The sequence below is a fragment of the Halichoerus grypus genome, chromosome 5 (assembly GCF_964656455.1).
Source record: "Halichoerus grypus chromosome 5, mHalGry1.hap1.1, whole genome shotgun sequence".
In the NCBI taxonomy this organism is placed as follows: domain Eukaryota; kingdom Metazoa; phylum Chordata; class Mammalia; order Carnivora; family Phocidae; genus Halichoerus; species Halichoerus grypus.
The window spans coordinates 91,839,465-92,127,822 of NC_135716.1; the positions used below are offsets into that span (position 1 = coordinate 91,839,465).

The following is a 288,358-nucleotide window of genomic DNA, read 5'->3' on the forward strand; positions in this document are numbered from 1 at the left end:
CACAGATTCAGTGGGAATCTGATCTGCTAAAATATTTGGGCTGTGAAAACTCCCACACTGTGACAGATGTCAAGTCCAATTAAGTGACTCATGTCCAGGTTTCTGTCCAATAGGATTTCCCATTAAATATCAATTTAGGGAAAAAAAATTCCATCCCCCTTCTTAAGCCTTTATCTCTTCCACCATCTCCAGGCTGAATCAATTGGTACCAGGAGAGCCAAGAAGCCACACACGCATCTCTGCCTCTTTGCTCTGGCTCTCCCACCCTCTCCCGTCTTTCTCCGCTTCCCTGTCACTGTTACTCCGGGAGACGTTCACTTTCCACCAACCTTCTCCAAGCGTCTCCAAGCCAGACTATATATATTTTGCTGTAAGGTAAAGAAAGGAGGGGGTGGGGTGGGAGATGTAAGCAAGCCTTGAAAGACTTTGAAACTGCAAATAGGTGTCTGTTTATACAAACTACAAGTAAATGAGGAAAGAGGAAGAGGCAAGCTTAGCCCCGAGTTACAGTATTGTGTTCCTGGGAACTGGGGAGACATCAGCTGAACAAAGCCTTATCTCAAAAAAAAAAAAAAAAAAATCACTTCTGAGGAAGATCGCATCTCTGCCTTGCACTTCCCAGTTTCTGCTCAACCGTATTAAGGGAAGGAAAGGAGTCCTACAGGAGCAGGATCTTATCTTAACCATCTTTCTTATTGATTCTTCCGCTATTAGAAAGTGGAGGAATCAGGCCTTTGATGTGATTGTGTTTATCTCTGCATCTCTTTTGTTATTTATAGAGACCTAGAAGAGGAAAAAAGGCACGAGACTTTTCAACACCTCACTTAAAAAAATCAACAACGAATTTCCCGAAATGTTTGAGAACAATTAAAAGGAAAAGGCGTTTTTGGTCTATCAACTAAGTGAACAATCATTTATATCGTCCACATCCTGAGACATTATCGTCCCTCGCTGTGGACACTAGCGAGATGACAGCTGCTTTTTCATATTCGAATGTAATAAATATTTGCTGCTTTTAATATATTTCGGAGTTGCTCCCCTCAATTCTTTGGAATTTGTAACTCTAAAAGATTGGAGAAAAGATTATCGAAAAGGCTTTTACAAGGTAAGGCTTCTTTAAATAATTTTTTTCCACCCTGGAACTAAGTTAGATTATTCATATTGCATTTATGGATGTGCTTCAGCTAATTGTTAAATAAATAAAATGTATGCACGACATGCTATTTATGAATATTTTAAAAAGATATCTGGAGGAGAATTTAACATGCTTTGAGGGCAACCCAGGAACTTTTTAGCCGAACTACAACTATGTTGTTGCTTATTGTGATTTTCCATTACTCGCCAATTTATTTATGCCCTTTCAAGCCGAATGTATAGATGGAAGTTGTTCTACTTTATAAATGTATCTGCGAAAAGCCCGTAAGGAGTCACATGTATTCACTTGGAGCATTTGTTTTTATTTTGCATTAGAGGACCTGCTTTCCTTGCAGCGCCATGAAAGCCAGCTTGGAGACAAATTCGCTCCTAGGCAAGTGCAGTGCTAGGAGCGGATCACACATCCCTGGCTTTTGTTTCTCTAGAAGCAAGCCCTCCTACACGTCGCCGCCGAGGATTTCTCCCGCGGCGAGCGTCTCTCGGGCTGCACTCACGCGGCCCGCGGCCTGGTGCTCCCCCGGCGCCTGCGGTCGGTGCGCGCTGCACCCGCAGGTGCGGGGCCCTACTGCCGGCCCTTTTCTTGGAGGCCGAATACCCCCCAAGCCCCGCGGTTGTGGGCGCCTCCCCGCCCCGCCGCAGGCGCTTGGTCGGGGTCGGAGCTACAGGCCCGGAGAGGAGCCCGGCGAGGCGGTCTTCCAGGAGGGCGTCGTTACAGGAGACCTGAGCACAGACCGCCTCGGCCTTGGTCAGGCCGCCCCGGGACCGCTGCGGGCTCTCGGCTCCGGGCCCCGAGCACGGGACTTTGCGGGCGGAGAGGACGCTCGGGCAGTCTCCTCCCGTCGCCGGTCTTCCCTTCCCTCCCAGCCTCTCCTCCCGCCGCGACCCGGCCGCCAGCATTTTCCCATGAGGTGGTCAGCCGACTGCCGGGAGCATTGTCTCATCCCCGCGTCGCCGCGTCCCTAAGTCCCCGATGTGTGTGGCTGTCTGCGTGACAGATGGTGCTTTGGGGAGCCGCGAGGGCATAAGGGTCAATTTTCTGTAGAAAGGAGCCTTCGCGTTTTCAGTCATTGTTTTTTCGGAGAAGCCTCCCGCTCCGGGCCGCCTGTCCGCCGTCCGCGCCCGGGACCCGGGCTCATCTCCAGCGCGGGGCGCCCTCCGCAGCCACGGCCGCCCCGCACGCCCCAGACTAGCGTGAGGGCCACAGGCGCCGCTGCCTCCGGCTGCTGGGTCTAAGGCCCTCGGGGCAGGAGCGCCCTCGGCGTCTCCCCGCCCCGCGTAAACCCCAGAAGTGCTCGCCGTTCGGAATCATTCGTTTGTCAGGGAACGGGAAGTGAGGCAGACTGCCTTGCAGAGTCGGCATCTGGCCGGAGCAGGCACAGAACGCGGTCGCAGCCTCCTGGGCCTGCCCTCTCCCCGGGGGGCCTGGCCCGCAGGCCGAGGAGTCCGGTCCGGGATGCGGCCGGGGCCCAGCCGGGACCTCGCTGGCCCCGGCCCCGTGGGGAGGCGCGGGGCTCAGGCCCTCGGGCCTGCCCCTCTCGGCGCTCTCCCTTCCCCGCGGGGCCAGCTCCGCCGAGCGCGCCCGCCTAGGGTGGGGAGGGGACCCGGGACGCGCCGAGGGCCGACTTGGTAGGCTCTCGCCTGCTCTCCCTCGGATCCAAAGAAGACCCTGCTTCCTTTAATTGATTGATTTTCTGGCTCCCCCTCAGCCTCCAAAATGATGCTGAGTCCGGACCAAGCCGCCGACTCGGACCACCCCAGCTCGGCGCACTCGGACCCGGAGTCGTTGGGCGGCGCGGACGCCAAGGTGCTGGGCAGCGTGTCGGACCTGGAGCCGGTGGAGGAGGCCGAGGGCGACGGCAAGGGCGGCAGCCGGGCCGCGCTCTACCCGCACCCGCAGCAGCTGAGCCGCGAGGAGAAGCGCCGCCGCCGGCGCGCCACGGCCAAGTACCGCTCGGCTCACGCCACCCGCGAGCGCATCCGCGTGGAGGCCTTCAACCTGGCCTTCGCCGAGCTCCGCAAACTGCTGCCCACGCTGCCCCCGGACAAGAAGCTCTCCAAGATCGAGATCCTGCGTCTGGCCATCTGCTACATCTCCTATCTCAACCACGTCCTGGACGTGTAGGGCCTGGGGCGCGGCGGGAGGCCGCCGGTCCGGAAGCCGGGGCAGCGCCACCGACCCGGGCGGCCGCCGTGGGGCTGGCGGACGAGGCGGTGGCCCAGCGGGACGGCCGCCGGGAGAGGCCTGGACGCGGGAGGAAGCTCGCCACGCGTCTGCGTTCTCTCCGGCCAGCAAGGAGACGAGGGGTTTCCAACTCGGGAAGGTGGGGTTGTCTGGCGAGCCTGGGGTTTGCAGGGGGCATTTTCCAGGCCAGGCGTGCCTCCTGGAGGCACCCGAGACGCACCGCCTCCAGGCCTCCCCTCTGTGTGTTAGGATCCCTTTAAGGGTAGTTGCTTTAGCTCACTGGAGACTTTGAGTTCTCCTACATTTATCTCCCACAGATCTTCACGTTTTGAAAGAATGAGGGCAGAAGCTCAGAGTAAAGACTCCTAACTTTAGACTATCTAAAGGGATTTTTCTAATTGACAAATCACCTAACATTTGGAGGGTTTGGGAAAGACTCTCCTCCAATGTAGAGATTTAAGGCACAGAAAGGTGGAACAGGAAAGTTTCCGTTCTGCTGTGGAAAGGAAGATTATATTAGGAAAGGAAGATTATATCCAAATAAAACAGACAAACCCTCAATATTGGTAAGCTCAAAAGATATTTTGAGAATAGACACACTGTGGGAAGGTTTGAGCTGGGTGAGATTTTAACCCCAAGGTATGACACTGATGTAGACAAGAGAATCCATAATTAAATGGAAATTTTAATATCTGATTGCTTTTTCAGGCGAAGTGCCCCCTTTATATATCCAAAAAACATCTATTTGTGACCTTAAACATGTGGACCCATAGGTGCAGTTAGAAAAAAACAACCTATTTTTATTTATGTTAGAAGGAGTAGAGTATTTTTTTCAAGACATTTATTTTTCAGAGTGGTGACAATTTTACTTTGGATACTCTGTGCCAATTTATTTATAGTCAAGTGTTTACACTTTTTCCGGTGGAATAATTATGTCTAACTTTTTACGTGTTTGTTGAGATTATACTGTGGTCTTTCTTTTTGCTCTAATTATATTGCACTTGTATAACAAATTTCCCACCTCTCCCTGTTTCTAAACATATTTTATATATTAAGATGTTTGTTCTTGAAAGGTTCTTTTGTTGTGAGATCAGCAACACTAGCACTTCACTATTATAGTTTTTTAAAAAAAGTAAGTGTTGTTATTCTTATCTGTAGTTATGTCTGAAAAGTACTTTACAAACTGTTTATAAGGAGAGTAGCTTCTTTGTGTGTGTGTGTGTGCTGTTTGTGCGTGGGATGATTTTAGGAAATTAAGTTATTTTCCTAAAAAAAAAAATTCAAAACTACTTTCCTCTGTGACAACCAAAAAGAAAAGTCTATAACCTGAAAATGTTTCATGTTCTCAGCTGTGAAACTCTTAAAACAAGGAGTGTATTTTAGAGACAAGGGAAAAAAAAAAAAACCGCATCTGCTATCCAAAGATTTTAGTCTTTTTCAGGGTTTTTTTGTGTCTCTGTTGCTTTATATAATGCAATATTTTGTAGTGAAAATAGATATAATCTGGTTTCTATCTGACAAGTTTTTCATATCTCATGAATGGTGCGCTGTTTTGCATATAAATAAAGGTATCAAATAAAGTCCTCTCCTTTATTTAAAGCATACTGTCTAAAAATAATAAACCTACTTGTTGAGCACAAAATATATTAATGGACACTCCTCAAAAAGGAAATAGTTAAAAAAAACCCACAACCCCCCCCCCAAATCTTAACATATTTGTGTACTGAGATACTTGATGCTTTTCCTGAACTTGGATCCCGACCAGTCTATAGAGATGTTCCACATATGATGGTGACATAGATCACGTTCCTCTGAATGAGGAGTAAATTACAGTGTTTATATAAAAATATTACTTGAATCATGGATTCCTTTGCCCTAAAAAGAAACTTAGTAATTAACTCAACCTCTTCAAATTTGAGTTAGGAAACTGAGGCACAGGGAGGTTAAATGCCCTACACTAAATCACATGGCTATTTACTGGCAGTAAGAAGACCCCAAGATGATGACACTCAGTCCTCATGGCACTTGTTAAGAACAAGGTGTATACTGCAGCACTAAAACATCTAATTAGGACATAGATTTAAGACATGACACCTGCAAACAAACAAAAAAATTAAGTCCTGGACCAACCTTGGGATATTAAGAATGTCATCCACTAAAACCTGTAAAAATGTGAAATTGTCTCTCTATAAGCAGAACACATGAATAACTTTAAAACTTCATACACATGTACAAAATATACACATACATAGACACACACGTATAAGATATTATGAACTATGAGTCGACATCACACCAAATCTCTGGTTGCCAAGTAAAAAGTGTAATTACATGGATACTTGGTTTTATGTCTGTGAATCATCTGGGATTATGAGCATTTTTCACTTTTCACCCATGTATCTTACAGTCAGGTTCACAGATACCTAGTGAGACTTCATTCTCTTCTTCACATGGAGGTAGGTGCTTAGTAGGAATGCTCTTTCTAGGGCATGAAAAGGAATGGTGCCTTCTTTGGCTTTGTATCTGGAGTCCTGGCTACTGCAGCAGTGGATGGTTAATCCAGCCTCCACACATGCTGTCTTTGGATGGACTGTTTGGATTGAGGTCTTCCCACCTTTAGGAATGGTCCCACTCCTGACAGCACTTTACTATTACACTACAGAAAAACTGGCCCTGCTCCTATGCCAAAGAAATGGAGTCAACTTCGAACTTCTAAAAACTTTGAAGTTCGCTTAGCTGTAAGTTCCCTTTTCCTGGTTTACAAGCGCAATTTCCAACTGACCTACACAGATCTCCAGGTGACATCTACGAAGGATGTTTTAACTCACCCACCAGACTACGGCCCTCACCCTTGGTGTTAACCTGAGGCGGACAAGGACAAGGGGCAAAGCACAACATCTCCTCCCAGCTACATGGGTCCTGTGGTCCCAGGAGAGGATCTCTGCAATGTCATTTCAGATCCAAGGCTATGTAGTGCCCTCTCAAGAGAAAGGGGGCACGGTGGCACTCTGCTAGACCAGAGGGAAACTGACTCATCCCTGGCGTGTAACACGGGCTCAGTGCTGTTCAGCCACAGGCAAGAGAGTAATGACTCTTCTCTGAATAATGACGGTGAGCCTTCAATCTTACATACAACAAATATTTATTGAGGCCCTACTGTGCGCCGGGCATTGTTCTACTAGATGCTGAAAATAGAGCAACAGATGAGATAAAGCCTGGAGAGGAGCAGTACACTGACAACAAATAAGTAAACAATATTTAATTTCAAGTTTTGCTCAGTGCTATGAAGAAAAACAAAGCAGGGTAAAGAAAGAGACACTAGCAGTGGAGGGTGCTGCTAAGGGTATGATTTGAGGGCTGTGAGGAAAGGCCTCTGGATCTGCCTCACTGGCAGCTGCCAAGGTTGCTGCTACTTGTGGTGGCCTGTCTTCTCACAGCCTGTTACCTTGTCCTGTGCTTATGCCACCAAAACCAGCCGCAGCCGATCTCTCGCCACGCCGCACTGGCAGCGGCCTCATCCCTCACCCCCAGCTTGCTCTCTCCCTACACAGACTAGGGACCACAGATCCTTCAGCTGCTCCTCTGACCTTATGCCCTCTGTCCCAGCTGCCCACAACTGGCCAGTGCATCGCCACTCCCAAGAAAACCTAGCCCCACCTGGCCCAGCCAACAAGGCCACTTGTGCTGAGTATTTCTATGCCAGGATGGCTACTTCACTTCTGCCACTGCACAGAGACATCCAGAGAAAAGGGGCAAAAGTCTTGAGCAAAAAACCCTTCCCTTGCAGGGAGAGGGCAACGGGAGGGCGAGCCACTGAAAGTATGGGTAGTGGGATGGATTAGGAAAGGAAGAGCAGACTGAGGACAGGGGGTACATATGGAAAGAAACGGGGCTGGATGGAGGAGGAGAGAAAGCCTGCTTTCTGTATGAAACCTACTCTTGGGGCTTCCTCCAGTGGCCCTGCCCTATGACCACATTGTCTGCTATGATGAAGTAGACAGAGCCAACCTCTGGAATGCTGTGACGTATCCAGTTCCCATCACTGCCATCTGTCTCTGGATGCCAGTCTTCCTCCTACTGAGGTTTGGGGGAAGCAAGGGATAAGGGGCAGAGGACAGCCAACTCAAGTGCATGTATAGCCAATACCCTTTTCCAGGCCTAGAAGGGCTCTCACTCATTGTTGGGATAGTAGGAATGCTAACAGCTAACATGCCCTCAGTGTGTATTGTGTGCTTACCGAGTTAAGGCCTTTGCATGCATTATTATCTCATTTAATTTTCACAGCAACCCAACTAGGTAGGTAACTGTTACTGTCTCTACTAAGCAAATGAGCAAACTGAGGCTTAGAGGAATTACATAACTTGCTCAGGGTCATGAAGCCATGTTTGTTGGTTTCATGAAGTGCGTAGCTTTAGGGGTCATACTCAACAGTTTTCCTTTGCTAAACGGGTGGCTGTGCCAAGCATGCACCTTACCTTTGGCCCTGGCACCCCATCTCTCCATCCATGTGCTTAGGAGAAGCTTCAGTTCAGGTCATGCCTAAGGAAAGTAGGTCCCACAACCAAGAGGACAGAGGGAGGCTAAGACTGAGTCTGTCCTCTGCTTGCCAAGTTCAGCACGTGCCTGAGCTTGGAACTAAGCTGTTGGGAGGCAGGGGAGCCTCTTTCTATATTGTTAGGAAGACACTGCAGGCTCGTGGCAGCCCTGGACCAGCTCTTCCTGAAGGAGACTGGAGCTAAGCTGACACTGTCCGAGACATTACTATTCACCACCTGCTCTTCTGTCTACCCCACCCACACTCCTTAGCACACTAGGTCCATTCTCACGTTGGCCTGAGAAACATCTTTTAAAGTTAGCATGCCAGTCCCTGCCTGAAAGCTCTTCTTGACTTCCCACTGCTTATAAATAAAGCTCAAGTTTTTCTCCAGGCATAGAAATCTTTCACAAGCTTGTTGCGGATACCCTCTAGCATCATCTTCAGCCACTCTCCCTGAAGTTAAATGTTCCTGCCAAATTCAGATTTCCTCTCTTCCCAGGAGATGCCTGATCCTTTCTAAACTGTGCCTTTGTACTTACTTTCTTTCTGCCTGGAATGCTTTTCCTCCATTCTTATTTTTTGCCCAGAAAATTCCAATTATTCCATTGTCACCCAACTCAAATGTAAACACTTTACAAAACTTTCCTCTGTTTCTTTGGGCAACCTTAGCTGCTCTGTTCTCTGAATCCCAAATACAAACATCATTATACCAGAATTTATTTGTTTCTCCTATTCCTGTGTTTGAAACCCAGGAGTCTGGGGCCAGGTTTAGACTCTGGCTCCAATTCATTCTACGTGTGTGATGTTGAATATGTTACTATACTTCCTTAAGCTGCCATTTTCAGATGTGTAGGATGGGATGATATATGCACCTATCTCAAATCCATGTTTCCATAGGATAATGGAGAGTGCTTACCAGAAGAGGAAGAATACAATAAGAGCTGGATGATTGTGAGCTATTGTAATTACTGTTCCATTTATAGCATGCATAGGAAGTTGTATAGGAGAAACTAAAAATAATACATTAATAATTCATTAATGTGGGCGCCTGGGTGGCTCAGTTGGTTAAGCAACTGCCTTCGGCTCAGGTCATGATCCTGGAGTCCCGGAATCGAATCCCGCATCGGGCTCCCAGCTCGGTGGGAAGTCTGCTTCTCCCTCTGACCCTCCCCCCTCTCATGTGCTCTCTCTCTCTCATTCTCCCTCTCTCAAATAAATAAATAAAATCTTAAAAAAAATTATTAATGTGTTAATGATCTGTGGTCTCCATCAACTGTATTCACCTGCATATGACCCATAACTAGCTCTACAAAAAGTCAGACAGAAATAATCCCTGTCCTGTAAGACAGAAAACATCACAGGTAAGTAAATAGGATGTGAGAGAATAAAACATAAAAGCATTCCAAGTTACGTACATGTCTGCAGCCCCACCCCAGTCCACGTGGGAGGGCTGCCCGACGCCTTTTCTCTTTCCATCGTGGCTTCCCCTCGACACTGCTGCTGTCACAGGCGCTATCGCAGAGAGGTCAGGAGCACGGACTCTGACGGAGCACACCTGGGTTCAAACCCCAGCTCTTCTACTAACTGACTGACTTTGGCCCGGAACAAATTCCTGAGTTCTCTGCCTCAGTTTTTTCACCTGTAAAATGGGGGTGATTAGTCGTCCCTATCCTGTAGCATTGTTAGGAAGATTAATTGAGTTAATTCATGTAAAACACTTAGCACATGTCTGGTGTATGTTAAGAGCTCAACAGCACTTACTATAATGGCTTTTTAAAAGTTAACTTATTTTTGAGGTAATGAGGAGAGAAATTGTTGGAATTTCCTGTCCAGTTTGGCTAAGTATTTCCAGATCAGGAGGGAAGTTCCTCCTGTCCTTGCTGACATTTCAGAAAGACACCAGGAGAAAGGGACAGGATATCAGGGATCATGGGAAAGGTGTAAGATCCGTGGTTATAGGAGAGGGGAAGGGCCCTCTCCAGGATCTCCTGGGGTTAAGATGGGATAACTGGGGGGAAAGGACATTGGGGTCAGTCTGCCTGAAAGGCTCAGAGGGTCAGACCAACTCAAGGGAAGGAGATAAATGAAACACCCTCCAGAGCTGACTCTGTGGAGCCGGACCTGGTGCATCCTCTCCTGGTCGATAAAAGTAACAGGGGCTGGGGACTGTTTCTGGAACAGTGGGAGTTGAACTGTGTTGGAGGTCGGAGGTCTGGTTTGCAATGTGGGGAGGTTGCCTTGGTTCAGGTGTGAGTCGATTGGGGCCTGGTGAGTAAAAATCAATCAGCATAAATTTTCTGAGCAACTACATTAAAAAAAAAAACCCACTTAATGGAGAATTTAAGAACATCTACAAAAGCGAAGGTCATAGTAAACTGGATTCTAATACCCTGATATTTCATTTATACTCTTACCCACACTCTCCCCCTACCTCATTGGGTTATTTGAAGCAAATTCCGAACATGGCACCATTTCACCCATAAATCCATCAGTAAGTATCTCTAAAAGATACAGACTTTCCTTTCTTTTAACTTGACTAAATTACCATTATTACTGTGAAACAAATTAGCAGTATTTCCTGAATATCATCAATGAGCACCTACATATTTGAGGAGAATTTTACAGCTGGCCTAACCCACCTTTCCCAATTATCTTTTTCTTTCTTTCTTTTTTCTTTTTAAGATTTCACCCATTTATTTGAGACAGAGAGAGCACGCATGAGTTGGGGGGGGCAGAGGGAGAGGGAGAAGCAGACTCCCTACTGAGCAGGGAGCCCCACACAGAGCTCAATCCCAGGATCCCAAGATCATGACCTGAGCTGAAGGTGGATGCTTAACTGACTGAGCCATCCAGGTGCCCCTCAATTATCTTTTTTCTCCAGCCAGTTGGATCGTCTTTCTGATGGTCCTCTATTTTAAAAATTGACCCCATGTCCTCCTTAACTTTGGCACTTTCTCCCCTCTCCCTCCACACAACATGAGTGCCCCTGTCACCACCTTCTCCCTGCCTCGTCATGGAGGGACATGCCTGAGAAACTGGCCGGTTCAGCACAGTAGGCCATTCCGCAGTCTAAAGCTGCTGTGGGGGTATGCTTGGGTAGCACGCAGGTAGTAGGTGGTTAACTACAACCCAGGGTAAAAGACACACTGCCAAAGCCCAACTCAGACAGATTTCAAAGATTTAAAAACAAAAAATCAGGTAATTCTCTTAGCTGTTGGTGGGGAACTGGGATGAGGAGCTGCCTTGGAGAAGGAAGAATTCTGGGAAATTAGGAGTATGGATCTGTCAGCCCTCCCTCCCTGACGGCAACACCTATGGAAGCCTGAGGATTATTATTATTTTTTTTTTTTAAGATTTTATTTTATATATTTGACAAAGAGAGAGACAGCGAGAGAGGGAACACAAGCAGGGGGAGTGGGAGAGGGAGAAGCAGGCTTCCCGCTGAGCAGGGAGCCCGATGCGGGGCTCGATCCCAGGACCCTGGGATCATGACCTGAGCCGAAGGCAGACGCTCAACGACTGAGCCACCCAGGCGCCCCAAGCCTGAGGATTATTAACAACAGCAACGAATGCCCGTACCATGGTCCTCTCAGCTCACAAAGTCTGTCACATATGCTATCTCTGTGAGTCCTTCAGGCCTCTAGGACAGGGGTATGACCAACTAACATCCTGAGTGGTTAAGTGGCTCAGCCACGTCTCATACCCTGTCAGCAGCAGCACTACCTAGAAGACTTTGACAACAATCCTGTGCTCCTTCCACACACAGACCCCACACTGTCTGCCCTGGGTCATAGCCTGGTGACTAGCAGACGTATCAGCAAGAACTGCACTAACTTAGCACCTACCCTTGGCCAGGCCCTTTCCATGATTAACTCACATAATCCTCCAACAATCAGTGACTCAGAAGCCCTTATTATTCCTAAATTACACATGAAGACACAAAAAACACAGAGAAGTTAAGAAACGTGCCCAAGGTCACACAGCTAGCAAGCCTTGAATGGGAAATGAAGCTGAAGGGCAGTAAAATTCAAAAGCTTATACTTTGAAAAAAGGGAAAAAGGAAAAAAATACAAGTTTCTTTTTGTGGGAAACAAAATACCACACAACACTACAGGAATTCAAAGAGCACATTTCTCTTAAGCAGCCTGGGCCCCAGACCAGACATTGGCCTGGCCCCCTGGACTTGTCCTCGCATGCTGAGAGACGCCAACATCACCAAGCGGAGCAGGTGACTAGGGCACAAGTGCGGGGCGTGGCTCTGAGCCTGGCTCTGGGAAGTCGAGTGCTGACAACAAGCTGCACTAGGCCAAGCCCTGGGAAGGTCCAGAATGAGTCATTGTTGCAGGATGACCCTGACCACACTGAGACTTCGGGAAGTGTTCAGAAAGCCTCTGTGGTCAGTACACAGCCTCCTTGTACAATTCTAAATAAATGGAAAAAGAAACGAGTGTTCTCACTAGCGAGGCCGCGGGCCAACACCAAAGGCTCACACCAAGAACATGAACCTACCAGGACTCACTGCATCCTCGGGTCCTGGGTGTGACAGATGCCACAGCCCTACGGCAGTCACACACACACCTGCAGACGTCTCCCCACCTTATTCTCTATACCCAGCTCTATTTCTGGACTTTGCTGTCAATACTGCCTCATGCCAGACACTTTGTTTGGTCATGTGGTGTGAGCAAGAGGAAATGGCACTTACTACAGGAGCTAATTATTCATTTTTTTAAAACTCTGAAACCCTAATTAAAGTTTTGGGTGATTTTGTGTAGTTGGGACTTCAAGAGGGGTTTTGATTTTGTTGGTTTGCAAGCCAGGCGATGGCGGCGGGGTGTGTGCTGCAGGACCACGTCCCAGTCCCCGGCGTCGTCGTATTTGCATGTGGGCCCGGATTTGTCTTTGGCTTCTTGTATGGTTTGGGATGAGACCCTCGCGTCCCAGGGGAGGGGGGCAGGTGTTGCTCCAGTCGAGCGAATGGAACCAAATTACAGGCCCGTCTGTCACCTCCTCTGGGAGAAGGTGGAAGGAGGGGGGCCTGGAGGGAGGGAACGAGGGGGGGAAGGGGGAGAGAGAAGCCCCGCCGCCGCCGCCGCAGCCGCCGCGAGAACAGAGAGCCTGGCGTCCTGCTCAGGCCGCGGGAGGACGGTGAAGGGGACCGGCGGCGCTAGACACGTCTACCTACGCAGGGCCGCGCAGCAGCGGATGTGGGGAGCGGGGACCACACTGCCACCCTGGGGCCCGCGGAGTAGGCCCGCACCCCCGGGGCTCTTCACTGACACTCTGGAGATCCGCAGCCACTTAGGCCGCGTGTCCGCGGCGCCAGCGACCACTCACACTGGAATTGGCTTCACTAAATTGATGCATTTTCTCACTGCAGGGATTTGGGGTCTGTGTCTCTATTCCATCAAATCTACTAAAAACAAACATCCCACACACCCATGGCCTTAATCTTTTGGTCTACAATAACGGCTTGCTCACACACACACTCTTTAATTAATCCACACCAATTTGCACGTGTAGGCCTAGATGCACCACCCTGATTGTAGACCTGGGTGGGCACAGCCATTGCCCCTCTGCTGGGATTTGTCCTTCAGCCAGAGAGAGCGCATGCTGATACTACGTGGTGATGTCCTGCAGCTTCATGACCTGTCTGCAAGTGACTTGGAGGCTGCTGTAATCCCAGAGATAACAATGAACACTTTGCTGTCTGGGGCAGCCTCTAGAGATCATCCTTCTCCTGAAGGCCCCAGTGGGGCAGAGCAATGTTATTCTAAGCTACCTGAGAAAAATACAAACAGATAATGTGGGCCTTTTGTGGAACGCAGTGGACAGGAATAATAAATTGCCATCATTTTGCTTTCTCCTATAGATAGAGTGGTACAAAGAATGTAAGAGAGAATGAGGGCGGAAAAGATCTCAAACCAGAAAGAGTGGTTCTAATGCAAAACAAGTTCTTGTCAAATTCTTCAGACTTGTGTGGAGAAAACAGTGTTTCACATGCCTTATTCTCTCTCCCTGCCTCTGGGGTAGGCAAGGTTAAAGCAATTGTCAGCTCCCACTAGCTCTTTCAATAAGGGAAGAACTGAGGCATACAGTGATGATGTACTGCAGGCCCAAGAAGAGACAAATTCCTTCCCCTTCTCTTCGACAATAAAATGATTGACAGAGATAATTCCCCATGTGAGATGAAAAAAGAACTGCTAGCAGATAATGGCTGTGCTTGGATGGTGGCTGGTGAGACTCTGTCCACCCGATGTCAAGTGATGACTGAAAAGGGAAGCATGAATTCCATTATCCAGCTGTTGTTGCTGCTGGTTGCCAAAATATCCAGATGTTCCCAAACATCTGGGTACTTGACAGCATGTTTTTACCATATATCCAGATGCTTGGTATTGTGTAGACAAAGGCCAAACCTAGACACAGAGAAGCAAAGCAACTCCCTGGACAGAGGGGTGCCAAGAGCTGGTTAGGAGACGGTGAGAAGGGACATTACGTAGTGGTGGGGGAAGAGAAAGAGAAATTGAAGGGAAAAACACAGGTGAGAGGATTAAAGAAATAAAAGTAAATGTTCAAGAAGAGAACAACTTGGTTTCCTAAGAGCCTGCACCTTGGCTTCGCTCTTACCTGTCTCCATGAGAAGCGGCTCTGCTTGCCCGGGTCTGGGTCATAAAAGGCACAAAGGAGCGAGTGGGAAGATACCCATGAGGAGACCTAGAGCAGCAGTCTGGGCGCAGACTCTAGCCCCACCCAGGGCAGGTGGCTGTGTGTCTGCAGAGAGGGGAGACTCCAAAGTGGAAAAGTGATTCACATAGCGGGGGGAAGTGGTTATCACACAGGACGAAGGATGTCCATGTTAAGCAAAGCCCTGAAGTGTCCCGATTAGTCAACTTTGTTTCCAGTTATCAATCAGGATGAGGAGCTTGGTATCGACAGAACCAGTGATGGTGTAACAGAAGGAAAAGGGTAATTGACTGGGGGAAGGTTGTGCAGTTCAGTGACAGATTTAGAGGAGGGGACTTGATGTGATTGAGGTGATGGTGGGAGTAAGTGTTAGGCTTTCAGAACAGCTCACAAAGCCCCTTGTAATTCCCAAGCTGTCTGTTATCTGTGAAATGCAAATCAGGAGGGGAGTGACATCATGTCGGATTATGGCCACAGGGAGTAATTATTTAGACATTAAAGGCTACTGAAGGGAGTGGTTGACAATATTAATGATGTCCAGATGGACGAAGTGTGATGCTAAAATTATTTTCTAGTACAAAGAACGAGGGAATTTTTATCAGGGTTTCTTTTCTATTGGACAGCCTGTATCTCTTGAAGGTTTGCCCCTCAGAGATAGTGATCCTAAGCGATGGTCTCTGGAATCAAAGCACAATGGGGTTTACAGAAAGGAGCCACCGTCTCCAGTTCCATGGAAGAAAGGCGCAATCAATATGCAAAACATTCACATAATAATTATGACTATAAAAAGAGGAAATAATCTCAAGATGGTGTCTATAACAAGCCGGTGATTGGAAACCCTTCTCTCCCAACACTCGCCCCACCCCATTCTGCCTTTCCTATCCAAATACAGCAGTGTGCAGCAACTTGTTGCTCCTCATGGCACTCTCCCCTCCCCTCCCCTGCAATACAAACACTAACATAGACACATTGGCCATTAATACTGGTATCAATTGCATAAGCACAGGTAACAGTATTCTCAACCATCAATAAACATGAGGAGAAAGGCATCCTGGCCAAGACATCAGTGTGAACAAAAAAACACAAAACAACAACTACAAAAAAAAAAAAAAAAAGGAGAAAGTCACAACCTGAGATCCAAATCGGGAAAGACTAATAGGCAATGGAAGGTTACAGGAAACCAGTCTCAAGAAGACCCAGAGGCAAATATGCTGATCTGGACTGCAGACCTGACCATTCCATCTAAAGTTCTGCTCTCTCCTCAGAGCAGGTATCAATATTTGAGTAGAAATTCACCAGGGCTCCAAACCTTTCTGACCCATGTAAGAGTAAATGATGCAGCCAGAAGCAGCCAAAACAAGCGGTTTTCAATATATATGAAGTTCCTGAATACAATTAAAGGGATCAGAGGACAGGTGATGTTTTGGCCTCTTATATCTGAAAGTCATTAAACGGGTAAAGAGGAGGTTTCAGAAAATGAATAGGTAACTCCAAAGATGGTTTTGAAGATCCCCTTCATCCCTGCCCTCCGTAAGTTATGGCTTATAATACCAAAATGCAAGGCTCTTAGTAAGGGTCTATTTATGTAGACTGTGATTCCCCTAAGTGAGGAGACTTCTAAATGCTCCCATAACCCCTTGTACCAGCTTCTGTCGTATCACTGAGGTCACTGCACTGTACTGGCCTCTTTAAATTTTTCTGACTCCTCCCTTAGGCTATGAGCTACTTGAAGGCAGGCAATCTTATTGGCCACTGAATCATTAGCACTTAGGATGTGCCCTCAATTAATATTTGAATAATGAACTGGAGGAACATCATGGAAGGCTTTGCAAACTGTTCATGAGGGTTTGACATGGAAACTTGACAGAGAGGAAGACAAATGTTTATGAAATCATTAAATCCACTATTAAAGAGGATATAATAAACCCCCTATTACGGAGGACATATAAGAGGACAGCAGCAGTGGAGAAGGTACCTAGTAATTATTAAGAGAAAATAGCTGGAAAGAGGATTAGGAATGAAATGTATTATCCCATCCATATGCCAATTCAATTCAGTTATCTGAATTCAATTCAACGTATATTTACTGAGTACCTATATGCCATTGTGCATCATATACTGTATGAGTAATTGTAAAAGGAGTATACATTTTTAGACAAGAAGATAAATGTTTTGCAGAAGAGCTTAAGACTGGTATTTGGGTACATATGAATGGAAGATGTAAGTAGTTCAAACAAAGCAGTAAAGTATGGTTTAGATCAAGGATTGGTGATACTCGTGATGTAAATATTATATGAAATTCACATTTCAGTGTATGTAAATAAAATTATATTGGAACACAACCACACCCATTTGTTTACTTGTGGTTTATGACTGCCCTTGAGCTACAAGGGCAGGATCAAGTAGTTGCAACAGAATTTACGCTCCGTAAAACCTAAAATAGTTATTATCTGGCGCCTTACAGAAAGTTGAAAAACCACTGTTGAGAGCAAGAGCTTCTAAAATCAAAACACCTGGTTTCAAATCCCAGTATACCACTGTTTACTAGCCATGAGATTTTGGTAAGTTACTTTTCTGGACCTTGGTTTTATCATGTATAAAATGGGTATAACAACGGCACCTTCTTCAAGGGAATGTTGAAGGAAGTAAGGTGTTTAGAATGATGTTTAGAATGCATTTAGAATATATAAAGAGTTCTCAAATTAAAAACTGTGCAAAAGATTTAAACAGCCACTTCACCAAAGAAGAGATAAGGATGGTAAATAGCCATCTCTACATGCAGAGATGCTCAATATCATTAATTAATAGGAAAATGAAAATTAAATCTGTGATGAGATATCACTGCACAACTATTAGAAAAACTTAAAAAACAAAACTAAAAACTTACAATACCAAGTGCTGGCAAGGATGTTGAGCAACTGGAACTTTTATACACTGTGAGTGGGAATGCAAAATGGTACAGCCACTTTGGAAAACAATTTGGTTATCTCTTATAAATATCCACTTACCAAAAGACTCAGTAATTCTACTCCTAGGTATTTACTCGAATGAAATGAAAGCATATGTTCACACAAAGGCACATACATGAATGTTTTTTAACAGCTTTATTCATAATAGCCTTAAAGTGGAAAGGACTCAAATGTCCACAAACCAATGAATGGATAAACAAATTACAGTACATCCATACAATAGGACACTATGCAGCAATTAAAAGGAATAAACCATACATACACTAACACAGATGATTCTCAAGAACATTATGCTAGGGCACCTGGGTGGCTCAGTTGGTTAAGTGACTGCCTTCGGCTCAGGTCATGATCCTGGAGTCCCTGGATCGAGTCCCGCATCGGGCTCCCTGCTCGGCAGGGAGTCTGCTTTGCTCTCTGACCCTATCCCCTCTCATGTGCTCTCTCTCATTCTCTCTCAAATAAAAAAAAAAAAACAAAAAACAAAACATTATGCTAAGAAGTCAGACAAAACAGGTTACATACTGTATCGGTCCATCCATATGACATTCTAGAAAAGGCAAAAATATAAAGACAGAAATAAGACCAGTGGTTGCTAGGGTTTGGGATGGGTGTGGAAACTGACTACAAAGAATTATGAGGAAACTTTTGGGGTGATGGAAATAGTCTGTATCTTGATTGTGGTAGTTAGGTGACTATATACAATTCAACAAACTATATGTCCAAAAAGAACATAAGTCATATTTCTAAATCCCACTTTAAAAAATTAGCATCCTGAAAATTTCCAGAAAATTAAAGATTTGTTATAGATAAAATTTCCAGAACCATGAAGGGGAACAGACCTAGCACAAGGTAGCAGCTGCACAAATTTTTAATGAGAAAATTCTTGGATTAGAGAATGACCCAGGTAACACAAAGTCTCAATAAAGTTTTAAAATTTATTCTATAATACAATAATAATAAATCTATTACATAATCACTATATTATACACCTGAAACTTAGAGTGTTGGGAAAAGAAGTATTGTTCACAAAAGTAGGCATAGTTTTAATAATAATAAGCCATTTAAAAGTAACTTTTTCTTTTTTCATATGCTTTTTTTGGATGCACCTGTTTTAAAAAATCATCTTCTAGATGATCTACCTCTCAAACAGAGAGGTAGATAGATCTACCTCTCAAACAGATTCATACCAGAAAAAAATCAGTATCTTTTCTGTATTGATACCTTCAAACTGGAGTTCATAAGCTAAGCTAAATGGATTTTAAAATTGACCAAAAAACAAACAAACAAAAAACCAATCTCAAGTCTAAGTGTGGCTGAGTCCTGGGATGCTTCCCTGACCTCCAGGTAGACTGAAGAGCCAAGACTTCCCCCTCCCACTACTTGGATCAAAGATGTATTAAGTTAACACTGCTCCCCTTCCTGCCCCCCCCCCACCTTCCTGCTCGCCCCCCTTGTCTACCCTCCTCTTACCTTCCACAATACAGTGTATGGGGGATTTCAGGCTCTACATTTGGGAGAGTCTCACATGTTGATAAATGTAGGAGATAATTTTTACTATTTTAATAGTGATTATTTAAACTTGAAGAGGGGCTAGAATTTATTTAAATATTTATTTATTTATTTGAGAGAGAGAGAGCATGCACACTGGCCGGTAGGGGAGGGGCAGAGGAAGAATGAGAGAAGCAGACTCCCTGGCCCAGTGGGGAGCCCAACAAAGGGCTTGATCCCTGGACCCTGAGATCATGACCTGAGCCAAAATAAGAGTTGGACGCTCAACTGACTGAGCCATGGGGTACCCCTAGAATTTTTTAAAGTAAGGGAGATTTTGGCCTATATGTTTTCTCCTTGTTTAAGAAAAAAACTAATAAAATACTATTTAAAGTATAGATATTGAGTATATTTAATCTCAGAATGAGTCATGGAGCAAGCACTGGGTGACGTATGAAATTACTGAATCACTATATTGTACACCTGAAACTAATATAACACTGTATGTTAACTAATGAGAATTAAAATAAAAACTTAAAAAAAAAAAGAATGAGTCATGGAGTAACCAGTTTAAGAGAGCAAGAGAGCAGACTGATCCCACATTGTATCTCCTCTTTCTTCTAAGGCCTCAGTTGAATTATAATAAAAGAATAAATATAGATACAACCTCAAAATAATGAAGAAAACAGTAGGCAAGTTATCAGCAAAAGAATAATCTCAACACATTTTTGGTAGAAGGTGGAAGTATGCTGACAGATGAGCAGAACTGGAGGAACCCTAGCCTAATTAAACTATGTGCTGAGGGGACTTCATCACAGGATGTGTCCAGCAAATTCTGAGAGTTTCAGGTTGTGAATAGCAGATATAATGAAAGTTGGGAGTGAGAAGTGAGGTTGAAAATTGAGAAAGTAATTGAAGATTTATATATAGAATAGATGAACTTGTCTGCCATTCCTATCCCCACTCCTAACCCATGGGAAAAAAGCAGATAGACATTTACTTTTAGGCAAAAAATAGGATTCTTCTCAATTTCTTTAGAAAAGAACTACCCCATATGAGTGCTAAGAGCCCAGGTAAACTCTCCTTGTTTTAACATTTATGGGGCTAAATAGTTCAAATTTCATAAAATATTAAATTCCCACCACGTTACTCTGAAATAAAGCCCAACAATCAACAAATATCACCCACATGTATAGAGCTCATGGTTAACCTTTTTATTTCCTCATTTAAAAGTACGTACAAAAAACCAAATACCACCAGACATTTGAAGGACTGCTATAGCATAAAAGAAAAATACAAAAATAAATAAATCTGACATTAGAATTAACAAAGATAATTCAGAAAATAATAACAAATTTAAAAATACCCCTGAGGAGTATCTTTGAGAGATTATATTAATAAAGGTATTGTGGTCATAGGAAAATCAGAGACAACATAATTTTTTGGAGTAAAACAATGTATTTTCTAAAGGAAAAATAAATAGAAGTGTTATAAGACAAGGAAATCTCCCATGACACTGAACAAAAATATGGAAAATATAAGAGAAAAGATAAATAATATGGAGAGTCATTTTAAGAGATCTAAAACAGTAATTCTAGAAAGAAAAAATTCTAGAAAGACAGAAAGAAATGAAGGGGAGAAAATTATAAAGAATAGAATAAAATTTTTCACAGACAAAAGTATACAACACTGAATTAAAAGGACCTTGTCATATAGTCTCTCTTTGCTTCAATTTTCTCATATGTAAAGTGGGAGAAATAATCCTCACAGGGCTGTTGGGTATAATAATTCATATAAAGCACTTCCAATAATCCTTGACATATAATAAGTACTCAGTAAATTTTATTGCATTGTGATTATTAGATTGTCAATGCTGAGCAAGATGAACACAGAAACACACACCTAAGTCATCACTGGGAAATGTTAGATCTTCAAAGATACAGAGAAACTCTGTGTAAGAGTTTACAGGAATAAAAATGATGTCCTATAAAAGAACAAAATTTTTGTTGTGTCAAAGGAAAATATATTGTGTCAAAAGAAAATAAAGCAATACTTTTAAAGACTTGAGGAAAAAAAGATTTTGAAATTGGAATTTTATACCCAACCAAGTTATCAATCAAGTGTAAAGACAGAATGAAACCTGTTTTCAACATGCAAGACCTCAGAAAGCTTGCCTTCCACATATCCTTTCTTAGTGAATTATTTGAATACATACTGCAGGAGAAATGAGAGTTTAAACCAAAAAACAAGATAATATGAAACAAAGAATAGGTCCTATTCTTGCCTAGTAGAGCTAGGCAGCAAAGTCCAGATAACAATGGCATAGCTAACCTTGATAGCAAATAAATAGTTTGCAGCAGAAAGTTGGAAGGTATCAAGATGGATGTCTTTGATTGTAAAAGAGAAGCCATATACTTGATATCTGAGGAAAAATAAACTTGAGGCTATGCTAGAGCAATTAGAAAGGTCATTAGAAACATCAGGAAAATAGAAAGCTTCAATAATATGTCAAAGTTCAAATATGAAACAACTAGCCCAAATATGATTAAGCAGCCAGTGGACTTCAAGAACAAAACTGGAATCTATTCTGAAAGGTGAAACATGTACAGAAGGCATGACCTAGATACAAAACACTAAAATGTAGCAAAATATTTAACAATTAGTATATTGTAAGAAGAGTATCTATGTTTGTTTATTTATGTTTGTACCTATTACATTTATTCCATGTTAGAAACATTTGAAAAGCACAGAGACTGGGACTTTAGAATCATAGCACACTACTCAACTTTGCTGGGATCAATATTTTCATGGTTATAAAATGTAAATGCCGCTATGTAATGTAACTTGTAGGTATTTTTTCATTTTTTATTATGAAAAATTCAGAACGCATACAAAAAAACTGTGTAGAACAATGAAACCCTGTCATCACCCAGCCTCAATGGTGATCCACCTCAGGGCCAATTTGGTTTCATTTATATTTCCTTCCTCTCCCCACCTCCTGTATTGTTTGGAAATATAGCCAAGCCATTGTATCATTATATCATTACATCCATTAATAGTTCAGTCTTTAGCTTTAAATGATAACTGTTCTTTCAATGAACTTTAAACATTGGTTGCTATGCCCCTTAAGTCTCCTTAATTTGTAGGATCTCCCTCCATCCTTGCATTTATTTTTATTTATTTTTTTTATAGAAACCAAATTGTTTTTCTTAATGAGTTTCTTGTAGTCTGGATTTTTCTAATAACCTCCATTTGTTGTCCTTCATCTTTTGCGTTTTCTATAAATTAGTAAGTAGATCCAGAAGTTTGGCCTGATTCAGGTTTGAATTTTTGGCAAGCCTGCTTTACAGTGGTATGTACTACCATTAGGAGGCTCAAAATGTTTAGCTGGTCTCTTTTTGTGACATTAACAGCATTTGATGATCATTAATTCATTTGCAATTGTAAACTGGGTCTTCTACTTCTATCATTCCTTCTTCACTTATTGAGACACTTCTCTAAAGTCATCAACCATCTGGTTAACCTGAGGTACAACTCTAATAGGAAAGATAGGATAAATTGTTTCTTTCACTTTACTTACCTGTTTTTATTAATGAGTTAATTCTCTAGCACCCTAACAAGATGACTAATAAGAATTTTTAAGGTGTTTTTAAAATAGGTTTGTAAAATCATGGATCTAGAGTAGTTATGTTTCCAGCCATTGCAGTTATTATCCTTATTAATGCTCAAACTGTCCCATCCTTGACCAATGAGAGCCTTTTCAGGTTGGCTTCTAGATCCATTTGACATGAACTCAGTATATTTCACAATATTCTTGCTTCTGATAGGGCAGGATGTTCCAGCATCATCTTATATATTTACTTCCCCAGCTCTTGAGCCAGCCATTCCTCCAAGATGCTCTAGTTTTATTTAGTGCACAGAGGTGCTTATAGATCACAGTCTGGGTATAGGGATTCTCATCACTACTGGCCTGGTCACTGTTACTACACTTTTTCAATTTGAAGAGCTAGAACACATTTTTGTTCGCTTGTTTTGCTTTAGGATAAATCATTACTTCCAATTGTATTCAAGATTACAGGGCTTTTATAGTTGCCCTTTTTTGACTTTACCTCTCTTTTCTCCCAGGCTGAATATACCAGTTCTCAATGACAAAAATATAATTATTTATTTATTTGCTTTATCCTACCTAAAAACACAATACAATCTTAGAATAACAGAAACAACACTACTGTGAAAAATATAACTGGAACACTCTAAGATTTTTTTTCTGGAAATTTTTTTCTTAAGGTAGATACCACTAGAGATACACAGTCATATTTATTGTAAGTTACTTGAAACAGTTTTTCTCTGTGTGGTAATACCACCAACTGGATTTATATTTGGGATAACTTGTTTCATTTTGCTTTCAATTTTCCAGAATTGCTTCTTTAAATTTAATTTTGTTTTAGAATTATGTGGACTATTTACATGTTTCAAAAGCCATATTTATGGAATTAGATGTATTTAAAGAATTGACTTTATGTTTTCATCACCACCTCTTATTATATTCCCTTCCTCTCCCTAAAGAAAACTTGCTTTTATGGTTTATCCTTCACTTGTTTTAGGTAAGCAAGTATGTTTAAAAGCAAATATACATATAAATATAGGTAGATATCATATCTTTCGATTTCTTAAATGGTGGCATACTATATGTAGCTCTTTTCATATTTTGTTTTCATTTAATATATTCTGGAAATTGCTCCATAAGAACACATAGAAATATTCACATTCCTTTTAAAATATTTTTTTATAATTTTTTTAAAGATTTTATTTATTTATTTTGACAGAGAGAGACACAGTGAGAGAGGGAACACAAGCAGGGGGAGTGGGAGAGGGAGAAGCAGGCTCCCCACTGAGCAAGGAGCCCAATGTGGGGCTCCATCCTAGGACCCCGGGATCCTGACCTGAACCGAAGGCAGACACTTAACAACTGAGCCACCCAGGCGCCCCTAAATTATTTTTTAAAGGTGTAGTTGAAAGATAATAATAAACTACAAATGTTTACAACGTAAACTTTTTCATCCATTTTTACATATATAAACCACAGTCAAGACAACAGACACTTCTACTGTTTTCCTAAGTTTCCTTGTGCCTCTTTGTAATTTATCCCTCCACCACCCTTGTCCCCAGCCAATTTCTTTTTTTTTTTAAGATTTGAGAGAGAAAGTGCGCGCATGCAAGAGTGCCCATGGGCAGGGGGAGGGGCAAAGGGAGAGAGAATCTCAAGCAGACTCCCTGCTGAGTGCAGAGTTGGACGCAGGACTCCATCTCACGACCCTGAAATCATGACCTGAGCCGAAATCAAGAGTGGGGCGCTTAACCAACTGAGCCACTCAGGCACCCTTCCAGCCAATTTCTGATCAGCTTCCTGTCACCACAGATCAGATTTCATTTTCTAGAATTTTATGTAAATGGAATATAATATGTATTCTTTTTTTTATTGGCATCTTTCACTCTGCACAACAATTTTAAGATTCATCCATGGTGTTGCAACTATTAGTAGTTTGTTGCTTTTTATTGCTAAGTAGTATTCCATTGAATGGATAAACTTTATTTACTCATTCACCTACTTATGGGTATTTGGGTTATGTCCAGTTTTTGGCTAATACCCATAAAGCTGCCATGAACATTCATGTACCAGTATTTGTGTAAACATATCTTGCTTGTTTCTTCAAAAGCTAAACATACACTTAGCATAAAACTCAAATCATTCCACTCCTAGGTAATACCATTTTGTAGCTGTACAATACTCTTTTGTGTAGATGTTTCATAGTTTATAGGATAGTTCCCTACTGATGGACACTAAAGTTGTTTTTAGTTTTTTACACAGTAAACATATAATCTTGTGTATATGTCATTTGTCATTTCTGCCAATGCATATTTAGGGCATATTCCTAGAAATGGGATTTTTACCCAAGTTTTTCCAGTGAAGGAGGGGCTAATAAGCAGAGAAATCATCCAGTTCTGTGCATTTTCTGCATTCTGGAAACTTACCAGATTAGAGGCTAAAGGTGAGCCAAAAATATCTGAAATTGCAGCCAACCCCCACCCCCTCCTAGCTCAAACAACGACAAGTTCAAAGAGAGATGCACTTTAAATTCAAGGTCCCAAGAGGTTAAAACCAAAAGGATGGAAAAAGATATATTATGCAAACAGTGATCACAAGAAATCTGATGTGACTATATTAATATCAGAGTAGAATTTAAGACAAGAAGTATTACTAGAGATAAAGAAGGATACTTCATAATGTTAAGAAGGTTAGTTTACAAAAAGACATAATCCTAAATGTGCATGCATGCACCTAGTAACAGAATTTTTCCTTAATCATATACTCAATTTCCATAAGCAACTGAATATTGCTATATTTTATAAAATCTTTTTTCATTGTTCTGTCTATTCATGGGCAAATACCATCCTGTTTTTATTAAGGCTTAGAGAAGCTTTGCGATGTGCTTTTAATATCTGGTAGATTTAGGCCCTCAATCTGGCCTCACTGCTCTTCTCAGTTTTTCTAGCTACTATTACTTTTTTCCCTTGAAGTGGACTTTATAATCAATTTATCTAGCTCCATAAAAAAAGTCTGATGGTATTTTTATTGTGTTACATTAAATCTATAAACTAACTTAGGAAGAAAAAAATATTTATGATGTTGAGCCTTCCTGCTCAAGAACATATATTTTTTCATGGATTCAAGTCTATTTGGCTTATTGATTTTTACCTTAAAGAATAAAGCTACAGATAAATTATGGCAGACATCGTAATAGTTATAAAACAGAATGTTACCAGTTTTGGAAATGCAAAAGAAAAAGCATAGCTGATTGTAATTGAGGGACAGAAGGTGAGGAGAAGCAGTGTAGGGCTTTTATTATCCTTAATGAAGTAAGAAATCCAGAGTTGACAAAACAAGAAAGGGGGGTTTACATATTTTTACTGAAGTTAGAGAAATTAAAACATAGTTATGTTACTATGTTGTGGGAAGGAAGAAGGGTCAAGAAGGTGTATAGAGCTAAAGCATTGTCCACCTTAATAGGACTTAACAGGGAATGTCTAACAACAGTAATCCAATGATTTGGAGGACCATTGGAATATGTTTAATGGATAATTATGGAAAGTAGGACACCCTAAACAATTTGCACTCTGTCCTCAAACTTCGGTTGCTGCTCTCCTTTCATTAGGCGGATACCTACAGACCCAACTCTATTTTGGAGGTTTTCCCCCTGCACAGCAAAGACAGAAAGTTGCTCACCATCTCATAAGCAATAATCTCAACCCTTAGCAGGAACATGCCACACCAAGGCTGGAGAAAGAAGACCTAGATTGGTGCTGTCTTTCTATGTTTTCCGTCTGATCCCTATGCCCCAAGAGGGACTTCTTTTCTTTTTATTAAAATTTAGGGGTTAATTGATTTGATTACTCATGCATACTAGGAAACAGTAAGTAGGCTATAAATTATTGAAGTTGGTTGGCTGAATTCAGTTTACAGTCACAGGCAGTGATTTGGTGAAGAAGGCGATGGAATAAGGATGAGGATCCCCTAGTTAGGGCCTTGAAAAGCCTCAGGCTCCATCAACAACCATCCCCAAATCCTTCCATGATTTCTCAGCAAAGCTTCTCCCCACTCCCACCTGCTCCCCTCTGGCCAACTGTTGCTCTTTTGTGCCTTTTATTTTTACTCTTTAGGGCTCTCCATTTATTCATTTAGATAAGAATGTGTGAATGGATGGGTAAAGGGTGGGACTGGGGAACATGAGACAGAGTACATAGTGCTGTCTCCAGTCTTATTGTCATTTCCCTCCTTTCTCTCCCAAGCAAATTTCCAAGTTTTAGATCAACCATGAGAAATATGATTATTAAGTAGGCTGGATTCTCAGGTCTGCTACCACGTCTCCTGTGGTGAGCCTACAAAATAAAGAATTATAATCTGAGGCATCCTTGGTGACTACGGAATAAAAGCAAAGAAAGCTGGAGAGTGCAGCAGGACAGACCTCTTTCATGAACAGAGAAAAACTTTGCAATGACAAACCCCCTGGCCCCCCATGGAGCACCTTAGGTGTTAGCTCTCTAGGGAAGTTGTCCATCAAAGGTTAACTAAATAAAACAGTGGTAATTTCCTATGGAGGTTGGCTAAGGCCAAAGTAATAAAGTGATACATTTTGCATTTCCACCCCAACCACGACAGGAGAGTGTAGACACAGTCAGTATAAGGTCAGTCAGGTCTCAAATCCTCCATTCCCAAATCCTATGTGATGGAAAACACCCCCAGATGTGGCTTTCCCGATACTTGCCACTGGGGATTACCGTATACTTACTCTGGGAAAATAAGTTATGTTTGTGAACATTAGCCTGTAACAAGGAAGCTGCTGGTCTGAGCACTAGGACAATTACTAAAGACAAGGTGATGTAAGGTGACTCAGGTAGGCGAGGAAGAAGAGAGAAAGGCCAGCAAGAAGAAAGGAGTTTTGTGTCTGAGAGGGAACCGTGACAGAGGGAGTTGGACGCATATTTTCCTTTGTCCCAAGGCTTTCCCTGTCCTGTCTTGCCCATCATAGGCGCAGAGGATTCCCCTCAAAGCCACATGCAGGCAGAACCCCACTCCCCCCCACACTGGGTGCATAGTTAGGTGTTTACTTCCCTCTAACCTTCTACTTCACCTGCCAGCTAACTGTGGAGCTGGAGCCTCTGCTCAACTCTGTTACCCACTTGTGAGAGGAAGGAAGTGCTGTCATGCTACCCCCATTTTCTTGTGTCTCTGAGGCAGCTAATCTTTAATCCGTGTCCACTCAGATGAAGTCCACATCTTCTCTGAGGAACAGACACCACCTTCCCAGGACCACTGACTGCCAAGTGTCTGTGGTGCCCGGAAGCCCAGCAGGGCCGCCCTGACAAGCTTCCCTGGCATACTGCCCTCACGCACCTTCTCTCATTCAACCCCAGCAACCGTTCCCGCAGCTCTGTTTCACACACTTGCTCTGCCCTACCCACATATTTTCTATTGCTGGGTGCCAACATCTCCTATATTCAATAATTCAGCCAACATTTGTTTGTACTGTGGGTTTATTCTCTAGCTGAATGGAGATAAAAAAAAAAAAATCTGGTAACAGAATTAACTAATACAAACATCAGGCCAAAAAGGGTAGAGTGGAAATATAAATTAAACCCTATGGGAGACCAAGAGAAAAGATGATTAATTACAACAAAGTGAATCAGGAAATGCTTCATGGAAATTGTATCTGCACTGGGCCTCAGTGGGCAGGTTTCAACAGGCAAAATAGGAAAAAGTATTCCAGAGGGCAAAAGCAGTGTAAAACAAGGGCAAAGCTGGAAAAGGTTAGGGTAGGTGGAATTCTGATCACTGAGGGCCTTGAATGCTGTGCTCAGGAATTTGGACTGCATTCTGTAATCAGTGGGGAACCAGTAAAGAAGCTTTTACACAGTACCAGATCTGACAACAGTGACTGTCCATAGAGTACTCACTGTGATCCAGGCATCCTGCTAAACACTTCACAGGCATTCACTTACTTCGCCTTTGTAATGACCCCTTGAGGATGGTGAACTGGGATAGCAGTTTGGGGATGGGTCAGAGGCAGAATGGTTAGGGGAGAGGTGGTAGGAGAGGACATGATTTCAATGGGCTAGGGCTCAGGGATAAGGGCCTGAACTCGAGCCTACTGGCAGCAGCAATGAGAATTGGCATTAGAATTCTGAGAGAGTAGAATCAGAATGGCTAATGGTGGCCAATTAGCTCCTGGAGTCAAGGGTGCCAGTGACTAGGAGATCTAGAAGGAAAACAATGCTAAACAAAGTCTGCAGTCTTGGGACTTAGCTCCCCTACCCCCCCACCAAACTCCCAGTCTCAGGAGAATGAGGCACTTTCCCATCAGCCAATTATGAGACTTGAAGGTTCGAGAAAATTATAGCAATGAGGGCTCTTCCAGTTGGTCCAGGTGGAAGACCAGCTGGGACACAGAGGCAAATAAACTGAGAGCAATAAAAACCCTCCCTATATGAACTATGAGCTATGTGGCAGGCACTGTGCTGGGCATTTCACAGACCTCATGTCATTTAATATTCAAAATATTACGATACTGCTTTACTATAATGAAACCGAGATTCAGAGAGATTAGGTAACCGACCTGAGCTCACACAGCTACTAAGGGGCAGCACTGAGACACACACACATACACACACACACACACACACACACACACAGTCAATGCTTCTGACCAGTGCATCAAACTGTCTACAGGGAAGATGACTTCTCACAAAGCCAATGTGTGGTTCAAGTTAGGTTCATGCTCACATCTGTTCATTCAGATACTAGCCCATTCATTCATTTATTCATATACTGTACATTTACCGATCATCTATTATGTGGCAGGCACTGTGCCGGGTATTTAGGATAACGAACTACTAAGATGCCATCTCTGCCCTCAATGAGAACAGTCTAGAAGGGGAGCAGACAAGCGAACAGAGGAGAGCAGCTAACCTGGCTTGTGGGGGTGAAGAGGAAACTGAAGAAGACTTTCAGAGGTGACACCTGGGCTCAGTCGGGAAGGAGCAGAGGATGGCGAGGCTACAGTGAGGAAGTGAGGAGAGAGCAACGTTCCTGCCAGTAGGACTGCGGCAAATGCACAGGCCAGCCTGAGAAATGAGGAACTCTGTACTGAAGATGAGAAGCAACTTGGGTTGCCAAAGGCAGAGATGGGAGGCAGAGGAGGCAGGAGGCTGGAGTGGGGGCAAGAGAATGTACCATTCAGAGTCAGGGGGATTGAATTTCACCCTGCAAGCCACGGGCAGCCACTGAAGGGCAGACTCAGACCGAATAAAGCTCCCTCAGGCTGCAGTGGGAAAGAGACGGGAGGCCAGGAGGCAAGAAAGGAGGCTGCTGCAATGTACAGGTGTGGGACGACAGAGATGCCGAGCAGAGGGAAGAAGATCTGAAAAATGTCCACAGATAACACAGGGGCTCCTACTAAGTGATCCTGGATGGCAGCAAAGGGCTGAGGCCCCCTGAGGATGACTCATGTCCTCAGCTGCCTCCACCGGCAGGTCCACTCTCAATGGCCTTGCGTAGGTAGTGTGGGCACCAGTCAATCCTTATGCTCAGTGAAGACAGTCTATTTGGATGCCTGTGGGTCCTAAGCCACTGCTTTTGTGGGGTGTTAAGTCTCTATGGAGTGAGGCTTCAGTCCTGGGGCCACTAGCCAAGGGAGGGCATACCCCTCTCCCCATGTGGGAAAAGGATAGTTCAGGAAGTCTAGGTCTCTCAAACCCTGCATGTTCCCAAGAAAGACCTGACTTCAGGAATGGCCCTTGGCAAACTCCTGGGGGATGAGCTCTGAGTCTCTGGAATATTCTGCCTGATAAGAGTGTTTTTGTATGCCTAAAGTCTTGGGCCATATGTTACCAGTTTGATCAGATAGTTTATGCTAACATAAAGAACATAACATAACATTTGTGGTGAGCACCTGTTTTGCTCTGGGGGCTGAGGTCTGAGTTGCTGAGGTCAGCCACACGGCATAGCATGCCTGCATGACAGATCCCCCCAGTAAAAACCCTGGACACTAAGGCTTGGCTGAACTTCCTTGGCTGGCAACCCTTTGCATGTGTTCTCACACACTGCCACCAGAAGAATTAAGTATATCCCCATCAGCTCTACTGGGAAGGGACACCTGGAAGCTTGCACCTGGTTTCTCCTGGACTTCGCCCCATATGCCTTTTTCCTTTGCTGATTTTAATCTATATCCTTTTACTGTAATAAACCCTAACCATGAATAAAACAGCTTTCCTGAATCCTGTGAGTTCCTCTAACAAATCGCAGAGACTGACGGTGGTCTTGGGTACCCCAACACACTCTATCCTGGGGTGACAGCAGAAGAGACAGCACACAGCCCAAACCCGGTATTTCACCCCAGAGTAGGCAACTTTAGAGTCAGGTTCTGCAAAAACAAGCTAAGTGGGACATTTCGTGTACTGCACAGAGTGGGCAAGAATGCCTGAAACACGGAGAGGGTATTTTCCAGCTTCTCTGCAATCCAAGTTCACCCTGCTGTTCTCCCTGTGGCCTCTAGGAGCTTGCTTTGATTCTGACCTCTATTATACAACAAAACACTTCACCTTTTCGTTTTCAGCCTTTGCAAAAAGCCTAGTTTCCTCCCTCCACCCTTCCAGTTTGTTTCTTTTGCCAGATAGTTGTGTCAAAATTGGACCCATAACTGTAGGCAATTTCCAGATTCTGTAAAACAGAATTTGCCCTGAACAACAGATGTGAGAATCTACAGTATGCCCTAGAAATGTAATACATCACTGTGGTGTAAATTTATAGGTTATTCAAATAACGTGCTGTGATACAACAGGGAAATTAAGCTTCCCAGCAATGGGTATGATCTACAGCCAGGAAATCTAAGGTTCAATTTTATGTGAATAGAAGTTATTTGTGTGCAATCTTCCCCTTCACTTTACCATTTGGTCAGTTTGTTTACAGAACATGAGATATCACTAATGAGTGGTATCCACCTCCTCTTCACATTTATCCAAAGAAGGATATAGATTAACAGGTATTTCTGCTCAACTTGGAGCCCAAGCCCATTCTTGGTATCAACTCGAAGCCTAGGCACTAGGAACTTTTTACGAAGTTCAGTTAAACAAATGACTTTTTGGAACACATCCTTGTACATATTTGTAAAGCCACTCTGAGTCTCTCCATGCTCTGCCACATCCTGGTTTTGCTTTCCCTTCATTATCTCCTACTCTCCAGTACACTGGGGCCCTCAGTTCAGCACCTACATCAGTGGCAAGCAAGACAGGAGATTCTTCACCTGTTTGTGACCTTGTATGAGGCAGGGCTCCATGTGGAAAACAGAAATCTGGGTATTGTAAGCAGAAAGGAATTTTTAAAAAAGATTTTATTTATTTATTTGACACAGAGAGAGAGAGAGAGAGGGCACAAGCAGGAGGAGCGGGAGAGGGAGAAGCAGACTCCCCACTGAGCAGGGAGCCTGATGTGGGGCTCCATCCGAAGGCAGATGCTTAACCGATTGAGCCACCCAGGTGCCCCGCAGAAAGGAATTTAATACAGGAAATTTAATTCCTTTAAAAAGGAATTTAGCAAGTTACTGGAAGGGCTGGAGATGTGGATTCTAGGCTGGGTTCCAGAAAACCAGCACTAGACCTGTGGAGTTCAAGTCTGCACTGCCATGCCTGCTAACCAAGGATCCACATCCTCTGCTGCCTCCTCCACAACCACCTCCATACACCAGGAAGCTAGAGACTGACACTGCCGCAGGACTCCCCTCTGTCCTTGATCTTGCTCAGCAGCAACAACCAATGGAGGAAGAAGACAGCCCCACCCTCACAATTCAAATCCTGCTTCTGCATTGTAAGTGTATGCAAGACCCTAGCCGTGAGGGAAGCTTGGGAACTTTCCGGCATTCTCAGTACAGGAAACATACTAGGAGATGAGGGTGGGGGCTGAGTCAGGAGATATGCTGCACCCATGCAGGCCATTAAGGTCCCTTCAGGATCTAACATTCCATGTATGACCAGGATCCTGAATGGTAAAAGACAACCATCTCCAGAGAAGGACATAAAAGAGGAAAGTATGCCTTCTGCTTCCATCACCGTTTCTACTGCCTTCTGTTTAGGAAGCAGTTATTTCCAACTTGTCCTGCCCTGTTAGCTGGTATCTCTTCTGACTACTTTCAGTCTAGCCCCTGTTCCTAAGAGTGGACACTAACTCCAAGTCTGAGGCTGGAAGGTATCCTGGAGACAACCCTTTATTTAAAGGACAAAAGCTAGAACTTGAGAGTTTCCATAACTCTCCAACTTTATCACTTGGGTTTTCTACTACTTTCATCAAAATATTTAAAGCAACTCAGTGATGGTAGAGATGCCGCAGCTTTTTGCTTTCCAATTCAGTAAAGGTTAAAATGTCCTAGCCTTTCCTGTCAGGTATGAATCTCTTAATTTTGGATTCAAGTGGCCCCCAAAAGGGCCCCGGTTAACTGGACCTTAGGGGGACCATCCTTAACTCTGACATAGGGAATATAGAGATTATTCAGAAAGAGTATTTCAGCCAGAGAGATTTTCATTTGTTTCATTTGTTGTTCTGTATATTTCTGTTCTCTATTTCCTAAAACAATATGAGGTACGAAAAGCAGAGTTTAAAAAACAACATAAAAGGGAATATGGTACTCCAGGGTGGGGCTGTGAGGCAGAGATTTGGCTAGTAAAAGAGAGACACATTTGGGACCTCTGATTTTGAAGATGCCAGAACTATTCCTTGAATAACTCTGAAGAAAGAGTCCAAAAATTTGAGAGTGGAATTTTAGGAATTTAGTTGGAAGACATTATACTTAAGAGTCTGAGAGCTTGTACCACTGAACATGACAATTGGTGAATAGACAAAAGATTGTTTTAAGGCAGCATTTCTCAACCTCAGCACTACTGACATTTTGGACCAGATAATACTTTGCTGTGGGGCTGTCCTGTGCCTGGTAGACTGGTTAGTGGTGTCCCCAGCCTATATAGTCTTCAGAGGCAAGTAGCAACTCCACAGTCCTGATCACCAAAAATGTTACAATAGGTTACAACAGACCGTTCAAGTTAACATCATCTGAACCCAGTGGTTAATCCTAACATCTTGAAAAGTCAAACAATCCATCATATGTTCCTCCCAATGTGATGGAGTAGAAAGCACACAGCACCACTCATGGAGGACTACTGGGAAAGAAAAAAAAAAAAAAGAGTACTAAATCTAATTAAGTCTCTAAATTTTAACTGCCCAATAACAGGAAATACATGGGGTTAAAGGAACAGGTTAAATGACACCAAGACAATGCACTCAGACAAATTCAGAATGAAGGAAATTCTACAGGGCAAATAATCTAGTTTCTTCAACAAATAAATGGGATGAAACAGCAAAATAATAATAACTATTAATAAGAGCTGTTAGAGATTAAGGGAAATTTAAGATATAAACCAACCAAATGTAATTTTGTAGATCTGATTTAGATCTTGATTCAAACCAACCAAACATAAAAAAGGATTTTTTGGGGAAAATTATCTGAAATTAAACATGAACTAGGTATTAGATGATATTAAAGAATTATCAACTTTTTGAGAATAATAATGGTATTGTGGTTGGTAGTCTTAAAAGAGTCCTTATGTTAGAGATAGATAAGGAAGCCTTCACAAATTAAATGATGATATTTGAGTTGGCTAAAATATTCCAAATATATTCATATATTACTTGTATAATTAAAATGTAAATGAAAAGTAAAAGAAAAAATAAAGTGCAGAGATCAGGTCTTTCTTCACCATTAACATACAAGAGGGACCTCATTTAATCTAAGGAGTTGGGTAGAAGGCAAGTCTATAGAAACCATGTTCCAATGATATAGATTACTGCAGAAGAGGTATTCTGAAGAGGAAAGAGAGAAGCCAGTAAGATGTGTTCTAAGACCTTGCTACTCAAAGAGTGGTCTATGACCCAGTAGCACCAGCATTTCTTGGGTTTTATAAATGTAAAATCTCAAGCCCACCTCAGACTCACTGAATCAGAAACAGCATTTTAACAAGATACCCAGGTGATTCATTTGCACATTAAAGTTTGAGACTCACTGCTCTAAGTCCATGCTCATCTTTTAATAAAATTGTTTCATTACCTACCGCTGAAAGCTCCTAGTGACCAAATCTAAGATTTCAAGCAGGATCCCCTGGGAGCAAAGATTTGTGTATTAATCTGTTGCAACACCTACACTGGTTCCCTTACTAATGGCTGATCCACCATCTATTCCTGGCCCCAAGCCACACAACATCCTCCCTGCCATGCTTCCTAATTGGTAATCTGCCACCCATGACCTTGACCAGATGGTGCACTGCCTTGGGACCCCTGGCCTCATCAGCTGATTCCACACTTAGGCAGAACCACATTACAAAGGGAGGTTAGAGCCTGGAGCATCCATAGAGATGGATGGTCCCCCAAAGATTGTGGCATGCAATTAAAGGGAAAGAACTCTATTAAGTATTTTTATGAGAGGCCAAGGCCCTTTACAGATAGGGGTCACCAGCCCTGCTATTAATCTAGTCTTGCTCTGTCCTCCAAATAGAAAATATTTTACATATGAAGAGATATGAGGAGGGCACAGGGGCAGATGTGGAGTGCTTCACATCCATTCGGATAAGTGGAACTCTCTTCTACCTTCTCTTTCCCCAAGATAGGAAGGAACGTTTGTCTCCATAGTGTTATCTTTCCTTTTGGGCAGAGCCAACTTGGGCGCAGTGTCTATGCCTTCTTTGTGATTAACTTTTGTTCATGCACATGGCTGTTTAATGAATATTGATTCTGGTGATTGCTTTGATTAATAGGGTCTGAGGAATTTCACACTTAATATCTGAATTGAGATGAGGCATGTGGCATCATTTCAATTCTCAGGGAACCGGCAACTACATCACAGCCTCTTTTATGAGGTGTCTTAAAAGAAATCCTTTCCATGTTTCTGAATATTTGCCATCAGATAAGGCCAACATCTTCAAGTCTGACTCTTAGTTTTGTGTCAGCTGCCTGAGGGTGAAGAAAACAGACCTGAGCAGTGGGACTGTGTGGGGTGAATGGTTTAGGATGTGGGCTCTGAAGACAAATTGCTTGGGTTTAAATCCCAATTTTGCTACTTACCACCTCTATGACTCAGTTTCCTACATGTAAAATGGGGATGATAATGTCTTCTGTCTCACAATTTCGTTGTGAGGGTTGATGAGGTAATATATGTAAAGCACTCAGAACAGTGCCTGGAACAAAGTAAGTGCTCATTAATGTCCTTATTATCAACTATGCAAATACTACGTTCCAACACCAATTCTCTGACACTAACTGGGTGTCCTACAATTCCATTCAATTCTGATACTAACTACTCAGACTTAGCACGGAGCCCAGAAGTTAAGGGCAGAGTCCTTTTATTCTGACCCTAGTACCTGAAACTAGTACCAGATCCCACAAGATAAAAGGCCTTTACTGCAGATGCTAGTTCCAAGTGGTATCCTCAGGATACCTGCACTTCTATGTGACTTGGCTACAAATTCAGGGGTTTCTATGACCACCCCCCCCACCTTCAGGTTTGATAATTCACTAGAATGACTAAAGGCTACAGTTCTGAAACAGCCAAATGTTAGAGGTACATAGGGTAAGTTATTGGGGGAAAGGCACAGAGCTTGTTTGCCCTCTCTGGGTGTGCGAGCCGCTCAGCACATCCACTTCTTCACCAACCAGAAAACTCTTTCAGTTTTTATCTGGGGTTTCATTATTGACAGGACTGATTAAATCACTGGTGGCATGATGGAACTCGATCTCCAGCCCCTCCTCTCTCCCCAGAGGTCAGGGGGTAGGGTTGAAAGTCTCAGTACTCTAATCATAATCATGCCTTGGTTTTTCTGACATGGCCAGTCCCTCCCTTGAAACTATTTAATAAGGCCCATCAGGAGTCACTTCATTAGCATAAACTCAGGTATGGTCGAGGGGCTCTTATGATGATAAAAGACTCTATTACCACACAGGAAATTCCAAGGATTTTTGAAACTCTGTGCCAGGAACTAAGGACAAACACCAGCTGTGTTTTTTATTATATCACACTCAACAAATATTCTAGCACTTGTGTTGGGCCAGGTACTACATGAGGCATTGGGGAGTGATCTCTACTTTCAATGGTTTTCACTAAGCCATAAGCCTGCAGGACAATGCTGTGTCTAGACCATGAATCGGGACTACCACCCTTACTTCACCCTCATGGCCACCCACACAGAATCATTTTCGAGCTGCAGGGCAGCTGAGAACTTACTAAAACAATTCCACCCTTCTACAGATGAGGAAACCAAGAATTCACTGGCCCAAAGCTTTAGTCAGTGACATGTATCATAACTGATAATTGGAGTTACACCCATTCACCATGAACTATGGAGCAAAGACATCAGTACCTGTACCAAAGGTGAAAGGCAGCTATTTACAGTCCTTCGGATTAAGGGCCTAATCATCTTCCTCTGCCTACTGACTATTGCAGCTCTCGAGTCACCTGGGAGACATATAGGACGATAGCGAGAGCTGCTGGTCAGAGGAACAGGCATCAGGGCATGCTCCCTTCTCCCTTCCCTCCTCCTAAGCTAATCAGCTCCCCTGCCACCACCTTCCTTCCCCGGAGGAAAGACCCTAAAACTCTGGCAAGTCCATTCTACTCAATATTTGGGGAGGGGGCACCCACTATGTACAAAGCATCCTACTAGCTGCTGAGTAAGACATGATCTTATATGGTATCTATATACATAACTCGAATGAGAAAAAAAATGTAAGAAATATGGTACTGAAGGCATAATATGCCATCAGAATATAGGGGAAAGAGAGATTAATTCAGGTGAGGTGTCCTAGTAACACTGCTTTTACAGGGTACTGACCTCCCTGCTAATCTGAAGGCCAATGAGGATGAACCAAAAAGCTAAAATTATGTTGCATGCCTGCCATGGTATGCAAATACACATTGTTTTTTTTTGCTTTCAATTATCTAAATTAGAGATTTTCAAATAATTTTTATCACATGCCCTAATTCATAAAACATTTTGACAATTTTATGAATACATATTTAGCTATGGATAAAATGTGAACATATACTGACGTGCTGTGTAAAACACATAAAACTTAGCAAAATAAAAATGATAAACTGTGAAAATTGTATTTCCCATAGATGCCTATGTCAACATAATTTGTTCCCAACTATTCTTTTTGCAACATGACACTGACACTCCTTGATTGAGGAGGGTTGATGTCTGTTCCCTCCTTATGAACCCGGACAGAAGTCTGTGACTACCTAGCTAGAATAGGTCATAAAAGGAGATACTGCTCTGCTTGGCTCTCTCTCTTGGCACATGTGCCTTGGGGACCCTGAGCTGACACAGAAGAGTAGATGGCTGAGGTGGAGGAGAGTCGACAGTCGGCATCAACTCCCTGATGGGATGATTCGGGTCCCAGCCTTTGAGCTGACCCAGGTGACACTGCGGAACAGAGACAAGCTATCTCTGCTGAGCACCGCCCAAACTGTAAAATAGTGAGCAAAATCAATATTGTTGTTCTAAACTACTAAGTTTGGGGATGATCTGTTTTACAGCCATAGTAACCGGAAAAAAAAAAAGAAGTAAAAAATATTTCTAAAATTATTTTACTTTTTAAGGATACAAAAACTCTTTATACTCTTTTTTTTTTTTAAGATTTTTATTTATTTATTTGACAGAGAGAGAGACAGCGAGAGAGGGAGCACAAGCAGGGGGAGTGGGAGAGGGAGAAGCAGGCTTTCCTCTGAGCAGGGAGCCCGATGCAGGGCTCGATCCCAGGACCCTGGGACCATGACCTGAGCCGAAGGCAGACGCTTAACGACTGAGCCACCCAGGCGCCCCAACTCTATATACTCTTTTAATATAATTCGTAACGACATTTTTAGTGAGAGCAACGTAGTTGGATAGACTTCATTAAAAAGCAAACAAACTTCGTGTAAAAATTTACAATGCAATAATTCAAAGTTGTGGTTCTATGCTCAATTTATTTCCCCACTAAATTTTTTTAAATGAGGTATAACTCATTTATACCTCATTAAATGAGGTATAACTGACATATAACGTATTTGTTTCAGGTGTACAACATAATGATTTGATATTCATATATATTTTGAAGTGATCAATACAGTAAGTCTAGTTAATATCTATCACCCCACAGTTACAAATTTTTTTTTTTTGCAGTAAGAACTTTTAAGGTCCCTCTTAGCAACTTTCAAATATACAATGCTTTATTATTAACTATAGTCACCATGCTGCTGTAGATCACATTCCCAGGACTTATTTTATAACTGGAAGTTTGTACCTTTTGACCCCCCTCCCCATTAAATTTTCATGACAGACTTGGCCAAAAAGATACCTCATTTCATGAAAACACAATATATACCTATGGCTCGTCTCCTGTAGTTAATGCTACTAATCCATATTTCAAAGAGTCCTGGTAAATTGTAATTTTTTGTCTGACTTTTTGTCAGAGCTAAGTATGTCCATTTGCTTTTACCCCATAATGTGGCTGACAGCTCATGCCAAGAGTAGAGGGTTGGCTCTACAATTCTCCTCTGCTCATCTGCTGCTTCTTTACAGGAATCTCCTAATGCCATGCATTCATTTAGTGAGGAAGAATTCAGTTAAACCAGGTAAAGAATATAAGCAGTACTGCTGCAGTGATCTGCTCCTACCCTCGCTGTTTACCACCCCCATGCCTCCTCACCACCCTCAGGATAAATAAATATCCAAGCCTCAAGCCTGGCAGACTATGTCATCTGCTCCCTCACATGCACCTGGGCACCAGCCTTTCCAAATCACTTACAGCCTCCGTTCAGTTTCTCACAATGAATGATTACGGGATAAATCGATGTGTCTGAATTTAAGTCAAATGCACAGAAGACAGCCACTCTTTCAAATGCATATATGCTTTGTCAAGGACAGCACAGAGAAGGGGTCCCACTTACTTGTATGACGACCTTCTTATACAAAACGATGGCAAACACTAACCAAACATTCCTTAAAGGTGCCTGAAACTGTAGCGCTGGGGGCAGGGACGGAGGAGTCCTTGTCCTAACTAAGGAGTCTGTACCAACCATAGTGTAATGTGTCTCTCCTGACTCAGCGTGGATAGTATAATGACAGTCACCCAACAATTAGCCTTGACCACCTTTCCTTCAAACATATGATCTTTAAAGCCTTATTATCTTTTAAGTATGGTTCCTACTATCCCCTAGAACGAAACTGTTTATCTAGTACACAACTTTACTTTTCAGATGAACATCTGTGGCAAAACACAATTCTGTTACCCAAACATTTCTTTTGTAGCCAAACCTTTAAAAACTCATCTATTCTGTAAAGTACGAATATTTATATTCCTCTTTTCCTTAAGGGATGGAGGAGGGAAATGGAGTAGGCAAATGCATTCAGCTCACCAGTTATTAATGTTGTGGATTACATTCTCTGTGGATTATAAGGGGTGTGTTTTTCATTCTGGGCCAACACTGACCAAACTACCTGGGGAATAAAAACTCATTTTAAAATTAGCCCAAGCAAAAATAAATAATGAGGGAAGAAAATGCATTGTAAAAAAGAATAATATGAAGCAGGTGAAAGCCAGATAATACGGTTTTGATCAATCACTGCTTTGGACTGTCTTTTCCCTGCTTTCTCTGCCATTTGCATGCATAATTGAATGTTGCCTACTAGATGAAAAGTAACACTTATGAGAAAATATTGCTATCAAGATGACCATGAGTGGCTAAACGTGTGCTTTACTAAAACTTCCAGGCCCCCTCATAGAAATTTCTGTTTTCAGATTCTGTGCCCTTTTAGAATTTAGGTCTGGTTCGCCTTTCATGGATAGTTGATTGACCTTCTAGGGAATGAGTTAGCTCTCCATACCTCGGTGTGTCCCTATTAGGGATTCCTAATAGTATTTCCTTATGAAATTTCCTCAGCCATTCACAATTCCCAGGAGATCTGAAAATGGCACTTCTTAACACTCATATTTGCTTTTTATTTTCTCTTCCTTTCTCTTATTCATCCTCTGGAAAGTATTTTGAAGATGTGGTCTCTTTCCATTCCCAAATACATAGTGAGCTAAATCTCTTAACTCCTTGGCAATCTCTGTTTGTGAATCTCTTCAGCTTTTATCTTGTCACTGGAGTGATAGCATCTGAGTTAACTCAAGGGAAGAAGATAGCATTAATTTTACACACTTCCAAAAGAATGAGAAGACTGTACGTGATAGCAACACAGCTACTTGTGATGACTGATTTATTACTGTAAGGTTTACAGATAAAAGAAAATTAATCATTTGATGGCAACTTCACTTTCCCCTCTGTGGTAGGAGCATCCAATAGCTCAGGCCTGTATTCAGTGGAGTAATATCCCAAAAACCCTTTCTTCTGCCTTGCTAAGTAGCACCATGTATCAGAACATCAACAAACCTTGTAAAATAATACCTTGAGGTGCCCCATTGGTATTCTAGGGGCATCTTTAGGAGCCAGTCAAGATCAGTGAACTGTTCCAGGGAAAGTTCTGACCTTCCAGTAAGTTCCTTGCTGGGCTTCTGTTGACAAGCCATTGACCTGAGGGGCAGAGGGCATCCTGTTTTCTTGTTAACCACTGGAAATTACAATGTTTTCATAGACTCTCCTTAGGAAGGGCAGAAAGTGCCTTCTTTTACTCCTTTTGTGATCATGTTAATTACTAGGACCTTGAACTTCACGCAAAGTTAAGTGAAAATTGGTCTTCTACCACTCCCTATACAGGTACGTTACTCAGATTTCACTACAACCAGATTGCTTTCTCCCCCCTTACATGTTTTCCATTTTTTAATCTAGACTTATAAGTGCAGTCATTGGAAAAAAAACCAACAACAACAACTAGCCTTTGGGCCTAATGTATTTTTTTTAATAATGATTTTTTTTTAAATGGAACCTACATTGGCCTGACTTCCTTTTGTCTGAATAAAAGCTTTAGCACAGTATAAAAGGGTTGCATGTGCTGAAATGTTGCCCAAGGATATGTGTTATTATTCCTCCCCCCTTGACCAGCAGGGTCTCCGTTCTCTTTCCCTTTCAGCCTTTTGTTTGAACAGATGGGATTGGGGAAGCAGGGAAAGAAAGCCATTCTGTTCTCATTAACTCTCCCCATACACAAACACAAACCTGGGCTTCAGGGACTCTGAAACGGGACAGCTCCCACTCTATTGCCATTGAGACCTGATGTACTGAGATACAAAGAAAGCCACACCGAGGACCCACATCACCATTTCAATGAGGCCGCTAACCAGTGAAATTACATTTATATATGTTTTTATAAATACATTCACAAAAATATGTGCCTATATAATATACAACACAAGCAAACAGCAGTGTATAGAAAAATCAATCTATTACATGTACTATATATAGTACATTACTTTCAGAAATTTCTTTATCACATATGGTGATATCTTGGGTACAAATATATTTGTGATGAAAGATAATGGTATTCTGTGAATTATAAAATCCTTTTCCCCTTTTACCATATCTTCTCTCTATACAATAGAGCTTAAATATATTGAGAATGGTGGGGTACCTATTATTTCCCACTCTCTTGTTCAGTTTTAATGTAAAAATTATTATTAAGGTTTCTAGTTTGGACGGTCTTGTTAAAGCTCTTGACCACGAAAAATGTCACAAAAAATTAAAAAATACGGTCCAAACATTGAAGGCTCTCTCTTCAGGGGTTCTCATAAAAGTAAAAGACTTAAAAAAATATATATCTTGAGAGTAACTGAAAGGCTTTACAGAACTAGATGAGGGTGTTTCCCCCCTGGTGAGCTAATTCTGGGAAGTGCTATCTTTTGTTCTGGATGCTGGATTAGAAAGTGGTCTGGCCTATTTGTTAGATCATATTTGCTTTTAAATCTCTGTCCATCCTCATTACTATGATGAGGGTACTGAGGCAAAGATAAACAGAGCCTGAAAAGATGTCTTCTCATGGCCAGATGCTACCACCTGAGCTTTTGCCTCCATGAGCCCCAAGTCTCAGGAGGGCGAGGAAAAAAGGAACACTGCCCAGGAACAGATGCATTTATATTTCATAGCACATTCATACATTCAGAGTGCAGTCTCAGAGGAGGGGGATGCTACTTTTATTCTTCTAGGACTTCCAATGGTGTGGAATATGTAGAACAGAAACGAAATGGATAAAACTATGGAGACAGTTAAAAGATCAGTGGGTTGCTAGGGGTTGGGAAGAAGGAGAGGAGGCGGAGCACAGAGGATTTTTAGGGCAGTGAAAATATTCTGCGAGATACCATAATGATGGATATATGTCATTATACTTTTGTCAAACTCCACAGAATGTACACCACCAAGAGTAAACCCTAATGTAAACTATAGGCTTTGGGTGATAATGACGTGTCAATGTAGATTCTCCATGGTAACAAATGTACCACTCAGGTGGGGGATGCTGATGGTGGGGAAGGCTGTGTGTGTGTGAGGGCAGAAGGTATGTGGGAAAGCTCTGCACCTTCCTCTCAATTTTGCTGTGAACCTAAAACTGCTCTAAAAAATAAAGTCTATTTTTTAAAAAAGAAATAATCTATTTTTTGAAAAGGTGAAACGGATTTTGTGGCATCTCTCTCGGAGGGATTTCGCCAAACACAGGGGAATATTTGTGTTCAAAAACAAGCATTTCTCGGTGATAAACAATCCTTTGTAAAAGTTCTATGAAATATTTCCTTGAAGTTTGTTATGAACACAAATTAGCCAGTTTACTTTTTTTATACCCAAAGAAACTGAAGCACAAAATGCTCCAAGCCTGAATCTGTGATCAAAAAGAGAAATCAGGTAGAATTTATATTCTTTATTAGTAATTGTTAACTCATGAATACAAGATTCAAAAGAACTTGTTGAAAATAAAACATTTTGTCAACTATCCAGATTACATCAAAATATGCTCATATTTAATATCCTGTTCAAAAAAAAATGAACTCGGTTGTATACCATAATTGTTTCCTGCTGTATAGAGAAAACACAGATTTGGACTCTTAACTAGAAAAATCTTGGAATATCTTATAATATTTTTATTTTTAAAACCAGTTCAGATTGACTAGGCTGAGGGCAGAGGGAGAGGACTATAAATTGGCCACACAACTGCAGGGAAAAAAGGCCAGTGATAAAAGGGAGCCAATCCCAAGGGGGGCTGTCTAGCAGGGCGCTGCGGGGGTCAGCACTGGCTTTAGTCCTATTTAATATTTTTATTACCAATCTGAAGGGGGAGGGGAGACTGAATAAAAATGAAATCTGCAGATGGCTACTCATTACGGAGGATTTGCAGACCCCAGGAAGAGCAGGAATGAAATTCAGAGGATCATTTGGAAAGGTGGTCAGAAAAGGACAAAGAAGGCTGGAAAGCAGCAAGATGTGGGGAATCACGGGGCAGTAACTCCATTGCAGCAGGTGAAGGGCATCTCAGGCTGCAGAAATTCTGAGGGCATCCTGGCAGCGGTCAAGTTTCATTCCACACATTTTCGGTGTTTGGACTGGCAAGGTAAAGGTCTGCGAGACTGTCTTTAGATTGTTGAATTTAGTTACAAGAAGACAAAAGGAATTTTAAGTTAAGATCTCATCTCTGCCTTCATAATTGCAGGTGCTCCTGCTGAGGGGTGATTTAAGGCATATGGATGATTGAAAAGACCGGTATGCAACCAGGTCCCTGCCGTTCTTTGATGTGTACCGGCAGCCCTCTGTCCTCGGAGCCTGTCACTCTGTGCAGCTTGGCTCCTTAGATGCACAGTTAGCACAAAGCCTTTCTTCAGGACGAGCTACCCACCAACCTGGCCTCCCTTTGCCAGTGCCCCATTCACTGTCTGAAGTGCTGCCCCTGAAAGTTTTGCAAGCCTTCCTCATTTGCTCAACAGAGAAGTCATCATCAACTCATGATATCTCCCCTTTGCTCTGAATCCTCCGTGGCTCCCCAGTGCCTGCAGAAAGTTGGCATTCCTTTGCCTGGGATCTTGGCTGTCTCCCAAAGAGCATATAGGTTTCTGCACCATCCCTGGAGTCAGACTGATTGGCTTCAAACTACATGACTCACCAAATGCCAATTGTTCTAAATACTAACTACCAGGCACTTTCAACTACCAAACAGGGAGGATAACAACAGCTGTCTCATAATGTTCTAAGGGTCAAATGAAGTAAACATACATAAAGCGCCTATATCATGTCTGGTACACCATAAGTGCTCAAGAGATGCACAGCTTTTCGTTTGACAATTATTCACAATCTATCCCTATTAACCACTTTATAAAATGATCTTTGAAAAACAATCTTCATTGGTTTATTTATGGCATGTTGTTTTATCTTCCAGAAATTGATATTTCTAGGAAAAATATTTAATCTACCACATAAAAGTGGTATTTTCCTGTAGAATCTTGATGACCTGCTCCATGCTTGAACAGGAGCCGATGTTTGTAGCTCTGCCTGCCTCACTGTGGACTAGCTTGTCACATAGCGTCCTTCGCTCTCTGATCTCAGCCCAACCTTCTAGCCGCCCATCTTTCCTCCTCTCCCCCAGGCCCCTCACAGTGTGTCTGCCAGGCACATCCCGCCTTGGTCCAATCCCGCACAGACCGGTCACCCATGCTGTTTATTCCCGCACCTCACACAGCTGGGGTTTCCATGCCTCTGTGTGTCACTCACGATGCTCCTTCCATCCTGCCATTACTTCCTCACTTGGAAACAAAATCTGAGGTGTTCTCTTTAAGGCTCAATCAAGATGATACCTCTCCTGTGAAGCCTTCCCAGAACTACTCTGCTCCATCCCTTCTCTGAGGAAAGGAGTTTCTTCTTCTGGGTTCCCACTATTATCACTCCCAACATGCTGCATATCTGTCTCCATCTCTATTGTGAGGGCTCCCTGGGTCAGAACTGTCTTACTCAACCTACACCTCAAGTCCCTGGCACAGAAATCCTCAATAAATACTTGCCGAGTATTTTCATTAAACTTGTTAAATTACTGAATGGAAGTTGTTCTTGCTAGAGAAAGGAAAGAAGCCCCAGGAAATCCAAGGATCACCTAGGAAAGGGGCAGACAGGTCTAGAGAGAGAGAGGAGAGCCTGGTCTATCCACTGGGACCCCCTGCTGGACAGAGAAAGTGAGCGCAAGTAGCTTTGAAACTAACCTTGGGACTGGGAGCCCTTTCCCTATGGGAACTGGGTCTGGGTTAGCCACAGGGAAGTGTTGGAAGTGAGACTCCAAAACGCAGTTTCACAGTTGGAGCCACCTCCCTCCTCCAGTGTGGCAGCAGCACGTCTGTCCTGGGACAGGCACACAGACTGTGTAATCAGGCTCAGCTGGTAATCAGGGAGCTGCCAAACAGACGCGAGACTAAATTACCTCCCTGTCCCAGACAAAGTGGCCTTCTCGAGGAGGGTTAAAACCAGTGATGGTGGAAAAAACAAAGGAAGGAAAGTGGCAGCTGCTACCAAACACCTGGCCAGTGGACAGCTCCCAATCCGTCCTTATTCACCCGCACACCCTCTAAAGCCAGGGTTGCTTAATGAGGAATGGGCGTTTCAGACCAAAGGTATCTGGTGCCAAAGTCATTGTTAGAGGGGGAAAACAATTTATGCCCACAGTGACAACAAAAGGGGCAGAACCAATTTCCTGTCAACAGCTTGCCAATGGTGGGCCCAGTAAACTTGAATGAAACGTGCCTCGGTTTCCCTCTTTTGTAATTGAAAGGGATGTGTCCTCACATCCGAGATTCAGATGATAAGCTCTTTTTGGGAAAGAAGATTCCATTTTTGTTCCTGCATGTGTGTGTCCTTGGGGGGCTGGAAGGGACCTTGCAATTACAGTCAGAACCGTGTAAGTTCATGAGCTGTGAGATAAAATGTGCTAGAGAAAGGAAGGAAAGCCCAGAAATCAAATAATGACCTAGGAAAGGGGCGCTTTGAGGCTTGGAGAGAGAATGAGGCTGCTCTACTCGATTTGTAGTGACTAAGGGCTTGGTGTGCTAGGTACACGCTATGCACAGAGTATGCAATGGTGGGCAAAAACAACCAGAAGTTTGCCCTTGCCTTCATGAAGCTTACAGTCTGGGGGCCAAATTGCCATTAAACAAATCTTCCCATGAGTAAATGTAAAACGGCATCTCTAAGTGCTATGAAGAAGCAAGGAGCTATGGGAGTGGCCATGGGGAACTTGATCCAGGTGAAGGTCCCTGAGAAAGTGGCACCAGAGCTGAGAGCTGAGGGGACAAGTGGGGTTCACTCCATGTGGAAGGGAAGGATGGGCATTTCAAGCGGCTTGGACAGATGGGCAAAAAAAGCTTCTGCAATTGCAGGTAGGTCTTATTATTCACTGCATCCATTGTTGTCTGATTCAAACATTCTATACTATAGGTCTAGTTGCAAGGCAAGGCTGCAAGGCAAGGATGCTTTCTGCTACGGAGGCGGGTGATGAGGCAGAGGTTCTTCCTGAGGAGGATGATAAACTTCACCCTCTACAAGGGCTGGAGGCAGGTCTTGTGTTTCACTCAGCTATCTAGCTAATAGGAAGGAGGTCAAGATGTTCTGATACAGCTCATGGGTAGCAGACAGGGAGATGGGCAGGAATTGCTCCAAGGGAAAAGATTTTAGACAGGGCCTGTGACATTGCATCATCTGTATCAGTCAGCTATTTTCATAATGATGCTGAAAAACAAGTCAGTCCAGCACTCAGTGCGTTACCACACCAGATTTATGCCCATGCTCATGGTCTACAGTTTTTCTGCAATTCAGCTGATCTAGAATGGGCTACCTGGGAGGCTCTGTTTCAGACTGTGCATCAGCTAGGCAGGGATCCTGGCTTCATGTTGGGTTCTGGCCCATTCCATGTGTCATTCTAGAATCCAGGCTGAAGAGTCAGTGCTGCCCAAGGCACGTTCTTGTCACGGCAGATCACTGGATACAAAAGCCAGCCACAAAAGCACATTTAAGGCCTCTGTTCATGTTGTGTCCATGAACATTCCAGTGGTCAAAGAAAGTCATATGGCCAAAGTCAACATTAATGTGACAAGGGTGTATATTCCACCCACAGTGGGACAGTGTAGGATATGAATATTTGCTGAACAATAATGCAAATTATTACACCATCCTTAAGACCAGCATGTGGTTATCTTAGGATCAGAAACTGGTGCTCTGGAAACTCACTATTTGTATTGTCTGCTATTATTTCCTTTTTGTTCTCCCTTAGTATTTAGTTAAATTCTTTCTGAAAATGTCAGATTGTCTCAGCTGTGTTATGAATAACGGGGGGAAACACTTTTGTCTACCCTTGAGCCTGAGTTTTAAATGGAAACTGATGTACCCCAGGGTGAGAATCCCAAGTGGGAGGTGAAACTCAGGGGAACAGTTTCCAAGAATTCTTGCTCAGTAGCCACCCCCCCCCCCTTGTATGGATTCTCCTTCCAGCTTTCTTATCTGCTCACTCCTTGGAGGATTCTAGGGTTTGATTTCCTAAGAAAACAGTTTCAGTGTGCACATGTGTCAGAATACAGCATAGTAGATACAATGTGCTAGCCATCCTAAACCAAGATGCTTCCAGCTGACTTGCCATCAGCAAGACAAGCCTCCATAAGCACTGCCAGTTGCTCTAACCATCAAGACAGGACTCTACACACCAGATTCCAGACACGTCTTCATCTCCAGCCATGGCAAGCGAAGTTTACCAACGCTCTTATTTTAGAAAGTGAAGCTTTGGAAAGTTATAAACACTTCCATGCTGTTCCTGAGACAGAGTGCTGGAGGTGATCAGGATCTGTCACTAAAACTCAAAATGCAGGTCAACCCCTGTGCCACAGAGGGTAGCCAGACCCTCTCCCCATTCTTTCTTATCACCAGTGGTTCCAATCTGCAAGAGTGCTCCTCAAACTCTAATGGGCTGAGTAATCACTTGGGGCTTTTGTTAAAATGCAGATTCTGATTCATTGGGCCTGGGGTGGGCTGAGAGTCTGCATTTCAAACAAGTTCCCAGGTTCTGCCACTGCTGCTCCATCAACCACACTTTTGAGTAGCGAGGGATATGGAAACCAAGTCTGTTCCTTCTAGGAAATGAAGGCAATGAAACTGCCACTTTAGGTATATCAAAATGTCAAAGTATGGGGTAACCTTTGTCAGACTTTGGTGGGGATCAGGACTGGCTGCATATGGTTTCCAGGCAAATCAGGGGAAAAGCTTCTATAGAAGCTGATTTAGGTTTAATCCCAATTGATTTAACATCAATCAACTGATTTAACCTGGGTCTGGTTATAAAGAACTTATAAACAGAATTGTCTGCCAATGAAATGGCTATTTCTGAAGTACAGCATTTCCTGCTCCTGAAGGTGCTGGAAAAGGGGTGAAGGGACTACTGATGAGAGAGGGTGGGGAGGACTCCAGCTGGGTGCACAATGTGATCAGAGGACCAAAAACCTTCAAGCTCTTGGTCTATACTTAGATTGCATATCTGGTTTCTATACAGGTATGATTTTTTCTAATTTGTGATTTGTCATTTTTGTTGTGAAATGCTCAGAAATGAAAGTTGCGGGACGCCTGGGTGGCTCAGTCAGTTAAGCGTCTGCCTTCGGCTCGTCATGATCCCAACGTCTTGGGATGGAGTCCTGCATCCGGCTCCTTGCTCAGCGGGGAGCCTGCCTTTCCCTCTCCCTCTGCTGCGCCCCCTGCTTGTGCTCTGACAAATAAATAAATAAATAAAATATTAAAAAAAAAAAAGAAATGAAAGATGCTATAAAGCAATGCAGTCAATGGGAATGAATTCTAACCCCTTCTTCCCTCACAGACTTTGCATTCCTAGGCAATCACATGTTTTTTTAGAAATAGGGGGCAGATGTGAAAGTTTGCAAACTGACCTCAAGGTACCGGCTTTGGAAGAATTCACATGGAGTAATGTGGAAACAAGTATGAGAGACTCAGCCAGTCAGACGGGAGAAAGTGCCCACCTGGGAACTAGAGCCTGTGGGCTCCACCGCTGGGCCTGCCACTGGATAGCTGTATGCCTCGGATAGGCCATCACCCTCGCTATTCCTATAAGGGAATGAGAGAACTAGACTCCATCTCTTTGCTTTGTTTTCCTGTCTTCTAAGTCATGGGACCCTTTTGTCAAATAAAGTCTAAAGAGGAACCTAACAAAAAGCAAAGCTGCTCTTATTGGAGCAGGGAGCCTGGAACTTCTCTACAGGCCCCTTAGTACTCCACGAGGCGCTTCCGTGGCAGCCAAAAGCTGTACAGACACAGTGTGCAAACCAAAGCAAATCTCCGCCCTGGGTGACCTCAAAGGTCCCTCCTGTTCCAAGGCTGTGGGGATCACCTCATCTGCAAGAGTGCCCTCTAAGACGATGTAAAAGGTTGGAACTAAACCTCTCCCAGCACTAGGACACCTGTCTGTGAAAGGCTTGGGCCTTCCCGTTTTGCTCTTATACACACAAATTTAGGTTTTCAGTGATAAAGAATACATGATAAAATTCTGAGCATGGGGTACTGTTCACTAATCTCTGGTTGCAAGGGACAAAAAACAAATTTGATCCAGGTCAGGCAACAAAAGGAAAATGTATTGGCTCATACATCCAACCTGAAGGACAGGAGGAGCTGATCTAAAGTCAACTAGAACTAAAGACTCAAAATTTCTGTTATGTGTTGATTCCATTAGCACCTCCCAAAGTGAGCAGCATCAGCTCTGGACAGTTATTCTTCAAGCTTAGTAACTAGAAAAGGGTGAAATATCCACTGATATATCATGTCCAGTTAAAAAAATATCAAAGCCTGGGGGCACCTGGGTGGCTCAGTCATTAAGCGTCTGCCTTCGGCTCAGGTCATGATCCCAGGGTCCTGGGATCGAGCCCCGCATCGGGCTCCCTGCTCAGCGGGAAGCCTGCTTCTCCCTCTCCCACTCCCCCTGCTTGTGTTCCTTCTCTTGCTGTGTCTCTCTGTCAAATAAATAAATATTAAAATCTTAAAAAAAAAAATATCAAAGCCTGAACCATCCTGGGCTGGGCATCCCTCCCTGGGACCCACTGCTATGGACCAGAGCAGGGTATCCTCTGTGGTGGGCAGAATCCACTGGAGCCACGTGGCTGGTTCCAGTGCAGGGGCAAGAGGAAGGGAAAAGAAAAACAGCAGATGTCCACTGTACCTGCCATTCCTAGCCTTCCTCGGTGTGGGTCCAATGTGTGTTCAAGCATTACTGCTCATTAAGGCTGCACACAGCCTTTACTCCAGCCTGACCAGACTGTCTCTTGACTTTTGCTTTGTCTCCCTTGCCTGACATGCCCTTTTCTCCTGTCTCAGCTGGTCTCCAGTCTCTCCATTCTTCAAGGGTTAGTTCAAATCCAAACACCCCCAGAAATGCCTCTTCTTCCATCCTGTATGTTCTTTCCTTTCTGGGAGAAATGATCTCCTATCTGTACATTCAGTGGTGTGTTGGCAAATGTTTAAAAACCACTCTCCTGAAAAACAAAGAATGAAACAAAACCCTGATTTTTCACTTGTCAATTTCCATGGTGTAAATACTCCCACCATGGTCGATTTCCCGCTCTCAGCATGAGGGTCACTGAATGCAGAGTTGGAAAGAAGTGTGCAATACAGCACCATTACACAGAATTCCCACCATACAGATACAACAGATCTAAAGAATCTTTAGACCATATACATTAATAAACTGTAGTAAAATAATCATAAAGTTTATGAGTTTTGAGTATTTATTAGCTTTGTCTTTAATGTAATTTATTTAATTGTAGACTCATATCATATAATTTTTTAATATTGGCAGTGCTTAATAATCATCTCACAAAATTCTTAGAAAAATTAACAGTACAGTTTTGACTTTTCTAGAATTTCATTTAAATAGAATCATATAGGGGGTGCCTGGATGGCTCAGTCAGTTAAACGTCTGCCTTTGGCTCAGGTCATCATCTCAGGGTCCTGGGATCAAGCCCTGCATCAGGCTCCCTGCTCAGCAGGGAGTCTGCTTCTCCCTTTCCTTCTGCTCCTCCCCTCTGCTCATTCTCTCTCTCTCTCTCTCCCACCTCAAATATATTAAAAAAAATAGAATCATACAGTAGGCAGTCTTTTGTTACCTGGCTTCTTTCGCTAAGCATGCCTTTTAGAATTACTCATGTTATAACATGCATCAGTAGTTTGTTACCCTTTATTGATGAAGGACAGTCCATCATATGAATAATACCACAAAGTTGTAGTCATTCATGATTTTGGTTTGTTTCTGGTTTTTGGCTATTATGCATAAAGCTGCTGTAAAGATCTGTATACAGGTCTTTTTATGGACATGAGTTTTCACCTGTCTTGGATAAATATCTAGGACATTGTTGTGTTGTATGCGAAGTGTACATTTAACTTTAAAAGGAACCACATAAATGTTTTTCTTTCCTAAGTGAGCTTATTATTTTGCATGCATACCAGAAATATAGAAGAATTCCACTTGCTCCCCGTGCTCTCGAACACTTAGTATGATCAGTCTTTCTAATTTTAGACATTCTAGCAGGTAGTGTAGTGATATCTTACTCTGATCTTGATATGCACTTCTCTAATGATTAGTGATATTCAGCACTTTTCATGTGTTTACTTGCCACTCACCTATCTTCTTTGGTGGAGTGTCAATTCAAATTTTTTGCTCAGTTATCAATTGGGTTGTCATTGCGGAGTTATTTTATTATTGAGTTGTAAGAGTTATTTATACATTCTGGATGCAAGTTATTTATCAGATGTATGTTTTGTAAAGATGTTCTAAAGAGTCTGTGGCTCTTCTTTTTTCTTTTTGCAGATTATCTAACCATTGTTTTTTTAATTTTATTTTATTTAAATTCAATTAACATATAGTGTATTATTAGTTTCTGAGGTAGAGTTCAGTGATTCATCAGTTGCATGTAACACCCAGTGCTCATCACCTCACATGCCCATCACTCAGTTACCCCCTTTCCCAGCCCCCCTCCAGCAACCCTCAGTTTGTTTCCTAGAGTTGAGCATCTCTTATGGTTTGTCTCCCTCTCTGACTTTATTTTCTTATTTTTTTAAAAAGATTTATTTATTTATTTGACAGAGAGAGAGAAACACCTAGAGAGGGAACACAAGCAGGGGGAGTGGGAGAGGGAGAAGCAGCTCCTGGCTGAGCAGGGAGCCCGATGCGGGGCTCGATCCCAGGACCCTGGGATCATGACCTGAGCCAAAGGCAGACGCTTAACGACTGAGCCACCCAGGCGTCCCTGGGCTCTTATTTTCTTAATAGTATCTTTGTCCAACCTAAAGTCACAAATATTTTCTCCCACATAACTAAAACTATTATTTTTTTAGCTCTTATATTTAAGTCTATTTAATTTTTGTGCATGGTATGAAGTAGGGTTTGAGGTCCATCTCTTGCATATGAATATCCAAACACTGTATTTTCAAAAAGCCTTTACTTTTTAAAATAGTTTTAGGTTCACAGCAAAATTGAGAGGAAGGTACAGAGATTTTCCACATACCCCCTGCCCCCACACATGCATAACCTCTCCAGTTATCAACATTCCCCACTAGAGTGGTGCATTTGTTATAATTGACAAACTTACACATCATAATCACCTCAAGACCATAGTTTACACTGGGGTTCAACCTTGGTGTGGTACATTCTATGGGTTTAGACAGGCATACAATAACATGTATCCATCATTACGACAGCATATAGAGTATTTTCACTGCCTTAAAAATCCTCTGCTCTGCCTATTTGTCCTTCTCCTCATTCCAACTCCTGATCTTTTTACTGTCTTTTCCAATGTCTGATCTGCTTTTAACCCCATCAAGTGTATTTTTTATTTCAGATGCTTTATTTTCATGTCTAAAAGTTCCATTTGAGTTTTTTAGTGGGACACTTAAATAATTTGACTGGTCTTACCCTGTATTTAATAAGGCCATGGAATTTCTTAGCATAACCTGCCAAAGAGTAGGGAATTTGAAATATATAGATGTGGATCATCTAGCTTATTAGTTGTGTCACCTCAGGAAAGTCACTTAATTTCTCTGAGTTTAAGAATGATCGATCATCTAGAAAAAAAAGAATGATCATCTATAAAACTGAACTGAGTGATAATGTTAACTGAATGGGCAGGAATTTGTTGAAGGAGCAAACAGGTGGAAGAGGTATTTGTGGCCATGAGGCCCCTCCCTCAAGTTCTACAACCTCACTGCTTTGGAAGCTGGTTTTAGTTATGAGTCAGAGGGAGGATTAGCAGTCGCTTTGCCCTCAGAAGGAGTGGCAGAGGAATGTGTCTTGATGCTACAAGCCCAGACCATACATTGCAAGGTACAGTGGCTGTTCCCAGAGCATTGCCGAGATGATGATCTAGAGGATGTCATTCTTGCTCTTAAGAGCCCACAAGTCCCAGGGTGCCACTGCACCAACACTGGAAGGATCTGCCCCATGCCCCACTTTGGTCATGTGTCCACACCCTCCTTAGCGTTTGCGAAGTCTCCACAGGACAGTCTCTCACACATGCTCCAGCATCTCACTCTAGCAGGCTGGTCTATGCCGAGGAAGGATAATCAAGGAGTTTCAGAGAATGAGTGGTTACTACCACAGGACCCAGCAAACAGGACAAGCAGAAAGACTAATCAAAGGACCATATGAAAGCATGACCCCAGGAAAGGTAAAAGAACAAGGCAGGCTGTGACAACTTGTCTTGGAACAGTTTAGGACAGAGTGTCTGTCCCAATCTAAACTTACCCTGCAGCCCATGAGGCGAGGAGACAGAGCCATAAAGAGCAACAAGCTATACCGCTGAGGCTGGAGGCACAGGCAAAGCCAGGGCTCACGTACCAAACAAGGATCGAATTCTTCAGGTTCCGTGAGCAGGGTTAAGATCACTGCTACTTAAGTCACAAAGACCAAGACACTAGGTAATGTCCAGAGAGAGGGAGTCTCAGTCAGCACATCGGCAGCAATCTTTCAGTCTAGCCCAGGTAAAACTTCAGCACTAGTGACATTTTGGGATCAGACAATTCATTGTTGTGGGGAGCTGTCTTGTGCACTGTAGAAAGTTTCATGCATCACTGGCTTCTATCCACTAGGTGCCAGTAACACGCCAATCCCTGCCCTTTGACTTGTGACAAGTGAAAATGTTTTCAGGCATGGCCAAATGTCTCTTGGGTTGTCAGATCGCCCTCAGATGAGAACTGCTGATCTGGCCTTCTGGACTTACACCTTAGAAAAACTGATGGCACTAGCAATAATATTTCCTGACACCAGAGCTCAGCGTGAAATACAGGGACCTCTGCTCAAAATCCAGTATTTATGTTGGTTTACTTATAGCTGTGAAGCAAAAAGCCATTATTTATATAAAAATTTGGGGAGTGGTTAAGAGGGGAGTGGTTAATTACACACACTCAAGGGCATGAATCCCAGGTGCTCGGATTCCAGCTTTACCACTTATTACTGGGTGGCAATGGGCAAGGGAATTTCATTTCTTTGTGCCTCAGTTTATCTGTAAACTGTGAATAATCACAGGCTCTATTTCACAAGATATCTGAGGATATATATTTGTTGTTGTATGTAACGCGCTCAGAATGGTGTTTGGCAAATGGTGAGCCCTAAAAATGATCTATTCTAGCACTTCTCAGCTGGGGGGTTATGACAGTGTTCCAAGTTTTCAAGTGTTCAGGACATTAATGGAACTAAGACTTCATTTTCTTTTTATAAGTCCCCAAAATACTAACTTAAATATCTTGCCACTTAAAATAAAACTGCTTGAGAGCCTCCAATTAAATATGAGTACACATGGCCCTTAGTGGGGTCAGATAGGCCAGCTCCTGACTCAGACAGATTATTACTCAGATGCCACAGTGCTTTTGGCTATTGCAGAGCTTCCAATTATCTTTATTCTCAGTCATCATGTTTTCTAACCTGGGCCTATAACACACTATTGTACAAAGACAAAAAATACTAGAACACTGGTGCTGAAACACAAGAGGACACATATGAAATTAACTAATTCTACAACTGCATCTGGAAATGATCTTCCTAAATCCATGAGTTTACTTTATCCAACCCAAATCCTAATTCACATATCCAGATACATCCAACATTTCTAAAGTCAGAGTCCAAAATATACTATTATAGTGAATTTAGCCTTTCATTTATTAGGAACAAAGAGATGCCTCACTCCTGCTGCGTTGTGTTATCTGTCCCAAAGAACTTACAAACAGCCTGATCCCCATCCAGGTGGACACTCTGATTGCTTCCCCCCATTCCCTTGACTTTTGACAATGACTCCTTCCTGGCAGTCCAGGGCTTTGGGGGAAGCTGACCCCATCAGAGTCTCAGTGATTCAGTGTTAAGTGCATCCCCTGGACTCTGGTTTTCAGAATTGGGGACATGACTTGATTTTAGCTGAGGAGATTGCCGAAGATGGTGGCTGGTGGTTTCTGGGGGGAAAGGTACCCACACTGTCTTCCTGGAAGTGGAAGAGAAAGCCTGGAGCCAGGAGTTGTTTGCAGTCATCTATCAACAACCAGGCATAAGCCAATAATATGATGAGGGTTTAAGACGAGAGAAAGTAGAACAGAGAGATGAAAAACAGAAGAAATCCTGATAACACTGTCAAGCAGATGAATTACACCGACACTACAGCCCTCCCCGGTTCCAGTAAAACAAGCTAAGCCAGCTTGCATTGGGTTTTTGTTACTTGCATCCTAACATAATTTCACTGCTATACCTTTAACTTTCCCATTTAGAAATACTCTTAAAAAATTATAAAAACTAAATTAGTGGAGATAAATGTAATCTGTGAGTGGAGAGAAATGATCAATGATTGATCAACATTGTATCATAAAAGCCGTTTTTGTCTATTTTGCTTGTATAGTCCATAGCTAAATTTCAATTTTCCAAGACTTTTGCTTCCAGCCAGAATGGAGTAACAAACACCAACTTACACTTGCATTGTACACAAGAAAAACACTTGAAATAAAGTTTTTGAGACACTACACATTAGGCAATGAAAGGGTGTGATTTCTGAGAGATAGGAAACCAATGATATAAGCTCTACAACTTCCCCAACATACTGTCTGCAGAGTGCGTCTAGGTGGTAGACAGGGAGGGATAGCCACAGCAGAGTCCCTGTGTTGAAGAGAAGGAGCTGAGGGCCAAGGGAGTACAAAGAGGCTAAAGCTCCAGGCCATAGCAGCAGAGAAGACAGCTGCATAGAGAGACAACCATGAAGATCAAGATCACAGAGGGCCCTCCTCCAGTACTGAGCAGAACACCAGTGACTGCATGTGAGTCAGGAAACTCCATGAGACTAGGCAAAAGAATAACCCAAAAGGATCAGACGAGGGGAAATGGTACCCAGTGCTCACATGGCCTAAGAAGGCCTGTTTCCACTAGCCAAACTGAAAAACGTAATTTGTGAGACATTGGGTGGACTGCTCAGAAGAGTCCTGCCTTGAAAATAGAGAATAATTAGTCTTAAGTCAATTACTGCTCTGGTCCTGCCAAAAAAAAATCTTAACATTGAGACCAGAATGGAGACTAAACTCTGCCCCCTCAAAATTAACTTCATCACAAAACAAAGTTCAAGAAGATTTATAAAAATTTTACAAAACACATTACCCAATTAGATAAAATTCACAAAGTCTGGCATCAAGTTAAATATTATCAGGTATTCAAAAAGGCAGAAAAATAAGACCCATATGATGACAATAATAATCAAAACTGACCTAGAACTGACACAGATGTCAGAATTAGCAGAAAGGGACATTAAGATAATTATTATTCCATGTGTTCAAAAAATTACTTTAAGGAAGATATAAAAAGACCTAAATCAGACTTTTAGAAATGAAAGCTGTAATATCTAAGAAGAAAAATACACTGGCTGGGATTAACAAATCCTGTATGTTGAAGGAGAAAAGACTAGTGGACTGGAAGACGTAGCAATAGAAACCATCTGAAATGAAGCACGGAGATGAAAAAAAAAAGAAAAGAATCTTGGAAAATGGAAGGAGCATCAGTAAGCTATGAGCCCAAGTGACACTGTATAAGTGGAGTTCTTCAGAGGTGAGGAGACAGGAAAAATATCTGAAGAAATTGTGGTCTAACATGTAACAAATTAGATGGAAACTACAAACCCAAAGTTCCAAGGAGCTCAACAAACCCCAAGCACCGGGAACATGAAGAAAACTCTATCACCAAATCACTAAACCAAGGCACCTAGGAATCAAATTGCATAAAACTAAGGACTAAAAAATCATCTTAAGGACAGCCCAAGGGAAAAAGGAAAATTGTATACAATGGAACAAAGATAAGGATGACAGCATTTCTTGCAGGGCACAATGCAAGCAAGATGACAGCAGAACAACAACGCTAAGGTACTGAAAAAAAAAAAAAACCAGCTGTTAGCCTAGAGCTTTTATCCACTGAAACTATCTTTCAAAAACAAAAGCAAAATGAAGACATTTTAAGATAGACAAAAGCTAAAACAACTGTCATCAACAGAGCTGTACCATAAGAAATGATAAAGGAGCCCTTTGGGCAGAAGGAAAATACCAAATGGGCAATCTGGATGTTCACAAAGCAGTGCAGACCAATATCCCTCATGAACAAAGGTGCAAAAAATTTAAACAAAATTTTAGAACACTTAATCCAATATTTATAAAAAGGACAGTATATCATGACTAAATGGAGTTTATCTTAGAAATCCAAAGTTGATTTAACTTTGAAAAATCAATTTGGTAATTCACCAAATCAACAAAGTAAAAAAGAAAAACCAAATGGTCACTTCAATAGATGCAGAAAAAGTATATTCAACACCCATTCCAAAAAGTAAATTCAACATTCATTTCTGACAAAAATCCTCAGCCAACCAGGAAAAAAACGAACTATCTCAACTTAATAAAGGGCATCTATAAAAAATCTACAGCTACTGTCATACCTAGTAGTGAAAGACTGGATTCTTTTCTCAGAAGATCAGAGACAAGGCAAGGGTATCCATCTCGCCATGTCTATCAACACTGTACTGAAGGTTCCAGTCAGTGCAATAAAGCAAGCAAAAGAAACAGGTGGCTTCTAAATTTCAAATAAAGAAATGATCTCTTTTTGCAGATGATGGGACTATGTAGAAAATGCAGAGGAATCCAAAATCCAAAAAAGCTTCTAGAAACTCATTAATTCAGTTTAGCAAGTTTAGAGGACATAAGACCGATATACAAAAATCAATTGTATATATACTATCAACAAAAAAATGCATATCAAAATTTTAAAAGCTTATCATTTTAATCATCAAAAATGTGAAATAGTTCCAGATAAATCTGACAAAAGATGGGAGACATGTATATTGAAAACTACAAAACACTGCTGAAAGAATAAATTAAAGACCTGAATCATGGAGAGATATACCTTGCTCATGTTCCAGAAAACTCAGTATTGTAAAGATGTCAATTCTCTCCAAAATGACTTATACATTCAACACAAAGTATAAATATATAATACAACTCGATGAGCTCATTCTAAAGTTCACATGGAAATGAAAAGGCCTTAGGAAAGAAAAAACAACTTGAAAGAGCAGAAGAAAGTTGAAAGGTAAACACTACCTGATTTCAAGACTTTCAAAGCTACAACAATCAAGTCTATGTGGTACTGACATTTGAAAAGATAAATAGATCACAGGAACAAAGTAGAGAGCCCAGAAATAGACTTACAGGTATATAAAGAACTAATTTTTGACAAAGGTACAAAAGCAATTCTATGGAGGACAGTTTTTTCAAGAAGTGGTGCAAAACCAATTGGATATCCTTACACACGCACACGTGCGCATGTGCAGACACACCACCAAATTTGATCCATACTTCCCACCATATTAAAAAATTAACTCAAATCACAGACCTAAATTTAATATTCACAGGAGCTTTATGTGTGAAAACAACCCAAATGTTTACCAGTAGGGAATGGATAAACACATTGTGTATACTGATACAATGTAATTCTAGTTGGCAATAAAAATGAACTATTAATATATGTAATAACATGACTGAGTCTCAAAAAATAATTATGCTGAGTGGCAGAAGCCAAACGAAAAAAAAAAAAGTAGATAATATATGATTTCATACATTCTCATAAGAGACTGGTACAGAGGCTGGACAGATGAGAGTTTCAATCTCCCCACTCTGCCTTTTAATGGCTGAATAAACTTTGGAGGATCACTCACTCTCTCTGATTCTCGGTCCCCCCCCACCTTGTCAAATGGGGATAATTACACCTATAATTAGTTAACCTCCCAGTGCCTTAGTTTACCCATCTGTTCAATGGGGATACTAAAATTACCAACTTCATAGGGTTGTTAAGAAGAATAAAGGAGTTAAATTTGTAAAGTACTTTAGAATTAGGCCTGGCACAAATTAAGTGCTTCAAATTTATTTAATAAATATTTAATGAGAACTAGGATAGGCCAGGCTGATTTTGAGGATTACTGTGAACAGATGCTGTCCTGCTCCTATAAGGCTGTCTAGCTGGGGGGAAAAAAAAATCCCCAGGGCAAAAATGTTTCCAAGAAGTACTGTGTAAGGGGAGGGAGTCAGGCCGTGGGCTACACTGAGAGCTTCCCTGAGGAAGTGACATTAGTTAAAACCTTGACTTGTTACTGGTAGAGCTTTGGGGCTCTTTTTTTTTTTATGTTCTGTTAATCACCATACATTACATCATTAGTTTTTGATGCAGTGTTCCATGATTCATTGTTTGCATATAACACCCAGTGCTCCATTCAGTACGTTGGGGCTCTTTTTCTTTTCTTTTCTTTTCTTTTCTTTTTTTTTAAGATTTTATTTATTTATTTGACAGAGAAAGACACAGCGAGAGCAGGAACACAAGCAGGGGGAGTGGGAGAGGGAGAAGCAGGCTTCCCGCTGAGCAGGGAGCCCGATGTGGGGCTCGATTCCAGGACCCTGGGATCATGACCTGAGCCGAAGGCAGATGCTTAACGACTGAGCCACCCAGGCGCCCCTGGGGCTCTTTTTTAACTAGCACTGGTCTTTTTCTGCTTGGTTCTGTTTGGAGTTTCCTGGTGCTGGGAAGCAAGTTCCTGGGGCTTGATATTCAGAGGCAAAAGGAAAGGAGGGGTCTTGGGGTCGCTAACAGGCCTGTTCTGATCTACTAGAGGAAGGCCTGAAGCCGGGGAGTGTAGGGCTGTAGACACAAGCACTTCTGGGACCCACTACCAGGCCAGCAGGCTGACTTCCCCACTAGTAGCCCAGTGGGAGGGAGGAACGGGATGCAGGAAAGAAAAATGCCATACTCGGCTTTGTCCACGGGGTGGAGTATTTTAGCCAAAGAAGGGACCCTTGGAGGCGGTGAAGGCCTTGTTGCTGGACTTGTCCAGAGTCACGCCCATCGAACTCTCCTCCCCCGCAGGTACCTCACCAAACTTCTCAAACCTGTGGGCTGTGCCAAGGCCTATCCTAGTAAAAGAAAATCCTCTACAGGCGTTAGCAAATGTAAACATTTTAGAGTCAGTAAGGGGCCAAGGGAGGCCAGTGAGCCTGACCCTTGTCCCCACAAATGAGAACTGTGAGGGCCAAGAGGTGAGTGAGAATTGTTGACCAAGGTCGCACAGCCGGGGCTGCTTAAGAGCAGCTCAGAACCCAGGTCCCTCGACTGACTGTCACAGCCCTCTCGCTGCGCTGCCTCCGGGTCCTTCACACAGGGTCCCGGCCCTATAGACCTTCCAGTGCGGGTGTGAACCAATCCACACGTTTTACTAGGAGACACGGTCTGAGCGAGAAAACTATGCAACGAGGAGGAAGGAGGAGGGGATCCAGCGCTCTGGTGGTGGAGTCCCCTCGGTCTCCAGCGTGGAGGCTCACACCTCTTCTCCCTGGGACTCGCTTTCCTCAGCAGCCTGCTCCCTGACTTGCACCTCTCCTCCCTTCCGCTCCCACGTTACCTCCTGAAGGGGCTTTCCTCGACCACCCTTCCAAAGGGTCCGCCACTTACCCACGCTCACAGGCTCTCCTTTGTTCCCAATTGTTCTTCAGAGCACGTGCCTCTACTTGACGTTGTTACGCACAGTGCATGCGCGCATGCGCAGGCATACCCACTTGCGCGTGCGTACATACTCATGTGCGTGTGCACGCGCACACAGACCCCACGTTGACATTCTGCTGTTTTGATTATTGTCTGTGTCCCCTCGAGGATGTAAACTCAAATGAGTTCAGATTAGCAACTAATCCCCAGTACCCAGAAGAGTGTCTGATACACAGAAGATGCCCAATAAAAATACAATTAACAAATAAAGGAAAGACCATGGCTTCAAGTCCTGATTGATCTGTAAAATGAATTGTTGTAAAGATTAAAATTAATAAAAATTAAATAATATATGCAAAATCACTCTGCCTCCTATAAAGAATAAAAAAAAAAAAAGAAAGGAGTTAGGTTAAAGGACTATATTTAGTGCCTACGCACAGAGTGGAGAACTGGAAATTGATAGCAAAAACAAGAGGCTTTGTTGTGAGAATAATTAGCATCTATTTGTATTGATTTGTTTATTTTGTTTTATCCCTTCCTATTCAGACAAAACAAAAATACCTGCTGCAGGCACATAAGGATACACATACTTCAGCAGGATCCCATACACTAAGAGTGTGTGCATGATACACTGACTGGGGCAGCAGCTAAAACCAGAATGAAACAGCTGATCTGGTAGATACAAAGTTGACTCAGAAATGTCAGAAGCATTCCCTGTTTACCAAATGAATTAATTAAAGCTGGTGAGCAAGAAAGCAAAGGAAAAACAAAAAGAGGAAAATAAAAGAAGCCAGAGAAGTGGCTGTTACCTAAAATGTAGACCAGGGATGATGAGAAACCTGATTTCCACAGCATGTGTCCTCAGGGTTGGACTGTGAGGCCCCCAGCAGAGTCCAGGATCTGGGGACAGGAACTTTCCACACTGGAGCTTTTTTCTGTTAATACACAGTTGGTCAAAAGCCAGACTTGAAGACTTAACTAAATTTTAAAAATTTCTTTCTCTCTCAGTACTTTTCATCAGTTTTAAGTCAAGAAATTCAAAGACTCTGACTTTAAATATTTCCCAGTTTTTCAGTAAAATTTTTAAAAACTTACATATTAAGAAAAGTGGGGCACATTCTAAATAAAGGTAACCCCATGAGATTGAGACAATGGGAACAGTTTTGGGAAACTGACCTCAAAAAGAAAACACATACATGGTTTCACTTAGAGATCTTGTTCCCCTTAAATTTTCTAAAGAAAGCAGAGATCTCCCATGCTTGCCAATGACCTGGAAAGTTAACCACGCCTTAGAATGGCTATTTTTGGCTCCATCTTTAAAAGCATACAGAATTCACCATTAGAAAGAACTAGAGGCTTTCACGGTTTCAGTGATGGGTTCTCCAAGGTCCTGGCTTCCTGGACATGAAAGTGTCCTGACAGACAACTCCTTGTCACCCTGCCTCTCAGCATAAGGCCCCCTGAATGCAGTGGAGGGGCCTGGTCTCCCTTGAATAGGATGATAAACTTCTGTTTTCCTTCAATCCTCTGTAAATGTTATGCACGAAAGAGTCCTCAGTCTTTCCAAAGCTGGTTTTCCAGCCAAAGGAAGGCAAAAATTTGGTCTGAATTATAAGAGCCTTAGACCACTCTAAAGAGTGGAAAGACATGACTGGACTGTTGTTTGACCAGAAGAGATGGTTGAGGAGCCACTTAAGAAAAGGGGTATTGGCAGGGAACCGCCCCGAGTCGGAGTTAAAGCGGCCAGGAACACCAGATTCCTGAATCCTCATGCTGGCAGTTAGTAAGGCAATCTCAGACAAGTTGCTGATCTCTCTGAATCTCAGTTAGCTCACCTGTGAAATGAACACTATCACTTCTGTCCCAGTTGCCTGCTGGATTCAAGGAGAGAATGGACAAGAAAGGATTCACAAACCATTATTATTAGAAATTGACAAGTATTATAATAACCCATGTTCCACCATCTCCAGCAAGAATGAAGTAAGTATGATAGCTACCATGTTTGGGCACCTGCTTCCTATAATGCTTTTCCATCTCTGTGTTCCAAACCTTACAATATAGTCATAATTACCCCCATTTGACAAGGGAGGGGGAACTGAGGACCAGAGAGAGTGACCCCCTCCAAAGTGCATTCAGCCATTAAAAGGCAGATGCGGACTGGAACTCTCTGTCCAAATCTAGGCTTTGTGTACCAGTCAGTCTTTAATGAAGAGGAAAGGGGCAAAAATGATACATTAGGGGTTAAGGTAAAAAAAAAAAAATGACAGAGGTACAGAGGTGGTAGCAAATAATCTAAGAGGGTTCCTGAGGAAGACTGTTGAACTTTTATTTAAAATATTTAAAATTTTATTTTAAGATTTTATTTATTTATTTACTTTAGAGAGAGAGAGAGGGTTTGTGAGCAGGGGGAGGGGCAGAGGGAGAGAAAAACTCAAGCAGACTCCCCGCTGAGCATGGAGCCAGATGTGGGGCTCAATCCCGTGACCCTCGGGATCACAACCTAAGCCAAAATCAAGAGGAACTGTGGGCCCGGGTGGGCTGGCAGGAAGGGTGCCCCTATATCCCTCGCTTAGTGCCTGGCAGAGCCACATGAGCATGCATGGCACAGCGGCCAGCCAGGGCCCAGGTCCTAAGAAGAGAGGACGGGAGGCAGGGAAAGGCAGCTGCAGAATGTGAAGCTCACCTCAGGGCTGCACTTGGCTCCGGTGTGAGCAGTGTGCACAGGGGACAAGCAGCCTGCCAGGAGGGGACAGGCTGAATTCTCTCCCTATAGGAATTGAACGAATCTGAGGTCTGGGTGGCCCTGTGTACATGTAGACATCTTTGTTGGCTTGTCCCACTACTGTCCCATCTCTCTCCCCTCTCATTTTCTCTCCCTCCTTCTCGAGTTTCTTTCTCTTCCTTGACCTTGCTGGCCTCCTTATTTCTTGTGCACGTGTTCCCTCCTTCCCTCCTGCCTCCTCCCTTTCCACCACTCTGACAGACTGTATCAGCGAATCCCTCAAGAGAGTCATATCTAACTTTTTTATTCATTGCATGATTTATTTTTAGCCTGAAACAACTGCATCCTAAAAATGGAGTTCCTGATGAGACAGGGGCTGGGCCAAGCTATGCGAGGTATCTGGGGCTTGGCCACTCAGCCTGGCTCTCAGTCTCCGCACGCATGTGTCCTGAGCCCACGAGTACTGCTAGTTGGAGCCCAGGCGGTGGGGAGTCAGTCCTCAGGCCCAGGAGGGACAGAGGGGAGGGACCAAATCCGCCTCTCTGCTCCTACTTCTCTCAACCAGTCCCCTGAGAGTCTTCCAGCCGCTTTCCCGTACTCAGTCTTCCTGGGAAAGTAAAACTAAACTTTTCCCAGATGAAGAGAACGCATCTGTTCATCGTGGGGGTCTACCTGCTGTCCTCCTGCCGGGCAGAAGAGGGGCTCAACTTTCCCACGTATGACGGCAAGGACCGCGTGGTAAGTCTCACCGAGAAGAACTTCAAGCAGGTTTTGAAGAAATACAGCGTGCTCTGCCTATACTACCACGAGTCCGTGTCTTCAGACAAAGTCGCACAGAAACAGTTCCAACTGAAAGAAATTGTGCTCGAGGTAAGCAGGGGGCCTGCTGACTACATTGTCCCAGTGAGCACGGGCTGCCCAGCGGCTGGGATGTGGGAACGCGGGTGCGGAGACTCTGTCCTGAAGTCCGGCTGCATTTTAGTCTGGTTTGAATCTGAAGATATTCTTGTTGCAAAGCTGGGCTGTGGGAAGAGCAAAGGGTGGGTCCTGGCTCCAAAAATGGGGCCAATTAGACGTGTTGTATAAGGCACAGTTCTGATTTAAACTCTGTCACATGATGGTCCTCTTGACTTTTCAAGGGCAATAGTCCCAAGCAACTATTTTTCTGAGATAATGTTAAAGCTGTCATTGAAAAGCCTGGCTGAAATGCAATTCAGAGATGATTTGTGGGTTTCAGCCATTGTGCTAACTGCCCCCCTCTGCTCCCTGAAGTTTCCCCACAATCCTGGAGAGACAGGAGGCATTTGACCTTGCTTCTCTCCATGGGTCAGATGGGGAATATCACAAAGTGATCTTCGCCTCTTGTGATTTGGGGTCAGTCAACATTGCACAGTGTACACGTGTGAAGATCTGTAGCTGCACGTTAATTAACGGGGATTTTTTTTTTTTCCCTCAGAAAGTTCTTGGTGTGTGTTCAGGGCAATGCTGAAGTCAGTTCTTATTTTATCTGCATTACATGTTCTGTTTGTCAGCCTGGCACCGGGCCCCGTTCTCTAATCCTTGGTGAATGCCCCAAGGCTGATTCCCCCAGCGCCTCCTGGACAGTGTAAGTTTGCTCACACTTCAGGAGCACCTGTGAATGCCAGGAACTCTAGTAGTCACCAAGATGCCTTCTCAGCCCCATGCTCAAGCCAGGCATAAACCTGGGGACAGGGCTATTTGAAAATCACAGCCGCTTATTAACTAGCACATCAGAAAGCTAAGCTTAATCAAATACTTTGATTGACAGAGTTACCATATATCAAACACATGTAGATTTGAATCCCCCCCTCCAAAATAGATTCTAATAAATTCCATGAAAACCATCCAAAATACAGTAAAATATCTTTGATAATTTAAAAAGTACTTCAGAATCCTAAGTGTCTCCTGATCATCATACAAACACCTATTTTCAGAGCTCTTCTGTATGGTGGCATGGTTGTTACAGAGAGCTTGGGTTGACAAAGAGCTAAGCATTTTAAAAATATCACCACTACCATCATATTTTTCCTCAGGCTTATCCTGGGGGCTGGAAGTGGAAATTCAGTTCCCTCTGTGGGTTGCAAGCAAAGATAAAGCAGGGACAGTTTTTAGATCTTTGTACTATATGTGGGAACATCAGAGACTGGAAAAAACCAAGGCATATAGCACAGCTGCTGCTTAGCCCCTGAAATCCTCACTCACATCATCATCTCTGTTTCAAACTGCCCTACTCAGTTATTGAGAGCTATTTTTCTGAAAAAGAGTTCATTGAAGTCATAAGGATTCTACCCTATATGCTCATCAGTGTCTGGTAGCCTAGAACTCAAAAAGAATGCCAATACAATAATGACCTCCCATTTCTGATTCCCCAGCATATTAAAACACATGCACACACACACACACACACATACATACACAAACATACGCTTGCACACACATACATACACACTCCCTCAAGAACGTATCTCTCCCAAAGACCTCGGGCCAAGTAGACCTGAGAAGGGACTTTCCCCTGGGCTCACCATCCCTTCAGACACCTTTGATCCAAGAGTGCCCGGCAGAGACCGATGGGACATAGGTGATGTCCCACAGGCTGTTAAAACTGAAGTGGACATCATTAGGGGGAGAAAGACACAGAACTTGGAGTCAGGAGATCTAGATTTCTATTTTGGCTCTGCCTTTCCTGGGCACATGATATAGGGTAGGTTACTTAATTTCTCTGAGTCTCTTATCTATAAATAGGGAAACAATAATCATCGTACACGTGTAAGAAATAATTAAATAGTAATAATATTTATTGGATGTTTACTGTGTACAGAGACTGTTCTAAGCACTTTGGGTATGTTAGTGTGTTGAATCCTTACAGTATTTCTATGACATAGGCATAGTTCCTATCCCCATTTTACAGAGGGGGACCCTGAGGCACAGAGAGGGTAAGTTGTCCAGGGTCACTCAACTAGTGCAGGTGAAGGCGGTCTTAGCCCCTGCATTGCAATACTGCTGTAACCAAATGAGGTGATGTTTAGTTAGCTGCTAGATACCCTGTTGAAGATCCTTTATGGAAGAAGGGCAAACAAAAAGCTACAGTGCAAGGGGGTCATTGTAATAGTAGAGCCACTACTAAGGTTCTCGCAGAGCACAAAGAGCAAAAGCCCGGCTCTCTGGCAGAGATGTGGAAGGCATGACAAGGAAGAACTGATTTGTGACAATGAGTAGAATTCACCAGGCAATAAGCAAGGGCTGGGGAAGGAACTGCAAGAGCAAGGATTCTGAGAGCACTCAAGTATTTCCCTACCAAATTTTCCTAAAATTTGACCATGAGGGCCTCATTCCTATAGGGTAGGGTTTTTGTCCCTACTTGGTTAGGGCCCTATGGGCAAGTCCTTTAAAATGTTCCCAATCACTTATATCCGCATCTGACCAAGTTTGAGCTCTGAGTAAGAACAAGGTTTGGTAAGCGGAAGGGAAGTAGGGAAAGAATGTAAGGTCACTAAAAGCTTAGGCAGAAAAAGGGCTAATAAAATGACACCAGGAGGCATCAAGCTCAAACTGCTGTCCAGTTTGGCTGGGTCTAGCTCTGGAAGGCACCAGAGGTGGTGTGGTCTAGCTCTGGAAGGCACCGGGGTGGTGTGGTCTAGCTCTGGAAGGCACCGGGGTGGTGTGGTCTAGCTCTGGAAGGCACCAGGGGTGATGCAGGGAACATAGTTCGGTGGAGGTGTTCTGTAGAGGCTTGCTGAATGAATGACCTGTCAGATGAAATGTTGTCTTTGAGAACCATCTAGATTGTTCTGAACTCTTTACTTCAGAGTTGTGGCTTTGTAGTGATGGGACTCAAGCAGCTGGTAATCCCGATTGCTGGTTGGGCATTTCATCCACAAAATAGCACATACTCACTGAGAAATGTCAGAATACATGGAAAAGAAAAGGAAAGGCAATAGAAATAGATCCAGAAAGAAACACAGTTCATGTCCTGAGAGATTTCTCTCCCATATTTTCTGTCTATATGTAAACATACATTTTTCGATGGGTTTGTACCATTTATACGGTTTTGTTTCCTGCTTTTTTCATGTCAATATATTGTGAGTATTCCTGTGTCATTACAGAGTTTTGTATTCTTGACAAACATAATGTTAATGCTGGCCTAGCATTCCATTGTATGACCATGCATATTTTTAAGACAATTGGCCTATTTTGGGATGTTGACACAATTTTCAGAGTTTTAAAAATCTTTGTTTAGATTTCCGTTGTATAGTTTTAATGGAAATTCTTTGACTTTTTTTAGCTAGATGGAATTTTTTTCCATAAAATTATCTGCCACTTACATTTTTTTCTCCCATGAATTATTTTTCTGTGCCTTTCCCCCAGTTTTCTATTGAGGTGTCAATACCATTATAAAGCGAGTTGCAATTTTATATGCTGTTTCCTTCAGCTTCAGTCAAGACAGTACACGGAGTTACACCGCAGTGGCCAAATTCTATTAGCATCGCAGAACTCAGACCCAAGAGGAGGATCTGCCCAATGATTTCGATTCCTCCTTGCTCTTTTGTTTCTTGCTTCTACTTCCCCCTTGAAACTGTAATGCAATCCACTGCTGCTATCATGTGTTGCAGAGAGAGTCCTCCAACGTCATCGATCTCTCTTGGGTTGGAATGCTTGAGAGGTGGTATGCTCTAAAACATGGGCTTCCGAATCAGATAGACTTGGGTCTAGTTCCCAAGGAAGAAGTCTGTCTGTGTTCAGGCTCCTTGTTCGTAAGGTGGAGACAGTGGTGGTGTGATGATGAGTTAGCATGGCAAGAGCGTGGCTTCAGGCACATGGAAGGTACGCGACAAATACTGGCAACTTGCAGCCCGCACTCCCCTTTGCAGTGACGATTTTAGACACCACCCAGCCTAACCCCATCACTTTACAGACTGAGGACCCCAGGCCACTTGCAGAGAGCTTAGGACTGGTAACATGGTGCCATGTTGCTTATTCACAGCCAGCTAAGCCCCAGAGAACAGGGGGGACTTGCCCGTGCTCACAGATTCTTGATGCCTGCCCCCCATGTGTAGCTCTCCCTCTGATCTCTAAGGCTTTGCTGAGTCTGTGCTTGATACACTCAGCCACTTTGCCCACACCATTAATGAACTAGGCCCCTTCCACATTCTCAGTCACAGTGCAGTCTGTCTTTGAGGGGTGCTTCCAGTTTTCTTCCAGCTCCTTCTAACTTACTCTTTCTCTCCACGGAGACATATGTTAAAGTTCTCCCTCTGGATTGGAAGCTTCCCGAGGGCAACCTGAATTCAAAGCAAACTTGGTAATAGAGGAAGTGGAAAAAGCAAATGGAATCAAATTCATATGGGCAAGGACCAAAATCTGATTGTGAGTCAAAAACACAGCAGGATGAATGATCTGGGGGTGTGACAATGTGGCAGAAATGTACTTGGATGGCAGAAGGAATCTGAGTGGGCTGTGCATAAGCTATATGGCATCCACATTAGGAATACCTGAGCTCCCTGGAAATTGCATTCTAAACACCCAACCCAGGTATGGGAACTGTTTACTTCTTCCTGCCCCACCTGCCTTCACAGAGATGATATTATCCCCAAGTCCAAGGCCCACTTCCTTTCCTCTGCACCACTCCACTTCCAGGAAAACAGCATTCCAGCCTGAATAAGAAGAAAGGAAAAAGGACCAAAACTTTTTCCTAGTGAGCTTCATGCTCTTATAGAAATAACGTCTTGCTACCTCAACATCTCTAGAAGGAAAGGAAAAAGGAGACATGCATGGACCTCGGTTGTAGGATCTCTGGACATTCTATATCACGTCTCATGTTCAAAGTTGGTACTATTAACTGTGTACGTGTGTTTTGTGGGAGCAACTAAATAGGCCAACCTGTAACCAACATGCATTTATTGGATTAGGAGAAACCATGGGGGATCTTCCCAGGCAAGTTACGGAATGTTTTAGAACATGAAAATAAGTAATGTGAATCCCTGAACAGAAATATCAATTCGTCAAATATCCATTGCTCTTACCAGACTCTGAGTCATGTTAGCATGAATACATGAATGAATGAGTCAGTGAACAGATGATGAACGAGCTGTGCTTTCCTCATTGTGAACGGTGACCACTGCTTCAGTTGTTTAGGATGAGCTAGGTCCTTTAGATGGGCAGGCAGCCTGGGGTCTTGCAGGAATAGCCACACCATCCTGGTAGTTGCATGGCAGGTTGACCCAGTGCTCCTGGTATTTTTCAACAGACCTCAGCTAGGGTGCGAGGTCAGAGGCTGCTCCTCAGCGTCCCCCTGTGGAGACCTTCTGTTCTTCCTGCTTAAGGAGGTCTCACTTCCGCTCACCACATAAAAGCTGCTGCCATCCACCTACAACCTGCCTGGCGGCTTTCTCCTAGGCCTTCTTAGATACTGAATACAGCATCATCACATAAAATGATTGGAAATGGCCTGTCTACCAGTAGGGAGACAGCTTGTTATGACCAATTTTCCAGTGCTGGTAAGCAGATTATTTTCCAATAATTTTTAATGGTGATTCTGGCACAGATTATTCATTAGGCCCTGTGGGGGGTGGGTAGGCTGGTTCCACCATCTGCAGCAGAATCACGAATCAGAATCCTGGTCAATGTAGGGCTCTGGGTTCTGTCGCTATTTAAGGAAGTCTCTTGATCCTGCTGTTCCCAGTCTACCAAGGTCCCTAACAGACTGAGCTCCCTTCTCTATTCAGAACCTAGTCTCCTAATCAATTTGCAAATCAGTGAAATCTCTTTGGCTGGGAGTGAGTGACACAACCTCTTTAGACCCTGCAGTATGCCCAATGTCATTGACATGACTCTCGTGCATTTTCTGAGCATGGCCGTCCTCTTATATCCAACCTCAGATGAGGGAGCCATGCTCAGGAAAAGCAGACAACTGGAGCTCGGAGTGCCTGAAATTCTCCTACACTTGCTTTTTGATCCAGAGCAAGTCATGGCTAGGCACCTCATTTCACTCATCTATTAAACCAGTCATGTAATTTCTATCAGCGAGTTAAAAGACTTAAATGAAAGCACGTGAATAAAAATTTCTTATAAAATTATAAGAAGCTGTACACAAATCAGATATTATTTTGTTATGCTGATTGCTATTTAGGAGATTAATCTATGTAGAATGCCTAAACGAGTGCCTGAAATATACCCAGTGCTTATCAAATGCTAATTCTCTTCACCTGTTGCTTGAAATTTAGACCATGTTCTTGGCCAGTTGTACTAGTTCTCAACCTTGGCTACATACTGGAATCACCAAGAGTTTTTAAAAAATACTGGCTACTGGGTGTGCCTGCGTGGCTCAGTCAGTTGAGCCTCCAACTCTTGGTTTTGTCTCAGGTCATGATCTCAGGGTCGTGAGATTGAGCCCTGCATCAGACTCTGCTCAGAGGGGAGTCTGCTTGAGATTCTCTTTCTCCCACTTCCTCTGCCCTACCCCCAACCCCCCACTCACATGTGCACTCTTCCTCTCTCTCTCTCTCTCTCTCAAACTTAAAAAAAAATACTGGTACCTGGGTCTCCTCCCCCCAGATACTGATTTAATTGGTGATGGGGTAAGGGATGAATCCAGGTACTACAGTTTTTAAAAGCTCTGTGGGTGATTCTCATGTGCAGTCAAGCTTGTAGACACTTGAGACTTGATGCTCAGAATGCGGACCCCAGAGCAGGGGCAAAGGCATCACCTGGATGCTCGTTACATTTAAATGGGATCCTCCAAGCGATTCATAGGCATGTTAAAGTTTGCAAAGCACAGCTGTGGTCTCTTGCGCTAGAGAAATTTTCCAGATGACCAGAATCGTGTTACAACTACTTCATCTTTGGTCTGTTGACTCTCTCAAATGGTGTTGGAGCTGTTAGCATACCTCTGGTTTGAATTGCGGGCATAGATTGGTTCTGGGGCTGTAGGGGTTCAGGTCTGCTCTAGGGCCAAACAAGCCCCTTAGTATTCTCCCACTGTCCCCTCTCACAGCTAGTGACTAACATCTTGGACCTCCTCAAAAGGGGATGTTTGGGCCCATGGGAAGACTTACCCTACTTCTTTTGTCAGGGTACAGGATACGCCTTCAGAAGGGAAAAAACCATCTATTTGGTTGCTGTGTCACATTGCCCTTTTCCACAAAGAAATGACAAATCTGAGACCCTGGAGAATATGGGATACTAAGGTGTTAACGTGTTTGACAGGGAACTATGGGAAAGCTGTTTAGAGCAAACTAGTGTTCTATAGCATGAAACAACCCTATGACCACCCAAAGGGAAATACTCATTCTTTCATTTATCTATCACATATTCATAGCTGCTTCCTTACAAGATGCAGATGAGGGGTGCCTAGGTGGTTCAGTCAGTTAAGCAGCTCACTCTTGGTTTCGTCTCAGGTCATGATCTCCAGGTCCTGGGATCAAGCCTGGGTCGGGCTCCGAGCTCAGCGGGGAGTCTGCTTAAAGATTCTCTCTCTCCCTCTCCTCCCTCTCCCTCTGCCCCTCCCCCTGGTTCATGTGCTCGTTCTCTTTCTCTCTCAAATAAATAAATAAATCTTTTTAAAAATCTTTTAAAAAAAACCAAAATGCAGATGACATGGCTCCCTATAGCTAAAGAGATGTTCTTTTATTAATGCTAAGAACTCACTTCCTTTAATTCTTTGCTTAAATGACACTTTATGAAAGAAGTTATTTCCCTGACCTCCATAGCCCACTCTCCGAGGACTCCTTTTAACCTCTCTTCCCTACTCTGTTTTTCTCCATAGCGCTCAGCTGACGCGTTGCCCATTGTTTGACACCCTTACAGAATGTAAAATCCACAAAGGCAAAAACAAAGTGTTCTCTTCATTGCTGTATGCCAGCACCTACATTAGTGTCTGGCTCATGGTGGGCACTCAGCAGTGTTTGTTGAGTGAATGTTAAATGAACAGAAGAGAAAAAGGAGAAGGGAGATAGCACTTATTATGAATTTACCATAAACCATACCCAATATGGGCGCTTTATATATATTATTTTACTTAATTCTTACAGCATTTTTTCACAATGTATGCAAAGAAATGATCCCAAAAGTTAAGTAGAAATTGCCCAAAGTCACAAAGCTATAAAATGGCAGAGGAGGAATCAGGACTTGAACTCATATCTATTTGGTTCCAAATGACATGTTCCTTCCATGACACCAAGGAACAGCTGAAAGGGATTGCTTTGTGTTTGTAAACAGTGCCAACCTACAAAGGGACAAGTGTCTTTAATTTGTATTCTGGATTTTCACCCACACTTGAGCAACATTTAAGTGTACAGTTGGACTATGTTGTACCGAAATGACCAGTGTGAGCAAATGGGCTAATGCTTCACACCTACTTAGGATTTAATAGAAATCCAGCAAAACCTGGATGGATGGATGGATGGATGGATGGATGGATGGATGAAAAGAGAGAGAAGGAAAGACAAGCAATTATAAATCTATTGCCTATATCAAAAATATATTTCCCCTGGATCTCTTTTTAAAGTTAAATTAATTTTAAAAAGCATTGAGTGGAAAGGCATAAAATTAGGTTGACTGTCAGATTCAGGCATGTTTTTGTCATCCTTGATTCGTCCCACTGAAAAATGGGTAAAACTGATTTTTTTTAAACCACAGGACACTCAATCTCAAGTATATATCCAGCACAAGCAGAAACCTCTGGGCTCTGTAAGGCTGACCCTGCCTTCAGACCTATTTAGCACTGGCAATTGTCCCTACGATTGCATTTCTAAACCCCAAGAGAGGAAGGCAAAATGAACTTGCTGGAGTCAAGGAAATCTACAGATGGAATGATGTGGGAGCCGTGGGCAGAGAATAGCAACACACACAGGATTCAGGTATTTCTTCCAACTGTTCACTGCCCAAAAATGGCATCCTCCAAACTTGCACCTGCTGCCCTCTGTAAAATCAGATGAGGTCAGGCTTATTTTGGTTTGGCTTTGGGAAAGAGTCCTCCCCTAGAGCCAGTGCTCTCTCAGATGATGTGTACCCATGCCCACTCTGAAACTGCAGATCTCCCTAGAGCCCAAGTGCCGCCCAAATATCTGATGAGAGTTTACTGTGCACTTCCCAGGGGCAGATGGTGGAAAGATAGAAGTGCTATTAGAAGATCATGGCTTGAATTGATGGAAGGAGATTAATTCTCCTTCCACCTAGAGAATTAATAGAGATTTTACAAGATGGAAAACACACTGTTGATTCAGAAGTTTTTAGACCACTGGAACTTTCTTCTCTCACTCTAATACTGGATTCCAAACAGGGTGTCTGGCCATGATATCCATTAGGTAGACCTTCTACCAATGTTATACATTTTTTAAGTGGAGACCTGAGATACCATGAAAGTCACCACTATAAGGCTATTGTAGGGTAAAGCAGTAAGATAAAAAGTCAGAAATAAAATGTTTCAGAATCACACGGTTTTTCTTTAAAAACAGCAGCCCAACTCTCTTGTAGTTTGAGCTTCACTGGTTGGTCTAGAGGATTTTTGTATCATTAACAGCTCAGCCTTAGCATCTAAAATGACTTCTTCCACCAAGAAAGCCAGCCCTCCAAAGTACCGAGTCTGTACCACAGAGCCTCGGAGGCTCCCTCTTCTATCAACTGAATGTGATTTTATCCGGATAAGCTGTTTCTGTTTGGCCAGCCATGCAGGAAGATGGCCAGCGCGCCATCTTGCAGTGTGCTGGGCCGGGCAGGCCAAAGCCGCGTCTGAGTGCCCGCAGAGCCTGTTCCAGGAGTGCCTGCCGCCCCACGCCAGGCAGGCCTCTCCTCACCATCTGCTGTGTGCTGGGCAGGGAGGCAGACCAGGCGAGCCAACAGGTACTCCCTCACACGCTCACCTGCCTCTACTTCACACCGACACGCACAGCCAATTTGGCTCAGGACACCAAACGGATCTGACCACACACTCCCGATTTATTTATGAAGGAAACAGAGCGCATCCCCCAGATTTACAGGAAAAAGTGAATGTGACACTCAATATTGCCTGACAAAGAAGCACATGCTTTGGAGTGAGACCCACCTGGTTGCAGTCCTTGCAGTTGCGTGTGATCACAGGCAGGTCACTTGGCTCCTCCAGGCTTCCTTGTAACAATACCTTCAGCACAGAGTCTTACAGAGAGAAAAGAGGTGATGTGTAAAGTGAGTGGCACATGTGTGGTGCCCAGTAAAGGGCTGTTCTTGAGATTCCTGTGTGCGCGAAAGCATGTCGCAAGCTCCAGCTCGCCCCACGCGCTGGATATCCGCGGTTCGTTGTCATTAGCGGATGCCACAAAATAAATACTGGTCACACATTTCATAAAGTTCAGCCAAGCAGGGACAGGCATCCCTTCTACTTTTCATGGCACACTGGGGGAGCAGTAAGTCAAGAGCTCCTGGTCTTGTCATTGTTTTACATTTAAGAGGCCTCTCTATTAGCTGAAGCACCCTCTGCCTTTTTTCTTTTCCTTTTTTTTTTTAAAGATTTTATTTATTTATTTGAGAGAGAGGGAGAGCATGAGTTGGGGAGGGGGGCAGAGGGAGAAGAAGCAGCAGATTCCCCCCAAGCAGGGAGCCCAACGCGGGGCCCGATCCCAGGACCCTGAGATCATGACCTGAGCCAAAGGCAGACGCTTAACAGATTGAGCCAGCCAGGAGCCCCTTTTTTTTCCTTTTCTTTTTTTCTTTTTTTTTTGATAAGGTGCACCAACCTATGGCAGGTTTAGTTAAAAAAGTGCTGATCTCTCCCTGGCTCCAGGAACGTAGTGACTACTTTGTGGGACTCTTGAGACAGGCTGAGGAGGGGGCTACCAGAAGAAGTCAGGTTTGGGGCTGCCAGACGACATTTTCACCACCTCTCGGGCACAGAACTCTGCTGAGAAAAATGGTAAGGGGCACGGCCTGGTCCCATGTCAGCCAAAGCCATTTAAAAAAAAAAATTCCATTGCAATAATGCTTTCAGCATGAAAAGGAAAAAACCTGGCCTTTCTCATTCAGCCAGTTTGGACATTGCAAGATGCTACATGATAAAAGATTGGGATTGTATGTTAGAGACAGTTGTAAAGCAGTGGGTCTCAGTGTGTGGGCCTGGGACCAGCATCACCAAGGATGTATTTCTTGTCATAAATGCAAATGCTTGGGTCCCATCGCAGACCTGCTGAATCAAAAACTCTGAGGTGGGCCCAGGAATCTGTATTTTTTCCAAGGCTTCCCTCCAGGTAACGCTGAAACCACCAGGTTAGTGTTACAGGGTTGCCCCAAGTGAATTCGGAAGGAACAAACATTCCCTAAGCACTTGCGTCCATGCTACTTCTACAAGAAATAGATCTCATTTTTAAAGATTATTTATATATGTATGTATGTATATATGTATGTATGTATGTATGTATGTATGTATTTATTATTTGACAGAGCACGCGAGAGAGAGAGAGCATAAGTAGGGGGAGTGGCAAGCAGAGGGAGAGGGAGAAGCAGACTCCTCGCTGAGCAGGGAGCCTGATGTGGGGCTCGATCCCAGGACCCTGGGATCATGACCCGAGCTGGAGGCAGATGCTTAACGACTGAGCCACCCAGGTGCCCTAGATCTCATTTTTAGATTAGAAAATTGAGATCAGAGAAGCTGGGACCTGCTCAGAGTCTCAGTAGCAGAGCCAGGATTTGGCCAGGGGCCTCTCTGAGCCCAGGTGCAGAGAGTGGAATGTAATGGATGAGAGCCTGGACTCTGGAGCCACAGTGTCAGGCTGGAACCCAGCTATGTTACGTAAGTGCTGTGTGGCCTTAGGCAAGTTGGTTGACCTCTCTATGCCTCCATTTCCTCATCTACAGACTTCTGCTTTTGTGGGTTTTGAGAAGATCCAATAAGATAATCCATGTAAGGGACTGGAGCAGTATCTGGCGTATAGTAAACACCCAATGGGTGCTATTTTTATTATTGTTATGCTGCTTCTCAACATGGTGGAAAGAACACACAGCTTTGGTCCTTGGGTCTCTTCCCTGGCATTGACCAAAGATGGAGCCTAAGAGCGCCAGTAGAAACAATCAACAGTCTCCCTCTTCCCCAAAGCTCTCTTGGAGGCCACCCATTCCAGCCTCCAGAGGCCCCAATATTTACTCCCATCTCATAAAATAGGTGTTCCACTCCCTCGCCTGCCTCTTGCATGAGACCATCACGTGCCAACGCCCAGCTATACATAGCCCGGGCCTCATCTGAGGGTGGCAGAAAGTGACAGATTACTGGGGATAAACGTCAGCTCTCCAGTTCCAAGGGAGGACACGCAGTTGTTGAATTACTTGACGTGTCGCCAGATGGTATCAGGGACAGTGGGTGAAAACAGTGTGCTTCTTGGCTTACATGGAAAGAGCAGGATTGTAGCCAGGGTATTTTTAATGACCGGCCTGAGGGACATTTACTTTGAGCAAAGATCTGTGACATTTTTTCCCCAGGCTCCTCAGCCCTTGATTTTGTGCAGATTCTTGACCCTGCAGAAAGTACCCCTCCCCCAACAGTCAGTTCCCTTTAACGAAACCGCCCATGCCTTCCCCACCTTCCCTCTGACCATGAGATGTGGTACCAATGTAGCTTTCTTCAGTCCATTCCAGGAGTTGAGGAGTGCCATGAAGGGACTGCACTTGGAGGGACAAACACGGGGCCCCTGATGGTCTGCATCTGCTGTCCCAAGGCCCAGGGAGTGGTCACGTGGCCCTTGGAACGTGCCCCCTAGTGCTGCTGGATGACTCTCTCCTGCCTTTCATGGGCAGACTTCTTGAACCAGTGATCCACACCTGCTCTAACATGTCCTTGCCACCCACTCAACTGCTTAACTCCCAGTGCTTTGACTTTTGGCCCAGCTTTTCTCTAAAAGGTCACCAGTGACTTACCAGTCCTGAAAGGAGAGACCCCGTGGTGGTCCCACTGTCCGTGACTCCCTGCAATACTTGATCCGACCACCTGCTCCTTCTCGAGCTTCTCTCCTGCCGTGCCTTTGGAGTCACCGCACTATGTTCCCTGTCCTCCTCCGATTTCTCCCCTCCCCCACTCCTCCCTGCCTCCAGGGCATGCTTCCGCCCTGTGGTTTTCTCACACACTGGCCTCCCTGAAGATGGCACCTGCCCTTATGCCCCCACCTTTCACCTCCACGGCTCTGTTTGGGACCTCTCCCCCTGAGCGCCAGGTTGGCACCTCCAGCACTTGACTGGATTTTGATTGCCATGAACACATTGCATCTAAATCCAAGCTGAGAACTTCGCCTCCGGTTCTGGCATGCCCCCCTGATGTCACTGTTTTGTCCTTCAGTCTGTTCCCTGGCCTCCTCTTGCCTCCTCTTTTTGTGAGGTCTCCCTCCCTTCTCTCTCCATAGCCACGGAAGAGTTGTCAGTCTGACTGACTCTCCACGTGTAACATCACCTCCCACGTTACATCCGTCCCCTTGCCGCCGCCTCAGTCTGAGACCAGTCATCTTCCATTCAGACAATGGCATCAGCCTCAACTGGTCACCTTTCCTTTCCAGCCTCCTTCCTGTCTGTCTGGTCTATGCCCTCAGATGGACCCTCCTCAAACTCCAATTAGCCGTATTGTTCTCTTACCCAAATACTTCCAGCTCAGAACCGCTCGTCCTCATATTCAAATCCTTTACCCTCTTTTTCTCGTGTGCCTTAAATACACCACTCCATTCAGCACCCTCAAGTAAGCTATCTGCTCAAGTAAGCCAGCCTGTTCTATACCCATCCTGCACATCTTCTTCTCTAAACCTCCGCTCCGCCATCTTGGCTTCCCGAGACGCCCTCGCTGCTGGCCTCTGCCTATCCATGTGCTGCTCCTTGGTCAAGGTCTAAGGGGCCTCTCCTCTCCCAAGCAGTCTCTTCTTGTATTCATTCATTTCCTTGAGAAACTAATTGTGTTTTTAGTTATTGCAAGGTAGTGGTGTGGTTCCAGCTCTTCTGATTTTTCAAGGAAAGCCAGAAATCTCAATTTCCATGTGAAATTGCTTAATTTAAAAATTTTTACACCATGTTGTAAAGATGGTACCTACCAGAGGCACATAGTACCTTAAAATTACAATTTACAGACTACTTCATGTGCAACATAAATATGAAATAGTAATACATTCAGTGTACAGAGACAAAAGAGAGTAACAATTCTACTTTCAGGATAGGTTTTGGGTCTATAAAAGTAGATTTTCTTGCAAATCAGGAGTTGGATGTTCATCCTACGAATTTGGGATTTAAATGACAGGACAAAAATATGGCAGTGTTCATCACTTTTTCATTTTACAGGTGAATTTAGTAATATAACATTTCCATCAGTTAATGTAACCAGATGACTTTAAAATCTTCTTTAAAAAAAAGATTTTATTTATTTATTTGAGAGAGAGAATGAGAGAGAGAGAGAGAGAGAGAGCATGAGAGGGGGGAGGGTCAGAGGGAGAAGCAGACCCCCCACTGAGCAGGGAGCCCGATGCGGGACTTGATCCTGGGACTCCAGGATCATGACCTGAGCCGAAGGCAGTTGCTTAACCAACTGAGCCACCTAGGCGCCCAAAATCTTCTTTTTTTTTTAATTTTATGAAAATATTCAATGAAACAAATTTATTATTTATTTATTTATTTATTTATTTATTTATTTATTTATTTTAGAGAGGGAGGAAGAAAGGCGGAGGGAGGGGCGGAGGGAGAGAGAGAATCTTAAGCAGGCTCTGCACCCAGTACAGAGCCCAACTCGGGGCTCCATCTCACAGCCCTGAGATCATGACTGGAGCTGAAATCAAGAGTCAGAGGCTTAACTGACTGAGCCACCCGGGAGCCCCTCAGTGAAACAACTTTTATTGAGATATAACTGACATACAACATTGTATTAGTTTTAGGTGTACAACACAATGATTTGCTGCATATGTATATTGTGAAATGATCTGCCGCAGTAAGTTTAGCTAACACATCCATCGCTGTACATAGTTACTAATTTTTTGTGTGTGATGAGAACATTTAAGATCTCTTCTCTTAGCAACTGTCAGACATGCAATACAGCATTATTAACTATACCCATTATGCTGTATCTACATCCCCAGGGCTTATTTCTCTTAGAGCTGGAAGTTTGTACCTTTTGACCCCCTTCATTCATTTCACCCACCCCCCACCACCTCTGCCAACCACTCATCTGTTCTCTGTATCTATGAGTTCAGTTTTGTTTTGTTTATAGATTCCACAATTCAAATCAGATCATACTAAGGGCAAGGAACTAATATTTTTTGAGATCCATTCTGGTCAGGTACTCTAAAGGGAGAGCATGGGGAGAAAAACAGACATGGACAGGGAGCTTACAGCTATCAAATGAGTAAGTATAGCTAAACGATTGTATAAGTCAAGGTGTGCTTACGAACTGAGAAAGTGTAAAGGAAGAGCACGGGGTGTCTTGGACAAGAGTACAAAAGGCACCTGATTCAGACTGGGGTTCAGGGAATGCCTTTTGAGGAACTGACGTTTATGTGTAGCCTTCAAGGATAGTCGGAGTTGGAGACATATGGAGAAAAGGGTCTCCTAGAAAGAGGGAAGGGCGTATGTGGAAGCAGAGTGCGTTCAGTGCCTTTCTGTGGGTAGAACCAGGCATTCCCTGCAGGCACCTGCAGCCAGTGCCCAGCCTAGGGCTTGGGGACACGGCCGAACAGGGACACCCCATGCAAAGACCTCCTGAGGCAGGAAAGAACTTGATGGTTTGAGGAACTGAAGAAGAGTGTATTAAGTAAGAGGCAGAGTGGTCCCAAATGAGGTTAGAGAGGCAGGCAGGCCAAACGGTACAGGGCCCTGTTGGCCGTGTTAGGGATTTTAGATTTCATTCTGAGTGCATGAAAGTTAAATCCACGCTAATCACAGCCCACTAGGCTGTGCGTGATTTGACCTCCCAGCCCACGAGCTCTCTCTCTCTCTCTCTAATTCTCCATAACCCTTGTTTTCTACCTTTTTTCCCTCCATACTTACCAGTTAATTTTTCATTAGCTTCCTCCTTAATGAAATCACAGGGTCCTTGACACTGTCTTACACACTTCTATTGGGCACATACCTCGATCAAAGCAGGTCCTCGATGGATAGTTTTTGTTTTCTTTCCATTCTAATACATTAGGCTTTGGTCCTTTCGAATTGGCACAAGGTCTGGAAACGTACCCAGCTGTCATAATATTAGGAAAAAATATATAACATTTATTAAGCACTTACTGTATGCTGACACTGTGTCAACAACTTTATGTGCATTATCTCATTTAATCTTCAAAACAGCTTCTTGAAATAGATATTGTTATTGTCCATATTTTATAGCAGAGTCCCAGCACTTGCGATCCAGTTGGGAATCCAGGTCTTTGATGCCCAGCATTGTATTATTAACCACTGGGCCAAACTATTTAAAGATGGGATTCAGTTATTCATTGAAAGATGAGATCTACTTTGATTACGTCATTGCAGAGATAACAATGGTGCAATAAATACCTATATAATGCAATAAAAAGAGAGAGAGAAAGGCTATACTATGAATATCTACTTATTTACACTGACTTTTGCATATTACTTAGCATAACTTTTTTTTTTTTTGTAAAGTTGGTTTGTACTCAAAAGAATCGTCTATAGAGTCAAAGCAGATCCTAATGTTTCTGGAAAGAATGAGCACTGCACCAGTGCCCAGGTCTGTATGTACCAACCAATAAATGACAACGTCATTCTCTGGGATGGACAATAGACAAGATCATCTGAGAAGTAACCAACCAAACAAGCAAACGAAACCAGTGGGGGAAAGATTACAAGTCAACAGGAGAAAATTGCAGTCAGATCGGAAAAGAGTATTCCAGTTTTCTGAGAATTCAGGAGACATATTGACTCTCTTTTTTTTTCTCTTCCTCATATTTGTAACTCTTAATCACTGTAATTAGTGACAATTGCCTCTTCCCACTTTGGCTCAAAAGTCCCTTGAACTTATGAAGTGCTTGGGCCAGTCCATCCATTCATCCAAAGTATGCTGAGTATCTCTAAGGAGCTATATGAGAGACCAGAGGCACAAAATGGGGTCCTTCTCCTTAGGGAAGAAAGATGGACAGTATAGAAGAGGTTTATACATGACTCTAATGACTGCAAAGTCAGTGTCAGAGTGCCATGTCCCTGCCATGGGCTATTGGAATTCACAGAAAGGAGGCTGGAGTGAAAGATGAGCCTGGAGCTGGCAGCAACTGAGAGCGTGCAGTGAGACTGGGCTGCAGGAGAGTGGAGAAAGGAACATATGAGCTGGAGATTTAGGACCAGAGCAAAGGTGGAGACAAGATGGAGTCAAGTTTGAGAGGCAGACAATGTCCGGCTGGCCCCATCAGCTCGGCGGGGATTCTTGGTCCTGGGGGGGCCTGGGTCATGTCAGGACTCAGCCAGGGAGGGCCCGGGCTTTCACCCCAGACGTTCTCCCCCAACCTAGTCTCACTGCTCTCTCTTGGGTTGCTGCCAGCACTGGCCACGTAGGGTGCTTGCTAGGGCTGATGGGAGTGATGACAGAGCTCAAGTGGGCAGGCTTTGGCCTAATCAGGGTGGGAGGCGAGAGTGACAGGACACTGCAGGGACTGTGCCTATGGGTGCCAAGGAGGAGGTGGGCAGGTCTCAGCTAGCATGGGTTTCTGGCCCATCTGTGACTGCGAGCTCTGTCCATCCCTCTGTTTTTAGGACAGTAACTGGCTATGCTTAGTTAAAAAGGAAACCCAAGAAACAGGACTGAGCTTGTCTGAGATAGCACCTCTCTCTCATATGGGTTCAGAAGTCATATATAAATATGGATAAGGTAACTGGAGGCTATGCTTTCCATGCCTAGAGGAGGCACGCCTTTACATCTACCTAAAGCCCAACAAAATACGGTGGTATAGGCCTAGGAGAGGTCAGGGGTAAAATTCTGTTTAATTCTCAGAGTTCATCGCTTATATTCTCACTATTATTAATATTTCTCTCCTATGCCTAAGGTAGAGGGGTCAACAGAGCAAAGCATGGGCCTGAGGGTCACAGTTGAAAAACATGATACCGTATCACTTTTGGATGAACTGACCATCATTTATAGCAGCACTTTCCAGAGCGTGGTATGTGGCCTGAGATCTGCTGTGTCAGAATCATGGGGTGTGGTAGTGCAGCTTTTAGAAACGTACATCTCTGAACCCCACCCCAGCTCTGTTTTCTACTTTCTGCTGCTGAGGCCCAAGAAGCCCCAATTTATTTTATTTTATTTTAAGATTTTATTTATTTATTTGACAGAGAGAGAGAGATAGTGAGAGCAGGAACACAAGCAGAGGGAGTGGGAGAGGGAGAAGCAGGCTTCCTGCTGAGCAGGGAGCCCGATGCAGGGCTCGATCCCAGGTCCCTGGGATCATGACCTGAGCCGAAGGCAGACGCTTAATGACTGAGCCACCCAGGCACCCCGAGGAAGCCCCATTTTAGCCTGTGATTTAAATGCATGCTGAAGTTTAGGAATCACTGCTAGGGGCTCATGCTCCAGGAGTAGGAAAACTTACTAATATCACAAAGCCATTAGGTCTCACCATCATTAATTTTGAATGATAGACAAGGGAACATTTAAATCAACATTTTGATTGCACTAAGTAGGGCAGAGTGGCTTATATGTCTACATTTCAAAAATGACCTTGTCTAATGAATTGAAGGCAATAGACAAAAGCCAAGTGACTTTGCAGAAGGATTGGCCTGTTTAAGCATTGCAGGAAAGCTCAGATGAGTCATCACATAAACACTGATGATGATGTCTTTCATCCTAAGCCTTCCCTAGTCTCGGCCAAAATCCAAGGAAAGGAGAGAAAACTGCCCTAGGGGCAGGTGGTGCTGTTTGTTGCCTGCCCCTCCACCCCCAGTCACCAGGGGCACTCCACAGAGCAGCTTCTGTGCTGTGACCAATACGCTTAGCCTTAAAGGAACCGAGGTGGTTAGGAGCAGAGGGCAAGAAAGGGAATGGGGAGCATGTGAGAAGGTTAAGGAGGGAAGAATGAATCGGCAAAGAAAGTCCTCAAGGAAGTTATAACAAGAAAGGAAATCCGAGCAGAAGCCACAGATGCCGGGAACAGTGGAGGGGGACATAGGAATGAAGAGAAAATGAGAGAAGCAACCACAGAAGAGGAAGCAGAGGGATTTACAACACAGACTGTAGAGCCAAATAGATCCAGGCTCACTCCACCAAGAAAACAAGAAATCTTAAAGGTATGTGCACCAAAGAACAGAACGGCAAAATATGTGCAACAAAAACTGATAGAACTGAAAGGAAAAGTAGACAAATTCCTAAGATTGAGAACAAAGCATAGAGGTCCACTTTTACTACCTTTATTCAATATAATGCTGGAAGTTCTTGTCAGTGCAGTAAGGAAACACAAAAAAATAAAAGGCATACAGGTTGTCCATATTTGTAAATGACAGAATTGTCTACATAGAAAATCCAAGGGAATCTGCAAAAACAAAACAGAAACCTCTTAGAATTAATAATAGTTTAGCAGGGTTGCAAGATACAAAATAAACATGCACAAACCAATTATATATCTATTTACTGGCAATAAACACATGGACACCAAAATTTAAAATACAATACTATTAAAATCACTCAAAACATTTAAACACTTAGGTAGAAACCCAACAAAACATGCACAAGACTTGTATGCTAACAACTACATAATGCTGATGAGAGAAGTCAAAGAAGATCTAACTAAATGTTCATGAGTTGAAAGACACCATAGTAAATATGTCAATTCTCCCTAAGTTAACATACAGATTTAAAGATTCAATGCAATTGCTGTGAAAATCCTAGAAAGATTTTTTGTAATTACACACAAAATTATTCTGAAGTTTATATGGAAATGCAAAGGAACTAAACTTGCTAAAGCTATTTTGAAAAAGAAGATCATGTGGGAGGTGCCTGGCTGGCTCAGTCAGGGAAGCATGCAACTCTTGATCCCAGGGTTGTGAGTTCAAGACCCACGTTGGGTGCAGAGATTACATAAAAATAAAATCTTAAAAAAAAAAAAAAAAAAGAATTGTGTGGGAAGAGGCAGTCTACTCACCTTCAAGGTCTATTATATAGTGACTGTAATCAAGACCATGTGATATTGGCAGACAGAAGAGAGAAAGCAGCAATAGATCCACATAATTATGTCAACTGATCTTTGACAAAGGTGCAAAAGCAATTCAGTGGAGGAGAGATAGACTTTTTAACAGTGGTGCTGGGCAAAAAGAAAAAAAAAAAAAGAACTTCAACATAAATCTCACACCTTACCAAAATATAGCTGAAAATGGATCATGAACTTAAAAGTAAAATTAAAATTAAAACTATACAAATTTTAGAAAAAGAGGACACCTGGGTGGCTCAGTTGGTTAAGCATCTGATTCTTGATTTTGGCTCAGGTCATGATCTCAGGGTCCTGGGATTGAGCCCTGCATCGGGCTCCCCACTCAGTGGAGAGTCTGCTTCAGGATTCTCTCTCTCCCTCTGCCCCTGCCCCTGCTTGCTCATGCATGCCTGCACGCACTCTCTCTCTCTAACATAAATAAATAAATCTTTCACAAAAAATTTTTAGAAAATGAGTTAGGAGAAAATTTCAAGATATAGGGCCAAACAAAGAGTTCTTAGACTTAACACTAAAGGCGCAATCCATAAATGGAGAAGCTGATAAATTGGACTTGATCAAAATTAAAAACTTTTCTTCTGTGAAAGACCCTATTAAAAAGATAAAAAAGCTACAGAGTGAGAGAAATATTCATGAACCACATCTCTGACAAAAGACTAATATTAAAAAGCTCTCAAAACTCAACAACCAAAAAGCAACCCATTTACACATGAAAAAGTGCTCAACATCACTCGGCATCAGGGAAATACAAATCAAAACCTCAATGAGATACCACCTCACACCAGTCAGAATGGCTAAAATTAACAAGTCGGGAAACGACAAATGTTGGAGAGGATGCGGAGAAAAGGGAACCCTCCTACACTGTTGGTGGGAATGCAAGCTGGTGCAGCCACTCTGGAAAACAGTATGAAGGTTCCTCAAGAAGTTGGAAATAGAGCTACCCTATGACCCAGCAATTGCACTACTGGGTATTTACCCCAAAGATACAAATGTGGGGATCCGAAGGGGCACATGCACCTCAATGTTTATAGCAGCAATGTCCACAATAGGCAAACTATGGTAAGAGCCTAGATGTCCATCAACAGATGAATGGATAAAGAAGATGTGGTATATATCTACAATGGAATATTATGCAGCCATCAAAAAATGAAATCTTGGAATTTGCAACGACGTGAATGGAACTAGAGGGTATTATGCTAAGCGAAATAAGTCAATCAGAGAAAGATAAGTATCATATGATCTCACTGATATGAAAAATTTGAGAAACAAGACAGAAGATTATAGGGGAAGGGAGGGAAAAATGAAACAAGATGAAAACGGAGTGGGAGACAAACCATAAGAGACTCTTAATCTCAGGAAACAAACTGAGGGTTGCTGGAGGGGAGAAGGGTGGGAGAGATGGGGTGGCTGGGTGATGGACATTGGGGAGGGTATGTGCTATGGTGAGCACTGTGAATTGTGTAAGACTGATGAATCACAGACCTGTACCCCTGAAACAAATAATACATTATATGTTAAAAAAAAACAAAAAACTCATTTCGTAAAGAGGCAAAAACCTAAACAAGAATTTCATGGAAAAGAAGATACAGATGTCAAATAAGTACATGAAAAAATGTTCGGCCTCATTAGACATTAGGGAAATGCAAATTAAAACCAAAATGAAATATCACTACACATCTGTTAAAATGGCTAAAATTAAAAATAGTGATAACTCCAAATGCTGGCAAGGATGTGGAAGAACTGAATCACTCATCACTACATTGCTGGTGGGAATGTAACATGGCACAGCTACTCAGGAAGACAGTTCAGCAGTTTCTTTAAATATTAAACCTGCAATTACTATACTCAGCAATCACACCCCTGATCATGTTTCCTAGAGTAATTAAAACCAACCTTCACAAAAAACCTGTACACTTATGGTTGTAGCAGTTTTGTTCATGATAGCCAAAAACTTTAAACAACCCAGATGTCCTTAAATGTATGAATAATTGACCAAACCATAGTACCTCCATGCCATGGAAATACTACTCAGCAATTTAAAAAACAAATGACCTTTTGATATGCACAAAAATCTCAATGAATCTCCAAAGAAATATGATGGTTAAAGAAGCTAATCCCAAAATGTTACATACTACATGATTCAACTTATGTAACATTCTTGAAGTGAAAAGGTTATAGAAATCTTTTTAAGAAGGGGATGAGGGCGGGAGCAAGCAGATATGACTATAAAGGGTTAACATGAGGGGTTCTTGTGGTTATGGATATATTCTGTATCTTGACCATCTCAGTGCCAAAGTCTAGTTTGTGATATTGTATTACAGTTTCGCAAGATGTTACTTCGGGGGAAACTGGGTAAAACGTACAAGGGATCTCTGTATTACTTCTTAGAATTGCACGGTGATCTAAAATTACCTTTTTAAAAAAGTTTAAAGAAAAGTGCTATTAATATTTCATGATCTCTCTAGTAGTTTCTCCACTGTTTTTATTTAAGCACCCATTCACCAAATGGCAAGACCTAGACCTCAGTCAGTTAGGCCTCCCTGCTTCCTTAGATCTGAGTTTCAGGGAGGTTAACATGATGCCAGTTCCGCGTTTGGTGTCATCATCTGTGCTGGTGTCCACCCAGAGTAGCTTCCAGCCATCAGTCCACCTAGGACACTGCTGCACCCTCTTCCCCGTTGTGGCTACTGGTTCCGTTCCAATGTACCACCAGTTCTTCCTCTCAGTGGGCTGTGGGAACACTTCAGAAGCCATCTTGGGTCTATCTGCACTGAACACTCCCAGTGCACATTACTACTTCACAAGCCCAGGGGCTGGGACAGCTCAAGAACAGTGCTTGGGTACTGGGGACACCGGTCTTCTTTGTTTTCAGTTTCCTCAGCTTTTCTGGCATTCCTCAGCTTTTTCAAGGGTGAGAGGGAGTATTTAGATGGGGCACGGTTAAGTGACCACACAGGGCACGTTGTGAACTCGTGTCCCCACCTGACTCCAGGTTCAGTTGGTGGCTAGCGAAGGGCTCTGGGCCCCTTGTCATGTATCCCCGGTCATCCAAGTACTCTTTGCTTCCTTTTTGATTCTTCTCTCCCCCAATTCTAAGTTTATCCACCCTGAAAGCAGAATACAGTGGATTTATTCTTCCAAATCCTGTATCTTAGGTCTGATCCTCACATTTTCTCTCTTTGGTTCTCAGCCTTCTGCTAAACCATCCTTCTCCTGGGGGATAGCATGGAATCCCTTTGTTGCTGCTTGAATTGGTCAGATTAGCAGGACTTATGGAAGAAAATCCTCTTGTTATTACACCATAATATTATCCCATGATTTTTCTACCATCTTTCTGCCCTTGGTCTGCTCACCGTCTGGTTTGTCTTTTCCTTCAGCTTGTGGCCCAGGTCCTGGAACATAAAGATATAGGCTTTGTGATGGTGGATGCCAAGAAAGAAGCCAAGCTTGCCAAGAAACTGGGTAAGTAGGACTTTTTGAGGTATACCTGGAAAAACAAATGTGTCTCTCAAAAAAAAAAAAAACAAAACAGTTTCATTTCTTCATGCATGATAACTGGACTATTTTTAAATAAATACGAAATGATTCTGCACACCTTAGTCTTGGGATGGGGAAGAGTTTCATGAAAGCAGTATTGGCCTGAATTGAATGATTTCACATGAAAGATCTAATATAGCTTTGTGTCATTGTAGAAACTGACACCAGAGTCAAACCTTTCTTTTTGGCTCCTAGAGCGGGTTAAAAGCCTAGCCTCTTTATCTCACTGCCATGGTGATCTCTCTGGGGGAGAGAAAAATCTCTTCTCCCATCACCAATTATTTCCTTACCTCTTGGCTGAAGCAGCCAACACAAGATAGCATGAATAGTAGTGACTCTGAGGTCCCAGTGGTTTCTAAATGTAAAGCTAAACCCCAGCTGGGCATTATCATTGAGGGTGAGGGGGAGGATTTAGATGAGGCATGGTGAAGTGACCGCACAGTGCATGTTGTGATCTCTTGTGTCCGTTATGTCATGCTTAAGTGCAAGTGCACTTTAAGACTCTCACACCCCAAATCCCAAGGAGAGAGAATATGGGGAGCCCCTCTGCTTTCTGAACACCCACACACAGGTAGTAGCCATTTTGCCTTTTCTGCATGACCAGTGAAGAATGGCTATTTAAAAATAGCAGGAGGTTATAAAACAGGACCTTTGAAGAAAGGTTAATTGGATTTGGAGTAGTAAACACAGGGGGAAAAAAAGATTAGTAGTGGCGTCAGGTACATGAAAGGTCATTATCTTAAGGCATTACAAACAATTGTCCTCTATATTCAAGAAGACCAGCTTTTTTTTTTTTTTTAAGATTTAAATTTTTTGAGACTGTATTTAGGTTAGACACAAAGAAGTCATGACTATAAAATGATAATGAATTATTAAGAATGTCTGTGGTATCTTTTCCCTGGAGACAAATTAAGGAATATGTTTTCCCTTTGAGCAGGAGAACAAAGTATGTTAAATTCTTTCCCTAGTCAAAAGCAATTCAGTGCCTTGTTTCTCTTCCTCCAGAACCTATTGGTTCCCTAGTTTTCTTTCCTATTGTTTTCATGGGAAGCTGAATTTGGGAGAATTTCCAGTAAATTTAGTTAGAAGAAAACACTAGTATTCCAGTGATCTAAAAATTGAGCGGGGGGACAAGCTGGGCAAGCTTTCATAAGAATGGACCAGTGGTTATTCTCCTAGTGATGGAGCTTGAAAAATCTACATGAACTTTTCTCCAAAAGCTCAGCCTGGAGGAATTGGGGCAGGTTCTTTTGGACTATTTGGTTCTCGGAGTTTACAGGACAGTTGTATTTTGTGAATCTACACCTTCATCTTCATCCTCTCTTCCATTTGCCTGAGTTTCATCTCCATCAGGCTATGCCTGAACTACTACAAAAGCCTAACTGAGCTCACTTAGAGCAAAATCCAACATCGGGACATCGGCTGATGTTCCCAAGGTACCCTTCATGATCGGTCACTGCTGGCCTCAAGGATACCTGGTACATCAGTCCTTTGGATTTACAAATGGTGCTCCAGGGTGTGCCCAGGCTCTTCACATGCGCCCTTCACAGCAGGCAGTGGGCCAGACTCCTTTCCCCTAGAGGTTTTGCAGGAGAGTTCATTTGGAGAAAGCATTCTCTAGCTAATAGAGAGCTTGGAAACAATTAGTCTAAGGAATTAAGGATGCCATGCGGTTGGACTAAATGCCAGCCTCAGTTATTTAGCATTCCTAGGGGGAAACACAGTTTTCCAGCAAACATTTGTTAAAGCACACAGTATTACGCCAGGAGCAATGGAGGGTAGAAGAATGCAGAACCTTCCCTTGTGGCATTATCAGCTAACTGGGAAAAGAAGATGTGCAGAATTCAGCTACGATAGAAAAGTAAGCCGTTCATCCTAGCCACGGACATTTATGGGGTGCCTAATGTGTCCAGGCTCTGTGCAAGATCCTGGGGTGCCAAGGGGAGAGTGGTTCTGCCTTTGGAGAGCTTACTGTTCCAGTGAGTACTGTAAATGGAGCCAAGAGAAGAGCAGTAGTGGCAAGAGGGTGGCCTTCTTGGGAAAAATGAGTCCTAAGCTGAGACTCGAAGGAACTGACCAGGATGGGGGAATGGGGGTAGAAGTCACTCCAAATTTGGGGAACCAGGAGAACATCTGTGACTTTTCCTTTACACACCCTTTCACATCAGCACCGGGGCAAGAAGCAAGGAAGCTGCACAGAGGATTAAGATAGCAGGTCTACCCAGGGGAGAATGTGAAGGGTGGGACTGGTGTTAGGTTGTGGAAGGATTGGAATGCCTAGCTAAGGAGTCAAGTGGGCAGGGGGCATTGAAACTTTTGGCAGGGAGAATAGGGCTGGCAGTATTTTTGGAAAATTAAAGCAATTGTAGGGTAGAGAATAGATTTTTCTTTCAAATTGAAGTCCAGGTGGAGCTGTTGGTTCTTGACGATTTCAATTTAAGTGTGTACTTTGGGAGCCCTTTACAGGGGTGGTTTCAAGGGAACTGATCCTAAGTTGAATGCTAGCCCCACTGATCCTGACCCCACTGTCATCCAGGGATCCTGATCCAGACCTCAGCCCACAGGATGGCTCTTCTTGCATCAGGATGACCTTGTCTTGGGGACTCTGTTTCTTCCAGGTTTTGATGAAGAAGGAAGTCTGTATGTTCTTAAGGGTGATCGCACGATTGAGTTTGATGGCGAGTTTGCAGCTGACGTCCTGGTGGAATTTCTCCTGGATGTAAGCATTTATGCACAGTGTCCCTGCGTGGAGCTGTTTGGGTTCAGATATAGGGGGAAGTGAAATCCCAAAGTAAGAACAGAGAAGCTGGGTAATCTGTCCTGGTCTAAGACCGATTTCTCGGGCTTCACAAAAAACTAAGGAGTGCCTACTCCACAGTGCTATTTTCTTCTACTGGGAAGCTGGTCCTTAAGTTACCTTAGAAACTATTTTATTAGTGACCAGAGGGAGTACCAGCTAGCACAGAGTGGCCTGGTGCCTTTTCCTCACAGCCTCAAAAACCCAGAGAGAGTGAGTCAGAAGTGAGTTGAAGACCACCTCCTGCAAAAAAAGCACCCGCAGACTCTGCTCGGCTCTCTCATGAACCCATCCCTGCAAGCCCTAAAAAAAAGTGAGGGAGGCAACAGAAAATTCTGAGCCCATCTCTTTCAGCTAAGTGGAGGCTTTTAGATGCACATAACAGAAACCATGCTCAACTACCTGACACAAAAAGCACAAATGGAAGAGCAGAGGGAGGGCAGATTTTAGACTGATAAATCACAGATAGTGCTCTTTTCAGTGTGTTGGCTTTTTCCTCAAGCTGACTCTTCACGTTGGTTTTAAGATAACCAGTGATTGGAGCTGATATGTCACATCTCCTCATTCATATCCAATCGGGGGTGAGGGGTGGGGGAGAGGATCTGGCTTCCATTGTTCTCTTAAAAGGAAAGGAGAATTTCCCCAAAGCTTTCAGCAAATCTACCCTGAAGAGTCATTGGCCAGAATTGGGTCACATGCCATTTCTAAACCAGTAACGGACAAGAGAAATAGAATTGCCTAGTCTCCTGTGAATTGTGCAAGACTGTTGAATCTCAGATCTGTACCTCTGAAACAAATAATGCAATATATGTTAAGAAAGAAAAAAAGAAGAAGAAGAATGTAGCAGGAGGGGAAGAATGAAGGGGGGGGAATCGGAGGGGGAGAAGAACCATGAGAGACAATGGACTCTGAAAAACAAACTGAGGGTTCTAGAGGGGAGGGGGTTGGGAGGATGGGTTAGCCTGGTGATGGGTATTGAGGAGGGCACGTTCTGCATGGAGCACTGGGTGTTATGCACAAACAATGAATCATGGAACACTATATCTAAAACTAATGATGTAATGTATGGGGATTAACATAACAATAAAAAAATTTAAAAAAAAATAGAATTGCCTAGTTTCGGCCTACCCCTTGAGTTAAGCTACCTCCTCAGAAGGCACTGCTGCTGTGCACTCTGGGGGAGGATAGGGTCCACAGCTTCCTGCCAAAGTGTCCTACATGTGTGCCTGATGTCCCCGCGGTGCAGGGAACAGTTCTCTTACTGGAACATATTTCATATGCGTGTGTGTGGCATTCCAGCTAATTGAAGATCCCGTGGAGATCATCAACAGCAAACTGGAAGTCCAAGCCTTCGAACGCATTGAGGACCGGATCAAACTCATTGGCTTTTTCAAGAGTGAGGACTCGGAGTGTAAGTTGTCTGTCAGCCCCACTTGTGAGTCTAAAGGCTAGATTCCCAACCAGATATGTTAGAATGTTGCCCATAAAGATGAGGGGCCATCAGCATATCCAGTGCTGGGTGGAATAGAGGAAGAATTGTCCTTGCACCCTGTGTAATGGGACACATCTGCCAAAAGTATGCAAAGCAGGCAGGGATGCTGGAAGAGCATAAAGGTTGGGCCATGTTCTCTGGTCTTGGGGGGTGTTCTACAGAAGAGAGAAACGTCTTCCTTCCCCTTTTCCACTTGCCCACCTACCAGTGGGACTCTCCCCTAGAATAGGTAAAGAGTAGGCTCTCTTCCTGATGTGGGCAGCTCCTGTGGTCACCAACTGGAGAGCTTCTCAGTCACTTGGACGGGATTAGAAGAAAATGTGGGTGGGCAGGGCTCAGCAGCTGCCACACAATGTGGAAAATCGCTGGCCAGCCCCACAGCCAACAACCAAGGCTGCCCACAATAGCACAGCCTCACCCCTGGGTGTGATCCCTTTGAACACTTTGTGGCCCCGTTTTGGGTGGGCATGAGAAAGCATCATAGCATCACCACAATCCACACTGGGGTGAGAGGGTGGAGAGCGGGAGTCAGGATGAGGAGGGACTAGGCAGGCTAACTCCTTGAGGATGTCTTTTTAAACAACTTTGGCAGCATGGCCCAATGAGGTAAGTCTTTTTCTGGAGCCTCAGCTGTGGCATAACCACAAAAGAGGATCTGGTAGCATTAGTACATGGGGGATGTGCAAAGGAGGGCTGCTTATGATGTTTCTAGAAACTCCAAAATATTTTGAAAATATTTTGAGAATTATTTGCAAAGCTGTTTCCTTACCTATGTGCCAACTGCCACCCTTGGTCTTCTCACCAGCAAGCTACCTATTTTTTCTCTCTCCTGTGACCAAACTTAGGTGTCTTCTCCTATGCTATATAAAAGCCTCTACTCACCCTCCTTAGCAGTGTGCTGGGGGAAGGTGGCTAGTCAGAGAAGTTTGCCCAGCCCTCCTTCGGGTGACTTCACTTTAATTTTTATGTTTCTTATAGATGCTGACTACTCAGGGTGCCCCACCTGCCCCATTCTTCTTTCTCCTTAACTTCCTTCTATTTCCCTTTATCCTTTTCTGTCCCCACCTCTCAATTTGTTTCATCCTCTGTTTTTCTTCCCTCCATTAAGCTCAGGATAGCAGATAAGAAGGGAAGCAAGGCAAAGATTGGGATTAAGAGCACATCTTCTGGTTCCTTTCCTCCCTACTAAGCCAATGACAAAAACAGCTCTATTTAATCAACACACGTCAGGTACCAGGGTCTATGCCAGGAACTCCATATTGATGCCTTACCTTCTTTCTCACTACTAGCCTGTAAGGCAGTTACCATATTATCAGCATTTTGATGAGGAGGAAATGACAAGAACAAAAAAGTTAAATTAACTCACTATCACATGGCTAGTAAATAAATCCTAGAGCCAAGATTTAAATCCTAGCAATCTGACTTTATGGCTTACACACTTAATGACTGTTTTGTACTTCCAAGACTACACACTTTTTCAGTTCATGGCACACACAGTTTACGTCACACACAAAATGTGGTGATGCTTGTCCAGCCCATGGGGTAAACTGGAGGGGATTTGGACTTAGTGGAAAAACAAGACAAAACATTCTTTTGCTTTCTTATACACTACTACTACTACTAACAATAATAATCATAATAAAACAAGATAATAGAAAAGTTATCAATATTGCATTGTATAAATCTTCCAAATAAAATATTTTTAGATTTCTTGAATAAGAATGTTGTACTTGCTTCTAAAACTATAGATTTTAAAACAATGACATGTAACTCCTGGTGAAGGGTTTAAATGATCTCTTTTGACGGTCACAGTCAACAAGAGACTTTGCTTGCACACGTGGATGGTGGCAAATGACAAGGCAACGGTAATTGCTTTTCCTTTGATTGATGAGCGGTCTTTTCTTACCACTGAACAGAATTTAGGAAATCTGATCTCTAAATTGTCCTTCAAGGGCATGAGCATTGTTTCAGTCCTAATGGCTATTACTTTCGTTTTCATCGACAAATGAAGTATTCTTACGATAATTTGAATAGATTTCAAATTCAATCAAAGTTTTCCATATTATATATTTCAAAAATAATAAGGAGGCATTTCCTTAAGAATACACAGATAGAGTTCTACTGGTCTTACCGTTTTTTTCTGGAGATTTAAATAATAAAATCACTAGTGAGCCATTTCAACTTCCTTTTTTTTTTTTTTTTAAGATTTTATTTATTTATTTGAGAGAGCGAGAATGAGAGAGAGAGAAAGCATATGAGAGGGAGGAGGGTCAGAGGGAGAAGCAGACTCCCTGCTGAGCAGGAAGCCCGATGCGGGACTCGATCCCGGGACTCCAGGATCATGACCTGAGCCGAAGGCAGTCGCTTAACCAACTGAGCCACCCAGGCGCCCTCAACTTCCTTTTTAAGGTTGAATTTTTATCTTTAAATTGACAAACTTTGTCTTTAAGAAAGTCTAATACCAGATCATGTTAGTAATACTGATTATGATGATGATGAACATGATAAAAAATAGCAATCATACATTCATTCCATTGACGTTCGTAGATAAAATGAACAAACAAACAAAAAAACCTGAATATTTTACAGTATCACAAACCAAAAAACATCACTGATGACAAACTATCTTGGACCTATAGTCACAATCACACCAACTGAGAAGACCTGGTGAGGAAGTCAGGGGAGCTGCCTCTCCAAGGATTTCTCTAGCTGTCATGCTTGCTGACATCTCAGGCAGAAAACAATTGTTATAGAATACAAAAAGTTTATACTTCAGATATAATATTAACTACTGTAAAATTTTGAATGTTGTAGAAAACATGGAGAAAGTTTTATCACCACAAAAAATGTATGGCTGTTACACACTGACTGAAAACATCATGATGTTCTATCAGGCATCCATGTCTCTCTGTTTCTTCTTGCCCTCCAAAAGAGCCCAGGGCCTGTGGGTGGGGAGTTGGTAAGGTACGCAGGGAAGCAGTCGTGAAGAATCCTGTATTTCTGCTGTAGTATGAGGGTGATTGGTCAAGGAAGTTTAAAGGTACAGAGGCACTGGCTTTACGAAATGATCCCAAGCTAACCTGTAGAGCAAGAACAACAGAAGGACAGTGGAGAATTGGAGGGCTTGAACACATAGGTAGACTGGAATGGTTTGGGAGAAAAGGCTCCTAAGAGATTTGGGATCAGATTAGAAAAGACTTGGAAGAACTGGGGGGCTACATCTTCCAAGGAAGTTGGGTATGAAGGTTCACATCCAGCTTGAGCACGTAGCTGTGGAGCTAGTGTTGAGAGAGGGTGACAGGAACTTCCTGCAGGAGCTCAGCTGATAGTTAAGAATGCCAAACTGGGGGAAATCTGGAGGTGGGGGGCCAGTATCCAGTATGGAAAACCCTGAGAGATGGGAAGAAAGGTGAGGAAATGCAGTCTGCAGTAAGCTGGAGGTTGAAGGTTAAATGTTCAGGAGCCTATTCCAGAAGGGGAAACTGGGGGTCAGACTGGAAGAGCCAAGAAGGAGCTGGTCAGCATCAGCACAGAATATGAGGGCAGGAAAAACCCGGGATCACATGAGATCAAACAGAGCAGGAGATTAGACCAGGTACCCTAGAAGACAACCACTGTTTGGGCAAGGCTAAAGGCTCAACCACAGTTTGAAACACCACCCTGGGGGATCACCTTGCTCTACCCTTTTTCATCTTAAAAGGGATACAGATTTGTTCCTTAGGTGAAGAAGGGAATTCTCTGGACACAGGTGTAGGCCATCCTTTCCAGCAGGGGAGGCATTCAAGGAGGTGGGGAGAGATTCATCGGGGACAAGGGGGTCAGGGAAGGAGGATACAGAGGATTCGGTTGGAGCCCACTGGAGCTTTAGACAGACATAAATGACTTAGGTATGGTTAACCCTTCCATTCTCTCCCACCTTCTCTCTATTCATTCTAAACCTCTCACTCATCTTCTTCCTCATCTATCCAGTTCTCTACCTCAACTCTCAGGCTATATGATATATTTTCTGATTACTCAATTACTTTTATGGGGATAAGTTTGTGTGAATGTGTATCAGTATGTACAGGCATTCTTGTAAATTTTTCAACCCCTTCTCATCTATGTTTATTGTAATTACCTCTATTCTAGCAACTATCACATTACATTGTGGTTCTTTAAGGGTCCATACCGTCCTCTGGGTTGTGTGCCTCTGAGATCAGTGTCTTTGTCTTACTCATGTTGGTGTTCTCTGAGCCAGTATTAGTCTTGAAATGTTTTTGATTGAATATTAGAAAATTCTGCATGCTCCTGGCACTCTAACAAAAGCTTATGCCTCTAATGATTAAGAGATAGGGAACTCCATAAAATGGGAAAAGGTTAATCTTCTTAAGAATGAATCAAATGATCACCAACTTTCAGGATTATAGATGTTATGCAGAACCACCACCACTACCACCACCATCACCACCATTCCCATTCCCATCACCTCACCTCTAAGGCTTAAATACCAGTGTTTTCACCAGGTAGCTGACAAGATGTGGTAAGGCACAGCATGGCCACGCTCATGTATCTCATGCTTAACTTGACCAGTTTGGATTCAGGTTTGGGACCAGAGTCAAGCATAGGCTTGATTAATTTTAAATCATCTTCTTAAGGAATCAGAATAAAAATGAAAACTTAAAAAGAGGGCAAGAAAAATGACGGTTTACCAAAAGGGGGACTTCTGCTAAGAAGTTTAAAGTACTTTCATGATGTCATTTTTGATTGAGGTTGCTTTACATAGTAAGGTGAATTTCCGTCTCACTTAGTGGTCATTTATAGGAAACTGTGCTTACACACTTACAACTAATGGTGAGTCTCAGTGGAATAAGTTTTTCCTTAGGTTTAGAGTCTAATATTCTATTTCTCCCTCTCTCAGTTTCCTTCACTTTCTCCTGCCCGTCTACCAATTTCTGAAAACACATAAAACTGTGGTAAAGGGTTCTTCTTTAGCTCAGTTGAATACCAGTCAATTCAAACTCCTTGGGGGGAAATTGTGGGTTTAAATAGCACTAAATAATTTTCTATCTAAACAATATCTACTAAATAATTATCCAGTCAGGATTAATTGGCTCCCCACTCTCTCTACATTATTTTAAAAGAAAAATGTCTTTAGCATGCATCTTAAAAAGTTCTTTCCTTGATCTATTTTTTTCCTCTCAGATTACAAGGCTTTTGAAGAGGCAGCTGAACACTTCCAACCTTACATCAAATTTTTTGCTACCTTCGACAAAGGGGTAAGTATCTATGAAACCCCAATTTGAATACTTTCGTAGGCACAAAAGGTTAAAATTTGAACTTTCCAGTACTTTTTTAAATTTTAGAAACATTTTCCATCTTCCATCCCTTAACATTTTCTCCAGAAGTGTTAGAAATACAGCAATAAGTCACTTTTGAATGGGAGATGAATACAAAGATGATTAATTCAGAGGAAGTAACCACATTTCTGAAAACAGCCAATGACAAGTGATGAACCACTTTTAACCACCTTGAACACTAAGAATGGGCGTGTATGAGAAGAGTGTGCCAGGACACTGGTCAGTGCTTTCTTGTCTTTAGAGCTATTCTCTCCCTTCCCAGGGATGCGTACTTCCCCCTCTGTTGGGTTAGGATGGGGGGTGGAATGGGGAGGACCATTGGTTATCTGATGCCTGGAGTGCATCTGTAAGTTACCTATTGTCTTCAAGAGATGTCATTAATGTACTCATCCGCAATTCAATTTTTCTTTCTTTCTGGATGTGGCACCTGCTTTTGTAAGCCGAAGAACATCATATATGAAGGACCTTGAATCAATGGGTAATTTATTTGGGGTTCACTGTGGGTGGAGTACTCCACTCTAATTCCAGTTACCACTAAAATGGCTACTATTTATCGAGTGCTTTCTGTGTGTTTGGTACAAATTGATACATTGTATGTATATGACCTCTAATCCTTTAAACAAATTTGGGAACCAAGAAGTCACATGTCCCATATGACAAAATAGATTTATAAAGATTAAGTAATATCCAAGGTTTCCAGTGAATTAATGGTAGTGCTGAGATCCCAGTCTATGCCCCACATGTATGCCCCTTCCTTGGTACCACACACTTAAGTAGAAGACTCTGTACTTGCCCTTGAGATATTCACTTTGCAGCCATCTAAGACCAGGAGAATGGAGGTTGGGTGAGGACTTTAGTAGAGAAGGGGAGGTACAGGGAAGCCCAAGCTGAATATATCACTGACGTTCCATTATGACAGGCCATACATCCCCATACACCCACATTCACATAAGAGACACAAATAACACACACAAAAAACATACACAACACACGTGTAAAACACCCAACACACATACAACACACACAACACACAACACACAAAATGACAAACATAAGCACATAACAAACAGGACACACACATAACACACATCTCCTCACACACACTCACACTCAAACCCACACCCACACTTATATAACACTCAGTACACACTCATTCACACTTATATCCACACCTGCACACATAAGAGTCTCTCTCTGTAGCTCACACACACACACACACACCAACTAAAAACCTTCAATCACCATATTTACTAGAACAAATAAGTCTAGGAAAAACTAAATCCTGATTACATTCAAGTAAAAGTTCATCAAGGGGTGACCTACTGAGGAGTAAGGCAGTTGGAGAGCAGGGCTCCTGGGCCTTTTTACCATGGGGAGTTCAAGTATTCTGTGAAAAACAAAAGGAAGCCTGTAGGTGCTGGAGCAGGGAAGGAGTACAACAAAAAGAGATTGTATTCCATCCTTGTATATATGTACATTGAACCACCTCTATGGATATGGCCCTGGTCTAAAAACTCTGGATTGAAAATAATCCAGAAGAGAGTCTATAATCTGAGTAATATAATCTAAATTTGAAGAAAATTTACCTTAGTTGGTTGGATTAGAATCAAGAGAGATCTTGAGCAAGAATACCACAAGCAATAATAACTATCACTTATTAAGTACTTTTTACGTGCTATGCTTTGTGCTGAGAGCTTTACATAGCTCTTTCAATCATCTCAATGTGCCCGTAAAGGAGGAATTGGTATTCTTAATCTACAGAGAATGAAACCAAGGCACCAAGAGATTAAGTGATTTACCCATGGTCATATAGTGAGTGAGTAGTGAAGCTTAATATATAATCTCAGGTCAGTGCTCTATGCTACTGTACACCAGAGAAAGAAACAATACACGTGAAGCTCTTGGCTGGAGTCTGGGACATGGTGAGCATTCAGTAAATGTTAGCTAGTCCTGTTGCACATAAAAGGCAGCCATCTAAGCCCAGGAGAATGGAGGTTGGGTGAGAACTTTAGTAGAGAAGGGGAGGTACAGGGAAGCCCAAGCTGCATACATCACTGACGTTCCATTATGACAGACCAGCAGTGACTGAGGTGGCTCCTGGGTGTTAAGAACTCATCTGAGAGAACACAACCAGGCAGACAGGCTTGGCCAAGCAACAACACCTCAGTTCTTCGAAGGTGGCCCAATGCTGAGTTCAGGGTGGTATCTGTTTTCAGACGTGCCTTCCAGCCCGACCATATGTCTTCGTGTCTGTGGCCCATGAAGAAGGTGAGGTCAGGCTATAATTAAAAACTCAGAAGCCTCTTCACTCCAAACTCTGTAAGACACTGAGTCATAAGTGTCCCTGTTCATGTAGCCTTGGATTTTATAACAGTTAAAAGGAGAAAGACACACTCTCTAGCTCTACATGGAACACAGAAAGAAGAGCAGTCACACTTAGAGGACTCAGTGCCATTTGGGACTTGAACAGTTGCACTGGTCAGTTGTGGGGGAGGAGGGGAGCCAGAGTCCCAGGAAACCTCAGTGGTGTCCAGCAGGGGGCGCTGGTGCAGAAGAGGGAGTTGGAAGAATCTTTTGTTGAGACTTAGGGAAGCCCAGAGGGACAAGGGGTAGGGGAGGTGCTTTGTAGAGGTGTGAAGTCAGGAGAGGCCAGGGCCAAGGAGGCACTAATACAGTCCCAAAGATGAAAACTCAACTGGCAGACATGGAGATGACAAGAGGATTTGGTCACTATTGAGGTGAAGGAGAGAAAGCCAAGAGAAGACTCAAAAATAACAAGATTGTATGTCTCCTCTTCAAGACAGCAAAGATTGTGAAGCTCCTGAAAACATTAAGGAATCTAGGAAAAGAATCTACTGAGGAACAAAAGATAGGGTTTATGAGTTCTCTTTCTACAAGTAGGGAAGACATACAACAGAAGTATCTTTCATTTATTTATTCATTTGCTCATTCAGAGAATATTTATTGAGTGCCTTTTATGTGCCAGAAGCTCTTTTAGATGCCAGAGATGCAACATGGAGCAAAACAGATTCCTGCCGCTGTGGGATCTAGAGTGTAGTGCAGTTGGGGAGGGGGCAAGGAGAAGATGGGAAGACAGAAAGTAAGTAAAGAAACCAATAACTATGTTATATTTGATATATTATATGAGTTAGAGAACCATAAAGACACTGAGATGTCAGGGCTGCTGAACCATTGTCCATAGTGGTCTCCCCCAAAGAGCTTTTAAAATCATGGATTCCTGGGCCCCACATCTAAGATGAAATTTGTATTTCTTTATGTTGTGACCAGACCCAGAAACACGCATTTCCAGAGAAGTCCCTGGGGAGTTTTACCCGGCCCATAGGTTTGGGACCAGCACTGATCTATACATCCTAATCCTAAACCAAGCCACAACATCTCTGAATCAAATGGAGCCAGAGAGTCAGAGGGCTAAGGATGGCATGCTTACTGGCCAAGATACAACCAAGAAAAATGAAAGAAAGGGCTTTTCTGGGATATAGGCCGAGGGCACTCTGTGGTGGTGGTGGGGATACAGTGAATAGGTCTCTGGAAATTTTTGGAGGGGTTTCCCAGGACTTAAACTCAAGAATATCACAATCCAACTTTACATTTGTGGTCTTAACATTGTAGGCCCAGACACTGGCATTCAAGGACCACAGACACACGCGCACACACATACACACACACACACTTCGGAAGTTGAGAATGAAGAGAGATCGCTGTTCAAGGTGATAGTTTAGAACACTCCACTGCCTGGGTTTCAATTCAGACTCTATCCCCTCCACATATGAGATCTTGACAAACCGCGTACACACACTGGGCCTTTGGTTCATTATCTGTAAAATAAGTAATAATAATGGTTCTTACAGCAAGCCAAGTGAGGATGCATAGAGTAATCAATTGCACTAGAGCCCGACGCAGAGTGAGCACTCCGTGCGCTTACTACTATTACTGGTTTCCTTCATCTGGTCACTCCCCACTTCCTTTAAGCACAGTTTTCTGGTTCCTAAAATATGTAGTCAGTGAAGTCAGAAACCCAGAATCCAGTGTCATTTTAAGCCCATTCTCTGATGGGCCCGGCTTTGTGAAGAACAGCGTAAAAACCCAGACACTGGTTGTGTGGTGGCTGGTTCCTTCCCAGGCTTCCCACCCCCACCCTGTCAAAGAGGGGGGAAAGTAAGAAAAGACCCCACAGTTCCCTGTCCCTCAAAACCAAATCAACATGACCATAAATCTCTTCTGACTGATTGTAGCTCTAAACATGGCCTGTTTTCTTTAGCTCTGGATAGAATGCTGGAGTTTCTTTCCCTGAAGTCCTGTAAGAAATGTCTTTTGGAATATAGTGACCTGGAATTAATAGCAACTGATGACAAAAGCCATAGGGACACCAGTGTTTGCTCAGAATGGCCTTCCTTGTGTAACGGCTTATGTAATACCCCGTTCCTCCCCCTCCCCAATTAGTCACGGCTGCCCTGGGCCTCCGCACCGTTGGTTACCACCGCAGGGCGTCAGCTCTTAGGCAATTCTTTAGTTTCAAGGGAACCACTGTTCATCCCTGTGCTTTCTTGGACCACAGCTCAAAAACGAAAAGAATGGCATTTGGTTTTCTACAAAGCGTTGCGCATTCCAAGCCTCTCAAATCATTTCACAAAAAGAGACTTGAGCTCAGCAGCCCTGCAGGCAAACACAGCACCCATTCTGCCCCAACAGCAAACTATGTGGCCACTTTAATCAAGAGAGCAGACGTCTTCCAGGCTGCAGGCTGGCTCCCTGAGCTTTTTATCTGGTAGAGGGTGAGCCACTCATCCTGGCTTGCTGGGGACTATCCTATTCTAACACTAAGAGTCTGAACCCTGGGAAACCCCTCCGCTCTGGACAAAGCAGGATGTTGGTCACCTTCTGGCTGGTAACAAAGCAGACAGTTCCCAGAGTCTGAGAAACCATCAGACAAGCCAGTACTGAGAGATAACCCTGCTTCAACCTAAATCACAAGTAGGGGTTAGGAGCTGATTGAGGACAGATTAATGGGTTGACCTCTGATTTTGAGTACTGGTATGCTGTAAATGGTTTCTGTCAATTGCCGGTGCTATCAAAATCGGTTCAATTAAATCCATGCATCTCAGAACACTGAGCTGGCTCTGTTGACATTTGCTTCTTTCTCCAGCCCTGGCACATACAGTGGAGTGATGATGATTGTACAATTAGATTTCACCCTTTTCATTCCTACCGCTCTCCGCTCCTGCTTGGACCTCAATTGCCAGAGAGGGTTTTTCCTTCCTATCTGTCCTTCTTTGATTGGTCGAGCTAGGGCTTAGGCAATGAGTTACTACCACTTCAACATTTAAGTTAAAACTGTACGTATACTCTCATGTCTTTGCCAGAAAACACACACACTCCTTATAGATGGGCAACCCATTGCTACTCTGGACTAGCATTCAAAGAAACTATTTTCATATTTCTAATTGTTACAGGTTGCAAAGAAATTGTCCTTGAAGATGAATGAGGTTGACTTCTATGAGCCATTTATGGATGAGTCCATTGCCATCCCTGACAAACCTTACACAGAAGAGGAGATCGTGGAGTTTGTGAAAGAGCACCAAAGGTGCCCCAGATGGCACGCAGGGGTTGGTGGGTGGGTGAGGGGGTGCAGTCCAGGATCTGGGGGATGGAGGAGAACTTCTCAGTCCTAACATTTTTAGGTCTCCCAAGAGCAACAACCTAGAGTTACTACCCTAGCAGAACTGAAATCAGTAGTATGGCTTTGTTGGTCATTGATCAGCTGGGCAGGGATATTGCTACTTTTTCTGAATATGGGTTTACACTTGCAAACAAGGTAGACCAACTCCCCACAATCAGCAAATCCCCTCCAAGACAGAGTAAGTTACAGGTCAAATTCTACAATAGTAACAACAGGGATTTACTGCCAACCTCTTATATGCCAAATGCCATGCTAAGTGCTTATGGAAGCTATTTTATCTAATATTCAACATTATGGAGTGTTATTATTATCCCAATGTTACAGATCAAGGAATTGGGCTCAGAGTAGTTAAATAACTTAGCCATGGATGAACATTTTATACATAGAACTTCTCGGAGAGGAATATTTGATACCACCTAGAGTAGCTCTAGCATGGATCAGCAAACTTTTTCCATAAAGGGCCAGAGAACAAATATTTCAGGTTCTGTGGGCCAGATGGTTTCTGTTGCAGTACTCAACTCTGCTGTTGTAGTGTGAAAGCAGCTGTAGACAGTATGTAAACAAATGGGTGTGACTGTATCTCAATAAAAACTTATTTATAAACACAAGAGGCACTGGCTGGATTTGGCCCACCAGCCATGGTTGGCTGACCCCTGCTCTTGACAGAGGGACGATATTGAAACATGGAACGTGGTAGTGGGTTTACCACCTCGCCACGCCATCCACCCTCTCCAACACATGCTCACATATGTCCACTGAACCTGGAGCACTATGATTCCATCACCTGGTTGTCCCGGTTCCCATAGGGAGGCAGCATTTGGAGAAGCAAATCTCAATGTGTCTAACACAATTTGCCAACATTCAGGAAGAAATAAAACCATGAGAAAATATAATTTTACCTGTTCCTCCAAACATCCCTAAAGAGCTTTTGAATGATAATCCTGATGATAAGACAATGCAGTCGTGGGCTGGGAAAACCATGATTTCTGTTTCCTCTCCTAGGTGTCCTCGGTCTGGGCCTTGCTCTGGGCTCTCAGGAGTGGCCCCTGTCTATGAGGAAGGAAATGGCTTCTTGCCCTAGGAATGAGCTGACCCTGCACCCTCTGACCCATTGTTTGTAATGGACTTTATTTATTTATTTATTTATTTGGCTCCATGCTTAACGTGGAGCCCAAAACAGGGCTTGAACTCATGACTGTGAGATCAAGACCTGAGCTGAGATCAAGAGTTGGATGCCTAATCGACTGAGTTACCCAGGAGCCCCTCTAATAGGCTTTATATAATCCTTGGATCAAATGGGTCTGTGAAAAGGTTGGGAGCTTCAAGCCCAGCTCCCTGTATGATGCAACAGAGTAGAACAGTTCCACCTCCTTAGGGAAGATTTCAAGAGCTCTTTATGCCCTTGCAAATGAACCAGCATCTCATTTTACATTTCACTATGCTGAGGCTGCAGTGTCTGCCTTGGTAATCCCTACTCAAGGAAGCTCATCTTTGTTTTTTTCAGACCCACCCTACGTCGCCTGCGTCCCGAAGATATGTTTGAAACATGGGTAAGAAATGGCAAATTCTTTCTGCCTTGTAGACACCAGTATATTGCCCAAGAGGAGTATCCCTTTGAGTCCGCAAACTTAAACCACATTTTATTTTGCTGGAGTGGATGTCTAGATGGTGGAGTATTTGAAACGTGGACAACGTCATGCTCAACTAAAGCCCAGTTCTCCATGGATTTAATTTAAGCCTCTTTGGTACTATCCATAAGGCCAAATTACTCCATCTTTGAGTTCATTCCCCACAGTGACTACTGGCTTCTGTTCACTGACTACCAGAGACCCAGGGTAACATAATGGAAGGAGCTGAGGCTGTGGAGTCATAGAGACTTGGGTTCACATCCAGAATCTGCTACCTGGTAGCTCTGCATCCTGTTATCAAGTCATGTCATCTTTCTGAGCTTTAGTTTCTGCTTCTCAAATCAGGGCTTTTTGTAAAGATGAGTGGTTGCGAAGAGCCCAGAACCTGGTAGGTATTTGGTCAATCAATGGTAGCTATTTTCATAAATAGCAACTCAAGGCAGTGGAAGGCGCTGAGTCAGATTATCCCCTAGGTCTATGCCATAGACAATGTGTCAGGCAGGTCAAATAGCATAGAAGGAGGGCCATGGAGATACAACCTCCCATCCCATGTCAGGTTTATACAAAATTCCATAACCAATAACAACCAAAGTCGGTGGAGCATTTTTCAAAGCATTTCGTGAATCCCTTTAACCTGGATGTTTCAAGAGTTCTAAAAAGTGATGTAGAACAAGTATTATTTAACCTCATTTTACATGGGGAAACTGGTGATCATAGAGATTAAGTTAATCACTCAGGGATACATAACTAATAAGCATTAGATCTTGGGACTTAAATTTAGATCATTTGGAGCCAAATCTCATATTCTCTTCAGTATAGTTCCCCAGAGTAAGCCATATCCCCATAAGGCGCCATTTTGTCAAGGGCCGGGAGAGGGAAGAAAGGAATTAACATGGAAGCATTTATTTATTTATTCTTTGATTCAAAGTCTAAAATGACAGCTGAACAGAACCATAAAATAACTTAACACTTGATGTCTTACTGGCTGATAACTTATTTGTATGTCCGAAGGCAGAACAAACCTTTCATAAGACACTGAAGAGCGAGTAATCCAGTCTGGAGGATTGGACTATTGAAGAACAACCCAGTACAATGGCAACATATTTTCCTAACATTGAAACCTTTCAAAAATTTAATCTTTACAAGGTCTTGTTACTATATTTAAAAAGAGTGTAGCAGTGCTTTAAAAATAATATTCCTTTAAAAAATATCTTTACTTTTACTTAAAATCATTTCAGACTTACAAAAAATAATGTAAAGAATTCCATGATCTCTTTACCAGATTCCCCAAATGTTAACATTTTACCTTCTTTGCTTGATCATATACCTCTTGACAGATGATGGATATAAACAGTTTTTTCCCCTGAATTATTTGAGAGTAAGTAGCAGACATAACTCCCCTTACCCCTATATACTTCAGATGTTTTCTAAAAACAGGGAATGTCTCTCATAACCACAGTATACTTATCAAAATCAGGAAATTAGTATAACTTGATTTCATCTACGGACCTTACTAAAATTGACCAGCGTCCCATTAATGTCCTTTATAGAACACACACACAATTTTTTTTCCTGGCCCAGGATCTGATCTTGGATCTCACACTTGTTGTTTGTTGTTTTGCTTCTTTAGTCTTTAATCTGGGATAAGTTCTTGGTCTTTGTCTTTCATGACACAGGGTACCATTTTAAATTGAGAGTGATTGTCACTGTTCTGTTCTGCTATGTCTCTGTTCTTAGTTCTTTTTCTTTTCTTCATCCCTAAGAGAGGCCCTTCCTTCAGGCCTTTCCTTATTGACACAGCAATATCGCATCCGAGACACAATATGCCATGGTGGGAGAGCCTGTGTCCTGCCCCCTCCCCCTGACCACAAACACCCCTAGCCCCCCACACTGCCCAGTAGAAATGCTCCCTCTCATATATCACAGGCAGATGTTCAGAAAGAAAGTTCACTCTCTGGATGCACTGGAACTCATTCTCTGCTTTCTTTTCACTTAAGGAAAGAAAGAAGTTACAGCCTTTTGCTATAATATAACAATGATGGCTCATACTTTCCATGTTAGTACATATTCAATGGTTTTCTAATCAGGAAAGGGCTGTGTATTAAATTTAACCTGGTAGAGAAAAGGGCAACTAGACTGGTTTAATTCTTTCCTGCACACCATCCTGGAATACCCATGTGACTTCCCCAGAAGCTGTAACCAGACCTAACCAGTCCCAAGTCTCCAACGAGGGAGGGAAGGCAGGAACATCTTCCCATCCGTAAAAAGGAGAAGCAGAAATCAATCTGTCAGAGGGATCTCTGGGGAGCCACTTCCCACGTGCCTTCCCCATCTACCTTTGCCACCTAGGAAAGCATTGCTCCAAAGAGCAGCATCTCCATGGACCACTTGGCCGCAACAAATTAAACCACAGAAGCTGGGGAATGTGACCAGTTATGAACTGGGAAGTCTTTATCTTCAACACCCACTTCCCCAGACATTGCAAAATATTTAGATAGGAAAACTAAGTCGAGCTAAAGCAACTATTGACTTTTTTTTTTCCCCAGTTGTGTGGGTTTTTAAAGCAGCAAACCATAAAAAAACACATACTTGATTATTACTAAAGAAATTGGTGGTTAGTAATACTTGCTGTGTGTAAACTGAATAGCTACTTGCTCATTTAGAATATTCAAAGAATGTCAGGGTGGGGCAAGGTGATATGAACTGAGTGCTGACCTGTCCTTCCCCTTCGATACACTACCTTCTAACCAGCTCTCCATCCTGGCAAGTGGTCAGAGTCCTGGGCAAAAGCCCATGGGGATGGGAGTCAGCAGTTCCTTCGGAAAGAACCCTCTCTCTGTGGCAATAACAAAATAGTACTTCCAAAAGGGGGCCAGAAACCTCCAGATAAGCCCCTGGAACATTCCATCGCAACAGGGAGTCTGCAGGTTTAAGTGCATGTTTTTTTTCTTTGCATCACTTCATTCAAGAGAACAAACATTCAACAGAACCTGGAAAGAAACAGAGCAAAACAGGAACAGTGGTAATATGTCTGGTTGGTGGGTAACTGATGTGTGCTTTCTTTTTGGCATCTCTAATATTTTCTATTTTCTTCAACTAGTGTGTAAGATTTTTATCACCATATTCTTTGTTTTTAAGTCAGTGTGCATTAATAAGAACCTATTACTTTGTGCTAAGCATGGGGTTATAAAAATGAACATTGCTGTTGTGTCCTGAGGAGTTCAGGGTTGAGAAAATGAAACAGTCTCAAAACATATAACGCCACTGCAGTATGCTCATGCTATGACAGATGGACATACAAAGTGAAAGAGAATTCAGAGTAGGGTATTCGCCAAAGTAATTCCTAAGTCTCCAGTTTTTTGGGGGATCTGGGGCTCAGTCACTTTACATAAAGACCCCTCATCGGCCTCCTTTAACTTAAGAGTCACTAATCTGAGTTTGAAACATCTGCAAACCCTGCAGGGGACAACAGATTCATTCTGTTGCTATTGGTGATATCAAGGAGGAAAATTGTTTTTTCTACCCTCTTAGGTTCAGTATTGAAGGGCTGCAAATTAAACTGACAAAATACAGATTAGCATGGGCAAAGAACAAATTTAATGACCTATTTATGCAAGGGAGTTTACAAGGAAATGTGACTCAAGAAAGGGCTTATATACCATCTTAATTGGAAATGGGAGAGGCAGGAGTCACTTCTGGGAGAACAAATGACTTGTTAGAAGGTTGGGGAGAAAGGGATCTTATGGAAAAACAAATGACTTCTTTGGAAAGAGAAATGGGCCCTTGGGGAATAGATGGGAGATTTGCTAGTGCTGTGAAAATGTCTGTCTGAGAAGAGAAATTAGAGCTGCTCTTGGGGATGGGTTTATGACAATTGAGTTCTTTTGGGATTCTCTGTTTGGTAGATAGGGTAGTAAGGCATTCAGGAATTCAGGTGCTTTCAGCTCAAAATAATTTTTATGCCACAGTGGCTTATTCTGGACCCCTTCAGTGAGAAAGAAAAAGCACGTGGGGCCAGACAGAACAGGCTTGAATCCCAGTTATGTCACTTACTAGTTCTCTGGTGTTAGGTAAGTCACTTCAATTCTTTAAGCACTAGATAGGAATAAGACTTTCATTTGAGAGTTAGAAATAATGTACTTACAAAGTACTGATACAAAGAACGGCAGGGGGCAGATACTATTGTGGCCTTTGTAATCATCGTTGTTATTTTAAGGCATAATCCTTTCCCTCAGAGAGCTTGCCATCTGGTTGAGAAGGGAGGATTCGGGCTATTAAAAAGATAGTTTCTAAGGCAATGTGATCCAAAGACCAAATGGGTGATCTGGAGCAAAGGTTGTGGGGTTCAGAGAAAGCCCCCGGGTGGTCTCAGTCCTACGTATGGTCAGCTTGGCTCTTCCTCACCCGTGCACACTGGATTCTCAGTGAGTAACCCTTGCCCATGGATTCTTGCTCTGTGAGTTTATTACTGGAAATACCTGGCACTAAGCATGCACCTGCTTCTTTGCAAGTGTTAGTACAGGTTTGTGTGCTGACTCTTTGATCCCTACAAAGAGAGGGGCCCTTTGCCTTGATTACTGCCCTCCATCCAGGCACCATCTCAGGCCTGGGGAGTGACAGCCACATTATGAGCAGCCTCTTAGCAAACGAATATGGATTCTTAATTCCAAAACCAATTTCCAAAGGCATTCTAGAAGGGCACACAGAAATGAAGCCTGTTTCACAGAGTTAACACTGCTCACTTCCAGCTGATGGCAGGAGACAGAGACACAGGGCAGCCTAATGAGAACTGATCAGGATATTCTGTTTGGCGATAATAGCAAATGTAAAACAGTGAAACCTCAGACTCCCCTCTGGTTGCTGTCGGATTTGTGTAATAAACCTGCACACACACACACATATACATCTGTAAAATTCAATTCCGCAGAGCATCTGACCAAACCTGTGCCCACTCTCTTGTTTTTAATAATAATATTTTCCATTTAATCTCTCAGAATTTTTGGAGGTTGTGTCCATTCCAAACTCAAAGGGGAAAAATTAGCATTTAGATAGGATTGCACCAGCATTAAAATCAATTGAAATGGAAACAGGGATCATGGCAGGGTTGAGATGCCTGGAGTTTTTTCCATAGGATGATTCTGATATGACATCCAGGGTACCCAGTGACTCCCCTTCCCTGTGTCAGCCATAATCAGTACTCATTCAGATTTGTCCCCGTTACCTGATTCTTAACGCATCTTCCTCTCCATGTTTTTTTGGAATCACATTTGCTCATAACAGAGCCTCCTCCAAAGCTCCTGCTCTTCCTTCTGCGGGATAAATTGATGCAAAGGAGACACGGTCCTTTCTGTCCAGGACATAGAACCATGCGATGCCGCTTGCTTGCCCTGAGATGTGAAATACTCTCTGGATTCTTGGCCTTGCCCCCGGCCTCCATGGCCACACCCACTTGTCACCGTCACACCCTCAACTTTCCCTAGCCCCCAAATCCACTCTTCCCATAGGCTCTCACACTCACAGAAATGCGTCAGAGGCCTTCAGCAAGCCTTGGACCCGAGCAGAAAGGACCCCAAGGAAGGACCCTGGAAGTCAGAGTCAGCAAGGTGCCCCTTCCTGACTACACAGGTTCTTCAGTAGGAGGTGTGTTCACGGAGAAGCCCTATGCTTGTATACGATTCTTGTGTGAACAGAACAGACCCACGTCCTAATTTACCTAGAAGATTCCTGTCCGCTGCCAGTCTGGGGACAGTTTCAGGATCCGTTGACAGCATTCAGAAGTTCCCCTGATTGCTGGTTGCTGGTGGTGAATTCTCGAAACACAGACTGCCAATTGCATTTACTGAGCTATATTCAGAGTGATTGTTGCCCTCGGAGCTCCTGATGCACCAGACTCATGTTCTTTCTCTTTTTGCCTTTTACTGCTGCTCTCCTGGACCCCACAGCCCATAGGAGTGAGGCCCATTCAGTGCTGATGTCTTGTGTGTAGTGGGTGTTTTCCTGTCTCGCAAACCACGTGTCAAACAGCACGCATTTCTCCCAGTTGCTCATCAATATTTCCTTCCTTACTGCGCGCCCCTCCGTTCCCCCGCCCCCTGTGTGCACTGCCCCTCTGCCGCCTCCCCTCTGCCCATTTCCTTGCCAGCCTCTGTGTCTGTCCCTGACTTGTTCCCTTCTATCTCTCCACCTGGGAGCGTAACCTCTGGATTCTTCTCTCCTCCAGGAAGATGATTTGAACGGGATCCACATTGTGGCCTTTGCAGAGAGGAGTGACCCAGGTAGGAAACTCCCAATCTGTCCCTTCACACCTTAAGCAAGATCTGATTTCTCCCCTTTGCCAGCCCTCATTCCTTGCTCTTGCCTCACTTCCTGTCTGCAAGGCCACTGCAAGACATTGGGCACCCCCTGGTGGTCACCGGTTAGGCACGAATCCGTTGTCCGTTGTGCACACGGCTAAGAGATGCCGATGGATCAGAACCTCGTTCTACTCTGCTTAGCTGTCCAAAGTAGGAGGAAGCACTGAGTACTGGGGAGGATATAAAAACATCCTAGCTTTACAGGGGGTGTGTGTGTGTGTAAGAGAGAGAGAGAGAGACAACTTCTGTCCACATTAAAAGTTTATTTAACCATACTGTGATCTAGCCTATATAAATAACAACCCTCCATTACAATTACAACCAATGTATGCTTCGGTCTGTAAAATATGGTCTGTGCTTAGGAAACTTAATAGAAAATACTCGCTCAAATAGTGAGACCTGGACAAAACTAGCAGTTCATTTCTAAAGTGCAAAATGACCCTATAAATGGATGAGTAGCTTTGTTTTGTTTTGGAACATGGACGACTTTTTCCTGCCTGCACTCTTTTTAGCATTGGTAGAGAGGGAAGTGCAGGGGAAAAAAATCAAATATTTCTGGCCGTAAAATGCTAGGTCCCTTTGGCAATGCTCTGTGACATAAAGGGTCCCCAAAGGGAAAGCGTAAGTGGGCATTCTGAGGTGCGTATTGGGGAGACTTGGCACGATCCAGACCGCACACATAGAAGGCAAGGAACTGCACTTAGGATGGCTCAGCAGCCAGGCCTTGGGCCATGAGGTGCCTGGGCAGGGGTCTCCAAACCTGAAAGCACAGAGAACCACAAGCACCAAAGCCGCCTGGAGCTGAGCATAACAGGCCCTTCAGAAACCTTTAATTTCACGGAGCTCGGAGGCAAGTGTTAAGGCACCGTCAGGCTTAGGAACCACTCCCCACGTACAGCAGAACTGTGGTGTTGGCCTGAGACGTCTTGTACACTCATAGGGACAGACGAGGAAGCTTCAGGAAGTTGAGCAAACTTCCCAAGAGGGCACAAGGAGTTAAGGGTAGGTCATGAAGGAGCCACAGGTTGCCTTGGTCATCAGTACGTACCTGGTTCTTGCACAGCGCCTTGACACATAGTAGGTACTCAAAAAACGGATGTCGGGAGGTGATCGGATGAGTGGATGACTGACCGAGACTGAGCCCCAACACTTGGCCACCATGCCCGTTTTTTTTGTTGTTGTTAATACATTATCAGCCTCCATAGTTCTTACAGACAGAAGCCTAAATGCTGTTATCATACAGTTTTTAAACTTGAGAGATAATCCACACGTGACAGTATTCGCCTTTCTAAAGTGAGCGATTCGGTGGTAATTTTAGTATTCACACAGTTGTGCACTATCTAACTGTAGGCCATATTCGTCACCCCAAAAGGAAACCCCATGCCCGTTGGCAGTCATTCCTATTTCTCCCCCCACCCCCGGTCCCTGGCAACCACTAATCTACTTTCTATCTCTATGGATTTGATTATTGTGGATATTTCATGTGGATGGAATTATGTATCTGTGGCCTTTTTTGCCTAGCCCCTTTCACTGAGCATACTGTGTTCAAGGTTCATCCACTATGTAGCGTGTATCCGTAATTCACTCCTTTTTAGGGCCAAACAATGTTCCATTGTATCAAAACCAAATTGATGCTCCAAATTATCTGAGGGTTTCCTTCCCCTTTGTTTTTATTAAGGTTTTTGAATGCTCGCTGAGGTCTCAGTTTTCCCATCATTGACTTGCAGAGTTGGCAGAACTCTTCAAGGATATCTAGTCTTTGTCTGAAAAAAATGCCAGTATGGTTCCAGCAGTTTCTGGCCACCCCTCTGCCCCTGCAGGGGAAAATAGCGAAGGAAGCCAATTGCCCAGAGTTTACAAGCTATAATCAAACAGAGTCGGATCCCTGGTGTTGTGTGAACAGAGATGAAATTGCCAGCAGCAGCAGCCTGCTGGCCAGACCCCAGCGGGCTTCCTCCTCCGCCCCACCTGCCCCCTTCCAGGATTGTGGGGAAGCCTGTCCTGCTCCCTGGAACAATGGAACAAAGAGGCCTCCACCAAGTTGCAGGAACCTGTTTGACCGAGATTGCTGCTATAATGAATCAAACTCCTGAAACTCCTTCCACCTCCTCCCTGCACAAATATCCTTGGGCCTGAAGCTGTGTTTTTCCCCAGAGGAGCCCAAGCTGGGGCTTGCTTTTGGGAAGCTGGAAGAAACGCACTGAAGGGGGGGAAGGGGGGCATGGCGTGGGGGATCGAAGCATATTTTTTTCATCCAGGGAGGGCCTGGCCCACTCGGGGCTAGGAAAGGGAAAGGCTTTTCTGTGAAAGTCCCGACGCTGCAGCTAGTCAGTCATTACCCGGAGGTCACTGATGTGTGACCCGGGGCGGAGGGGCCTGGCTGCAGGACCAGGAATTGCATTCCCACCCAGACAGAGGTTCTTCATATACCTTTGCTCTTGCTACTAAGCTGGACATGGCCGATTGCTCCAACCAGGCCCCTGCCCGCTGGCCAAAGAAAGATCATCTATCCAGGACATCCCTACAGCTCTCCTGAAAGAGCTAACAGTCTCGGGGAACTGTGCTGTACCGGGAGGATCTCATTTGGTCCCTAAAGCCACTCTGTGATCAGTGCGTGATTATTACCATCCCAGCTCAGAGGAGAAAAGTGGGTCTTACGGGTTAAAGGGCCCAAATCCCTTGCTGGGATTCAAATTCCAGCAGGCTTTCTTGACCTCTGACCTCGCCCTGATGATGATGAAGATGGTGAGGATCACTTGTATGCTTATGGGACTGAACCCCATGTCGGGGCTGCTCTCTTTATTCCCATTTCTCCAGTGAGCAGCTGAGCACGCTACCTGCGGGCCGTCCGGCCGGGGCCGGCTCTGAGCATGCGCAGCGATGCTGCCGCACTAGTGGGGGGGGGGCGGGGGGGGCGGGGGGGGCAGGGAGAGCAGGAGAACGCGGGAAGTGAGAAGACAGGGCAGCCACCTGGAAGCTTGAGAGCCAATTAAGGAAGAGATGGCAGCCGTCCTCCCTGCTGTCCACGGATGTTCCCAGATTTGGAATTAGAGCCGACTAGCCGAGTGACCTGGGTCCCCCCGAGGGCGCTCCTCCGAGCCGTCCCGACACTGCCGGCTGCGAGCTTTGCTCCCCAGGCTGCAGGCGGCTGGCTCTCTGGGCCCTGGAAGGACAAGTCCGGAGCTCTGCTCTTGCCCCAGGCCCTGCGTGCCGCTCGGTCTTCCTCCTGCAGAGCCTCCCCGGCTCCTGCGCTCAGGATGCCCCCGGATCCGCTGTTTGACAGGTTTGAAAATGAACACCCCTCCTCCGCCGCCCCCAGATGTGTCTGCATCAGGCTGACATCTTCTTTATAACACCTGCTGAAAGGTTCGCGGAGCGGCGTTTCTACATGAGCGCATGCAGGATGGATATCCTCCAAGGGCCCAGGGAATATTAGCACTAACAAGCTGGAAATGCGAGGACAGGCTGCCGTGTGCCCGCGTGGATTGCCCCGTTCCAAGCGGATTGCAACCGCCTGGGGTTCTTGGAAAATGTTTTTGAGAGCAGTTGTCTCAAGAAGTGCTGACTGCTTATTTGAGCTTCCCAGTGTAAATCTGGTTTATCAAACTTAACATTTTTGGTTCTTGCTGAGTGCTAACCGTGCATGTAATCTTCACAACAACCGTCTGTACTAGGTGCCCTCCTTATGGTCTTCCCCGATGTACAGATGAGGAAACAGGGGTATGGAGAAGTTAAATAACATCACCAGGTCACATAGTTAATAAGTGGTGGAACTGGGATTCAAACTCAGGCTCCCAGCCCGTAGGCTGTGCCCCGAGATACCCACGTCTCTCCCAGACCCGGCCCTGGCTCCTGACAGGGCTGTGACTGGCCTGGAACTGGTCCCCCAGGGCTTGGTGCAGCCTCATTCCCACCAGATCCTCCCTGCCTGGGTAGGAGGAGAGCATAATCACCGGTTTCCCCTCCCACAGAGATGTGATTCCCAGAGGCCTCTTGCTCGCCGTGGGAAACCTGGCTCCACACCAGCCCTCAGCCCTGGGTCATGGGACTTCAGGTTCCAAGCCCGTGTGGCAGGGAGCGAGTCACGGTTCTCACAGCACACCGGGTCCCTCTTCTTTATTTAGGTCGATCTCTGAGACTCCCATCACTTAGGGACTTCGCTGAGTTAACCAACCCAACACAGTGTGGCCGGGAGGAGGATGGTGCTCAGCGGCACGGATAGAAGGGGTGGGGGGGCTCCGTCCTCCAGAGGGTGCTGCCCCCTCACTGCCTTCTTGAGCCCCTTGCTTCCCTCCTATGGAAGCTTTCCCACTCAGCTCACAAATCTCAAGCACAACCTTGAGGAAGGAAGATGGCAACAGCGTTGGTAGGAGGGCCAAGACCTCGGAGGGAAAGTGATTGTGGAGATGGTTCTAGACGTGCAGACCGAAGAACTGAGTTAGAATCCTAGCTCTGCCGCTTGCTCCCACGTGATGCTGGGCAAGCCACGTACTCTCCCTGTGTCTCAACTCCATCCTCTTTAAAATGGAAAAACGAAAGTCTTCCTGACTCCATCGGGACTAGATGTGAAGATTAAATGCTCTGACAAGTCCTCTAGTTTCGGTGGCTAAATAATTGCTAGCCCCCAAATCACGGAATAATATTTCCTCCTTTTTTTTTTAATCTAGCTTTTTTTTTTTTTTTTAATTATGGACTTTTCCTTCTGAAAGATACATGGCCACAATCTTAAAGGCCTCTAAGCTTAGTGCATCACTGATAAAGGAAACATTTATCCATTTCAAATCCATCCATTCATTCATGCAATTGCAATTGTGGACTCATCTTGGGCTTTACACTGAATTACAAAAGTGAAATATGGCTTCTTGCACCTGCCTTCCTGATCCAAAAGGGAGAGTCCACAGCGGCTGTTTCCCTTTTCCAAGACACCTGCCTGGACACCTGTTTTACAAAGAAACAGAAGCTCTCCCTAAGAGGAAATTGAACTTGTAACTTGCAATTTTTAGCAACTAAATACCTGGGAGACCAGTTTAGCTGCCTTACCTCAGCTTTCCCAGATGCAGGAGAATCCATTCCAGCAGGTCTACATCCAAGGCTGGGAATATAAGGGGAGAGAATGTATCCCAGGCTTGTGAACCTTGAATCAGGAATATCCAAGTTAGCTTAATGCCTTTAAAACAAAGGAACTAAACCTAACTCTAACCCACATATGGGGCAGGGTTCTCATAGTCACACCTGCTGGCACAGCCACCCCTGAGGCCTTCAGTCACAGAATCATGAGCAGGGGCCAGAGGGAACCACCCCATGACATACCATCTCCTGGCGTAACTTCCTACGAGCCTGTCTTCTCTACTGTGTGGGGCCAAGACTGTATAAAACACACTGCTTGTGCCCAGATCATTGTATTTATTACCTGTGCCCTGAATGGAGAGACGAATGGCCAGGTTTCTTGTATTCAGGCAGAAAAATCCAGATCATTTAGGAATAATGGCTAAAGCTTACTCTGTGTCTCAGGGATTTAGAAGTACTAACTCATGTAACCTACAACCAACCTTATGAAGTAGGTACTTTTATTATCATCATTCCAATTTTACAGATGAGGAACCAAGACTTAAGTAACTTGCCCAAAGTCACGCTCAAAATGGCAGAACCAGGATTTGGACCAAGGTTGTTTGCCCCACGGGTCTGTGTGTTTAAGTGTCATGCTGGGTTGCTCGCTCCTGTTCTGTTCTTGAAAATATCCAGGAATGCAGAAGGATTATGTCCATTATGGAATTCATCATCCTGAAAGTCGAAAAGCTGTCCTTGGATCTGGATGAGGTTTCTCTTGCCTTAATGTCAACCTCATTTATCGATGTATTCCGTGAATGTTTTTTGAGTTTTCCTTACTTCTCTGTAGACACAAAAACCTTTCGTATTCCTAAAATTAAGCACTAAGCGAAAATTTTGACTTCTCTTGTTTACATAAAAACTGCCACCCATTTGATTTTTCTAGCAGAACCCAATTTTTATTCCTTCTATCTTTTCATTTTTATCTCCAAACCTGCTCTAGCATGTAGAGTAGAAAAGGTTCCTGTATGTAGCGTTCCTTTTCATTAGTTCCAACATTCTGTGGGGTTTTCCATCAGAAACCTATCATGCTATCTTGCGTGTTCAGCTATGGTACTGAGGACATCCCTGTCCCTTTACAATATGGTGCCTAGATGACTTCTCCCCTCCCTTTACGCAAGTCTGTCTTTTGCACCTCAGATTTACTTTCTACGTGAATCAGGGTCTATGTCGTTGAATTTTATCCTCTTCATGAATTTCTGATTTGTCGAGATCGCTTTTAAATTTGGTTCTCACCTTCCAGGGTTCTTCCTTCTGGCTACTGAAAGTAGTCACGGAAAGTGTTTTAGAGAATTCCCTATTGTGGTCTATGCTTTATGATACATAACCCACAGATTCCCTGTTCTGCCCAGAGAAGGGGGACCCAGAGGCGGCAGGAGTAATATCCCCCAACCTCAACTCCACCCAATCCCCACAATGATAATGAACTCTAAAGCCTGTGCCCCTATTCACCCCAAGTGTCTGTCATACACGCTGACTCATGAGATACAGCTTTCCCTTGCTCTCACGATGTTCTCATTACGTCACTTTGCTTTTACAGAATACCTACGTTAGTACCTGTTTTTGCTGATGAAAAGAAGTCCAAAGAGGATTTTTGATTTTATCACGTGTTATTGCTTCTTCACTGTACAATATTTTGGTTCTTAGGAATGTTCTACTTTTGGCTATCAGGGGAAACCTGTAATTCAGAAAGAGATGGAAAAATCACGCAAGCAGAGTACATCTCTGCAGGAAGGGGCTGTGTCCTCTTCTTTCTGAGCAGTAGCTCTGCTTTCCAGGTAGCAAGGCCCGAGGGGGCCCAGTCTGGATCATACAGTTAGCAGTCCATATTGGCGACACTGGAAGTGACTACACCCACTCAAAGCAGAACTGCCAAGAATGGCATGCATTTGGCCTGGAATGTACAGGAGATGAGGAAGTGCAGAGAAAAACCCTTACCCAGAGGCCCCAGTTAGCCAAACAAAGGCTAGAGCTCCTAGGGAGAGGAGAGACTTGTTAAACAGAAGGGCTCATAGTGGCGGGGACCTTGGGCAAAAGAAGAAACCTTTACAACGAAAGAGCAGTTGCCGGACGGAATTCCGAGGCAGGTGGGGAAGTTCCTGGTAGAAAAGGTGCACATTTCAGGCCACACGTTCAGCCAAGCCAGAAATGTAACTTTACACTCTAGAATCAAACCTGTATCGTACCCAGTGGGAACTGGGTCTGGTCACGGATGGCCCCCCTACTCTCACCCCACCATCCCTAAAGGTCCGGTGTCTCGCCACTTCTCAGGCATAGACAGGTGGGGGATACATCTGGTCGGAGTGGGCTGTGGTTCCGTGTGGCCTCTAGCCCTTGCTCCCAGCAGGTCACCACTGGTCCTGTCCATCCCAACTGTGGCTTCGCCCATGTTCCTCAGAGCAACAGAGAACCAGTGGGGCCTCCTGGCAGACTTTTCTGCCCTCATGCTCCGGCACCAAGGGGTTCTCCAAGAGATTCTGGGGCCTTTCCATTTCCCAGAGTTTCATTCTGAAACAAAGCATGGATGCCCTGTGCTCGGGGATCCCCTGGAACTGTGGAGTTTCTGTATGTGGACACACATGCGCACGCACACACGCATGCACACGCAAACACACAGGCGCAGAGCTTCTTCTCAGGGACTTTCCAGAATCTTTGTTTTTAGTTGGGAGTAGGGTGGGAATGCTGAGGGTTTAGGGTGTACTTTCTCTTTTACTAAACCGTCTTCCAAAACTTTGTGTTTATGGTATAAATTTTAGGCTACCAGTCCTTAAAAGTTTAAGTTTTAATTTTTTTTTTAAATTAAGAAAAAATTGTGTTCTTGAGGCTCACAAGGCTTGTCTCTGCTTTTCTTATGAATCATCCCTCCCCTGGGGGTCATAAATGCTGATGCCTGAAGAGGGGGAAGGCAGAGCATACCAGGAAATCGTGAGAGAGGGAGGGAAACCCCATTTACTATCTCAAAGCTATGAAACCAGCCATAAATCAGAAGCTTCGTTTGAAGGTTTTAGAAATTCCAGGTTGCAGAAGACTAAGGGTCCAGGCTACATGTTCTTGGTTTGTAGAGCTCTGAGGGATAGCAAATTATTGGTTTCAAGAGAGGGCACAGAGCACTGAGGACCAGGCAGGGGTTCTTCTGATCTGGGATTGCACTTGGCTGACTCAAGGCTAGTCAGTTTTCACATGCAGATCAGCAAATTGAGCCCGGCTTTGAGTTAAGAACCAGCCACTTCCCTGTGAACTTTTAATATTTTTTTATTTAAAATTTTTATTGCTTCCTTTGAGTAAGCTGCTTCGTGGCTGGAGTTCTCATCTGACTCATTTTATAGAATAATCCTATAATTGAGGGTATGCACCAAATGGCCTAAGAAACCCTGTGGAAAAACCACTCCCTGCTCCTCATGCTGGAAGCCATGTATGTAAGGGGTTACTCAGACTTCTTGAATCCTGCTTCAGATGGCTACGAGTTCCTGGAAATCCTGAAACAGGTGGCCAGGGACAACACCGACAACCCTGACCTGAGCATCGTGTGGATCGACCCGGATGACTTTCCTCTGGTGAGTGTGTGTTCGGTGTGAGACCCGGAAACATGAAGGAGGGCGTGAAATAGGAGAAGCATGTGCAGAAACACAGTGACCACCCCTATCCAGTGTGGAAGACCGTGGCAACATTGTGGGGCAACATAGTGGTGCTGCCACGGTTAGACACACCATTCTCATTCCGTGGAGACCAGGGAGCTGAGCCGCCCACATGAGTCAGCTGGGTGATATCCTTCTGCTAGCACTTCCATTTCTGTCCCTTGTCCCACTACCTCCCTTGCTACAGCCTCTTTCATGTTCTGGGAGGGGACTGTCATTCTCAGGCAACCTGAATTGATAAGTAATTAAAATCACACTTGACCATTTTGCATAGAGTGAAGAACTTCATGGAGGGAAGGAGTAACCTCTCGGAGGGCAGAGATCCTGTCTCATTCATTGTGTTCTCCCAGGTCCTAGCATGCTGAATGTGTAAGAAACTTAAAGTCCAAACTCTTGCTAGTGCCAGCGATCAATGGCCAGAAAGCCTTGATTATATACTTAATTTTAAAGAGAATAAACAGAATTTGTATGATACAGGAGCCCAATGGTGATGACAATGGATGTAGCTAATAGACTGCATGCCTGGAACTATAGTAAATTCTTCATAGGCACCATCTCTCGAACCCTCCCATCAAACCTGTGAAGTAGGGACTGTCAGAATCCCTATCTGACAAATAAAACAATAACGGCCATCAAGGTTAAAGCTACTAAGTGGGAGATATGATATCCCGATCCAGGTCTGTCTGATGCCAAAGATTTGTCTACTAGTCAGTCAATAGACTTTAGCCTGAGCTAACTGCTGGTAATCAGTACAAGTTTAGTTATCATTTGGTTATAAATGATAACTTCTCTTCTTCCGGGAATTCGCATTTGTTGCATAGGACCTGACTGATCATATCATGATTAAGTAGTCAAAATTGAGGGAGTTTAATGATTTCAAGGGTCCTGAAATCCAATCCTATATACAGAATAAGTCAGAGGCAGAGACTTTCATGACATCTGAAGCCAATGTCGTAATTCTGGGTAATCATAACAAAGTCATGGCCTCATAAGACCCTAAATACTATAACTTTTTTTTTTTTTAAAGATGTTATTTATTTGAGAGAGAATGCATGAACAAGGGTAGGGGCAGAAGGAGAGGGAGAAGCAGGCTCCCTGCTGAGCAAGGAGCCCAATGCAGGACTCCATCCCAGGACCCTGGGATCATGACCTGAGCTGAAGGCAGATGCTTAACCGACTGAACCACCCAGGCGCCCCTACTATAACTTTTTAGTTAGCCTCTGCCTGGCTGTATTTTTATCTGGACTGTTTTGTTATGCAAGCTTGCATATGGTCTGCAGTTGTCCCAATCTGTTCTATTTGTTTGTTTGCCTTGGTTTTTACAAAAGAGAAATCTTCAGACTGTCCGGATTTCCAGGTTCCTACTATCTCCGGTCCCCATCAGGCCATATATTTACCTTGGAGACTTTCTGCCACTGAACATTTGCATTGCCTTAGCCCCATGGCCCCTGACTCCTTTAGTCCCATCCCAGTCAGAGATTAGTCCCTGTGGATCCCAAGCCTGGTGAACTGGGGGGGGGGGGGGATCCTCTATTTGCATGACACTTCACAGCCTTCTCAGGCACCTCGTGGATCCCAGTGGCGCAGGGTAAGGGATTTTTAAATGGGACATTGAAAGAGAAGTGGAGGAAGATGGCTCTCTCACCACACATAAACTATAAAATTCCCAAACAGTCATTTGGGAACCGACTTTGGACCATCTCTATAATATTCTTCCTTACAGCTGTAGAAGCTTTTACATTACATGTTTTCATAGTTGGTGTTATGAACTCCTTTTTCCATACTTATCAAGTGCTTGAGGGCTGAGGCCAAGCCTTCAGTTTCTGAAGTGCCCACAGCTGTTTTGAAGAACTTTAAGTAATGGTGACCGATGATGGGATGGCAGGGGGGTCCAGCCACAAAACGTGGCTTTGACCGGGAATGCCCTCTGCCTGCTGTCTAATCTTATTTTTCGTTGCTTCAGCTCGTTGCCTATTGGGAGAAGACTTTCAAGATTGATCTATTCAAGCCACAGATTGGGGTGGTGAATGTGACAGATGTGAGTATACCCCATGAATGCTTGCTCACCAGTCACCCTCAGCTTGTCCTGTTTTCTGCCATGCAGCCCAGACTGTGATACCATGTAGAGGAGTCTAGCCTCCCCTGAAATGAGCAGGACCCTCGGCCCTGCCCAAGCTCAGGAAACTTGCCAGTGTGGCCCCAGCCTAGTCTCTGAGCCAGTCCCAATCCATGGCTTCAGGATTGTCTTCCATGGGCACTTCCTGGGAAAGGCATGGGCATGTTTCCTTGCTTATGGGGCCAGCCCATCCCGTTTTATTATTTGGAACTTTCCATCCAAGTAATCTGTCCTGTATTTTCTCCTAAAGCCCAACAACAAATTCTTTTTTACACAAAAGAACCCACACGGGAAGCTGCTATTGCACAGTGGGTGACTGTGGGGGGAGGGTGGTGCCGGGGAGGGGGCAGGGGGAAGATCATGAAGGAGGAGGAGGGGCCCCTCCTCACCGTGCAGACACCCTTGAACTGAGTGAGGGTGGGAAAAGCTGGTGTGGTGGACCGGCAGGACATGAGGAATTTTAGACCTTGCTCTCTACAGCTGCTACAACTCCACCGTAACAAAACAGAAGGGGAGACAGATACAACAGCTAATGAGCAAATACCGGACAGAAAGAGATGGTCCCAGAGAAGTCATTAGAGCCATAATTAATTGTGGTGGAAATGCTTGCGAATGGGGCCGGTTAGCAATGTCCTGTTATCCTGTTGGTAGGCCTTCAGTCCCCTGGGGAATTCTACATTTATTTATTCTGTACACTGCATTTTAAACTAATAATAATAATTAATACTTTTTAAAATTTACTCCAGTTAAAACATTTGTAAATAAAACAGTAGACTCTAAGGTGAAAAGCAAAAGTATTTCCCACTGCCCTGATCCCTTTCCTAGCCGCATTCCCAGAGGGAACCATTGGTGATAGTCTCATGGCTGTCCTACCAGAATGTCATACACATGTTTGTTGTTATTATATAGGTATCTTGTAGATACGCTCATGAAACCAGAAGGAAAAAAAACAGTGCAAATATAGTTATGATTCACAATAATACTTGATTTCAGTACCCCTGGGAACTGCCCCAATCCTGGGCTACCTCCCACCTCCCAGCACTTTCCACAGTATCAACCTAATGGTGGGGATCAGGAGGGCAGGCAGGTTAGGGTGGGGAGGGTCTCTTCCAGGCAGTGCTTTGATCTGGAGGAACTAATCCAGGGTGGGGAGGCAAGGATGAAGTTTGGGGTAGGTGGTAGGGGAGGTGGCATCTCGGGTTGGAGCAGCTGCTGGGCCTAGTGTGCTGGGCCTGGCCCATTCCCCTGCCAACCGTCCACAGCCTTGCCTCCGTACCCACTCTCCTTCCCCAGAGACCTCTGTGGGAAAATTACACACACACACACACACACACACACACACAATGGAATACACGTTTCCCTTGACATTGCACAAGCAGGCTGCTACAGATAGCATTCTGCATTGAGGCATTCCCATGAAACAGTGTGCACATGTTCCTGATGCCTGGGCCCGGCTGCTTGGAACCCTCTGGTCTGGCTGGTCCTTCTGGCAACTCACTCACTCAGTCCCTCGCTGCAGGCTGACAGTGTCTGGATGGAGATCCCTGATGATGATGACCTGCCCACAGTCGAGGAGCTGGAGGACTGGATCGAGGATGTGCTTTCTGGAAAGATAAACACTGAAGATGATGACAATGAAGATGGGGATGACGGGGATGACGATGAGGATGATGATGACGATGACGATGGCGATAATTCTGACGAGGAGTCTAATGACAGCGATGATGATGATGAGTAGCCCTGACTCCGAATGGTGGATGAAAGCACAATCACAGCGGCCCACTACCATGCAGACAGCACTGGGGGGAGGGGGGGTGGCAAGCAGCCCCGGCCCACTCCCATCAGCTCCTTCCCCTTTCCCATCCCTTTTCCCACCCCTTCTCATCGGGAGCTGTACCATTCAGCAAATGCCTCTAAACCCAGTAATCCCACTCAGCAAGGACAATCGGAGAATTATTCCCATGTGGACCGTCTTGATTGTCTCAGAAAAGCTCTCATTCTTTGCCAGACCATCAGTGGTCATGGCAGTGCCGGAATCTGGTGGTCTGGGGACAATAATCCCCTGAAACCTCGACTCAAGTTTACTTGTTGTCTTTGATGTGACCGTAACAGAATTGATAGCTGGCAAACTCAAAGTATAGAGTGACCTTACAGTCAGAGCCCAGGGAGACCAAAGATTAATTCATTTAGCCCCCGTGCCGAGAACATCAGTGACGATCCCTCCTTAAGGCAAGAGGTTCCCTCTTAGGAAAGGCTCAGTCTTAGAAACAAGTTTCTAAATCAGGTTCTCTTGGCTCTGTTAAACTTATTATTTCAAGTGTATGTCACACCATTATGAACTCAGATCCAAGCATTTGGACAACTATCGGGAGGCCTTGAAACCCATGCGTACAGATGTAACAATCATTTCTAGGACATTAGGATATGGGATGGGAGGTTGATTTGCTTTCTGAACTTCCCTTTACTGACAAGTCTCACATTATACGCAAGGGAGTGGGGGGAACTGGAAGGATTAAAGGTTTTTAATTTTTTCTGCTGGGTTCATGTCCCTGATTGAGTCAGTTGGCTTCCTAGCCTGAGCTGGGATCTGGATACACTTTGCTGTTGCTGCTAGTGAGCCCTCCCATTGGGAGTGAAAGTTGGTTTATCCAGAGGTCAATCAATGCTCCATTTGTCAGCCCTCCCACACTTGAGCAGGACAATAGCTAGAGTTCATAACGGTGCCCTGAGGCACTGAGAAAATCCCAAAGTGCCTTCCAAACTATCTAGAAGTTACATTGTGCTCGGTAGTTTTAGCATTAAGTTTGCATTATCATGTTCTAATTTATTTTCTCAATCTTTTAACACATGTGTAAGACACTGCAAATTCTTCAGAAATAGAGTAATCCTTTTATGGAATAGTAGCCAACTAATTCTGTCATTAAACTTATACTTTGAAAATATTGAGACTCTCTTAAAAATCCTCTCTTGGTGTTTCCGATCCTGCTCATTCTCTCTTGGTTCCTGTCCTACCTCTCTGTTCCTTCTCTGTTTTCCTTTCTGGCCCCTCTTCCTCTGCCTGCCCTTTAAATGATAGTGTTTCACAGTATCTCTCTACTTTAACATTCTTCCAAGGTGCTATCATCCATAGCCAGCAGCTACCACTTGTGTGCTAATGACCTCCAAGTCTGGGTCTCTAACCTTGACCACTCTCTTAGTTTTAGATCCACTCATTCGTCTTGGTTCGGAGGTTGCACAAGCAATTCAAACAACAGAGCAAAACCCCAACTCATTACCTTCTCCCCTAAATTCTCCTTCTCTTCATGGTGTCCCAGATTGGAAGAGTGATATCACCACGTATCCAATTGTCCATGTGATCTGAAGGGGCCCTCTTCCCCTCTGCAACCACGGCATTTTGCGCATACCCCCAATCGTGGAAATTGTCCTTTAAATTGTAGTACGTGTTTACCTGTCTGTCCTTTCGCTAAACTGTAGGCTTCTTGGAGGCAAGGGATTTATTTATCTTTGTATCCTCAGCAGCTAGCACTTTGTCCAGCACAAAGGAGATATTCATTTATTGAACTGATGGGTGAATAATTGATTAACCAGAATACCTATAATTCCCCAGCACTGTTGGATAACAACGCTTACGAGGCGTCCTTATTTTTCTTTCTCCCCCTCACAAAGCCAGGCAGACACTTCCCAAGCTGGACTGTGCTGCCATCTAGCCAGATCCAACCACACCTCTAATAAGCTCTTGGGAGGTACATTTTCAAAGCAGTCTTTGAAGCCAAGGAATGTGGTCTGTCATGAAAGTGGTCTATTCTCCAGCCCAGGAAAATTCCCTTGTTCCTGGAGGCCTGAGTAATACGCATCAAGTTAAATCATGTTGTGGTACTCCCATGCTAGAAGCACTGAGTGGTAAGCTAGTACTAGCTGTGAGTAGTAGTGCTGTTTAGTCATTGGTCTAAAGCTTTTTAAGCTGGTATTTATTGAATGTTTGGCATGTGCCTGGAGCACTAGGCTATGTGCTTTACATGTATTATGTCATTTAATCCTTACAAAGCTCTTATGAAGTAAGTCTTGTTATTATCCCCATTTTACAGATGAGGAGACTAAGATGCAGAGGGCCCAAGTAATTTTCCCAGGGTCACACAAACACTTTAAAGGAGTATAAGTGTAACCCCATTTTTATACTAAATCAAGGATTTAGACGAAATTAAATTCCTTAATCAATCAAAGGATTCCGTTTCTTTTCCTCAGATATTGTCCTGAGATGGACTCAAGTGAATTTCCCATAATCCTTTTCACGGCTTACACCAAGATACTCTTTCTCTTTTCCTTCTGGAGGGCATAATCACCTTATCCCGCATTGGAAATGGAGGCTAATTAGAACTGCGAGGTCTGGCCATCCTGTTGGGAAAAAAAGAAAACAAAAAACATTGTGTTATCAAGAATTTACAATCATGGGGCGCTTGGATGGCTCAGATGGTTAAGCATCTGCCTTCGGCTCAGGTCATGATCCCAGGGTCCCGGGATCGAGCCCCGCATTGGGCTCCCTGCTCAGTGGGGAGTCTGCTTCTCCCTCTCCTTCTATTGTTCCCCCTGCTTGTGCTCTCTCGCTCTGTCAAATAAATACATAAAAATCTTTTAAAAAATGCACAATCATTTTCAGTGTATTTTTAAAAAGATTTCATTTATTTATTTGTTTGTTTGTTTGTTTCTTTGTTTGAGAGGGGGGAGGAGGAGAGGGAAAGGGAGAAGCAGATGCCTTGCTGAGCATGGAGCCCGATGTGCGGCCTGATCCCAGGACCCTGAGATCACAACCTGAGCCAAAACCAAGAGTCAGATGCCCAACTGACTGGGCTACCGAGGGGCCCCCGTCAGTGTATTTTTAAAAAATAACATCTCATAACTAGAAACAAGCTTGTCTTTTCCATAATAAGGCTGTGTACTGTCTAGGCCCTACTTCCTATAATGCAAGAGGCCTACACTGGTATTAATGTCACTTGTCATAGATCATTACTAAGTATCTTTTGATCAACAGTCTCTGATACATGCAGACACACACACACATGCTTCCTAAGTGCAGATGGGTCCTGGGGCTCTGCCCTCCATCTCACCCAGCCCATGGTTACCAACATCATCTGTCTCTAGCCAGGCTCTCCTGTCTCCAAAGCCCTCACCCCAACTGTCTTTCCTGGACAGCTTCATCTGGAGTTCCCATAGGGACCTCGGATTAACATGGCTTTGGGGTTTAAAGATCTCCCCAAAATTAGGTCAAGAAGTCAGCAGTGTAACATTAATAATTAATAATAATAATTAATAATCTCCATTATCCTAGAAAAATAGCAATTTGGAGACTAGAGATGAGGAAAATGGGCTTCCCAGCTTCCTACCTCCAACTGCAGGCCACCCAAGGGAATCAGGCTTGTAGAGCGGACCCAGGCCCTTGCTGCTCAGTGGGCAAGGATGGAGGGGAGGAGACAAAAACCGGACCTTCAATAATCACTTCACCCCAAGAACTTCACCCCAAGAAACATGGACAAAGGGCTGTTGTCCACTAACCAGGTCACTCACTCTATCTCTGGATGGGAGTAAGGTTTAGGCAAAAGGCCAGCAGCGGTCGGGGCAAGATCCTCCCTCATAGAAGCGGAGGAGCAGGGAAGAGACACCCCCCTCTGACAGTGCTCAAGCCGGAAGCCTTAGAGCCATTCCACTGTGTCTTGCTTCTGCATTGAACGGGGAGCAGGTGCTGTGCCCCCCTCTGCGCCCACCTTTCCTGTGTAACTGAGGCTTTATGGTCTCTCACCCGGCTTGCCGCAAGGTCCCAACTGCTCTCCCATCTCCCATCCAGCCTGCATGCTGCAATCAAGTGATCTTCCTAAAATGAGAAGCTGATCATGTCACACACATGCTTAAAATTCTCCAAGGGTTCTCTATTCCCAGCAGGTGTTAAAAAATTTTTTTTAAGACAAAGAGGCCAAAGAGTGAGCTATGAATGGAAAGGTTGTTGACTGCCGAATGCAGAGCTGGGCCGTGTGGTGGGAGGTTGGGGAGGAGAAACAATGGGATAGGTCTTGTAAAACCAAAAGTCCTTGAAGTGTCTCTCCTCCCTGTGACGAAAGCCAAGACTGAGCAGGGCTGATGCTGATGCTTACGCTGGTGACGCCGGGGCTCTTGGATTCGGAAAGCATCCGACTGAATGGGGCAATTTCCGCTGCGTACGTGGAGGATCTGTCTTGGAATTAGGGCGTCCACATGCCTCATTTGGGATTATAGCACCCAGTTGTTATTTTAGCAGAAGTTGGGTCAGCACCCCCCGCACCAGGCTAGGGGGTCAGGTGTAGAATGTAACTGCTAAAAGCCAATTTCCTTCGCAGGGCACTCAAGGTCTGTGTGAGCTGCCTTTTGTCCACCTTACCAGCCTCATCTCTCACAACGCCTCCCAGCCACCTGCCTCCTCTACTCTTAGAACCAGAAGTCAGTAGAAGCTGCCTGGCTGCGACCACCAAGCCTTGGCTCATGCTATTCCATCTACTAGAATGTCTCTCCTTTCCCACCTGTGCCTGCCTGGCAAACTCCCAACTATATTACCTGAAGTGTGAAGTAAGGTACATTCTGTGACTGTTCTAGTCATTCCCCAGGGGAATTGGCTACCTTACCCGCTGAGCCCTCACTGTACTGTGTACAAAGCTCTCTTACAGAAATTACAGTTTATCACACATGTACATCTTCGTCCCCCTATTAGTCTGAAAGCAAGCTTAGGGAAAAGACTTCAGCGGATTCTGTTCTATCCTCAGTGCCTAAATTCTGATAGGTTCTTAGTAAACTTGTTTGACTAAGTACTCTCTAAGCCCTATGTAAAGCAAATTTATTAGTACCATTAAGAATGTGCTAGTGATTATCAAAAGCTATTAGTACCATTAAAAATATGCTAGTGATTATCAAAAGTCAATCAGGACCTTTTTGGCAATGGTATCATCTGTTCAGATCTGCTTAGAATAGCAAATTGGGATTATAAAAAAAAAATTGGAGCACAGAATCTCTTTGGCTCAGTGAGGAGTTTCTAATGTGCGGTGTTCTTTACTCAGGTCAGCAAAGTCTCCTAGAAATACAGGCATCATGATGGCAAGCAAAGCAGCATGGGGATGACAGCAGAAGTCCCAGGCCCCACTCTCTGGGAACAGAATACCCACAGCCACCCAAGTGCCCATTCATTTATTTTAATGTATCTGCAGGCCCAAATGCTTGCAAGGTAAATTAAGAACCTCTTTTGAATTAATCTGGTATTTTACCAATCTGAACAGAGTAGTGATGCTAGAATTCTTACTATTAACCCTAGGATCCTGCAAAATCTCAGTGATTTCCCCTAAAATAATCATATATGTTTAGGTTGTAGGTGGTAGCTTCCACGCTGAGTGTGCCATCCTGTTCTCATTCCCTCATTCACTCAAATATTCAATCAATGGACCCTTGAGGCTTGTTTAGCACATGCAGATTCCAGAAGGCAAAAATGAGTGGGTGAGATCAGAGGCCTGAGCAAACATCTAGAAAAGGAAAATGTTGAAAGTACCTTGGGCCATCATCATTTTGTCTGAACTATTACCACTTCTCAGAACCTCAGTTACACATTCAGATATAAATACAGAGAACATGCCTAAAGGTCAAGAGTAGTTTTTCGTTTTTCCATGTCCACATTAACCTGTAGGACTAGAAGATGCTTGCATGACATGTTGACACCAACAGAGAATTACCAAGTCTCTCTGGAAGCTGGGATCCTGGCCTTTGCTGTGCCGCTGCTGGGGCCCATCTCCGGCACTGCGTGGGCAGGCGGTGACTTAACTGGTGCCATCCTGATAGCCCTCACTCCACTTCCATAATCTGATCATTTATCATCTAGTCGTCTCAAAACTCTTCCAAAACTCTATAGCTGTATGACGGGTAATGAATGAAAAAGAGAAGAGTCCTTGGTTTATGTCTGCAGACAACTCGAATCTTTTCCCTAGCAGGGTTTGCTTGTGCAGATATAAATAATGCTATCGTGGCCGATAGCCCAGAGAAACAGAGCTTATCGATAATCTATACAATGAATCTTCAGATCAATTGCTTTCTCTAGCCCCTGTCCATGGAATAGGTAAGAATTTATGCGCTATCAGTACTCTATACAGATAAAAAAAAAAAAATAGCTGAGTGTAGCAGAAGGTAAGTTCCAACATTTCTTTTTTTTAAATTAATTTTAAGTAGGCTCCACACCCAATGTAGGGCTTGAACGCATGACCCTGAGGTCGAGTCGCGTGCTGTACCGACTGAGCCAGCCAGATGCCCCCATCCCACCCCGCCAACATTTGTCATATCTTCAAGTTCCTTTTAAATAAATCTATTTTTAAATCAGTCAATAATTAAAATTGAATTATCAAGCCACTCACCAAAACAATCCAATATTCACCCCCTCACAAATCCAGGGGTCTAACACTTTTCTTCCTCCTTACTTGATTCAAAGATCTTTATTCACTTGCTGATTTATTCAAAAGGCCCATTTCATCTTCATTTGTAGAGCCTAAGATTTTAATTTTCAGTAATCTATTCATTTAAAACATTCTCTGAGCACTCTCTCACATAAAATGATTACAACGGTTTTTGTTACAATGACAATCCACTTTCTGATTCAATCTATCATAATTATCTTGGTTTTCACAGAAACTTGACAGATTGTCTTTTTTTAAAAAAAAGATTTATTTACTTGAGAGAGAGGGAGAGAGAGAATGAGTGGGAGGGGAAGAGGGAGAGAGAACCTCAAGCGGACTCCCTGCTGAACGCGGAGCCCAACGCAGGTCTCAATCCCAGGACCGTGAGATCATGATGTGAGCTGAAACCAAGAGTCAAACGCTTAACCGACTGAGCCCCCCCCGCCCCAGGCGCCCCTTGAAGCCTTTAAGAGGGTATCAAAATTATGCAAGAGTGAAAACGCTCCCTAAAAAAGCAAACAACTTTTTAGATTGAAATAATCCCATGAAAAAAGAAGCAAAATACAAATTGGGATTTCAGTTTATTTTTCAAGTTGTACAGTATAAAAAAATGTAACATGTAAAATGTTTTACAGTTAATTGGGATGGGGGACCCAAAAGGGGACCAAGTAACTTGGCTGCCAGGTACACAGTTGTAAACACTAACATTGTCACTGACGGACGTTACTATGAGAAGACATTTCGTAGCATACGCCTTATAAACGTTCATAAACGTGCTTGCACAGATGGTTGCGGGTAGAGTCATTCATTTAGGTGTTTGAAATGCCTCAACAGAGCTTGCTACCCATTTATGCCGGTATTCATACTCCGACTTTCTCCTACATATATGGTGACCCAAGTAGAGACTGATGAACAGAACTGCCCCTCCTGGTTACAAAGTGCAGTATTAACTACTAAGAAAGACCACAAAAGCCTCTGGTCACATCTTTGCACAAACAGTGCTGATTCCTTCGGATAGAGACAGATGGTTTTGTCACTGAACTTTCTGGGTTCGAATTCCAGAAGTGAAAAGTTCTTTCAACACAAAAGCAATTGTCCAATGAACTTCTCTGAAGAAGACCTGATTCAGGTGTCCTTGGCCTTCTCTCTAGCATCTTGGTTGAGGAACTGGTTATTCACAAGGCGAGTTATGTTGACCACCACAGTGAGTTGGTACCCACCCGTCATTCTGGCTAGCGTCCCGGACTCTCCACACTAGTTGTGTTCATATACAACTGCTTGGAAAGCACATTTGGCTAATGTCATAATTCAGGGGTCTCAGGGGAGTCTGCTATAGAACTAAAGCCCACAGTGAATCCATTATAAAAATAAGAAGGAATTAGCACCACCGTTTGAATTTTACGTTCCTTTTTCTCTTAGGAATGATGAACAATATAAAAAAAAATGGTGAACAACATTAAGTGAACATTCCATTATTTCTGTGACTGAGGGGCCTGGCAAATGAAAAACCACTGCCACCTCCTTCTACCTGGGCCCTGGAATGGTGACAATGTGCAACTGTCTCAATTCCCTATGACGTGAGTTGAACTAGACTTGTCACCCACAGACCAGCTGCCTGGGTCCCATCGCTAATTCCCTGAGCAACAGTCGCTGGGCCTCAGAGATTAAGCTTTCCTAGGCTTTGGGCTTTGTTGGGGGAGGGGGTGCTTAACAACTCCTAAATGATCAGCTCCTTCTGAGTGAAAGCTCACGGTACAAGGGAAAGCCCGATAAATATAAGTGAACACAAAACCAGACAACTGTACATTCAAATATTTTTATGAAAATATTATTTCAGTGCCAAAAGACACTCTTAAGATAAAAGTCTGGGGTTTGTCACATTTGTTCCCTGGGCTTAAGATGAGTAAGTACTTTTATCCCACTAGGACAAAACATTGGTGTTTTCAAGCTGCGAGACATATAAATTGTAGATTCTTAGTGTCATATTGGAAGTGGCCTCTCAGGGTCCCGCTTCAGATGTTAGAGATGGGTTGTTATACTGGGGGGACTCGAAAACAACCCATTCAAGAGATTTATTTTACAGGTGAAACAAAGCAAGTTGGGTTGTCTAAGTAGAAATGGGACAGGGCCTGGCAAGGGAGATTCAGAGTCCCCAAATTCTATTTTATTCGTTTTATCATTTCTTTTCTACCCTTTGAAAATCTGTCTTGATTCCAAATGAGGAGCCATGCTGAGAGATGTATCATCTCCGTTCTCCTGTGCTCCACAGAAAGTGAACAGCAGAGAGAAAAAGGTAGTTTGTGCACAACAGAACGAAACTTTAAAGACCTCGGAGGAGAGGAAAACTGTGTTTTCAGCCTTCTGTTTTATGTCTGTTAAGACTCATGAGGGCAAATGTGGGGGGAAACAATGGGATGCAAGTGCTTGCTGAGAACACACAGGTCAAGGAGGGAGGCCAGGGGACCCCCGTTCCAGACCTCCCGGGGCTGGGCCTGCAGGTGGTCCCTCTCCCACCCTAACCGGGGAGGCAGAGCACGGGCAAGAGGCTTCCTCAGCTCAGGAAGAGGCCAGGTCTGCCCCTGCCCAGCTCCCTGCACCCAAGGCCCAAGATGCCTGCCTGCCTGAGCCAGCAGGTGCGGGGTGGAGGGCCAGAGGGGCAAAAGTAAAGGATGCCTGCCGAACCACAGGTGTGGTGCTGCTAGCAGGGCTGGTTATCTAGGGGAGGGGCATTCTCAAGTTCTTTCCATTAGAAATCCCGAGAAATCCGCCTGCACAATGGAGAGGTTCCCCAGGGGCCACAGCTCTGGTGCAAAATGCAAGGACAGAAGGGACCCCACCACCACCTCGGAGGAACCCTCACCCCAGGTTCTGAGTCCAGGTTAAGTGTCCTCACGTTCCTTCTCCACATTCCAAAACACCAGATCATTTAGATCGGCACCTCAGGGTGCAGTGAGCGAGGGGCTGGAATCAGACGTTAGATTTGAAATCCCAGTCACTAGCCACGAGACCCGGGACAAGTCCCTCCCTCTCTGATCGTCCTCTTCCTCACCTGTTCAATTGAGAGAACCCTGCCTCAAAGGACTCCCCATTCTAGAACAGCACCTAAACACACAATACTGGGTAAATGTGTATTGGTACCCTTCTCTTCCTCACTTGACCAGAATACGATTTGTCAAGAACATGCTCTGCAATCTAATTGTCTCAGCATCCACTTGGATAAAGTGCAAAACGGCAACTTCACGGTAGTGTCCAAACTACCTCGGTTCACTACTGCACTGAATACCATTCAAGGACTGTAATATGGGCTTCAGAACAATTCATCTTTTATTTATGATGGAATATGACCACAAGGTTACATAGTAAATTCACAGTAGTAATTTATTATTTTCTTGTAACAAGATCCATAAAGCATAAACGCTACCAGAAATACTTACATCACTTTACAATCGCAGGAAGGATCTCTGCTGGACTACTTAAATATTATGTTAACATTTCTGTGCCACTTTTAGTCATCAGTGTTATGTTTTCTTATGAAGCTCAATTTTTAAGTTATACTGAGAAATACATAGTAAGGCTTTCAGGGTAGTAAAGTTGGAGCTGTAATTATCACAGAGCTTGACCTTTCCGTTTCTTGCTGTTTTCACGTCACAGGGTCCTAAGGCAAGAAAGAGTCTAATGGATTGCCTGCAGGATGTCAAGCTTTCCAGAAGACTCTTCTATGCTAAAGCCATTTACTCCTGGGGAGAAGCCAGTGTCACGGAGGGAGAGGAATAAAGGAGCCAAGGGAGAAGTAAACTGGCAGCCTTCCAAAAGATGGGTGCCATTAGGAAATCTCTCCCCCATAGGGCACAGGGTAGAAACACAGACACTCATCCATACGAACACATGCGTAAGTTACCTGTTGACAGGACACCCACCAGCGACAGATGGCTAACATACGAACGTGCCGTCCCTGGGGTAATCACACTCAGAGCCACGCACACATATATGGAAACGCATACCACCACCAAGGATGTGTCCCCACTGAAGGAGCCTGACATCGCAGGACCCAGCCAGAGGGAGTGTGAACCAAGGACCCGATTCTCTTGGTTTCACAGTGTGACTAACACTTCCCCAGGTGTGTGTGTGGGGGGGTGGGACGAGGAGGGGCAGGGTAAGGACGTCTGCCATCCCGACAGGCAGGGGGCTTGCCGCAGAGCTACAGCCCTTTCGAAATACATGCATGCAGAATAAAGAGAAGCCGCAAGTATGGTGAAAGGGGAGGGGGACACCTCATCTCATCCCCCCCCCCCAACATCAGCCCAGCCACCACCTCCCCACGGAAAAGGAGCTCCAACTCCAGCAAAGAACCCCAATGCGACGCGCACACCCCCCCCCCCCGCCCCGGGAACCACATACCTCCACCCACTTCTGAACAGAATTCGATCTGTCGGTAGATGTGAAAGGGAAGGACAGAGAGGGAGAAGGGGGATGATGACAGCCGGGCAAAAACCTGCTCAAGCATTTTCTCAAGGGCTTACCTTAGGATGGACTTTAGCAAAAGTATCATGCGTTTGACTTCACTGATAATGCTAAGGATGGGTAAACTATAAAACCTTAAAGTTCCTTCCAACTCTAAGCATGCAGATGTTTTAACATTCAGTTCGTGGGTGATTAAGAATTATCACCACCTTCAGAAGTATACACTGAGGAACCAAAGTCAGCCACCGGTTAGAACACCCCCAGGGGATGCGCTTGTCACTAGGGTCTTCTACTCTGAACATTTAACATTCACGTTTTAATAACTTAGGTTGAAAGTTACAGAAAATCTATAAACATTTAAGGCAAATGAAATCTTGCCTCCTCCACTGTGAAGTCTCACATATTTTACTAGCCCTGGGGCAACTCACCCTCTTTTAAAATGAATGGCCCATTGGTTCCAAGGACTGAAATAAAAACGCATCGTGTTCGACTGGGTGATGCAGCTTTCTGAAACCCTAAATCTTTTTAATGCCATTTACATTGTTCCCACTGCACCAGTAACTCAAGTTATTAAGATTTTGGAAGTGCAAAGGCTTTATACAAAGATCCTGCATTTTATTTTGTTATTCTTTCAAAAGGGACTCAATACAAAGTCAGTGTAAAAAAATCGATATCCAATTTAAAACTGAAACAATAATTTCAGAAAGTCTGACATTCTCCTATGCAAAGACTGGGGGAGAGAGAAGGGGGTAGAGAGAAAATAAATTCCTTAATTTAAACCTTTCTTCACCCTGCTGGGAATACAGGCACCAAAGCAATGACTCTATCTTAACCCCTTCTGGCCTGGTAACTTAAGACAGGGTTTGGAAGCACGGTATTTTAGAACGCAGACGAATAGTATCGTCATGAACCAAATGTTCTGTATACGACCCCCAGGCAGTCCTTACGGCATCTCCAGCTGCCGGGCTCCTGGTGCCGAAGCCTCTGACACACTTAGCCTGGGGCATGACAGCCGTGACCCAACCGAAGTCCCATACGTTTTCATCATCCTTGCCCTATCTCCCAAAATATATTTCCTGAGAAAGACATCATCAGCATAAGGAATGTCCAGTTCAAAAACTAAGAAGAACAGAAGCACCATGGTTACGTGGTATGTGTTTTCCACCAACAGAACCACGTTACATAGCGCATCTTGGCTCCACGCCATACCGACTGGTTCCTCCTCCTTTCTTCTGTTCCAACACGTCTTTTTGAGCTGCAGGCTGTTGGGTCAAGAGTGCTGTTTACTTTTGCAGGTACAGGTGTATTACAAATAGCCAAAGCCCATTTGGATTTAAAAAAACGATACACAAACACTGCACCGCTTTCGGAATGCACAAACCAGGAAGGGTCCTCGCGAACGCAAAGAGCATTCTGACAGTGTCCTCCTTGTCTAAAGCGAGGTGATTGGCGACCCCCGATCCCTGGGAAAAGCAAGGGCGAATACTCTGTAAAGGTTGGCCGTGGATACAGGAAGGCAAATGGAGGCACAGACAGGAACTCCCCCACAGCCTTGCCACCTGCCCCCCAGGATCCTCAGATCGGCTCCCTACCTTTCCTTTCCCCAAGCTCTGCTGCTTACCCATTCCCTCTCCCCCACTTTACCAGTAACTACAAGGACTTCCAACACCAGCGCCAAAGCAGCCCCTTCCCTGGTAGTAAGTGGCAGAGGTCATGAGTTGCACAGTGATGGTGGTCAGAAATCAGGGACCAGACAGCAGTAGCTGTCCCTGCAGTGGGCACTGTTTGGTCTCCCTTGGCAGAGCAGCTAGGCCACGAAGCTTTGTGAGGACTTCTCTCCCTGGGAAATCAGAGGCTCCAAGCTGCACCTGCCAGTCCCTGAGTCGCAGCGTCAGTCCTCCCCACCCCCTCCCCACCCCCCATCCCTGTGAGCAGTGGGGAGGAGAACTGGGAGGGGAGGGGCTCCCGCTGCAGCCGAAAAGGGACAATCTGGCAGGCTTGCTGTCCCTGTGTTCGACCTGGTTGGCGTGCTATGCTTCCCTATGCAAACAATCCATGGCACCCACGGGAGACAGTGCACAGAGCCCGTGAGCACACATGGAGAGCCGGGTCCAGGGCAGCTCTGCAGGCTGGGCTTTCCTGGCCAGGGCCACCAGCCAGGTGGGAGTGTGGTGCGTGCAGGGGAGGGCTGATGGAGGGAGACGGGTGCGCCATCATGGGGTCAGGAAAGGGCCACCTGCTCAAACCTAGGCCGACGGTCAGAAACAGGACAGGTAGGTTTTCTCTTTGGGGGAGAAAACAAAATAAAATCATTTAGAGCTGTCAACTGCTAGTGCACATTTTTTGTTGTGACCTTTCTCAGCAGAACCTAAGGCAACAAAGAACAAAGATGAAGGCAGGCATTTCCGGAAAGGCCCGCGGCTCCCGTGGGTGATGTGGTACTGGATGTTCACGGACACAAGCACCTATGTGGACATGCCGTGTCCGGTTTCCCGCAATAGAGTGAAGGTGCGTCCCCCTGGAGGTCGACGAGGGGGCGGGCCAGAAGCAACAGGAGGGCGTGGCCCTGGACGAAAGGCGGGGACTAGCTGCCGTAAGGCGAGGCTCCCGAGAGCCACCTGCTCTCCTTTGGTTTACAGCTGTCACAGAAACGCCAGGGAACGGCTTCGTGAGAAGTCCCATCCACAAAAGTCAGATGTCATCAGTCGCTTTTTGCCAGGGTGGACATCCCCTGCTTCCTTCCAAGTAAAGTGCGGATGGTCGAAGGATACTGGTCTATCATCTGCCAGTTTCAGTCAGCAATGAAGAATAATAATAAAAAAAGATGCCCCTCTGGTATACATATATATCTCTCTCTATATATATTCTTTTTTTTTTTTTTTTGTAATAAAGCCACAAATATAAAACTTTTAAACCGATGTCTCAGACTGTAGGCGAAGGACAAATTTGTGAGATTTGGGGTCTATGAACTCTTCCGAGAGGATGATGAATGGAATTTTCTTCACATTGACCACGAGGCTGAAGTCCAAGCATTTCAGGACGAAAACGATTCCATCCCGCAATCCGTTAGTCACAGCCTCATCACTAACCAGTCTCCACTGCGTAGAGAGCCAGCGCTCCTTGTCATACTGCAGGGTAGGGCCCGCGCTGAGGTAACGTTCTAGAAAGGCCTGAAAAAGGAGGACAAAGGCCATCAGAGAAGAAATACCCTGTGCCAAGGGCAGTGATGTCAGGGGCACACCCATCTTATACGGATGAAAATGTTTCCCAACAAACCAAGACAGAGACCAGCGAATCAGGCCGTATTCCCATCAGACCCTCCCAACGGAGTCCTTGTTGGGGCGGGAAGCCTCCTTGGACTTTTTTCTCACTCCCCTCTGCCAACTTCCAACCAGAGGCGGGCAGGTGGGGTGCCTGGCATCTCTGTCTGCCCGGAGGCCATTGCCGAGGCACCAGCCCGGCCACAGCATGGCCCCACGGCACATGTCACCGCTTGTACCTGTGCTAGGTCTGCTTGCTCCTGCACCGAAAGCTTCTCAGGGCAAGGGCCGGGCACAGAGAGGCACTCGGGAACCGGAAGCTGAACAAGTAAAAGGATATACTTGCACGCACGCACAAAAATGCATGCTCTGCCACTCACGGGCTGTGTGGCTTTGGACAAGTCATTTGTCTGGTCTGTAAATGGGGACAGTAACAGCTCCTCACAGGGCCGAGGCGAGGATGACACAGCTGTCTCTAACCATCTAATGGCACGAGGTAAGCCCAACCAGTGTGGGCAATGGTGATTTCCTGTGGGATCAAGCGGGCACAGGGCAGGTCCAAGGGATGCCAGAGCCCACATCCCCGTCCCTCTCACAAGTCCCCTGCTCCTGCGGTGCTTAGCTTGTGGGAAGTCTTGGACCCCCCACCCACTCACGGCATCCACGTGCATTATTCCTCCTGGGCCTTCAATTCTCCTCAGACCACCCCCTGAACCTCTGGGCAGATTAACACACCCTCCTCTGAGTGCTTATAATCACTGGCCTGACTCCCGGGTGACCTCTACTTTCCTAACGATCATTGTGGACATGCGTGTCTGTCCCCCGCACTGGAATTTACCCCCCAGGAGGGCAGGAACTATTTTTTAAATCTGAATTTCCAATGTGCCTGGACATAATAGGAACTCAATGGCGTGTGCATTAAATCAATAAATACGCTGATTTAGCTATAAGAAAAGGGAAGAAAGAGGGAGCCAGTGATTCAGACAGGATATACTGGGATCTGTCACTCTGGTCCTAGACACAGGTCAAGGCCAGTTTCTTTCTTTTTTTTTTTTTTTTTAAAGATTTTATTCATTTATTCATGAGAGACAGAGAGAGGGAGAGAGAAGCAGAGGGAGAAGCAGGCTCCCAAGGAGCAGGGAGCCCGAGGCGGGACTCGATCCCAGGACCCTGGGACCATGACCTGAGCTGAAGGCAGATGCTTAACCATCTGAGCCACCCAGGTGCCCCTCAAGGCCACTTTCTACGAGGTATCCCCTTCCATCCACACCTCACTGCTGCCGCCAACTACGTGATTTCTGATCTGTAAGCATATATACATTTTTTTAAACGAAAATGAAAGCAACCAGGAAACGAAAAGATCTTAAGGCAGAAAGCAGAGCCATGCCTAAACACACTTCTAATACAAAAATAGCTCTTATGAATCATAAGAAAAAGAAACAACTCAGCAATGAGAAAACTGAAATTAATAAGATAGTTTATAGGATAATAAATATTAATAGAAAATTAACACAAGAAAAAGATGCTCTACCACATTAGTAATTCATGAAACATGAATTCAAATAACAAAATTTTTTTTTTTTTGCCTCTTATGTGGGCAATGAGTAAAAAGAATGGTAACACCCAATACATCAAGTGTGTGGGGGAAATAAACAGAATCATATGCCAGAGGCAGAAGTGTTTAAAAGAGTAACATCCCTTGGAAGGACAATTTGGCAGTCTCTATACCTTTGATCTAGCTGTTCCTCTACCAGAAATTTCTCCTTTGGAAATACTTGCACAGATGCACAAAGATGTATGTGAAAAACACACTCGCTGCAACACTGTTTAGACCAGGGGTTGGCAAACTTTTCTCTAACATAAATATTTTCAGCTTCACAAGCCACACTCTGTCATGACTGCCCAACTCAGCCTGTGTAGAGAGAAAGCAGCCATAGATGATATGGAAATAAAAGGGTGTGGCTGTGTTCCAATAAAACTTGATTAACAAAAACAGCCAAGCCCTGGTTTAAACTACTGAAAGATGTTAATCCAAATGTGCGTCGTAAGCATCAGTTACACAAACCATGGTATTCAGCGGGATGAGATGCAGCTATTAAAGAGAATGAATTAGATCTGTATGACAGAGATCTGGAAGTACTGACAGGGAAAAACAGTGCAGAGATAGTTTTAAGTGAAGAAAGCAAGTTTCCAAGTTGTGTGTGTGGTATGAACTCCCATTTGTGGTTTGCTTTTTTTCCACTTCTGCTTTAAACACACACACACACCTCTGAAAGCATACACACCAACTCATCACCAAGAACTGTTTAGGGGAGGAGAATGGAAACTTCCCTTTGCACATATTTTCCTTTTCCTTTTCTTTTGTTTAAAGATTCATTTATGTACTTGAGAGAGCGAGCACGTGTGTGAGCATGGGGGAGAAGGGGAAAGGGAGAGAGAGAATCCCAAGCACACTCTGTGCTGAGCGTGGAGCCTGACACGGGGCTCGATCCCATGACCCTGAGAACACGGCCTGAGCCGAAAGCAAGAGAAGGACGCTTAACCGACTGCGCCACCCAGGGGCCCCCATTATATTTGTCTTTAGTGCCTGGATTTCTATACAAAGAAAAAGTATCGATTACTTTTAATTCAGAAAAGTATACATTTTTTTAAACGAAAATGAAAGCAACCAGGAAACTAAAAGATCTTGAGAAAAGGAAAACAATGGCTTCTGTTCTATGTGGTACGAGCTACCACTTCCCACATGTATACTGTACTCATTGGCAACACGCTCTCCATACGTTTTTGCATTCTGTTTTTTGTAACTTAATATTCTAACAAAGATTCTTCTATTTTTAATAGGTGATACACCATAATTTATAAGCCACTGTTCTATTTTTAAGTTATGTCCAGTTTGGAGTTATCCCAGATTACTTTGCAAAAATCACCTTCGTTATTACTTGTGCATGTATCTGATTCTAGGAGAGGGATTAGTGAGCCGAAGCATATGGAAACCTTTACGGATTCCAACTGAGTATTTCCTAAGGGTTGTTCCTGGTGACAATGCAACCATATGCTGTACATGTATAGGGCAACCCATGAACATGGGTCCTTATACCAAAAGCCGCTCCATGTGCACTCCACGCCAAGCTCGTTTACTCTCTACCATGTGATCGACATGTCATGTCACCATATTGAATATAATTTTCATGCAACAACCCTATCAGGGAGATGCTACTATTATCCCCATTTTATAAAAGAAGAAACAAATATAGAGTGACCTCTACAAAGTCACAACCCAATCAATTGGTGGAGCCAGGATCTGAAGCCCCCTCTGTCTGATGGCAGGTCATTTACTAACCCTTACTCTACTCTGCTTCCTCGGCCCCACCCCTCTCTTAGCTACATGGCTGTTTCCGGCAATCTCCCTAAAGTGTGCTCATACTGTAATTCAAGAGACCACTCAAGTAAGACTAACCCCATGACGTCCAAAATGCCTAACGGGGTGATGGTATCCTTTCTGCCACTAAGAAGAGCCATTTATTCAGACACTTACCATACGGCAGGCACTGTTTTAAGCACTTCACGTGAACTCTTTTAGTTCCCACCACAACCCAGTGAGGTAGGTATTACAACGAGCCCCCATTTACAGAGTAGGAAAGTGCGGCACAGAGCCATGAAGCGACCTGCCCGAGGTGACCAGCTCGTTGCGGGAGCAGCCAGGCTGGAAAGCATCAGCTCGGCTCCGGAGCCCACAGAGCGCCCCTAACTGCCGCCTCTACTGTGAAAGTCTTTCCTCTGCTTGAAGCTAGAGGCTCTCAAAAGGCAATTTCAAAAAACCACTGCACCAAAATCATGTAAAGTAAGTGGGAACCGGGAATTCTCATGAGTCGGGGCTTTAGAGAGCCTCTGGGTCCATCGCTCCCGGGCACGGCCGCCAGCAGGACCTGCCGAGCTCGGTGGCCGGTCGCACCTTGGGGGTCATGCTGTTGGTGATGCAGAAGGCCAGGTGCCGCAGGATGCTCTCCATGCTGTGGTAGTGCTGCTGCCGCGTGGTGCGCAGGTACTTCTGCAGAGCCCGGGCCATGGAGGGGAAGATGGCCTGCGCCGCCTCCCGCGGGTCCATCACTTCCCCTGGAGCTTTCTGCTGCTCTTCGGCCTGGAGCCGCTGGATGTGGATGAAGGCCTCCTCCACCGCAACCACCAGCCTGGGGGGGGGCAACGAGATGGTCAGCAGGATGATGGCTGCTGCCAGGCCGGACAACAGCGTGGTCATTCAGGGCCTGGGAGGCCTCCTGCCCGCCTCTGTGTCCCAGCCTGCCGCCAGCTCACCCAAGGCTCACCTCCGTAGCGGTCACTCCAGATGGCTGGGGGGGGAGGGGTGTGTGGAGGGAGAAAGGAAGGCAGGGGGGCTACAGGGGTGAGGGGGAAGGAGCCCTGGGACTAGGAGATTGACCTCTGTTCTCAATTCTGCCACTAAGGAGCTTGGCGGACTCACTTCAATCCTTCCATCTCTACAACGAAGGCTTAGATGAAAAGAGCTCGAAGATTCCTCAAAATCTGGCCACAAAAGGCTCTGCACGCACTGAGAGGGGGCTGGTGCTAAAGAAGCAGAGCTGCATCCCCCTCAATCCAGCGTGGGCCGGAGGCCAACAGCTTCAGCATCAACTGGGAATTTGGAAGACATGCAAATTCTGAGGCCCAACTCCAGCCCCACAGAAAGGTGAGTAAGTCACTTTTGCAGGTGGGGCCCAGAACCTCAGATCTGCGCTTTAATAAGCCTTCCTGGTCACGCTGGTGCATGAGAAACAACGGAGCAGGATACACTCCTGAGGCTTGAGCGGCTCACGTTTATACACTCAGATTTCATTCTAGCGGTTAAAAAAAAAATAAAAAAAGTAAAAAGTCCGCTATGACAGGGTGTTAAGTGTCAGGGCGGGGGGGCGGGGGGCGGGAAACAGACCTCGCTCTTCGCTTCTTCACCCGCCGCTCATGCTCTGCCTCTTCATAATACAACTCATTGTGGCTTGAGTCTCGGCGCCGAGCAGCTGCAGCGATCATGGCCCGGGACTGACCAGTGGCATTGTTACTGGGGCCTTCGGGGAAGGACAGTGGAAGAAGAACAGTTTTAATGCCATGGGGCTGCAAAACATAGCGGGAAACGAGTACCACGGTCTGTCGATACCGTCCACCCACCCCCTGAGAAGCATATCCACCAATCTCAAAAGAAACTTCCAGAAGGGTGAAGAGCACTCCTGCCTCCCATTCGCTATGCTCATGAGAGGAAGGAAATCTCCCCCAAACCCAATCTGATTGGTGCAAATGGAAAAAGAACGCAGGAGGAGATGAAGAATGCCGGACAATGAAAATATTGGCCAAAAACAACACACAAGAGAATGCTGAAGATGTTACTCACCATCTGTTACATCAAGTTTCAGTTTGGCCATAAGGGTAGCTGGAGCATCACACTTCAGCAACAAGACAATGAGACAGAATGAGAGGGATGGGGAGAACAAGGACAGAGAAAAAAGAAAGTCAAGGGATAAGGAGACACTGATTATGCACAGGACGACAAGCCATGCTGGAATGTGACGGTAGTCACAACGCTTAATAAAAAAAAAAAAAAGTATTTGAGGACTTGCAATATGGCCCGTTTGTGAAATGCAGACTTAGAACTCCCCACTCTGTTCCCCTGACCACAGATTGCCTTAACTTTTCAGAAGGACAAGGCAGATCACATGCTTTCTTCTGTATCAACTACTTAGTTAATGACTTGGTTTCACTAGTGGGAATTTTCAGTAAGTTTTCAGATCACAGGTGAAATTTACCAATCCTCTGGTAATCCCAACTGAGCACACATCTCATAAAGTGCACCCCCCATCTGCCCCCGCCAAAATGGGGAGGATATGGCCATGAAAAATTGACACCATCCATAAATCACTTGACTTGCTAACAATATGATCCTCTTCGAGGGTCTACAAAGCTCTTGCCCTGACCCAAGGCATCCAGCAAGAAATGACACTGTGTCTTGTTCCTTGCACTTAAGTATCTGATAGCCTGAAACGCAGCTCTGATGTCCTCAGCCTGGCCTCTGGCCTCCTGCCACCCACTCAGCCCCAGGTCCTAGCCAGGATTGAGAAATCTCTTTAAGTATCTCACCAGATGCCTGAACTACTGAGAGTTACTGACTTCATGGATCTGGGGAGCTGAGTCTTTGAGAAACTTATCCAAAATTTGAAAAGCAGCTTTCCATAGATGTTCCCAGCAGGAGGCAGGAAACACACATCACTATTGTTTTCAATCAGAAAATCCCAAAATAAATGAACCTCCCACATGCGTAGACTGTAAATCAACATTCTTCTGAAAGTATGTTTGCTGAAAGACAGAAAAAGAAAGAAGGAAAAAGAAAGAAAGAAAAAGAAAGAAAGAAAGAAAGAAAAAGAAAGAAAGAAAGAAAGAAAAGAAAAGAAAAAAGAAAAGAAAGAAAGGGGCGCCTGGGTGGCTCAGTCGTTAAGCGTCTGCCTTCGGCTCAGGTCATGATCCCAGGGTCCTGGGATCAAGCCCCATGTCCGGCTCCCTGCTCAGCGGGAGGCCTGCTTCTCCCTCTCCCCCTCGCCCTGCTTGTGTTCCCTCTCTCGCTGTGTCTCTCTCTCTCTGTCAAATAAATAAATAAAATCTTAAAAAAAAAAAAAGAAAGAAAAGAAAGAAAAGAAAGAAAAAGGAAGAGAAGAAAGAAGAGGAGAGAAGAGAAGAGTTGTTCTGAATTGAGAATGTACGATAAAGATGGACACTGAGGGGAAGAAGAACCAAATGGACCATAAAGTTTAAGCTAAAGAGTTGCCCTGACATGTGCCCCCCACACCCACCAACCAGAGACACCACTTCAAGGCACGTACCATCTACACTGTAGACTTTCAGCCCGGCCATGTGCTTGGCTGCTCGGAATTTGGAGGCTGTTAGGAGATTGGGGTTATAGATGGTGAAATCTTTATAGTAATTTTCCAGAACCACCAATGCTGCTCGCTGGATACTGAGAAGAGAAGGCAAAATTAATGCAATGCTTTTTCACTGAAGAATCAGGTCCCAAGTGACCAAAAAAATCCTCTTCTGGACTCAGGTAGAACAGCAGAGCACCACGGGTAACCTCCCATCATGGCGGGCCCCTGGATTTTACCACACCATTTGTCAGAGCAGGATGAGAATTTAAAGGTGAGACTGAGTTCAGTCGTCGAGTGGCTTCTTGGCCTTCTCCCAGGCTGCGCCATGAACCGCACCCCATCTAGCCAATAGCTGAGAAAGGAATCAGTTGTAACTCAGATTTGTTCAGGCTGCACAGAACTTTCCTATTTTCCCCAGTTTACAAAAGAGGACACTGAGGATCCCCAAATGGTCAAGAGACTTTGAGACGGTGGCAGGGCTAATGGGCGAAAGAACAAAGTGTAGATTCAGGTTCTCAGGTCCCAGGGCAGGGTCTCCCTGTAGGCCTCACGGCCCCTGCTGTAGGGAAGGCTGGGATTTGGGTTCTCCATGGATCAAAACAAGCTACAGCCAACCACACAGGGCAGAGGGCACGTGAAAGGTGCTGGCTGCAGACACTGGTGAATCCTGATCCCTCCTCTGGGGTCTGTCCTCTCGGCCCCAAGCCAGCTGGAGCTCCCTCTTTCAGAGGAAGCAACACCCCTTCCCGAGCCCTCAGCTGAGACTTTGGCCTTTATTGGTCTGCGAGGCCTTCTGTCTCTTGGACAACAGGGGTGTACAGAGGGGACTCTCTCTGCTCTAATGTCCTGCAACCTCTACTCTGTCACCCGTCTGGCCCCTCGGACAGCAGCAGAGGAACAGAGAAGAGGTAACACCACCAAGGGGGAGGGTGGGGGCGGGAGGGCGCCCATACTCCCCGACTGGCGGCAGAAGAACTTGCCGTTGGTCATGGATGCAGGCCACTCACCGCTTCAAAGAGAAACGTGTACTAATACAGCGTGGGTTTTCATGTACCATCTTGTCTGACTTCCACAATCATTCAAGGTAAGACAACTGAGGTTCGACAGTCTCTGACCGGCACACGGCACGCGTCTACCACACAGGAGAACTCCAGTCTGGAGTTACAAGCCTCCAACCTGTGCTCTTTCCCCGCGATGTGCGGCCGCTATGGCACGTGTACGTACCGACACCGGCCCCACAAATTTCTTTTTATCTTGCCCTTTATATTCTCCTTCCCAGCCCCTGCTAAGTGGGTGCGGTGACAAGGATTACTTACAACAGTCTGGGCGCCGGGACAGGGCTGCCCTCTGTGCCTGGATGACCACCATAACTCTCCACGTGGCTCAGGGACGCTCACTTCACACCGAGACAACGCAGCCTCTAACTTATCAGTGGGACACTCTGTCAACCCACTGCTCAGCTCCCCTTGTTTAGCACGAAGTCTAAAAACGATCTAGAAGTCAATCAGCTAACCTCCGTGAGAGCAGAGTCGTGGCCCAGCCTTCTCACTTATATCCCAACAGCGCCTCGATCCATGATCTGCGCTCAGTTGCTGCTGAGTATCAACCTCGATACGTACACTCACAGGAGGCGGGGGGAATCTGGCAAGACTAATCCTATATGATGTAAGTAGAAGAGTCCTAAGAGCAAACCCACATTTTGAAAGCCCTCATCATTCAGTTACTCACTTGTCATCACTCCCACACTGGAGCACCCCCATCCGCCCAGCCCTGGGAGTGCAAGGATACGACTCAAGGAGCTGCTCCTGAGCCAGGCAGACAGAAACCCTAAGCTCCACTGCAGCTAACTGGAATACACATGGGCTGGGGAAGCATACAGAAGAGCTTCAGAACGCCCAGACTCGGGTGAGTGCAAGAGCAGCCCCCCGAGCAAGGGAAGTGGTCCTTGAGTTGACGTTTTGTGGCATAGGTCTTTGTGCTGAAGTCCCCTTGGCTGCAGGCAGACGCTCTCCACACTGGGGCAAGTCCGTGGCCCCCTCGAAGCCTGCCCGTGCCAAAGCCCCGGTGGCCCCGGGGAGTGTGTGCGTCTCACAGCCTTCGAGAGCCTTCGCTTCCGTGCAAGTCTGCCCAGTGGCTTCCAATCAGCAGTCTCCTCCTTGACCTCTGACTCTGGTATTTTCCAAAGTGGGGCAAGCACTTCTTCTCCACCGCCCCCTTCTATCCAGAGACTCTCCAGGGCCTGATGACACGTGTGTGCACACACAAAAACTTGCCCTCATAAGCACCCATCCCACCTCCCGCCCCGTGCCTCTCTGGAGGCTCTGGGCCTGGTGAGATAAGACGCCCCTCCACACTGAAATGTCCCAGTTCATGCACAACAGACATGCTGGGGTGCAAATATTTCCTCCCACGCTCCCATATGGACATGAAAACATCTCTCAGCTCCTGGATTCCAGCAGAGAATGATTTCCAGGATCAAAATTTAAAAATTAAAAGGCACCTCACAGGTTATTCTCAGGCCCGTCTTCAAAGCAAACCCTCTTGTGGTTGCTGGGTCTGGCTCTTCCGTTCAGCCAGGCCGCAAGGAGGAGCCCAGGGGATCCCACTAGCTCAGCCAGGGCCTGCTAGGCGGGTGAGGGAGAGCTGAATGGGAGCCTGGTGGCCCTATTTCCCAACCTCTCCACCCCAAAACCACAGACAATGCACTGTGCTGCCCGGACACGGGGTGTCTGCCCATGCCCAGCTCTGGCAGGCCTTCCTTGCCGGGGTGCACACCCCACACCCAGCCCCCTTCCAGCACAGGCCGCCGGCAGATGCTCTCCACACTGGGGCAAGTCCGCGGCCCCCCTCAAAGCCCGCCTGTGCCAAAGCCCCGGTGGCCCCGGGGAGTGCTCAGGGATGGGGCAGGGAAGATGGGGCAGGGGCTGCCGATGCTACGTGTGTGCGTCTCACAGCCTTCGAGAGCCTTCGCTCAGGGGAACTGAACAAGGGGGAAAAGCCAGGCAGTGCTCCCTTCCTCCAGCACTGTCCTCTCCCCAGGGGCACAGGAACTTCCCAGAAGCAGCCATGGTCACCTGGCCAGCAACCCCCGCCCCCCCACCTCCGGCTGACAAACTTAACGCAGGAGCTGAGGGACTCTCCTGGGAAGTTTTTAGAAATGCCTCTAAGAGGACTGCACACCCTCACCTTCTGCGCAACACCCACAGGCCACGAGAAGCTCCACGCAACAGAAAACTACGCATAACTGAAGTACCCAGCTTGAAAAAAAAAAGGTTGTGAAATTTGGATTAAAACCCAATATGCCCTTTTTCACGTTTTTAAAGAGAGTAAGCTATACGTGACTGAAGCCTTGTCGGGGACTCAGGACGAATGTTTCCCGCATTAATTCTGAGCTGTACCACGCAGGCAGCCCAGTGAAGATGTCGGTCCCCACGGGAGACAAAGGCCACCTGTCCCGTGCGGCAGGGCAGTCCGAGCACTCGGCTGTTTCTCCACATCCTTTCCGCATTCCCCCTGACTATGGCCATCAGAGTCCTTCCCAGGGGCCGTTGACCTACCTGCCTCTGTTCTCAGACACCCTCAGCCTGGGTATAAACAGGGAAAAGAGCTTCGAGGGACCCAAGTGAGGAAGTCTGCTCCAGCTAGGTGCCACCCGCTGTGGCATGCGAGTCTGAGGTCTATGTCAGTCCAAAGCCTAAAGTCTTTTTCATTTCTGTTCTGGATCCTGACTGTAGGTTCAAAGTAACATGCTACTAATACATTATTTGGCTCTCCAGGAAAAGAGCAATTCAGCACCCACTGAGGGGACATCCCGCTGGGCACCCGGAATCGGCTTCAGCCATGGCCCACAATGCCAGGATGCAAAAGCACCCTTCTCCTCGGCCAATGTCAGGGTTCAGTATCTTCCTGCCTCTGTTCTCTGCCACCTCCCAAACGTGCTGTCTTCCAAGGCCAAAGCAGGCCCAATTTCTTTTAGGAAGCCTTTTCTAACTCTCTGGCCCCCACTCACCTGCACCTAAATGCACAGCATCAACAGCCCCCGCCACGGGACTTGAGAGGTCTTCAAGCATGCTATTCTCCCTCTAAGGCAAGGCCATGAAAGTCCCCTGTACACAAGGGACACCTCCTATGGCTTCCCCTGAGTACATAATACTCATTGGCTCAACTTGCTCATGTAGGAAACCCTAGAATTCCAACGGGTGTAGGATCAGTCCTAAGCATGCATTTCCTGAAGCCATGGAGTTTCCAAGGCAAAAAGGGCCACAGGGATGGGGAAAAGCAAATCCTTCAACTAGTCCCAGTCTCCAGACCAGATCACCTCTGGGGAAGGAGGAAGGCAAGAAAAATCAAGCTGGTGAGAAACCTGCCATCTCTCTTATCACCGTCCTATTCTGAGAAATAGTAATCTGACTAAACAATCCCTAGGCGGAAACCCCATATTAAGGCAGGTGGACCCTGATGTAAAGATTATAGATGTGGCCCCACCAAAAACCCATGGCAAGGAGCACTCTCCCAAGATAGAGAACGCCAGGCTCAATTAATACTGCGTTTCAGGATACCCCTCCCCCGCCCCATCTCACCATACAGGGAAATACCCCTTCACAGATCACACAGAGTTGTGGAAAACAGCATGGTGATACGTGGGGCTGTAACAGAACTTGGCGCAGACAGGACTCCCAGATACGCACATGAAAGGCAACATGGATGAGGCAATATTTAGGGTCAGAAGAAGCCGATGTTATTGCCTGTGCGAAAGCAAGCCCCTCAGCTCCGCCTGGCCAAGGCTGATCCCAACTTGAACTCGTAGACAAGACAGGCCAGCCACGGATCAGCACACGTGTGAGGAAATTCAACAGCCACTTTTCTTCTTTTTATGTTTTTTTTGTTATTTGTCTTTTTTTTAAATTAACATATAATGTATTATTTGTTTCAGGGGTACAGGTCTATGATTCATCAGTCTTACACAATCCACAATGCCCACCATAGCACATACCCTCCCCAAAGTCCATCACCCAGCCACCCCATCCCTCCCACCCCAGCAACCCTCAGTTTGTTTCCTGAGATTAAGAGTCTCTTATGGTTTGTCTCCCTCTCTGGTTTCGTCTTGTTTCATTTTTCCCTCCCTTCCCCTATGATCCTCTATCTTGTTTCTCAAATTCCTCATATCAGTGAGATCATATGATACTTACCTTTCTCTGATTGACTTATTTCACTTAGCATAATACCCTCGAGTTCATCCACGTCATTGCAAATGGCAAGATTTTGTGGGGTTTTTTGATGGCTGCATAATATTCCATTGTGTGTGTGTGTATATACACACCACATCTTCTTTATCCATTCATCTGTCGATGGACATCTAGGCTCTTTCCATAGTTTGGCTATTGTGGACATTGCTGCTACAAACATTGGGGTACACTTACCCCCTCGGATCCCTACATCTGTGTCTTTGGGGTAAATACCCAGTAGTGCAATTGCTGGATCGTATGGTAGCTCTATTTTCAACTTTTTGAGGAACCTCCATACTGCTTTCCAGAGTGGCTGTACCAGCTTGCATTCCCACCAACAGTGTAGGAAGGTTCCCCCCTTTCTCCGCATCCCCGCCAACATCTGTCATTTCCGGACTTGTTCATTTTAGCCATTCTGACTGGTGTGAGGTGGTATCTCACTGAGGTTTTGATTTGGATTTCCCTGATGCTGAGCGATGTTGAGCACTTTTTCATGTGTCTGAACAGCCACTTTTCAACGTGAAACTCACGGCCGACCATGCTGCCTGACTGGCCTATTCTCTTTTCAGGACAAAGACAGTGGAATGAGAAGGGTTGTGGCCTTTCGCGTCTTATCAACCACGAAAACATTTCCAGTGTTGTTGACAACTGTCACATAACCACCGTGGCCACGGAGGAGAGGGGCTTGTGCTCGTGCTACAGCCGAGAGAAGCACCTCCAAACAGAGTTCACATTTGAGTTCATAAAAACCCGGAAGACATGTTTCTGAAAGATGAATTCTGAAAACCAAAACCGAATGGATGTTCTCCATATCCACGCGTCCTGCTGTCCTGTGCCTATCTGTTGTGGGAGAGAGTATGCACAGAGCAAAGCAAATGGCACCAGGCTTTGGCCCCAGACAGCATGACTCTTGGCTCTATCATTTATTCTTTGACCTTGAACCAATTAATTCAGTTCTCTAAACCTCTGATTCTTTGTCCGTAGGATGGGAAGAACAATACAGAAAGCCCTGCTATAAACCTAAGTGGGCTCCAAAATACTCAACTCTATAGTATGTATTACTGAAAGGTCAACGAAATGACTGGGGCTGGTGTGGGTAGCTGGTCAGAAATTCCACGGACAGACGGCGAGATCCAAATATGTCAGGTGCTGGTTGGAGCCTGTGGCAGTGAACTCCTGAGCTGAAACATCGATGGGGGCAAATCCAAATTCTATGACTTTCCGAGACTTCAAAGTCAGTTGGCATTGAGGTTGGGAAAAATACTGGAGACTCGGGAGTCCACCCTCTACTTTCTTGCTCCCACGGAGGGAGTGTTTTAAAGGTATGTATTAAAGATGAAATGAGATACTGTATTCCCAAGTACCTGGCCCAAAGCAAATGGCTTGCATACGGCAGCACCATGAGCTTACGGTGTATGCTGGGGAGGCCCTTCTGTCCCCAAGTGCCCCTGCTCTGTCCTCCCCACCCAGCGCCCACCCTGAGGGCACTGCCACAGGAAATGAGCCAGGGCAGATCCCCTCCGCACTGCTTTCTTAGTGACTTAGACCCTATAGCGATGCCACTCTGTTTTTATGCAGCGTTTCCTGCCAATCTCAGCCTCCCAAAAACCAGGCCTGGTAAAAAAGGACCAGCCTCAGAGTCAGAAGGCCTAGATCACAGATCTGTTCCTGCTCCTGTGTAGCCCTGTAGAAGTCACTGCCCTCTCTGGGCCTGTTTCTTGGTCTGTGATGGACAGAGAGTACCTACTGCTGCATGCGGATGTCCAGAAGAGCAAACGAAATTATGTCAGGGGACGCGTTTATAAACGACAAGGCATCGGGCAACCACAAACTGTCACATTACTAAGGAGCACGAGCGTTTGGCAGCAAGGGAGGAGGCTGGCTGCTGGCTAGATTATTCATACAGTCTCTGGGCATAAAAGCATGACCTCAACTCCGCTTACACTGAATCACAAAATTTCCTCTTCACAGAACGAAGAGAACCGTAGTGCTTATCCAAGCAGAGACACAAGAGGCAAAGAAACCAGAGTCCAGCTAGGCCACACTCCCAAATCACATACCAGTTCTCTTTATAACACCCCAGACAGCAACCGACCTCTCCGTGAAAAGAAAATTCACTCTCACTTGGCCTTGAAATGACCTTTCTCTAAGTTCTGCCCAGTGGTCCACCCACTGCTTCCTTCTGGACCCAAACCCCTCCTTTCTTGTGAAAGCTCATCAAATACTTGAAGGAAACAATTGTGGCCATAAACCTCCCCCCCTTTTAACTCGCTTACTGTGCAAATAAGGGCACTGAGGCCTAGAAAAGCATGTGTACATGTGTGCACACACATACATGCCTACAGGCACACACATGCACCCCCACATAAAGAGTTGCCTATTTCATTCACTTTTCCCTGGATTTGGCTGTGGCCTCCGCAATTAATACATGCTATGAAGGGGCACCTGGGTGGCTCAGTGGGTTAAGCATCCAACTCTTGATTTCGGCTCAGGTCATGATCTCAGGGTCGTGAGATCGAGCCCCGTGTCAGGCTCCGAGCTCAGCACAAGAGTGTTTGTCCCTCTCCCTCTGCTCCTCTCCCTACTCTCTCTCTCTCTCAAATAAGTAAGTAAAATTTAAAGAAAAAAAAAAAACAAGCATGTACTAAAACCAGAAATATTCAGGGTTCAGAGCTCAGGCAGTCTGAGACCCTCACACCTTACAGCCTGTGCTGTCTCCCAGGGCAGTGAGAAAGGCCCTCCCTGACAGGGCAGGGAGGGGAAGCCTCATTCAGGTTGTAGCCACGTCTTTTCAAATATGCACTTGCCCTCTTTAGCTCTGCCAACAAAAAACAGCTTTCTTCATGCGTGAAAAACGTGGAAGCATCTCATACATGTTAACGCCCCATGTAAATGCCAGCGACCATGATTCTGATCACCTCGGTGTGTGCTGATGGGAAAGCACTGAAGAGACAGTTCTAGTCACAGTAAAATCTGCAAAGGCCTTCTTTCAGGACAAATACTCATTATCCCGTGAGCCACCGAAGGATGCTGACACCCAAAAATCTTAACAACCCGTCTCTCCAACACCATTTACAGGCCAGTATGAATTAAGAGCACCCGCTAAATCCCCAGGACTCGGATACAGATGTGAACAGAACCTCGAGAGGCTTAAGGTCCCGTTGGTGTGGTGACCCCCGGGCTGGGACAGAACACGTGACCGGGGTAGGGGTGGGGGCTTCAGGGGAAGATCTGCTGAGGAGGCGAAGCTGACTTTTCGAGTTAAGTCTTAAACGATGAATGATGGCCACACCATGTGGACACGGGCTGTAATACAAGCCACTTCCAGGCAGAGGAAGCAGGGTGGGCAGAAGCAGGCTGGTGTGAAACAATCCTCCTCAACACCTTCGGTAAGAGCGACAGGGCCGCACTGCTGAGTCACAGAACAGCTGTGAGAACCTGCTGTAGTGGGGTGAAGAGCGTCTCCCCAAAGCCACACGCATACCCACAACTGCAGAATGGCATCTCCGCAGATGTGATTACGCGAAGTTAAGGTCATGCTGGTGTCTATTAAGAAAAGGAGACACAGGCGGAGAATGCCGTGTGGCGACAGAGCGGAGATCGTGGTGATGTGGCCACAAACCAAGGAGCGCCGAGGATGGTCGGCAACCACCAGAAGCCAGGAGGACAAGGGAGGATTCTTCCCTAGACCCTCCAGAACGCGCATGGCCCTGCCACTACCTAGATCTTAGACTCCTAGTTTCCAAAACTGAGAGAGAACACTGTGTTTGTGTGTTTTTTTAAATATTTTATTTATTTATTTGAGAGAGAGAGATTAAGAGAACGGGTGGGAGGAGGGGCAGAGGGAGAAGCCGACTTGCCATTGAGCAAGGAGCCCGATGCGTGGCTCGATCCCAGGACCCTGGGAACATGACCTGAGCCAAAGGCAGACCCTTAACGACTGAGCCACCCAGGCACCCGAGAGAGAACCGTTTCAAGCCACCCAGTCTGTGGTCCTATGCTACAGCAGCTTTAGGAAACGAACACACGTGTATTTAGGGCAAGAAGGATGGAAGCAGGTAAAGGGGAGGGAGGCTGAGAGGGTGGCAGAGGTGAGCGGGTGAGGAGGGAGGGCGGGCCATGAAGACCCAAAGGATGCCAACGGTAATGGTTGCCTGGGTGCCAAGCCTCCCTCCCTCGCACTCTTCAAGGCGTGCCTGCTCCAGTGACTGCATTTTAGGCCTGAAGCCAGGGTCTTTGAGAAAACTAAAATGGTTCAGCTTTTTGTGAAAACTCCCAGTGAGGGCGAGCCGGCTGATGGACCCGGTTTTATCGGACTGACCTCTCCCTGGAAGAGTCAGCAAGACTGCAACCTGGATGGGTAGGCTTCACTGTCCCCTGGACGGAGAGATCAAGTGACTTCGGGGTGACCAGGAGTCAGGACAATTTGCAGCAACGTTCATGTGAGTCCGGGAGATGCGAGTATAATTCGCCCCCGAACGCCGGCTGCCACATCCACCGGGAGCCCGGCACACAAGTGTTTGTATCTCCAGGCCCTCCTGCCTTTTAATTAAAATGTTTCTCTTGCAACTGCCTTTGGGGATGTGGCTTCCCTGAGTCCCACACAGATAACAGGCAATGATCACCTTGGAACTTGAGGACAGGGAGGGGCAAAAATTGAGGAATGGCTTGTGTTTACTGACAGATCTGGATTAGACGGCAGAAAGATCTGGGGTGGGCAGAGGCTGGATTTTCGGGGACTCTGTCACAGCAGGCCAGGAGGGACACACATTGCTGCTCGAGATCTTGGGACGTGAGGCAGACTGTCCACCCCGACACAGGACACACACAGCTGGGGCCCTGTCCTGCTGGGGAGGCCTGCAGAGGCCCTTCTCTAGGCTGCATAGATTCCCAGGGGGGCCCCGGCCTGCAGGCTCCCCAGCTCCACGGAAGCTGCAGCGTGACCTAGTTCTCTGAACCAATATTCACAGGCTGCGACGTGTCCCTGGCCCAGGCACCAAATACGGGGCTACAGACAAGCCCTGCATGGTATCCCCATCAGCAGAGAGACTAGAAGCTGGGAATATCGACCCTCACAGCTCAAAGGAGGTAGAATCAACAAGGGCTGGTCACTGTGGATTGGCCTCGAAAGTGCAGCCCGGGGGGAGCACTGGAGCACCTCCCGATGCACTTTACTGTCCCCGGGGAAGGATAACGCTGGAAAATGCCCTCTAATGTCAGTCAGACCACACAGAGAACATGTCCAGAGGAGCCCCCATGCTCTGTCACACCCGGGGAGTCTCTAGGCCGAGAAGCAGCTAACGGCTACATGCACCGGCCTGGTTCTTCCGGTCTCAGGGACTAAACAACAGAGAGCTGTCCCACATGTCATCCTTTTTGGCCGAAACGCCGCTATCCACTGTCCACCAGGCGGTTCTGAGTGTGGGGACGACCCTGAGGCAGCCTCCTTCTGAGGTGATCCCGCCATGGGCGGCTGTCCACCTGACGGCCTTTCCCACAGCAGAGGGCTGCTGGCAGACGTGTGAGATATGCTTCCCTGTAAGCGACAGGTTTGGCTATCGCCACAGCCGGCCTGGAGCACCCGCAGCCTCACTTCCGGGCCAGGGCCCAGACGCCGCCGCGCGGCCACCTCCCTGCACCGTCCAGCTCAGGCCGCACCTGCCCTGCCTGGGATGGAAACACAGCTTTCTCGACGCTTCCAATGACTGTGCTGAATCACACCAGATAAACATCAAAGACAACCGCCTGCTTAGGGCTGAGACCGAGATTGAGATAGGAACTAAGGTACCTCCAGACCCCCCTGGAATGCTTGACTGGCATTCTCTCATCCGGCCTCACACTTCTCACCAGCAGTACCTCTGGTCTTGGGGGCAACCACAGGAGCACAGCATGGAGAGTTCGGAGTCTGAGGGCAGCCAGCCTGGCCAGTGGGACCTCTGTTGGCCGGGACTGAGCCAGAAGGGGCACAGAGCGGAGCTGGGCAGTGGCTTTGCAGGACAGGGACAGCAGACCCCCATCCGTCTGCATGCTTGAGGATCAGCACAGCTCACACACTACATCAGATCACACCATCCATCCGCGGGGAGACACGCAGAATGCCGGGCCCTGTCCGCAGTGTGAGTCGTGCAGGACAAGGAACGGCACACCATCCAGGGTGCAGGATCCACCCCCCCCCAGCCACCCGTGGCCCCACAGGAAGGCCATCTAAACCAGCTCCGCATCCACGAGCTCTCTGGCCGTCAGTGGCTGTGCTCTGTGAGGGGTGGCTCCTCTCCGCCTTGGAGCAAGGCTTAGGGGCAGACGCCGTGTGAGGGAAGCCTTCCCAGCCGCGGTGGCTGCCAGGAGACAGCTGTGCAAACACGGGCTGCAGTGTCCTGCACCTTCCGCTCTCATTACGGCCACTTTGAACAGCACCACGCGGCCAAACCACAAACGGCAGCTCTGTGCCCGCCCTCGAGGTTCTCCCACAGCAAAGCAAATCCGAGCAGAAGAAACCTTTCCGCTCTACCCTTCAGCGCTTTCTCGTTTTTAGCCTTTGCTTTTTGAGGGGCTGGGAGTGAAGACCGGCAACTGTCTTTACTGAAAAGCAGGTAAACAAAACACGCGTTTCTAAAAATGAAATTGTGTATGAAACCATGATTATAAGTGATACGAACCCAAACCTCTGGTGGTCATCTAAAAACACTCCCCAACTTCACAGCCGATGGCGCTGGGTCCTCCCCAAACCGTCCGTGCTAGTCTTGAACGTGGGAGGGAGGGCCCACAGCCCAGCACAACAGTCCAATCTGATCAGTGGTGTCATCACTGGCTTGGATATCACTTGACCCAGAATCACAGACATAAGATTTCAAGGGGAGCTGGATCTATCCTGAAATTACTGGAGTAACCTTAGTCTCTCCAGGAGACGCTCCCTTTTTCACTTCTACCTAGAAAACCGAAGTGCATTTGAGAGAAGCCAGGCTCCCACTCAAGCTGGGAGGACGCAGGCGTGAGCTCGAGAGGGCATAATATGAGCTCTGTTTCATCAGGGTTGAACTGCGCTCACTGATCCCACGGTTTCCCGGGGCTCTGGGGTCAAGAGTCACCAGTGTGTACTGTTCCTGTCTTAGCTTGGGCTGCCATAACAAAATACCATAGACTGAGTGGCTGAAACAACAGAAACTTATTTTCTTCCAGTCCTGAAGCCTAGAAGTCCAAGATCAAGGTTTGGCTGATTCTCTGGTGAGAGCCCTGTTGCTGGCTTGCAGATGACGACCTTCTCATGATATCCACACATGGCCTTTCCTTGGTCCATAGGCACAGGGGGAGAGACAGAGTGTGTGCAAGCTCTCTGGTGTCTCTTCTCAGAAGGACATGGATTTTATCAGATCTAGGACCTCATTGAACCTTAATTACCTCCTCGGATACCCCATCTCCAAAGACAGCCACATGGGGTTTAGAGCTTCAACCTATGGATTTTGGGTGACCACAATTCAGTCCATAACATTCCATCCCTGACCCCTAAAATTCATGTCTTTCTCCCGTGCAAAATAGACCCATTCCATCCCAATAGCCCTGAAGGTCTTGACTCATTCCAGCACCAGCTCTAAGTGCAAAGTCTCATCTAAGTGCCAAGACTCAAGGTAAGATCAAGACTGAGGTAAGATCCCTCTCCAGCTGTGAACCTGTGGTACCAGACAACTTATGTGCTTCCAATATAATCATGAGACAGGCATATGATAGGCATTCCCATTCCAAAAGGGAGAAACTAGAAGGAAAGGGGTGATGGGTCCCAAACAAGTCCAAAACCTAACAAGGCCAATCCCATTAGATCTTAAGGTCTTGCTCTTCAGGATAATCCTCTTTGGTTCAATGCTGTGTCCTCGGGGCTTTGGGGGTGGCCCTGTCCAGGCAGCTCTCGGCAGTGGCCGCCTGGCCCACTGAAACCAAGGTGGGGGGCCCATCCTCTGAAGCCAGTGAGGAAGCAACCTGGCCCCTGGGCCTGTGGTGGGAGGGGTGGCCTAATGATCTCTGGGTCACCTTTGGGGTCATTCTTCCCTTTGCTTGAGGGATAACGCATGTTCGCAGCCTTCCTTCCATCCCCCCCTCCCTGTTTCCTTTAGTCCCAAGTGAAAGGGGTTCTGTACTGGTACCATCTCATCTTCCCATCTTTATTCTTGGCTTCTGCTAGAATGGCTGATTAAATCCTGATTAAATCAAACAGCTGGCGCCTGGCTGGCTCAGGCGGTGGAGTGTGTGACTTTTGATCTCGGGGTTCTGAGTTCGAGCCCCACGATGGGTGTGGGGATTACTTAAATAAATAAATAAATACAGGGGCGCCTGGGTGGCTCAGTCGTTGGGTGTCTGCCTTCAGCCCAGGTCATGATCCCAGGGTCCTGGGATCGAGCCCTGCGTCGGGCTCCCTGCTCCGCGGGAAGCCTGCTTCTCCCTCTCCCACTCCCCCTGCTTGTGTTCCCTCTCTCGCTGTCTCTCTCTCTGTCAAATAAATAAAATCTTTAAAAATAAATCCATACATACATAAATAAACTTAAAAAAAATCAAACAGATGTGTGACCACACCCTTGGTGTTCTCTTCAGTACACACTTAGTCATTGTTTGCAATATGGATAGGCTGAGAATTTTCCAAATCTTCAAGTATGGATTCCCTTTTGCTTAACCATTCCTTCTGCAACCCATCTCCCTCCTCTCACATTTTATAGAAGCAGTTATGGAGGACCCAAGCTGCATCTTTTGGGTATTGGATGTACCCAGTGGGTGAATTTTCAACGCTTTGCTCAGAAATTCCTCAGCTATGGGGCGCCTGGGTGGCTCAGTCGGTTAAGCGTCCAGTTCTTGATTTCGGCTCAGGTCATGATCTCAGGGTTGTGGGACTGAGCCCTGTGACTGGCTCATGCCGGATATGGAGCCTGTTTAAGATTCTCTCTCCCTCTGCCTCCACCCCCCACCCCCATGCACATGCACGCGCTCTCTCTCTCTAAAAAAATACAAATAAAAATAAATACCACAGCCAAGTATCCAATTCCATCCCTCACTCACAAGTTCTACCTGCCACAGAACACTAGAACAGGAGCACAGCTCAGCCAAGTTCCTTGCCATTTTATAACAAGGATCATCTTTTCACCATTATCCAATGACATGTTTCTCATTTCCACCTATGAATTGGTTGGGGGGGAAACCACAACAGTTATGATCCATGATCATAAACTTGCACTGTTTGAAAAGCAATCCAAGAATCATTTCTTCTAACGCACAGGTGGTTCTGTGGTCAGCAGCCAGACCTTTGACAAAAAGGTGGCAGGGTCAGCCCCAATTTATAAGATACTCTCAGTGTCAAAGAATGAAGCATGCTTAGAAACCCCAACAGTGAAAGCCCGCTGGTGGACAAGCAGACTCCAGGTATGAGAGCTGAGGTGGTCACGGAAGTCTGCTAGGTCGTGGACCCCAGTGAACCCACCCTCCCAGCTCCCTGCCTCATGCAGCTCTCTTCTGTACGTCTGGGCTGGGGCTCTGGTAGAAGTCGTGCTGGGCCAGTTCCAGGCACAGGCCTTAGAAGGCTTTTGTGTTCTTGGGAGCCCTGAGAAGACGTCTACCTACCCTAACGAAGAAACTACTCCCCTGAAGGGCTCTCTGGGGAGGGAGAGAAAGAAGCCCAGCCCCAGCAGCCTCACCACGTGACTGCAATCACACAGAAAATGTTGGTCAGACCAGCAAAAGAGCCTCCCAGCTGAGACCAGCCTGTGAGAATACTAAAAAAATAAAAGGTTGCCCTACACTACTACATTTGGGGGGGGGGGGGCGGTTTATACAACAATAATTAAAAGAGGTCCTTTGGAGACATGATGTGACATACAGAAAAGTTAAAAAGTTTTGACCAAAGGCTCAAACCTACTGCTGTGTTTTTTATGATTTTATTTATTTATTTGACAGAGAGCACAAGCTGGAGGGGCAGAGGGAGAGGGAGAAGCAGACTCCCCGCTGAGCAGGGAGCCTAACCTGGGGCTTGATCCCAGGACCCCGGCATCATGACCTGAGCCGAAAGCAGATGCTTAACCGACTGAGCCACCCAGTCGCCCCCTGCTGCTGTGGTTTTAAGGTCCAGGTGTTGTTTGCTAACTGACTGAGCAAAAAAACCAACAGGCTAAGGAATGGCTACACAGTGCAAGCCAGCCATCTCTGACAATCCTCTGCATTCTCTCCTTTCCAGCCTTGAAGTTGGGAGTTAAACAGAATCATATATTTAACAAAATAGCTAGCACCCAGCCTGGCACATGGTACGCAACTCAAACATGCTGATGAGTTCTTTCAAGTGTTCTGAAAGCAGTGACATGAACATGAACACATCTATCCAGAGGCACAGGGGAGGGGTGCGACCCCCAGGAAGCACGCAGTCCCCCAACCTGCGGCTAGGGCTCTCCTCTGCAAAGGGCAGCCGCCCTCTACCACCTGCCCCGCCCTGACAGGGCAGGAGGGGTAAATGACATCGGACATCTGAAAAGCCCTCTGTCATCCCCCAGGCACTGGGCAGAAAGGTTAGGAAGTATCTTAATCTATTTACAGTATCTCACTTTTTGTACCACAATAACCTTTTATTTTTCTCAAAGTTTTCAAATAAGCCCCTAACTCCATTCCTGCCAACAAGCAGGACCACTGTACCTTTTATGAGAGCTAACAAGAAGCATCTTTTCTTTAAGAAACTAAAGAATAGGCATTCTTTTGACAACCTTCAAAAATAGCTCAGTCGATTCCATAAGGTCATCTTTGAGAACACCCCCAAAAAAAGCACTCACCATCACTCCGCAACTAAGCGCATCAGGTCAGTGCCACAGGGAAGGCGTTCCATAAAGGAAAATGGGAACGGCCTGCCAGTCAGCTGAGGAGGACTTGCTATTCTGATCCCCGGACTCGCTCTTTGTCTCTTCGGATTCCCCCAACCCTCCTGTCTGTTTCCACACTCTACAAAAGGGTTTAGAAGTTATATTTCTGGCCCTGTGATTCTTGCAGCCACCGCTGGGTTTAGAGCCGATTTAGCCCCAGAAGCGGCAGGGGACTGAGCCCACACAGTGCCAGCAGGGACAAATGCCAAGCCCGCTCCAGCTCACACGGCCTGGCTGTCCTATGGGCAGCCAGCCCTGCCCAAGGGCTCTATTAGAGAGCAAAGGCGCCTCCCCTTCCCCGGCCATCTCTCCACCCCATAAGCAGGGTCTCCCTCCATGGGAGGAACCAAGGGGGCCTTTCTGAGAGCAGAGAAAGGAGGAAAACAAAGGGTCCTCGAGAGAAGCCAAGAGGAAGATACGGGGCACCAGCTGGACATGCTCTCCCCACCCCCTCCCCGGGGCTGCCGGAAAGGTGCTACCCTTGGGTCTCCCCAGGAGCTGGGGTTAGTGGCTTCAGGGTTAGCAAGTCAAGCTGGGCAGTTGTTGGTCATGGCGAAGGACAGGCATGAAAGGTATGCAGCAAGGTTGTGGGCCATATGGCACAGTCGGCCCTGCCCTCCCCCCCAGGTCTCCCCCCCACCCCTCCCCCAGCAGCATAGCTGTGTGGTGAGGTGCCAAGGCTACTGCCAGTTTTCTAACACAGCACAGGGTACTGCGCCCGGGCTGTCTGGTTTGTCCCCTCCCCACCCCTGCTCCCATCCAGCCTTGGAGGGAGGGGCCAAGTGGGAACCGTGGGGCGGCGGCGGGGGGGGGGGGGGATAGTCAGCCCCACCACCTGGACGACCCAAGGGGAGACAACGCACTTCGCTTTTCCACCCCACCACAGATGGGGTTCGCGCCAATGAGGGTGGAGGCCAGCGTCTTGGCCACTGACATTAAGAGTCCCAAATATCACTCGTCTCTACTGCAACTAGAGCTAGATTTCTCTCCACCCCCTTCAGCTTGAGCAAAACCAGTCCTGTCCTGGGACAGGCCGCTTCCCGCTGGCTCTATCACGGCCACTGCCTCGTCCTCCGGTGCTCCTGTCACCCGTACCCAGGCCTGTGTGGGCAACTGTCCAAGCACAGCAGGGCACTGGTCTCTCGCCAAGGGACAGGGAGTCCCAGGAGTTCCAGACAGAGCTCTGAAGGCAGCCAGCGTTGTGTCTCGGGTGCCCCCAATGCCGGGCTCTGCATGTGGCAGATTTTTTTTAAAAGATTTTATTTATTTGTCAGAGAGAGAGAGAGAGAGCACAAGCAGGGGGAGTGGCAGGCAGAGGGAGAAGCAGGCTCCCCGCTGAGCAGGGAGCCCGATGCGGGGCTCGATCCCAGGACCCCGGGATCACGACCTGAGCCGAAGGCAGATGCTTAACCGGCTGAGCCACCCAGGCGCCCCTGTGGCAGATTTTTAATGCAAGTCTGCTGGTCATTCTCCACCAAAAACTGGGGGAGGGGTGAAGAAAGCAGAGCTAAATAAGCAGCAGGGACGTCCTTGCCTTCAGAGCCCCACAGGCATCTGCAAAGGACTCGGAGACATATGATTCTGCTGTGTGGAGCATGTGACTCAGACACCGATTCCCTCCAAGGACGAGGCAGGATGGCAGCCGCTTCCAGTGCTAAACCACTCCGTCCTCAGGGGGTACAAGCTCAGCCAGAGGAATGAAAGAGGGTGCGTGCCAACACCAAGATGGTTTGGCAGTGCGACCCAACTCCAAACCAGGGCCGGGCCACCTTCCTGTGTCCCAGCCAAAAATAGGACAAAGCCCATTGTTCTGATACCCAATAGGGTGCCCTTGGCCGTCTTGCCAGCTACACGATCACGGGCCGTAATGGCCACAATTAACTAAGTGCTCACCGTGTGTCAAGCAGGATACACACATCGGCGTGGATCGCTGGAGGAGGCAGGAGAGCCCAACGAGATGCCAAACCCAGTCATCCCAGGTGATCCACTCACTGGTAACCACGTGAGTGCCAACTGTATGCCATGCTCCAGGCCAGGCACTGGGGATCCAATGAGAGTGAGACCCGGCCCCTGTCCTCGGCCCCCTCCTCAATTTGTGGCAGAAAACAGACAGAAAACGGGTCCAGGAAACACAAAGTAAGACCATCTAGAGAAACTCCCGCCCATGTGCACCAGGAATTCTGAACAATAACAATCCTGATCATAACAGCTGTGCTTGTAATAGCAAACAAATAAAATAAAATGGAAATAACATTAGTGGCCAAAAAAAAAAAAAACAAAACCAAAACCAAAAAACCCAACCCTCGAGAGAAACAAAGAGAGAGATGCCATAATGGGGGCATTAACTGAAGCCCAGCTTCTTGACAACTGGGTAAATCCTAAACGAGGCCTGCCATGTTATTTTCTACAAATTGTTTAAATCCCCTAATCCCCCATTTCCTCCTCTGTAATATTGGGATGAACACTACCTAAATCAAACGGTTCTGTGAAGACTAAACGTGACAATCTATACAAAGTGCTTACCTCACGATAAATAAAAATAAATAAAATATGATTATCCCTTTTTTAGTTACCCACAAAACAGATGATATGCATAGATTTAAAGTATGACATCTTGATATATTTCTAACTTTATCACATGTATACATTTCCAAAACGCTCAACTCTCCAAAAGTTCGGGGTCTCTAGTCTGCACTTGATTCTTTACTGAGGGTCACCAGGGTGGCCACATAATTTAGTGCCTAAACCAGGACACCTCTGAGAACGGGGAAAAAAAGGAATGAGCAATCCTACCAGGACAAGGATGTAAACCAGATGTAGCATTTTGAGCAAACTGGAGGGGCTGGTCACTTTGTCCACTGTTCACAGGCCAATTTCAGGGGCAAGGCCAGCAGCCATCACAATGCACCCCCCTCCACCACTTTTGGGAGCTGCCAAGCTTGAGAGCTGGCCCAATAAGACTCCAACCTGGATGAAGCCACCAACGGTGTCACCCCACCCAGCAGTCAGGAAAGTCAGTGGACACGGACACACACCACCCTTACACACACACACACACACACACACACACACACACACACACACACAGATCCTCCCAAAACCTGAAGAAGGGAGTCAGACCCTGGTCCCGGCACCTGGCACCTGTCCTCACCCCTCACGTGCTATCCGCCAGCACGATGTCAGTCAGCGGTCTTTTCTGCCTCTCAGACGTGCCCCTTACCTCAGGTGTCCCAGGCTGTAGAACCGGGACTCGCCGTCGGTGGAGCGGACCACCTGCAGCGTGAACATGGGTTGCAGCTGCCTGAGCTCCAGCAGGACGATGGCCAGGTAATGGATGAAGAGGAGGGCATCCACCAGGGACACGGCGTACTGCACGATGCCCTGGTAGTTCCGGTCCCGCGAGTCCAAGATGCGGACCCCGTAAAACAGCCAATAGGAAACCACAAAAAGAAAGATGAGGACCAACAAAAGGGCACGGAACACAAACACCCGTGGCACGTCGGCCCTCTGCTTGCGGAAGAAGAGCGCCCAGGTCCCGATGAGCAGAATGAGGAGCTTGAATGCCACGGAAATGAAGAGTCCCTCGCAAATGGTGCCACAAGGCTCCAGCTCGTCCCTCCACAGGATGGGGGGTAACAGGATGAAGGCAATGGGGGTGAGGAACACTAGAAGTCCGAGGACCGAGGCCACAGTGAGGCCCAGGTAGCGCTTGCAATCCAGCCCCACGCTGTCCTCCATGTCCTTGCTGATCCTGGCAATGTCCTCCTGCGAAATGCTGTGCTCTGACGTGCCTGTGATGGCCGTCGTGGTCTCTCCCCAGTTGTCATCCTGATGGGGAGAGGACAGTGAGCGCGAAGAGCCACAGGCGGCAGGTCAATGGTAAAAGCCACGAAGCCAGCCCTCGGACACATGGGAGCCCTGCCTCCTCGAACCAACCCACACCCACGGGCAAGCCTAGAACGTGCAAGCTGCACCCTTCAAACACAGGAACTGTGAACCTTGACGACCTTTGCTGAAGTTTTTCAAGCTGCATGTTATATTCACCTTTTCAAACAGAGAAAACACAGTCTAACCTTTTGGTGGGTGTGTTGGGGAGCTTCATTACTCTAATGTTGACGATCATCCCCCGTGTTGGAATCTCCTGAGACGCCCTGGGCCCTGCAGTAAGCCATCCCGCTGCGAGACCTAACATAACAGGGCTCGCCTATGGCAGAAGAAGACTCTGCGTTCTCTTCTTAGTTCACGGCTGGGTTAAAAAGGCTGACGAAGTCCCACTCCTGGAAGTGGGGCATTACAATACCCTCCAGCAGCTCTGAAAAGCTATACGTACAAATCACAGCTGACCCATAGCTAGTTTTTTGTTTGTTTGTCTGTCTTTATAATTATCAGCGTCAAGCACTCCTGGACCATGTTTCTCACTGAGCAAGCTAAGCAAATTCAAGTACCGCTGGCCAGGACAGCTCCAAAATTCCTCCCCGAAAACACACGTTCTCATGACACACTGAACATTGAGGGCACAGAACTCCCGGGCTATTGCAATGTGTCTTTGACTTTCTTGCTTTCTCTCTCTTTTTAACCTCTGAGGTAGTTTCCAGTAGGACCAGTCCCTTTAATGAACAAGACCCAGTTCTTAAGGTTTTTAAACAATCCTGCTGTTTTGCTGGCAACCTGACCCCACTACGAAGCAACAAGAGAGCAAGAAGGCAATGAAAAGCCACACGGGGTCCACAGAGGTTTTGCCTCAGAGATTTGTGTATATGATTTAACTTGGAAAAAACAGTCTGATGTAGGGGCAAGCCGGGTGAAATTCATGTGGAAGACAACAACTTAGAAAAATCTAGTTTAAGTTGACAGCTGAATCAGCAAGACAGGGAACCCACGAATAATAACCTTAAATCTAGTAATGATCAGAAAAATATGATTTATGAATGTATAGGCTACAGCAAGGCGTGATGGCGGTGGCAGAGGTCTTGACCTAGGAACAAAGAGTTCATCAACTTGGAAAGTTACAAGTGTCACACACCATGAAAGAAATGACTCTGCAGGACAACAGACAGAAGCCACCGAGACTCTCACACATGGCTGAGGGAAGTATAAAATGGTACAATCGCTCTTGAAAATGGGTCTGGCAGTGTCATATAAATTCAAATATATGCTCAACTGTATGATCCAGCAAATTCCACTCCCAGGTTTTTATCCAAAATAAATGTAAACATATGTCTGCAAGAAGACCTGTGTCAGAATGTTCTTAACAGCTTTGTTCGTGACAGCCCCAAATGGCACCCCTCAGATATCTATCCATCAGGGGAACGGGTAATAAATTCATACAACAGAATACTCTCAGCAAAAATAAAAAAGGATGAATTGCTAAAAACTCACCAAAACATGGATAAGTCTCAAAATCATTATGCTGACTGAGAAAAGTCCGAAACAAAAGAATATGATCCCAATTATATTAAGTTCTAAAACAGGCAAAACTAATCTACAGTGATAGAGATCAAAACAGGCTTTTTATCTTGGAGAGGTGGGGATGGGGACGGGAATTGACTGGGAAGAACATAAGAGAACTTTGTAGAGTAATAAAAATATATATATATATATATATTTTGACAGTGGGAGTTACATGGGTTTATTCAGCCGTTTGAACTTCTCAAACTGTACACTTTAGATCTGTTCATGTCTCTGTGGGTAAATTTACTTCAATTAAAAAAAAAATCACCAATAGGGGAAAAAATAGCCACAAATTCAAAGATCGACAGTACTCGTAATATAAGGTAAGTTCATAAAATACTTTACTTTGTAACACTCTGGAAGAGTATAGGGCAAATACCAGATGCCATGTTTTGTATTGGGCCTACTATTCAGGTGCTAATCAATGTGGAAGTAATAATTACGAGTATCTCACGGTCATTTTGTTGACCACTGCACTGCTATGGTTTAGCTATTGACCCTTTTTCCCACCAAAGAGTTGCTAACTAAATCCCCTGTACATTTTGAGAATGGATGTACATCTGGGCCTAAAAAATGTAATGTCCAAAGGGTCCTCTTAAGCTTGGGGTTCTTAGAACAGAAAGGATCTACGATCTTCTAATCTGATACCCAAGAGCCTGAGGCTCACAAAGGTCAGGACTGCCCGCAGTCACAGAGCTACTGAGAAACACAGCCTCCAAATGCCCGTTTTTCCATGCTTTTCTCCTCACATCAACTTGGTGTAAACACCCACAGCTTCCCAATACAGCTTCCCAGTGGGCTACAAGACGTAGAGAAGCTGCAAAGAAATGCCTTCACAATGGGCCCCCAGCACCTCTGAATCCGCATCTAGAAGGAGACTGACCCCCTGCAGCACTTCAAGGTGGTCCAATCTTAGGAGTGGCCCCAAGCATCCAACCATCCCTCTGGTCCTCCCAGAGCTATGGCAGGTAGTGCAAGGGTAAGGACTAACGACACGTACTCATCACTGGACAAACTCCACCTTCATCCCACAGCTGAGCTTTGGGTCCCAAGAGCACCTTGTGTGCTCTGAGGAATTCCAATTTTAGTCCATCTCTCTGCTTAGAAATGCAGATGTCTGTGTACCTGCAGGTGTGAGCATACATCGGTTTATAGGGGGCCATGGCTAGCCACGCAGATATTTCAAGAGCTGTGGAGGGTATGCACACGTTTCTGAGGACAACTCAGATGTTTATTTAGATCAGGTGGGCTGCCAGACAGTTAGGACCCAGCAAGAAGAACCCACACAGTGTCTTTTAAAGATTAATACATTGCCAATATTTAAAAATTGGCTGATTTCACATAAAATCCTAATTTCCAGCTTTTCTTAAATACCACTAGATCCAGGAGCACTGAATTCCTGCATTCCTGAGTGGTAATAAGAGTCCGGAGCTGGGGAGCTGCCGTTCCTCTGACAGAAGAGATGCATTCTCTAGTTTGCTACAGACCCGACAACCAAGTGCCACCCAGGTTGCTGCTCACCCCCCAAGCTTGCCCGATATGTTCTGGCCCCTTCTCTGTGGGCCAGGGCCTATTTCATTCATCCAGTTTTCCTGTCAGGCATCTAAGTGTACAGATCCCCAATGTACTTCGTATACCTCGTAGGTCAGTCTGGACTCTCTTAACCTCTTGTTCCCCACAGCACTTGGGGCTTCTGGAGACCGTTTCCTTCCCTGGCGTACTGTTCCACTTTGGAACGCGTCCCCAGAGACGACAGCCTGTAACTTTCCCTTTCTCTGCCCTGTCATCAGCCCAGCGGGCTTCTTTTCAACACCATTCAAAGCAGGCCCACCAATCACAGCTCAGAAGAATCCCCAAGGTAGCCAATGGCAGGACAGGCTGTCCTTAGACCAACAAGAAACCACGAGACATAGAGAAACTCATTACCATGCTAGAAAAATAAAGGTAAAAACCCAAGAGAACCTACTGCAACAAGACTTAGGAAAACATTTACTGAAAAGAGTCTTGATCAAGGCGCAGTGTGCTTACAGACTGCCTTTGATCCTTACCTGAACTTCCTCCGTCCGAGTAGAATCATTTGCCAACAGGGGCTCTCCGGTGGGAGCTTGAATGGTGACAGATTTTTCTGACCCTCTGCCATCTTTATTCCGGGGTGATTTGTGTCTCTCTCTATTTCTCTCCCTGAAAAAAAATGATCATCAGCTAGCACATTCATACTATGTGAATCACCTCTCACTGAAATATATTATACATTTCATTTTGAGTTAGGAAAATTCTACACACGCATATATATATACACACACAGACACACAGACACACACAGACACACACACACACAGACACACACACACACAGACACACAGACACACAGACACACACACACACACACACACACACACGGTGCCAACACCCATGGAAGCCACCCCCTGCAAGGAGTAAGCTAATTTTTACCTCCTACTTAGTATTTTCTTTCTGCCATTCCAAGACCCAAAACAAAGACTGTCACTCCTCCCTCAACAGTGGAGTTAAAAATAGATTTTTTCAAAGCCTAAAATTATGAATTTTAGAATTTCTGTAGCTGAGGCACATTTTACTGTAAAATTACTGACTTGATTTGGTTATAATATGCCTAAATTTATTTTCTAGGGCTTTCTTGTGGGGACAACACTGCAAAATATTTACACTTTGGTCTGTCCAAAAAAATCTGGGACACATTGTCACCCTACACCTTTGGACAAGTTGAGAAGAAAGGAAATTCTAAACCAGTACAAAGAAGCATTTACTTCTCATTCCTACAAATTCAAACTGAAAGTCATTCCCACAGGTTCTGGATAAATTCAAAGGCACCCAGAGGAACAATAAAAGCCAGGACAAATGACACCAAGAGGTGCGTGTGTGCGTGTGTCTGTATTTTCAGGCTTCCTAAGGAAAGGAGGCTGCTGCCTCATTTTACTCCAGATGAACTTCCTGGGTGGTCTTCCAGGGTAACTGTGAGAGCACCCTGCCACGGGGTCAATCTTGAAATTACGAAAGGACTCAACCGCTGTGCGAAGCTCGGAAGTCACAACCTAGCCATTAACCACCCATGGAAACTGGCACTCCTGTCCCCCAGCTGTGAACAGTCAGTCCAGGAGCCTGTCTGTCGGTGTCCCCTGTCTTAGAGACTGCCTTGACACCAGTCCTCCCTTCAAACACCTGCTCTCATTCCCAAGGCTCCCCCCACCCCCCCGGCAGGACAGAGCACTGCACACACAGGCTTTGGGGACAACAGTCAGATCTCAGTTCTGCCCCTATTAGATGTGTGACCTTGCACAAGTTATTCAACTTCTGAAAATCTCAGTTTCCTCTCTGTGAAATGGGGATAATGATAATACCACACAGATAATGTATGCAGAGCTTGGTACGGGGGCCTCGGAGGAGACATACAAGGAACTATTAACACACAGTCCAACTCCTTCCCTCCACAGCATGTCTCCTAATAACCTGCTACTTAGCCAACAAAATCACATGCAGTCTTCCTGTGGGCAAACTCCAACCTTATGAGCACCTCTCCAGGATAAGCATTGGTTAGTTTGTTCAAAGAGCAGGGAGGCATCCTCGATTCCAGAAACTTTCAGTTGAGAGCATCTCTAATTTCTAGAGCATCACTTATCATCCTGATCTATTGTTAAATTAGAGTGTAGAAATACATGTGTTCCGATCAACTTGGGTGTTTCAGTTTAACCAGGTAACTGAGGGGGCAGCAGAAAATCTGTTTACCTAGAGATGTATCTATCAATGCCAATCATTCCACTCCCCGCTCCAATTTAGAGAGCGCTTTATTAGGTGCTCTATGATATTAATTTCATTCGATCCGGACAATAACTGTATGAGGACAGGAGTCTTGTCGCCATTTTAGAGATGAAGAAACCAAGGCTCACGGAGGTTAACTGATTTGCCAAACTCGTAGTAAGTGGCAGAGCAGGATGTGACCCCAGGTCTGCTCCCACCACCTCGATTCACACCCGCAATGCTGCGCTGATCTGAAGAGCAACTGGGGAAGATCCGGCAGCATGAATATTCCTAATGCTCGTCCTGACACCCTCTAGCTGAACCGCTGGAGCTCTGAAATCTGCCTGTGGGGCTACCGTTAGCAGTCACAAATGCACTGTGAACTTGGGACAGCACAATGCAATGAGCCCAAAGCTCTGGGCTGCCAAAGACAATCACTTCAAAAGGTCCCAGTGTGAGAAACAATAAACAATTTGGGAGAGCCTTCCCAGGTGCCTGGGCCGTCTTTGGGATGATCTGTGTGGACGAAGTCTAGAACCCAATTCCCAGGGCCTCTGTCGGCCAGACCCAGGAGCCTCCTCTTCTATCTTGTGTCTCCATCACCCCCAACTGTTTCCCCAGCTATCAACTCTTTCTGTCACCAGCCAAGTCATGTGCTCCCCTAACCCCATCTATCTATTCATTAGTCCCATGGGTCAAATCCTGCGACAGCACAAATTCCGCTGGAAACCAAAATTCTTTCACTGAATGCCAAGCGCTGGAGCCCGAACACGGCCAAGGCAGAAAGCAGGTGGGGGACACACCCAGGGCTGGAAACTGCCTCGCCAGGGCCAGCCATCACTCTGACCCCTGGCCCACCCCACCTGGCTCTTAAAGGGCCCAACGGCATCCAAAGGAGACACGATAGCCTGAACCATTCCCTTGGTGACATCTGGTAAACCAGATAGGAGCCTATTATCTGATAACCCCGGGAAGGGAAGGTTTTCTCATCCCCCAGAGCCAGAAACCCAAAACCAGTGCTTCTCACACCTGAGTGTGCAGAGACACCACCTGGGGTGGGGATTTAAGTGCAGATTAGCTGGCCCCACTCCTAGGGAATTCTGGAAGGGAGACAACAGGAATCTGCATTTTTACCAGCACCCCAGGTGATCAGGATGCAGGTGGTCCAGGAAACTTTCCCCAAGGTTCTTCCACCCAAATGTTCCCAGGGAGAGGGTTGTGGTATTGAGTGCTTGGAGGTCTGGCTGTCTGTGAAATGCCTGTAAACAGCAGGGGCTCAATCACGGGAGCATTATGCTCAGCCATACAATGTCGAGGTGTAGAGTAGCTTCTTCATTAAAATAGCATTAAGTGGATGAGGCTGGGGAGAAGGTTCAGGCCAGTGTGCATCAGGACTCAGCATCAGCATCAGCGTGCATCAGCCTTGTGCTGGTCCCTGTCCTCAAAGGAGCAAGACCTGTCACACAGCTTTTACAAAAATCACTGGTCATGAATTACTGCTCCAGGAAGGCGTCTGAGCCAGTACTAAATAGAGAAGTCCAACAAAAACACTGCCATTCAGTGTTGTCCAGGGTGCAGAGCTCGGACCACAGGATGGCTGCTTCACTGCACAAGGATCCTCCCCACATATTCATCTCGACAGCTCCCAACACTGGGACTCCAAGCAAGTGCCAAGTGCACTCTGGGAGAGGGCTTCCCAGTGGTGAAGACAATCTGTTCATGGGATCTAAGAGTGGAAGCAGGAGACATGGTGGGGGTGGGGGTATGGCTATCAAACCACAAAAGGCCTGTTACAAACCCATGCACACTGGGGAGTGTTTCCAGCTCTGCCTGAGTGGTCGGGATCCCTGGTGCCCCTGCCGGGCAGGCATGTCGGCCACAGGAACCGCTGTATCTTTACCTTGGAGTCCGTCTCCATGCGACATCTGCCCGTAAGGGTATAGATCAGTGTATCTGTGCTTGTGGGTGTGCAGGCGAGAGGGTGGGAAGAGCAAGCAGCAGCAGGCAGGAGGCCCAGGCACATGTCTGTACCTGCTTGCGTGTGTGTGTGTGTGTGTGTGTGTGTGTGTGTAAACGCATCTATTTAGTCGATTCCAGAGCTGAGCCCTTGGGGGCTGCTGTAAAACCCCCCGGTTCCAGCCAGAACCCCCATCAATTCCTGTTCCCTTCCCGCTACAGTCTGCATTTCCTGGGAAGACCATTTAGCTCTGTTTCTGTTGTTGGTCTATTTCTATTTGGGGAAAGCCGGCCCCACCAGTCACTCCTCCCTTTCCTTCTCTAGCACCACCCACTACCTGTCCCTGCCCTGCTGATGGCGGGGCTGTCTGGCTGCTTCCGCTGGCTCCGCACCGACCGGGTGGGAGGGCCGGGCACAGCGCAAACCGACTCTGAGGCCGCCTGGGAACACAAGCGCCAATTCTCTCCGCACTCTTTTGAGCATTTCAGCACATTAGTCACATGAGTCCCCCCCGCCCCCCATTCCCCCTACGGGATACCCCTGCTATTCTCCATCTAGCACAGCCCCGGGGGCGGGCGGCGGGGCGGGGGGGAAGCTTGGGCTTCCAAAGGGCCAACAAGTCAGGCCCGAAGCCTGCTAAGGGTACTTGCTAGCCTCATAAGGTCAGGCAATCACACTGCCTCTCTGCACCTCCCATTTTATCACCTGCTGAATGGGGATACCACCTCCCCACAGCTCTAGGACTGCCGTGAGGATGGAGGCCAGGGACTGAGGGTCCTCGCAGGTGCCTGCCAAGTGTTCCTTAGCATCTCAGGCCACTGCTGTACGTGACACAAAGAACTGCTACTCCAGGCTCAAAAGGTAAGGTGAGGTCAGCTGAAGTCCGCACCATTTTCCCAGCAAGTTGACTAACTGGACACCCTCTGGAGAGAGCAGACATCACAAAACCAGACCGCTGACCTCTTTGTTGGAAAAAAGTCAGTTGTCATCTGTTTGGATCCCAGCCAGCCCCCCAAAGCTGATGACGGTGTCACTGGGCATATCAAATTTGGTGCACTTCATTATTCCTCTCTGGGTGAGAGGCCTGCTACAATTACCAAAAAGCAAGGTCCCTCCGCTTTCCTACTTTTCCATTCAAATTCCTGACAAACCGCTGAGCAGAACAGCCTTCATGGGGACCCCCTGGGGGTTACCATACCCTTGGCTGGGGCTAGGGCCTGCTTATACACCGGTGAGGTGTATTCTTACCGCTTAATATTCTTTCTGCCCTGACACAGTACTCCCCGGCACGCACCATCCACAGACTGCAAGCTTTGCCCCGTAGTTCGTAGTTCGCTAACTCGCCTTAAAAGGCCCTCAGAGAATTCACCGCATGTGGGTGTTGTTTTTTCCTCAAGAACCCACGGAATCTCTGATGGCCATCCCTTCCACCCAAAGCTTTTCTGAGTAGGCATTCAGTAACACTCCTTGATTACTTTATTAAAAGGCTCAGCTTGTCCTATCATTTGCCAGGTACCTTCCACATGGGTCCAAGAAGGCGCTAAGAGTTCCGCACGCCGTTTTAATTGGGAATTATTCTCTTAAAGTCACCATAAGAACACTGCTGGATCAATTTCTGGGGGCCCCAAGAGGCCTGAGAAAAGAATGGAGCACAGCCCGGGGCCCTGACGTAGAATAGTCAGGACCCATGTGAGGCAGAGGAGACCAGAGATGGTTCCTCCTCAGAATCCTGTAATGCGTCATCCCTGATTCATCCCCAAGCACCAGCAGCACCCCAAATTCCTACTTCTGTCACTGCCGTGTGGAAAAGAGAAGCTTGGCACGCTGACAAGGGAATGGCTTTCTCCAACTGGATGATTCCAAATGGCTATTTCTGCTGTTTTAGAATGAATCTGATTATGTTCACCCGCTGGTTGAAATTTGTGATGAATCTTTGATCACCAGAGGGGTTCTGACTTTCCGGAGACCTGGGCTCTGCCGTGTCACCTGAGGCCTCCCTCAGCAGGCTTCTGTTCAGCATGCTGCCAGAAAGGCTGACCCAGGCTCCAAGAAGAGTTCTTTCACATCCTCTCCCCACATTTTTATGATTTTAAGACCAATACATGAAAATTTAGAAAATAATGGAGGTTTCAAAAACAAAAAACAAAAAACCCACCCATAATCTTAATAATCCTATACTCAGAGACAGGACAGGCATGGCCAATAATGTTACCATTCATCTTCTCATAAAAATACAGAGCTATTATAAGGCACAAAGTTTTGACTCTTGTTTTTTATATCATGGCCTCATAAACATGATTTCTCAGGTCATTAAACAATCTATGTAAATGGTTGTTTTACATTCTTTTATTCTGTTCAGATTTTTAATTACAAGACACACCCTTGTGGAAGGCTGAACGGGTACAGAAAGATAAAGCAAAAACAAAAATTCCCATCAGTCAGCATCTCGTGTCTGGCCCCTTTCCTGTGGGTGACCACTGCGGGCAGCTCGGAGAATACCCTTCCAGACCTCTGGCTGCCTGTGTACACCCAGACGGGCTCACATAAATAAGTCAATTAGATCGACACATCTTATTGCTGCATTACAAAACAAAGTCCCGCTCTGCATTCAGCTACCCGTGTGAGGAACTGCTTGGTCAGGGAAACGCCACTTACAACCACCGTTCCCAGCCCTCGTGGGGCTGTGACCGCAGCTGGGCCTTTGGGCTGTGGCCAGTTGGGACCTTTGAATGTGGTGCTGAAATGCCACGGCCGTTAATAGCATTAATACAGTCACTGGTTAGTGACCTCTTACCTGTGGGCCGTGTTCAATGCTTTATATGCACAATCTTAGTGAATCCTCTCCACAGCCCTGTGAGACGGCTGTACCCATTTCACAGAGGAGGCGGCTAAGTAAGAGGCAGCACTACAACTTCACCAACTGGCTCCTTAACCTCTCCATCCATCCATTCCCTCGTTCCTTTACTCACCAAACATTCCACAGGTCTGGAGCACAGCAGGCTCTATGAATTACCAGTGCAGACCTGTGCGTGCTGCAGAGAGGAGGGGACTCTGGCCCCCATCGCCCCGGATGGCGGGTTTTCATTACCCAGGCTTGTTCACTGGGAAAACTCGTCAGAGAGAAATATGGCACTGGGCCAACCCCACCACCTAGTGTATAAACCTCAGGGCAAACACCTAATGGGTAATGAGTCAGCAACTTTAGGTAAAAAGCAGCAAATCAACACTTTTTTTTAAACTTTCATTTACATTCTTGGTAAAGCTTTGGGAGAACCGTCATCCATGAGAAGTATTTAGAAATGACAAATATTTCCACTGCAGGGAGAAACTTTAATTTAAAATCAATTGTGAGAAATTAAGGTCATCGACTGCGATGGCAGCTATAAAATGTAAACTGGTGGTATAGTTACTCCCAGCGCTTGTTAAATGCTCTTAAAGCCCGGCTTCTCCTGCGCCTGTGGACCAATCCTCCAGCATCCACAGCCCCGCAACCCGGCTTTACTACTTGAAAAGTGAGTCGAGAAAGCTGGACCGACCTGCGAGTTCCCCCAAAAGGAAATGTGGGACAATCAAGAGCTTACATACCCTTGTCTGTGAGATTTTTTCGAATGACTCGAATAGTAAGAATATCCAGAATATGTGGATTCGGTATCCATAGCACTGGGGAGCTTGCTCTTGAGAAGTAGCAGCACTGTTTCTCCTCAGAGGTAGAGAATTTCCACCCACTAGACTCCTGAAGCCACAAAGGGTCTGGAGATCCAGGAGCCACTCTTCGACGGGAACAAATTCTAGGAAATGCAGGCAGAAAAAAAAAAAAGATCATTAACTTTCAAAGGCAACCCAAAGATTCTAGAAGATAAATGACAGTAGCCACCTCCCCTCTGGGGTCTCTGTTACAGAACAAGTGAGCAGGGAAGGAGCGTCTGAATGCTAAATGCTTCCCCAGGTGTCCGGGAGGGCGACAGGGAGGTGCTGGGCAGGCTAAACCCCTACCACAGCGGCCGGGCCTACCAGACGTGGGAGAGACCTGGCCCCTGGCCATTTCCCGGACACAGCCCCGCTGCATGGGTCCAGGCTGGAGGAAGTGGCTTCCCACCCGACAGCCCACACAGTGCCCAGCCCCCACCGCCAGTTTGCCCGTTACAAGAACAATACCCAGGCAAGCAGTTTGTAAGGGATTTTGCTCATAGTTTCCGAAAGACAATTAAAAAAAAAAAAAAGTTCTCTATCTCTTTAAACCAGGAATCCAAAGTCCTGAGAATTTCTCTTAGGGAACTAATTTTTTTTTTTTTAAGAAAAACTATTATCGCATTGTTTACAGCAGGAGAAAGCGTGAAATAACCTAAATGCCCCCAAAGCGGTGGACTAGGTAAGGAAAACACGATTCCTCCGCCCAGAGAGATATCATAGAGCTGTTTAAAATAATCAGGAAGAACGGAAAGTTTTACAACATAATGGTAAATTTAAAAAGCAGACTACAGGACTGTAGATACGCTCTGATCCTATAGTTATAATCATATAAAAGGCTTATGTAAACACAGCGATTAAGAGGGAACAACAGAAAAGGAAGGGAAGCAGGTGATTTATTCTTTGCAGGATCCTGGGTCTTTCCCCCACATTTCCATTAGATGTTGCTTTGCAATAAAAATAAACTGGAAACACTTCCAAGTACTTTCCTGAGGCCCACGTGCTAAAAAACCCTTTACTTCTAAAGGCCTGAGAAGCACAAGTTTGTCTCTCCCAGCATCCTGCACCCCAGTGCTGGTCTCCGCCCATCAGGGCTCCTCCTTCCAGTGTCCCCCCTCCTCCCCTGGGGGCTGAAACTGCAAACAGAGCCAGTGACATAAGTGTGAAAGGAGAACAAAGGAGCTGCAAATGCCACAGCCCTACCCCTCCTGGGAGGGGGCCAAGGCTCCCTGAACCTCCACTGCAGCAACCTGCAGGCCTGGAGCCGATCTCCTGGTCACCTCCACACACCAACACAGCTCCCGGCCTCAAATACGGCTTAAGAGGCCTTTGCCCTTAGCGTTCATTCTGCCTGGAAGTGAGGTGCAGTCATTTCCAGGCACTGTGACCACGGGGGCTAGCCTCCCTTGTCCTGGGTGTCGTGACTCATGGTTCCATTCCTCCTCTGCCACCAAGAGCCCCAGGCGAGCAGTGGGGTCTAGCCAGAACACTTCGCCGTCTGATACAACCCAGGAGAAGCCACTTGCCTTCTGCAGCCTCAGACTCCTCATCTGTCAAACTGGGATAAATCACAGGGTTGATCTGAGAAGGGAAACACAGACAGGATCTGGAGCTGCGTTCCAATCCCCGGCTTTCCCCACATATTTGGTTATGTAACCTTGGTCAAATTACTAGTGCTCGGAAAACCTGCGCTGTAAAGTGTGAGTCCCAGAGCTGCTGGGAGAAACAAGGGGGCTCCGGCTGCAGGCGAGCCCAGCCCAGGTGGCAGGGGCAGCGGGTAAGTGAGAGTTGTGGCTACAGGACTCCCCGTTCAGGCTCTGAAAGCTGATGTCCCTCCTCCTCTTTCTCAGCAAGAGGAAACCTTGGACAGGAGCAGGGCAGAGCTGGGGCCCCACTGGCCCTGCTCCTGCAGCCCATCTGCAGACAGCACGGGGCGTACGTCAGCCCCTGGGGATGCTCACTAGCCGTGCAACCGAGCAAGGCAGTTTCCCACCTGGAAAATTGCAAATGAGGCCCCTAGTCTGTGGGCTGACTGTGCAAACCAACGTGGTGGCGTTTTTTTCAGAATGCTGAGTTTTGCTCCTGGACCACTTCCACTTTCCTAGAAGACTGCAAGAGCCACTCATCCTCTTTGCTCCCGACTCCGCCCCCCACCGCTTTCAACCAGCAATTTCAGCAAGTTGCCAGCGCCCTCGATTCTCATCTCCTTTCTGCTCTGGGCTTTGCTGCTTGTTCATCTGTTTTGTACCTGGCTGACACCTACATCAGGAGGTGAGCCAAGATCCCCAGGCCTGCCCAGCATGAGCCTCTTTCCCTAAAGGCCCTTGGCCCGGCTCTCCCATCATCCCCCTTCCCGTCCCCACTTCCAGCTAATTCTGGCTAAATGCTGCTGGGGTGTCTCAGAGGCAGATGACCCAGGCCCTGCAGACCTGGGCTGGTGCTATTCATGCTTCCTGGTTGCGACATTGCTGAGCCACTGTTGCCCCGCCCCCCATAAAATGAGGCCATTTAACATGAGCTCTTCCTAGGTCAGTGAGAGCAATAAACCAGGCTCCCTATGTAAGGCACATGGTAACCCAGGCTCCATTCCCCTTCCCCCTCTGCAAGAGGACATCATTCCAAGTCCTCATTAAAATCTCTGGCCATCCATTAAAACAACCCCAGGCACGTCCCTCAAAGGAAATCATGGGCTCCCAAGTGCCCTCGGGGTAAAGGCTTTACCTAACTCTACCAGCACCCAGGTGCGGGTTCTCCCACAAGTCCTACCTTGTACTCCTCAAAGGGGTGGTCTGTATATGCTGCCATCCCCTCCCTCTCAACGGTCACCCCAATTCTCCTCTCTCAACACTCCACTGAAACAGCTCTAAGTGGGCCAAATCCAAAGGTCACATCCTCGTCCTCCTTTCCCTAGACCTTCTGATCCCATTTCTGCATTCATCTCTCTCTGTATTTAGCAAGCAGCTCAAAGGAGAGCATGCTAAGCAATGCTGGGACACAGCAATGACAAGGGAACGCACACGGCGCCCGGTCTTCCCAGAGCTTTCTGCTGCCGGCCATCCTCTATAAACAGGACAGCGCTGATGCTACCAGGTCTCCAACACTCCCTCCCTCTCCCCCATCAAGTTATCCCTTAAGGTTCCAAACTCGCCCGTTGTTTCTTCTCCATCCCATCCATGGATTTACTCCAGCATAAGCTCCTTGGAGACGGGAGCTACCGTTTACCTACCGTAGGATACTCTGCACGTAATAGGTACTCGATAAATACTCAAAGAATAAATCCCCAGTGCGCATCTCCCACCCAGCTGCCTCTTGTTCCCCCTGGGATTATCAACATCCCCACGAGTGCTTTCTGGAGCCCTGGACTATCTTTCCAATGTCCTCTGCCAGGGGGGTATAGTCATCCCATCAAACCTGTCCACCCAGCCCCGTGCCATTTCTGATTCTCTCTCTCTCTCCCGTGATTCCCACACATCCCACTGTCACTAAGTGCCATCTGTCCTCAGGGGCCTCCCCTCACTCTCCTGGTGCTCAGCCACCCACCTCCCCCAGGCTTCCTGGACAGAGGGCTAACCTATTACAAAGCCTGCAGGTTTCCCCATGGAATCCGGTCTCCGGTCTAGGCTGAGCTCAGGCTCCTTCCCCAAGTCATGCTGTCAACTCCTGTCCCGGATCTGAGGAAGGATTCAGCATGAGCAACAGGAAGCAAACTGGCAAAATCCAGAGCGGGCTCATTTTAAGGGCCAATGAAAGAGCGTGGATATAGTTAACAGAAGCACCCATCGTGGAGCTTATCACTGCACTGATATATTTACGAGATAGTTGGCTCGTATGCACAAGAAATTAGCAGAACTCAAATAAGGTCAGAGGGATGCCTTATCAGGAAGATAATAAACTAGTGAAAAGGAATCAGGTTCCCCTGGGTGATAAACAGATAGGTTGGTGCACTGGCCGGAACAGGACAGTCATATAAAGGTGTAAATATGGATCCTGGAATCTGGAACTCGCCCTCTCTCATCCTGACCCCGGAGATGACCCACACTGGGCAGTTGGGCAGCTTCCAGGGTGATCTTCCATATCACAATGTGGATGTCACTTCTCTGCTTACCCTTCCGTGGTGTCCCACTACAGTTGGAATAAAACACAAAATCCTCCATTTGGCCCACAGGGCCCTGCCCACCCGGCCAACTGTACTCTCCTTCTCAGGTGCCAGGCCCTTCGAGGCAGCGGGCTCTTCGTAGCCTCAGAGCCTTGGCAGAGCCCAGTATAACGACTATCCTGTCCACATGCCCTCTTTAGTCCAACTCCTACCCATCCCTCTCAACTAAATCCTGCTTCTTTCAAGAGGCCCTTCCGGATCCTCCAGTCTATGGGAGGCCCCTTCATAGCACCCCATACTCTTCCTTTAGAGCACAATTTCCAATTCCACAGGGGCGTGATGACTTCACGTCTGGCTCCCAGAGAGCAGGGACCACGTTCAGTGCGGTCCGTCCGGCTCCTAGAATGTAACAGGCACCCAATAAACGTGGGCCAAGGAAGGGGTTCTGTGGCAGACCTCAGGCTGTGGAGGGCACAGATCCGCTGGGGAGGGAACCTTAGAGGCTGCCCATCTTCCATTCTCAGTTCGCCAGGGGAGGACAGCAACGCAGAGATGAGGTTAGCAGCGATGTGAGAACCACCGGCTTTTGGCTCACACAACAGTCTCGCTCAGCAGCAAAGTGTCTATTCCAGACACACTAAGTAAAAGTCAGCAGCAGTCTCAGTTCAGCTGCTGCCCAGGGCACCCTGCCCAGCCGCCTCCCCTTGCCTTCCTGCCATTCGCCCCTGCAGCACCTGGTGTCTCAGCAGCCACAGGCCCTGCTTGGGGGGAAGCTGGGGACAAACGCCAGGATGGGGCCGGAGCTGGTCAATTCACATCTCCTGAAGGCCAGGAGGGCAGTGCTGAGACAGGTGCGCTTTTGCCTGCGCGGCAGCATCTTCAATTCTGGGAGCCCCAGGGCAAAAAGGTCAGAGAGAACCCCTTCGCCCTGCTTTCTTAAAGCGAAGATCAGTGGCCTCAAAGAGAATCTTTCCCCAAAGTTAAGTTCACCCACATAAAACAGACCTGACTACTACTTAAAAGAAAAACACAGTGTTCGGAAAATCACATGAGGGAAATAACATGTTACGGTAATGACAGTGGTAAACATTAAGCTAACCTTGACGAAAAGAAAATTATAAAAGCATCAACGGCTCTGCCGACAGCTATTAAGTAATTAAGGGAACTCTGGTTTGGAAGGTAGAAAGTTATCTCGCGAGGGGTAGAGAGAGAGACGCACACTGCATTTAAAGAGCCGTTCGTTCTGCTCCTTCCGCAGTGGAGGTATTTCCAAGGGAAAGAAGTTTCTGGTACAGTCGTGCTTATGCAGACTGCGCATGTTACTGTTTATCATACATATGATGCTAAAGGGTTTACTCCATTAATTATTTTTTCCCCACTAATTATTATCTTTATTATGTGTTACAGTGGACATTTTTCTCCAGGTACCCCTTTTCGGTTACGTGGCACTCAAGGGGAACACGTAAACTGAAATAATTCTGTTCAAGGTCAGCTCTTCTTCGACAGAGGAGAAGCAATGAACACAAGTTCTGGAGTTAATGCTGTCACCCTTCAAATCCTGGCTCTGGTTCGTATCAGCTATATAACCCCAGATCAAGTTACTTAACCTTGCTGTGCCGTCTCCCTAACTCTTAACAACAGAATTATATTTTCCTTACCGGCTCATGGTGGGTATCAAATGAGAGAATTCACAGTCATTTAGAACAGTGCCTCGCACACAGAAGGCACAATGGTCAGGCATTATTATTTATCAGTAAAGTAAAATTCCTCCAGTTAGGAAGACTATCTTGGTATGGCACAACACCTCCGTATCCCTTGCATTACACTTAACATACATTGTTTGCTCAGTGCTACTCTACCCTGAATGAATACCATTAACTGTAGGTAATCTAGTGATTTCCATTCTGTTCCTTGGGCCTCCTTTTACCAGTCCCAGGTTGGAAGTGAATATCAGACAGACCAGAAAAAAAAACTGTGTTTTATTGCATTTATTTGGAGGACCTTGGGGTAATAAGGGAGGGTGGGAAGAAGGATGGCAAGCTTTGCAAAACATTTTGCGGAACTTGTGGTCTATAAACCATAAAACATCATCCAGGTTGGTCGCTATGTGGGGATCAGAGGGCTTGTGGCATTTGTGACAAACCCAATGATACTTGCATTACAACAGACCTCTTATAAGTGAATGATCCTGGGCCGCTGTACACAAGCAAATAAAATGTCAACCTCATTTTACCTGTTTTGCCAATGATTTCAACTCGCCTTCCTAGAATAACTGCTCTTGGCTCCAGTCCCTAATTACCTCTGAAACACCCCCCAGCAGCTGGGTATAGATTTCTGAAGAGCTGTGAATGGTTAACGTGTCTGGGGTTCTGTGATGTAGATCTGTTTTCAAGTGACCCCCTTATCCCCTGCTAGATTTTTAAGCTTCAAAAAATCGATTTTACGAGTACTACCTCCTCTGTAAATCCCATGGTGCCAAGTCCAATGATCGCTGTCCAATAAATGGGATTCAGAAAGACCCTGATGGGGAGAGCAGCACGCACCTTTTCATCAGGCTTCAGGCGAGACCAAAGCCACTAGCAAAAACACGGTCCAGCCGCAAGTCCACTTAAACCTGTCTTGTCCACCTTCTGGAAAATGGCACAGCACGATGCCCACATCACATGCCCGTACACAGCTAGTCCCCTAGCCACAGCTAATTCACTTTAAGAGAGAGAGCATGGCACTAATAATAAAACAGACTACAGTTCATCGTGTGCTTCCTATGTGTTGTGGGCTGTTTAAATCATTTGCATGTAATAGCTCACTTCATCCTCAGAACAAGCCATATAAGGGATAACAAGTATTCATGTCAAGTTACAGTTAAGGAAAGCAAGGTCACAATAAGTGAAGGAGCCAGGGCTTGAACTATGGAAAATGGAGAGCAATATAGCAATTACCAGAACTGTTTATTTACACACCGGAGGGGAGGCAACAATCACAAATTGTCCCAAACCACATGTAACCCACAAAGAATTTTGCAATTTCACCTCCTGCTCACAGGTTCAGTGGCCCAAGCATTGTGGGGAGTCTGGGAGAAAAGAATCTGAAACAGTTGTAGGGAGTTCTCAGCCCAAAGGTAGACACTGCCTGTTAAAATCCAATGTGATAAGCATGCATGTGATGCGAGGTCTGGGGTAACAGGGTGTGTGTTTGTGTGTGTTAGGGGGATGGAGGAAAGAACACCTTTCTCACTCAACACCTGTTTATTCTTCAGTGGACTGGGGTGACACGGAATTGGGGCTTGTATGGAAACTTTCCTTTATGGTTCTGTCCTGTTGCTCAAACACCTAAGACAATAAAAATGTCCTGCATGGCAAGCTGTCCTTACAAATATGCCATTCTCAAAATTCTTCTCCCATTTTACTTACAAATTAAGTCGCAACCAAGTCACATTGCCAAGGCTGTAACAGTGAAAACTTCACACTCGATGTTTCACTAATTACCTTGAGAGACACCAATGTTTGGGAATGCTAAATGCCCATGGGTAGGTGAAGAGCGTTATTTCTCTGAACTGCAGAATAAAACAGTTTCCTCCCAGAAATCAAAGCCCCAGCTATATCACACTAATTTAATTCAACTCTAAAAACTCTAATTAGTGGTTACATAAAATGACTAATTACTTATCCCTGGTTTTAGACAGTTTCTGCCATGTCACTTAAAAGGCCTAGGAGCTGTGTACTCAAACAACCCACCCCCAGGAAGAAGAATGCTAATTAGCATTGTTGATGGGTGACACAAGCTATAATATTTTCCAGCAACTCTGTAAAATTTATAAACATATCAGGGAAAATGCCAGATTCTTTACAGCTTGCTAGCTTTTGGCATAAAGGTCTAATAATACATGCATTTCCAACCACAGCCCGGTCTAAGGGTTTAACAAAATGCACGCGCCAGCCACACAATCATCACAATAAAGCGCTCTGACATCTCTTAACGAGGAGCTAAACGGGCTCACAACACCTTCTCGGCTGGGCCATTATACCTGGTTTCAAGATGTGAAAACCGAGCAAGAGATTTCTCAGCTCCGAGGCTCAGCAGCTCATCTCCGGGCCGCCAGGCCACGGCTCCGCCCCACGCCTGCCTCCACCGGCGACGCGTTTAAATTTTTATAAAGCTTCACACTTCTCTGGGCGCGTTGCTTGGGACAGTTCAAAGACTGCAGGAGGAAATGAGATCCTGCCCGTGGCGAAGGCTGCCCCGGCGCGGTGATTTCCTCCAACTGGGACACCTCGGGCAGAGACTTGCCGGACGCCTTCTGCTCCACCCCGGCGTTTTTTGAAAGTAAACTCCTACCTGCCTGTTGCGCTCTCCCGGGCGCAACCGGACTCTCCCCCGCCAGGCCTGCGGGGCCGGCTCAATTTTGTAAGCGAGGTGTGAACACAGGCCGGCTCTGTGTCGGTTTCTGGCCCAGGGCCGGGCGGCTCCGGGGGCTGGCGGTTACCGGGTCGAGCCCCGCGGTGGGGTGGGAACCGCGGTGCGCGCCCGGTTCCCGGGGGGCAGAGGGCGGCCCGGCCCCCGCCCGCAGGGCCGGTAGGGCCACCCGGGTGCCCCGGGAACGTTGGCCACTCCCCGCCGGCCGGCCGGAACGCGCACCCCGGGGCGCACCCCAAAGTGCGGCCAGGGCAGAAGGCGGCGTCCGAGGCGTGGGGAGGGAGTGCCCGGGTAGTGGGGCGCAGCAGCGAACGCGGGGCAGGGGCCGGGGCAAGAGGGGCGCACCTCGCGGGCTTGGGAGAGGAGTGGGATCCCGGGAGGCACGATCGGGGTGCGGTGCGTAGGCGGGGAGCAGGCTCCCGGCTGGAGGCGAGGAGGGCGGGGACCCGGGGTCCCAGTCCGGGGTGGGGGCGCGGGGGCTCCGCTGCGGGGGCGTCTCTCCGCGGGAGGTATGCACCCGGCGCCCGGCCTCTCGCGGGACTCACCTCTGCGCCGGCCGTGCGGGCTCCGCGGCCCGCGCTCTCGGCTCACAGCGGCCCCGGCTCTGCGGCCTGCGCTGGGCTCCCTCAGAGGCAGAGCCCCGCCGCCGCCGCCGCCGCTGCACTGCCGCTTTCCGCTTCCTGTCCCGGCGCCGCCCCGCAGCCCGAGCCCAGCCCTGCGAGCCCGGCGCGGCCGCGAGCCAAGAGCAGCGAGCGCGGCCAGCCCCGCCGCGGGCCCGGCCCACCTGCAGCGGAGGGCGGGGCCGGCCGGCGTCTCCCCGCCCCCCTCCGCCCCCCCCGCCCCCCCGTCTCTCCACACCCACGGCACGCTCACAGTCACACACGCTCGTGCACACTCATGCACACACAGACCCCAGGGACTGACCTCGCACACACACACACACACACACTCATTCACACATAGTTAACACATAGCCCGGATTGACCCCGCCCTGCCCCCCAACATACTTGCACCCTCAAGCGCGCGCGCGCGCACACACACACGCACATACACACATTCACAATCATACACAAAATCCAAGCCTGTTTGCTCTCACTGGAGACCCACATACATTCATACAGCCCACGGACTAACCTCCCTCCACACACACACACACACACACACACACACTCATATACACACATTCCAAGACCTGAACTACAAATATCCATATACACCCACGCCTCAACCAATGTACATTACTCACATTTAAATTCACAAACAGCCCGGAAAATGACCCCACAAATAACCACACACACCCAGACCCCCACAGCCAACCCTCTCCTAGTCCTCCTCTAACAGAGCCATCACTACCGCCGCCCACCCCCCCACCCCGTTTTTCTGGAAACTGCTGGAAGAGCACACCTCTGAAGGCGGGCAGGTAGCCCCAGGTTTTGGTCCTGATTTAACCAGGTCGGCTTCCATCTCTGAGTCTCTGTTTCCCTGTCCAAAAGGTGAGAGGATGAGAATGGCAACCTTGCAGGATGGTGGTGAAGATTATGGACAGTGGCTGGTGCCCAATAGGCACTGAACAGTTGTCAACTGTTTCTCTGAATATTTGCATGCTTCTTACTTAGTTGTGTTGTGTGGGTAGGGCTAGGGATCTCTGTGGAGAGTCTGGAATCTGGCTGGAACCCAAAGCTGCTTACATGATGAGCTCTCTTGTAGAGGCATGTCTAACCAAGTACTGTGGGCAGCTGGTGCAGGGAAACACACGCCCACCCTGAGCTAGCCTTAGTTGGGGAACTTTAGCCCCCAAAGCTGTCACTGTCCCCTCACCACCTCTCTTACGCATCCCTGTAGTCCCCACGGTCTCTCCCATATATCGCACTTCTTCAGAGGACATCACATGTTCAATGTGCCAACCTTGACCCCCACCCCCAGCCTGCCACCAGGTTTCACTGCTCACCCTTGGCAACCCAGGACACCTGCCCACCCCTCACCCACCTGTCGCCTGTCTCCAGAGGGCAGGTGCTGCTGACTCGGCAGCCAGCTTCCTAATGGTAAAGCCAGTGGTCTATCCACCGTGCTCAGGTGCAGAAATACAGAGCTTTATAAAAACGTGTGTCTTTCATCTTGAAAATGTAGACCCTTCGAGGTTACAACAGGCCAGGGATTTCCATTCCTAGTTATGATGCTCCTGAATAACCCCCATGAAATACACAGATCCTCACTAAAACTTGATGGGAAGTGACTATAATTCAGTGTAGTTTATGAAATCTAGCTACCTTACCATGTGCTTTTGTGGGAAAGGGGGTAGTGCAAAATAAACTCTATTTTAAGACAATAAATTCACATTTAAAGTCCATCTACTCTGTGTTTTCATTTGACAACCTCAAGTATCCAAGTGTAAAAGGCAAGAGCTAGAAAACTTGTCAGGAGCTGAAGGATGGTCTGCATAACCTGGAGGCCTGCCCTGGCTCCCATTTTCTATCAGCAAGTGGGTCAGGCTTATTTAGCTCTTGCCTGAAGTTGAGTTCTCCAGCATAACCTGAATTAGTAATGAAGGGAAATGTGGGTTCCATCTGCCACTCCATTGTTTCACTTCTCCATTTGTTCCAAACTCAACTAGGGAAGTGCAGTACTGTGTTGGGTGCTCTCAAGACTCCAGCATGACTATATATGTTTCACAAATTCATGCGTGTATTTCTCCCTTCCTGCCCATTCTCATGGGTAAAATGCTACTCACTAAAATTCTCCCTGTCTGCCAACATCCGACTCAAATGCCATCTCTTCCCAAAGCCTTCCCTCGTTCTCACAAGCAGAAAACATTCCTCTCCCCTATTTGAATTCACATAGCACTCTGGGTTTCTATACTCACCTTCTTACCTTGTATTGGTTATCGTACTGCCCAATAATGTGTAACTACCACATCTTATTTATCTTTTTTCCATCAAAGATCTTTCCACATAGTAGTTGCTTAAAAAAAAAAAAAAAGCCTAGCAAATGAATGAATGACTATAAAATACCACTTGCCTTTGGGAAGTTAATAATCTAATCAGGGAACAATCTAATTGAAAAGTTACGACATGCACATAAAGATAGTTAACAATAGGAGAAAATATGTAAAATGTTAAATGCACTAAAGGCACACTTTTTAAGAAGTCACTTACCCAACCTTAAGGATTCTGAATATACCTGAAAAACAGCAGTTACATGAGCAAGGCGTCTAATCAACAAAATAGACTGTACAAATTCCATGCTTTGAAGTGGACAGACTTTATATGTAGGAGAATCTCTCACACCCTCACTTAGATGCTGTTTACACTTTGTTTACAAACCTTTCTAATAAGTTTCATCATCTGATTTCTAAACCCACTGCTGATTAGACACTTAACAACGGAGAGCAGAAGGTGACCTCAGGAGACCCCAGGGCCTGCAAAGGGAAGCTTGTTCAATTCCTAAATGCCAGTTACCTCTCTTGGCATGCTGTCACATCACAGAATAATAGCGATGAGCCTGAGTCATAAAGGTTACGTGGATATTCAGTATATAGTACTCTAAGAAAACAGGAAAAATTGAAAAAAAAAATTAGAAGGATTTCCATCCAAAATGTTTGAAATGTTATAAAGTGCTGATTCTTTAAAGGGAAATGTTCTGTGAAGGCCACATATGTAAAAGCCACATATTATTTAGGTTAATAATGCCAGTGATGGGGTGCTAAAATATGGGTCATTAGTGTCGAAGGAGAGAGTCACAGGGGCCTGGACGGTCAGTCACGGTCAACTTGTCCTTACCTTGAGGAAAGAAAGAAGTAGAATGAGCAGAGATAGATGGCATGGCTGGAACAGGGATTGGTTTATCTCAAGTGCTTAATAAATATGAGTTGAATAAATGGGTAAATAGTATTTCTGTTTGGAGTATGGGTAGGGGTGTGGGGAGGCCAGTGTCTGAGACATGGTCAAGGGCAGTGGAAGAGCAGTTAGGCTCAAGATAAGCACTCACACTAAGACACAGAGCATGCAAAACTGAGTGGCCTGATTAGAAGGTAGAGAATTTTGAGTCCGACTCTAGTGTTTGAACTTTTTTAAACAGGCTAGCAACATGATAACGTGCTCATTCACCCGTCCATTCATTCAAAAACATACACTTGGTACCTACTACAAGCCAGGCAGTGTATGAACTACCAGGGATACGCAGATAACGCAACAAATATTTCCTGTGTACTTACTATGTGCTGGTCACTATTCTAGGCAGACGAAAGTTTCCGCCCTCCTAAAGTGTATATTCTAGAGGGGAGAGAGAGATGGACAAATGAGCAGCACGTGTACCGGGGGCAGACGGTAACAAGCACTAAGGAGGAAACAAAGTAGGACAGGAGATAAGGGGGGGGTGTGCACCTCCCTCTCCTGCAGGAGCTCAGGCTGCTGGATGAGGCTGCTACTTACAGCCTTGCAGCCAGTATGAGAGCCCTGTGACGGGCCCAGACACGGGGTGCAAACTGTGGGTGTACAGAAAGAAGAGCCAGCTCAGCCTGCAGAAGCAGCACGGCTTCCCCTGGCCGTGACCCTGCGAGCAGAAGTTGGAGGATGAGTACTTGGCCGATAAAGAGGGAGGAAACATTCTGGGCAAAGGCACAGAAGTGTGACAGAGCATGTCCAGGAGGCCGTATCACATGGCAGCGCGCAGCGCTGACGAGCTGGTGGCGAGCAGGGCAGGGAGGGCGCAGTGTGGGACTGCAGGTCTGGAGGCCTGAGGTGCTCCACTGCCGGTGGCGTCATGGGCCAAGGACAGGAAGGCCCAGATGTTGGAGCGGCATGCACCTGCAGGCAGTGTGGCAAGGGGCGTGCCTAAGGGAAGAAGCAGGGCTGGGGTGGGTGGGAGAGGCGTGGACACAGCCTGAAAGAGGGGGCAGAGGCCATGGTTCTGAAGGCTTTATGTGGTGAACCAGGAAGTTTGGACTTTATCTGGTAGGTAATTGGGAGTAAGATGAGCTGGTTTGAGGCGTGCAGGGTGATTTTCAGAGGAAGGAGTGAAGGCAGGAAGACCCAATCAGGCTGGTGAGACACAGGGAACCCGAATGACAGATGCCACCATCCTGGGCAGGTGGGGAATCCGGAGGAAGAAATTCAAGGAGGGAAGGGAAGGTCCGTTTTAGGCATGTTGAATGTCAGTACCGTGGGGATGTGTAGGTGTAAACAGTAATAGAACTTTGTATATTACAGGTCTTATTTATTCCTCACCGTGTAGGTATTATATCATCTGCATTTTACAGAGAAGAAGACTCAGGCACAGAAAAGTTGCATAAGTTGCAGGAGGTCACACAGCAGCTAAGAGGTGAGGCCGGGCTATGAACCCAGACTGGCTGACCACAGATATCCCATCTTTAATCCGTAAGCTATCCTGCTTTCTGGTGGCGTGGGTTTAGTACCGGGAGGAGACTGGCTGCATACAGTTTCTGGAGATTAGTTGGCAATGCAATAGATAAAGGAGCAAGAAGCGGGTAGAGAAACGCAGACTGAGAGGAAGAGAGATAAGACAGGGACAGGCGGAGGTGAGCAGGTGCCACTTTTGTGCTGTTTCGACAGAGGAAGCCCTCAAGCCTGTTTATAGACCCGGGAGAAGAAATCTTAGATTTCGAAATTTCAGAAAGAAAGGCTAACCTGGGAGACAGGTGGAAGGACAAGTCTTGCACAGGTGGAGACAGAGGTGAGCGCACAGGGTGGGTGTCAGAGGTCAAGGGCATCCAGGTATTCTCCACGAAGTAGGAGGCAGGAAGCTCCAACCGAACCTGGGAAGCTGGGAGATGAAGTATGGATGGCTTCCCAGGGGCCTTTGAGAATCTGATTGCCACTGGGATGGAAACCACAGAAAAATACACATTCCCCAGTTTTTCAAACAATTTGAATGGGCTCACATACCCTGCAGGCCTTCGGGGGACCCCAGACATAGTGCTCTCTAAAGTCTCTTCTGTGCCTAAGAACTGTCATCTTTGAGGAGTTGAGTTGAGGTGAGGGAAGGATGTTCAGTGGTAACTTGAAAAAGCCATTGAAAACGGTGGGATTTTCTAGCCCATAGCTTTGTTGGGCTTGGGAGTGGAGTCTGCGGAGGACCAGAAAGCAGACGTGCTCCGTGTGAAGCCACCGGGCCCACGGGAGCCTAACCAAGCCGTCGTGGCCACGGACCAAGTGCACTCCTGGCTCTGCAGCGAGGCCAGGCCCCCATGCCCACGCAGCTCTGCAGGTCCGGGCAGGCAGGCCCACTCCCAGGCCCTACAGCTATCATTACCTTGGGGGCTGGGAGGGAACGAAATGTCAGGTAGGGCTCAGATCTCAGGAGCAGGATCCTGCCAAGCCTGCAGTCAGCCCCTGTGCTTCTGCGGCTTTGTTATCAGTGGAAGGAGAGCGCCAGGGACAGAGAGCCTGATGAAGACACCAGTCAGTGCACATGGCCTTGGCGCTTCTAGGTGTTCCCAAGGCGATCCCACTTGCCTGGGCAGTGCAGAGGATCACACTCAGGGCCCGTCATGGGCAGGGCTGAACTGGCTAATAATACCTTCTGGGGCCTGGAAGTTTCTTCTTCGGTGTTATTTTTAATCTAGGGAGTCATCATCAGTAATTCATTACCTATTTATGAGAAACACTTGAGTAACACCCTGCATACCGTGTTAAGCTAATTACTTGGATGAACACCAGGTGGCATGACTTCCTGAGGGCGAACCAGCCTCCGGCCCTGCAGGCTTGGGCTCAGACCCCTCTGGGCTGAGGAGCACCCACAGGCATGGACAGAAGGCCCCCAGCTTCTGGCCCACACTCAGAGCCACCTCTCCCTGTGTCGTAAGCGGTCTTCATGGGTGCTGCAGAGGGGGAGGGCCAAGTCTGGGCCCGGTAGGACACCGCCATTAATCCACCTTAGTGATTGGGGTTTGTGTTCATCTTGCCTTTTTATTTTCTGTAAGTTTCTCCTGAAACTTTGCTGATTTGTGAACCATACAAATGACCAGGCAGAGAGAAGAAATTAATATTTGTTGGTTTCTTAAAATGATGTATCAGGCATTGTAATAGTAATTTTTAATCTCATCTCATTTAATGGTATTTTCCTGGTAATACTATAAAGTGGATATTTTACAAAAGCTCAGGTGGGTTAAGGGACATTCCCAAGCTCACGAGCCTGGGGCTAAACCCAGGCCTGGCTCCCAGTCAGGAATTTCTCGCTGCACTGGTCATAGATCTCTAAGATTGATTTCTTTTTCTTGTTTCTTTATTCCCTCTCCCTTTCTCTAACGATTACTGCCCTCCCCATCCTCCACCACTTATCTTTCTTTCTACCTTTCCCTTAAAAAAAAAAAAAATTCCTTTCCCGTGTTCTTTGTGTTTCTTTCCCGCCTTGGTGAGAATCTGAAAGACAAATAAATCATAAATTCCAGGATATAATAAAATTCCTTCTTTTAATTGCAAAAGACTTGAAGTTCTGAACTTACAATTATTTTTACATTTTCAGGTCAATAATAACATTTTTGGCATGTGAATGTCTGGTTGTTCCAGCACCATTCGTTGAAAAGTCCATCTTGCTCCATTGTATTGCTCTCGTGTTTTGTTAGATATGGTTGACTCTAGTCACGAGTCTGTTTCTGGTCTCGCTATTGCATTCCATTGATCTACCCTTCCCCAGCCTTGTCGGCATCTTCTTGGGATCAGTGTAGAATTCTGGACCCAAGATGTTTCTTGCTGTCCCTTAGGATAGAGGATTTTTCCTTCCACTCTTCTTCCCACAACAACGGTTCTTGGCCTATGTCCTGGGAGAGACTTTTCTACCTTCTCCCAGAAGCCATGGATCTAGAGAGTTCACTATCCCTCCCTCAGTGGTTTAATGCTTTTGCTTCAGAGGAGAAAAGGGGCCAGGGAAGCAAGCAGGGCTTTGTGCCTATCCCCCTCAGCCATCTGCTAACTTCTTCCCTCCTGTGTCAGAGAGGAGACTCTGTCAGTCTCCTTCCCTGCCCCCAATCTTTCTTGGGAGCGCCCAGTGGAGGGTCATGAAGAAGAACTCGCAACGGAAGCAGTTCTCCTGGTGTCTAGGGCCCACAGCTGTTCTAAACTGACATGCTGACCCTCCCTTGGCCTCCAAGAATTTGTTAACATTTTAGTTGACTTCTTACTCATTTGTTTGGCAGCCACATCTGTCTCCCACACTCTGCCAAAGGAGAGACACTGTGGGTCCCATTTTGCCTTCTGTCCCTCTGTGGAATTTGGTTTACTTGGTGGCCTTGTGAAGTCAGACTTCCCATGGGCTCCATAAAAGTTATAATTCTGTAGCTTATCCAGCTTTTCTTCATTGTTAGGGTGGGAACAACATTCTTTCCAGCTTTCTTCACCCTGAGTGGAAGCCTCATTCTCTTATCCTCAGATTCACTCCTTTTCTCGATAGCCCGAAGAGGTGAGTCTCCCATGTTACCCATGGGAAACTGGGCTCTTGGAGAGATTATGGTCCTCCATTGGTAGGTGATGATGCTGGGACTCCCTGGCTACCAGAAGTGTATGAAGTCTTCGTTGGGATGGGGCAGGCAGAAAGGCTGAGGGTCCTGGGAGGTGAGAGCACATGGGGCATTGAGACTGTCCAGGGAGTGAGGGTCGCAGGTACTCACTCACACCTCTGTCAGATGCAAGAATCCAGTGATCAACCAAAAACCGGGTGGCTTTCTGAAACCTAACTGGCCAAGACCCCACCCAGGGTGAAGGGGCATTGAGATGGTGTGACAAGAACATCTCCACTGCATTCAGGGGCCAGGCCAATGCCTTGCCCTGTGCCCTCTACTGCCTGCCCCACTGACCTTCACAACTATGTTCTCCTGGCACACCCAGCCTGCTCTCCCCCGCCCCCATCCACCAACACCCAGCCCGCTCTCCCCCGCCCCCATCCACCAACACCCAGCCCGCTCTCCTCCGCCCCCATCCATCATGCAGACACACTCTCCCACTTGCCATTTCTCAAGCATGCCCCTCCTTTCCCTGACATTATGGACCTCTCAAGGTGTCACTAACTTGCAATGCCCTTCCTACTCCCACAAAGCTCCTCTCTCCACCTGGGGTTCTGCCAGTCCAAAGCTGAGGATGGGGGAAAAGACGTGGGTTTGCATTGCATATGTGAAATGAAACAAAGGCTGTGAGTAGGAAGGGCAGGAGGATAGCGCCCCAGCAAAGGTGGGAGACAACTCAGAGGGTACTCAAAGGGGAGGAGAGACTGAGACGGTCAAAAATGAAATTGCTAATTTTATTATAATTTCAGAACAGTGCTGGAGATGCGCCTCATCTCTCAGTGCTAGTGTTTTGGTCAGATGCAGGTGTCCAGCTACAAATGAGACAGAATTAGCCCAGCAGGGTAACAGTGACAGCTCATATTGGGAATCCTCTTCAAGGCTGGCTGTGTGGAGGGGGTCTGGGTGAGGCTCCCCGGGCTGCAGACAGAGTGAGCGGAGGCAGGGTAGAGGCACCTTCGTGAATGGCTTGAGGGGTTGGGGAGGGTCTAATGCCAGAGTGAATTCAGCCCCACCATCAGCGATTCAATACTGTACCGTGTTCTCCATCCCGTGTCTTTAAAAGGCTAATCTTTCGGGGCGCCTGGGTGGCTCAGTTGGTTAAGCGACTGCCTTTGGCTCAGGTCATGATCCCAGGGTCGTGGGATCGAGCCCCGCATCGGGCTCCCTGCTCAGCGGGGAGCTTGCTTCTCCCTCTCCCACTCCCCCTGCTTGTGTTCCCTCTCTCGCTGTCTCTCTCTCTCTCTCTCTCTGTCAGTTAAATAAATAAAAATAAAATCTTTAAAAGTTTAAAAAAATAAAGGCTAATCTTTCTAAGGGTAATATGTTTGATTCTTTTGGTTCAATCTTATGTTAATCGCAAAGGCTTTGAATCCATTAGAACTGAGTTCAAATCCTGACTCTACCAATTCCCAACAATGAGCACTGTGAACCTTTTGTTCTTAGTTCTTAACTCCCTGAGTGTCCATTTCCTCACGGGTAAAAGGAGGATAATGATACCCACCTTCCAGGTTTGTCATGAGGATGAAATGAGATAATGTGCATAAAATGCCCCACATGAGCGTCTGCCACAAGAATCATCCATTTGTCCATTCACCGAATATTTATTGAGCAGCTACTAATGGTAGGTACCACTCTACATGCTGGAGATTCAGCAGCAAACAAATTCCCACCATCATGGAACTCATGTTCTAGAGCAGGGCAATAAAAAAATAACTAAATAAGTAAATATAAAGTATGTCAGTAAGGACCTCAGGGAGCAATAAAGCAAGGGGATAGGGATCCTGGGGGAAGGGTCACTATTATAATTTTCTGTAGGGTGGTCAGAAGGCCTCTTTCCTCATGCGATTTGGACAGGGTCTGAGAAAGTGAGGGAGTGAGTGCCCAAGATCTGGGGGGAAAGTTGGCAGAATAGAGGAGAGTGAACAGGGGTCTGGAGTCCCCAGCATGCTGGGCAGGTGTGCCCTCACACTTGGGAGCCCCGGGTGGCTGCAGCAGAGTGAGGAAGCGGGGAGCCATGGGAGAAGTGGGGCCGAGGGGCGTCATGTCACACAGGACTCCTGGGCCAATGCTGAGAACCACAGCTTTACCTGATGGGAGCCATGGGAGGCCTGTAGGAGAGGAGAGGCATAGGCCCACCCTCCCCCTGCTGGGTCCTGCATGGAGTGTAGACCGCAGGGAGGGGAAGGTGTAGATGCAGGAAGACGGTTTAGGACACCATTGCAATACAAGGAAATGATGCCTGGGACTTTGAACTAACTGTGCAGGCAGTGAGAAGTCTGGCTCTGGATAGAAAGTGAATGTGCTGATGAATGTAGCGTGAGAGAGGGAGCAAGGATGACCCCCCGAGTTGTCTTGACTCGAGCAACTGCAAGGGCAGGTGAGCCAGTTACTGAACTAGGAACTCTGGAGAGGGTTAGTTTTGAACAGGTTTGGCTGGACACCGAAGAGGAGTTGTCAAGTAGACAGACAGACATGGGAGTCCCGCACGCAGAGGAGGGGTTTAGTCTGGAGATAGCAAGGGACAGGGAGAGGTAGGGCAGTGTTTGGGGACTGTTCCTTTTTCTGCCCATCTAGATATGGCTGTAGGAGGGTTTAGAGAAGGCTCTGGAAATGAGGGTGGGGCTCTGACAGCTCCTACCCGGGCTCCACTATGTGTGCTTCTGCAGGCGATTCCCCGACTTTGAGCCCATTTCTTTGTCCATGGTGGAGAAGCCGGACCAGATGATCTAAGGTCTGACACACTAAGGTTCTCTGGGTATCCCACGAAGATGCAGATACACTTAGAAGATGAAGTAACACAAAAAACTATTAATACCTTGTGTGGGTCCATTTAACAGTTGTCTACTTGGGGAAGTCAGGGAAGATAGGATGGTGGGAACCCCCAAAGGCAGGTGGCGTTACAGCTGGGCAGGGCAGGACTGGGGGCCCACCTGGATGGACATGAGGTTCTGTTTTTCAGTAGCAGGGAGCAAAAGATGGGCTTCCCAGCGCTGCCTGGAGCTGCTCTGAGTCAGCTGCCCGCACTCGCTCTCCGGGAGCCTGGCCAGCCCAGCCCAGCAGCTGAGTGGCCCTGTTCATTTTGCAGCTCAAACCTGAAAGCCTCAACTTCCAAACAGAACTGTCTGCCTTTCCTAAAGGGGGCCGTCTCCCTGCCTGGAAGTGCATCCCGTTGCAGCTGCACAGTTCAGTACAGGCTTCTGGGTCTATGATTGACAGAAGTAGTCCTTTGGCCTGAAACCCACCAGTCTGTGATTAGTGGCCTCTCAGAGAATGTCCTGATGAGGCGGAATCTTCGCTTAGCCAAGAGAGAAATTTAACAGTGCCATTAGCATTTCAAATTGTTAAAACGGAGGTGGGGGAGGGGCCACTTGCGGAATAAATTATTAAATGAGAAACAAAAGGAGTCAAGTCAAATTAAGCAAGAATAGAAGTCAGCCATGGAACAGGGCATGCTGGGATTTAAGTAAACTGGCTGCATATTACCCCCAATAAGGAACTCCTTGCAAAGGTCATGCTGGTAAGAGGTGAAGCCCACAAGCAGAGAGTCAAGAGAGCCTTCACTCCAAGGTCATTCACAGCAGGGAATAGGATACCACTTCTATTGGTCCAAAGAAGGCATCAACAAGAGTGATGGAGGGCATGGTTCTTAAACTCTGCAGTGCATAGGGTCATCTTTCAAACTTGCAGACTGCTCTGTCTGTCCCCAGAGATCCAGTATGTCTGGGATGTGGCCTGGGGTTTGACATTCTAACAAGCACCTCAGTGATCACGGGCTACCCTGAAGAAACACTGATAGAGGAGGGGAGGGACCAAGGGACCAAGGAGGCTGGGGAGTAGGGGAGGGTTCCAGGGTTTCAGGGGAGTGTTTTGCTGACCCTGGACACTGAAGCCTGGAGCTGTGTACAGACCAGCAAAGCAGCAGAAGGATGAGGCTGCTAATTGAGCCTGTGCGGGCTCACCCATGGTGGCCAAGTGTTGGGTCCATCCCTGGAAAGGCAGACAGGGAAGCTGAGAAACTAGGAAGAAGTGAAGGTAGGAGGAGGTAATCTGTGACTCCCCCTGGATAAACAGGGAAGGAAGAAGTGGACAATTGCCAAACTACATAGCATGCCAACTTAATTTACAAAGAGAGTGTGTGTGTGTATGCATGTTTCCACCATGGCCAATTCTGAAAGGAAAGGGCTTTGTTTCCAGAGGATTCATTAGTAAGAGTGTTGCTACTGCGCTGGTACTCCCCGGGCTGAATATAAAAGAACTTTTTGAACCAAGAGTCAAATTTTACAAAGAGGAAAGCCTGTTGTGGAAGCTTGTTTTAAATGGGAAGATGCATTCTAGAGGAGTGGGCTTGCATGGCATTTTCCATTCAGTCTGGCATGGAGGAGAGGTGAGGCTCTACGTGTGAGGATGTGCAAACTCACCAGCCTGTGGTGGTGAGTGAGGCCCCTTTATCTTGTAGGACCACCCCCTGTCGGCTCATCACCTCCACCTGTGTCAACACAGCATGCAGACAAAGTGGGCGATGAGACAGGTAAGTGAGGGCCATGGAAGGAAGAGGGTGCAGACGCATCTCCGCCCGGGTAGTAAAATCAGTCAACTTTTCAATCTGCATCTTGAAAAGGATCATTCAGCTGAGATTGTAATTTTGTTTCTCTTGGTTGAAGGAGAAATTTATAACCCTGGGCAGCTATACAAAGAAGTATGGAGATAATAAATAAATAGATGCAGAATTCTTTCCGGTGGGTTATATTGCATGGGATTTGTAACAATTCTTGAAATCATTCTGCTGCTTTGTCTCTGCTTTGTCTGCTTTTCTGTTTTTACGATATTTGAAATAGATAAGAGAATCTGAAATGCCACATGTGCAAGACTGATTTATTAATTTACAAAAGTAGCATCATTGTTGAGGATAATTTTCCTTGTTAAGTCTGCCACAACAAGTCTCAATTGCCTGGAAGATTCCAATATATAAAATTGTAATTGTATTTTCAAATGTCTGAGGAAATATGATTAATTAAAAAATAAGTGGAGCAAATGTTTAAGAAGGATTTAATCTGTTAAACTTGTTAGTTGAACATTGATCAAAGAGCCAGTAGAAACAATGTTTTTAATCCTTTTTAATTGCTGGATTTGTAAATAGAACAAGGTGATTTGTAGGTTGAACTTGAAGGTTTAAGATAGACTAGGTTTTAAAAATTAAAACTTTAATATGTTGCATATTAGATTAAATACACATGCACACACACACACGCACACACACTGAACTCTAATTAGTGTTATCCAGGTACAAAAGCCTTCTTTCCCCATACCACAAAAAAGAAAGAAAAAATTATAACCACATTCTCATCAGCTGCCTGAAGGGCAGCTCCAGGTCCTGTCTGACATTGGTTGTGATTATTCTTATTAATTTCTGCCAACCCAATATGTCAAAAGTGATATTTCATTGTTGCTTTAATTTCCATTTCTATGACCACAGTGAGGTTGAACATATTTTCATCTTGAATTGGACCTTGACAGGGATCTCAGAATTTCTGCTGAAGCCTCAAAGAGAAAAGCCACTGGTGGTGTGTACTACTGGATTCTGGGAAGAGGTCCTGGACCCATCCCCACAGGATGTGCTAAGGAGTGGCTGATCTGGTCCAGAGGTTTCTTGCTCACCTTGGGCCTATGAAGAGAAAGCATTAAATCAATGAGGAAGATAGGAGACTCTAAAAGGGATGGTGGAGTGGAGAACACTATAGTTTTTCTTCCTCTCCCCCATGTGGAAGGAAATCCCTTCCCTTCCCCTCGAGCCAAATATGAGGAGCCCAAAAATGCTGCTCTTAGAAAATGGGGAGAGTCGAAGGGGGACTGATTTTCCCATCTTGGCCAGCTGTTCGTTTGCGGGGATTGGAGGGGAGGGTGCATTGTATACGTACATACATATGTATGTGTATATATACACATACACATATATATACATTCCACCAGGGGACACGGGAAGGATTCCAATAAAATGAGGCTGCAGGTGCTACCTGCCCATCTGCCCATTCGGGGATCCTTCTGGCAGTGGAGAAGCAGGAGAAGAAAGGAGTTGCAAGATTGGGAGGGACGGTTGGCCCTAGCTACCATGATGACCAGGAGTCGGGTTGCTCCTGGACAACGGAAATACTTCTGGAACCTGGAGGACTGCCTCTCCGTGGTCCAACAAAGGCTCTGACCTCTCTAAGGTGAAGATTGGAAGACCACACCAGGCAAGCGACCTAGACTCACTGAAGTGCTGGCTGAGCAGAAAGGAAATCTAGAAGGAGCAGTGGAGGCGGGACATGGTGAAAATAATTGAGAGTTTTGGCACCACTGACAACAATACACATTCTGGTTTATTTCGCTACATCTTCTGTATTAAGTCTGGCCACACTGAAGGCTCTGTAAGTTTGGACTTAATGTCCAACATGGATATGAATGGTGCAAAGACCCATCTTCTTGGGTCACCTTTGCCACGCTGATCATTCCTGAGGCAACCAGCTGGGTTGTATATGTGTGTATTTAATCAGGTATAAACTGACAGCACCTGGCCTCAGCTGCATTGAATCCCTCTAGCATTTTCCTCTGCAGTTTTTCTGGTGCCATCATGTGATACACGTGCAAGAGCACGTTCGGCCATCCTCAGACATGTGCCCACCTTGACCTGCGGAGATAACACCTTGTGGGGCAGTCCAGTTGAGGCCTCCAAGAAACAGATCCTGAGATGGAGTTAGGGGAGCATGTGGCTTATTGGGGTGTAACTCCAATGAAAGATAGAATGGGGGCAGGGAGAGGACTTGGTAGGAAATACCTCTAGACCATATACAGATCAGACACCCGTGAAAAGAAACCGGAGGAAGCAGGGTTGGACAGGGAGAGCCTCAAATGGTGAGGCAGATCTGACAAAGTGTTGGGCCAACAGGGAGCTCTGGAATAAACGCTGCCCATTAGAGGAGTCTGGCAAGATGCTAGGACCCCCACTGTGCTCACCCATGAACTGGGTGCTGCTCCAGAACGGCAGGACTGGCTCAATAGCTGAGGCAGATCCTGAAGGCACTGCAGCTGGAGGATTTTGGCTAAGTGCACTCCTTACAGCTATACTTTTAACCTGATTTTATGCCAAAAGCATTTGACAACTGGTAAACATGACAATTTTCTACTTATAATCGACTCAAGATGCTAGGGCCCCCAGCATCTTTTTTTTTAAAGATTTATTTTATTTATTTGAGAGAGAGAGAGAGAGAGAAAGCAGGGGGAGGGGCAGAGGGAGAGGGAGACAAGCAGACCCCCCCGCTGAGTGGGGAGCCCTGACATGGGGCTCGATCCCAGGACCCTGAGATCATGATCTGAGCCCAAATCAAGAGCCAGAGGCTCAACCCAGGCGGCCCTACATGGCAAATTCTTGAAAGGACATTGAATAGCATACCTCGATGACTGCCACATTAACCAATGAGATTAAATTAAACTTCAGCCAGTGGATTAAATACTCCCCTCTTCTTTCTCTAGGGCAGAAGATTCTGCATTCTACAGGGCTTCCCAGAGGGTCACCAGCAAGACTGAGCCCAGTTGCATACAGTAATAATCAGCTCAATAATGTAACTGTAGCTTGATTTTCCCTCTTTCCTTTGACCCTGTTCCTTATGCCTCACTCCTGTTTCTTTTTCTTTTTCTTTTTTAAGATTTTATTTATTTATTTGTCAGAGAGAGAGTGAGCACAAGCAGGGGGAGCGGCAGAGGGAGAGGGAGAAGCAGGCTTCCCGCTAAGCAAGGAGCCTGATGCGGGGCTCGATCCCAGGACACTGAGATCATGATCTGAGCCGCAGGCAGACGCTTAACCGACTGAGCCACCCAGGTGTCCCCTCGCTCCTTGAGACCACTTCTCAGGTTACCTACATACAAGGCCTGGTCTCAGACTCTGCTTTTGTGGGAACCAGGGCTGACAGTCGTTTACCATGTTTCTTTCTTTCTTTTTTTTTTTTTTCACCATGTTTCTTAATTCAACAGTGCCCTCTTCAGCTGGTACAATGAAGTTCAGGTTCTTAATGAATGGGGTGCATGTATAGGGTCATCAGTGGCCTGCTTCTGATTTTGTGATACTGTTTCCGAGGACACTTAAATTCAGATGTTTCCTCTTCTTTCCTCTCACTATCAAGCCTCTAAGGGATGCCTCCTGCTTTCAAGGCTCCCATGCCTCTCCCACTAAAATCCTTGACGCTCACATGCTTTCACTGATCTATTTGGTCTCAAACTTACTGTCAGTATTTCCCCCTTCAGGACGGAAGGCTCTCCTGGTGCTGCACTTCCGTGGAGGCTATTTATCACCTGTGACTGCTTGGATCTTGTTGGCCTCTCCCTCAAAATCTCTGCTGAATTCTCTACTCCAGAGAGGGCTCCAAAGCTGGCTCTGCTCTGCTCCTTGTGTAGGTTCCTTGCCCACCTCTATGTCATGGGCCTTTCAGTTTAGGTGCGGGTTAAGAATAATCCTATTCATTCCCCTTATTGTTCTATAGTTTTTGGAGCATGTCTGTAGAGGTCCTCCCTTGAGTGGCTGCCATTATCCCCTGGGAATCAAAATTCCCAATTCAACTTCTATTCCAGTGTCCTATCTCTTCTTGAGTCGATTATAAGTAGAAAATTGTCCTGTTTACCTGTTGTCAAATTTTTTTGGCATAAAATTAGGTTACAATATTTGTTTATTATTTTTAAAGATCCTTGCTATAGTTTTTTCCCCTCTCTTCATTACTAATTGGGTTATCTGTTGCCTTTTATTTTTTTTGATCATTTTATCATGGGTTTTTCAAAGTGTCCACATTTTCAGTGAACCAAACATGGGTTATTGATCCATATCTTTTCATTTCATTGACTCCTCTTAATTTCATTATTTCTTTCCTTCTATTTTCTTTGGATTTATTCTATGATTCCTTTCCTCACTTCTTAATTGCATAGGTAAGTCATTACTTTCCAACCTTTCCTCCTTTATAAAATAGTTAAAGCACAACATTTCTTCTTAGATAGTTTTAGCAGCATTCCAAAAGTTTTCATAGGTAGTATGTTCATCATTACTCATTTTTTAGTTGTCGTAGCCTGGGGCCGTTAGAAAGCAGAACCTGAAGCAATAGTTTGGATGTTAACATGTTTGGAAGGTACAAGTCCAAGGCAGTAAGGAGGAGAGGAACAGAAGTGAGGCAAGAGACCCTGGAAGGAAATGTGGCACAGTGCCTAGCTCTGCCACATGCTATGAGCTGTGGAAAGGTAATGGTTGCTCAGCATCTATGTCCACTTTGTGCATTAAATTTCTCCAGAAAGGTTGCAAGAAGAGACCTCACCTGAGAGTGGTCTGCAGGAGAGAGAGAAATCTCGGAGGAGGAATTTATCTTTCCAGCTGCTTTTCATCTCCCACTCCCCCCCCGGTCAAGATTCATACCTATTCCCCTACATTTCCAGTGGGTAATATCAGGCCCTTCCCTGGGTGCTCAGGAAGCCAGATCCTGCACCCCACAGTGAGGTGTTCATTCCAGTCCCAAGTGAAGAGGCAACCTGGTGTGGGTGGGCCACTGACCAAGCAAGAGAAAGAAGGAGAAGGCACACAAGATTTGTTTTCGCCAACCATAGGTAATATCTAATTTCTACCATAATTAATTTTTTGACTCATGAATTATTAAGAAATGTTTCTAAATTTTTAAATATATTGGTTTTTGAGGGCATTATTTAAAAACACTGATTTTATGTGTGCTTGAGGAAAATGCATATTCTCTACTCACTGAATGTAAAATTCTGTATATGTTCATTAGATCAACCTAAGTGACTCAGTTTAGTTACTGAGAGCATGTGATAAAATCTAGCATGATGGAATGACACATTTCTCTTTGTAGCTCTGTCAATCTTGCTTTTTATAGGTTGGCGCTATTAGGTATTTATAAATTTAGAATCACTGTATTTTTTTTCCTGGTAAAGTATTTTATCTTTATGTGGCAATCTCTTTATCTCTAGTAATGCCTTTTGCCTTAAAGTCTTTTTTACTGACTTTAATATGTAGCTATAGAACTTTCCTTTGGTTGCTATTTTCCTGGTGTATATTTTTTTCTATTCTTTTACATTTCATCTTTCCATATCCTTAATTTTCAGCTGTGTCTCTTAAACAACACATAGTTGGGCAGGCTCCATGCTCAGTGCAGAGTCTGGGATTCTTTCTCCCTCTCCCTCTCCCACTAGTGCTCTCTCTCCCAAAATAAATAAATAAATCTTTTTAAAAAAAACCACATAGTTGGATTTTTAAAAATCTAGTCTGGCAATTTTTGTCTTGTAACTAGAGCCTTTAGGCCATTCATGGTTACCATGATTACTGATACACGGATTTATTTCTACCCTTTTTTAAACTTTCTGTTTATCTCATATTTCCATTATTTTTTCCTTCTTTCTTCCCTTCTTTTGGATTAATTTAATAGATTTTCTTATTCCACTTTCCACTCTACTAGTTGAGAAGTTATTCAGTCTTTTTCTTATATTACAATGGTTACCAAGACATTTTTAACGTGTATAGTAATCAGAGTTAATCCATGCTTTTCCACTCTCCTCCCAGGGAATGAGAGAAGCCGAGAACTCTAACTCTGATGCCTACTTGCAGCTTCTGGGCTGTTTTGTCATGCTTACCTCATTCTCTCTTTAAAGTTAATGAGGCATCGTTTTCATTACTGTATTATATAGTCAGCATACTTAGATTTACTCACACCATTACTGTTTCATTTTCTTCTTATTTTTTCTTACACCTCACCTATTTCTTCCAGAATAATTCTTTTTTTCCTTAAGAATACTTATTCCTTTTATGGATGGTCTTTTGGGGTAAACTCTTGCCATTTTTGTGGGTCTAAAAATGAGTCCATTTCATCTTTGTGTTTAAAAAATACTTTTATTGTTTTATAATATTAGTTATTTTCCTCTCCGTAAATTAAAGATATTATCCCACTATATTCTTTCATTATTGCCTTTCAGCAGACAATTATCTATGTAGTTGTCAATTTTTCATAGCTAATTTCTTTTTTCTCTGCTTTAAAGATTTTTTTTCCTTTGGAGTTCTGCAGTTTTTAAGTGGATTTATTTTTATTTAGTTAGTCTATTTAATAAACATCTAACCGTTTACTGGGTGTCAGGCATTTCTAAGCACTTTATAAATATAAACTCATTTAAACCTCAAAACAACCTTATGAGGTAGATATTATCAAGTATCTTTACATATGAGGAGACTGAGGCCCAGAGAGGTTAGATAACTTCCCCAAATTTACATAGCTAGTAAGTGGTAGTGCCATAATTTCAACCAGGGCAGTCTGGACCTAGAATTTTCTTTATCAATATAAAGATATTCAGGTTATCTTCTTGAGTGGGCTTTGGTAATTTGTATCTTTCAAAAATTTGATTCATTTTATTAAGTTTTATGGAAATTTATTGGCATAAAGTCTTTTTTTTAAAGATTTTATTTATTTATTTGAGAGAGAGAGAGAGTGTGTGTGTGAGAGAGAGAGAGTGCACAAGAGGGGGAAGGGTCAGAGGGAGAAGCAGACTTCCCGCTGAGCAGGGAGCCCAATCCCAGATCATAACTTGAGTCGAAGGCAGTTGCTTAACCAACTGAGCCACCCAGGCGCCCTGACATAAAGTCTTTTGAACTTTATTATCCTGTTAAATGTGTGTAGGGTCTATAGTGATGTCCTCTGTTTTATCCTGTTATTGGTAATTGGCATCTTCTGGTCTTATCCTTATTTACATTATTTGCTTGCTTTGGGTTTAATTTGCTCTTCTTGTGCTCGCTTTGGCAGCACATATATTAATTTGCTCTTCTTCTTCTTATTTTTTGAAGTGAGAATTGAGATTACTGACTTGAAATTTTCCTTTCTAATATAAATATTAAATGCAATAGATTTCCCTCTAAGCACTACTTTAATTTTGATATGTTGTAATTTCACTTTCACTGAGTTCAAAATATTTTCTCATTTCTCTCATGACTTCCTCTTTGGTGCATGGGTCATTTAGACAGTTTTTGTTTCATTTATGAATATTTGGAGATTTGTCCCAATATCTTTTTGTTATTGATTTTTAGTTTAATTAAACTGTTGTTGGAATACATACTTTGCACAATTTCACTTCTTTTCATTTCATAAGGTATCTTTTCTGGCCCAGAATATGGCCTGTCATATGGATGTTTCCATCTGGTGGATGGACATCCATGGTGGATGTTCTATGTGCACTTGAAAAGAAAGTGTACTATGCTGTTGTCATGTGTGGGGTGTTCTACAAATGTTACTTAGGTCACATTGTTTCAATAGCATTGTTCAGGTTTTCTATCCCACTGCGGATTTTCTTTCTATTTGTTCTATCAATTACTGAGAGAGGAGTGTTGAAATTGGAAACTATATTTGTAGATTTATTAATTTCTCCTTTCAGTGCTATTAGTTTTTGCTTCCTGTATCTTGAAGATTGGTTGTTAGGTGCACACACATGTAGAATTGTTATGTCTTTTTGGTGAATTAACCCCTTCGTCATTATGGGATCACCCTCTTTATTTCTGGTAATATTCCTTGTTCTAAAGTTTACTCTGTCTGATATTAATATAGCCACTCCATTAGTGTTTGCATGGTATATCTTTTTCTATCCTTTGATCTTTAATCTAACTGTGCCTTTATATTTAAAGTAGGTTTCTTGTCAACAGTAATAACTGGTGGTGCCTAAAAAGCTAAAAGAGGGAAAAAGCGTTGTGATGATTAATTTTATCTTCACCTCTATGGGGCCCTGGGGTGCCCAGATATTTGGCCAAACATTACTCCTGGCACCAAGATCTGTGTTAGGGTTCTTTAGACAAACAGAACCCATCGGATTTGTTTGTTTATTAGTTAAAAGGAATTAGTTCACACAAGCCAAGCCTGACAAGTCCCAAGATCTGCATTTGGAAAGCTAGAGACCCGAGAGAACTGATAGTGTAGCTCTAGTCCAAAGGCCAGCAGTCTCAAGGAAGAGCTGATATTTCAGTTTGAATCTGAAAGCAGGAAAAAAAAAATGATGTCCCAGCTCGAAGGCACTTAAGTAAGAGTGAGTGTGGCAATGGACTTATGCTGGTGGAATTCACTGGCCTTACCATGTTCCCCCCGACCCTGAAGCAGCTGGCTTAACAGGATAGTGGAATGGCCATTTGAAGATGCAGCTACAGTACCAGCTAGGTGGCAATACCTTGCAGGGCTGGGGCAAGGTTCTCTCGAGGGCAGAATAGGCTCCAAATCAGCATCCAATATATGATGCTGTTTCTCCCATAGCCCAGATTCACAGATGCAGGAATCAAGGACTGGAATTGGGAGTGGTACCACTAGCAAAATTTTTACTTCCTGTTCCCACAATTTTATATTCTGCTGGCCTAGAGGTCTTAGTTTCAAAGAGAGACATGACAACGATCCCATTGAACTGGAAATTGAGACTGCTGCCTGGCCACTTGGAGCTCCTCATGCCTCTGAATCAATGGGCAAGCCCAAGCAATGCTGGCTGGGGTGATTGATCCCAAATATCTGAGAGAAATTGGACAAACTCCACAATGGAGGTTAGGAAGAACATGTGTGAAAATCAGAGGATCGCTTAAGACATCTTTTAATATTACTTTTAAGATTCCTGTGATTAGGTAATGGGAAAACTGCAACAACCCAATCTGGGCAGGACTACAATGGTCCAGATCCTTCAGAAATGTAGGTTTGGGTAAAGAACCACAGGAAAAGAACCACAACCAGCTCATGTGCTTGCTGAAGACAAAGGGAATACAGAATTGGTAATGGAAGAAAAAAAATATATGTATATATAACATATCTTTGTTTTTCTTATTGCTTTATCATGTAACATAAGCTGTATTGACTTAATATTATAGTATTTAAGTATTGTCAATTTTATTTATTTATCTGTATGTTTCAAGTTTTTATATAAATTCTACTTAGTTAATATGTCATGTAATATTGGTTTCAGGAAAAGAATTTAGTGATTCATCACTTATATATAACACCCACTGCTCATCTCAACAAGTGTCCTCCTTAATACCCATCACCCATTTAGACCATCCCCCGCCTACCTCCCCTCCAGCAACCCTCAATTTGTTCCCTACAGTTAAGAGTCTCTTATGGTTTACCTCCCTCATTTTTTTTTTCCTTCTCCTATGTTCATCTGTTTTGTTTCTTAAATTCCACATGTGAGTGAAATCATATGGTATTTGTCTTTCTCTGACTGACTTACTTCACTTAGCATAATATGCTCTAGCTTCACCCACATCATTGCAAATGGCAAGATTTCATTCTTTTTGATGGCTGAGTAATATTCCATTATATATATATACACCACATCTTCATCCATTCATCAGTCAATGGACATTTGGGCTCTTTCCATAATTTGGCTTTTGTTGATAATGCTGTTATAAACATCAGGGTGCATGTGCCCCTTCGAATCAATATTTTTGTACCCTTTGGGTAAATACTCAGTAGTGCAATTGCTGGGTAGTAGTGTAGCTCTACTTTTAACTTGTCGAGGAACCTCCAAACTGCTTTCCAGAGTGGCTGCATCAGTTTACATTCCCACCAACAGTGTAAGAGGGTTCCCCTTCCTCTGCATCCTTGCCAATATCTGTCGTTTCCTGTGTTGTTAATTTTAGCCATTCTAACTGGTATGAGGTGGTATCTCATTGTAGTTTTGATTTGTATTTCCCTGATGATGAGTGATGTTGAGCATCTTTTGTTGTGTCTCTTAGCCGTTTGTATGTCTTCTTTGGAAAAATGTCTATTCATGTCTTCTGTCCATTTCTTAACTAGATTATTTGTTTTTTGGGTGTTGAGTTTGATAGGTTCTTTATAGATTTTGGATACTAACCCTTTATCAGATATGTCATTTGCAAATATCTTCTCCCATTCCGTAGGTTGCCTTTTAGTTTTGTTGATTGTTTCCTTTGCTGTGCAGAAGCTTTTTATCTTGATGAAGTCCCAATAGTTCATTTTTGCTTTTGTTTCCCTTGCCCTTGGAGACGTGTCTAGGAAGAAGTTGCTGCAGCCGTGGTTGAAGAGGTTGCTGCCTGTGTTCTCCTCTAGGATTTTGATGGTTTCCCATCTCACATTTAGGTCTGTCATCCATTTTGAATTTATTTTTGCGTATGGTGTAAGAAAGTGGTCCAGTTTCATTCTTCTGCATGTTGCTGTCCAGGTTTCCCAACACCATTTGTTGAAGAGACTGTCTTTCTCCATTGGATATTCTTTCCTGCTTTGTTGAAGATTAGTTGACCGTTTGGTTGTGGGTCCATTTCTGGGTTTTCTATTCTGTTCCATTCTGATCTATGTGTCTGTTTTTGTGCAAGTACCATATTTTGTGCCAAGAACAATATTTTTTCTTCCAATCCATGAGCATGGGATGTATTTCCATTTCTTTGTGTCCTCTTTAATTTCTTTCACAAGTGTTCTATATTTTTCAGAGTATAGATCTTTTACCTCTTTGGTTAGGTTTATTCCTAGATATCTTATGATTTTTGGTGCAGTTGTAAATGGGATTGATTCCTCAATTTCTCTTTCTGCTGCTTCATTATTGGTGTATAGAAATGCAACATATTTCCATATGTTGATTTTGTATCCTGTGACTTTGCTGAATTTGTGTACGAGTTCTAGCAATTTTTCAGTGGAGTCTTTTGGATTTTCTACATAGAGTATCAGGTCGTCTGCAAATAGTGGAAGGTTGATGTCTTCCTTGCCAATTTGGATGCCTTTTATTTCTTTTTGTTGTCTGATCGCTGTGGCTAGAACTTCCAGTACTATGTTAAATAACAATAGTGAGAGTGAATATCCCTGTTTTGTTCCTGACCATAGAGGAAAAGCTCTCAGTTTTTCCCCATTGAGAATGATATTAGCTGTGGGTCTTTCATATACGGCTTTTATGATGTTGAGGTATGTTCCATCTATACCTACTTTGTTGAGGGTTTTTATCAAGAATGGATGCTGTGCTTTGTCAAATGCTTTTTCTGCATCTGTTGAGAGGACTTATCCTTTATTCATTAATGTGGTGTATCATGTTGATTGATTTACAAATATTGAACCACCCTTGCAGCCCAGGAATAAATCCCATTTGATCATGGTGAATAATTCTTTTAATGTACTGTTGGATTTGATTTGCTAGTATCCTATTGAGAATTTTTACATCCATGTCCATCAGGGGTATTGGCCTATAATTCTCTTTTAGTGGGGGTTTTCCTTTGGTTTTGGAATTAAGATAATGCTGGACTCGAGGAATGAGTTTGGAAGTTTTCCTTCCATTTCTATTTTTTGGAACAGTTTGAGAAGAATAGGTATTAACTCTTCTTTAAATGTTTGGTAGAATCCAAACATTTGGGAAGCCACGGGCCCTAGACTTCTGTTTCTTGGGAGATTTCTGATTAGTGATTCAATTTCTTTGCTGATTATGGATCTGTTCAAATTTTCTATTTCTTCCTGTTTCAGTTTTGGTAGTTTGTATGTTTCTAGGGATTTGTCCATTTCTTCCAGATTGCCCAATTATAAGAATATTCTCTTTTTTTTTTTTTTTTTTTAAGATTTTATTTATTTTTTTGACAGAGAGAGACATAGCGAGAGCAGGAACACAAGCAGGGGGAGTGGGAGAGGGAGAAGCAGGCTTCCCGCAGAGCAGGGAGCCCGATGTGGGACTCGATCCCAGGACCCTGGGATCATGACCTGAGCCGAAGGCAGACGCTTAACGACTGAGCCACCCAGGCGCCCAAGAATATTTTCTTATACTTGTTTGTATTTTTGTGTTGATTGTGATCTTTCCTCTTTCATTCATGATTTCCTTTCTCTTTTCTTTTTGATAAGTCTGGCTATGGATTTATCAATTTTATTAATTCTTTCAAAGAACCAGCTCCTAGTTTCATTGATCTGTTCTGCTGTTTTTGTTGTTGTTTCTATATCATTTATTTCTGCTCTAATCTTTATTATTTCCCTTCTTCTGCTGGCTTTAGGTTTCATTTGCTGTTCTTTTTCTAGCTTCTTTAAGTGTAAGTTTAGGTTGTGTATTGAGATTTTTCTTTCTTCTTGAGGTAGGCCTGTATTGGTATATAATTCCCTCTTATGACTGCCTTTGCTGCATCCCAAAGGTTTTGGATTATTGTGTTTTCATTTTCATTTGCTTCCATATATTTTTTTATTTATACTTTAATTTCCTGGTTAACCCATTCATTTCTTAGCAGGATGTTCTTTAACCTCCATGTATTTGTGGTCTTTCCAATTTTTTTCTTGTGGTTGACTTCAAGTTTCATAGCATTGTGGTTGGAAAATATGCATGGTATGTTCTTAATCTTTTTGTACTTATTGAGGGCTGATTTGTGATCTATTCTGGAGAATGTTCCATGTATACTCAAAAAGAATGTGTATTCTGCTGCTTTAGGATGAAATGTTCTAAATATATCTGTTAAGTCCATCTGGCCCAGTGTGTCATTCAGAGCCCTTGTTTCCTTGTTGATTTTCTGCTCTGTCCATTGCTCTAAGTGGGGTGTTAAAGTCCCCTACTATCGTATTATTATCAATGAGTCTCTTTATGTTTGTTATTAATTGATGTAAATATTTATGCCCCCAAATATATAAAATTGTTAGATCTTCCGGTTGGATAGACCCCTTTATTATGATATAGTGCCCTTCTTCATCTCTTATGACAGTTTTTGGTTTAAAATCTAGTTTGTTTGCTATAAATATGGCTACTCCAGCTTTCTTTTGATGTCTGTTAGCATGATAAATGTTTCTCCATCCCCTCACTTTCAATCTTCAGGTGTCTTTAGGTCTAGAATGAGTCACTTACAGGCAGCATATAAATGGGACTTTTTTTTTTTTTATCTATTCTGATACCCTATGTTTTGATTGGAGATTTTCGTCCATTTTCATTCAGAGTGATTATTGATGGATATGAATTTAGTGACATTGTATTACTTGTAAAGTTGTTTTTTTCTGGAGAGTTTCTCTGTTCCTTTCTAGTCTTTGTTGCTTTTGGTCTTTCTTTCCCACTCAAAGAGTCCCCTTTAATATTTCTTGCAGGGCTGGTTTTGTGGTCATGAACTCCTTTTGTTTTTGTTTCTCTGGGACTCTTTATCTGTCCTTCTATTCTGAATCACAGACTTGCCAGATAGAATATTCTTGGTTGCATATTTTTCCCATTCAGCGTGTTGAATATATCATTCCACGTTCTTCTGGCCTGTCAAGTTTCTGTTGATAGATCTGCTGCTAAATTTGTCTTCCCTTGTAAGTTAAGAATTTCTTTTCCTTGTTGCTTTTAGGATTTTTTTCCTTATCTCTGTAAGGAAATTTTACTACAATACGTCTTGGTGTTGGTCTTCTTTTGCTGATTTTGAGGAGATTTCTCTGTCCCTCCTGGATTTGGATGTCTGTTTCCTTCCCCAGATTAGAGAAGTTTTCAGGTATAATTTGCTCAAATAAACCTTCTGCTCCCTTTCCCCTTTCTTCTTCTTCTGGGACTCCTGTAATACAAATGTTTTACACTTTATGGAGTCCCTGAGTTGAGTAAGTCTACATTCATGATCCAGTATTTTTCTTTCCCTTTTCTTTTCAGCTTCATTATTTTCCATAAATTTATCTTCTATGTCACTTATTCATACTTCTGCTTCTTCCATCCTTGTGGTCATTACATCTAGTGGATTCGCATCTTGGTTATAGCATTTTCTTATTTTGGCCTGACTAGTTTTGAGGTCTTTTATCTCTGCAGTAAGGGACTCCCTGGTGCCTTCTATGCTTTTTTCAAGCCTCCCTAATTTCCTTATATTGTTGTTTTAAATTCTGGGATTTTACTTATATCTGTTTGGATTAGATCTCTGCCCATGCCCTTTTCTTGTTCTTTTTTGGGGATGAATTCCTCCATCTTGGCATTTTGTCTAGGTCTCTGTCTTCTTCTTTGTGTTAGGAAAGCCTGTTATGTTTCCTGCTCCTGAGAGTGATGGCTTTATGAGGCAGAACTCATATACTGTCCAGGGCCTGGTGCTTCAGGAAGTGTTTCTGGTCTCTGCTGTGTGCACTCTGCTGTTGTGTTTCGGCTATTCTTTCCCTCAGGTCAGTCCTCTTTAGAGCTTCTTCTTGCCTGCAGTGGGGGAGTGTTTGGATCTTGTCCAGTATATGGCAAGTTTTAACTAGGTGTGTTTTGTTCTGCTTGTTAAAAGACTATATAACATATTTCCCCTAGAGCTGGAGCTTTGCAGCACTCTATGGTCAGTAGACCTGGTGTGTACATGTGGGGGTTTGTGCTGGTCTTCTAGGGGGAGTGGCCCCTGCTGCTCTGGCTCTCAGGCACACTTGCCCCTAGTAAAGCAGCACCTGTAGAGCACCGGGGGGTAGGACTTCGTGTAAGCAGCTCCGGCCTCCACTGTGGGCCCTGTGCTGCTCACTGAGGTCCCTCCATGCTGATGAGTGGGGGGAAATGGCGTCAGCTGCTCTCATCCCTGGAAAGGGGCATTTGTACCCACTGCTGTGCAGGAAGCCCTCACAGAAGAGTGAACAATCTCCCCTCTTGTGTCCCAGGCTTACCTCAGATCCCTGCCTTCACCCTGTCTGTGTCTGAGTTATCTGCTCATCTGGGAATGCAGTGCTCCTGTGTTTTATCTCAGGTGAGCCGGCTGGGTTTCAAAACTCCAAATTTTAGGGACCCGGTGCAGCACGGACCTGCACTGATCCTCTAGGGGAGGGTCTCACCACACTGTGGCTGGGTGTCAGTTTGTCCCAGAAGGTCAGTGATCAAATGTGCGGGGGCTTGGAGTTTATGGTAAAGGGTGGCAAAAAGCCACATCCAGGTTAGCTGTCTTCAGCAGGTGTCTCTGCCTCTATGCTGATGAATGGGGAGGTGCAATGGCGCCTGCCATCTCTTTTGTCCCCTGAGAGGCAGTGTCACCTCTTCCAAATGCATCCCAAGAAGGGAAACTATCTCTCCCAGGGAATCCTCAGACGGCACCATCTGCTTCTAGGGCCTCTGCCTTCCTTCTCCATAGTAGCACCACTATGCCCGCCAGACTCCACACAAGCCACTGGGAGGACTTCTAAAACTTCAGTCTTTGAGCCCTGCTTGTTGTAAAAACTCACGATAATCAGCCCCTCTCATTTTCCCAGTCAGTGGTTTGGGGGAAGTGTTTTTCTTGTGCAGTCACCTATACGCTGCTCTCAATCTCTCCCCCCCGCCCCTCATCTCTCTGTGATCAAGCTCCCTCCCCTCCACAGCACTCAAGATTCTTTTCTCCCCCAAATCATTTTTCCGCACCTCCTACATTCCACAATGTGGTCTCTTTTCTCCTTCTAGTTGTGCAGTTTGTTCTCTCAGTCCTTAGATTGATTTCCTGGGTGTTCAGAATTTGATATTTATCAAGCTGTTTTCCAGGGACAAGGCAAGCATAGGGCCCCCTTACTACTCCACCATCTTTGAGATGAAGGGAACTAAGTATCGTCAATTTTAGATCATGTATTTACATTACATGATATCAAGGAGAAGAATAACCATAACTCAAGGAGTTTATCTCCTCTTCTGAGGAAGGGGTTAGTGCATTTTCAGTTGTACACAGGATGCAGGCTATTTGTCTCATGTTAGGTCACATTATGACTTTCTTATTGTCGTTATTTAGAGATTAAATATAATTTAAGGTGATGTGGTGGGTGCCAAGTTGATAAGGGTTGGACTTGTGATGGTTAATTTTAAGTGTCAATCTTTTTGGGTCATGGGGTGCCCAGATATTTGGTCAAACATTCTGGGTGTTTCTATGTAGGTGTTTTTTTGGATGAGTTTAACATTTATGTTGAACTGAATTGTTTTTTAAAGAGTGTTTTTAAATTTAGCTCTTTTATTTTTATTTATTTATTAGTAGGCTTTACACCCAATGTGGGGCTTGAACTCATGACCCTAAGATCAAGATAGATGAGTTTAACATTTAAATCAATAGACTGAGTAAAGCAGATTGCTCTCCCTACTGTAGGTGGGCCTCATTCCGTCAGTTGAAGACCTGAATAGAGCAAAACAGCAACCCTCCTCTGAATAAGAGCAAAAACAGTGACCCTCCCCCAAATAAGAGGAGGTTGGGGATGAGGTGCAGACATTAAGGATCCAGAGATGACCATGTAGAATCTGTGTATCTGCTTATAAAGCAACCAGTTAAAAAAAATACCAGCTTGAAACTTGGGAAATTTTGCTGAAGATACAGATTTAGGGGGAGTCAGCACAATTCTTAAAACCATGCAAATGTACATAATTATCCATGCAAAACAGGATAGTTAGAAGAGACAGTCGTTCATGAGAGTTGTTCCTAAAGTGTGGTCCAGGGTCTTGCCTCACAAACACCTGGGTTCCCCCCACACAAACTAAATTCAAACCTCAGGGCCTGGAGCCCAGGGGTCCTCGTTCTGAATAAGCCTCTGGGTGATTTTCATGCACACTGAAATCTGAGAACATCTGCACAGGGAGAAGGCAAACTGACTGCGTGGGAGAGCTGTTTCTGACAGGGTGACAGACGGCCCCTGTGTCACTAGATGGCACCAAACACACACTAAATCTCCAGTTTTGCCGCTTCCTCAGCCAGAATGGAAAAGGACCTGTTAAGAGGCTCCTCTGGATTTTTTACAAGAAATTCTGTAAAAGGATTTCCACCAGCCCTTCCTCACAGTGAAGGAAGGTTAAAGCCAGCAGGCTGACGAGAACATCTGCCCCGGGACTATCAATCACCCACGACAGGTCTGCCCAGAAGAGGCTAAAATTATCGGTAGGGAACAGGTAAGGAGAATTCTCTGCCAATGGACTTTCTGGAACCACACCTGTTCCAACAGGTGGTTCTGGGAGGTCGTGGCGTGACTCTCCTAAGACCCAGTCGGGGACAGCACTGTGGAGAGCCAGGGGGCTGCTGCCTTCCCACCAGCCCTCCCACCACCGTGTCTGTGTGCACCCAGCAGAGGTGAAGCTGTGCGTCTCGGGGTCAGACACAGGCCCTGGGTCGCCCTCCAGAGCCAGGTGCAATATGTCCTCTGCCTTTCCTCGGAGAGCTCTTACTGCCACAGTTGTCTCTAACATTCTGGCTCAAAAAGCCCTGCTCCAGCTGCCCCGCTGCCTGTCTGTCACGCTCCCACAATCTTGCAAGCCTCGGACAGAATGAGGAACCACCCTAGCATCCCTCTGCCTTCACCGCAGACCCTCAGCGCCTCACCCTTGAGCCATTTCCACAGCGTGTGACTTGCACTCCCACCCCCAGGCTCCCTGACCTGCCCTCCAGTCGGTGTGAAGCCCGCTGTTTAGATCTCAAAGCACTCCTGTTCAGGTCTCAAGCCTTCGCCTGGCATTAAGGGTTCTCATCTTCTGGGCCTGTTGGTGTAAGAGACCGCTGGAGCTCCTGTGTCAGAGAAGTACTAGTGGAGGGGCCTGGGAAGTGACCAGGAGACCTGGGGGGCCGCTGACTACCTGAAAAGGGAAGGCAGGAGTATCACAAGCGGAGGAATGGGAACAAAATGGGGAGGGTTCAGTGAGGAACTCTACGGGAGAGAAAAAACACACCTGAACACGGTAATGGAGGAGAGTTTCATGATGGAACAATGTACAAGGGATTATAGGGTCACGGAAAACCAGCGAGAGATGAGGATCACAAGAGTGCTAGCAACACAGGGAAGAAAGCCATTACCATCCCCAGGCCAAGGTCAGTTGAGGGGCAATTACTGGAATCTAGCAACAGAGCTATGGCTCCAGGAGAAGCTGTAGGAGTTCTGGAGGGACCCAGGGGAATAAATGTCCCAAACTCTCCTTCCTCAGATCTCCACTTCCTGCTTCCTCCCATCTCCACTTCCTGCTTCCTCCCATCTCTGCTTCCTGCTTCTTCCCATTTCCAACTTCCCTTTGGCCAAACCCAGTGAGAAACCAGAGGGCAGGGGCGCCCTTTGATGCAAGTGTGAAGTTCAGCCTAAGAGAGAGTGCAGAGAGGAGAAGGCAGAACAGGATCCTGGAGGAATAAGGAGAGAATATGCAGCACAAGAAGCTGGGACCGTGGAAGACACATGGTGACCTTCAGTCCTTCACAAGTTCATCATGTTACAGTGGGACAAGCACAGGACTTTTGGAGCTGGAGGGACCTAGGCCCGGCCCTAAAACACAGACACTTTGGGCAAGTTCCTTAATGTCTAACATGGAACAATGGTAATAACAGCATGTTATCTTCCAGATTGCATGAGGATTTAAAGAGATAATGTGTGCCTCTGGTATTAGCCTGCTCGTGGCCAGGTGGAGATGTCAGGACCCTGCCCCGGGTGCACTCCCTCTCCTCAGTCCTGTTCTTCACCTTCCCGGGGCCACAGTGAGCATCTGCAAGCCCAGGCAGGCCAGGCAGTACTCCTGGGGCTCAGGGCTAAGCATGAGGATCTGTTCCTGCAGTAAGTGGATAAGGCTGTGATGCCAGGGTCAAAGAAATGACCATTTACCAATTAATAGGAGACTGGACTGGATTGGTTCCAAGGCTGGGTAGGCTGCTGAAGGAAGGACTGGGGTCCTCTGCTCCTCCTCACACCGCAGATCCGGAGGAAACTGCCCCCCATGAGGCCCAGCAGCAGCCTGTGATTCTACAACGTTGCACTCCCCTCTGATGCGCACGGTACATCCCCCACCTCCATCGCCCAGCCTGGAGAGGAAAAACAGGGGAGCAAGGCATGAGGAGGCAAGGCTGGGAAGGCCTGAGTCTCCCGTGCTCCAGAAGCCTGAAATGTGACCCCAGTCTTATGTAGTCATTCAGTTAGTGTTTTTATGTTAAAAAGCATTAATGAAAATTTTATAAATTGCCCTTCTTAGGACCCCATTTTGACTTTTATCCATTTCTTTAAAATAGAGCCTAAGCTTCAAGAAACGGAAGCAGACCAGGCCTTTCTCAGATGGTGGAGGGCCCTGCTCCAGAGGGTCCTAGAGCATCTAAAACAGAGCAGGTGCTTGGTACAGGTGAGTTCTAGCTTGCATCCCCTCCCCAGTCCTCCCTCGAAGGGAACCTCTAGAGTCAGGGGAAACCCACCAAGCAAAGTCTGGTCAGGCTGTGAAGCAGTTTGTGAGGGCCTGGCCCGGGGCTGAGGCTGCCCAGCCTCCCCTGGCTTCCTCTGGGTGGGTGGGCCAGGCTTTCTCTAACACACGGGGCCACAGCTGCAGTTGGCCCAGGAGGGGCCACACCTCACAGGTCAGCTTCTCCTGCCTCACCAGCAGCTGCCAACTATATCCCCCAACCCGCCCCCCCCCCCTCCCCAGACCATGCAGGAGACACTACAGACATGTCTTCAGGCACCACCTCCCAGGCTGGGTGCAGTCACCTGGGCCACCAGAGCCCGAGTGCCAGAAACACACACCCAGCTGGGGAGCAATGACAATGGCAGACCCTGGCTTCCAGAAGTCAAAGCCTTGGCAGGTAAAAGCAGCCAATGAGGATTACAAATAAGAGAGGATTAGTTGGGTCAGGCTGCTTCTTAACTTGCTAATATAAGAGGCGCTGGGAGTCCCTGAGGGAGGGAGTGATGAGAATAAAATAGCTCCCTTTTCCTTCTTTCCAGGAAGTGCTCTGTCTGGTTTACAGACCTTATCAGCCACCCTGGACTCTAGGTGTGGGTTTGTTTGTTTGTTTGTTTGTTTCTCCAGAGATAAGGACATTGTGGGCTAACAAAGGTTGGGAACTTGCTGGCTCTCCTAGGAGTAAAGGATGGAGAATTCCAGACCAGATCTGTCTCCCAAGCTTTTAACACGAGGGTTTCATGTCCCCATTCCTGGAAGGGAAGAAGGGAAGCCAGGGTCTGGCAGCAGACCCCCAGAATGGGTCAGCGTTGCTCGGAAGTAGCATTTAGGCATCAAACACTTAAACCTGACCTCCCTCCTCTGATTTTAAAATCTAATTTCTCTTGAATTCTCAATTCAGACACTGCCTCATCTTAGCGGCACGTTCTCTCTTCTATTCTTTTGCTGTATTTCTATCTTCCATGTGGTGCCAGCGCTGCACTCTGCCCTGGGTCAGCCAAGATCATGAAAACATGCAAGTGCTTTGAGAACCTTGGAGGGGGGATTCTTCTACCTGGAGGAGGAGCTGGGCAGGCTTCCTGGAGAAGGAGGTGTTTGAACTGGGCCTGGAAGAATATTAGGGTTTGGTGCAGGAATCTTTCTGCTGGAGAAGTGCAGGTGGGAATTTTAGCAGGGCAGACAGCAAGCTAGAAAGCCAAACCCAAGAAGTTCTGTCCACTAGACCACCTGCAGGACCTTTACTCTTAAGTAAATCTCTCTCTTCTCGAGGTCCCCCAAGTTTGCTAAGGTCCGCAGCTTTCTATTTTTTTTAATTTATTTAAATTCAATTTAGTTAAAACATATACTGTATTATTAGTTTCAGGGGTAAAATTTAGTGATTCATCATTTGCATGTAACACCCAGTGTTCTATTCCATCAAGTGCCCTCCTTAATGCCCATCACCAAATTATTCCTTCCCCCTATCCACCTCCCCTCCAGCAACCCTCAGTTTGTTTACTAGGGTTCAGCGTCTCTTATGTTTTGCCTCCCTTTCAATTTTCATCCTATTTTATTTTTCATTCTGGCTTTCCAGGAGTTGACCTTCTTTACCATCTGTGAGAATAGGACCCTAGAAGCCAGGAGCCCAACTCATATTCCCAGCAGGATTTTGCAGGCATTAGCTATATAAGTCAAGTCAACCCTAGTTCCTTAAAAGTGTCTGGTCACACCTAATTCTATGAGGATTATATTCGAATGTGGCACTCCAGCTAAGGTCTTGGTTGTACAATCTTTTGTCCAATTATATCCTGGTAAGATATGCAAATAACTGTATCACCACAGAAAATAAGGAAACTCAGAATTCAGAATTTCTGATTTGGAGTTCAGGGATAATCAGATAACATTTTTAAATGTTTTATTTTAGTTTACCGAAGTAGTTTATTAAATTGATTTGGATTATGGAAAGCTTAGGAAGAAAGAGAAAGGACTTTCTTTTTTAAAATTTAAATTCAATTGGCCACCATATAGAACATCATTAGTTTCAGATGTAGAGTTCAGTAATTCATCAGTTGTATATAACACCAGGACTTTCTTATATATATGGAAGACAGACCATTAAAATTATGTTGACAGTATTCAAAGAAAATAAATAATCACAAAAATGTCCCTCACCATTTTATTTGGTCTTATGTCATTAATTTTTTTAAAGATTTATTTATTTATCTGAGAGACAGAGAGAAAGTGCACATGCGTGTGTGAGTGAGGGGAGGGGCAGAGGGTGAGGAGAGAAATCTTCAAGCAGACTCCCTGCTGAGCATGGAGCCCCCTCAGAGCTTGATCTCACAACCCTAAGATCATGACCTGAGCCAAAATCAAGGGTCGGATGCTCAACCCACTGAGCCCCCTTATGTCATTAATTCTTATTCTGCTGGATCCTGGGTTAGTAGTATACTTCCATGAAGCCATCTGTTTCTAGACTAAAACAAGTCCCAGAAATCCTGACTCAGTCCACCACTATGGCCTGAAAGTCATCTAATCAATGCCAGGACAGAAGCCTAGACCGAAGAGCCAGTCTTTAAAGTGTCATTAGTTTATAGTACATGGTTCTGTCTTTTCCCAACAAGCTGGGCTGGGAGACTTCCTTTGCTGAAGACATAAATTCTGGCCTGTAGCTTACAGAAGAGACTTCAAGCAAGCAACTGAGTGAGACAAAAGCTACCTGTAATTGACAGAGACTAAATATACCAACAGACAAGGGGTGGACTGTATATGGAACTGATCCACAATCTGCAGCGGCCAGCCCAGGAAGCCAACCTACTATAACCTGTTCAAGGATCCAAAGGATAACTTTTGTAGCAATGGGCCCCAAATGGCCAAGACTTGATTAATAACTGACAGCTTCTGTAAATTTTGCCCCTACTTCCAAAAAGGGCCAACTAGAGAAGGCCAAATATGATCCCGTAACCAATCATAGGATGCCCACTTAGTTAGCTCTGGTTAGTTTGCCTACAGCTTCCCCAAGCCAACAGGGCACATCTAAAGCCTTACCTCTCTCCCACTATAAAGATTTCCCACTCTGCCTGCCTTTGGGTCTCAACTAACATGCAAGTGACAGTGGGTGACTCCCCGGTTATAGCAAACTCAGGATAACTAGCCTTTGCTTGTTCTTATTTGGGTGGTTTTTGTTGATTTCCACAACACAGACTTTATGGTTGTGGTTATTTTATGACTGATTACTGTGAAGTGTGAAAGATCTGAGGAATGTTCATGAAATGAAAACAGCAGTTGTCAACGAACTTTGGTTGTTTCAAGTTTAAAGATTAAAAAGTCTTGAGGTTAACATATAATAAATGCCAAGACATATTTTTTCTTAGAATATTAACTAAAGAGATACAGTATGGACTAGGGCCTAACTATTTGTATTTTTGTAAAACTCCATGAATAAGTCTGCATCCCAACCTAAGAGTTACTGGCCTAGAAGATGCTTTATGCAAATTAAGGAAGTGGCCAATTAAACATTTGAATAATATGCAAAATTATTACTAATAACATGATACCATTACTTTCTGGCAAAGCACCTCTGGGACTCTGATAAGCACAGGAAAATACAACTATTTCATCAGAGTTTTGATGAGTGTTATTGCAGAGGGAAAAAACATTATGGCAGCAAGGGCACTGCCAATACCCAGGGACAAAGCATATAATTCCTGAAATAGTTATATTAATGGCATTTTTCATATACAAATTTAACACAGGGAAGGTCGAGTATCTTTTCTGAAGTGACAACTCTTCCCATGCAACTCTTGTAGTAGAAGCACACCAAATAAATCAAATGATTTCTAATTCTTCTCTTTTTTTTTTTTTTAAGATTTTATTTATTTATTTGACAGAGAGACAGCGAGAGAGGAAACACAAGCAGGGGGAGTGGGAGAGGGAGAAGCAGACTCCCCGCGGAGCAGGGAGCCCGATGCGGGGCTCGGTCCCAGGACCCTGGGACCACGACCTGAGCCGAAGGCAGATGCTTAATGACTGAGCCACCCAGGCGCCCCTAATTCTTCTCTTTTTATAAGGTAAAAGAATAAATCGTTGTGATTTTCCAGGAAATTTTAGGTGTAAGAGAGATCCTGAAAGTTTTTTTTTTTCCTGTGTGTGGGATCCAAATTTGAGCAGGCAAAATTAAAAAAAAAAAAAAGTTGTAAGAGGAGATTTGGATAGTTGTCTAAGATAGGATCATGGGTTGACTGAGAAACAGTATTGGTTACCTGTTCAGTCAAAATGACAATAAACATTTAAAAGTAAACTTAAGTGATGTGGGATTGAAAGGGATCTTTTCTTTTGTAAGTGGAGACACTTTTTTTTTTCTTAAATAATAACGTTTCTAATGAAGTCAATATAGAATTCAGAAAATTATTCTGGTAAGACCCAGACTCCTTATTATATAAGATTATAGGTAGATTATATAGGTCAATTATAAAGAAGGTAGAGACTAGCCTTTCAGAGGCAAACACATTAATCAGTAAACCAAGAAGTAAGTCCATCAGCGTTGAATGAACTTTGCTATAATTGTAACACATTTCATAGGTTTTTTTCAGATGCAGGTGAACCAAGGCAAATAAATGTAACTTTCCAAGTTTTGTCCTTCATTACACTCTTTAGTATTCTGGAACAAACTGACACTTCTACTTTAGGATGGTCGTTCTCTCTCAAGGGTCCATGAGATTGAAACTACTTTAATAGTAATACTAAGATGTTATTTTTGTTAACTTTCAATGCATTTATCATTGCTATCTTTAAATGATCCAGTTGATCAATAAGTGTCTTAAAGATTCTCAGTATCAATTTCTAATATGGATAAAATTGACAGTTATAACCCACTTATATAAAAGCTCCTTGAGGCTCTGTTGTGAACCGTTTCTGTGATGATCACTAGTGATCCTGCCTCCTGCAAGTCATGCCTTTGTGTAGTCTCCTCTCCTTGAGTGTGGGCTGGACTTCCTGACTTGCTTCTAATGAAGAAAATATGACAGAAGTGATGGGATGTCACTTCTGATGTGAGGTTACAAAAAGACTGTGACTTCCTTCTTGGGTGCTCTCTCTCCCTCTCGAGCTTACTCACTCTGAGAAAAGTGGCTGCCATGTTGTGATCTGCTCAATGGAAAGGCCCTGTAGTTGGAAACTGAGGAAGGCTTTTGGCCAACAGTCAACGAGAAAAGATATACCTGGGCTTAAGCACCCCACGAGGTGTACTCCTCAGGAGGTACAATTTACCAGGTGAATCCAGTGTGTGACTTAGATAATCTCCAAAACTGCTAAAGAATAATTTTTTAACAAAAATAAAATCATACTTCACACAAACATAAAATAAACACATGCAAACATTTTATTTAGCTCATCTATTAATGTGAGGAACAACAGGACATTACAACTGCTTCAAAAAAGTCAGAGAAGATACTTACATGGGCCACCAGGAATGGGCCTCCACATAATTTGCTTAATTATGTGAAATCACCCAATATTCACAGGGAAATAATCAATTTCACCTTCACTAACTACAATTGGCATTTCCATGGACAAGAATCCAATGTATTATTAATTTCTACAACATCAGAGTTATAAAAGGCAATGACAGGTGGAAATAACCAAGTAGGGTACACTAGACAGGACACCATGTCATCTTCTTTGCCCCTTTCAAAGTGTTTTCCAATTTCCCTGACAGAGAGCTCTGTGGGATTGACTCCACATGTCCCCTTTCTCGTGTCTGATTAAATGAGAATCTTTCTCAAATATGGCACTCCACACGTGGCCTTGGTTCTACAGTCGATGTTTACAGTTATACCCTGGTGAACACAAAGTCAGATTTTTATCAAACCTATGCAATAACTATATTGTGTTCAAAAAAATTTAGGAGACTCCCTAAGAGTTTCTGAATTGGCGACTGAAGGGGGTGCTAGTGAGAGTTGGATACCATTTGTCTCATTTCAGATAGAAAGCTAAACCGAGGGTTAGAAACAGCTTAAGAAGGAAGAGAACGTGTTTCCTGATAAATCCACTGAAAAAAAGACATAAAAACAACATGAACAATACTTCAAACAAAAAGCTCCAGTTAAACTTACCTCATCAAGTTCACTCTGTCTAATGTAATGACATCAATAATTCTGCTGCTGCTGAGTTTTTAGTCTACAGTTTGTCTTCATGACACCATTTGCATCCAGGCTAGAATAAGTCTTGAAAACCCCACTTAGTCCACTGATGTGTTCTGTAGTTGTCTAAGAAGTGTCAGCTGGAAGCCTGTACCCAAGAATCGACTTTTTGAGGTATCAATATTTCAAAGTTCCTGACTCCTTCTTAGTTGAAGACATAAACCCTAGCTTATGAGAGAGCTATCAGGCAAGTTTCCAAGTAAAACAGAAATTATTTGTAGATGACAAACACTGAAAGGCTAAGGTCAATTATTATGTGAAGACCTTCACATAAAGCATACAAATAAAAAACATTTATGTTAATAACAGTTTACCTATTCTAACTTAATTCAGAAGGTCTAAGTGTTTTTTATGATTTGATAATTCTTCCTATGCAGCTCTTATGATAATGTTGAGCTAACTAGGAAATATGGAGCATGCCAAACAATCCTAATTATTTCTAACATTTCTCATTTTGTAAGGCAAAAAAACAAATTGTTGCCACTTCCTACAAGCCCTTTGGGTTACCTCAAAGATTCCTTTAGTTCCCCAGGCCTAAGAGCTTGTGAGGAGCACACCTCGCTGTAAGCAGCTTACCTGCCCCCTCAGGAGAGTATACTGTAGTAGCTTGGTGATGATCTCCAAAAACCACAAGAACATTACTTTCAAAATGGCAAATTCATGACTCCCATAGAAATTTACACTGGACATGTGTCAAAGATAATAGAACTCTTTAACTAAAGAGGGAATGGGTAACATGTTAAAATCAGTTTAATTTTTTAAATTTTATTTTATTTAAATTCAATTAATTAACATATAGTGTATTATTAGTTTTGGACGTAGAGTTCAGTGATTCATCAGTTGCATATAACACCCAGTGCTCATTACATCACCTGCCCTCCTTAATGCCCATCACCCGGTTACTCCATCCCCCCACCCACCTCCCCTCCAGCAACCCTGTTTATTTCCTATAGTTAAGACCCTCTTGGGGCACTCTGGGTGGCTCAATCAGTTAAGAGTCCAACTCTTGATTTCGGCTCAGGTCATAATCTCAGGGTCCTGGGATCAAGCCCCACATGGGGCTTCCTGCTCAGTTGGGAGTCTGCTTGTCTCTCTTGCCCTCTACCCCTCCCCCTGCATTCTCTCTCTCCCTCTCTAAAATAAATAAATAAATCTTTAAAAAAAGAGAGTCTCTTATGGTTTGTCTCCCTCTCTGATTTTGTCTTATTTTATTTTTCCCTCCCTCCAGGTAGGGAGCTATGGAACAGTTCCTTCATCTGACCTTTATTCTATCACTTGTGACCTGTATTATCACTTTCTACTTTTGTGGAGGTTATTTGGGAATATTGCTTCCCTAACCAACAGCATTTCTACTATGTAGCCCCCCTGACCAGCATAGAGCCTTGCACACAGTTGTCATTCATACACGTTGAGTAAATTAATAAAAAGAGCTATGAAATGAAGAGGCTAGAAAGGAGTTCTAAGCCACAGAGGGAAACTGAGAAAATGGTCTGCTAGAAATATCTTAAGAGAAACATCAGGACGACACAGAAAACTGTGGGGGTGGGATAGAGAGGTGTCCCAGGGAGGCACCAAGATGGATGGGTGTGCATAACAGCTTACCCTGTTCTGGGGGTAGCATGTCCCAAGGCAACCTCTCACTGTCCACTGGAGCAATGCCCTCTGCAGTTGGGCCATAAGCCAAAGTGTTGCATTCTGACCATATATGTAGTGTGCATCCTTGTAGGGAGGCTCCTTTGGAAAGGAATTGGGTCTGCCTACATAGCTTGCTGACTGATTGCCCCAAGAAAGCACTGACTCCTATCTTCAATGAAAATAACCATTCACCAGGAAACTCAAGTTCCTACTTTTTTTTAAAAAGTTTTTTATTATTTATTTATTTATGTAAATAATCTCTACACCCAACATGGGGCTCAAACTCATGACCCTGGGATCAAGAGTAATATGCTCCTCTGACCTAGCCAGCCGGGCGTCACATAAGTTCTTACTTTTACTTACTTTACTTTTCACTTTTGTGAGCCGGATGGCCACTAGATTCTCTTTGTCAATGTGCATAATTTACTCACCCACTATTTCCCCTGCTGACTCTCCTGCTACTGGCTGATGCCGTTCTCACTTTATAGTCATTATCTGGCACTATAGGACTAGTAGTTAAAAGTGGAAATTTTAGGAGGGGAGGAGCAAGGTGGTGGAGGAGTAGGAGACCTAAATTTCATCTGGTCCCAGGAATTCAGCTAGATAGGGATCAAACCATTCTGAACACCTATGAACTCAGCAGGAAATCTAAGAAAAGAATAGCAGCAACTCTCTGAACAGAAAAGCGACCACATTCTGGAAGGCCTTTTCTGATTTGTTTAGTGTATATTTTGGGGGGTCATTGTTACCCTGTTAGCATTTTGTTATCTCATTCATCTATTCTCCTCTGGACAAAATGACAAGACAGAAAAAATCACCTCAAAAAAAAGAACAAGAGGCAGTACCGACTGCCAGGGACCTAATCAATACGGACATTAGTAAGATGTCGGAACTAGAGTTCAGAATGACGATTTTAAAGATACTAGCTGGGCTTGAAAAAAGCATGGAAGATATTAGAGAAACCCTTTCTGGAGAAATAAAAGAACTAAAATCTAACCAAGTTGAAATCAAAAAGGCTATTAATGAGGTGCAATCAAAAAGGGAGGCTCTAACGGATAGGATAAATGAGGCAGAAGACAGAATTAGTGATATAGAAGACCAAATGATGGAAAATAAAGAAGCTGAGAAAAAGAGAGATAAACAACTACTGGATCACGAGGGAAGAATTCAAGAGATAAGTGATACCGTAAGACAAAACAATATTAGAATAATTGGGATCCCAGAAGAAGAAGAAAGAGAGAGAGGGGCAGAAGGTATATTGAAGCAAATTATAGCAGAGAACTTCCCTAATTTGGGGAAGGAAACAGACATCAAAATCCAGGAGGCACAGAGAACACCCCTCAAAATCAATAAAAATAGGTCAACACCCCGACATCTAATAGTAAAACTTACGAGTCTCAGAGACAAAGAGAAAATCCTGAAAGCAGCTCGGGAGAATAGATCTGTAACCTACAATGGTAGAAACATTAGATTGGCAACAGACCTATCCACAGAGACCTGGCAAGCCAGAAAGGACTGGCATGATATCTTCAGAGCACTAAATGAGAAAAATATGCAGCCAAGAATACTATATCCAGCTAGGCTGTCATTGAAAATAGAAGGAGAGATAAAAAGCTTCCAGGACAAACAAAAACTAAAGGAATTTGCAAACACGAAACCAGCCCTACAAGAAATATTGAAAGGGGTCCTCTAGGCAAAGAGAGAGCCTAAAAGTAACATAGACCAGAAAGGAATACAGACAATATACAGTAACAGTCACCTTACAGGCAATACAGTGGCACTAAATTCATATCTTTCAATAGTTACCCTGAATGTAAATGGGCTAAATGCCCCAGTCAAAAGACACAGGCTATCAGATTGGATAAAAAAACAAGACCCATCGATATGCTGTCTGCAAGAGACTCATTTTAGACCCAAAGACAGCCCCAGATTGAAAGTGAGGGGGTGGAAAACCATTTACCATGCTAATGGACACCAAAAGAAAGCTGGGGTGGCAATCCTTATATCAGACAAATTAGATTTTAAACCAAAGACTATAATAAGAGATGAGGAAGGACACTGTATCCTACTTAAAGGGTCTATCCAACAAGAAGATCTAACAGTTGTAAATATCTATGCCCCTAACATGGGAACAGCCGATTACATAAACCAATTAATAACAAAAGCAAAGAAACACATTGACACCAATACAATAATAGTGGGGGACTTTAACACCCCCCTCACTGAAATGGACAGATCATCTAAGCAAAAGATCAACAAGGAAGTAAAGACTTTAAATGACACACTGGACCGTATGGACTTCACAGACATATTCAGAACATTCCATCCCAAAGCAACAGAATACACATTCTTCTCTAGTGCCCATGGAACATTCTCCAGAATAGATCACATCCTAGGTCATAAATTAGGTCTCAACTGGTACCAAAAGATTGGGATCGTTCCCTGCATATTTTCAGACCACAATGCTTTGAAACTAGAACTCAATCACAAGAGGAAATTTGGAAAGAACTCAAATACACGGAGGCTAAAGAGCATCCTACTAAAGAATGAATGGGTCAACCAGGAAATTAAAGAAGAATTTAAAAAATTCATGGAAACCAATGAAAATGAAAACAAACTGTTTTAAATCTTTGGGATGCAGGAAAGGCAGTCCTAAGAGGAAAGTATATAGCAATACAAGCCTTTCTCAAGAAACAAGAAAGGTCTCAAATACACAACCTAACCCTACACCTAAAGGAGCTGGAGAAAGAACAGCAAATAAAGCCTAAACCCAGCAGGAGAAGAGAAATAATAAAGATCAGAGCAGAAATCAATGAAATAGAAACCAGAAGAACAGTGGAACAGATCAACGAAACTAGGAGCTGGTTCTTTGAAAGAATTCACAAGATTGATAAACCCCTGGCCAGACTTATCAAAAAGAAAAGAGAAATCACCCAAATCAACAAAATCATGAATGAAAGAGGAGAGATCACAACCAACACCAAAGAAATACAAACAATTATAAGAACATATTATGAGCAACTCTATGCCAGCAAATTAGATAATCTGGAAGAAATGGATGCATTCCTAGAGATGTATCAACTACCAAAACTGAACCAGGAAGAAATAGAAAAATAGAAAACCTGAACAGACCTATAACCACTAAGGAATCAAAAATCTCCCAACAAACAAGAGCCCAGGGCCAGATGGCTTCCCAGGGGAATTCTACCGAACATTTAAAGAAGAATGAATACCTATTCTTCTGAAACTATTCCAAAAAATAGAAATGGAAGGAAAACTTCCAAACTCATTATATGAGGCCAACATTACCTTGATCCCCAAATCAGACAAAGACCCCATCGAAAAGGAGAACTAGAGACCAATATCCCTGATGAACATGGATGCAAAAATTCTCACCAAAATACTAGCCAATAGGATCCAACAGTACATTAAAAGGATTATTCACCACGACCAAGTGGGATTTATCCCTGGGCTGCAAGGTTGGTTCAACATCCACAAATCAATCAATGTGATACAATACATTAATAAAAGAGAGAACAAGAACCATATGATCCTCTCAATAGAAGCAGAAAAACCATTTGACAAAGTACAGCATCCTTTCTTGATCAAAACTCTTCAGAGTATAGGCATAGAGGGTACATACCCCAATATCATAAAAGCCATCTATGAAAAACCCACAGCAAATATCATTCTCAATGGGGAAAAACTGAGAGCTTTCCCCGTAAGGTCAGGAATGCGGCAGGGATGTCCACTATCACCACTGCTATTCAACATAGTATTAAAAGTCCTAGCCACAGCAATCAGACAACAAAAAGAAATAAAAGGCATCCAAATCGGCAAAGAAGAAGTCAAACTCTCACTCTTTGCAGATGATATGATATTTTATGTGGAAAACCCAAAAGACTCCACCCCAAAACTGCTAGAACTCATACAGGAATTCATTAAAGTGGCAGGATATAAAATCAATGCACAGAAATCAGTGGCATTCCTATACACCAACAACAAGACAGAAGAAAGAGGAATTAAGGAGTCAGTCCCACTTACAATTGCACCCAAAACCATAAGATACCTAGGAATAAATCTAACCAAAGAAGCAAAGGATCTGTACTCAGAAAACTATAAAATACTCATGAAAGAAATTGAGGAAGACACAAAGAAATGAAAAAACGTTCCATGCTCATGGATTGGAAGAACAAATATTGTGAAGATGTCAATGCTACCTAGAGCAATCTACACATTCAATGCAATCCCCATCAAAATACCATCCACTTTTTTCAAAGAAATGGAACAAATCATCCTAAAATTTGTATGGAACCAGAAAAGAGCCTGAATAGCCAGAGGAATGTTGAAAAAGAAAAGCAAAGCTGGCGGCATCACAATTCCAGACTTCCAGCTCTATTACAAAGCTGTCATCATCAAGACAGTATGGTACTGGCACAAAAACAGACACATAGATCAATGGAACAGAATAGAAAGCCCAGAAATGGATCCTCAACTCTATGGTCAATTAATCTTCGACAAAGCAGGAAAGAATGTCCAATAGAAAAAAGACAGTCTCTTCAACAAATGGTGTTGGGAAAATTGGACAGTCACATGCAGAAGAATGAAACTGGACCATTTCCTTACACCACACACAAAAATAGACTCAAAATGGTTGAAAGACCTCAATGTGAGACAGGAGTCCATCAAAATCCTAAAGGAGAACACAGGTAGCAACCTCTTCGACCTTGGCTGCAGCAACTTCTTCCTAGAAACATTGCCAAAGGCAAGGGAAGCAAGGGCAAAAATGAACTATTGGGACTTCATCAAGATAAAAAGCTTTTGCACAGCAAAGGAAACAGTCCACAAAACCAAAAGACAACCGACAGAATGGGAGAAGATATTTGCAAATGACATATCAGATAAAGGGCTGGTATCCAAAATCTATAAAGAACTTCTCAAACTCAACACCCAAAGAACAAATGATCCAATCAAGAAATGGGCAGAAGACACGAACAGACATTTTTCCAAAGAAGACATCCAAATGAAAAAGAGGCACACATGACACATGAAAAAGACACATGAAAAAGTGCTCAGCATCGCTCGGCATCAGGGAAATCCAAATCAAAACCTCAGTGAGCTACCACCTCACACCAGTCAGAATGGCTAAAATTAACAAGTCAGGAAATGACAGATGTTGGCGGGGATGCGGAGAATGGGGAAAACTCCTACACTGTTGGTGGGAATGCAAGTTGGTGCAGCAACTCTGAAAAACAGTATGGAGGTTCCTCAAAAAGTTGAAAATATAGCTACCATACGACCCAGCAATTGCACTACTGGGTATTTACCCCAAAGACACAAATGTAGGGATCCAAAGGGGTACATGCACCCCGATGTTTATAGCAGCAATGTCCACAATAGCCAAACTGTGGAAAGAGCCAAGATGTCCATCGACAGACGAATGGATAAAGAAGATGTGGTATATATATACAATGGAATATTATGCAGCCATCAAAAGGAATGAAATCTTGCCATTTGCAACGATGTGGATGGAACTGGAGGGTGTTATGCTGAGCGAAATAAGTCAATCAGAGAAAGACATGTATCATATGTTCTCACTGATATGAGGAATTCTTAATCTCAGGAAACAAACTGAGCATTGCTGGAGTGGTGGGGGGTGGGAGGGATGGGGTGGCTGGGTGATAGACACTGGGGAGGGTATGTGCTATGGTGAGCGCTGTGAATTGTGTAAGACTGTTGAATCACAGACCTGTACCTCTGAAACAAATAATACATTATATGTTAAAAAAGAAGAAGAAGAAGAAGATAGCAGGAAGGGAAAAATGAAGGGGGGGAATCAGAGGGGGAGACGATCCATGAGAGACTATGGACTCCGAGAAACAAACTGAAAGTTCTAGAGGGGAGGAGGGTGGGGGGATTGGTTAGCCTGGTGATGGGTATTAAAGAGGGCACGTACTGAATGGAGCACTGGGTGTTATGTACAAACAATAAATCATGGAACACTACATCAAAAAAAAAAAAAAAGTGGAAGTTTTACAGTTAGACCAGATGGACTTAACAGACGTATATAGAACATTCCATTCAAAAGTAATTGAATACTTCTCCCGTGCACATGGAACATTCTCCAAGATAGAGCATATGTTAGGCTGCAAAACAAGTCTTAACAAATTTAAAGAGATTGAAAGTCATATCAAGCATATTTTCTGGCCAAAATGGTATGAAACTAGAAATCATTTACAGGAAGAAAGCTGGACAATTCACAAATATATGGAGACTAAACAACATGCTACTGAACAACCAATGCATCAGTGAAGAAATCAAAAGTGAAATGAAAAATGCCCTGAGTCAAACAGAAAAAGGACAGTCTTTTCAACAAATGGTGCTGGGAAAACTGGACCCGTTTTTCATGCAAAAGAATGAAACTGGACCACTTTCTTCCAACATACACAAAAATTAACTCAAAATGGAGTAAAGACTTGAATGTAAGACCTGCGACCATTAAAACTCCTAGAGGCAGGAGTGCCTGGGTGCCTCAGTCAGTTAAGCGTCCAACTCTTTATTTCGGCTCAAGTCATGATCCCAGGGTCGGTAGATTGAGCCCTGTATTGGGCTTCACACTGAGCATGGAGCCTACTTAAGATTTTCTCTCTCTCCCTCTGCCCCTCCCCCCTTCTCTCTTTCTTAAAAACAAAAAACAACAAATGGAAACTTGATTAATTGCACAGAGGGAAAAAAGAAAAAGGAAGACTCCCAAATAAGAAGACAACCTGCTTTAAAAAGTGATCAAAAGATCTGGACACTTCACCAGAGAAGATATTCAGATGGCAAATAAGCACAAGAAAAGATGCTTAGCATCCTATGTCATCAGGGAAATGCAACTTAAAATAATGATATACCACTGCGCACCTATTGGAATGACTAAGACCCAGGACACCAACACCAAATATTGGCAAGGATATGGAGTAACAGGAGCTCTCACTCATTGCAAAATGGTGCAGCCACTTTGGGAGACAGTTTAGTGGTTTCCTACAAACTCTTACCATACAATCCAGCAATCATGCTCTCCGATATTTACCTAAATGAGTTGAAAGCTAATGTGCACAAAAATCTGCACACAGATGTTTATAGCAGCTTTATTCATGATTGCCAAGTGGAAGTGGATGTTCTTCAACACATTGATGGATAAACAAATTTTGGGACATCCACACAATGGAGTATTAATAAGTGATAAAAAGAAACGAGCTATCAAGTCATGAAGAGCCATGGAGGAACCTTCAGTGCATGTGGCTAAGTGAAAGAAGTCAGTCTGCAAAGGCTATGCATTATGATTCCAAATCTGTGACATTCTGAAAAAAGCAAAACTATGGAGACAGTAAAAATATCAACAATGGTTGCCGGGGATTGAGGGATGAATAGTGGAGCTTAGGGGATTTTTATGGCAGTTGAAACTACTCTGTGTGACACTATCATGGTAGACACATGACATTATGCATTTGTCCAAACCCATAGAATGTACAGCCAGGAAAGAACCGTAATGTAAACTATGGACTTTAGTTAATAATAATGTATCAATATTGCCTCATCAATTGTAACAAATGTACCACACTAATACATGGTGTTAATAATAAGGGGAGACTTATTTTATATATAAAAATTCCCTGTACTTTCTGCGAAGTTTTTCTATAAACCTAAAAGTGCTCTAAAAATAAAGTCTATTAAAAAAAAAAAACCAAACCCCAAAAAACAAAAAACAAAAAACTCCTAGAGGCAAACATAAGCAGTAAGTCCTTCACATCAGTCTTGGCAATGATTTTTTTGGATTTGAAACCAAAAGCAAAGGCAACTAAAGCAAAAATAAACAAGCAGGACTATAGCAAACTAAAAAGCTTCTGCACAGCAAAGGAAACCATCAACAAAATGAAAAGGCAGCCTACTGAATGGGAAAAGATATTTGCAAATCATATGATAAGGGGTTAATATCGAAATTATATAAAGAACTCATACAACGCAATAGCAGAAAGCCAAACAATCTGATGAAAAATGGGCAGAGGATCTGAATATCCATTTTTCTAAAGAAGACATACAGAGGTGGGACGCCTGGGTGGCTCAGTCATTAAGCATCTGCCTTCGGCTCAGGTCGTGATCCCGGGGTCCTGGGATCGAGCCCTGCATCAGGCTCCCTGCTCGGTGGGAAGCCTGCTTCTCCCTCTCACTCCCCCTGCTTGTGTTCCCTCTCTTGCTGTTTCTCTCTCTGTCAAATAAATAAAATCTTAAAAAAAAAAAAAAAGAAGACATACAGCGGGCCAATGAGTACATGAAAAGATGCTCAGTATCACTAATCATCAGGGAAATACAAATCAAACCCACAATGAGATATCATCTCACACCTGTCAGAATGGTTCATATCAAAAAGACAGGAAATAACAGGTGTTGGTGAGGAAGTGGAGAAAAAGCAACTCCACTTCTGGGACTTTATCTGAAGAAAATGAAAATGTTAACTCAAGAAGATATCTACACCCACATGTTCATTACAGCATGATTAACAATAGCCAAGATAGGGAAGCAGCCCAAGTGTCAACAGATGAATGGATAGAGAAGATGTGGTATATATAAACAATGGAATATTACTCACCATGAAAAAGAATGAAATCTTGCCATTTGCAATGACATGGATGGAACTTGAGGGTATCATGCTGAAATAAGAGAAATAAGTGAAAACAAAGTGAAATAAGTCGAAGAAAGACAAATACCAGGTGATATCACCTACATGTGGAATCTAAAAACAAAACAAACCAAGGCAAAAAAAAAAAAGAAGACTAAGTTCATATAGAGAACAGATTGGTGGTTGCCAGAGGGGGGTGAGGTGGCAAAATGAATGAAGGGAGAAAAAAATACACACTTCCAGTTATAAAATAAGTAAATTATGAGGATGTAATGTACAGCATGGAGACTATAGTTAATAACACTGTATTGCATATTTGAAAGTTGCTAGGAGAGAAAAATCTTTTTTTTAAGACTTTTATTTATTTATCAGAGAGAGAGAGAGCACGAGCAGGGGGAGTGGCAGGCAAAGGGAGAAGCAGGCTCCCTGCTGAGGAAGGAACCTGATGCGGGACTCGATCCTAGGACCCTGAGATCATGACCTGAGCCAGAGGCAGATGTTTAACTGACTGAGTCACCCAGGCATTCCAGGAGAGAAAAATCTTCAAAGTTTTCATTGCAAGAAAAAAATTCTGTAACTACAAATGGTGACAGACATTAACTAGACTTATTGTAGTGATTGTTTCACAATATATACAAATATCAAATCATTATGTTGTACACCCAGAGCTAATATAATGTTGTATGTCAATTATACCTCAAAAAAAATTGTAGATGACTTATATTTGTCAGTTGCCAGTTCTACAATGTTGCATTTTTGGGAAAGATTTGTTGCTGTTTTTTTTTCTCTTGACCTGGTATTTATCTTTGGTTTTATCCTTTGGTATTTATCCTTCCTTATTTATCTTTGATTTTTGCCACATTAAAGTCGTAAAAGCCAGGGGTGGGCCTGAGGCATTCAGGGTGAGAAAGAACACACACCCCATCTTATTCCTCCAGCAAAAGGTACAATAATGAATTAACTTCTTAAACATTCTTCATTTAATACCCACGGTCCTAGTATGATAGTAAACATGGTAAATATTAAAGCAAACTTTCCCAACTATGTCAAATCTCATCCCCAACATATCAGTAGGATCAAATATTTTAAATTTCTGGCAGATGATGCATTTATTTAAAGCAGAGGTTCCCATCTCTTTTAATCGTGAGGATCCCTTTAAAATGTCAAACAATGTAGCAGAGCCTCACAAGTGTATCTGAGGTTTTAATGAGCATTCTGATGACTGAGAAAACACCTGACCAACCAACAGCTTTTATGGATTCAGTAACCCTTTAAATGAGTTTACAGTTAGTGAATGATGGTGTTGTAGACTTTCACACTGCTGGTCGGCAAAGAATCAAACCTCTTGGTTTAGTTTCCTGCCACACTGACTCTCTGGACTTGGATGGTGTGGCCTGCTGTGGCCACGAAGACCCCAGTGAACTTGACACCAGCATCAGCTTGGTCAGTGCTTACCCTCTTGGTTTGCCTTCTTGAAACCTGGCTGCCATCATGTGGAAGCCAGTCTAAGCTCCTTGAGAATACAAGACCATAAGGGAAGAGAGAGGCCCACTGCTCCAACTGAGTTCTCAGCCCAATTACCAGCTGAATGCAGCCATATGAGTGATCCCAGGCAAAACCAGCCTAATCACCCAACCTGTGAGCAGAATCATGAGAAATAACAAATCATTGTTTTAAATCATTAAATTCTGGAGTAGTTTGTTATGCAGCAACAGATAAACAAAACACAATGATATTTACATAATTTGAAATATACTAGTATGTAAATGAATCACATGGATCATTCATTCACTCATTTAATATTTATCAGGGCCTGCTACACACACATCGTTCAGACTACCCTCAAGGCTGGTTCTGCATAAGGATGCATGAACCCTGTGTAATCACCCTATGGCCCCGGAAAGTCTGAGACTCACAAGTAGGGAAGGAACTCCCAAATTAGGATAACATTCTATATAGGGTATTTTCAAAGTTAGAAAAAAACTAAGAACCGCCTCCCCATCCCCCACCCCAGGTCTGTAACGCAAACCAAGCCTTTAATTCTGGCAGTTTGATCATTGGTCTGAAAATAAAGCCTGAGCTGTGGTTTTGTACCTGCCTGAGCTAATCATTTTTCTTTGCTCTACTCCATGACTATTTACTGTACCATGTGTTCTGGTCAAACAGTTTGTCTTTAACAGGAACTAATCATGTGTTAATGTAGCTCTTTACAGTTTATAAAGTGTTCTTCATTTTACAAGGCACTTTCATGGACATTATGTCATTAAACCTTGAAACGACCCAGGGAGGTTGTTTGCTCCAGGCCTCTTGGAGCAAACATGTGTGTAGAGGGTCAGTGCAAATCTGTCACCACTGCTGAACAAATGGTTTTGAGCACTGACCTGACGAGTGGTTGAGCATTTTCATAAACTTGTATTAAAGATGGCACTCTCAAAAATGACATCTCCATAATACAATTCAAAAGGTGACACTCTTTTATATATGGCATTAATGCTTTTCCAATTAGAATTTTAAGTCAATTTCTGTTTTGTTCTCTGAAAGTTTTAATCAAGACTGAAAAACTTTACTATCTCACATCCTTTGCAATATCCATTAGAAGTTTGGATTTTTCTCTTTTTGAAGCCCCTGTTCCCCCAGGGATATTTTAGCAAGAAGAATGTGATTCAAAGATTTCCAGATGTTACTTTTCCGATGCGTCTCAGCATGCATTTATAAACCATCTGGTAGCAGCAACAGCTTGATGGGGTCCAAATGTAAATATTCATTCAGGTAAAAGGATATTCATAGAAGAACTTGAACCAATTAGTGGTTTGTCAACTAAGTTTGTGATATTGTTTTATCAGCTCTCAGTAACCAAGCCAGGCTTCCAAAATTCTATCGTCAGTTTTCCTTTTTTTGCTCAAGGTGGCTATTCCTCACCTGGACATTCTAAGAAATGATTCCTGGTTAGTCTTAGAGTAAACTCTGCTTTACTTAAATGTTCTGAAGTGTCCATGGTGTTGCTTTCACAAATATTTAAATACTTTTGCACCCCCATGCCCTTTCCTATCAGCGAAAGAAAGAACTATCTCTGAAATGTGCCGAGAAGCAGGAGTGGAAACAGTTAGTGGGTCTCTGGGGGCGCTGGTAAATGTATATCTTGGTCATCCAGCTTCTGACTCAGGAAACTGCATCAAGCATAAGCAAGTGGCAACAGTCTGACATCCTCCCCTAGTTCCTGGAATGAAAGATAACATCCCCACAGCCATCTGACTCTGGGACCTCCAACAGGATAGGATCATCTCATTAATTCAGCTCCTCTCTTTTCTGGGAAGTGTTGATAATGAGGCCAGGGGCTGGACTGAACTTTCTCTAGCTATACACTAACTTTTAACTCTGCAAATTAATGACGGTAACAGTGAAGATAATTAGTAAAACGCATCACAATGAATAAAAGCCATTTCAGGGAGAATATTCCATCTACATATAAAAAAGTACTTCCAAGCACCTCAGAAACAATTGTTTTCCTATCTTAAAGGTGATAATAGCAAATGTTTATTAAGCATTTACCATGTGCAATTGCTAATTGATTTATATAGATTATTTCGCTTAAGTGTCACATTGAACCTGTGGGGTTTTCTTATCAATTTTATTGTATAGATGAGGAAACTGAGCTGTAGGGCATTAAGAAATTTGTGCAAGGTCCCAAATGTTGTAAATGGTATTTAATGAAAGCCCACTCTGTCCCAAGAACATCCACACATGCTAATGTATTTCTTAAATAATTTTGTGAGGCAATTTTTTATTCTTATTATTCCCATTTTGTAGGTGAGGAAAATGAAGCCCACAAACTCAGTGATTTTTCTTTAGATCCCAGAACTAGCACGTGGCACAGTGAGAATGTGATCCCAGTTCGGCAGATTCCAAAATCATATGTTATTCTAAGACCCTGCAGTATCCTTTTCTGGGTTATTAAGGCCAAAACCTTCAGGACACTGAGCTACTAAACCCCATAGAGCTGGTCTTGGGTGGATTGGGGGCGGGGGGAGAGGCCCCTATTTGGATTATCCCTAGTATCCTTTGTGTATGCTACTTTGCAAAAATAAACCATTGGACCTATCTGGAGACTCAGTGCTTCCTGGTTTCATCCCGACACTGAAATGGCAAGTTCACTAACTGCAATGTGGAGTCATGTTTGATGATCCCGTCTGGCCATCGGGTCAGCACGCACCACACAGGGACGTCTCTGATTGCACCAGGGGAGTACTCTTGGCGATTTCCAAAAGCAGCAAGGAAATCCATCTGCAACTGGGAATCAGGTTCGCATGAAAGAGGGATTTCTGAATCAGAGCAGACAGTAGACGCTCAACCACATCAAGGAGGAAACAGACTTTCAGGCAGACACTGAGTTGCAGCGCTGGGGCATGTTGACTGATTAGCCATCCGCAGGGTGGGTGGTGCTGAGCTCCTGGCTGGAGCCAAAAGGAAGAGTGAGGGTGGAAGGTGAATGGAAGCAGGCAGGGAGGCATGAAGGGTCAGGATCTCCAACATCTGGGGATGCTTAATCGGGAGGAAACGTAGACCTCCCACACACTAGCATTATTATGAGCTCTGATTACACACTAGGGTACAGAAAAAATAACAAACTAGTGCGCTGGTAAAAAATAGCCCTCCTTGATGCGAAAATCCTACCGCTTTCCTGCAGCTTTCTCCTTCACCAACATGTCTGAAAGGCAAATGATGCCGAGGGACTCAGTGCGACAGGAAGGGAGCTAAATGCGTGTCTAAACACTGACAGCTCCTGGGAGGCCCGTGACAGAGAGGAGAAGCCCCAACCACAAAGGAGAGTAATGGCCCAAGACTCCTTTGGCAAATCTGCCCAATTGTAACTCCCGTCTTTCCGCCTCAGAATCAGCGCCTGAGTTGGAAGGCAGGGTGGGGCTGGGGGTCGTGAGAAGGGGGAGAGGGGGAGCAGGACCTCAGCTCACTCATTCACTCGCTCACTCATTCGCTCATTCATTCATTCGGTACAATGTTAAAGATGTGCGCTCTGGAGTCAAGCTCATCTGCATTCAAATTCGAGCCCCACCTCTTGAGGGCTCTACAAACCCCCGGCCAGTTACTTAGCCCCTATAGGCTTCAGTTTCCTCCAAGTGGTTCCTGCATCATGGAAACGTTATAAGGAATAGAATGCATGGCCCAGTAACATAATAATACCACCACTGGGATAGGCGCATATGGGTGATCAATAGATATATGCTGCGATTGTTATTGAGTCTTTCAAAAAGTAATAATGAGCTCTGGGCTAGTTGCCGAGGGTACAAAGATGGTGGCTTAGGGGCATAATGTTACCCTCCACTTGTGGATTAAGACACATGGCAAACTTTTCTTCTAAGGCCCATGTTCTTCTTCCCTTCTATTTCCTTTCTTCCCACTTTCCCGTATATAGAAAACCCAATAGATGGAACAAGGGAGAAAGGGGGCTCTGTGGTCAGAGAGGAGATGAGAAAATGGGAACATTCTAGAATCCTCTCTGTGCCAGGCATACAGTAAGCACTAAATAGTTGAACAACTAAGGTGACTCCAAGAGGGCCACATTCTCAGGAGGAGAATGGAGATTTTCCTGGTGTTTTGGTTACAATACAGTCACTCATTTGGAATTCAAGGTCACAAACTGGTGGCCAATGGTTCAGGTCTGGCCCAGTGACAAGTGTTTGGCCTGCACAGTATTTTAAAAATTGGGAAATCTTACAGTTTATTCACATAAAAACCTGGATTTCTGGCTTCTCCTAAAAACTGAGGAGGCCTGGCAACCCTGGCCTGCATCCCTGCGTGGTAGAGGGAGCTAGAGGAGGCTGCCTCCTTTCTGGGGACTTCCCCTCCCTGTCCCCTCTAGCGCCACCATCCCCTATTGTATTTCAGCCATCCGGGATGAGGACACTGCCTTTTCCATGCATTTCCCAAGTGAGCTGCCACCTCATTGAATCATCCTAGCCATCCTTGAGGTGATCCCAGGTGAGGAGAGAAGACCCTTTCTTGAACCCATGCCCTCTCTGCACGTACTCCTGCCCGCGCCTCTCTGCTTAGGTTGCAAGTCCCGATGACTGATCTTTCTCTTTCCACCCAGATCTGTTGGCCCCGTGTCAACATGGCTGACGCCACCCTTCCTTTATGATGATTCCCCTTCCAGGCACTAAGAAAATGATTGAATGACGGTTATTGTGGCATCGGATACAAGGGCAATTTCCCTCTGGTTAGCCGAGCACAGGATGGAACATAACTGCACATTCTTCGCATACCGTCGGTGGGACTGAGAGCCATCCCATAGCGCGGGCTTTGCTGATTCTGAGATCCGGACATTCAAAAGTGAAGACATAGGGGAGTTTGAGCATTGCACAGTACTCACTTTGTTCTTTTTATTACTTGCAATCAGCGTCACACTTATTTTTTTTTTCTCAAATGGATCCTTACCAGGGTCCTAATAAACCCAGAACTTCCCCTGGCAGCCCATCCTTGGATCCCTGGGGGCACAGAGAGCCTAACTGAAAAACATGGTTCCAATCACCTCGTCCATTCCACAAATGAGGAAGCAGAGGCCTGGAGAGGGACAGTAGCTTATCCAGGCTCCTGGGAGGGTGTAAGTGGCCGCGGACTCAGACAGGCCTCATTATGGGTCTGGTGCCCTTTGCCCTCTGACACATCGTCCTCAGCAGCAGCTCCCAGAGCAACAGTAATAGCGGGACCTCTGTTCTGTCACTCTGACTGGGCAGTGCGCCCTTCATTTTACAGCACGCAAGCTGGACCCTGCTCTGGCTGAGTGACGGCACCATCGCTCACTTCCGATTTCTGGGTCTGTCCAGCCTGAGTACTGCTATCTCCCTGGAGCGGCCAGGCCCCACCGTGGCTCCAATGCCCCCACCTCCTGGTATTCACACCCTGGTAGCCCCCTCTCTCATTGTGCCAGGGTGGTCTGTGTGACCAGTAGAGTACGACAGAAGTGCTGGGTGCCACTTCTGAGATTAAGTTAAAAAGACACAGCAGCTTCTCCCTCTCTGTCTCTCTCTCTCATCACTCACTCTGGGGGGAAGCCATATTATGAGCAGCCCTGTGAAGAGGCTCATGGTGAAGTCCACTGCCAATAGCCACACCAGAGCGCTTGGAAGCATATCCCACAGCCCCAGGCCCGTGTTCAGGGACGCCAGCCCTGGCTGACGGCTTGACTGAAACTCTCCTAGAAGCCCTGAGCCAGAACCACTCAGCTAAGCTGCTTCTAGATACCCAACCCACAGAAGCTGGGAGGCCATCAGTTCTCGTTGTTTTAAGCCGCTGAGTTTTGGTGTAATTTGTTACCCAGCGCTAGATAACTAATACACAGCAGCAGTTGGTGATGTGTGATGATGGGCACCTTCAGGAAAACTTTAAAATTCAGGCAAAAAAACCCCACAAGTATTTGGATTCCTATTGCTAACTATGATTTTGAGGTCGTGAATCAAAAGTCAGAATTTAACAGTGTTATTATATCAGATTTAACCAAACATATATATATATATATATATATATATATATATATATATATATATATATATATATATATATGAGATTCTTTTTTCCTTTTTAAAGAAACTACACATGGAGGGTTTTTTTTTTTTTTAATTGAGATATAAGTCATATAACAGAAAATTCACCCTTTTAGGGGCACCTGGGTGGCTCAGTCGGTTAAGTGTCTTACTTTTGATTTTGGTTCAGGTTATGATCTCGGTCATGAGATCGAGCCCCACGTCAGGCTCTGCGCTGGGCATGGAGCCTGTTTAAGATTCTCTCTCTCCCTCTGCCCCATCCCTCCCCACACATTCTCTCTCTCTTTCTAAAAGAAAGAGAGAGAGAAAGAGAGAAAGGAAGAAAGAAAGAAAGAAAGAAAGAAAGAAAGAAAGAAAGAAAGAAAGAAAAAGTTCACTCTTTTAAAGTGTACAATCAGTGCTTTTTATTGTAGTCACTCTGCTGTGCAACCATCTAATTCTCCACCTAATTCTAGAACATATTCATCACTCCAAAAATATGACCCTTACTTGTTCCTCCCTGCCCCCATCCCCTGGCAACCATTAATCTGTTCTCTTTCTCTATGGCTTTGCCTATTCTGGACACTTCATATAAATGGAATCGTACAGTCCTTGGATCTCCTTGGCCTTTTGTGTCTAGCATCTTTCGTTTAGCATAATGTTTTCCGGGTTCATCCATGTTCTGGCATATATCAGTACTTCATTCCTTCTTATTGCTGAATAATATTTCACTGTATGGATATACCACATTTTGTTTATCCATTCATTAACTGGAGAGCATTTGGGCTGTCTCCACTTTCTGGCTGCTATCACGAACATTCATGTATACATTTTTGCGTGCATATGTATTTTCAGTTCTCTTGGGTGTATACCTAGGAGTGGAATTACAGGTTATAGAGTAATTCTATGTTTAACTTTTTGAGGGACTGCCAAGCTGTTTTTCCACAGTGGCAATACCATTTTACATTTAAGATGTGGATTTTTCACCTAGTAAACAGTCTAACAACTGAACAAAAATGGAACATGAAAATATGCATAAAATTGAGACCTAGAGAAATTGACTTCATATATTTGAGTCTCTGAGTTTGATTTTTCATCATTTAGCATGTGGTTTGGTACCGCACAGACTCAGGACTTGTGGTTGTAGTTGAGCCTCCTAGCTGTACCCTGACATCCATTCCTCCCTCCTTCTTAGTAATTGACCCCTTGAATTAAAGCTGGCCCTTCACTGCCCAAAATAAAGGTGCTAATTCTTAGCTTCTTATGCAGCTAGCATGGCCACTGACTGAGTTCTGGTAAATGAGATGTAATCAAAAGTTTGGTATGTGTCTTCCAAGAAATGACCTCAAGGGGAAGAGGCATGCCCTTTCTCCTCTTCCTCTCTCCTGCTGGCTGGACCACAGAGGTAATGGCTGAACTTAAGAGGCCATTTGGCATCAGGCTCTTTTCGCTCCATGCCCCTCTCCCTCTGACCACTTTGGCCTCACTGACCTTCTTTCAACTCCTTGAATAGACCATGCTACATCTCACCATGAGCTTTGCACATAGTGGTCCTTCAGCTGAAAATTTCCTCCATATTCCATATCTGCTCGACCCAGTCAACTCCTGATCATACCTGGGATCTCCTGAGAGAAGTCTTCTCTGATCGTCCTGACTCATTTGAGGACCGGCTCTGTGCTGCTTACTGCTCACTATTGTGCCTGGCACAGCGTCTGACACATGACAGGTGCTTAAAGAATGTTTGTTAAGTGAATCAATAAATGACCTCCATGTCTAGTTGCATGAACTTGGCACTTAACCTTGCCAAGATTTCATCATTGGAAAATGAAGACAATGGCAGTGACTACTTCTCAGGGTTCTTGTGAGTATTAACTGGGGACGCGCTGGTGAAGAGTGCTCAAGTGGGAGCCATCATCATGACTTTTACCACCAAGGGCCATCACTGACCAGGTATGAGCCAGATGGTTGAGCAGGGCATAAATGCATCCTGGGAAGAGACAGGAGACTCTCTTATCCTTATTCTCAGAATTACAGGAGTATAATAACCCATGGGCCTCTTCTATCATCTACCTGCATGTGCCACCGGCCCACCACACGTGTGTATGTGCTTGTGACTCATGTGGGGTTTATGTTAGACACAAAAGTCCAGTGAGGTGAATAGATGTTGGAGAGAATAAAATGTAATGAGAAAAAGCCTGATCTCTGTTGTCAGAAAAACTCAGAATCAAATATGAGCTTTGTCAGCCCTGGAAAGTTACATGGTCCCCTGAACATCAATTTCCTCATCCATGAAATGGGAGAATAGTAATAACTTATCTGATCACACTGTGTTGAGGATTAAATGTGAGCAAGTCCCATTGCCTAATAGACAATAAATGCTCAATAAGTGGCAGCCAATACTGGTTACCAACAAAGACCCAGAGCACACTCCCATTTGATGAGTTTGCTTCTTCCTGGGATGATGAGGCCAGCTGATGTGCGGGTGCCAGCACACAGCATGCAGGTGCTGCAGGGAGAGGCTCTGTCCTCAGACGTACCTCAAACCGATGCCAAGCCAGGTGAGGATGAGCCACATGAGGCCTCCCCCGGATCCAGGCCAGGGGACAGAGGCTGCTGATAGAGTCAATCATGGCAAGACCTCCTCCCTGGGAGCTGGGAGCTGACCTCTGCCCCTTGAGCAGCACTTGTCGCTTTGCTCAAGGCCTGACTGAGGGTCATTCTTGTCACCGCCCTGAATCAAGCTTCATTCAGTCCCACAATTCACCATCCCCTGCTTTGTTCCAGAATCTACCAGAAAGGGTAGTAAATGACAACCGAGCTTTCTCTCCTCTGTCCTTTTCTTGTATGGAGTAAGGAGGAGGCAATTGATGAGTAACAGACCTACAAGAGGTTCACAGGTCACTCTGCCACAGGGGCCACCGGTGAGGAGCCACCCTGCCCTGACTCCCACAGAGCCAGAAGCATCCTCCTGGCCTTGGAGACATGACTGGCATCATGATCTTCGGGCCAGTGGTCAAACGTCACTAAGAATTTCAAGATGGTGACGGCAGAGCATTGAACCAAGCAGGGGCCCTTCGACGCACAGGACCCCATGTGACAGCACAGGTCACGTGCCCAGGAAGTGAGTCCCACCCCACAAGTCCATAGTGCTAGTAAGGCTGGCAAGTAGAGCCTCTCAGGGAGCAAGAGAATCTCCTGAGTCCATGTTTAGGCTTGGGATAGCAACAGAAGAAGTGAAGGTGGAAGGTTGGGATAGATACTAATGACCAGAACTTCTTGGAAGGCAGAACCTGGGTATCAGCCTGCAGTGCCCAGGACCAGGCCTGCTGTGCATGTTACCTTCTCACGTGGGTGGTCTGTCCTTGTGGAATCCCCATTTATCATGGCGGGGTAGGCCAAAACAGGCTCTGCTGCTGAGTGGGACTAGAGCAACCATGAGATTTCTCTCTCCTCCCTGGATTTTTGTTGTCTGGCATCTCTCTTTATCCTAGCTGAAATCACTCTTCTCCATATACTTCCAGGATCAGGACCCTGAAAACTCCACACTTATGGGGCAAGCCAACCAAAAGTCACATGTCTTATCATAGATGGGTAATGGACCACGTAGTGGTGACCCGATTGCTGGTTTGGGAATGCTGCGTACCCACTCTCTCATATATGGCCTTCCCCAGCAAACACATAGGTCACGCACGCACGCGCGCACACACACACACACACGACTTAGCCCAAGTCTGACAGGTCACAGTCCATTAAATAATGTGAGGTCACGCCATGCTCTGAAAGTTTGTATCCCCTAAAATTCATACGTTGAAATCCTAATGCCCAATGTGATGGCATTTGAATGCGAGGCCTTTGGCTCTGCCCTCAGGAATGAGATTAATGCCTTATAAAAGATGTCCAACAGAGCTCTCTTGCCCTTTCTGCCATGTGAGGACACAACAAGAACTCTGTGACCCAGAAAAGGGCCCTCACCTGGCCATGCTGACACCCTTATCTTGGACTTCCAGCCTCCAGACTGTGAGAAATGAATTTCCGTTGTCTGTAAGCTGCCCAGTCTATGGTCTTCTGCTATAGCAGAACCCCAAATGGGCTAACCCAGGTCAGAGGGTGATGTGGGTGTCCAGTCTCCCTCCTCCCTGGGGCATCTCTCTCCCCACCCACCCTCTCCAAATCTTCATGAAATTCTACCACCACCACCCCCCCACACACACAAAAAAAAAACACCCTACAAAATGAAACCAACCTACCAAAAGCTCAAGACTGCTTGCTCACATGCCCCAACCCTTGGGGTGACTGAGGCCTCCTCAGAGGAGTCTACATCCAACTCCTTGATGTAGGGCCAGCCCTAAAGTGGAGCCCGTGCTTGCACTGAGGGATTGTCATTCCCCAGAAGCACTCTGAGGAGGTGGGGGGCTGCCTTCACGTGGAATATTTACACGACCTCATTTCACAAGCATCACACTCTTCGAGTTACAACAAGCATCAAACATTCAATTGTTGGTCACAGAACAATAGTAAAGAAAACAGAAGGAGGTCCACTAGCTTTCGAAACAAAGGTCTTATTCAGCTTCCTGGTCACACATGTTGAAGCCTCCATTCCCTCGTAATGCTTAAAATTGCTTCAGCCCATTATGGGGCAGGGATCACTCCCTCCGGAGGCTTAGACAAACATCCAAGTTCCTTAGGTGAGGGTCATCATCGGATTTGCTTCCCTACCAGATGGTTTCCACCGCCTGGATGTCACCCCTCCCACCTCCTGGCCTGCAGCTGGAAGGATCACTCTCGTGGCCAATTTCACTTTGTCTCTTAGGAGCCTCGCCCTTGGCAGCTCTCCCCAGAAAAGTGAAACTTGACGATGGAATTTAAATTAAAAGTCTTCAGAAATGGAAAATCAAGTTAGGAGGCACATAGTAAGTGCTTGATAACAAGAATGAATGAATGAACGAACGAATGAACGAGTGAACTTAACCCAGGAATTGACTATTTCACTAATAAAGAAAAAAAAAAAAGACACCTATATTTCAGGGTCTCTGAATTTTTTTCCTCAGCTCTTCCTTACTTGCTTTAGAGTCTTGCAGTGGTTTTGATAGCCCTGCAAATGTCTGAGTCCGATCCCAAACCCACTCAGTCAGAGTCTTTGGGAGAATTTGACTTTGGACTGCACATTGCTAACAAACTCCTCAGGGAGTTTCTTGGGTTAACAAAGTTTGCAAAGCAGTGTGCCTCAGGCACTGTAGCCTCGAGAATGAACCAAAGGCTGTCAGTCAGGGAGTTCTGCCATCGTGATTAATATCAAGTGGTTCTTTTCCTTGAATAGCAGTCTGGGGAAATATTAACAGATACTCACTTTGGTTTGTGGGCTGAGCTCAAGCAAAGAAAAGCCTCAAAGAGCCAAAGGACTCATAAAAACAAGTGCATGAAATATGCTACTTCACATTTCCACAGTAAAAGAGAGCTCAGTGTTGCTATTACCTGGAGAAAAACAGACGATGTTTAACCATGCATTAAAATGGTGCCTGGTTATATCACAGGGAATTCCACATTTCACTTCATGCAACCAGCGAGCAGAGTGGAAAAAAAAAAAGAGAAATGCACGTGAGTCTGGAGCACACTGATTTCAGAAAAAAGATGTGATGGTTTTCTGGAACAATTATTCTCCTTCTGAAATACCAAGTGTCAACTACAGAGCTCCTGTCCAGACGTAACAGAATATTGTACCTGTTAGAAGGTCTGTGAGGAATATTTCATGTTGGCTAATAAAGCCTGTAATGTTACACAGTTAAACTGCATTCAAAAGAGCTCGCTTCCAATAATTTATCTTCATGAACAAAAGCTCACTTCTGCTCCGTGAAGGAACTGTCTGGAAGGAGCTTACAGAATCATGGCCTCGGTGGAGTATCCCTATTGTTGACCAGTGTCCCCGCCTTATTCAGAAGCTGTGGGGGCACAAACTAGAAGTTCTTACTTGCTAGACAGAAAAGACCATTGATTGCTTAACTTCTGGGGAGCAGAATATTGTGGTGTTTCATAAAGGCATAAACTTTCTACTTAAGTCTCTCTTACCTGTTCTTTTCACTGCCAACTCATTTCCCATCATGCCTCCCATTTTTAATCCTTCTCTGTATTTGTAAATGAAAGGGAGTCCCTGCTTTAAAAAAAGTAGACATCAGTAAGTAGCACGAATTGAGTATTTTGAGGGACAAAGGGACAGGTTGTTCATTGTGGCCTAGAGGGTAGTAAAAAATAGAATAGGCTGATCACAGCACTTATCCTACTGTATTATAACAGGCTGTTTACTTGTCCAGTATCCCCTCTTTGATGTAGCCCTGGAGGGCAGGGACCATGCTTTATTTCTCTCTCTTTCTATATCTAGACTACTGGAACATAATAGGTACTCATTAAATATTTGTTGGGTAAATGAATAAAGCCACGATCAAAGGAATGGAGTGAGGGGTGGGGGAAATGAGTCTCTCAGAGTATGATTAATGGATATAATAGTCCAATCACCTTGAATTTAATCAAAGGCTTACTGGAGGTTGCCACGAAGCAAGAGCTCTTGGAGGTGTGAAAGGTAGATATGTTCATAAACAGCAATGAGTCCTTTCTATTCCTACAGGTCCTTGAAGACAATATGCTAATACCTCTTCACTTGGCACATAGAATATATGGAATAATCATTTGAAATAGATAGTGCTTTCTTTTTTTTTTTTTTAAGATTTTATTTATTTATTTGACAGAGAGAGAGAGAGACCACAAGTAGGCAGAGAGGCAGGCAGAGGGAGAGGGAGAAGCAGGCTCTCTGCTAAGCAGGGAGCCCGACGTGGGGCTCGATCCGAGGACCCCGGGATCACGACCTGAGCCGAAGGCAGACGCTCAACCGACTGAGCCACCCAGGCGCCCCTGAAATAGATAGTGCTTTAACTCTAAAGTAAAAACAATTTGGTGTTTTTTAATGCATAAAAAATGAAACTACGAATTGTCCCTGCAGAGTGAACAACGCAGGTGTTCAGAATGGGCAAGAGAGCAAGCTTCCTACCTTGTCCTGGACATACTTGACTCCCCGGAACAACCATGTGGTTTGAATAGAATTTGCTGTTTTCGTTTTGATCCCACCCCACTGGCCAGAGTGATTGTTTCAGAGGTCAGTATGCTACCTGAGCCAGGTCAATCGTTTGACCCCTTTCCTGGCCACAACCCATGGTTCAGAGCGAGATAGAAACTGAGCCTAAGAGGGGCCAACAAGAGCCCTTCCCTGGGTTAGCATAAGGGTCTCAGGTCTCTGGGGGTAGAGATGTGAGCCTGTGGGTTGACTACACCACCCACAGTGCAGAAGGAGCTGTTCTCAGCAGGAGAGAGACTCCAAAGTCCCAGAGAACATCATGGGTGTCCTTGGGCCTTTCCTGTGGGTTCATGAAACTTCTGTCTGCCACACACATTTGAATAGGTATCTGTCATCTGCAGCCAGAAATCTAATGCACTCAGCTCGATGCTCTAGGCTCAGCAGTATCAGGTGAGGTTAGTGCTGTTCTTGGTAAAAAAGATGATTTTGTCGTATTTACATGTCCTCATGCAATCGTTAGCATCCAGCTGCTAGCGCAAGTAGCTCTCCACGCGATTCAGTTCCTTGTGAAACCAAACACAAATGACTGCTTTTCAAAGTTCGGTTTGTTTGTTTTGAAAAATACAGCTTGTGCCATTGCAATATTTATTTTGATGGTTCAGAAATTCTCTTTAAAACTTTCAAATGACTCTTATCTGCATTGATGTATTTCCTAGACTATGTCAGTCAAATGTTGATCTCTGTTGTTTTTCCCTATCTGTTGTCCTCTAGGAACTTCTGCAGCTGGCTGCCTCAGCTTAGCTACTTTACAAAGGAAGATACTCTTTTTTCTTTAAATTAAAATAAATACAGAAATTGCTTTGAGCTGCTCCCCTCCTCTCGCAGATTTCTTAGATCTGGGCCACAGATTTCTGTTTCATTTCAGCCAAAACAAAACAGAACAAACCAAAAAAACCACAGGAGAAACTAAGAAGCAGTGAAATAAATAATACAAAAAAATTACAAATAATTAAAAATATTGTGAGTTTTTTGTTTGCATACAAGACAGAATGCAATATGCTATCAATTATGGAGACTACCAAGAAAGTGAACTCAACCTTAGGCTGAATAATAAGACTATTTTCTATATAACAAGGAAGATGATTGATAGTTCTCTATTTCTCATTTATCAACACGATTACCATGATGTGTCTATATTATCATGGGCAATTCAGGACGCCACTCCTGGAGAGTGATAATCACAAACTGATGAAGGTCCAGTGTCTAGGAAGCTGTGGATCTGAAGTCTGTGACATTTTGAGGAATGAGTGAGAATACTGAGAATGAGCCAGAGACGAAAATAAACTGTAAAAAAGTGCATCACTATGGTCCCGTCAGGTAGAAAAGAGTAACTACTTATCAAGGATCTTACGGAGGGGACTGAGGCACAGTGTAAAGATTCAGAGTTCTCAAGTCCCTTCTAGCTAGATGCCCTTCAGCCGTGGACAACACAGCATAAAGAAGAGCAAGTAGAGAGCCTAGCTCTACCACATATGATTACGTAGTACCGGGCAAGGTTTTAACCTTGGAGAATCTTGATTTTTTCATCTATTAAAATAGCATTAATACTATTAAACTGCTGTGTTTCTGTGAAAATTAAATAAGATAAAGTATCACCCAAATACCTTCGGGTATTCAGCCTCTCCTCCAGATACAGAATGTGCACGGCCAGTTAACACATCGATGAGGGGAGCGCCAGAATGATAAATCTCTTTCAAGAGTATCGTAGAGACAGAAATATTTATAGTCACTGCCAAGAAAGACTTCTTGAATGAGATTGCTAAATTAGTGACAAACCTGGCTAATGATCCACAGGACAGCAAAACCGTCAGCTTCAGGGATTATCTTTCCTCTGGATGGAAATCATTTACACTTGATTTCTGTGTGGAGAGGAGGGAGACATCTTTTTTTCCTCTCCTCAATTTAGGTCATGTAGCTGAGGGTCTGTAAATAAGATTGATCAAAGACAGAGCAACAAGAGAAAAACCGAAGTCGGTAGCCCCCAGAGCTGTGTAAGTCAGAGGGGTGGTTAGAACTTGGGTTTATTTATTAACTTAGGGCAAGCCAAAGGAAAAGGGGTTTAGGGTTTCTGGGCAGTTGAGTGGTGAAGGGGGAGGCAGATTATGGGAAGTGGGGAGGATGGTAAATAAAGGTCTTTTAGTAACGTCACTTACTACTTCTTCGCGATCTGACAGGGAGATACCTTTTTAAAAAATTGAAATTGCCTTGATAAATTAAGTCTCCTTTACAGAATGAAAACTTCAGCCCTGTTTTTACAGCTTTTCCTGCATCTGTTGGTTCTCAATGGCTTTTGGCTCAAAATAATCTGTGTATCAAAGAGGCATATTTTGAGGTGGTGTTTTCTGGTACCCCTTATGTAGGGCAAAAAACCACTTGTGTTGCATTCAGATAAGAAACGCTTTCAACAAGTTAACACCCACCGTTCCAGAGTTGTAAAGTATCCTAGTCGATAGTAAACTGTGAGTCATTGCCATACCTCCGGAGAATGAGATCATGCTGGGGTGGGGCTTCGAGGTGGTGCTCCCAGGTGACACCCACAGGACATGTGGTCATCCTGGTGCTTACTTCCAAGTGGTTGGGTTTCCCACCCCCTCAAGGCCTTAATAGACTAACAAACTGTCTCAGGCTCCATCCCACCCAAGTCCAGTTTCATTCGCAGTTTTCCTAGGATTCCTGGCACCTCAGAGCCTTCTGGTCGCTTTGATGCCCTGCCTGTGATGGTTAGCTTTCCGTGTCCCCTTGGTCAGATTATGGTGCTCAGTTATTCAATCAAATATGAATCTAGGTGTTGCTACAGAGTTGGTTTATCGATGTGGTTAACATCTACAATCAGTTGGTTTTATGGGAAGGAAATTAACTTGATAATATGGTTGGACCTGATCCAATCAGTGGAACGGTCTTAAGAACAAAGCTGAGGTTCCCTAAGGGAGAAGAAGTTCTGCTTCAAAATTGCAGCTTTAGCTCCTGCCTGAGAGTTCCCAGTCTGCCGGCCTGCTCCACAGGTTTGGGACTTGCCAGCCCCTGGTCACCAGCTGGACCCCGAGACCTGACCTTTACTGCTCACCTGCTTATACCCGCCGACCTTTGTCCCACATTTTCCCTTAAGCTCCTCGTTCCAGCTTGACTCTTAACGCAGGCAAAAGACCTGAGGGGCATAGCATGTGATGATGGATATCAAAAGTACCCTTTCAGGCCATAACCAGCGCCTGGACGAAGAGCTCCTCTGACCCAGACCACCCCGACCGGTTTCAGTTTGATGCCCAATGCACGCCTGCACAGATGGAGCAGAGAGTGACCCGTGGAGTGACTGCCAGTTACCTTTACCTCATTATAATACTAAAATCTCCACCCAAAGAGGACCACAAGCCTCATTTACAGAATATACAATGTAAGTTTACGCATGTTTCTTTAAGGCGTCTACATGACCTTAAGCCTGCCTCTACCTACGATGACAATGACCCCTTTCTAAATAGTCATCATGATACAGGCTGGCTGGGTCCAAGGACCCAGAGAGGGTCCTGCAGGACTAGCCAAGAGGGTCCTTGGCTTTGTGTAGGATAGAAATCAAACGCAAGCTGAGAGGAAGTAAGAGCACAGTTGATAAAGATTTATGGAGAGTGTAGGTACAGTGTCTGGGAGACTAGAAACAAATGAAGAGTGAGTCTCATCTTTGCCTGGGACCTGGGGTTTTTATTAAGGATGGTAGTCTGGTGCAGATGTCTTCTCAGAAATCCAGGAACAAAGCGGAGTGTTTAGGTGTCCTCCGTAAGTCCCTTCTGCCCTGGACCCAGGGGTCTTGATGAGTCCAGTCACTCCTTAGGTGTTACCTATTGTGCTTGAAGACTCCAAAGAGATCACTAAGTGCTTGACTTTACAAGGAAGACATATCTTAGCTGTTCTATAAGGGGGTGTGTAAGGCAGAGGGGTAGGTCCTAGCAAGAATAGAAGCAGGCAAAGGAGTGAAAAAAGCAGGTTTTCATGGCATCCCTTTAGTTTCCTTGTCTCAGTCTTAACCCTAAATAAAAGGAACCCATTCACCCTGGTTCGAGGGGTCACGGCTTTGGAAGTTTTTCCCCTGTGATCTCCTTATTTGCTGCAAATAAAGCTTGCTTTGTGTGACAACTCCAGCTGGCATAGTTTGTTATCTGTGACTCACCAAGGAGTCAACTCACTTAGCTGTTACATTCCCACAATCACGTAAGCCAGTTCCTTGAAACAAACAAACAAACAAGTAAATTTATAAATACATTTATGTATAAAAATATATTAAATATATAAATATACATATATACACATATAAATATATAAATATAAATAAACATATATATATACACACACACACCATATTGGTTCTGGTTCTCTTGCCTGGTCTCTTGCTCACCGCCCTATTCTACACTAGTTTGCTCCGCGCATGAGCATTACTAAACTTCACTAATCAAAGGCAGAGTATGTTACTGATTTTAACAGAAGCTTTGGTGATAATCTTTCTCTAGGAAATACAACAAGAGCAGGAAACTGGAGATCACGGTTCTTAACAGCCATCTGTGAGCAGCACGGAAGTATTTCGTACTGCACAGCATTTTCTTGATCCCAACCTGCTGCTGTGTTGGAGCTCATCCTCTCCCAAAATCTGTCTTCCTCCGCTCTTTTCTTGGATGTCAGGCCTCCAATTTCAGTCTCCTCCAATGTCAAAAGAAAACCCCAAATTTCCAGCATTCTATTATATGAAGAATATAAATTCCACGGAGGCAGGAATGTTGGTCCATTTTATTTTCTGATATATGCCAAGCACTGAGAAGAAAATGTGCAGTGAGGCATTCAATAACTACGGGATGGATGGATGAATGAATTGAATGAATTAAATAAATGCAAAGCTTTCTTCTCCCAGTGACTCCCACTTTAGCTTAGCACCAAATGGCCTACTTTACATAACTGAAAAAGCCCATGAGCAATCTTTGCAAAATAAAATGTCCCGTCTTTTGCTAAATGGTTGGCAGTAGCTATGAGTTTATCTTGGCTATAATCCTCAGTTATTCAAACATGAATGTAGGTGTCTTTGTGAAGGTATTTTGTAGATGTGATTAAAGTCCATCATCAGCTGATATTGTAGGGGAGATAATCTGATCGCTAATCTAGGTGGCTATGACTCAATCATTTGAAAGGTTTTAAGAGCGTAACTGAAGCTTGTCTGAAGACGAAATCCCGCCCGTGTATGGCAGCTTTGGCTCGTGCGCAAGAGTGCCAGGCTGCCCTTCTCAACGGCCTGCCTTCTGGATTTTAGACTTGCCTCGCCAGCCCCGAGAGTTGTGTGAGCCAATTTCTTATAATAAACCTCCTAATGTCTATCTCTTGCTGGTTCTGTTTCTCGGGCTAAATCCTGAATGATACAGTAAGGTATAAGGTTGGTGACCACAGTAATATTTTTTAAGGCAATTTTTCTTTCCTTACTCCATATAAAGACCCTGGCATGATGTCTAAAACATAACGAACATTAATTAAATGGTAGTTATCATTACTATTCTAGAATTCAGAGAAAACGACTTAAATCCAGGATTTGCTTGGATTTTGCCAGTCTTTGAGATCCTGGTTATTTCTGTCAGAAAAGCTTCCCACACTTAATTAATAGATGACAAACTAAAGGATAGTCCAGTTCACTGCTATCATTCGTTTTTGATCTGACAGAGCCCAGTTTTAGAATAAGTTTTTCTCTGATAAAACATGTTTAATGGAGTAGGATCCCAATGGAGGTAACCTATAGAAGGGTGTTGTAGACATGGGTCATCTACAACTGTCCCTATGTTTTATTTATTTATTTTTATTTTTTTTATTTTTTTATTTTTTCAACTAGGCTCCATGCCCAGCATGGAGCCCAATGCCCATCATGGAGCCTGAACCCATGACCCTGAGATCAAGACCTGAGCTGAGATCAAGAATCAGACACTTAACTGACTGAGCCACCCAGGCTCGCCTGTCCCTATCTTTTAAATAGCACCTCTCCACATTCTGGTATTTCCCATATTGTGAATTCTGTCTCCCCAAGGAGGAATTTTTGTTAAATTCTTATATTTCTTAGCTACTTTGCTGTTAGAGGATGGACATGCAACTTAGAGCCCAGAGGTCAGAGTTACCGACTTGGAGCAAGACTTGGTTTGGAATGAGTTCCCTGAGACTAGGCCTGGGACAGTGGTGGCCGTGGCTCCCTCATCACAATTCTGTGGCACCAGGTGTCATTCCTGGAAGTCTGGTCTAGAACCCAATGCTGCAGCCCTCTCAACAATTCTGAGAGTTACATCCAAGGTCTCATAATAAATCCAAGAATAGATTGACCGTGAGTAACTAAGCATCCTGCCTGATACAAATGAGTTGGGGGTATGGAAGATGCTTTACACAACTTTGCTGAATTAATTATACATTTTCTACTTACATTTATATTTAAATTATACATGTAAATTATGCCCATGGGGGAGGAGACTTACTAACAGTACAAGTGAGTGAATAAAGGTGAAAAATAAGTCTCTATCCCATCACCCCCAACCCTACAGTCTGACTCCCAGGGGCAACAACTATTAACGATTCTTCTTGAGTTCATTTAAAAAATGTTGGTATATGTACACACACACACACACACCCCAATCTTTTTAAACTCAAAAGGAACATACTATATTTTTCAGTAACTTTCTCAATATGTCTTCATTATCTTTCTAAATAAGTATAGATTTATTTCCTTATTTTCATGGTTATAAAGTAATCTAATATTTGCATGTGAATTTATTTAAACAGGCCCTATTGATGGGCATTTAGGTTGTTACTAACTTGGGGCTCTTCCCGTGCTGCTTTCAACGTCTTTTGTAAGTCGGTACAATGATGTGTCTTTGTACACACACACCCATTTGTGAAAGTTTATCTACAGATAAATTTCCAAAGTGGAATTGTGACATCAAAGGGTGTTCAAATTTTAAATGTTGATAGATATTGCCAAATTCCCCTCCAAAAATGTTACCAAAATATATTTTACACTCAGCGATTTTCCCCTCAAGCATTAATGAGCTTTAAACTGCAGCAGCTGGAGTTTTGTTTGGTTGGTTGGTTGTTTTTAGAATTTTGCTTCTTAAACATTGCTTTCTGGGTTTACTTGCTTACTCAAACAAAAGAGCAGAAGTAAGGAGACGAAAATGAGGCAGGACAGAGGAAGTGGAGACGGACAGGCTCAGACCCAAGGACTGAGAATGGCACAGACCAAGGAGCAAGGCTCAGGCAAGGAAGCTTGGGTTGGCAATATGTTGACCAGGGAACACGTTTCTCAGACAAGATGGCAGTTTGCAGGGCCTCCTTCAAATCATCAAATATGGGGCTGCAGACACAATAAAATTACTTAGGTGAAGTATGTCAGTATAGATGATGCAGGAGCTATATGAAAGCAGCCCACACTTACATGGCCTGTCCCAAGATGTGGTCCAGTGTTCTGTAAGGTAAACAAAAGAAACTTTGTGTGCTTCCGAATTTTGGAGGGACACCTGAAGCCTGAACTGTGTGTTACATGTATAATACACATGTTAATAAATTTGATTTTCTCTTGTTAATCTACCTTTTAGCCCAGCCAAGGAATCAGGATGGGTGGAGGAAAAATTTTTCCTTCCCTGCTGTTATTGTATCATTGCCTATGTCTCTCTTCAGATGGTACTTGCTTAATATGTCGAGGTGCTCTGATACTGGTTGCATATATATTTATAATTGTTATATATTCTTGACAAATTGTCCCCTTGATCATTATATAATGACCATCCTTATCTCTTGTTACTGTTTTTGTCTTAACGTCTATTTTGGCTGATATAAGTATAGCTACCCCTGCTCTCTTTTGGAATCCACTTGCATAGAATATCTTATTCCATCCCTCACTTTGAGTCTGTGTGGGCCTTTAAAACTGAAGTAAGTCTAGTGTAGACAGCATATAGTTGCATCTTGTTCTTTTAAATCATCCAGCCACTCTGTGCCTTTTGAGTAAGAATTCAATTTACATTTAGTGTAATTATTGATATTAAGGCCTTACTAATGCTCTCTTATCAAATGTTTTCTGACTGTTTCATAGTTCTCTTGCTCCTTTCTTCCTTTCTTGCTGCCTTCCTGTGTGAATTGATGATTTCCTGTAGAAGTATGCTTTGATTCCTTTCTCTTTATTTTTTGCGAATCTTCAGTAGGTTTTTGTTTTGTCGTTACCATGAAGTTTACATAAAACATCTTACAGATATAACATTCTGTTTTATGCTGTTATGAACTTAACTTTGACCACATATAAAAAAACTAGCCTTTTACGGGTCCCCTTTTATGTTTGTGATATCACAATTTACCTCTTTTTATATTGTGTATTAGTTAACAATTATTGTAGCTTAGTAGTTATTTTTAATACTCTTGTCCTTTAACTTTTATACCAGAATTAAGTGGTTAATGCTCCTCTATATCATGTTTTAGAATTTTTTAAATTTGACTATATACTTAACTTTACTAGTGTATTGTATATTTTCATGTTACTAATTAGTGTCCTTTCATTTTAATTTGAAAAAAATCCTTTCAGGGACACCTGGGTGGCTCAGTAGGTTAAGCATCTGCCTTCGGCTCAGGTCATGATCCCAGGGTACTGGGATCGAGTCCCACATCGGGCTCCCTGCTCAGCCGGGAGCCTGCTTCTCCCTCTGTCTGCCCTTCCCCTTGCTTGTACTCTCTCTCTCTCTCTCACAAATAAATAAATAAGATCTTAAAAAAAAAAAAGAAAGAAAGAAAAGAAAAAAAAAATCCTTTCAGTATTTCTTGTAAGGCAGTTCTAGTGTTGATTCTCTCAGCTTTTGTTTGTCTGGAAAGCCTTTCTCACCCTTCATTTCTGAAGGACAGCTTTACCGAGTCAGTATTCTTGGTTGCCAGATTTTTCTTTCAGCACTCTGAATATATCATCCCACTCTCTCTTGGGCTGCCAGAATTCTGCTGAGAAATCCACTGATAGTCTTATGGGAGTTCCCTTGAAAGTTACAAGTTTTCTTTCTTTCTTTTTTCTCTTTCTTTCTTTTCTCTTGCTGCTTTTAAGAATCTGTCTTTGATTTTTGAGGTTTTAAAATAATATGTTTTTGAGGAATCTCTTTAAGTTGATTTGTTTGATGACTTATGAACTTCATGAACTTGAAAATCCAAATCTCTTCAGATTTGGGAAATTTTCAACCACCATTTCTTTAAATAAGCTTTCTGTCCCCTTCTCCCTCTCTTCTTCTGGAATGGTAAAATTGGTTTTCTTGATGATATTCCATAGATCACACAGGCTTTCTTCATTTTTTTTCATTATGTTTTCTTTATTCTACTCTGACTGGATAATTCCAAAGTTCTTGTCTTCTATCTCACATATTCTTTCATTTGCTTGATCCATTCATGCTGGTGATACTCTCTATTGATTTTGTTTGTGGATTCTTTTCCTGATTTCAATGTACTGTCTTTCTGTGTTTCCTTGTAGCTCATTGAGTTTCCTTAAAGCAGCTATTTTGAATTCTTTATCAGGTAAATTATAGATTTCTATGTCTTCAGGTTCAGTTAATGGAAGACTGTTGTGATCCTTTGGTGGTGTCATTTTACTTTGATTTCTCATGTTCCTTGGAGTTTTGCCTTGCTGTCTCCACAGCTGAAGTAGCATCACCTCCTCTAGTCTTTACTAACTGCTTCGGGGAGAGAGACATCTTTCTTCAGCCCTGCTAGAGGTTCTGAGGCTATCTCAGAACTTCTATGGATATACGTGCTCCATGCTTCTTGCTTCCCTTTGTTTCTTAGGCTTGTATGCTTTCTCTAGATTCTGCAATACACCAGGCTGAGGGCTAACAGTCTATCTTTTGTCTTCCCAAAGGTGGCAGTGAAGCTCAAGTTTGTGGTTTCTCCCTGGCTGGCAGATTTGGGCCAGCTTTCTGTGTGTGCTTACTGTATGTCTGCCAAAGCCTGCTTGCACTGCAGGTGGGAGCACACACAGGGAGCCTGTTACAGGGTGATGGGGTACGTGGGTGAGGCATGCTAAGAGCTGGGGTGCCAGTGGGCAGGCTGGAGGGATTTCAGGCAGGACATTCCCAGGAGCTGGGAGTGTGCCTGTTGATGGAGTTCTTTTGCAGCTAGCAGGATTTTTGTCTCTTTAATGTCCCCAGAGAGTCCCATCTGCTGCTTTCTCTGCTTCATCCTGCTTCCTACTCATGGAGCTCATGATTCAGTACTTGGGTGGGGTGATAGAGAAATGAACCCCTTTGGCAGTGCACTGCACAGCTGGGGAAGCTGGGTGCCCATGTGTTCTCCTTTTCCTTGCAGGATAGATCACAGGCAGACAGGGTCTCTCTTGGTCCTAAGTTGTGCCACCATGAGGGAAGAGTAATAAAGGTAAAGTGAAACTGTTCCTCTTATCCACTCCAATGTGTCCAAATCTCTCTCTCTATTTTTTGCTCCAAAAGAGTGCTGGAACTTTTCCTCTAGAAACCAGAACCTCCACATAGGCTCTCTCATCGATGGGTGATTGTGTGAGACAGTGTTTTCCAGGGGCTTCTGGACTACAGCCAAGAGGGGCTGAGGTAGGTTCATGGGCCACTGCAGCATCCACAGCTGGAATAAAATTCTGTCTATTACCTTAGAAACAGGTGGGCCAGATATAGGATGAAACCTGTAGCAACCGTGCTAGGGTTCCATGGATCCCCTTTTGAGAAACTCTACGTCAAGGGCTAAATGAATCAATAATACATGCCAAGGTCTCAGGAGACTGGTGCAGAGTGTTAGCTATTGCTGCACTGGGAACAAAGGAACTTTCCGTTGGGGAGAAGCTTGGCGTTAATACCAAAAACTGTAATATAATAAGGTCATTGCTTTAATGAAATTAAGTATACCTAAGTTCTCTGGGCACACTGAGGAGGAGCTGCACAAGTTTGCTCCACAGAATTAAGAGATGGTTTTTACCTAGTTGTGGTATTTGGCTGAGATTTGAAAAATGATTAGGTGTGTTCTAGTCAGATATTGGAAGGAGAGGGTGCTTTGGGTAGAGAAATCACACGGGTACGTAACATTACATATGTCATAGATGATCACCAGCAAGAGAAAAATATGAAGGAAATGTATGCATTATATTTCTATTTAGTCTTCAGTCTACACAGGTGATCATTTCCTCATACACTTTTGCCTTGATCAGCACTGTTGGAATTTAAAAGTATTTGCTAAACCTAACCTCCTTATGTGAACTAGACAATTTGTAAAATCCAAACAAATTCTAGTTTACTTTTACTAATGGCCAAAATCAGAGTGGAAGTGTACATTTAAAAATAAAAAGATTTTATTTATTTATTTGACAGAGAGAGAGAGCATAAGCAGGGGGAGCGGCAGACAGAGGGAGAAGGAGAAGCAGGCTCCCTGCAGAGCAGAGAGCCCAATGCGGGGCCCGATCCCAGGCCCCTGGGATCAGACCTGAGCTGAAGGCAGATGCTTAACCGACTGAGCCACCCAGGTGCCCCAGAAGTGTGCACTTAGTAGCATTTGGTTCTAGGAAAATAAACAGGAATACAATTAGTTCATATTCTATGTTCTTCCCTGCTCCAGGTTTAAATTGGCTTTCAGTAACTAGCTGGGAAACACAGGAACAGGTACGTTTGTGGCGCTGATGCATTCTAATGATGTTTCAGGAAATTCATGATCATGTTACCATGTTCCTATTGAGCTTTCAAAAACGCTTTCCATTGAACAAACTTGATGCTATTTCCAGTGCAACTTGTTAGGATTTGAAAGCAAATCTTAGCTCTTGAGAAGAATGAGAGAGATTTAAGGAGGTGTGGAGAGAATGTTGAACTAAATCCAAAATCTCTTTATAAATGTATTTTGAAAAAAATAATTCAGTGTTGTTTTTAAGTCATGACTTCTAGAATGAGGAATAGAAATTGGCAAGTCTTATAATATGTAGACTTGGCCAAAATAGTCTTTCACTTTTTGAAGGTTTTTTTTTTTTCATCGTTAGTGAAAACTCTGTTGCTGCCTTGAACTTGCAAGCTCTTTGGGCAGAGTCCTTGCTTTGTTTAGAGAACAAAAAAGAGTCATAGTGGAATTCTCACTGGAGAAAGCAGGCCCAAGGGACATGTGAGCGTCCCTCTCTTCGTTACCCTATGCCTGCCGTGGTAGGAGCCAAGACTCTGCTGCCCATGCACCACGGTGTGTTCTCATCAGAGCCCCAGGAACAGCATGGCAGTGCAATCAGGAGCTTCCGGTGCCATCCAAAGGAGTCAACGACATGGAACACAAGAGGAGGGACAAGAGAAATTTGGGAATGGTCATTATCTGACTTCCCACAGATTAATCATTTTGTCCAAAGCCCTGAGGACCCCACTGTGAAAAACACTGTACCAGGAAGAGGAGATAGAAGAAAGAAAAGGAACAAGGGTGGGGTGGGAAAGGACATAGGGTGGGAGAGAAGAGAGAGGCAGAGAGAGGCAGTCTGAGGGGAAAGGGCAGAAAGGGACCGGGGAATTCTGTTGGGTCAGAGGACCTTGCCAGAACCACCATTTGCTCAGAGCATGCTTGGCCCCTAGATGGCGCTGTGTAGTCAGCAAGTCAGAAAACAACCCTCACCTCGAAAGTACAGAATCCCAACTTTCCCTTTGGTGCCTTTACATATGTGGCGCTGGTTTGGATCATTTCCTCCATACAGCCCCCAAATCAACTCCTAGATGCTGCCCTTTGTCCTCTTCTCCCCTCCTCCATTTTCTTTGCTCTTTCTCATTTACCCTGTGCGATGCTAGGTGCTTTACATATATGTATTTTCTCATGGATGCACGCAGGAAGCCTGTGAGAGAGGCTGCATCATCTGTTTGACGAATGAAAATACTGCGAGTCAGATATATGAAGCAAGAAGCCCAAGCTCTCTCAATCATTAAGCTCCACAGCTGGGAGGCAAGGTTTGAATCCAGATCTGTGGGGCTGCAAAGCCTGACAGCGGGCAGGGTTGGGGTCATCTTTCCTGCGCATTTGCTAGGGGTCAGGCTGTCGGCCATCTGGCTCCTCAGTCAATCCACACTCTTTATTGGGTGAACATCGTGCTATATGTGAAGCCCTGCCCTGAGCCCTGTCGGGAAAAGTCACAGGTGACTTCCACGGGAGGAGGGTGAGTCTTTACTTCCCCCAGGAGAAACCCAAGGTGAGTGCCTTGTTCGTTGGTCAACAGAGTGACACAGCTGAGTGTGAGTAACCAGAAAAAGGGAGAGAGGGAGGAAAAAAGGGGAAGAAACAAAATAACCTAATCATCATTGCTTTCTTCTGTTCTGACCATGAAGACCTTTTATTTTCCACTTAGAATTAGATCTCTTAAGGTCCACGGAAGCAACAAGCTAAGGATCCGAGAAATAGATCCTATTCTCAAATAAGTATCTCAAATACTTATTTAATAGTAATTAAATGGTACAAAACTCAAGATAAAGATCACAAGTCGATGTTATTCCAGTGCTCATAATAATCTTTGAAAAAAAAAAAGCATAACCATTCCATTCCACTTTCTAATTTGTTTGAAATTAGGGGAGAGTGAAAAGAACGAGAGAGAGATAAAGAGGAAACAGAAGCAAAGGAGGGACAAAAGAGAAAGAGAAAGAAAATGGACCAAGAAGATCGCTGGCTGCACAGAGCCCATTTGGACACCTGTGTCTTACCTCAGGATCCTTTCTGCCCGTTCTTGCCTATTTCTCCTTTGTATCCTTATATCTTTTCTCTCTACACACATCTGAAGGTGAAGAGGGAAAAAAAAAAACAGAATTCAAAGGTGTTCACGCTCACCGCACATCCTACTATCAGCCTGTTAACTACATGGTTATTTTCCCTGCATTAACAACAATGATTGGCTCAGTCAATTATCAATTCAGACAGGAAAATAAAATTAAGATAATTCTAGCCCCTACTAACCACTTTCTCAAAATTTACGAAACCGTTGAATGAGTTTAGTGTAGCTGCGTAGATATAGAAGAAAAGACATGTTGGCGACAAGCCGTGATGACAAGGAGACAGCTTTAAAAACGGTCCCCTATGTACCTGAGACTGTACTGAGCAACTGGCAGGTTATAGAAGAGAACAAAGAGGAGAGAATTAAGAGGAAAAGCAAATATGAGATGATGTAGTATTAAGACTTTCCTTACATAAAAGTTCTTCAGGGCTTGTCAAAACAAAGGGTAATCTCGCCTTCCATGAAAGAAAGAAGAACCGCTTCTGTTACATCTGGTAAAGTCATCTTTTGTTAGAGAAGGTACAGCCGAGGGTCCAGAGAAATGACCTTCTTTAGGCCCCTCTGTAAACGGTCTGGGTTTTATCAGTGGTCTTGACTTCACAGAAGAGAGCAGTGCGAGAGGCAGGCATCCAAGTGGGTTGGCTTCCAACTTTCAAGACACATACAGGCAAAAATTCTTGAGTTGAGCAGCTGTGAACCGTGAATAGGAAGGACTCAAGATCCATTTGGTTAGAGTGTTAAGATCGAGCAAGAAAACAGTTAAGTGTTAGTGCCATTGCAACCTCAATGAGATTTTATCTATGGAGTGAAAGATTAGGGGAGACCTAATTTACTGTCATTCAGAGGAAGTATTTATAAACTTGGCAGAGGCTCATGTGAGAGCAGAACAAAGGCTGCCAAGGGGGTTCATAAATTGAGATGGATGATCTGAACGTATTTTGCACGTACACTGCACGCATGTGGTTATGTAGACACACCATGGCCCGAGCTCAGTACTGAATCGCCCTGCACGAAGCTGGTTCTATTTCTTCTGTGGGCATGGGGTCCGGTGGGGAGTTGGAGTGAGCTTACATTAGAATTGGGATGGAGAATAAATGCTCTTCTGAGGATGAGCCTGCATAGTGGGGAAGGGATGGAAGGAAGCCAAAGGTTGCACTGAAAGCGGGGGGTAGGTCGCAGTGAAGGCAGAAGACCCCTCCTGAAAATTGCATGGAGGAGCAGAAAAACCGTGAGGGTTAAGCTGAGGTGGGGGAAGGGGGAGGGGCATGACATTACAAGGAGAATGACACAAAGGAATAGCAGCATAAAGGCAAAAGTTTCAGTGTGTGGGGGGGGGACAATGGTCTTGACCAGTAAGGCTCATGGGCCAAATCTGGCCTGCTCTCTGATTTTGCAATAGGTCGGGAGCTACAGCCACTGACTTACAAACCTGTATGAGCACCAAACTTTGTGGGTCGGCTCCATTCGGTTTTAAAGGTACTTATTTATAGGACTGTATTTTATCAGGTCATGATAAAATATTTATCCTTGAGTATTAAACATTTATCTAGGGCGCCTGGGTGGCTCAGTTGGTTAAGCGACTGCCTTCGGCTCAGGTCATGATCCTGGAGTCCTGGGATCGAGTCCCGCATCGGGGTCCCTGCTCAGCGGGGAGCCTGCTTCTCCCTCTGACCCTCCCCCCTCTCGTGCTTTCTCTCTCTCATTCTCTCTCTCAAATAAATAAATAAAATCTTTAAAAAAAAATAAAAATAAAAAAATAAACATTTATCTATAGTTCAGGGGCACCTAGGTGGCTCAGTCGGTTACATGTCTGCCTCTTGGTTTCGGCTCAGGTCGTGATCTCAGCGTTGTGACATCAAGCCCCTACTGGGGCTCCATGCTCCAGCTTGGAGTCTGCTTGAGATTCTCTCTCCTTCTCCCTCTGCCCCTCCCACTCGTGCTCTCTCTCTCTCTTTCTCTACAAAATAGGTAAATAAATCTCTAAAAAAATCTCACTAATGGTTCATACATGAATCCATGAAATAGTTTGATTTCAAAAAGGAAGTCCTCATACTTAAGTTAAGCCTCTATTTTAAAGGAATGGGCAGCAACAGTCCCTTTAAAAATGATCAATTTCCCTAATCATTCTCTTATTGGTATGAATGATAAACAGGTACCAGGACAAGAAAGGAACAGCACACACCGTCCTCAAGGAGCTCTGAGTCTAGAGGGGAAAGCAGATAAAGAAATCAAGGATGAACTACGGAGAAGCCAGTGCTGTGTGGGAAGCATGTGTATTGGAGAAAAGTGGTGGACACAAATTCAGCAGGAAATGGCAAAGTCAGTAAAAGTTGAAACAGGCTCTAAAGGTCATGGAAGTTTGGATTTGAGTAGGAGTTATTCTGACAGTAGTAAAAGGGCTTTCCAGAAAGAAGAAAGAAGAGTTAACATTCTGTGAGCACCTGCTCTATGCCAGGATCAGGCCAAATATATTCTGTATATTTATGTCTTTATTGTGACCTTCTGAGATGGGTACTATAATATTTTTTATTGTAGTAAAATATATATAACATAAAATGTATCATTTTAACCATTTTAAGTGCACAGTTGAGGTATTAATTACACATTGTTGTATAACTGGTCCTATCATCTATTTCCAGAACTTATTCATCTTCCCAAACTAAAACTCTGTGCCCATTAAGCAATAACTACCCATACCGAATATCTCCAGCCCCTGGCAATGACCATTCTACTTTCTGTCTCTGTGAATTTGACTATACTAGGTGCCTCATATTGGTGTAACCATACAATATTTGCCCCTTTGTAACCGGCTTATTTCACTCTGCATAATGTCTTCAAGGTCTATGTTGGCATGTATTCGGATTTCCATCCTTTTTAAGGTGAATAATATTCCACTGTGTGCATATACCACATTTTGTTTGTGCATTTATCCAAAGATGGTTGCTTGGGTTGCTTCTATGATTTGGTAGTTGTGAATAATGTTGCTATGAACATGAGTGTACAAATATCTATTCAAATCTATGCTTTCAGTTCTTTTTGTTTATACCCAGATGTGGAATTGCTGGATCATATGGCAATTCTGGGATTACCTGAAAGCATCTGGACACCAATTTTTAATTTTTTAGAAGACCCACCACACTGTTCTCCATAGAGGCTGTATTATTTTACATTCCCACCAGCAATGCACAAGAGTTCTAGTTTCTCCACGTCCTTGCCAACACTTGCTGTTTTCCAAGTTTTTTGCTAATAGCCATCCTTATGGGTGTGAAATGATACCACACTATGATGAGATGGGAATGCTGTTATCTGCCTTTTTTTCAGATGAGGAAACAAAAGCTTACAAACTTGTCCAAGGTCACCTGGCCCGTACATGGCAGAATCAGAATTTAAACCTGAGTCCATCCTACTCTGGTTCTGTGTTCTCAAACGTGATACCGGATGGCCCGCTGGGGAGCTGGAAGGGAACACGGGAAACTTGCAGAATGTAAATAGAGGTATTGGTTGGGGTAAGCTGAGAATGAAGATGAGGTTGTAAAAGTATGCAGGGGCCAAATCATAAAGACCTTTGTGTTTTTTCCTAGAAAAAGTTTTAGTTCTTATAAACAACTTGGAAACCTAAAATGTATATGGCAGTCACTAGTCTAAGGATAAAGAGAAGGAAACATGAGATGATCCCATGAAAAAAAACAAAACAAAGACAAAAAAAAAAAAAAAACCCTGTTTCTCAGAAATGTAATCAGAATAGCTGTAGGTTAAGGCCTAATGTAAGGAATAACTTATTTTTCCATCAAAGTACAACTGAAAATAACCAAGAATAATGTTGGCTTCACATTTTTCCATTTGTACTGAGGAAGGATATTTTGGGGCATCTTATGGAAAATATAACCTCAAGGGTTAAGGGAGCATTCATCAGGCATCTCAGTGAATTCCTATAAGGAATTTGTGCTTATATGAGGCAAAACCTCTAGCACATAGTCCTAGACAAGGGGCCCACAAGGAAGGAAGGATCCCACTGTACATTTTGGGGTTTAGTCTGTCCAGGCATGTCCAGACAGCCTGAACTGAGGATTGGGGAAGGAGAGAGGGATCCCTGTATGGGAGGGACTAGAGCCAGCTGGTCAAAAGTGAAGGTGGACTGAGGAACGTGGAGCCTGCCACTGGTGGCTTAAGGAGGGGCATTTGCTAGACTAGTATTTTTCCTGAAAAACTAGACCAGCACTGAGGCCAGACTTAAGTTCCCTTAAAAAAAGAGGAAAGTTTGGATATAAATAGAGAGAGACAGAGGAATAATAGCTGTGGGTAAATGAATGAATAAATGGGTATGCAACGAAGCAGATCCAATATTACATTAGTGCTTTGAAAGGGACTCAGAGCAAGAGATGGTATTGTCTCTGAGCTCAATTATCCCAGATGCCTGGAAAGGTGAGGCCGTGTATTGCTGGGACCACTCCTGCTTTGTGAGCCTGCCAAAGTCAAACGAAACCTCGGAAACCAGAGTGGCCTCGTTCTGGGAGACATTGTGGTCATGTGATGTGATGACGGACTGCACTAATTGCTAATAATTGAGTAAGACTCTTTTCAGGGTATATCTACCATACTGTGGTGTGGTATCACACTGGCCTCATTGGTGAGATTATAATGCCAATATTGATGCTCAAATTTATTAATTGAAAAATTGAGTTAAGCCTCTTCCTACCTTACACTGGCTTCTCCAAATCTTAGGCATAGAAAGCCATGGTCAAAGGCTGGGGGTGGCCTGTGTAGCAAAGACCCCTGGGTCTCAGTCCATTTGTCAGGCTGCAATGACTGAAATTTATCTCTACCTTTATTTGCATCTAGATATTTTGGAGGATGAGAAGTAAGAGTGAAAACTCCTTCAAACCCAAACCAGCAGATGGTTAATGGATTAGAAGAGGGAGTGACTGGTGATTCATTCTGGGTAGAAAGGGGCTTAGGGTGTGTGCTTCTGAGCATGGGAGGGTGTCAAAGGGGCCAGGAGAGGGTTGGTTAGAGGAGGAGAAAGGAGAGAGCATGGGCACCTGAAGACGTTGTCCCACAGAGCTGTGCTCTGAGCCACTGGACCTCCATATAGGGAAGGCAGCTTTCCAGGCCTTGTCCTAGACACTGGATGTGGGGGAACCCAGGGCCTTAAAGGCATCATCCCAGAGACTCAGGACCCTGTGGATACACCTAGGCATCAAGAGTGCCAATGGCCAGAGCTTCCCCCATTGGGACCTTCCTCTCTTATGAATGCTCAGGTGAGACCAGGCTAAGGATCAAGAAGAAAGGTACAGTGCCTGTGAGGTGGGGACCTAGCAGGGAGGGAGGGCCCCGCAGAGAGGGATGCTGACTGTGTTCCAGGGGGCCGAAGGTCCTGCAACTCCGCAGTGCTCAAGCAGCACTGCCCAAACAAGCTGTGTGAACTTGACCCCTCTGGGCCTCAGTTTCTCCATTTACAAAACAGGAGTGAGGTTGGACTGTTTGATTCTAAGATCACCTGATTTGGTCTTGCATAATTCTGGCCACTCGGCCTAAAGGGTGGGGATAAGAGTGAGCAGGTCGGGACACAGGAGCATTTCACTAAGCTGGACTGGGGCCGGGGTGTCCTGTTGGCTTGTGGTCTTGGAACAGGCCTGGGGGCACCACACTGGGTGGGGGCCAGCCTCTCTCTTTGGCTTCTGAGCAGCTGGAGGGTGAGGACCATGACACTGACCTTAGAACCTCCTGAGGACCCACATGGAGAATTGGAGAAACACAGGGCATGCTTTGTAAGGAAGGAGCAGAGGAATTCGAGGGTTTTTTTAGTCTCTGGGAAAGAAGACATTTAGGGAGAATGCCAGTGGGATCTTTAAGCCCCAAAACCATGGAAAATGCTTCTCATCTGTCCTGAAGTGAAAACAAAAAGAAATGGACCTGTTTTGCTGCTGGTGGGAGGTCGGTCACTCATAGGAAGAGTTTAGATGCAGGGAAGAAGCAGGTGAAGATAACGGGCTGTGGGAAGTGGGGGTGTGGGAAATAGACCTCAGAGAGCAGCATCTGTCTAGTAATAGCTGTAATAGTAGCTGTCACCTATTACGGATCCAGTCCATTGTGCTATGCTACTTGCTTCGTCTATGGACGTCCATGGATCGCCTGCCATGCTCCAGGCACTGTGCTAGACTCAGGGGCTACAGTGTTGAGCAAAAATAGGCATAGTTCCACAGTGCTCTAAGGGTGGTGGGGTAGGTTCCCAGGCTACTGGGTGAATCAGAAATAGATTAAACATGTAAATGTATCATTGCAAAGAGAATGTACAAATGCCACAAGAATGTGAAATAGACACATCTGATATACTCCAGGATGTTAGGAAACCTCACTCATCCCTATCAGGTTTCCTTGTTCCCATTTCACTGAGGAGGAAACTGGGGCTCAGAGAAGTTGTCCATTTGCCCAAGATTACACAGCAGTTAATTAATGGGTAGAACTGGGATTCACAGCTACTCGAGTCTGTCTGATCTCAGACAGAGACTTTTCTCTCAACCGCCTGACTCTACAAACATCCCATTTTGGAGGATGCAGAAAGGAGGAGTGATCTATTTCATCTCCATGTGACTTGTAGATCTTCCAGTCCTTGATAACCTCCTTTTCTTGCCCTGTCCTGGAACGGAGACCCGTAAGCATTCCCGCTGACCTCCCAGTGTTCCCTCAGACTATCGGTTCCTTCCCCCAGCCTGTCCCTCTGCACCTGCACGGCCCCACCAAGAGCCCACAGCCCTTTCCCCAGGCCCCACCACGTTGCAGATAAAACACAGTGGCACACCTGGACAGCCCTCCAGGTGCACAGCGCAGCCTTCGAGCTTCCCTGTTCCAGGCCTACTGAGTGTTTGCACACATGTGAAGGGCCCCTTGGGCGCATTCCACCTAGAGGTGCTTGCTGATATCTGTGTTATGGACAAACATGCAAACACTGGTGTGCACGTGTGGAAAGGTGCATGTATGTTCAAGTGCGTGGTGTTCATCCACGCTGGTGGCGTGTGTTGTGTTTGTAAGCGGGAGAATATAGGCCATCAGTATGGGGGCCTGTGATGCAGAGGATGAGCAGGTTTGAGAGCCCATCCAAGACAACACAAAGGGCTTTCTGTTCTCCCAGGGACTTAGGGACTGGGCTCGTCGAGGGAGCAGAAGGAAGCTGGATCCTGAGGGGAGAGAAGAGTCCACATCCCTGTGGGAACTCAGGCCGTGTTTTGGGGTGTGCCAGGAGGGGGAGGCTGTGAAATGGAGAAGAGCAGTCGATGAGAAACTACTGGGGGGGGGGTGAGCTGTTGTCACTCTGATCTGGGAGCCTTGAGTGTCGCTCTTCCCAGGTCAAGTTGAAGCCCAGGACACAAGCTCCTGGGCCCCTTGGCTACCCCGGGGGTGCTGCCCTGATCTGCTCTTCTTTATTTATTTATTATTTATTTTTTAAAAGATTTTATTTATTTATTTGAGAGAGAAAGAGCACAAGCAGGGGGAGCAGCAGAGGGAGAGGGAGAAACAGGGTCCCTGCTGAGCTGGGAGCCCGATGCAGGGCTCGATCCCAGGACCCTGGGATCATGACCTGAGCTGAAGGCAGACCCCCAACTGACCGAGCTACCCAGGCGCCCCTCTGCTCTTCTTTAGTTGCCAGGACTCATAGGGCTGCAGCTTACTGGATACTCACCCTGTATTATTTACTCTTCACGGACCCCTGTGAGGTGTGGGTTATTGTGTCCATTATACAGATGAAGAAACAGACTCAGAGAGGTGAATTGACTCAATCACACAAGTCCGTCTGTGGCAGGGAAGGACTTTGAACCCAGGTGTGTTGGACCTGTAAGCCTGTGAGTTGTCTAAGCTCTATTCCATGGACTCCCCCAAATTAGCCTTTGTTTTATAGACAAAGCCTGCAGAGGTGAAGTGACCGGGGCAAGGACACTCAGCATAACAGCCTCTCATCCTCCACCTCTTCCTCTTTGCCCCTTATTCAGCTTGTCACACTCGGCTCCTGTTCCCGCTCTGGGAAAGGCGTGCCGGCATACTGGGGTCCAGAACCTGACATTGACATTGCTCACAGACAGACTGCCTTCCAGTGGGCCACAGCAGGCCAGGACCCAGGTGCCCTCGAAGCCCATCAGAGGGCAGGGAAAGGCCCTGCTCTTCTCGAACAGGCCTGTGCTTGGCAGGGGAAGAGAGAGGCCAAAGAGGTGTACAGGACCTTTCCCCTTTTATGGAGATGGACCTGTCGGGCCTTGGCTGATGCCTCTCCAGCAACAAATGTGCCCAGACAGGATGAATGGAGGGCTGGTGCCCAATGCCTGCAGGTGAGTCAGAGCTTGTGGGAGTGGAGGGGCCTGTGTCTCGACAGCAGAGTCTGGCAGGGCTGTCTGGTGAGCATCATTCCCGGGGAACAGACTGATACCCACAAACCAGCTTGCCTGCTCACCAGGAGCCCGTTTCCTTATTACTAAGCCTTGTGCTAGAGGCCAGGATGAGCCCTGGGGAGCCCAGGAGGTGAGTTCCCCATTATAAAGATAACCCACGGTGCACACTCGGGGCTGGAGGTACTCCCGGGGTTCAGTGTGGGTGGACATAGCCATCAGAGCTGAGACAGAGGAGATGTCCCACTGCAGTGCTGTCCAACAGAAATATAGTGCAAACCACATGTGTAATTTTAAATTTTTAGTAACTGTGTCAGAAAGTATCAAAAGAAACAGCTGCGGTTAATTTTAAGAATACATTTTATTTAAACGAATATATCCAAAACATTCTATTTGTCCAAAATATAAAATGTAGTACCTATAAATATATGCAAAATATTATAGTATGTAATCAATAACAGAAACTATAAACCAACTAGTTTACATTCTGTTTCACAGTAAGTCTTCAAAACCCAGTGTATAGTTTTCACTTCCGGCACAGTGCTCCTTGGACTGGCCATGTGGCAAGTGCTCAGTAGCCACGTGCCGTGAGCGGCTAGGGTGTCGGACAGCACTGTCCTAGAGGTGATCGGGACAGACTATTTGCAGCAGGGGTTCATCAGAGGCTTCCTGCCTCCACGGCAGCACCAGGGGATGGAGATTCCCCAGCCTGGCTGGGGAGGCAGTGTCCCCCCTGGTCTGACCAGGTTCCCTGCCGCAGTCTCTGGGCTGTTTGGGGAACAGAGGGTTTGAGGTAGGAGCTGGAAGACCATGACGTTGGCACAGAATGGAGAAAACACATTGGCTCCAAGTCGGGACGAGGTGGCAACCTAGTGCCGACAGCCAGAGGCGTGGTGGCCGTGGGACATGAGTGTGGGAAGGAGGTGGTCAGGAGTCCAGAGGTGCACACTGCTTGCTTGTCACACTTCCTTTGGTTTTATTGCTTTTGTTCAATGCCCGATTATCTGGGTTTGTTTGTTTGTTTGTTTGTTTGTTTGTTTTCCTCTTTCAGTGCTGCTGACTTTTGTTTTCCAGCTAGCCAGGTTGTTTTCCTCTTCTTGGTTTGAAGTTCCAGAAAGGAAGGTTTTGTTTTCAGGATTTGATTAATTCACAGCTTCAGCCCAGGTTTGGTTTGTTATGAAGTTGCTGCCCTCGGCTTCAGGACTATACTTCCTCCCTAACCATCCCCCCCTTAGTTGTTGCCCCCCACTAGCACACGCCGCCTGCCCCCCATTGGGCGGAGCCTTCGGCTTCCCAGGACACCCTCCCCACAGGCCCCTGGGGGATGAGGAGGGAACCTGGGGCCACAGCTCAAATTCCAAGGGTAAGCTGGGGTCTCCTTCTCTCCTGACCTACGTGTTCTTAAAATTCTTAAAGTTAGGTATGTGGCTCTCTGCTCACCCTGCAGTGCCCCGTCCTGGGTCCCACACCAGCCCCCAGAGAACTGTGCCCTACGGAAGCGAATGGGCAAGAGAGTATAGTCTGGTCTGATCCTTAGGATAAAATCAGATGAAACATATATACCGTTGACTTTTGGACAACATGGGTTTGAACTGCACAGGTCCATTTATATGCAGATTTTTTTGATAGAGTAGAGCACTGTAAATGTATTTTCTCTTCCTTATGTTTTCTTCATAACATTTTCTTTTCTCTAGCTTACTTTGTTGTAAGAATACAATATATCATCCATATAACATACAAAATATGTGTCGTTCAGCTGTTTATGTTATCTGTAAGGCTTTTGGTCAACAGGAGGCTACTAGTAGTTAAGTTTTGAGGGAGTCAAAAGTTATGTGCAGATTTTTCACCGCACGGGGGAACCCCCACATTTTCAAGGGTCAAATGTATATGTGTGTACACACACACACACACACACACATATTTAATTCAACTGTAATTCTCTTTTAGTTATTTAACTAAGAACATCGTTGTCCTTCCAGGTCATAAGTGGGACGTGACTGCACTCTATTATATATTGCACTGTAACATTGCATTATTCATGATACATTTTATTTTATTTTCATTATACATTTTATAAGAAACACTTTATTATACAGGATCGATACAAAATAGTGCACCTCCAATTTAGTTTAAGGGATGTTTTACTCTACCTCATATTTTGCCTTACATTCTCCCTAAAATCTATTCCTCATGTAAAACAATTTTTTTTTCTTAATTGTATTTAACAATGCTGCTTAAGCTAGCGTGTATCAGAATCACTTGGAGCACTTGTTAAAACAGATTCCTGAGCCCCATCCCAGAGTTTCTGACTCATGGGTGGGACCCATGACATTGCCTCTTGGACACTCCCAGGCGATGCTGGGGCAGTGGGTCCTTGGACTGCCCTTGCAGTGGCCATGTTTTAACAAACACCAATACTATGCTTACTGTAATTAGAACACCGTGCAAATATCAACACATCCGGGCGGGGACTCTTATCATCCCCATTTTACAGAGTAGGAAACCAAGGTATGGGAAGGATGAGTAACTTACCCCAGGTCACTTACCTAGTTGAGTACCAGAGCCAGGATTTGTTCATATTTGTAATCTGTTATGTATCCCAAAGGAATCCAAGGACTCCCTGATTGCATTCCTGGATGATTGCCCAGTGACTGTGGAGGGTGGGCAAATGAGCAATGGGCATCTGCTGCTCTAGCCCCAAAGCTGGCATGAGCACCAAAGTTGCTTCCCAAGATCCAGTAATGGCTCAGCTTGTCTGGATTTCCCAGCCAGTGGTGGGGCAGGAGGGGGGCAGCAATGGGAGCCACTGAGATAGAGTCTCTGCAGAGTCAGCCAGGTGTTATCAGCTCCTTTTTTTTTTTTTTAAGATTTTATTTTTATTTATTTGTGAGAGAGAGAATGAGAGACAGAGAGCATGAGAGAGAGGAGGGTCAGAGGGAGAAGCAGACTCCCTGCTGAGCAGGGAGCCCGATGTGGGACTTGATCCCAGAACTCCAGGATCATGACCTGAGCCGAAGGCAGTCGCTTAACCAACTGAGCCACCCAGGTGCCTCTGTTATCAGCTCCTTAAACCAGGGATTGCAAATTCAGATGCCCACAGGGGCCAGACTCTAAATGAGAGCCTCTAGCTAGATATAAGAAAATATTTTCCTTAAAATCACTCATTATCTCAGCCTGTTGTTTTTTCTACCTTTAGTAGATATATGGTTACAGGACACATTTCACATTTATTTCAACTCTACTGTAAGAAAAAGAAAACATAAAAGCATATCATATGGTGCAGTGAATATTTGGTCTCCTTTTGGAATAGACTGTAATTGGGGAGTGGTAGGACTAGATAATCTGGCTCATCCCTAGCGGGTAGTTGTGTTCATTTCCAGTCAATTGCCTCCAAAGGCCAGCCTCAAGAGAAGTTGAAATCCAGATTTGTAGGTGATATCCCTTGGTTTTTAAATTTTGCTAACTACAAATATACACAGAGATACATACACAAACATATTTACAGTCAATCATTTTTCGCAGATATCATATTTACAAACTCTCCCTTTGTTCGTATGGGTTTGTAATCTCCAAATCAATACCTGTGGGACTTTTTCTGGTCAGTCATGTGCGGATATGCACAGAGTGGCAAAAAATTTGTGTCATCCAACACAAGCAAACCTAGCTGAAGTTGAATAAGGTGATGCTCTGCATTCTTGTTTCAGCCTTCTTACTGTGCTGTGTGGAACAAGAAGCTCTATCTCTGGTCCCAGTTAGAAGGGGGTTTGAATCCCAACTTCGGTGACATCTGTTAGTGGGGCCATGTGGTATAATGAAAATATATATATTCGGTCTTTGTACACAGATTCCTGGCACAGAGCTCCTAAAACTCTTCATATTTCCTGAGTCCTACCGTGTCTTTTGTTACTGGTAATAGGCCCCTTTGACCACACCTAAGTTTATGCTACTGAGGTGACTCTCGGCAGTCCCCTAGATAGCTTCAAGATGGAGGCTGGTCACCAGAGGAACCAACGTGAGAATACAGCTGGAACTTTCAGCCCTAACCCCTGACCTTGGGCAGAGGAGAAGGGCTGGAGACTGAGTCCAATCACCCAACAGCAATGATTTAATCAGTCATGCCCACATAATACAACTTCAATAAAAAGAATCTTAAACAATAAGCTTCTTGGTTGATGAACACATCAATGTGCTGGGAGGGTGGCACTCCTACAGAGGGTATGGAAGCTCTGCGGTCTCCCCGCTCCCCACCCCTCCCCACCCAGTACCTTGTCCTGTGCATCTCTTCCTTTTGGCTATTCCTAAGTTGTATTCGTTATAATAAAGCTACAGTTTTAAGTCTAATGCTTTCCTGAGTTCTGTGAGTTGTTCTAGCAAATTATCAAACTTGAGCGTGGTAGTCATGGGAACTCCTGAATTTGTAGTTAGCCAGGCAGAAATGCAGATCTCCTGGGGTCCCCATTTGCAGCTGCCATCTGAAGTGGGGTTGATTCTTATACTATTAGTTAATCCTTAATTTGTGGGGTCGGAGCTAATTCAAGGAAGTTAGTGTCAGAATTAAATGGACTATTAGACGCTCATGGGTATTGGGGAATTAGAGAATTGGTTGGTGTTGGACTGACATATTTGGTGTCAGAAAAAAACCCAAATTGATAGCTTCAGGCAAGTCACTTAATAACCTCTGAATCTTGCCTTCTCTTTTGTAAAATAAAGAGAATAAAATCTACCAGGATGAATTGTTTCAGGATTTAAGATGATAATCCATGTGAGATATATGTATGTATGTATATTTATGTGTGTGTATTCATATCTTGCATAAACTATAATTCACATATATATTTCTTCTAGGAGCAATGATTCAGTATTCACAAATTTAATGTTCACAGTAGCTTTCTAGAACATAACTACTGCAAATAACTAGAATTGACTGTAATAATCTTTAAGTCTACTGAGCTCAGAAATAAGCAATTAACTATCTCTGGCTTCATTACATAAACTCATCACCCCCCTGGTCCCAACACTATAGCAGAAAGGAAGAACCAAGGGTTGGGTCCCATCTTCTCCAGACATTCCTATGAAAATAAAAAAAAGAGGGACAGGGAGACTTTTCTAATTTTTAAAAATTAATGTACTTTATATTTTATCACAGTTTTAGGTTCACAGCAAAACTGAGTGGAAAGTACAGAGGCTTCCCACCTACTGCCCTCTCTCACCTCCCCCACCATCAACATCCCCCACCAGAGTGGTACATTTGTTAAAATAAGTAAACCTACACCGATACATTATTATTAGCCAAAGTCCGGAGCTTTTGGGTTTTGACAAATATATAACGTCATGTATCCACAATTATAGTATCATACAGAATAGTTTCACTGCCTTAAAATTCCCCTGTGCTCCACCTATTCATCTCCCTGCTACCAAATACCTGGTGACCACTGATTTTTTTCCTTTTACTGTCTACAGTTTTGCCTCTTACAGAATTGTATGTTTGGAATCATACAGTATGTAACTTTTTCAGATTACTTCTTTTCCTTAGTAATATGCATTTAAGTTCCCTCCATGTCTCTTCATGGCTTGATAGCTAATTTTTTTAGTACTGAATAAAATTTCACTGTATGGATCTACCAGTTTATTTATCTGTTCACTTATTGATGGACATTTTTTCTATATTTTTTTTACATTTTTAAAAAATTGAAGTATAGTTGACACAATGTTACATTAGTTTCAGGTGTAAAACATAGTGATTCAACAACTCTATGTTATGCCATGCTCATCATAAGTGTAGCGACCATTCGTCCCCATACAACACTATTACAATATCATTGGCTATATTCCCTATGCTGTATCTTTTATCCCCATGACTTATTCACTCCATAACTGGAAGCCTGTACCTCCCACTCCCCTTCACCTATTTTGCCCATCCCCTGCCCCTCTCCCTTCTGGCAACTACCAGTTTGTTTTCTTTTCTTTTCTTAAAGATTTTATTTATTTATTTGAGACGGAATGAGAGAGAGAGAGAGAGCACATGAGAGGGGGGAGGGTCAGAGGGAGAAGCAGGCTCCCTGCCGAGCAGGGAGCCCGATGCGGGACTCGATCCAGGGACTCCAGGATCATGACCTGAGCCGAAGGCAGTCGCTTAACCAACTGAGCCACCCAGGCGCCCCACCAGTTTGTTTTCTGTATTTATGAGTCTGTTTCTGCCTTTTGTTTGTTTTGTTTTTTTAGATTGCATATAAAAGGGAAATCATGTGGTATGTGTCTTTCTCTGAATTCTTTCTTTTTCTTTTAAAGATCTTATTTATTTATTTGAGAAAGATTGAGACAGAGAGAACATGAGGGGGGGAGGGTCAGAGGGAGAAGCAGACTCCCCGCCCAGTGGGGAGTCTGATGCGGGACTCGATCCCAGGACTCCAGGATCATGACCTGAGCCAAAGGCAGTCGCTTAAACAACTGAGCCACCCAGGCGCCCTCTCTGAGTTATTTCACTTAGGATAATACCCTCTAGGTCTATCCGTGTTGCTGCAAATGATAAGATCTCATCCTTTTTTTATAGTTGAGTAGTATTCTTCTGCATACACACACACACACACACACAGATATATATATATATATATATATATATATATATATATATATATATGTATATATATATATCACTTCTTCTTCATCTATTCATCTATTGATGGACACTTGAGTTGTTTCCACATCTTGGCTATCGTAAAAGATGCTGCAATAAACATTTGGATACATATATCTTTTTGAATTAGTGTTTTTGTTTTCTTTGGGTAAATCCCTCATAGTGGAATTAGTGGGTCATATGGCATTTCTATTTTTAGTATTTTGAGGAACCTCCATACTGTTTTCCACAGTGGCTGCATCACTTTACATTCTTACCAATGGTGCACAAGAGTTCCTTTTTCTGCACATCCCTGCAAACACTTGTTACTTCTTATCATTTTGATTTTAGCCATTCTAACTGGTATAAGGTAAAATCTCATTGTGGTTTTTTTTTTTTAAGATTTTATTTATTTATTTGAGAGAGAAAGAGAATAAGCAGGGAGGAGGGGCAGAGTGCAAGGGAGAAGCAGACACCCCGCTGAGCAGGGAGCCCAATGCGGGGCTCCATCCCAGGTCCTTGGGATCATGACCTGAGCCGAAGGCAGACGCTTAACCAACTGAGCCACCCAGGTGCCCTCACTGTGGTTTTGATTTGCATTTCCCTGATGATTAGTGATTTTGAGCATTTTTTTCAAGTGTCTGTTATCCATCTTTCTGTCTTTGGAAAAATCTCTATTTAGGTCCTCTGCCCAATTATTAATCAGTTTGTTTGTTCTTTCAGTGTTGAGTGTTTAAGTTCTTCATATATTTTGGATGTATTAGCCTCTTACTGGATATGCCACTGTGAATATGTTCTCTGATTCAGTAGGTTACCTTTTCATTTTGTTGCTGGTTTCCTTCACTGTGCAAAAGCTTTTTATTTTAGTGTAGTCCCAATAGTTTATTTTTGCTTTTGTTTCCCTTGCCTGAGGAGACATATCTAGGAAAATGTTGCATGAGTGATGTCAAAGAAATTACTATGTTTTCTTCTAGGAGTTTTACAGTTTTATGTCTCATATTTAGGTCTTTAGTCCACCTTGAATTTATTTTTGTGCATTGTATAAGAAAGTTGTCTGGTTTCATTCTTTTGCATGAAGGACTTCTTAATTGTTTGATTGCTTTGTATATCTTGTATAACAGCCCTTTATCAAATATGTGGTTTGTAAAGATTTTTTCTCTCAGTCTGTTGCTTGTCTTTTCGTTCTCTTAATGGTGTCCTTTGCAGAGAAAGTCTAATGAAGTGCAGTTTATCAAATTTTTCTTTCATGGATTATGCTTTTGGTATTGTATCTAAAGAGTCATCACCAAACCCAAGGTCACCTAGATTTTATCTTATGTTATCTTTTAGGAGTTATATAGTTTTGTGTTTTACAGTTAGGTCTATGATCCATTTTGAAATGATTTTTGTGAAAGGTGTAAGGTCTGTGTTTTGATTTTTTTTTTGACATGTGGATGTCCAGTTGATTCAGCATCATTTATTGGAAAGACTATCCTCCCTCCATTGAATTGTCTTTGCTTCTCTGCCAAATGTCAGTTGATTATGTTGTATGGGTCTGTATCTCAGTTCTCTATTCTGTTCTACGAATCTGTCTATTCTTTCACCAGTACCACACTGTCTTTGATTTCTGCCACTTTATAGTAAATCTTGAAGTTGATAGTGTCAGTTGTCCAACTTTGTTCTTCAATATTGTGTTGGCTATTCTGAATCTTTTGACTTTGCATATAAATTTTTAATTAGTTTGTCAAAATCTCACAAAATATTGTGTTGAGAATTAGATTGGTATTGCATTGAATATATAGATCATGTTGGGAAGAACTGTCATCTCACCAGTATCAAGTCCTCCTATCCATAAACATGGAATATCTCTGCATTTATTTAGATCTTTGATTTTTTTCATCAGAATTTTGTGGTTTTCCTCATATAGATCTAGTCATATATTATTAATATTTTTCTTTCTTCTTCCTTCCTTCTTTCCTTCCTCTTTCTTTTGGCAATAATGTCAATAGTATTGTGTTTTCAATTTCAAATTCCAGTTGTATATTGCTGGTATATAGGAAGGCAGTTGACTTTTGTACATTTTGTACTTTTTTTACATTAACTTTGTATCTTTCAACCTTGTATAAGACCAACTTATAACTAATACTTGTTAGTTCCAGAAGTTTTGTCATTCACTTTGGGATTTTCTACCTAGATAATCATGTCCTCTGCAAATAAAGACAGTTTTATTTCTTCCTTCCTAATCTGTATACCTTTTATTTTCTTGTCTTATTTTATTGCCTTAGCTAGGACTTCCAGTTCAGTGTTGAATAGGAGTGATGAAAGTGGATATCCTTACTCTGTTTCTGATCTTAAAGAGAAAGCACCTAGTTTTTCACCATTAAGTAGTATGTAGGGTTTTTGTTCTTAACAAGTGGAGGAAGGGGACGCCTGGGTGGCTCATGGGACGCCTGGGTGGCTCAGTCTGTTAAGTGGCTGCCTTCGGCCCAGGTCATGATCCCAGGGTCCTGGGATCGAGTCCCACATCGGGCTCCTTGCTCAGTGGGGAGCCTGCTTCTCCCTCTCTCTCCCTCTGCTTGTGCTCTCTCTGTCAAATAAAATCTTAAAAAAAAAAAAAAAACAAAACAAGTGGTGGAAGTTCTCCTCTATTCCAGAGAAACAAAATCAAGAGGATATATATTATATAAAATCATGGAGCTGTACCTGACATTGCACTCATTTTTTTTTAAAGATTTTATTTATTTATTTGACAGAGAGAGAGACAGTGAGAGAGGGAACACAAGCAGGGGGAGTGGGAAAGGGAGAAGCAGGCTTCCCACTGAGCAGGGAGCCCCATGTGGGACTCGATCCCAGGACCCTGGGATCATGACCTGAGCCAAAGGCAGACGCTTAACGACTGAGCCACCCAGGCGCCCTGCACTCATTTTTTAAAAAAAGATTTTATTTTTAAGTAATTCTACGCCCATTGTGGGGCTTGAACTCACAACCCTGAGATCAAAAGTTGCATTCTCCCCTGACTGAGGCAGCCAGGTGCCCCCCCACCCCCCGCCGCTGACATTCCATCTAGATAACTCTTTCTAGGAGTCCACGTACCTGACCTGGACTTATTGCAGAATGTTCAGCACCTGTATTCATGTCTATAATATTGTTCTCAATATGCTGAGCAAATACTATAGTTAGAAACATAATTTTTACATGTTTCTTTAAACATTTCTCTATATGCATTATAGAAATAAAAGTATACATAAATATGATATGTAGCATGTATTTGCCCTAATGTCATTATCCACTCATTCGGCCCCACCAATGACACATACATATATTACACCTTTTGTGTTGTCACTCAGGTAATCGGGGCTCTATTCATTTTACAAAATCTTTTTTCTCTCTGTTCCTCAGATTAGATAATTTCTTTATGTCCACTGATTCTTTCCTTGGCTGTGTCCAGTCTACCAATGAGCCCATAAAAGGTATTCTTCATTTCTTTTTGACTTTCTCTTAGACTTTCCATCTTTGCCTACATCACCCATTTGTTCTTCAATGTTGTCTACTTTTTTCCAGTAGAGTCTTAGCATATTAATTATCATTATTTTAAATTCCCAGTCTGTTGACTCCAACATCCTTTTCATATCTTAATCTGGTTCTGATGCTTGCTCTGTGTCTTCAAACTGTGTTTTCTACTGAAAGCTAGATGCGATGTACTGGGGAAGGGGAATGAGGGAAATAAGCCTGTAGAGCATTGGTGGTAAGGTGTAGGGGGAGGGAAGTTTCCTGCAGTCCTATGATTAGGTCTCAAACTCTAGTGAGCCTGTGTTCCTGGGCTGTGACCTTTAAAGGTGTTTCTCAGTCTTACTCACTACCCCCCCCCCACCTCCTCACTCCTGATTTCTTAGGTGAAACCGGAAGGCTAGAGTGGGCTGCAATTGGATATTTCCCTTCTCCCAGGTCCATTAGGCTCTGGTAAAATCCCATGTGGTTAGGCTCTAGTGAAATAATCTATTTTGAGGACAGGCTTTGTTAAGAACAGAGTCCTCTGGGGGCACCTGGGTGGATCAGTCAGTTAAGCGTCTGACTCTTGATTTCAGCTCTGGTCATGATCTCAGGGTAGTGAGATCAAGCCCTGCATCAGGCTCTGCACTGGGCATGGAGCTTGAAATTCTCTCTCTTCTCTCCCTTTGCCCCTCCCTAACTCTAAAAAAAAAGAACAGAGTCTTCTGGTAGTATTTTAAATGGCTATCTTGCCCTCCCACTGATGGAAGCACAAGGAGATTTTTCTCTGATTTTCCCTGTGAGAATCTGGTAGGGCTCCTGGACGTAAAACTTGTAAAAGTGTGTGCACCCCCTCCTCCCCTCCCTCACCAAGGCTGGGTCTCTCTGTAGTTTTTAATTTTCGAACATGTTCACCACACTGAGCTTCCAGCAATTTGTCAATTACAGTTCAGGTTTTCCTACCGTGGTCGGGTTCCCATGGAGGTTTCTGCCTATGGGTTTCTGCTCCGGTAAGTTATGATTCTCTATCCATCTTGTCTCTCTAATTTTGGGGGCAGTGGTTTGCTCTGTGGCCTCAGTTCTCTTCTGAATCTAAGAAAAGTTGTTGATTTTCCATTTGTTCATCTTTTTTTTTTCCTCTTGTTGTGTGAACAGGAGTGATGACTACCAAGTTCCTTATGTTCTGGACCAAACACCAAAAGTCCTAGCATCTTTCTTTCTTTCTTTCTCCCCTTCCTTTCTATTTCTCTTTTTTCTTTTTCTTCTTCTTTTTTTAAGCAACAAACGTTTATTTTTTCTCATGATTGTGGGTTGCTGGGATGTTCTTCTGGTCTGGACAGCTTTGACAGGGCTAGGTGATTTCAATGGCCTCACTCCCATGTTGGAAGTTAGGCTGGTCTAGGAGGTCTCAGCTGAGATGACTCACGTTGCTCCATCACCCAGCAGGCTAGTTGGGCCTCTTTCACCTGGCAGTCTCAGGGAGCCAAAAAGCAGCAAGTAAGGGAGCTCCAAAGCACAAGCACTTGTTGCACCTCTGTTTATGCCATATTTCCCATGGTGCCACAGGCTAAAACAGGACATACGGCCAAGTCCAGAGTCCCATAGTCCCTCCTGTGTGGAGTGTGACACAAATGGGAGAAAACTCTCTGTTCCAGGCTCTTCCTCTAGCTATTCCCCCAGGGCTCCGGACAGAGGGAGATGACAGCATTGCACATCTCTCTGTTCTCCCATTTCCTTCCTCCTTCTTCATAAAACAGGCCCATCTACACATTCCAAAAGCTGCTGCCTGAGGGCCAGGTCTCCAATCCAGCAAGCACCAGGGATAGGCAATGACTCTCTTCCCCCGACCCAGGAAGCTAGAGGACACTCCACCTGCCATCTCCCCTCAACCTGCACCAAGCCACCAGCGTCTCCTCAGAAGGACTTCCTGGTATCTTATTTTCAAGTTCTCCTGTGGACATTATCCAAGGTCCCAGGAGAGAAGGAAGGGGCTGTGGGAAGAGGACAAAACAGCTCTGGAGAAGTTTGCTGGGGGAGTGTCTGGGTGACTGGAGGACTGACCACTCAGAGAGGGAGGGCCTTGATAAGGACCCTATCATCCAGGGCCCCATGTCACAGCTGGGCTCTCCCAGTCCTCTGCCAGCCTCCTAGCCTCCTTTCTGGAGTCCCCCAACCTCTGCCGAGACGTCAACACTCAAGCTGCCTTCACCTCTGCTTGTTGCTTGAATAATAATTCCTGGGAAAGACAACAAAGGCATTGGCTATTTGAAACCTAGTGAATTGACACCCCCTCACAGACGACCCCGGAGGGGATGCGGGTGGTGAGCAGGTGAAGGTTTCTTTCCTCTGAAGGCAGGTCATCTGGAGAGTCAGCCTGCCCACATCTGTGTGCAGGAGAAGGCCTACAGCTGGGAGTGGGGGAGGGCCCTGGTGTGGGGGCTGCAGCTGAGGTGAAACCTTCTACCCTGTGCAGGGGCTGGGTGCTAGCTGGAATTTCTCCACTGGGGCAGCTCTGAGCCTGGAGGCTTTGCTTCCGCCATGGAGTAGAGAAGGGGTAGCAATGGCTGTGAGTAAGGAGGCCCCCTCAAAGGTTCCTGTCTCCTCAGGTTTCAGAGCTGGAGGGTTCTGCACTTCCGGGCAACAGAGGGCACGCGCTGCACACTGACAGTGAGCAGGTGCATGGGCAAGGGAAGTGTGAGCCTAGCTCTGCTTAGTGAACAAAAGAGATGGAGAAATAAAAGCACACACAAATCACCCGTGCAAACCTCTCTTGCTCAGGAGCGGCGCACCCCTGGAACTGACACGTGAAATGATGCAGGGACAGACGTGCATCCCCGGCCCTGCACCCTCTTGCTCCGAACTTGCTTGGGCTTCCAGTGGGGCCAAAGGCAGGGACAGTAGCCACGGAAACGCCTCCCGCCCGTCCCCGTCCGAGGGCCACGAGGGTGAGCCCACAGCGACTGTCGCCCGCAGTTTGGCACTACCTGGACCTAAGGGCGAGGGTGATACCGTGGTGGGCCGCCGAAGGCCCCACCCCTACTACATCCCCGGAGACCTGCCAGAGCAGCGAGATGGCCTCTTCCCTCTCCCCAGGCTGGGGGTCCCCGGGCGGCAGGCTGGGGCAGGGGCGCTGCGGCTCTTCCTGAGCCCTGGGCCTCCTGGGTATGGAGATAGGCCCAGAGATCAGCTTAGACTTGCCCACGGCGCCCCTGCTCCCAGCCCGCAGTCCTCGGAAAAAAGTCTGCAAGTGGACCCTGCTTCATCTCAAAGGCCCACTCCTGCAGGGAGCCTTCCGGGCACCTCGCCTCCAACCCCCAACACCATGGACAGGGCTCACTGGGTAATGGGAGCAGGAGTAGGGGCCACCGAACATTCTGGGTATGGGAATGTTTGGACACTCCTTGGGCCAGGAATTGGAGCAAGATTGAATCTTGGTCATTAAGTAATTCTTAAAGCTTCCCCCCAATCCTGAGTCTGACTTTGGGGAAGGTTGTGGGCAAGCAGGTGTCCCCAAGCCTAGTGCTTTACAGGACCCTAGGGATATGGCAGTGGGACAGACCCTGTGCTCCCCCTTGGAGAAGAGAGATGAAGGCCTGGCCCAGCTATAACACCAAGGTGGGATCAGTGGTGTGTGTGTGTGTGTGTGTGTGTGTGTGTGTGTGTAGGCACGTGCGTGTGTGTGTCCTAGGGGGACAGGCTTGAGCAGAGTTGCTGGGGGTAGGAGCCGACATGGTGAGTGGCCAGGCCACCTTATGGGAAAGCCCCTCTGCTAGGCAGACTCTCCTCTGGTCAACCTCTGTCACCCCCTGAGTGGGGCACTAGTGAGGCCAAGTGGAGTCACCCACCCTCCCATCTGCCTCGGGGGCTTCACAAGTTAGTCACCAGCTCTGTGGACAGGGGCCTTTTTTTTTTTAAGAGGCAAGATCTCTTACTTCCCACCTAAAAGCGCTTTTAAGGAAGGAGGCCCTTTCTATTTCCTCGTTTTCCCTTTGGCCCATTCAAGGCCTCTTATTCATGGATCCTCTCTCTGTTGTTCAGACGCCAGCTCTATCCAACAGAACATCTGAAGTGATGGGGATGTTCTGTATCTGCGCTGTCTAATGCAGTGCCCATTAGCTGCTCATGGCCACTGAGCACTTGAAATGTGGCTAGTGCAACGTTTTATTTAATTTAAACATACGTGTAAGTAAATAGCCATGTGTGCCTACTGGCTACTGTATTGGACTATGTAGGAGATGATGGGGGACTGCCCACTTAAGGTCCTGGGGCCCCAGCATGTTGGAGCTGAAAGGATTCTGACCCTGACCCTTCCTTTTGCAGTGAGGGAATAAAGCCAGGCAGGGCACAGGAACTCAGAGAATCTATGCGGAAACAGGGCCAGCGTCCCCATCGCAGGCTCATGCTCTTGGCTGTGCACAGGGACGCAGCAGACGCCTCCTGCCTGCAGGAATGCTGCCCTAGAGGGTCCCACCCAATCCCCAAAGGCAGCGATTCTAGAGGCACAAGGTTTGCCTGGGTCTAGTCCAACCCGGTTCAATGATTCAGCCTTTTTTATGAAAGAGCCCTGGAAGAGGGACAGCTTCAGTGTCTCTCAGGTGGACGCTGCCTTTTCCTCAAGCTACACATCCCCTGCAGACAGTCCGAGGGGTCAGAGGGCAGAAGAGCGTTCCTGTCGAGTTCCCCATCTGCGAGTTGGGCTAGGTGGCAGTGTACGTGTCTGCCGTGTGCACATGGACCCACACCAGGGTGTGCGAAGTTCTGTCCCTGGACGGTACACCTGTACGTGGTAACGTGGAAAGCTTCCAGGACCTGAATCAGACAGGCTGGGTTCTAGTCTTGATTCCTCAATACTTCACCAAGCGATCTTGAACAAATGCCCTCCATTCTCTGGTCCTCAGTTTCCCCATGTGTAAAGTGGAAATAGCACTCAGATTTCTGATGTTCTATGTTTTTAGGCAGTGGTGCCTTAGACCGTGTGTGTGAATGGCTCTGTGGGGTGGGACCAGGGGAGGAGGGGGATACACCAGATGAGACCCCAGCTTCAGGAGTTTGGCAGTGCACCAGAAGCAGGGCTGGCTAGCTCAGGGGTGCAGAGCCTGAGCCCAGGGCCGGCTCGCATGAACTGGGAGCATCTTTCTGACCCACAGCCTAGCACCATAGCCTTGGTCCTCAAGGGGCTGGAGTGGGTACGGGGCTGGCTCTCTGCAAACTTCCCACCTCTGGTTGTAGAAAGACCTCCACACTTATGAGCCCCACGCATAGCAGACAGATGGACCATCCCCTGCATGCTGGCATCTGCAGACGCCGGTCAGTGTCCACCTCCTCTGGTGTCCCCAGGTCACTCTTACCACAGGGGTCCTGGCAGGAAGCAGAAGTGTTTCCCTACTGCTCGGCACATGGCCCTTCTCTCCTCACCTTGCCTGACCCTAACAGCTGTCTTCAGCAACATCCTCGTTCCTCTCCCCTCCACGCCAGGCCCCCGGAGCACCCTGGCCATGCGTGGATCGCACCTGTCCTGGACGCAGGCACGAGGCTGGACATCAGGCAGACAGGGCATCAGGCACCTTACAGTCTCTAGCAGAGCTTCTGATCCCGGACAAGGTATTGAACATATCTAAACCCACTGAGGAAAAAGGAGAATAAAAATATCTCCAGTAAAAAATTACTGGGAGCATTGGATAAGAAAATGGAGGTAAAGGGACATATAGTGATTTGCAAACTTGGCCGCACATTGGAGTCACCTGGGGAGTTGTCTAAGGCACGGATGTCCCGCGGCCCCACCCAGAGCTTCTGATTTAATAGACAGGAGATGCGACCTGGGTCTTGGGGTTTTAAAAGCTCTCTAGGTGAGTCTAACATGCCACCAAGTTTGAGAACTGCTGGTCTAGAATATCGTCTGGGCTTAATGACCTGTCCGCGCCTTGAGGCCCCTGCCGCCCCCCCTCCCTGCTTCGAGGAACCGATTCCAGCCTCGCTTGTGATACATCATCTTCACTGGTGAGCATGTTGGCTCCACCTCCGCGGGGGGAAGGGACGTCACACCTGCTTACAGTCCTTAACATCCTGGGGGAAGGGGCAAAGGGAGCCCATTGGACACTTGAGTGCAGAGGTCCCTGGGGCACACACAGAGCCCAGTGTCTGGCCCCCCTTGGAGAGGACTGGGCACAGTGCCCTCCCTCCCTGGAGGACCAAGGATGTGAGAGGTGGGGGAGGGAAGGCCCGAGAAAGCCTTGTTTGGGACCTCATGCTGCCTGGGGTGACTGCAGGGCCTGGACCAAGTGGTGCCCCAGCCCCCAGCCCCCCACCTTTGTGGCTTCTCTTCATCTGGGCTCAGCTCCTTGGCCCCCAGGGTCTATGAGCAGCCTCAGGGAGCTGGTGGGCCCCAAGATGAGGGACGTGCTAAACCACACACTACTACCGCGCCGCCCTCCTCACAGAACCAGGTGACAGACCTCACAGACGTCCCTGGGGAGGCCGCGGTCAGGCAGTCAGAGGCTGGTGGAGCACCACCAGGCTGCGGAGTCTTCTGAGCGAGGGCAGGCAGAGGAGAGTGGGGGGCAGTAACAGACGGGGAAGGCGCTGAGTGGGAGAGGGAAGGCACTGGCCCCTTGCTCAGCCTAGGGAGCCTCCACCGCCTCTCACGAGCCCCCCGGCCCCAGACCCCGCTCCTCCCATCTCCACCTTCCTATGGCTGGGCGGAGCGGGCTGAGAGCAGATG

General features: G+C 45.0%; 3 protein-coding genes and 1 long non-coding RNA gene across 5 annotated transcripts; 2 read left to right on the forward strand and 2 right to left on the reverse strand.

The window, feature by feature from the left end:
* The first annotated feature begins 2,785 nt into the window (after positions 1 to 2,785).
* On the forward strand, positions 2,786 to 3,277 carry NHLH2 (nescient helix-loop-helix 2). Its single transcript, XM_078071705.1, has one exon. It carries the CDS (start codon positions 2,870 to 2,872, stop codon positions 3,275 to 3,277), a length of 408 nt encoding a protein of 135 aa, XP_077927831.1. The 5' UTR covers positions 2,786 to 2,869.
* Positions 3,278 to 64,836: 61,559 nt separating this feature from the next.
* CASQ2 (calsequestrin 2) lies at positions 64,837 to 127,425 on the forward strand. Its single transcript, XM_036113345.2, has 11 exons — positions 64,837 to 65,243; positions 88,885 to 88,969; positions 91,663 to 91,763; positions 93,141 to 93,252; positions 98,515 to 98,588; positions 104,141 to 104,271; positions 105,872 to 105,917; positions 112,216 to 112,270; positions 120,908 to 121,008; positions 123,053 to 123,127; positions 124,725 to 127,425. Exons 1-11 carry the CDS (start codon positions 65,010 to 65,012, stop codon positions 124,941 to 124,943), a joined length of 1,233 nt encoding a protein of 410 aa, XP_035969238.1. The 5' UTR covers positions 64,837 to 65,009; the 3' UTR covers positions 124,944 to 127,425.
* On the reverse strand, positions 124,698 to 128,992 carry LOC144381875 (uncharacterized). The gene is made up of 3 exons (XR_013447970.1): positions 128,962 to 128,992; positions 127,546 to 127,597; positions 124,698 to 124,809 (listed from the first exon to the last, which is right to left on the reverse strand). It is a non-coding gene; the product is annotated as an uncharacterized LOC144381875 (long non-coding RNA).
* Positions 128,993 to 134,958: 5,966 nt separating this feature from the next.
* VANGL1 (VANGL planar cell polarity protein 1) lies at positions 134,959 to 186,468 on the reverse strand. Of its 2 annotated transcripts, XM_036113343.2 has the most exons (9): positions 186,310 to 186,442; positions 185,376 to 185,549; positions 177,154 to 177,356; positions 169,889 to 170,021; positions 165,610 to 166,217; positions 146,249 to 146,382; positions 144,316 to 144,448; positions 143,326 to 143,560; positions 134,959 to 139,283 (listed from the first exon to the last, which is right to left on the reverse strand). In XM_036113343.2, the coding sequence occupies exons 3-9, from the start codon at positions 177,222 to 177,224 to the stop codon at positions 139,023 to 139,025; spliced, it is 1,575 nt and encodes a 524-aa protein (XP_035969236.2). In that variant the 5' UTR covers positions 177,225 to 177,356; positions 185,376 to 185,549; positions 186,310 to 186,442; the 3' UTR covers positions 134,959 to 139,022. The 2 variants fall into 2 exon arrangements, with proteins under 2 accessions (XP_035969236.2, XP_035969235.2); XM_036113342.2 differs by lacking the exon at positions 185,376 to 185,549 and having other exon boundaries at positions 186,310 to 186,468.
* Between the last annotated feature and the right edge of the window lie 101,890 nt (positions 186,469 to 288,358).

Excerpts from the sequence above, each read along its gene's own strand:
- NHLH2 (XM_078071705.1), top strand. The coding sequence starts at position 2,870 with ATGATGCTGAGTCCGGACCAAGCCGCCGACTCGGACCACCCCAGCTCG.
- CASQ2 (XM_036113345.2), top strand. The coding sequence starts at position 65,010 with ATGAAGAGAACGCATCTGTTCATCGTGGGGGTCTACCTGCTGTCCTCC. Across the intron at positions 88,970-91,662 it reads CAAGCTTGCCAAGAAACTGG|GTTTTGATGAAGAAGGAAGT; the intron begins GTAAGTAGGACT and ends TGTTTCTTCCAG. Across the intron at positions 91,764-93,140 it reads TGGTGGAATTTCTCCTGGAT|CTAATTGAAGATCCCGTGGA; the intron begins GTAAGCATTTAT and ends GTGGCATTCCAG.
- VANGL1 (XM_036113342.2), bottom strand. The coding sequence starts at position 177,224 with ATGGATACCGAATCCACATATTCTGGATATTCTTACTATTCGAGTCAT. Across the intron at positions 146,383-165,609 it reads TACAGCCTGGGACACCTGAG|TATCCAGCGAGCAGCATTGG; the intron begins GTAAGGGGCACG and ends TTCTCTTCTCAG. Across the intron at positions 139,284-143,325 it reads CCAACAGCATGACCCCCAAG|GCCTTTCTAGAACGTTACCT; the intron begins GTGCGACCGGCC and ends CTCCTTTTTCAG.